This window comes from Raphanus sativus, chromosome 6 (assembly GCF_000801105.2).
Source record: "Raphanus sativus cultivar WK10039 chromosome 6, ASM80110v3, whole genome shotgun sequence".
In the NCBI taxonomy this organism is placed as follows: Eukaryota; Viridiplantae; Streptophyta; class Magnoliopsida; order Brassicales; family Brassicaceae; genus Raphanus; species Raphanus sativus.
This window is the reverse complement of record NC_079516.1, coordinates 53,484,712-53,709,999: the sequence shown is the minus strand read 5'-3', so window position 1 is coordinate 53,709,999 and position 225,288 is coordinate 53,484,712. Positions and strand designations below refer to the sequence as shown.

The 225,288-nt window shown below is 36.8% G+C and overlaps 44 protein-coding genes, 1 long non-coding RNA gene and 1 other non-coding gene across 63 annotated transcripts; 19 read left to right on the top strand and 27 right to left on the bottom strand.

The window, feature by feature from the left end:
• The first annotated feature begins 1,559 nt into the window (after window positions 1–1,559).
• Window positions 1,560–4,070, top strand: LOC130496673 (uncharacterized). The gene is made up of 2 exons (XM_056988955.1): window positions 1,560–2,105; window positions 2,203–4,070. Exon 2 carries the CDS (start codon window positions 2,214–2,216, stop codon window positions 3,945–3,947), a length of 1,734 nt encoding a protein of 577 aa, XP_056844935.1. The 5' UTR covers window positions 1,560–2,105; window positions 2,203–2,213; the 3' UTR covers window positions 3,948–4,070.
• Window positions 4,071–10,302: 6,232 nt separating this feature from the next.
• LOC108842032 (protein PALE CRESS, chloroplastic) lies at window positions 10,303–12,235 on the bottom strand. The gene is made up of 7 exons (XM_018614833.2): window positions 12,068–12,235; window positions 11,901–11,989; window positions 11,613–11,807; window positions 11,437–11,523; window positions 11,280–11,330; window positions 10,934–11,113; window positions 10,303–10,840 (listed from the first exon to the last, which is right to left on the bottom strand). Exons 1-7 carry the CDS (start codon window positions 12,165–12,167, stop codon window positions 10,595–10,597), a joined length of 948 nt encoding a protein of 315 aa, XP_018470335.1. The 5' UTR covers window positions 12,168–12,235; the 3' UTR covers window positions 10,303–10,594.
• A 129-nt stretch (window positions 12,236–12,364) lies between these two features.
• LOC108842029 (mediator of RNA polymerase II transcription subunit 33B) lies at window positions 12,365–18,660 on the bottom strand. The gene is made up of 12 exons (XM_018614829.2): window positions 18,242–18,660; window positions 18,036–18,146; window positions 17,537–17,863; window positions 17,056–17,375; window positions 16,858–16,949; window positions 16,249–16,603; window positions 15,750–15,960; window positions 15,422–15,536; window positions 15,122–15,283; window positions 14,351–15,011; window positions 13,935–14,141; window positions 12,365–13,669 (listed from the first exon to the last, which is right to left on the bottom strand). Exons 1-12 carry the CDS (start codon window positions 18,511–18,513, stop codon window positions 12,561–12,563), a joined length of 3,942 nt encoding a protein of 1,313 aa, XP_018470331.2. The 5' UTR covers window positions 18,514–18,660; the 3' UTR covers window positions 12,365–12,560.
• Window positions 18,661–18,713: 53 nt separating this feature from the next.
• LOC108842030 (RNA exonuclease 4) lies at window positions 18,714–20,647 on the bottom strand. 3 transcript variants are annotated; one of them, XM_018614831.2, is made up of 7 exons: window positions 20,489–20,647; window positions 20,166–20,317; window positions 19,912–20,057; window positions 19,640–19,827; window positions 19,364–19,555; window positions 19,203–19,283; window positions 18,714–19,106 (listed from the first exon to the last, which is right to left on the bottom strand). In XM_018614831.2, the coding sequence occupies exons 1-7, from the start codon at window positions 20,512–20,514 to the stop codon at window positions 18,887–18,889; spliced, it is 1,005 nt and encodes a 334-aa protein (XP_018470333.1). In that variant the 5' UTR covers window positions 20,515–20,647; the 3' UTR covers window positions 18,714–18,886. The 3 variants fall into 3 exon arrangements, with proteins under 3 accessions (XP_018470333.1, XP_018470332.1, XP_018470334.1); XM_018614830.2 differs by having other exon boundaries at window positions 19,906–20,057; window positions 20,489–20,646; XM_018614832.2 differs by having other exon boundaries at window positions 19,906–20,057; window positions 20,166–20,379; window positions 20,489–20,627.
• Window positions 20,648–23,332: 2,685 nt separating this feature from the next.
• LOC108839895 (uncharacterized) lies at window positions 23,333–24,133 on the top strand. Its single transcript, XM_018612674.2, has one exon. The coding sequence runs from the start codon at window positions 23,431–23,433 to the stop codon at window positions 23,944–23,946; it is 516 nt and encodes a 171-aa protein (XP_018468176.1). The 5' UTR covers window positions 23,333–23,430; the 3' UTR covers window positions 23,947–24,133.
• A 14,688-nt stretch (window positions 24,134–38,821) lies between these two features.
• LOC108811616 (RNA demethylase ALKBH10B) lies at window positions 38,822–41,519 on the top strand. Of its 2 annotated transcripts, none has more exons than XM_018583684.2 (7): window positions 38,822–39,297; window positions 39,565–39,710; window positions 40,062–40,179; window positions 40,282–40,383; window positions 40,500–40,612; window positions 40,691–40,845; window positions 40,929–41,519. In XM_018583684.2, exons 1-7 carry the CDS (start codon window positions 38,913–38,915, stop codon window positions 41,347–41,349), a joined length of 1,440 nt encoding a protein of 479 aa, XP_018439186.1. In that variant the 5' UTR covers window positions 38,822–38,912; the 3' UTR covers window positions 41,350–41,519. The 2 variants fall into 2 exon arrangements, with proteins under 2 accessions (XP_018439186.1, XP_018439185.1); XM_018583683.2 differs by having other exon boundaries at window positions 39,562–39,710.
• Window positions 41,520–41,550: 31 nt separating this feature from the next.
• Window positions 41,551–42,358, top strand: LOC108808879 (uncharacterized). Its single transcript, XM_056987460.1, is given in 5 exon segments — window positions 41,551–41,595; window positions 41,856–41,940; window positions 41,943–42,027; window positions 42,029–42,104; window positions 42,107–42,358. Coding segments are annotated over 5 exon segments (543 nt in total).
• LOC108811618 (protein RESISTANCE TO PHYTOPHTHORA 1, chloroplastic) lies at window positions 42,345–43,632 on the bottom strand. The gene is made up of 3 exons (XM_018583686.2): window positions 43,375–43,632; window positions 42,798–43,178; window positions 42,345–42,719 (listed from the first exon to the last, which is right to left on the bottom strand). Exons 1-3 carry the CDS (start codon window positions 43,579–43,581, stop codon window positions 42,693–42,695), a joined length of 615 nt encoding a protein of 204 aa, XP_018439188.1. The 5' UTR covers window positions 43,582–43,632; the 3' UTR covers window positions 42,345–42,692.
• A 158-nt stretch (window positions 43,633–43,790) lies between these two features.
• LOC108811615 (piezo-type mechanosensitive ion channel homolog) lies at window positions 43,791–55,151 on the top strand. Of its 5 annotated transcripts, XM_018583681.2 has the most exons (22): window positions 43,793–43,986; window positions 44,226–44,306; window positions 44,444–44,603; window positions 44,674–44,831; window positions 45,019–45,175; window positions 45,262–45,448; window positions 45,702–45,817; window positions 46,382–46,466; window positions 46,572–46,787; window positions 46,880–47,057; window positions 47,448–47,576; window positions 47,664–47,837; window positions 47,980–48,213; window positions 48,699–50,255; window positions 50,358–52,837; window positions 52,916–53,311; window positions 53,384–53,542; window positions 53,775–54,284; window positions 54,391–54,541; window positions 54,631–54,775; window positions 54,857–55,003; window positions 55,100–55,151. In XM_018583681.2, the coding sequence occupies exons 1-21, from the start codon at window positions 43,938–43,940 to the stop codon at window positions 54,999–55,001; spliced, it is 7,467 nt and encodes a 2,488-aa protein (XP_018439183.1). In that variant the 5' UTR covers window positions 43,793–43,937; the 3' UTR covers window positions 55,002–55,003; window positions 55,100–55,151. The 5 variants fall into 5 exon arrangements, 4 of the variants coding, with proteins under 4 accessions (XP_018439183.1, XP_018439182.1, XP_018439184.1 ...); XM_018583680.2 differs by having other exon boundaries at window positions 54,857–55,151; XR_008935686.1 differs by lacking the exons at window positions 54,391–54,541; window positions 54,631–54,775; window positions 54,857–55,003; window positions 55,100–55,151 and having other exon boundaries at window positions 43,791–43,986; window positions 53,384–53,662; window positions 53,775–53,914.
• A 2,577-nt stretch (window positions 55,152–57,728) lies between these two features.
• On the top strand, window positions 57,729–60,769 carry LOC108806835 (uncharacterized). Its single transcript, XM_018579036.2, has 4 exons — window positions 57,729–58,672; window positions 59,681–59,888; window positions 59,979–60,108; window positions 60,192–60,769. Exons 1-4 carry the CDS (start codon window positions 58,005–58,007, stop codon window positions 60,467–60,469), a joined length of 1,284 nt encoding a protein of 427 aa, XP_018434538.1. The 5' UTR covers window positions 57,729–58,004; the 3' UTR covers window positions 60,470–60,769.
• An 862-nt stretch (window positions 60,770–61,631) lies between these two features.
• LOC108812936 (sister-chromatid cohesion protein 3) lies at window positions 61,632–67,264 on the bottom strand. The gene is made up of 21 exons (XM_018585337.2): window positions 67,108–67,264; window positions 66,834–67,008; window positions 66,636–66,748; window positions 66,465–66,557; window positions 66,217–66,380; window positions 65,899–66,135; window positions 65,637–65,781; window positions 65,371–65,549; window positions 65,143–65,288; window positions 64,927–65,054; window positions 64,640–64,816; window positions 64,243–64,404; window positions 63,952–64,152; window positions 63,738–63,875; window positions 63,451–63,645; window positions 63,194–63,338; window positions 63,012–63,118; window positions 62,747–62,884; window positions 62,377–62,642; window positions 62,170–62,294; window positions 61,632–62,049 (listed from the first exon to the last, which is right to left on the bottom strand). Exons 1-21 carry the CDS (start codon window positions 67,117–67,119, stop codon window positions 61,817–61,819), a joined length of 3,279 nt encoding a protein of 1,092 aa, XP_018440839.1. The 5' UTR covers window positions 67,120–67,264; the 3' UTR covers window positions 61,632–61,816.
• A 576-nt stretch (window positions 67,265–67,840) lies between these two features.
• Window positions 67,841–70,985, bottom strand: LOC108813060 (uncharacterized). The gene is made up of 11 exons (XM_018585493.2): window positions 70,536–70,985; window positions 70,312–70,442; window positions 70,128–70,230; window positions 70,033–70,047; window positions 69,815–69,948; window positions 69,520–69,727; window positions 68,979–69,053; window positions 68,744–68,860; window positions 68,406–68,450; window positions 68,218–68,316; window positions 67,841–68,120 (listed from the first exon to the last, which is right to left on the bottom strand). The coding sequence occupies exons 1-11, from the start codon at window positions 70,902–70,904 to the stop codon at window positions 68,097–68,099; spliced, it is 1,320 nt and encodes a 439-aa protein (XP_018440995.1). The 5' UTR covers window positions 70,905–70,985; the 3' UTR covers window positions 67,841–68,096.
• A 701-nt stretch (window positions 70,986–71,686) lies between these two features.
• On the top strand, window positions 71,687–72,593 carry LOC108812989 (classical arabinogalactan protein 26-like). Its single transcript, XM_018585402.2, has one exon. The coding sequence runs from the start codon at window positions 71,966–71,968 to the stop codon at window positions 72,380–72,382; it is 417 nt and encodes a 138-aa protein (XP_018440904.1). The 5' UTR covers window positions 71,687–71,965; the 3' UTR covers window positions 72,383–72,593.
• Window positions 72,594–72,676: 83 nt separating this feature from the next.
• LOC108812988 (protein NETWORKED 3C) lies at window positions 72,677–73,672 on the bottom strand. The gene has a single exon (XM_018585401.2). The coding sequence runs from the start codon at window positions 73,505–73,507 to the stop codon at window positions 72,872–72,874; it is 636 nt and encodes a 211-aa protein (XP_018440903.1). The 5' UTR covers window positions 73,508–73,672; the 3' UTR covers window positions 72,677–72,871.
• Window positions 73,673–74,380: 708 nt separating this feature from the next.
• Window positions 74,381–76,005, bottom strand: LOC108807083 (zinc finger protein CONSTANS-LIKE 13). Its single transcript, XM_018579325.2, has 4 exons — window positions 75,354–76,005; window positions 75,031–75,207; window positions 74,714–74,940; window positions 74,381–74,625 (listed from the first exon to the last, which is right to left on the bottom strand). Exons 1-4 carry the CDS (start codon window positions 75,861–75,863, stop codon window positions 74,535–74,537), a joined length of 1,005 nt encoding a protein of 334 aa, XP_018434827.1. The 5' UTR covers window positions 75,864–76,005; the 3' UTR covers window positions 74,381–74,534.
• A 5,985-nt stretch (window positions 76,006–81,990) lies between these two features.
• On the bottom strand, window positions 81,991–82,597 carry LOC108810361 (glutaredoxin-C13). The gene has a single exon (XM_018582478.2). The coding sequence runs from the start codon at window positions 82,519–82,521 to the stop codon at window positions 82,213–82,215; it is 309 nt and encodes a 102-aa protein (XP_018437980.1). The 5' UTR covers window positions 82,522–82,597; the 3' UTR covers window positions 81,991–82,212.
• A 1,737-nt stretch (window positions 82,598–84,334) lies between these two features.
• LOC108811141 (putative glutaredoxin-C12) lies at window positions 84,335–84,701 on the bottom strand. The gene has a single exon (XM_018583189.2). The coding sequence runs from the start codon at window positions 84,699–84,701 to the stop codon at window positions 84,390–84,392; it is 312 nt and encodes a 103-aa protein (XP_018438691.1). The 3' UTR covers window positions 84,335–84,389.
• A 2,627-nt stretch (window positions 84,702–87,328) lies between these two features.
• LOC108813404 (zinc finger CCCH domain-containing protein 32) lies at window positions 87,329–90,091 on the bottom strand. Of its 2 annotated transcripts, none has more exons than XM_018585942.2 (7): window positions 89,646–90,091; window positions 89,377–89,528; window positions 89,122–89,184; window positions 88,911–89,030; window positions 88,528–88,827; window positions 88,169–88,450; window positions 87,329–88,085 (listed from the first exon to the last, which is right to left on the bottom strand). In XM_018585942.2, the coding sequence occupies exons 1-7, from the start codon at window positions 89,737–89,739 to the stop codon at window positions 87,720–87,722; spliced, it is 1,377 nt and encodes a 458-aa protein (XP_018441444.2). In that variant the 5' UTR covers window positions 89,740–90,091; the 3' UTR covers window positions 87,329–87,719. The 2 variants fall into 2 exon arrangements, with proteins under 2 accessions (XP_018441444.2, XP_018441446.2); XM_018585944.2 differs by having other exon boundaries at window positions 89,377–89,525; window positions 89,646–90,090.
• Window positions 90,092–103,739: 13,648 nt separating this feature from the next.
• LOC130496093 (nuclear transcription factor Y subunit B-5) lies at window positions 103,740–104,705 on the top strand. The gene is made up of 2 exons (XM_056987867.1): window positions 103,740–103,854; window positions 103,991–104,705. The coding sequence occupies exon 2, from the start codon at window positions 103,996–103,998 to the stop codon at window positions 104,443–104,445; it is 450 nt and encodes a 149-aa protein (XP_056843847.1). The 5' UTR covers window positions 103,740–103,854; window positions 103,991–103,995; the 3' UTR covers window positions 104,446–104,705.
• A 1,768-nt stretch (window positions 104,706–106,473) lies between these two features.
• Window positions 106,474–107,459, bottom strand: LOC108813444 (REF/SRPP-like protein At2g47780). Its single transcript, XM_018586001.2, has 2 exons — window positions 107,136–107,459; window positions 106,474–107,057 (listed from the first exon to the last, which is right to left on the bottom strand). The coding sequence occupies exons 1-2, from the start codon at window positions 107,424–107,426 to the stop codon at window positions 106,674–106,676; spliced, it is 675 nt and encodes a 224-aa protein (XP_018441503.2). The 5' UTR covers window positions 107,427–107,459; the 3' UTR covers window positions 106,474–106,673.
• Window positions 107,460–107,844: 385 nt separating this feature from the next.
• On the top strand, window positions 107,845–110,378 carry LOC108813443 (dol-P-Man:Man(5)GlcNAc(2)-PP-Dol alpha-1,3-mannosyltransferase). Its single transcript, XM_018586000.2, has 12 exons — window positions 107,845–108,051; window positions 108,146–108,318; window positions 108,389–108,457; window positions 108,546–108,703; window positions 108,778–108,844; window positions 108,924–108,977; window positions 109,155–109,243; window positions 109,334–109,450; window positions 109,528–109,637; window positions 109,712–109,790; window positions 109,895–109,951; window positions 110,057–110,378. The coding sequence occupies exons 1-12, from the start codon at window positions 107,919–107,921 to the stop codon at window positions 110,226–110,228; spliced, it is 1,278 nt and encodes a 425-aa protein (XP_018441502.2). The 5' UTR covers window positions 107,845–107,918; the 3' UTR covers window positions 110,229–110,378.
• Window positions 110,376–115,942, top strand: LOC108807011 (putative indole-3-acetic acid-amido synthetase GH3.9). Of its 3 annotated transcripts, none has more exons than XM_056988755.1 (6): window positions 110,376–110,517; window positions 110,609–110,747; window positions 110,858–113,310; window positions 113,432–113,533; window positions 114,286–115,112; window positions 115,179–115,942. In XM_056988755.1, exons 3-6 carry the CDS (start codon window positions 113,015–113,017, stop codon window positions 115,745–115,747), a joined length of 1,794 nt encoding a protein of 597 aa, XP_056844735.1. In that variant the 5' UTR covers window positions 110,376–110,517; window positions 110,609–110,747; window positions 110,858–113,014; the 3' UTR covers window positions 115,748–115,942. The 3 variants fall into 3 exon arrangements, with proteins under 3 accessions (XP_056844735.1, XP_056844736.1, XP_018434743.2); XM_056988756.1 differs by having other exon boundaries at window positions 110,395–110,517; window positions 110,686–110,747; XM_018579241.2 differs by lacking the exon at window positions 110,376–110,517 and having other exon boundaries at window positions 110,521–110,747.
• A 1,136-nt stretch (window positions 115,943–117,078) lies between these two features.
• Window positions 117,079–117,149, top strand: TRNAG-CCC (transfer RNA glycine (anticodon CCC)). Its single transcript has one exon. It is a non-coding gene; the product is annotated as a tRNA-Gly (tRNA).
• An 84-nt stretch (window positions 117,150–117,233) lies between these two features.
• Window positions 117,234–118,399, top strand: LOC130496605 (uncharacterized). 2 transcript variants are annotated; one of them, XR_008935762.1, is made up of 4 exons: window positions 117,234–117,507; window positions 117,634–117,659; window positions 117,756–118,022; window positions 118,124–118,399. It is a non-coding gene; the product is annotated as an uncharacterized LOC130496605 (long non-coding RNA). The 2 variants fall into 2 exon arrangements; XR_008935761.1 differs by having other exon boundaries at window positions 117,234–117,659.
• Window positions 118,380–119,634, bottom strand: LOC108812129 (glutathione S-transferase F8, chloroplastic). The gene is made up of 3 exons (XM_018584298.2): window positions 119,240–119,634; window positions 119,099–119,147; window positions 118,380–119,004 (listed from the first exon to the last, which is right to left on the bottom strand). Exons 1-3 carry the CDS (start codon window positions 119,387–119,389, stop codon window positions 118,556–118,558), a joined length of 648 nt encoding a protein of 215 aa, XP_018439800.2. The 5' UTR covers window positions 119,390–119,634; the 3' UTR covers window positions 118,380–118,555.
• Window positions 119,635–119,959: 325 nt separating this feature from the next.
• Window positions 119,960–121,335, top strand: LOC108812130 (universal stress protein PHOS34). The gene is made up of 4 exons (XM_018584299.2): window positions 119,960–120,302; window positions 120,409–120,503; window positions 120,757–120,878; window positions 120,991–121,335. Exons 1-4 carry the CDS (start codon window positions 120,119–120,121, stop codon window positions 121,076–121,078), a joined length of 489 nt encoding a protein of 162 aa, XP_018439801.1. The 5' UTR covers window positions 119,960–120,118; the 3' UTR covers window positions 121,079–121,335.
• A 150-nt stretch (window positions 121,336–121,485) lies between these two features.
• Window positions 121,486–123,821, top strand: LOC108812128 (E3 ubiquitin-protein ligase RFI2). Its single transcript, XM_018584297.2, has 6 exons — window positions 121,486–121,939; window positions 122,319–122,494; window positions 122,599–122,654; window positions 122,748–122,773; window positions 122,878–123,184; window positions 123,273–123,821. The coding sequence occupies exons 1-6, from the start codon at window positions 121,744–121,746 to the stop codon at window positions 123,649–123,651; spliced, it is 1,140 nt and encodes a 379-aa protein (XP_018439799.2). The 5' UTR covers window positions 121,486–121,743; the 3' UTR covers window positions 123,652–123,821.
• A 54-nt stretch (window positions 123,822–123,875) lies between these two features.
• On the bottom strand, window positions 123,876–130,684 carry LOC108812131 (NADH dehydrogenase [ubiquinone] iron-sulfur protein 5-B). Its single transcript, XM_056988805.1, has 3 exons — window positions 130,586–130,684; window positions 125,290–125,414; window positions 123,876–124,247 (listed from the first exon to the last, which is right to left on the bottom strand). The coding sequence occupies exons 1-3, from the start codon at window positions 130,608–130,610 to the stop codon at window positions 124,143–124,145; spliced, it is 255 nt and encodes an 84-aa protein (XP_056844785.1). The 5' UTR covers window positions 130,611–130,684; the 3' UTR covers window positions 123,876–124,142.
• A 309-nt stretch (window positions 130,685–130,993) lies between these two features.
• Window positions 130,994–136,511, top strand: LOC108813502 (DExH-box ATP-dependent RNA helicase DExH8). Its single transcript, XM_018586076.2, has 14 exons — window positions 130,994–131,163; window positions 131,430–131,610; window positions 131,691–131,864; window positions 131,988–132,135; window positions 132,685–132,993; window positions 133,294–133,440; window positions 133,517–133,697; window positions 134,060–134,337; window positions 134,426–134,548; window positions 134,631–134,775; window positions 134,906–135,162; window positions 135,259–135,438; window positions 135,509–136,039; window positions 136,127–136,511. Exons 1-14 carry the CDS (start codon window positions 131,022–131,024, stop codon window positions 136,337–136,339), a joined length of 3,009 nt encoding a protein of 1,002 aa, XP_018441578.2. The 5' UTR covers window positions 130,994–131,021; the 3' UTR covers window positions 136,340–136,511.
• A 5,067-nt stretch (window positions 136,512–141,578) lies between these two features.
• LOC108810358 (pectinesterase inhibitor 6) lies at window positions 141,579–142,532 on the top strand. The gene has a single exon (XM_018582474.2). The coding sequence runs from the start codon at window positions 141,695–141,697 to the stop codon at window positions 142,316–142,318; it is 624 nt and encodes a 207-aa protein (XP_018437976.2). The 5' UTR covers window positions 141,579–141,694; the 3' UTR covers window positions 142,319–142,532.
• An 809-nt stretch (window positions 142,533–143,341) lies between these two features.
• Window positions 143,342–144,845, bottom strand: LOC108813863 (60S ribosomal protein L7a-1). Its single transcript, XM_018586536.2, has 4 exons — window positions 144,691–144,845; window positions 143,875–144,417; window positions 143,680–143,772; window positions 143,342–143,600 (listed from the first exon to the last, which is right to left on the bottom strand). The coding sequence occupies exons 1-4, from the start codon at window positions 144,691–144,693 to the stop codon at window positions 143,469–143,471; spliced, it is 771 nt and encodes a 256-aa protein (XP_018442038.1). The 5' UTR covers window positions 144,694–144,845; the 3' UTR covers window positions 143,342–143,468.
• Window positions 144,846–147,703: 2,858 nt separating this feature from the next.
• LOC108812525 (magnesium/proton exchanger) lies at window positions 147,704–150,914 on the top strand. Its single transcript, XM_018584804.2, has 9 exons — window positions 147,704–148,011; window positions 148,441–148,855; window positions 148,948–149,123; window positions 149,219–149,337; window positions 149,434–149,600; window positions 149,696–149,814; window positions 149,938–150,154; window positions 150,263–150,392; window positions 150,471–150,914. Exons 1-9 carry the CDS (start codon window positions 147,799–147,801, stop codon window positions 150,766–150,768), a joined length of 1,854 nt encoding a protein of 617 aa, XP_018440306.2. The 5' UTR covers window positions 147,704–147,798; the 3' UTR covers window positions 150,769–150,914.
• A 181-nt stretch (window positions 150,915–151,095) lies between these two features.
• LOC108812526 (blue-light photoreceptor PHR2) lies at window positions 151,096–153,148 on the bottom strand. The gene is made up of 4 exons (XM_018584805.2): window positions 152,136–153,148; window positions 151,607–151,842; window positions 151,447–151,512; window positions 151,096–151,336 (listed from the first exon to the last, which is right to left on the bottom strand). Exons 1-4 carry the CDS (start codon window positions 153,081–153,083, stop codon window positions 151,255–151,257), a joined length of 1,332 nt encoding a protein of 443 aa, XP_018440307.2. The 5' UTR covers window positions 153,084–153,148; the 3' UTR covers window positions 151,096–151,254.
• Window positions 153,149–157,125: 3,977 nt separating this feature from the next.
• On the bottom strand, window positions 157,126–158,725 carry LOC108806432 (U1 small nuclear ribonucleoprotein A). The gene is made up of 5 exons (XM_018578551.2): window positions 158,576–158,725; window positions 158,277–158,449; window positions 157,980–158,073; window positions 157,707–157,792; window positions 157,126–157,625 (listed from the first exon to the last, which is right to left on the bottom strand). Exons 1-5 carry the CDS (start codon window positions 158,694–158,696, stop codon window positions 157,311–157,313), a joined length of 789 nt encoding a protein of 262 aa, XP_018434053.1. The 5' UTR covers window positions 158,697–158,725; the 3' UTR covers window positions 157,126–157,310.
• Window positions 158,726–163,359: 4,634 nt separating this feature from the next.
• LOC108805765 (RING-H2 finger protein ATL5) lies at window positions 163,360–164,467 on the top strand. The gene has a single exon (XM_018577703.2). It carries the CDS (start codon window positions 163,499–163,501, stop codon window positions 164,195–164,197), a length of 699 nt encoding a protein of 232 aa, XP_018433205.1. The 5' UTR covers window positions 163,360–163,498; the 3' UTR covers window positions 164,198–164,467.
• Window positions 164,468–164,516: 49 nt separating this feature from the next.
• On the bottom strand, window positions 164,517–167,316 carry LOC108805764 (probable pectinesterase/pectinesterase inhibitor 20). The gene is made up of 3 exons (XM_056990058.1): window positions 166,722–167,316; window positions 165,962–166,410; window positions 164,517–165,350 (listed from the first exon to the last, which is right to left on the bottom strand). Exons 1-3 carry the CDS (start codon window positions 167,264–167,266, stop codon window positions 164,656–164,658), a joined length of 1,689 nt encoding a protein of 562 aa, XP_056846038.1. The 5' UTR covers window positions 167,267–167,316; the 3' UTR covers window positions 164,517–164,655.
• A 2,249-nt stretch (window positions 167,317–169,565) lies between these two features.
• On the bottom strand, window positions 169,566–170,759 carry LOC108805766 (protein SEED AND ROOT HAIR PROTECTIVE PROTEIN). Its single transcript, XM_018577704.2, has 2 exons — window positions 170,549–170,759; window positions 169,566–170,083 (listed from the first exon to the last, which is right to left on the bottom strand). Exons 1-2 carry the CDS (start codon window positions 170,712–170,714, stop codon window positions 169,725–169,727), a joined length of 525 nt encoding a protein of 174 aa, XP_018433206.1. The 5' UTR covers window positions 170,715–170,759; the 3' UTR covers window positions 169,566–169,724.
• A 903-nt stretch (window positions 170,760–171,662) lies between these two features.
• Window positions 171,663–174,782, bottom strand: LOC108811529 (ethylene response sensor 1). The gene is made up of 6 exons (XM_018583583.2): window positions 174,455–174,782; window positions 173,186–174,100; window positions 172,743–173,111; window positions 172,396–172,662; window positions 172,189–172,316; window positions 171,663–172,099 (listed from the first exon to the last, which is right to left on the bottom strand). Exons 2-6 carry the CDS (start codon window positions 174,089–174,091, stop codon window positions 171,928–171,930), a joined length of 1,842 nt encoding a protein of 613 aa, XP_018439085.1. The 5' UTR covers window positions 174,092–174,100; window positions 174,455–174,782; the 3' UTR covers window positions 171,663–171,927.
• A 2,083-nt stretch (window positions 174,783–176,865) lies between these two features.
• Window positions 176,866–180,234, bottom strand: LOC108811530 (fumarate hydratase 1, mitochondrial). 3 transcript variants are annotated; one of them, XM_018583585.2, is made up of 17 exons: window positions 180,093–180,234; window positions 179,816–179,992; window positions 179,613–179,730; window positions 179,279–179,539; window positions 179,100–179,183; window positions 178,796–178,894; window positions 178,660–178,710; window positions 178,529–178,578; window positions 178,369–178,450; window positions 178,194–178,288; window positions 178,040–178,106; window positions 177,903–177,953; window positions 177,719–177,814; window positions 177,534–177,632; window positions 177,406–177,435; window positions 177,246–177,311; window positions 176,866–177,113 (listed from the first exon to the last, which is right to left on the bottom strand). In XM_018583585.2, exons 2-17 carry the CDS (start codon window positions 179,956–179,958, stop codon window positions 177,027–177,029), a joined length of 1,479 nt encoding a protein of 492 aa, XP_018439087.1. In that variant the 5' UTR covers window positions 179,959–179,992; window positions 180,093–180,234; the 3' UTR covers window positions 176,866–177,026. The 3 variants fall into 3 exon arrangements, with proteins under 3 accessions (XP_018439087.1, XP_018439088.1, XP_056845150.1); XM_018583586.2 differs by having other exon boundaries at window positions 179,816–179,997; window positions 180,093–180,230; XM_056989170.1 differs by having other exon boundaries at window positions 179,816–179,977; window positions 180,093–180,111.
• Window positions 180,235–181,235: 1,001 nt separating this feature from the next.
• LOC108811528 (kinesin-like protein KIN-14I) lies at window positions 181,236–186,293 on the bottom strand. The gene is made up of 18 exons (XM_018583582.2): window positions 185,960–186,293; window positions 185,724–185,890; window positions 185,498–185,641; window positions 185,164–185,400; window positions 184,995–185,066; window positions 184,814–184,882; window positions 184,621–184,701; window positions 184,408–184,542; window positions 184,227–184,308; window positions 183,880–184,149; window positions 183,690–183,796; window positions 183,412–183,590; window positions 183,137–183,298; window positions 182,793–183,046; window positions 182,534–182,697; window positions 182,332–182,445; window positions 181,752–182,242; window positions 181,236–181,663 (listed from the first exon to the last, which is right to left on the bottom strand). The coding sequence occupies exons 1-18, from the start codon at window positions 186,099–186,101 to the stop codon at window positions 181,561–181,563; spliced, it is 2,973 nt and encodes a 990-aa protein (XP_018439084.2). The 5' UTR covers window positions 186,102–186,293; the 3' UTR covers window positions 181,236–181,560.
• A 3,158-nt stretch (window positions 186,294–189,451) lies between these two features.
• Window positions 189,452–191,755, bottom strand: LOC108806372 (nicotinamide adenine dinucleotide transporter 1, chloroplastic). Of its 2 annotated transcripts, XM_018578465.2 has the most exons (8): window positions 191,498–191,755; window positions 191,233–191,311; window positions 191,011–191,109; window positions 190,832–190,938; window positions 190,700–190,748; window positions 190,483–190,592; window positions 190,154–190,337; window positions 189,452–190,062 (listed from the first exon to the last, which is right to left on the bottom strand). In XM_018578465.2, exons 1-8 carry the CDS (start codon window positions 191,498–191,500, stop codon window positions 189,749–189,751), a joined length of 945 nt encoding a protein of 314 aa, XP_018433967.1. In that variant the 5' UTR covers window positions 191,501–191,755; the 3' UTR covers window positions 189,452–189,748. The 2 variants fall into 2 exon arrangements, with proteins under 2 accessions (XP_018433967.1, XP_056845993.1); XM_056990013.1 differs by having other exon boundaries at window positions 191,233–191,754.
• Window positions 191,756–194,402: 2,647 nt separating this feature from the next.
• On the bottom strand, window positions 194,403–195,558 carry LOC108809571 (uncharacterized). 4 transcript variants are annotated; one of them, XM_018581712.2, is made up of 2 exons: window positions 195,330–195,558; window positions 194,403–195,016 (listed from the first exon to the last, which is right to left on the bottom strand). In XM_018581712.2, exon 2 carries the CDS (start codon window positions 194,987–194,989, stop codon window positions 194,561–194,563), a length of 429 nt encoding a protein of 142 aa, XP_018437214.2. In that variant the 5' UTR covers window positions 194,990–195,016; window positions 195,330–195,558; the 3' UTR covers window positions 194,403–194,560. The 4 variants fall into 4 exon arrangements, with proteins under 4 accessions (XP_018437214.2, XP_056845843.1, XP_018437213.2 ...); XM_056989863.1 differs by having other exon boundaries at window positions 195,369–195,558; XM_018581711.2 differs by having other exon boundaries at window positions 194,403–195,024; window positions 195,330–195,557.
• A 715-nt stretch (window positions 195,559–196,273) lies between these two features.
• Window positions 196,274–197,014, top strand: LOC108813671 (uncharacterized). Its single transcript, XM_018586299.2, has one exon. It carries the CDS (start codon window positions 196,428–196,430, stop codon window positions 196,761–196,763), a length of 336 nt encoding a protein of 111 aa, XP_018441801.2. The 5' UTR covers window positions 196,274–196,427; the 3' UTR covers window positions 196,764–197,014.
• A 496-nt stretch (window positions 197,015–197,510) lies between these two features.
• LOC108813670 (protein disulfide-isomerase like 2-1) lies at window positions 197,511–200,193 on the bottom strand. Its single transcript, XM_018586298.2, has 11 exons — window positions 199,955–200,193; window positions 199,705–199,789; window positions 199,504–199,601; window positions 199,335–199,390; window positions 198,915–199,032; window positions 198,800–198,827; window positions 198,606–198,697; window positions 198,349–198,505; window positions 198,126–198,250; window positions 197,905–198,004; window positions 197,511–197,779 (listed from the first exon to the last, which is right to left on the bottom strand). Exons 1-11 carry the CDS (start codon window positions 200,107–200,109, stop codon window positions 197,705–197,707), a joined length of 1,089 nt encoding a protein of 362 aa, XP_018441800.2. The 5' UTR covers window positions 200,110–200,193; the 3' UTR covers window positions 197,511–197,704.
• Window positions 200,194–202,792: 2,599 nt separating this feature from the next.
• LOC108807367 (transcription factor MYB12) lies at window positions 202,793–205,828 on the bottom strand. Its single transcript, XM_018579644.2, has 4 exons — window positions 205,634–205,828; window positions 205,271–205,495; window positions 204,387–204,516; window positions 202,793–203,847 (listed from the first exon to the last, which is right to left on the bottom strand). The coding sequence occupies exons 2-4, from the start codon at window positions 205,401–205,403 to the stop codon at window positions 202,962–202,964; spliced, it is 1,149 nt and encodes a 382-aa protein (XP_018435146.1). The 5' UTR covers window positions 205,404–205,495; window positions 205,634–205,828; the 3' UTR covers window positions 202,793–202,961.
• A 5,968-nt stretch (window positions 205,829–211,796) lies between these two features.
• Window positions 211,797–214,290, bottom strand: LOC108807374 (uncharacterized). Its single transcript, XM_018579652.2, has 3 exons — window positions 213,892–214,290; window positions 213,373–213,791; window positions 211,797–213,277 (listed from the first exon to the last, which is right to left on the bottom strand). Exons 1-3 carry the CDS (start codon window positions 213,949–213,951, stop codon window positions 212,044–212,046), a joined length of 1,713 nt encoding a protein of 570 aa, XP_018435154.1. The 5' UTR covers window positions 213,952–214,290; the 3' UTR covers window positions 211,797–212,043.
• Window positions 214,291–225,288: the final 10,998 nt, after the last annotated feature.

Sequence of the window (225,288 nt, the reverse complement as noted above, 5' to 3'; positions counted from 1 at the left end):
AACATCATCTTCGTCGGCATTCGTCTCCGGGAATGGTGGTTCTTTTACACCGTCTTCGCTGGCTTAGCATCGTCTACTTGTCATTAAAAATGGCTACGGTTACTTGTTAGAAGATCGAAGCTTTGGATTCGACCTTTCTTCTTCAGTTTGGCTCTGCTGATGGTGGATTCCGGCGTGTTTACTCTGCCTCTGGCGAAAGGTCATGTCTTCCGTCGGATGTTCACGTGTTGAAGAGATATGAGATCCTCTTTGACTCATATGTGGGCTTTGGGCCTTTTAAAATTAATGTTTTTCTTGTTTTGGACTTTGTTTTATGTCTTGGTGTTTTGTTGTTGGTAAATGGGTTTAATCCTATAATAATAAAACAACAGATGACTTAAAAAAAAAGTGTCCACATGTAGTATTAGGATAACTAATCACATTTCCTTCATCTTTCACTTCTCTCTCTCGTCTCTATAACTTATGAATCCTATTTGTGATTTTATTGTAAACCTCCACTTTTACCGTCAATTATTCATCTCCATTAAACATAAGCTCTTCAATAATTTTCTTTAGCTTGAAAGTAAATTTACTATGCATCTCTTCCATCAATCCACCACCACTGCAACGTTTCTCCTTGAGCTTCAGGTTTTGTCTTATCCTCTCCGAGAGATATACAAAGATTTTGGGTTTAGACGCAGAAGCTTCTCTTAGCCGGTGGAAGTTAGGGTTTGTGCACGGTGCCCGAGGCGATGTGGCGGAGCTTGGCGGAGAGAGGCTTGAGAGTCAGAGTTTCTTGTAGATCTCGGCGTTCGGGCCGCGGGATGCCTCCGAGGTTGGCTCTGGTGGGTTGTTGGTTAGTCGTGGAGGGATCTACGGCCGGTTTCGAACACGCTGGCTGGAGCGAACTTCCGACGACGTTGGGATCTGCTATTCCAATCGTGTTCGTCGAAGTTGGGGGTTTTGTGTTCCTTGTGTCTTATCACACTCGCTTTAGTATTTTCTCTTAGATTAAGATCTCGATCTCGATTTGAGTTGTGCTTTGTTTGCTTGTTTTGTGTTAGCCATTGCGGTTGGGTACCGTCGTTTCTCCAACGTCGAGATGTAACTTCCGATTCTCTCTTTTTGGAGATTGTTAAATTTTAATATTTAAAAGAAAAAAATTTATTTAGATTATTATAATATTGAAATAGAGATATGAGATATTTGAGTTACATAATTTGTTTAAATAATGTAAACAATTTTTTTCATATGAAATCACGTGGGCCTTGGCGGGCTTCAGAAACACAAATCGCGTGTAGTCAACACAACGGATGCAGACGCGGAGAGTGAACAAAACGCATGATACACACAAACCACTGCTGTTGCGACGGGTGTCACCATTTGTCCCCCCTCACAAATATATCGTGGATAGGAGTGCTTTATTCATTTAGACATATTCTCTACTTTCTTTACAAAAAAGAACACAATCCACTTGAGAGGCACATTGTGTAGGAGAGAGAAGAAAATTTTGACGTTAAAGCCCTTTCTTCTATAGAGAAAGAGAGTAACGAAATTGTAAGGACAAGAGATTGAGGAGGTCTCGTTAGGATCCAGCTGGCATATGTAAATCCTCTTATTTTAGCTTCATATTTTGAATAAATAAAAATTTACCAATATATATGCATAAAATAAAATATTTTTTTCTTTTTATTTTGATATCCATATATCTACATGTAACTTTTAATTAAATTTTTATCTATTGATTCTCTACCTAAATATTCATACCAAACGTAGGACTAGGCGATGAAAACGGCGATCTAGGGCTCTCGATGGTATCGCAACGATGGGATCCGGGGATCGGTGAGGCTGTTGGGTTGGAAGTAAATCGGGCTTACGAAGGGGGCTCTAGAGAAAGGAAACAACGGGTACGACTAAATTGTTGGGAGGGGTGGTTTGATCCAAAAGATGGAAAGGGGATCCTTGCGAGGCTGAGGAAATCTTCAATATCATTACAGTGGATTACAATTGGGGTCACCATCAAGATTAAAATTGGTATTATTTCCGTTTTCTCCATTCGTATCTGGACAAGGGAGATCGGAGAGATTCGAGTCCATTTGTATGTGACTCGGAAAGGGTTATTAGAGGTATCAATTTGGAGACTGGATTGTGGCTGTGAGGTCAGTCATATCTTTTATGGAATATATGGTTTTAATGGGCAAAATATTTTGCGAGGAGACATAGTGGTGGTCGTCATGGAGGTGGTGCCAAAAAGATGGAGGAGAAGGGTACTTCAAATCCGAAAGGGGGACAGCAGAAACTTTAATTTTATGGATATCATCTTCTCAATATTCAGTAAGCAGGTCCTGGGTTTGGCGTTAGTTCTTTATAGCCTTTGGTTTTTCATAAGCTTCATGCGCATGTGTACTCACGTTGGGTCTAAGGTCTTGTTGGTTTTATCATATCTGTTTGCATGTTTTTCTGCAATGCTTAATTTCAAATTATATCAAAGGAATAAAAATGGATTCTTTTATTATTGGTACTGGTGGTTCTCAGTGATTCTTATTAGCGTTTCCACTCATGTTTATTCTGAGCTTTTTGGTATTTTGGATAAGGGTTGGACTGTATTTGTGATCAAAAAGGTTTATTGGTTATGGTGGACACTGTTTATGGCTTTGGTTGGAGATCAATGGCTGTGTTGGGTCTCTTTAAACCACACACGGACCATGTTTCTGGTCTCTGTGTTTTTTTGGCTGTTGGATGGCCTTCTTTTGCTTCATTGTATTGACCATGAGAAATGGTATTGGAATAAAATAACTGGATGGAGGTTTTTTATTATGGCAGCAAAGGTAGTAGGATTAAATCACAGTTTTGGCAGGATGGTTTTAAATTGGTTTATGGTTGGTGACTGGTATCGATGGAATATATGGACAAGAGAGGTATATGGTACACAACAAATAAGGTATGTCCTTTGGATTTTAAAATTGATAAAACTGAGTTGTGATGGGGTACAAAGAGATCATTTGGAAGCAACAGAGGACAAACGATGGAATATAATAAACTCGAATGATCTACTAAGCCTGGTGTCTTGGTGTTTTGCATATGTTAATGGTAGTGTGGATATGAGTCATACGAATCACAAAGTGACCGTTGAACCAGTTGAGAATGGGGGTTTTCTTAAACGCATAGGACATATGATTCAGGACCGGTTTGGACCAGGAGATTTGAAGTATGGTCTGAATTTAATTTTCATGGAAACAAAAAGTGTGCAACGATGGCATTGGCATAAGGGACAAAAAATGAGGTATTTGGCTTTCAGAATGGAAATTAATAGGGGTTCATTATCTCCACAATTCTCAGCTAGGTGGGGTTATGGGTTTTTGAGGCAAGGAATCAATTGGTTTGTCCGGCTTTTAAAATTCAACGAAGCTAGCAGCTCAATTGTGGGGAATGGGTACTGTCTTATTTGTGTTTATCTTCTAGGAGAGTATGTACAGAATCAGGATGAATGGTCCGGTCAGTTTGTTTGTGCTGACAAACGAAAACGTTTATGTGATACTTGGGGGATAGGGGAAATTTTGGATATCGTTGATCATAGTGTAAAGGATATGATGTGGCTTACGAACATAATGGAGAAAGATTCACGGATCAGTCAAGATTTTGATTGGCAAGGGTTCCTACTTTTCTGCAGGATGAGAAGTTTTGGAGCTTCTGTTAACGTCGCAGCGTTACAAGGTAGCGACGGTGTTTTTATTAACTATGGTCTGGTGGGTTTTGGTAAATGGACGGGCTGGTGGATAAATGAAAAGATCTCAGCTACTAATCCAGATACAGTACAAAATGGGAAAATATATGAGGGGGTGTATAATGGGATTGTGGACTATGTCCAATGGATACTCTATTGGATAAGGGATTATTATGGGCTTCATCAGGCCTATGTTTTAATAACTCGAAAGAGTAAGATAATTTATTTTAATGAGAGTTCTTAGCTGGAATTGTAGAGGCATGGGGAGTAAATGGACAATCAGTTACTTACGGGAAATATGGCATCAACATAAACCTGATTTTTTATTTTTATCAGAAACTAAACAGGATTTTGCTTTCGTTCAAGGATTTCAAGCTCATTTTGGTTATGACAATTTAATGACAGTGGATCCAAATGGCTCAAGTGGAGGACTGGCGTTATTTTATAATAACGAATTCCGTATTAATATTTTATACTCTAGTGCTAGGATGATAGACGTGGAGGCAGAGACACTTGGGAAAAGAATTTATATGACTTTTATCTACGGAGATCCAATACAGAATTTGAGAGACCAAGTATGGGAAAGACTAACAAGATACGGCATTTCAAGGGACGAACCATGGTTTATTATTGGTGATCTCAATGAGATCACGGGGAACCATGAAAAAGAGGGGGGGCCGTTACGAGGGGCAGATTCTTTTGTCTCATTTAATAATATGATACGTAATAGTGGACTATTGGAATTTCCGGCTCGGGGAAATAAATTATCATGGCAAGGAAGGAGGAAAGTCAATGGGAAAGCAACGATGATCCGGTGCAGACTAGATCGGGCATTGGCAAATGAAGAATGGCATTCCATGTTTCCAAATTCACATACGGAATATTTAAAGTTGGTGGGATCGGATCATAGACCAATTGTGGCTTTTTTAGAGGACAAAATCGTAAAACGCAGAGGGCAGTTTCGGTTTGATAAAAGGTGGCTTGGAAGAGAGGGTTTTATGGATTCCATTACAAGAGGATGGACAAAGGAGATGAGGAATTCAGGGGGTAACGGGGGAGATGTCGTGTCCAAGATTATCAATTGTCGACACGAGATCTCTACCTGGAACAAGAATAACCCCCCATATGGAAAAGAGAAAATAGCAGAACTTCAAAAGGCCTTGGAGGAAGTCCAAACTGATGATAATAGAACACAGGAGGATATTGTGGACGTATCTCGAAAGCTACAAGAGGCGTACAAGGATGAAGAGGATTACTGGCAACAAAAGAGCAGGAACACATGGAATACGGCAGGAGACCTGAGTACAAAATTCTTTCACGCTTTGACAAAACAACGTCGGGCGCGAAATCGTATAGTGGGGTTATATGATACCAATGGAAACTGGGTGGTAGATGAAAATGGAATCGAAAGGATTGCAGTAGGCTATTTTGAGGACCTGTTTACCACTACGTCACCTGAGGAATTTGATGCTTTTCTGGATGAAATAACACCATCCATTTCACAGCAAATGAATCAGCGTCTCGTACAGCTGGCTACAGAAGAGGAGGTGCGTCAGGCTTTATTTATGATGCATCCGGAAAAAGCGCCGGGACCAGATGGAATGACGGCACTGTTTTTTCAACACTCGTGGCACGTCATTAAAAATGATATTTTGGAACTGGTTAATAATTTTTTAACCACGGGGAAGCTGGATGAGCGCTTAAATTTAACGAATATATGTTTGATTCCTAAGACAGAGAGGCCCACAAGGATGACAGAGCTTAGACCAATAAGTCTCTGCAATGTCGGATATAAAATTATTTCCAAGGTTTTGTGCCAACGGCTTAAGGTGTGCCTTCCGAGTCTGATCTCGGAAACGCAGTCGGCCTTTGTTGCTGGAAGACTGATTTCGGATAATATTCTTATTGCACAAGAAATGTTTCATGGATTAAGGACAAATAAGGCTTGTCAAAATAAATTTATGGCAATCAAAACGGATATGAGCAAGGCTTATGACAGAGTTGAATGGAGCTTCATTGAAGCACTACTTAAGAAAATGGGGTTTGACCACCATTGGATCCTATTGATGATGGAGTGTATTTCTTCGGTCCAATATCGAGTACTATTAAATGGCCAACCAAGGGGACATATAGTCCCACATAGGGGACTACGTCAGGGAGATCCATTATCTCCTTATTTATTCATTATGTGTACGGAAGCATTAATAGCAAATATTAAAAAGGCGGAAAATGAAAAAAGGTTAACAGGCATAAAGGTGGCAAGGGCCTGCCCGCCAGTATCTCATTTGTTGTTCGCGGATGATAGTCTTTTCTTCTGTAGAGCGCAGAAGGAAGAGTGCCAGGCTATTTTGGTAATTCTTAAAGAATATGAAAGGGTTTCGGGCCAACAGATTAATTTCGAGAAATCTTCAATTCAGTTTGGTCATAAGATCGATGAGGATACCCATCAGGAGCTGCGGGATATCTTGGGAATTCAAAACCGGGGAGGTATGGGAACTTACTTAGGAATCCCAGAGAGTTTAGGCGGGTCAAAGGTTCAGGTTTTTGGGTTTGTACAGGAGCGTTTGAACAACAGAGTAAACGGATGGACTTTTAAATTTTTTACAAAAGGAGGAAAGGAGGTAATAATAAAATCGGTGATAACGGCTCTTCCTAATCATATTATGTCATGTTATCGTATTCCGAAAACTGTGATGAAAAAACTCACGAGTGCGGTATCTCAATTCTGGTGGAGTCCAAGTGGCAACACAAAGGGTTTACACTGGAAATCATGGGATAAGGTTTGTCTCCACAAGGATGACGGAGGGTTGGGGTTTAGAGATCTTACGGATGTCAACACTGCCATGCTTGGAAAACAACTCTGGAGATTCATAGAGAAACCAAATTCTCTATTTTCTCGTGTCTTCAAAGGTCGGTATTTCAGGAATACTTCACCCCTGGAACCGGCCAGATCGTACTCGTCCTCCTACGGATGGCGTAGTATAATCTCTGCTAGATCTCTGGTTAGCAAAGGACTAATCAAAAGGGTGGGATCAGGATCCTCTATCTCAGTATGGAATGATCCCTGGCTCCCAACCAACCGCCCGAGACCAGCAAATAAAAAACAACATATTCTCTTACCGGATCTCACAGTTGATTCTCTTATTCATAGTGAGTCGCGTACTTGGAATTCATTGGCTTTACAGGAAATAATGGAACCTGCGGATGTCAAAATTGTTGAAAGTATACCCTTGAGTAGGGTTCAAACAGCAGACCGAGATGGATGGCATTTTACAAAAAATGGCAAATATACGGTTAAATCAGGATATCAGCTGGAAAGAGCATATCCAGATAGAGGGGATGGGATAGTAGAGTTTGGCCCAACAGTTACGGATCTCAAAGCACAGTGCTGGAAAGTGCGTTGTCCACCCAAGATGAAACACTTTCTATGGCAATTGTTGTCAGGATGTATAGCTGTCAGGAAGAATCTAAAAGCCCGAGGTCTGAAAGGGGATATTGGCTGTGATCGATGTGGAGCAGATGAGGAATCTGTAAACCATGTATTTTTTGAATGCCCACCAGCAGTTCAGGTCTGGGCTCTTTCGAAGATCCCTACGAATCCGGCTTACTTTCCAGGACAATCCTTGTTCACGAATATGGATTACTTATTCTGGAGAATCAAACCTGCATTGGAAGAACACTATTTTGTGTGGATACTTTGGTACATTTGGAAAGGGAGAAACAATAAAGTTTTTAGCAATTTAGACATAGATCCTCAGGATACTCTTAAACTGGCTATGACTGAATCTTTACTCTGGTCTGATGCCCAACAAGCTCTAACACAGATAAACCAGGTGCCAGGAGTATCTGAGCCTGATTTACCGCTTAGACCAGGACGATGGTGTTTTACGGATGGATCATGGAAAGCCGGAGATACCTTTTCTGGGCATGGTTGGTATAGTACTTTACCAGGTTTCGAAGGGTTGATGGGTGCTAGAAACACGAGGGCAAGTCAATCACCTTTACATACGGAAGTGGAAGCCCTCATATGGGCAATGGAATGTATGCGGAATTTAAGGCAGTATAATGTTACTTTTGCAACGGATTGTTCTCAATTGGTGAAGATGGTTTCGGAACCAGAAGAATGGCCGGCTTTTGCAAGTTACTTAGAAGACATCAGAAGTCTCAAGAGGAGTTTTCACAGCTCGGAGATTATCCATATATCAAGGACAAAAAACAAGAAGGCGGATGGCTTAGCACGTGGTGTGAGGCAACAGACGTCGTTTACTGTCCATATGGATACAGAGCAACCAATTTGGTTTACAGAGTCAACATGAGTCTGTAATCTTGTCGACAAAAAAAAAAAAAAAAACTTTTAATTAAATTTTATTAATTTAGTGGACACCTTTTCTGTGGATGTGGATGCATGTTTTGGTAGACAAAAGTAATATAGATGTGTTCGTGGTGGACAATGGGATTGTGGTCAAGATGAGAGTTTAGTTGTGGATGTGGACACGGCGACATGAGGTTGTGAGGTTGTAGTTATCATGATATTTAGCTTCTTAATGACCATTTCTGTCAAGCTTAGTTTGGTATGAACAAACACGATGATAGGAGGTCGATGGATGGCACAAAGAACTTAACAATAATTAAGAAAACTTTACTAATAAATTTTATAAAGCTAGGAAAATATATTACAAAAAGGTTTATAAAGCCAATCTAAGACGAGCTAACAAGTGCGAGTAAGATGATACAAGGAACCAAAACTCCATTTCCGACGAACACAGTGTATAACAAATCCTGATGTCCCCGCAGCTTCACGCCGACCGGCATGTTCGAAACCGGCCACAAATCCACCAACATTTAATCTTCAAAGCCAGAGCCAACTCTCAAATCCTCCTCCGCCAAGCTCTGCTGCTGCCTCACCGCCATACTCGCAGCCACAAATCCACCAATATTTAATCTTCAAAGCCAGAGCTAACTCTTAAATCCTCCTCCGCTAAGCTCTGCTGCTGCCTCACCGCCATACTCGCCTTTGAGTACCGCACACACAACATTATATATTACAAAGAACATAGAAGATGCCGGAGGAATCTTCACTATTATCCATATCTCATCTGATCGCCTCTTATCTGACCACTTCACACTTGCCACAACTCTCATGTCCACACCGACCACATCCACACAACCGCTTTCCACACCGACCACATCCACACAACAGCTGTCCACATCTTTGTCTCAAGCTCTGCAACTAGAGTTCCACTCAATTTCCAAGAAATACAGAGATCTTTGTTGCAGAAAGCTTGTCATTTGTTATGTTTCTTCCTCTTGGTAGTTGATGTTATAGCAACTTCTTCGTTATCTTTCTTGCTCTTGGAAATTTTTTTTCTTCCAGTTGTCTAACAAAAGAAACACGATATGTTAACTTTTTTCCTCATAAACACAAAACAATAGCATTGCCGTGTACATATTTAAATCCAAATAAGAAATACCATTGAGAATTGAAAGTGACTTACAAAAGAAGGTAACTTTGAGTAGGTAAAAGGAAAAAAAATCAACAGAGACTAATTATGAATCTCAAAATAAATCGAATTTCACAATAAAAACTCAAAGAAGAGAGAGATGTTACTGTCAGCTGCATAGTTCTTGAGTTTCAAGAACAGAGATGCTTGCAGAATCAGATGGCGAAAGCTCACAACATCATCTCTGCATGAGACTATGCTTGACTGTGTTGTTCCCCGCAAGAAAACGAACACCGGCGGCCATCCACGAAGATCTTAAACACGAAATACATGGTGTGGACCACTGGCAGTCGAGGAGGAGGAGGTGGAGCACGGCTACGCGAGTGGACAGCTTGGAGAGGCTAACTCCGCGAAGCAGTCTCAGATCGAGCAAAAATTTAGAGGTCGACACAGAGAGCTTTAACGAAGTGACGACTCCGGCGCTTCGCCATAGACACCACGACAGAGATCGTTTTACAGAGGATAGGACGCGGGCGAGAGGAATTCGTGTAGTGGTGGAATGACACATCGTGAACGGTGATGAAGGCATCGAAGGGCTGAAATCATGCGCTGTTACTCTCATCCGCTAATACCCAAGAAGGAAATCGTAGTTGACGAACACAGCCCAGCCTTGGTAATCAGACATTAATTAGGGTTCTATACCTTCATCGCGGAGAAGAAGGAGAACGAAAGAGAATTATGATTAGGGATTATTGACAAGAACTGGGAAAGTGATTTTTATTTTTATGATTAGGGATTATCCAGTTGACGAACACAATTGGATTGTGTTTTTTTTTTTTTCGTTTTTAAAATTTAAACAGTTAATCAATAAACAACGATCGTTTTAGTTGAAAAAGGAGTGAGAGTAAGGAAGAGTAAATGTCGCGCAAAAAAAAAAAAAGTAAGGAAGAGTAAATAGTGTTCGAGGGCATATATGACAATCAATACCAATAAAGTGTGTGGCAAGTGGATTGTGTTCTTTCATGTAATTAGAAACACGAAAAGTGTCTGAGGGAGTAAATATTTCTCGTAGATAGTCTAAGAAGGCAGATTTCCTAACTTTATTGTATTAGATAGTATAGTATCACAAATTCAGTTTTAGTGCGTCAACATCAAACGTACGCGCCTAAAAGGAGATTTTGGTCAAGATTGTGTTGTAATTGTCCCATCCACAGTTTGTAACCGTAGAATGGTTATATTCTTGAATTTTTTCTCCCTTGTGTACATCTCACAAATTCCCCCATATAAAATTTCAGTTGACCAAAAAAAAAAAAAAATTCGTAGCTGGGAGAGCATCGTGGGAAGGCCAAGAGTGTTGTGGTGGAGCTAAACAGAATTCTTCCAAGCTCCCACAATCCTATTAGTATTTGTCTTTTTGCACATAAACACACATCTTGGTACGGTACCTAAGCTACCACTTCAAGTTGAGGGCCAAATCAAGAAGGGCTTCAACTTGACGGATGGTTCGCTTCTTCTCTTGCTGCTTCAACTTACGTGCTATCGCTTCAGGGTCCAGCACCTCTCCTTTCTTACCAGCTTCCTCCTCGTCTTCCTCTATTAGTCTCACTTCATGCAGCAATGCATCCACTTCTCTTACAAAGTCTACTCTGAGAAGGGTGTCGTCTGTCTCAACAGGCGACCGTAACGGTCCTTGATGCTGCAAACACAGCGTATTGATTCTTTTTTTTTTTCAGCAAAGGTAAACAAGACAAGAAGAAAAAAGAAAAAGAAGAAAAGGGAGGAACCGAACCATATCAATGTCGAAACCGGGTGGCATTAGAATGCTGAAGGGGTCTTCCCGTGGGAATGTCTCAGCCATTCGTTTTCTGCAGTCTTTCAGCCAAGCATCGTCTCCAAAGCCATCATGCATGTTTAGAAGATCATTCAGCAGCTTCATGGCAGGACTTGCTTGCCGTTTTAAGATCTCTGTCTGGAATGAGCCAAATAAATAAGGATTCAGTTTCAACCCAAGTATCTGGAGAGAGATGCTAATTCTAACACAAGAACGATCACAAAAGAGCAGGAGAGCTTCCAAGTATAAAGATGTATAGCATCAGCAGTTGAAGATCTTGTATAGAGAAAACAGAAACGCATACCTCGACTCTTCTATACAAGAGATCAAGACTTCTTATAGCGTCCTTCTCGTCCTGAAGGACACAATACAAGAAGACCACAGAATCACACAAGTCTGATTAGGCCAAAAAAGATGCAGAAACGCAAAAGACAAGGAACATATATATATATCTATATTACATCACGGCGAGCAAGGTCAAGGCGGTTCCATATGATCATGAGAACAAGCTCGTCCAGTTCTCCTTTCTCAGCTGCTTCTTCAATTCTCTATACAAAAGGAATTATCCTAATAATCAATGAATCAATCAGACTTGAGAAGTTGCTGTTAGTGTTTTTTATTTTATTTAAATTAAAACCTCTTCGACTTCCTCAGCAGCAGTGATGAAGGTGGAGACGAGCTTTCTAGCTTTCCTCAAGTCTTGCTCAGGAAATTCCTTCAACCTCAAGCCGATTTCACGGTACTCTTCAATCTTTCTCTCTTCTTCTTCTTCTTCCTCCCGCTGCATCCGCCTCAGTTCTCTCGTCTTCTCCCTCTGCCGAGCTTGCCATTCCTGTCATCATCAAAAACTATTATTATACCGTCTTAGAGAAAATTAAAAAACAAAACTCAGAAATTCAGATTGAAACAACAGCAACATACATACATCATCATAATACTCCGGTGGCATTCCTTCTAGAAGCACTTCTTCTTTCCCCGAGCATCTTCTTCTTCTTCTTCTTCTTCCCAATTTTACTGATAACATCAAACCGAGTCACCTTGCAGAAGAATTTAGTAGAGAAACAAAACTGATTGGAAGCAGGAAGGACCTACCTGAGGGCTCTGTAATCATCGTCAAGGCTACCCTAGCGGAAACAGACCGACGACTAAACAGAGGAGATGCTAACGTTAGCACCAACGACGTCGACGCCATGGTCCCTCCTCCAGCTTCGTCTCCGCCTCCTTAATCCTCTCTTTTCTAAGTTATCTTTCGACTCGGAGTCTTTTATCTTTCACATTCACTCCCCCTTATTTTCAAATTTCTCAAATCATACCCCTGTTAATGCAATCTGTTACATTTTACTTCCCTTGGTTTCAATTTCTAAAAATTAAACCACCCTGGGCCCGTAGTGAGTTGTAATATAACCAAATCTACCACATTTTTAGTTTCGTATTTCACAATTTAACCCCGTCTAGTGGATTATGTCTCTCACACCAGACCTGGAATCTTGAGATAGTGCGAACGATGTTACTCAAAATGTTATATAACAAAGCTAATTTGAAAAATAAAAGTGATGATCACAGTTTCGTCGAGAGACACGTAACGCTAAAGTTGATGGCAAGTCTCAACAATGAGTTCGGTAGCTGTACCCATAGTCCTAAGGCCGCCGGCACATAGTAGAGCGAGTGCCAGGTCTTGCTCATTCCACTGCCTCAGACTTTTGCTTAGCCTCTTAATCACTTCCACATCCACCTCTAGCACCCAAGCCGGCGTGCATTCCACCATCAGGCTCACAAACCCGGTTACGTAAGCTTGCCATGTGGCCCAGTCGCAACCTAGTGATATCTTCCCTTCCAGAGCACTCACCAGGAACTCCAAATGCAGCCACAGAACCCTTGGCCGACGTTTTGAGGAAGGAGTTGAGGAGTCTACTCCCCAAGCGAATGCACTGCTCAGTATTGCAAAGTATGCCAAAGCATACCCTCTTAGCATCGGAACCATACCACCTCCCAACTCGTCTTCTTCTCCGTGAACTGAGATGAACCAAGATGGTAATGTCTCCTTGATCAGAGCCTGAACAAGGTTCAGCCCACCTGAGATCCACACCAGCGAGGCTCCCAGGGATGCTGCCAGTTTGACACGTGTCATCGCCTGAGATAGTGAAACCTGTCCAATCCCATACCTCAGACCATCTTTCGTTTTATTCAGTTTCTCCGTGGTGGCGATGCTCTTCACAGAGAACATCAGAAGCGAGAGGATTTCTTCTGTCAGGAACATGACATCTCTTATTGATCTGTGCACTTTTATGTACAAGATTCCTGGTGCAGCTGTGGAGATTCCACCAGAGTGAAGAGAGCCAAATCCATGGCCAAGGAGTGCGCCCACTCCCCCGTAGCTGCAGAGTTGGGAGGTAGGCTTTAGACCAAGAGTGCATGTAAAGCAGCTTCTGAGTAGCTGGATAACAGCATCGCTGTTGTGATGGAACACAGTTCTGGACGCTGAGAAGATAAGAAAGTCGCTCCAGCGCTTCACTTTCTGGGTCCACAGCGATGTCACAATTGGCATGCAGGGCCAGGGGCAAGCGGCAGCAAGGGCGTCCAATGCTGGTCCAACAAGTACAAGGAAGCGCTCTGTTGCTTTTTCGAGCTTGTAGGTTATAGTGAGGCTGACGAGTGCAGCGAGAGGCAAGGGAAGTGTAGCCGCAGAGATTCCATCTGCAAAGACAGACGAGTTTAAGCAATTAGAGTTTAAGCAGCGTAATCATTGTTGTCTTGTTCTAGCGTGTTATATATAACACTTTATCCTGCACATGCAGTTTTACAGATATAAAAAAAATGTTTACAGGTGTAAGGCTAACCGGAGACCCTTCGGGGACCTGTTGTCAGGGACTCCCATGACTTGCATATATAGTTAAACCTTTCATGTCCGACAATCACGAAATCCTAAGAGAATCTAGGAAGCAAGTAGAAAAAGCATTACCTGCCGGAAGCCTAGGGACGTCAACGCCAGTAGCTGCTAAAATCAACTCTATCTGTTGCTCAACGCTTGCTAAATTTGCTGCAGGACTAGGCCAATCAGTTCCGTTCATGGAAACTGGCTTCCACAGACCTCGTGTTACTTCCGAAGAAAAGTAGCTAACCATGGTTCCTAGTGTTGCTGGCAGGAAATCGGCAAGGGTTTTAAGACCTGAAAGAAATCAAAGGGACAGATTTAGATCATGCCCCACCCAGTAATAGCTGCCTTTTGGAAGATCGTTTATTTATTGTGCATCTAGACAGTTGGCTCTAAATTAGCATATAATATAATGCTGGTGACCGTCAGCTTTAGGTATTCCCCTTGTTCAAATTGGTTTCATTAAGGTGTCAGTTTCAATAGGTTCAGGAGGATGGAGAAACCTGTTGCTAATTCCCGGGGAGAGAGTGATCCATGAGCACAGGCAGTAAGAGCAGCATCAAGCACAAACGGGGCCGCTTCCAAGATATGCCATCCAGGTATCTTGAGTTGATCGGAAGAGTCGTCCACCCCGGAAGTAGATAAACTACTGCTTCCTGAAGATGGAGTCAGAGACTGACTACCACCTTTATTTGTCTTCTTGAACATCATGCTAAGTAGGGAATCAACAATGTGATGCACTGGGCTTCCGGTCTTTAGTTCAGAGAGAATCGAAGCCATGCATTCCTGATGCTGCCGATACCACTGTTTCAGACTGGGGAATGAATCCATGAAGATGGGATCCACAGAGATATCTATAACTTTTGAAAATCTTCGACGTGCCATGCGGTCCTTTGGGGACTTTCCAAAACACTCTAGACGGCAGTTTCTCACTAGCAAAAGATATTCAGGGCTTGACTGAGGGCCCACCGGCGGAACATCTCCCAAGACATAATCTAGTGGTGGATGGTCAAATCTCCATAACCTTAGAAGAAGTATAAATGCAGTGGAGAAAACAGCATGAGAGGAGATTACTTCGCCAGTTGGGAGAGTCCAGGTGTTGTTCGGAATGCCAGAGCCAAATGCTTCACAGATTGGCATCAATGCACCAGCTAGCAAGGGGACCTGGCAAAGAACACCATAAGTACTATTTGATCGAAAGAAGGACCTTCTTATTTATTGTCAGATAACATAAATTAAAGAACAGGAAAATAGGTTAAAGTCAACAAACCTACCACACCGTGCAATGAGAAAATCTGAACACAATCTACGGGCGATATCCCAACAAGAATAACATTAAGAAACGGGGCACAATTGATTAGATGGCTGTAACTCCCAGAAATATTAGCCGGCGCCTGAGGCGAGAGTAAAGTTACAATGAAGATGATAACATGCTCCTGAAATTAATCAGAGATGGGGTCAAACGTAAAAGATGAGGAGGCTCCAGAAAGAAGATCTCAGTGGACCAATTTGCAGTACATAGAACTATCTAGAAAACGCAGATCACAGATACAGAATTGAAATGCCAAACATACCTGTATGCTCCAACCCCGAAATAGAGATGCTCCACAGAGAATAGAAGCCGCGGCTATCTTCTCATCTTCTGAACCAGTAGTTGCGATCTCGTAAATCTTTTCGATCTCTGCTAAGCTTCCATCATAATAATGAGAATAAGTTCAGTTGCCTTACAACGGAAAAGTTAAATAAAAAAGGGCGAGCTCCACTTATGGAGTCTTGGAAGCAGACGATAGCCTAGGTAAGAAAACATGCACAGCTATACATATGTTATTCCTACTAATACCCCCTTTAACCAATTACCTAAAGAGAAACATTAACAAAGATCGATCATAGATTTAAACATACCTAGAAGCTGGAGTTGTAATTAGTGAATTTGTCAATGATGGTGTTAGAGAAGAACCCTTCATCAGTAGAGACCAACAAGAAACATTTCCGGTGATACCTGGAGGCACTTGATTGGTTCCCCCATTTACGAACCCCAGCCAGAGATATGCAGATGTGTCCAACAGATTTCTGGATATACAAGCTTCCACTACCAGATGCCGCATATTACCAGCTGTGTCAACGCATGTCACAATTACAAACCAATCACATAAGAAAGCTAAAAGTTCAAAATGATGAAGAATAACAAGCCAACAATAATGGGACTAGAGAGAATACTAATAAACAACCCCAATGAATAACTTGAAACCGTGGAAACACCACATAAAACCAGAGCAGATACATACACAGAAAAAAAAAACAACTTTCGAGTAAATAAGGAAACCCGCACTCTTAGTAAGAATTCAAAACCAGAATGCTGGCGCAAAATAACATTGAAAGAGTAGATGGCAAATTTACTTACAGCAGCCACTTGCAGATTCGTTCATGCTTGTATTTTCGTAAGATCCACTGCCATTTGTAATGCCGGAAATGAACATAGCTGCTTTAGCAGCAGCTTGATTAGCAACCGACTGTACCGAAAGAGGTGGTGTCAGCAAGCTTTCATAATCACCAAGTTGTTGTAAGCTATTGACTAATCCTTCTCGGCATTTCCCTTTTTTCTCTTTCCACTGGTTGCTTGGGCTAGATGCACTTTGATCAATCCACTGACTTTCTTCTTCTTCAATGATGTTGGCAACCGCAAGTGGAGTGACGGATAGCAATACACAAAGAAAAGTGTCGGTGCGGGGCACGGGACCCTCGATTGGATCTCTTTCCTTCAAATTACAACATATTGGTCAACGGAAGATACTGCATAAGGCGTAACATTCTCACTATATGACCTTCTAATTATGAATCTTGTATAAGTTTTAATGTGAAACGTAATTTGGTGCTTCACATATGTTTCTACTTATTTCAGATCCATGAAGTAGCGCAGACATTGATTCACTCCTCCTACAAGAACAACCTATTCTAGACTAGGAGCGTAAACTTCTTAAAATCTTAGTAGTTGTTCAGGATAGATCGTTACCCTTTGTACAAGGCGTAAGGCTGCTAGCCATAGAGCTAGAAAGGCATCATGCCATGTTGTACTATTAACTGCCTGCAGTGCTTTTACAAGGCCTGCAGATATTTTCTTATGTTCAAATAAAAGCACAAAATAATAGGTACGTAGATATTTACGAGAGGAGAAATGCAAGAACGAGAATAGAGATAAATGTACTAGCACCAGTTAGATTTTCGACAGCGCTGGCCGCTGCAGCTTGTGTTCCATCCATTATGTCTTCGAAGAAAAGATCAATGGGGAGCCAGAGTGGAGCACCGCTAGTCCCATGATGTTGACTAGTCAATGCTAACATAGAACCAGAGGAAAGAAGCGCATGGAATTCTCCTCCAGGGATTGTCTTGCTATCCCTTGCCAGGAATTTACGTGTATGAGAAACCAAGTATGTAAGGGCTTCTGGATTAATATGTTTCGAGTTCCTCACAACCAATGATTTGGTTGTCAGCACTCTAAAACGCTGACTGAAATCTTCCCAATGGGTTGGCCTGAAGAGAGAGAAATTTATTTTATTTTTTAAAAAAGACTATTTTCACCAAGGCAGCAGAGGCCAGGATGATAAGGATGAGACGAGCGAGGCCAGGATGATAAGGATGAGACGAGCAAGAGAAAAATAATGGGGGGGGGGGGGGGGAGTAAAAGGTCTTACATGTTTTGACTAGCGAGGTGAAGAATCCTTGAAGTAACTTTATTGTGCAAAAGAAAATGGATAAGGTTAATAGCCAGTTCAGTGTTGGCTTTCTCGAGTAGACCATGGTTGTCATTTCTCTTAAGCAGACCATCAATTTGCATGTGGTGTGGCCATTTAGAGCTCTTATTAGAGGTGAGTTCTAAAAGCCCTTCATCGTCTAGGGATGCATCAACTAGCTGCCAGAGAATGGAGAAGACAAATGCAAGGAGAATACTTCCAGGTTCTTGATTTGGTAAACCAAAGATTTCAGAGAGATGGAGGATATCATCGATGGAATTCATTGTCCTGTTTCAAAAGTTCATAGGAATAAGCATTGTAGGACGTAAAAGAAGAGAGGAGGTCTAATAGGATTATGATTTACTCAGATTAATTTTTTTTTTTAAAAAAGGGAAAAGCCTGTATGAGTGCAGCATATTTGAACAAAGGGATATCAATTGGAGAAAAGGAAGAAAGGAACCTGTGATATGCTGATGCTCTGATTTGAGGCATGAGGGAGAATGCATGTCTCTTGAGGAGTTCCAGATAGAGCCTATAGGCAGCGGGATGATGCTTTCTGTTTGGAATTACCCTAAGAAATTATCCCATACCCCCAAAAAAAAAAAGAATTAGAAGAAGAAGAAGAAGAATTGAGTAAAGGAATAGCAGAAGGAATCTAGTGATTACCTGTGGGAGAGAAGAGCGAGGACAAGTAGAGGAGGGACGATAGTGACGGAAATAGCTTTTTCGAGAAGCTTCCAGGAAAGAGGAGTGTGGTTTTCCCAGAAGATGTGGGAGACGAGGAGGTGAGCCAGGTCTGGTGAGGGAAGGGAGATTCCAGCTGCGGAGAGGGTCGACCGAAGCTCAAGAGCCCAGTGAACCGGATCCACCTTCTTCTCCTCCGCCGACCTAACCACCGACGTAACCGACTCCCACATACTCGCTTGGGAATCCACCATAGATAATTTTGATTACTCTTCTTCTCACCGTCGAGCGAGCTTGATTAATTTATTCCAGGATATATCTCTCTCACGATTGGTTTTTTTATAAGGGTTTTTTCTTATACATAAGAGGACTTTTATCAAAGGTTGAACGAGCGAATACAGTTTAGTACCCACTCATTTGAATTGAATGGATATAATATTGTAGAGAAGACGAGAGAGCCTAAATCATTTTTTTTATTATACAAGTTCCTAGAGGAGAGGAGAGAGCTGTTGTTATCATCGTTTAGAATCAGTTTCCCAAAAAACACCCAGAGCTTTTTTTTTTTCCTAAGAAGAAAATGAGTTACATCAAAAGAGGAGCTATTTATTTATGAGAGAAACTTAGATTTCAACGGCGGTCAAGGCACCAGCAGCGGTACTCTGATGTGGAGTTGTGGTACAGCTCTTCCGGCTTCATCTTCTCTAGATCGCTCTGTTTCCACGAGTTCAGTCCATCCCCTTCTTCTTTTTCTGCCTTTCCATGCTCCTGATCCCGCATTTTCTTGTACAGCCTCATCACAGATACACAGTCCTCGTACGGCTCGTGCTTCCCGCATTGTATCTTGTACCTACAAATACAAGACATGTTTACACTTATTCCTAAGACTAGAATCAAACTATGGTTGGTTATCACTAGTATTGGTCATCAACAAACACTGACTTACCCGAGATATGACCTTGTGAGGTACTTGAGTGATTGGCTTACAAGATTTGTTTTCATCAATGGCACGTATTTTGCTGTGTCTCTGAGGAAATATATATACTATTAGTAGTGAAGAAGAAGAAGAAGAGAGATTTCAAGGAAAGAAAGAAACGGGAATTCCACCTCAACAGATGGCTAGGATACTGGAGTTTCAAGCATTTCATATCATGTCTAAGGTCATGACCAACAAGAAGAAGCCTCCCAACCCCATCATTATGTCCACCGCACAAGATGGTTAAAACTTTTTCTCGTACATCCTGAAGCCGCATACCATTATTCTTCAAATCTTCTTCGGTCAGTCCAGTTACCTTGTGTCTGAAGAAGATAGATAGATAAAGCAGGTGAGTGTGATTATCTGAACAATTATTATGCACAAGGCAGGGAGGGAGTAGCACCAACCTGTAATCGGTGACAGGGAGTTGGGGCTGGACGTGAGTAGAAAAGATGACATGCTCGTCTTCGTCAACGAGGCAAATAGATGCGCAGAGATCAATAGACCCGTCATCACCACCACCAACCATTTCACAGTCAATTGCCACTGCCTTGAGACGTGAATTTACTACACCAAGAGTCCTAGTAGGATTGACCTGACATGAATCGATGTCCTTGTCATTAGTCAGAAAAAGAAAAAGAAGACAAAGGCAGAGCATTCCACATTAACTTACAAGAGGAAGAGGAAGAGGAAGAGGTGGAGAGAGGAGACACTTGTTTTGATGGTGAGCCAGAGCAGTGGCGTCGTCAAAGATTTGAAGACAGAGCGAACAGCCTCGTTCAGAGAAAATGGACTTGCAGTCACCTTTGAACAGATGGTCCGGAACTGAGACACACACACCACCATTGATTTGATCCAAATGAGAATAATATGGAAAATCCTTTAATCATATGAAGAAACCAAAAAAAAAAAAAAGGAAAGGCATGCAAATACCGTTAAGGTGTTCCCGAACAGATTCGAAGGATTTACAATGCTTGAAGCAAACCCCACAGCGAGGCTGATGAAGGGAATGGTGAGAAATCTTCATGTGCTCCACAAGGTGTTGGCGTCTATTGAACATCTTGTAGCAAGCAACGCATCTGTGCCTGCACGGCTCCAAAATCAAACCCTCTCACTCTCTCTCTCTCTCTATATATAAACCCTAACACTGAATAAAATCCCAAAATTCGTCATACGAAACTATTCTATTCTCCTCGAGGAATATCACCAGAGAATTCTATGGCAGGAGATTAGAATGTGAAATCAGAGAAGCGAACCTTATCTTGGCGGTTTTGGGAGACATCAGGGGAGGGACAATAGAAATCAAAGGCGATTCGCTGGTTAAACCGTCCTGCTGCTGCTGCTGCTGCTGCTGAGTACTCCGAAAGTAAATTCTAAAGAGACGACGGAGGAGGAGGAAGAAAGGGTTTTTTTATTAACACTTATCTTTCTTTATATTGCAACATCACACCTTCAAATATCAAAAATAACAAACATATTATTTGGAATTTATAAATAAACCCCACTAAGAATTTGGAAACAACAGCAGAACCCACAAATTTCATTTGAAATCACATGATTGAATGTGCGCGTCGCTGAAAGAGCGGGAAGGGGAATCTGATGCAGGGAAACCCTTGCATTCCCTACTAATCCAACAGATACCGCAAATAAAGATAAATTCTTTGTTTTAGAAAAAAAATATATTGGTATGTTGCACTGAACTATCCACAGCTGTGAGTTCCGCCACCTGGGTTCGAATCTCGGCCACTGGGGAATTAACATTTCGGCATCGCCAGGGACAGAGGACCGACATGTGGCAACACGTGACTAGTCTGGACCACTTCGGTAGGGCCAGGATACCTCTGTATAATTCAAAAAAAAAAAAAAGAACTATCCATCACTTCTTTGTTAAACTCTGTTCTAGTGAGGATTCAGAGCCAGCCCGAGACTTATAAGGGGTTGTATGCGCTATTTTGAAATTTTTAGCTACAAATATTTTTGGATAAATTAAGGAGTCTATAAAAATTTTATGAACTTCCACCTATGTAACTTTTTACAAAAAAAATTGACGCTTTAGAGTCAATGTTTTCATTAGGCTTGGTTAAGGATCGATTTGAGGATCACATTCTCTAGAACAACATTTTATTTCAGGTCTTTTAACCTATTGATACGACCATGAAGAATAATTTTTGCTAAAACTCAATTATTTTATTTTGAATTTTTGAAAATGCTCGAGTTATTTTTAACAAAACGGTCGAATATTAGATTGCTTCTTTTATAAAGCACATCACGTGTGATCTATTTGTAACAATCCAGTTAATTTTCCAGGTAAAGAAAACATTAGACATTCCTTCTTCTGAAGTAAAAACTTTTGATGTTATTTTACGTATAATAATTTTGAATGACTATTATGAATATGTATCCTTGGATCTCTGAATCGATAAACTTTTTTAACTCTTACTACCCAAAGAAATACAATTTTCACTAAAATTAGCTCATCACCAATCAAAAATCTCTAAGGAATTATCTGTTATACACATGTTCCAACTTTTAATCTGATTTTTAATTTCAGCTGATATCGAATCAATCAAACAGACTTCTAACATCTGTTCTATTTTGGAAGACCTTGTGTTATATCACTGGATTTTCATATTTCATTTGTATATAAATGTAATTAATGTATCTCCTTCGTAAAAAAAATTATAAAGTCTATGAATTTTTGTTTGTACAGTATACAAATAGAGTTTAGTGGATCTTATTCTTATAAATCCATTTGAACAATTAAAACTTGACCTGGTTTTAGACATGATTATTTTTTAGATATACATTAATATTTCACGAAAAAAATTGTTCAAAACTAATTGTCCTGGATGTTTCGTCACAATAATAATAATTGAACTGGGAAATGTTGAAATCACAAAGAGCTTCTGGTTGTCTCGGTCAAAAGAGATCAAGTATGGACCAGAAGCGACAATCATATGACCAGTAAAATCACAGTTCCGACTTCGAGACTGAATGAAGGCTCGGTTACCTCCACTGCAGTCCCCTAAAACAAACAGACAGGTTGTCAAGTCTGGGCTGCACTATCCCATATGCACCACTGACAGGTTGTGAAGTCTGGGCTGCACTACCCCGTATGCACCACTGACGTATAAAAGCATCACATATACTTGTCTGTTTCTTCTCTTGGACTATGACTAAAATACTAAGTAATAAGTTCCTTTCAACATGTAGGAATCCGAAGATATGCTAAATGAACAGCTATCGAACGAATCCACAGAATCAAGGCAATCCTTTCAACTCCTTCAATCATTTGTTTTACACGTCTTCTATTTTGTGTCACTGTGGACAACCTTTTTCCTTGTGTTCAAATTGGTGTCTCTGCATCACACCGGCAAAACAAAACAATTATCAGCAATACATAAATTATTTTCCATTTATTTGATATCTTAACATTGTCTAGTTTTGTCCTATATATTAAAAACGACTTGTAATTTTATATCTGTTCTTCTGCGGCTTTACATTTATGCGGCAAGAACCAGTGTTATTGCATCTAGAAATCTTAAGATTAATAATATATATTTCCTATTGAAAGCATGTGATTGATATAGAGATTATTTATGTTGGATAAAATATTAGTGGAAATGAAGTGGATTGTTTTAATAACCACAGAAAACAATATTTCATGCATGCTAATATAACAAGAGAGCATATCGGTGGATAAAATAAGTTAGCAAAAGCTGATGGAAAGTGACCTAATTAATGTCGAGAATCGACTGTATTTAATCTTATGTTTAAGACTATAGGGCGAAGACTAAATTGTTTCTACTAACTCTTGCCTAGTGCTGATCCTCGTCTCGCTACGTTAAAATGAGAAAACAACTATACAAAAACAAGGAAGAAAGAAAGAAAGAAACAGAGTGGAACCAGAATCCGATCCCTTGCAAGCATCACTCTTCCTTTTTTGAAAATTTTGCTAAAGTTTCCGCCTTTCCTGTTTTCCACTCAAGAAATTTCTCCTTTGGTTTCTTCTCTCTTTGCATGTTGCTTCCCTTTTGAAACACGTTATCAATTATGATTTTCAACAAAGATAACAATTCACCGATTTTTTTGGCATTATAAAAACCTAGTTATGTCACCATCTTCTCTGCACAGGTCACTCTCTAATAAACTAACTCCGTTGCTTTCTAAGCTCTCTGCACAACTTAACTGATAATCGATGGCAAATAACTCACAGAGTAGCAGCAAGAACCAGGAGAAGAAGAAGAAAGGAAACAGAGTGTGTGAGAAGATCTTCAGAGCAGTGACGAGTCCTGTCCGAACCGTTCGCCGCATCTCCACTAAACCTTCACCGAATCAACACCACGAAGCAGAGGTTATCCGCGTTAGATTCTCTGGAACAGCCAAACCCGTTACAAACATTGAGCAGAAGAAGACGCTGATCACTCGAGTGGAGACGACGCTGAAAACGGACGAGAGGTTCACCGACTATATAAAGAAAGCGAAGCTAAAGATAGGGGCAATGACAATGAACGATGATGTGCCGGATACAAGTGAAAAAGAGACACGTGATCATCACCCCCACCATGTACCTATCTCTCGTGTGTCGAGAGAGAGCAGCAGTGGGAGATCATCAGATCGTTTCTCTGAGTACATAAACAAGGCGAAGATGAAGCTCAGGTCATCTTCTACCATCGTTCGTGCGAACACAACTCACAACTCTTTCAAGTACTGATGAGTTTCGACAGCTTTCTATGAATAATCTTGGTCTTGGCTTGCAATATTATAAGATATCGATTGTGAAATATGTTATGAGTTTGAAAAATTATGTTATCGTAAGAAGGAATCCCATTGTATTGTTGAACCCCATATTGTAATATTTGATGAAAAAGAAAAAAGATAAAAGAAAAGGTTTGTTGCCACCCACTCATTTAATAGTTTTGGTATTTGACCTTGAAAATACAAAAATTATATGGGCTCTGAGTAGGCTTTTTCTGGTTATATGAACAGAACAGTACATACATAAGGCCCATCAAATATGATCCCCTAAGACTTATTAGTGCACATCCTAAGCACTCTACCAAACCCGGCCCTGATTACTTTGTTGATATGATTTTTTTTTCAAATCACTACTATCTTATTATATAAAGTTTGGTTCTTCAAAGTTACTAATTAACACGATCGCGACACATGACAATTATATATTTAGATTGTGACATGTGTTAAACTATTTCACAATTAAATCTTATACCAAAATCGATTTTTACAAATACTAATTTTCCTTTATTTAGTAATCATCCTTTTTTAAAAATCTTTGACCAAACAATGTAAAATATGTATAATGTTAATTAATATCCCCTAGTCTATATTTGAGAAGTGATTTGCCACATGTCTTCTCTACAATCGTTTTCACAAAAAAAATTGTGACATGGCTATTAAGATTGATGACATGTCATATGGTTAAATATGACATGGACAATTACATTAATGTTGATATATATTTTTGGAAATCTTTTTAGAATATAGCAATAACTCATATATTATATTTAATATTGATTTATATTTTTGGTAAACTTTGTAGAATATGGTAATAACTCATAAATCATCAATAAAATAATTATATTCAAATATGACATTTTGAATTTCGAAATATTATATAATTTTACTTTTATAATTATAAAATTTTTATTATCTAAACTTTTCTAAATTTTCTGAATTTTTAAAAAAGTAAATCGTAATATCATTAGTTTCTTTTAGATATCTACAAATTATATAAATATTATTTAGTTTTAATTTTTGATAACTATAAAATTTTATATGATAGTAATTTTGTACAAGTTGATAGCAATAACTCATATATTACATTTAATATTGATTTATATTTTTGGTAAACTTTGTAGAATATAGTAATAACTCATAAATCATCAATAAAATAAATATATTCAAATATGACATTTTGAATTTCGAAATATTATATAATTTTACTTTTATAATTATAAATTTTTTATTATCTAAACTTTTCTAAATTTTCTGAATTTTGAAAAAATTTAAATCGTAATATCATTAGTTTCTTTTAGATATCTACAAATTATATAAATATTATTTAGTCTTAATTTTTGATAACTATACAATTTTATATGATAGTAATTTTGTACAAGTTGATTTAATACATTTAATCAAATGAAATAAATAATTTTTTTATCTAAGATTTTAACTTTATATATATATATATACATATATATTTTAAATATAATTTAAAATAAAAATATTTTGTCTTAATTTTATGCTTAATTAATGATATTTATATTAATTATTGGTCAAAATAATAAAATATATCATATTAATAAATTATATTTTAAAATATAAAATTTAACTTTTAAAAAATTCATCACTTTTTCTGATGAAATATTCAATTTATTGATCAACTCTGAAAGTTATATACAGTGGATGTTCTTTTTATTCAACTAAGATATACAAAGAATGGCTATGCTAAAAAAATCATAGCTACACATGGTGCAGGAAAACACCTAGATTAATAATTGCGACATGAATACTAAAATTGATGACATGTCTTATATATTAATATGACATGTAAAATTATATTTAATGTTAATTTATATTTTTGGTAAACTTTTTAAAATATGGTAATAACTCATATATTATATTTATTGTCGATTTATATTTTTGGATTTTTTTAAAATATGGTAATAACTCATAAATCATCTTTAAAATAAATATATTCAATTATGGCATTTCAAATTTGGAAATATCATTTAAATTAAAAATATTTCAAAAATATGTAGATATTTTTAGAAAATTATAAAAATTAAATAATAAAGTCAAATTAAATCGTAAAATCATTAATTTCTTATATATATATCTACAGATTTTATAAATATTGTTTAATTTTAATTTTTGACAATTATGCAATTTTACAAATTTATTTAATATATTTAATTAAAATATATAGATAGAAAAATCTACCTAAGATTATAATTTTAAATATACACATGCATATTCTTAAATATAATTCAAAATAAACAAAATTGTTTTTATCTTAATTTTAATGTTCAGTTAAATCAAATTTATATTAAAATATTGATAAGAAAATAGAAAATTTATAATATTAATAAAAATTTAAATATAATTTATATTTATCTATTAAAAATTTTTAAAATTCTTTTACTGCACATGGTGCAGGAAACACCTAGTATATAGTAATATATATAGTAACAAGATAACAAAAAATCTTATTATAAAAAATTGCTTTATAGTAATTTTGCTTATAAAAATGTAACATGTGTTAAAGTTCTCATGATTTTATTTAAAAAAAAATTAATAGCAATCGGTTTTACAAATCATATACCAAAATCAATTTGTACAATATTTAACACTAATTTTCCTTTTCTAAAATCATTAAAAAAGATAAATGTAAAAACATATTTAAATAGTAATTTCGTTTTTACAAATCATATACCAATATCAATCTGTACAATATTTAACACTAAATTTTATTTTCTAAAATCATAAAAAGATAAATCTAAAAACATATTTAATCGTAATTATCCTTTTAAAAATCTTAAACAAAAAATTGCAAAAACTACTTATGTTAATCTTCCTTTATTCAAATCCTTATTAAATAAATTCACAAACCAAAAGGAAAAATAATTATTCACATCTATATATAGAGAACTAAACTCCCTCATATTTTGTCACAACTCATATTTGATCACCAACATAATTATTGATTCACGAAAAATATAAAGTGAGGTTCTATATTCTAATCTTCGCATGTTTGTTTCTTCTTATAAATCCACGTTGATTTCTTTTGTTATATTACTGTCATGTTGTCTACTAAGTTAGTGCCATAATATGATTAGGCGTTTGTACACATATACAATCTACAATTAGTTATCATGTTGTACGTACGTAAGTGTTCTTTTTGTTAATCGACGTACGTTTGTTAATGTCGCTATTATGATTGCTTATGTGTTATTGTATTGGTTATGTTGTTTTAGGTAAGTTCGTGTCAACATAATTTTACTACTTTAATAAATTTAGTTGTGAATATGCTTATGTGTATTCGTCCTATTTATTATTTTCTAACTGAAATTGTAATTTAATTTGTTACGAGGAATTATCAAAAAACAATGACTTTAACCCTAGAATCTGCAATTTTTTAAAAAGTCATAAACAAAACAAAAAATTGAAAAGAAATTTTTTTTTTTCTATAAATAATTATTAATGATATTATTTTTTAAATGTGGGTTTAAGATAATTACAAAATACAAAATATAATTTTAAAAATAAGTTTTGCTGCAAATTAAAATATTTACAAAATATTTTTCTTATAAATATTTAATAGTATTTTTCCTGTTAAAAATATTAAACCAAAGAGAACTGTAAAAAATATTCTTATAAGTTTACTTTAGTTGTGGTATTCATTTTATAAAGAACCTTATTTTCAAAGTCAAATAAAATACATAATTTCAAAATAATTACAAAATCAATATTAGTAACTAACAAGATCGCCACACATGGTAATTATATATTTAGGATTGTTAAATGTGTTTAAAATAATTCTAACAAAAGTATTTGTAAAAATGTATTTAAAAGTTTCTTTTTTAAGAGTGATATGTGTAGACAAATATGATACAGTTCTCTCTGTCTAGGATTTAAAAAAAAAATTAGAAAAAAAATTGTCACTACAAAAGTAATCTTTTATGCCTCTTTTTAGGATTTTAGAAAAGGAAAATTACTAATACATAATATTCTTACGACTATATATTGTTAAAATATCTAATTATAATTTTCAATTTTAAAAGATTTATAAACAAAAATAATAATTATAAAAATCTATTTGAAAATTAATTTTTCTTTTTTTACAAAAAAATATTTGCTTTTAAAGATACTAAAGAAAGAAAACTATAGAAGATAAATATTAAGGTTTTTAAAAAATACCAAACAAAAACTTATTATAAAATCCTACAAGTACAATAAATTATTTAATAAAAATCATGAAGAAAAAATAACTATAAAATAAATAATATTCTTTATTTAAAAGATTAAACAAAATAAAATTGTAAAAGTACTCTTATTATTTTCTTACAAATAAGTAACTTTCATTTTTCAATAGATAATTGTATGTTACAAAAATTATTACCAAAAATATCTACAAATATTTCATATCTATATTAAACTTATCTTATATTAAATAATTTTCTTAATTCATTATTTAATGATATATTTCCATAATAACAGTTTAATTAAAATTAAATTAGAAAATACGATATAGTAAAAAAATGTAATAATATGACGATGAAGTTTGAATTGATATTGACCAAGCATATATAATATCACTTACAGTGACAGTAATGATTATCTAATTTTTGAGCAAACACCAATATGTCAAATATTTTTAACAAGGTCGCTAGACACTGATTTAAGATTAAAAAAATATTTCCTTATAAACAAAGTAACTACAAGATTAGATTTTTCTTATAAATATTTAAGTGATTTTTCCTTATAAATATACAATTAGTAGATAGTTATTTCTTTTTTACAAAATCATAAACTTAAGAGATTTATATAATTTTTATTTTATTACATAAAACTTGGTTCTTCAAAATCGCTAATTAACAAAACTTTGACACATGACAATAAATATAATGTAATGACATGTCTTACGAAATTCATAAATATGTAATAATTTAATATTTGATATTAGTTTTCCTTTTTAAATCCTAAAATATTGTAAATCTATATGAAAATAATTTACCTTTTTAAAATCTTGAAAAAAGAATTATTAAATAAAAAATTAGTTAAAAAATCTTTTAAAAATTTATAAAATCCTAACTTTGATTGCTTACAAATATTATAAAATCTGAATTTTTAGATACATTTATAATATATGAATGTTTTATTTCCCTTATTTTCTATTATTTTAATATCAATATATGTCTCTCTTTTTCATTTCCTTAATATAATTTCCAAAAAAATTGTCACTACTCTTCTTTGTATTATATTTTTCTGGTATCATTTTACTGTTATCGTATTCTTCATGAATAGTTATAAGAAAATTAAGATGTTTTCATGTTTGGGTTTATATGTATTTGTTCATATGGAAATCAGATATATATTTGTTTTTTTAGAGTTTGGTCACTAAAAGTTTATTATTATTATTATTATTATTATTATTATTATTATTATTATTATTATTATTATTATTATTATTAACGCCCTAATTGATATTTATATGTGTTCGGTAAAAAAATCAAATTTTATGCATTATTTTATCACATTTTCTGCTTTGCTATGTTGTACTTTTCTTATAATTCATTTTAGTTAAGGTGTTATAGTGGAATGTAGCATCAAGACACAATAAACACGAAAGTTTAACTAAACTGAATTAGTTTAATAAAAAAGTCTTTATTGTTATTATAAAGTGAGAAGCAAATTTGAAAAAAAAAACAAGTTAATAAAAATATTAAATTAAAAGTATAAGAATATGTATGACGTTCTCTTCGACTCGATTGACTCGATTCAATTTTCTAATTCACTGTATTTAACTCTAATTTATATTATCGAAGTTGAGTTCGATTTAAATTTTCGACTCTTATTTTTTTATCTAGCTTTAAATACAAAATTTCTAATAATTGCTTATGCACTATAGTTTCAGAAACTTATATACCAACCAAAATTTACATGGAAATGAATTTTTATTCCTTAAATAAATTTTACACAATATATCTAAAAATGCTCTATTTACAATAGAAAGTTTTCTAAGTTTTATGTGTATCTTGAAATTGAAATATCAATCAAAACCTGTGCAACGCACGGATCCATGACTAGTAAACAATAAAATGCAATTGAAAATCTTAGAATAATAACGAGATGACATGCACGATCGTTAAATCCTTCATAAATTAATGCTGTGAATGGGCTGTTATGAAGCTTTTGTGTCGTAAGTAACATGACCTCTAAGTTCTACAGATTATTCAATTTTAAACGACAACTGTTTTTTAATCCGTCCAATTTAATGCAAACGGCATGCCATTATTCGAGTTCTCTTAACCGAAAGGTCAGATTGTCTTGAGATTTCGTTTTTTTTTTTATTAATAATCTCATATCATTGCTTTAACACAAACTAAGCGAGAACAAACTAAGCGAGAACAACCTAAAAAAAAGCAAAAAGCGAGAACAACTTATGAACCTCATTTAATATACTTACATCACCGATTTTCTATAAAAATATCTTAGCTATTATTAGTTTTTATGTTTAAAATGATTATCATGATTCCCTTTTTTATTTCAATAATAATTGTTTTTAACATTTTCTATCTGCACTCTGATGGCTAATTTTACAGTGAAAGCTTATTCATATGAATGAAGTCATTTTATCGTTTTTCATTATATATCCACATCAAATCAGAAGATGTAATTGTACAGTGGCGGCTAATCACTTTAGGTTAAAGAAAACTGAAAACAGTGTTTTTAAAAAAAAACAGTGTTTTGAAAATTCTAAACTTATAGATGTACAGAAATTAAATGTATGTTGTACTAATTTGTTGTTTAACTCGTAGTGAAATGGGAGAGTCCCTTTTCGACGATCAAGAGTCAAGTTTGACTCCAGATGCATAATAGATTCGTACTATAGATAAATATTTATTCTTAATAACACCATTTTGATAAATTACAAGAAAATACATTCACAAATATATGTCAACTACATCTTGACGTTACCAAACTGGGTTATATATATATTTATTCTATCTAAAAAAAACTCGAAGACGCCAACTTTTAGACTAGTTCTAACTTTATATAGCAGGTTGAAGGTGACTATTATATAATTTTGCGTTTCACTGTTTTAAATGCAAATGTTTTTAAAGTGTATAGTAAACACATATAGAAAACGCATGATGGCCGATGTTGTTTTGCCTAATTCATATGTACTATATATGAGAAATCGCCAATCGATTAAGTTGTTTTAAAACAACAAACAAACAAAAAAGTAAACGAAAAAGACAATAAATATCGATTGAGCGAGTAGTCGACACTGTGTAAGCAGTGATGACAATGGACGGTGACACGATAGCTGAGTCACCAAAGGCTTCGCGTTGAAGCAAATGGTTGGTCTTTTAAAAAGTGACATAATATGTAAGAGTTAAATAACACTTTTACACCAAAAAAAGTTAAATAACATTTACATTCGCAATCATTTAATCTATACAAGTCTTTTGAGACATTGTGTGATTTCACTTGTCTCTCTATTCGCTACCGTCAACCCTCTCCTTACAAAAGGCAAGCAACCAAAAAAAATTCGAACAACTCGGTGACCTCTCAGTGACAGAGAGACCAATCCCCCACCGCGTCTCATTAAGACGTTTTCTGGTCCAAGAAGATAATATTTTTATTCTACAAACACACATGGAAAACGAAGAGAAGTCGACTATTGTGTTAATATTATAAGGATTGATAGTTAAAGAAAATTCCACCAACCCTTAGTTAAATCTCTTTCTCCTAACTAAAAACGTAAAACAGTGTTTGTTTGGAATTGGCAAACCACGAAAATAGTATATCAGCCTAGCTAGGATCGGCTTTGTTAAGTTATGATGTGATACTAGTATATATAAGTCATTTTTGATAATTAACTATACTTGAAAACTAGCTTAGTATTGTGAGATTTAGAATGCCAATATTACTGACTTGTAACAAAATATGGTTTGGGGTTTGATACTAAAAGTTATCACGTCGGAATGGGGTATGATTCATGATGTAAGTTCCCCCTCTTGCCTTTAAAAATGTTCAATATTAGTAATAGTCAACGCAAACCTTAACATTAATTAAACCCAAGTAAATTTCAAAATTCTCTCTCAGGCACAGCAACCAATGACCGGTCACCTACCTCTCCAGCATTAACTCAACACCGCAGCTACTAGTTTCTCCACCGCAAAAAAGCAGATCTCCGCCGCAACCACTTAACCCCGATGGAAAAAAATTAGCAAATAAAAAATCCCTTCGGTCAACCGGAAGATCTCCGCATGGCGAGCACTATCCAGAGGTTTCACCTCCGAGGAATCCCCTCCTTCTCTGCAAACTCTGGAACTTTAGTAGCAAACAGTGCGAAACCTTCTCTCGGGCTTTAAAGTAATTACAATATTTACCTCCGTGTGAGGACGTTAAAAGCAAAGGTCATTAAAGTTACGACTTGAAGTAGAAGAAGAAGCATACTTTTCAACTGGCTAGTTTGAAGATGGCTCACAGATACTCAAGAGCTGAGAAAGGAAAATGGAAGGAAGACTCGACTAGATCGGAACGACGTCGGCCGATTCAGATCCCGCAAACCGATAACTCTGCGCTGATAGAGGAGAACAAGCTTACCCTAATTGGGAGAGTTACAAACCCAGCGGTGCAGAAGACGCAATGGGTGGTAGAATGGCTCCTCCAGTACTGGAATGTAGAGGGCGAGCTCACAGGAAGAGAGCTGGGGCCGGAGCTCTTCCAAATCCGGTTCCCATCTGAAGAGGCGCTACAAACAGTACTCAGGAAAGGTCCTTACCATTACAAGAGATGGATGATACTTCTACAGAGGTGGGAACCTGTAGTCTCAGACTCTTTCCCGAGAATGATAGCTTTTTGGATAAGAATCCATGGACTCCCGCTACACTACTGGACAGAAGAAACGCTTGAGGCAATAGGAAAGGGGCTAGGTCCAAGATTGGGTAAAGATGTAGACCATGGAAGAATTAGAATTCTCATCGATGGTTTAAAGAACTTGGAGATGCATCTCCCGCTTCAGCTACCTACAGGAGAAGAAATATCAGTTAATCTGGAGTATGAAAAATTAGAGAAACACTGCTTCCTCTGTTTCTCACTCTGTCACGAGCAGGAAACCTGTCCCCGTAACAAAGACAAAGCAGATATCAAACTAGCACCGCAAGGTATTAGTCAGAGGAACACCTTGAGAAAGTTAGAGGACCAGCGGCGTAAACATGACAGTAGAAGACCGTTCTCCTTGAGCTCCAGAGATAGACAACTAGACCCCAGCGAACTAAGACGCAGTCAGGGATCAGTTTACTCAAGGCTTCAGAACTCAGAAAGAGCCCGCTACTATGTTGAAGACAACTCAAACCCTCTCAACTCAAGAGAGAGAGACAGATCAAGATATGGGGACTCTCGAAGAGAAAGAGACAGATCAAATGAGCGAGTCAGGTCTTCTCACCATAGCTTCCCTTCACAGCGTAAAAGCTCACCGATCAAGAGAACTACAAGGGACAGATCCCCATCTCAGAGAGATAGAGAAGATAGGAGAGCTCACTCTAGAGGCCACAACTCACAATACTCTAGAACTCCTACTCCTAGGCCACCCAGGGAAACAATGAACCTCCCAACTGCCTCAGTTCATGAGGAAGCCAATAGTCGATCAAGGGATCGGGTTCCTGCTTTGGAGAGACTAGAGATTGATCAGACGGCAGAGCCCCAAAGAGTCTCAGCCCTAGACAGACTTGAGGAAATGCCGGAACAGGAGCCAAGAAGAGTCTCAGCTTTAGAAAGATTAGAAGCTCCCCTCATTGATCCCCCCCCAAGACAAACAGGACTTTCCAACTCTTTATTAGCAAGACTTCAAGATGTAGAAATCCAGTATGCAGGGGAGGAGCACCAAAGCCCACAGTTTGGAGAAGGGTCAGGAAGAAGGATCCTAGAAACCCCGGAGGTCCTGACTCACCAGGAAAGCCCAAGGATTCCGGCAACTCTCAGAATAGGATCGGCCTCAGGAGGGCCTGCAAGCACAGGAAGGAAAAAGATCCCCCCAAAGTCAGCAACAAAAAGGATCGTAAAGCCAAAACCTCCAGCAAAAAGGAAACCACCGGTCAAGATAACAGGGGCTACAAATACTCGGGCCATCAGAAGCCCTATTCAAGGAACTCGCCTCTCTAAACAAATTACAACAAGAACAAGATCTGTAGCCCGTAAGAGACTATGTGTGGAGAGGAATGGACAGAGTCAAAGCTTACCTTTAAATAAGGATGATAACACAAATGTAGGGAGCTTGGGAGCAGGAACTAGCAGGAAGAAGGTGGATTTTCAAAATCCATCTCACCAAATTCCTTAGCTGTACTAAGTTGGAACTGTCAGGGTTTGGGTAGTGAACTGACAGTTCCAAGAATCCGGGAGCTTAAACGTGTACAAGCACCGGATATTTTGTACTTTATGGAGACAAAAAATCAAAATGAATTTGTGCTTTCAAATCTTCTTTCTCCAGAGTATCAACATCACTTCCTAGTTCCACCAAGAGGACTCAGTGGAGGATTAGCCCTGATTTGGAAGAAAGATATAGAGCTAACGGTGCTAAATTCCTCGACAAACTACATCGACACAAAGATTATCTACAAGAAGAATTCTTTCTTTGTTACCTTCATCTACGGGCCTCCGCAGCAAGAGAATAGAGCAGCTTTTTGGGAGGAAATCTCGTTACTGGGCCAAGGAAGAGAAGAAGCTTGGGCCCTTACTGGAGACTTTAATGACATCTTAGAAAACTCAGAGAAGACAGGAGGCCCAAGTAGACCAGAAGGATCTTTCATTGCGTTCAGAAGCTTTGTGACCATCAATGGCCTGTGGGATGTAAAGCACACGGGTAATCAACTTTCTTGGAGGGGTAAACGGAACACCCACGATATCAAATCAAGATTAGATCGGACGCTGGCGAATGTGGCGTGGTATGATATGTTCCCATCGGCAAGCTGCAATTACCTCAGATTTGAGGGCTCTGACCATCGGCCACTAATGACGTATCTGGAGACGCACTTACCAAAAATAAGAAGGCCCTTCAGATATGACAGAAGACTTAATGATAACCCTGAAGCGAGGAAGATTATTGAAGAAGCATGGGGATCGGATCAGACAGAGAGTGTAGAAACAAAAATTTCAAGATGCAGAAAGGAAATCATCAAGTGGGCAAAGGAACAGAGGGAAGCTAGAGCCAAAGAAGTTCTCCAAACACAGCAAGAGCTGGAACAGGAATTATCGGCACCTCACCCGGACACTTCAAAGATCTCAGCTTTGACAGCAGCCCTCGTCTCAGCTTACAGGGCGGAAGAACTATTCTGGAGGCAAAGGAGCAGAATTCTCTGGCTACAAGGTGGTGACAGAAATAGTGCTTTCTTCCATGCTGTCACTAAAGTGAGAAAGGCGATCAACAGAATTACAACTCTGGAAAACGCAGAAGGAATCCCGGTCTATGAAGAGGAAGAAATTGGGAGAGTTTTTTGCAAATTTCTACCAGAAGCTCTTCTCAACAAATGGAAACACAGGATTCCGAACAGTAGAAGAAACAATCTCGGAGTGTATCACTAGCGAAATGAATGATCAACTCTGCCTAATCCCAGACGAGGAGGAAGTAAGGAGGGCTACCTTCGAGATTCATGCGGATAAAGCGCCGGGCCCTGACGGTTTCTCCGCAAGTTTTTACCAGTCTTTCTGGACTACTTTGGGCAAAGATATTTACCGAGAAATTCGGACCTTTTTTACTACAGGAAATATGGATTCACGCATCAACGAAACTCATGTTTGTCTAATCCCAAAAACCTCAACCCCCTCGACAGCAGCAGAGTATCGCCCCATCGCTCTCTGTAATGTCAGGTATAAAATAATTGCCAAGATCCTCACCAAGCGTCTACAGAAGTGGCTCCCGAGTCTGATATCTCCGCACCAATCAGCTTTTGTCCCGGGAAGGGCTATTTCAGATAACGTTCTCATCACACATGAGACTCTCCACTATCTGAAACAATCGGGAGCTATTAAGAGATGTTCGATGGTAGTCAAAACGGATATGAGCAAGGCCTACGACAGAATTGAATGGGGTTTCTTGGAGAAGGTTCTGAAAATTATGGGTTTTAGAGATGTGTTGATCAGATGGGTTATGGAATGTGTCACTACGGTGACATACTCATTCCTAATCAATGGAGCAGCACGAGAACAAGTCACCCCCTCGAGAGGACTTCGCCAAGGAGATCCGCTCTCCCCGTACTTGTTCATCCTGTGCACAGAGGTGCTATCAGGCCTGTGCAAAAACGCCCAGTCGCAAGGCAAGCTTCGAGGGCTCCAGGTCACACAGAAAAGTCCTTTCATCAATCATCTCTTGTTTGCCGACGATACCATGCTGTTCTGCAAAACAAGTGTAAAGAATTGTCGAGCTTTATGCACAATACTCAGAAGATACGAACAAAGCTCGGGGCAAAGCATAAACTTGGAGAAGTCAGCAGTGACTTTTTCCTCAAAGACACCTGAGAGCATTAGAGACAGCGTGAAAGCTATGTTGGGTATCCCACTAGAAGGAGGTTTGGGTAAGTACCTTGGGCTTCCTGAAACCTTTGGCCGCAGGAAAACAGATGTGTTCACAGGAATCGTCGACAAAATCAGACAAAGAGCTCAGTCGTGGTCAACAAAATTCCTGTCGGGTGCAGGTAAGCATGTCATGCTACAATCAGTCCTGACCGCCCTTCCAACCTATTCTATGTCGAGCTTTAAAATCCCAAAATCGCTCTGCAATAGAATTCAATCCATCCTCACTAGGTTTTGGTGGGATAGTGCACCGGATAAGCGAAAAATCTCTTGGGTAGCATGGAGTAGCATGGCGCAGCCCAAATGCAGAGGAGGGCTAGGTTTCAAGAAGATAGAAGAGTACAATGACTCCCTGTTGGGAAAACTTAGCTGGAGGCTGCTCAATAACCCGGATTCGCTCCTGGCTCAAGTCCTTAAAGGCAAGTATTTCCCGGAGTCTTCATTCCTGGAAAGTGAACCGAAAAAAGGCTCTTCTCATGGTTGGACTAGCATCTTGGCTGGGAAGGCAGTGCTAGAAAAAGGTCTTGGCTTTTTAGTAGGAGACGGGAAAAATATTAGAGTCTGGTCGGATAAGTGGATCTCCCCTGCAAGACCTATGGCTCCAATAGGACCTCCTAACTATGTGAATCAAGACTTGCTGGTAGCAGATTTGTTGGATCAGCAGACTAATGAGTGGGATTTACAAAAAATCAGGCTCCATTTACCTCAGTATGAGGAATTAATCAGGCTTATTATTCCAGGTTCCTCAAAACCAATGGATAAGCTGGTTTGGCTACCTGATCCATCAGGAGTTTACTCTACTAAATCAGGCTATAGAAAGATCTGTGAACTGGAAGAACCGGTCATACCAGGCTCCTTTGATTGGATGAAGAATGTTTGGAACCTCCATTCCTCACCGAAGATTCACCATTTCCTTTGGAGAATGCTCAACAATGCGCTGCCTGTGGGAACCCTCCTTGCGATAAGAGGAATCCAATCAGAACTAAGCTGCAAAAGGTGTGGAGAACAAGAATCCATAGAACACCTCTTCATTAACTGCCCTTTTGCAACTGAGTTCTGGTCAAAGGCTCCCTTAACAACCACTCCAGGAAGTATTGAAGACCCAATCACTCTCAAATTTTGGATTGAGGCATTCATAAAATCGGGATCTCTGCCACCTCTTGGAATTACTGAAACTCCTCTGGTACCTTGGCTCCTTTGGAACCTCTGGAAATCGAGGAACTTGTTGATTTTTGAGGAAAAAAATTTTCAGGTAGAAGATATTATCTCTAAAGCCATAGTGGAAGCTCGGGCCTGGGAAGAGGCGAACTCTAAAAAACAGAAGCAAGCCAAAAGGCCAGTATCTACGAGAAGACCTCAGGCGGGACCCTCCTGTTGGACGGATGGCGCTTGGCAGGAAGCATCCATGGCAGGAGGAATGGGCTGGATTATCAAGAACTCAGAAGGTGAAGTGCTCGCTAGAGGATCTTCCAACAGGTCACATGTGTGCTCTGCTCTAATGGCCGAATCGCTGGCGGTTAGGGAAGCTCTTGGAAAGGCAAAAGAGTTAAATCTCCAAAGTCTCCATATATTTTCGGACTCCCAAGTCCTTGTCTCGGCCCTTTGTCAAGGGTTGGATTTGAACGAGATTGCAGGTGTCCAAATGGATATCAAAATCCTTGCCACTCTCTTCAGTCCGTTGTCTTTCTCTTGTATTCCTCGGTTAGAAAACTTACAAGCTGATTCCTTGGCAAAATCAGGTCTTGATCGCTTTGTAGCCTAAACTCTTCATCTTTAGTATTAGTAATGGTATCCTTGGTTTGACAAAAAAAAAAAAAGTAATAGTCAACGCTTGCATTGCATGATTCTTGATTGACAGACACATCTGTATTTTATAAAGAAGGGTATTACGCAGAGAAAGGCTTATATGGCTCAGACTCCGTTTACTGGTCTGCTACTATAACCAACATAATAATTTTATTAAACGAAAATAAGTAATACTAAAAAGCAACATAAATCAAATATGCAATGAGATTAAAAAAAGAAAAGAAAGATACGAGAAGAAAAGGGATTGGTTGTGGCTTTTCTCACAAGTAAAAGGCTGAGCAAGTCGAACGACTTATTCGCCTATGCCCCCGCCTCCACCATTCTGTTTCAGCTCAATTAGTAAAATATATTATTCTTATTTTATGGTTACATTTCTATTTTTTAATTATAACGAAATATATTCAGATCATTTTTTAGTAATAATTTTATTTCACCCGGAGTGGCAATAAATACGCTTGCATTATTCCATCAATCGGGTCAGACATAACTTAAAAGTTTCCGGTGAAAGAACCTTAAACCTCAAAAACCCTTTTTTCTCTCATATCATTTCATTTCATGATGGCTGAAACGCCGGCATCTCCTATCAACGGATCTGTTTGTGCTCCGCTTCTTCTGTCCGATTCGGCGGCTAAAGACGTGATGATAACTTGGTTTCGCGGGGAGTTCGCGGCGGCGAACGCCATAATAGACGAGCTATGCGGGCACATAATGCAGGTGAGCGGATCAGAGGGAGAGGAATACGAGGGGGTGATGGCGGCGATTCATAGGCGGAGGATGAACTGGATCCCATTGCTCCAGATGCAGAAATACCATCCTATCTCCCAAGTTACCCTCCAGCTTCAAACCGCGACAGCGGCCAAGATCAACAACAACAACAAACTCATCATGGCCGATTCAATCCTCGACGATGATTCTCCCACTAGCGATATCACTGATTCCGGTAAAAAGATTTCTAACAAAATAAAGTAGCTTTCTATATATGTACCGCGAAAATTCAAATATAACGTCTTTAGTATATACAATACTCTTTATTACCCCTACATCTATCTATCTACAAAATGTTCGTTACTGTACTTCAATTTTTATTTATAAAAAAAATCTGTGTTGACGACACCTGTTGGGTAGTAGTAGATCATAAGTTCAATTTTCTGACCATTATTAGCTAATTTTACACAGCCACACGTGCTCGGTTTCTAATTCTTAGCAGGATCTCGAGAAGAAGAGCGTGTGGAGGAGGAGGAGGAGGCCATGACAATATGTTGCAAGCACGAAGAAGAATGTGAACCTCGAGCTTCTTCACTCATCAAGCAGTCCAACCGTTTCTCGGCCAAAGAACATGTTCGAGGACATACGGCAAGTTCAAAACCACAAACACATCCTCTTCTTTACTCTTCACCCTTTGGAAGCGTGGGAGACTTTGATACCAAGCTCATTGCTTATAATCTGAGGTTTGATAGTTCAGTTTAGTAACTGGAATAAAACAAAACAAACAAACAAAAATAGTTTTTACAAAGGTTAATTTAGCTTCCTCCTCTCTATAGCTTATAATTAATTTGGACTATAAAATAGTAGAAGAAAAAAAACTCATACTACCTCTATAATATTATTAGTTTAGCGCGGTCGTGATGGATGAAGTTTGTTTTCATTGTTGTTTCCAAATACTAATTAATTAAGACTCTCTTGATCGTTGCTTGCTTTTAGCAGACTAATGTCGTCAAAGGGTTAAAACTGTACGAACATGTGTTCACTGGAATTCAACTCTCCAAGCTTTCGGATTATGTTAATGGACTCCGAGAGGCTGGCCGGAATCAGGAACTTCCAGGCAACTCTCTCATACCTTTCCTTATACACTGGAACTAATGTTGATGCAAGTGTCTTAGAGACATTAATTATATATTAACCTTCACAAGTTTCCCAAATGCAGGGGAGACGTTTGTTCTGTTCAACAAGAACACGAAAGGGACCAAAAGAGAGCTTATTCAGCTTGGAATCCCAATTTTTGGGAACACCACAGATGAACACTCAGGTAAGATCAATAAGGACAATTGGTGCATGCACCTTTTTTTTTTTTATTTGCCAATATTCTTAATTAAGTCACCTTTTAGTTTGTTCATCTACCGACTCGTACGTGTTAATTTGCAGTGGTGGCACCTATCCCAACCCTACTTGAAAGTGTGATTGATCATCTTCTTCAGTGGCGTTTGATTCCTGAATACAAACGACCCAATGGCTGTGTGATCAACTTCTTTGATGAGGTAGTTACAACTATTCTCTCAATCGATATCAACACCCCCCCCCAGGCTAAATTAATTTAATGTTAATTCATTTTGTAGGAGGAACACTCCCAACCATTCCAGAAACCACCTCACGTGGATCAACCCATATCCACTCTGGTCTTGTCTGAATCAACCATGGTTTTTGGACACCGATTTGGGGTCGATAGTGATGGCAACTTCAGGGGCTCACTCACTCTCCCACTAAAGGAAGGGTACGTAAGGGGAAACTCTCATTTTCTTAACTAAATTGATTTTGATTGTATTTGCTGAAAAAGCGTAAAAATGAATTTGGCAGGTCGCTACTGGTGATGAGAGGTAACAGCGCTAATATGGCTAGGCATGTCATGTGTCCATCGCTGAACAAAAGAGTCGCAATCACTTTCTTTAAACTCAAACCAGACTCCAGTAGTAGTAGTAAGGCCCAACCGCCGCTAACCATGAACCATGTCACCCTGTGGCGGCAAGGCACTCCAGCCCCACCCGTTTTAAACCCATTCGGCCTTGTCAGAGCTCCGTTGGTGATGCTAGCTCCGGCTCCCAAGAGGCTAGACGCTGGCACTGGAGTTTTCTTGCCGTGGACACCTCCTCCGCCAGTCCCAAGAAAACCAACAAAGCATCTCCCACCGCGTGTCCAGAGGCTGCGTCTCCTAACATCAGCTGCAAAGTCGGTGGCAGACCGTGAAGCCACGTCAGCACCGGAGATCGGAGTGAGCTGAGTCGGATAGTGTCACACACGTTATCTACCAAGTCAGCAGAGTTTTTTATTGAGTTTCCTTGATCGTATACTTCACGTTTGGTGCTTTTTTTTCTTGTCCATTCCTAATCTTTTCTTCTCTTTCATTTTACTACAATTATTATGATATGATACATCAGCCGTTATAGTTCACAGGGAACAATTGAACTATCTGAATTAAAATATGCACCACTTGCCACAAGTTTCAAAGATCTTCATTTTGAATCAAGTAAACAAGAAGCTTGACCATATTTGCCTGTACAAATATATATTCTCGCAACTGCTTTTACTTTACCAAGTAAAGCAAAGGAGCATGAAGAAGAAACCAGAGATGATTCTGATTCTGATTTTTTTGTTTGTTTTGTTTATCTAATTTTGAAACACATAGCTTCTTCCATTGGCTCAATTTCCCCATCCCACAAGCGTAGAATCAAAGCAAAATCCGATGTTGTCTTCAAATGCTACACTAATACCACAAGAATCCCATAGAATAGAGTAAAGAAAACCCCTTCTTTGACAGAGAATGCAAAGAAGAGTGAGGATGATGACAGCAGAAGCTCTATACGGCCTCCGGGCTGTTTAGATTTTTGGTGGCTAAACTAGGAGAATTCGAAGGGAAAATTATGAATGAAGATAAGCGTGAGATGAACAAACTGATCAAGATCTGATATCACTATTCATTTCAAGCAAATAGAAGACTCTGAGGATAACAACAAACACAAGAACAATTCCCCTGGCAAGAATGAGAGAGAGAAGGATAAATGGTACTAGTAGCGGCCCCAAAGTAGAGGTTACATAACAAGAGGAAGAAGAGCATGCCGAGGCCTAAGCAACAAATCACTCGGGACAAAAATAAGAAATCAGATGCTTTTATAGAGAAGATGCGAAAAAGCTTAGCCTATAACCAAACAAACGATCCCCTTCTCCTATCTTGCATTTTTATGTACAATAGAAGAAGAAACAACATACACCCTGGGATGCAAATGCAATGAGCACACTTCTTTATTCATTCAGAAAAGAAAAAGAGAGCACACTTGTTTACTTTCTGTAAATTTACCAGCTGCGCTCTTGATAAGAAAATGTATATGAAGTCGCATTTTCATTTCCTAGATAATAAACAAACCATCCATCTCAGAGGTCTATGAATATTACTTAAGGGGGGCCAATATTTAGCAATGTACACATTTGTTTGCCTCACTCAAACCCAGGTACCTCGAATATTAGATATGCTGTACTTGGTAAGAGAGAAGCTTGGATGGAGAATCATTCATTGTAAGGAAGAGAAGACATAGAATCTTCCAGACTCTAATCCCAACAGGAGTAGCTCTACTCGGTTCTTTCCAGCCATCCAAGCTGTAGTAAGAGGCAAAAAAAGGTGAAGAAAAGCAGAAAAAAAAAAAAGAAACCATAATGAAGTAGAATTCAGACCACCTTCCAGGCATACATGGCAAAGAAGGCAAGGGTATCAGCAGACCAGACAAGAGGAAAAGATTTCCAGAAGAAGGGAATAGCAACATTGAGTAAAGGGATGATGAGAAAAAGATAGTTAAGAGCTTCTTTCTCTTTAGGAGGGCAGTCACGTGCTCGAAGAGAAGGAATAGTGAACATCCAAATGGACCACATACCCATCAACCTCCATAAGTCAGGTTGGGTGGAGGGAAAGAGGAGGTTGAAAGAGAGAACACCTCCAAGGAACATGGATGCATAACCTTGAACCTCAAAAACTTTGTAAAGAGTAGTTCCAGGGAGAGCTGGGTTTTTACTGGCGGTGGAGGCCCTAGGCGCAAATGTTGCTGCTGTCTTGTTGACCACCTGAATTGAATCAACAACAATTCATTAGATTCCTTGACAAACAACTGCATGCTGAATCATTAATGGTCTTTTTTTTTGGCATTCAACAACTAAATTAAATTGTGGTTTAGATAGAAAAAAAAAAGACTGTGAACAAGTTCTCCTTCCATAATGAATGAATGCCTAGTAGAAAATATAGGGTGGGAGAGGAAGGCACCTTTTTCAAGTCTTTACCGAGTGCAGAAGAAGAGGAAGAAGAAGAGGAAGGAGATTGGGTTTGAACCTCCTCGGGAGCTTCCACTCCGTCGTCAGCAGTGGCGCAAATTCGGAGAAGCCGATGACTGAGATTGGAACTGGGTGGCGCAAGAGCAATCGACGAGAACGACAACACACACACAGGCGGAGAAATTGAGCAAAACCTCATCTTCCTCTCTCTCTCTCTCCGATGATTTTGAACCCCACACGATAAGGAGGAAGGAGGGACATAAAACTGTTTTTTTTTTATGACCGGTACAGTCCTAACCGAACCATCATTTTCGATTCTAGTTTTAATTAAATCAAACCAAATCAATTGAACCGAGGCCTCGTCGGGTTTGGATTACAATTTCTGGGTGGGGGTTGTATCCTCCTTTTCTTTTCTTTTGATTCCCACCTATCGGGAAAACGAGTAGATTTTGTGAGAATTGATTTCTTCTCATCTTATCCTCGTCGACGTCGAGAGAGGGGGGGGATCTATTGGATTCGGTGCTAAAATTGGGATTATGCTGACAAGCTCCTCTCATGGCGAGTTTTCTTCTCGGCTTCTTGTTGCCTTCCCTACTTCTCGCAGGTATTCTGATTGATTGTAATCAACAACTCAACAGCTGCTAAATGGCCCTTCATTGCCTGCTACTTCCCACTGCTTTAGCTCCTCCTTGATCACAGCTCTCTAAGCTATATGCTGTTAGCAATCACCCCGCCCCCCCCCCACCCCCTTTTAGACCTGTTCGCCTTTTTTTACGTTAATGTTAGTGTAATCTCATATGTCTTATTTTCCTAATCACTTTTTCTCTTTTGTCTCTCACACAGCTGCACTTATTAACTGGAGTCTCATTTCCTTTGTTGATTTGATTGCTTTTCTCCTCCTTCACTATATTGCCCCTGAAATTGGTAAACACTTCTCTTCTTCTTTTGTTTTCCTCTCACATTGTTTCATCAAATACATCTTACATAAATTAGACTTCAGTTTTATTGGTTATGGGTGGCTCCTTTTTCCTTTCTCTCAATCTTGTGCTTTCTTCTCCCAGGATACCGTTTTCAGAGGAGTCATTGCCTCTTATGGCCCCTCTTCTTCTTTTCATGTGTAATCATTGTTTCCCAAGTTGTGTACCTTTTCATTTGGGATTCTCTAGGCCCAGACTGGGACACTTCAGATACTGGCTGGATCACTCTTACTGGCTTTATGATGTAACACCTTTTCTCCCTCTTTACTTCATTTTACTCCCTTTATTTTAATTATCTTACCTTTTTTTTGCAGACTGAAGTCTTGGAGAAACCCCACTGTCATGTATTTCTTGGCTTTACAACTACTAGCATCGCTAGTTTCATTAGCTTACATTTACACTAGTAGATTCGGCTTCCTTCCATGGCCGTACACATGTTGGTCTCACTTTTCACATGTTTTTGAACATCTAGGTTTGTAACTTATGTATATTCATCCGTACCACTTGTCCAAATAGTTACTGTAACTTTTTCTCTCTCTCTTTTTTTTTTTAATTTGTTCATCTGGTTAATTAATATCTATTTTAAGCAGAATAAGCTCTTCTATCTGGTACCTCCTTCTCTTTTTGTTTTGACACTGTCTCAATCGTTTATGACTCAGGAAGTCATCTTAGGGTTGCCTCCTGCCTGTTCTTACCAGCAGTTCAATTGGCAGTGGGAATTTGCAATCCTTCATGGATGTCTTTGCCATTTTTTATTGGTAGCTGTGCTGGTCTTGTGGACTGGTCCTTGACTAGCAACGTTTCAGGACTTTTCAGGTTGATAAATTATTGATTATTATGCTAAGTTAGCGCTTCCCAATCCTGCTTTTCTTAACTGCAGTCGTTTCTTTTGTATTGTTGAGGTGGTGGAGAGTTCTTTACATCTACTCAGGATTCAACATCGTCCTGCTTTACCTCTATCAGTTACCAATAAACTTTTCCGATATGATTCGATGGATAGCAAGCTTTATAGGTCTATTCAGAATCTCTGCGGAAACTGAAGGCCCTGATATTTGTTCTGGTCTTTTCCTTTTGCTCTTCTTCATCATGGTATGACTTTTCTCCTCTAGGATTAGTATTGCTTGCTCTCGCACCAGTGTGGAAACCAATATAGTCATATATGGGGTTTCCACTAAAATAAACTTATTACTCACCAGATAATTGATAAACTGATACTCAACAGCCGTTAATATTTATATGAAACCAACAACTAGTTTAGTTTTCCCGTCTGGTTAGTTTATATATCCGTCCTGATCTGTTAGCGAGCTACCACGTCATTATATCAATATTTCTGCAATTGCAGCTTTCCTATGTAAGGTCAGATCTCGAGGATATGGACTTTTTCATGTCCACGAGTGAAAATAACTTGGCTGAGCGTCTTCTTCCTCCAAAATATTCGTTTTTTATTCGAGAATCAAGGTATGCTGTACTGTATATAGTTTTTTCTTTCTCTTCATTTCTAGGAGCTGTTGAAGTGTTTGACACAGTATTTTAGCTTTGATAGGAAATTTTAATTTGTCACTTGTATAAACTAGTTTATAACTCTGAAGCGAAAAGAAAAGTTTTATTGAATATTTCTCACTTGATTTATTGGTTTTATGGTCGTAGACTGTAGATACTCTCCTGTCTTCGGTTCTTAAACTATAATACGTGGTTATGGGTTAATGAAAGAGTCATGTAATTTTCTGGTGATCTCTAGGCTGTGTAAGAAGAGATTTAGTTTTAAATGAGAAGTTGGTATAAAACGTTACTGTATTAAGTGGGACAAATATGATTGATGAAAAAGCCTCGGAAAGGCTGAAACTTTTTGGTTTTCAATATTACAAAGTTTTGTGATTGGTTTCTTTGCTAGCATGAACTATTGGAGTACAGCTAGTTCACACATATTAATGGACGTTCTCTTGACTGGTCTATACAAGAGTAGGCATGTAATGGATAATAGTTACGCTCTGCCTGATGTGTACATTCCTTCCAACTTTTCAGGGCTGGTGTAAGGCACACCAATGTTCTACTGAGGGGATCTGTGTTTAAGACGTTTAGTATCAATTTCTTTACATATGGTTTTCCGGTATATATTTGTTTCCTGGTATCAAAGTGTATCTGTAAGCTCAAGCAACGTATTGTGTCAAAATATTCACTCTTTTATTTTATTATTTGCTTCCATGATTGCCAGGTCTCTCTGTTTGCTCTTTCGTTCTGGAGCTTTCATTTTGCGAGCTTGTGTGCGTTTGGCCTCCTTGCATATGTTTGTTACATTATCTATGCCTTCCCGTCCTTGTTCCGCTTGCACAGATTAAATGGCCTTCTTCTTGTATTTATACTCTTCTGGGCTGTCAGTACGTACATATTCAATGTGGCATTTTCCTTTCTGAACACTAAGGTTGGAAAGGTAATACTTCGCTATTTGTTATGTGCAAATTTCAAGTATTTTAAAAGAAAACTAATGTTAGAAGGGTAATATCTTCGCCATATAATATGTAGGACATGAAAATTTGGGAGATGGTGGGCCTTTGGCATTACACTATACCTGGATTCTTTTTGCTTGCACAATTTGGTTTGGGGATGTTGGTTGCATTGGGTAATCTTGTGAACAACTCTGTTTTTCTCTACCTGTCTGAAGAGAGCTCCAGATCTTCCAATGATAGATCTTATGCTGAAGGTAACAGCCTCACATATACTTTCTGTAAAGCAAGTTATCTGGTGTTTTCCAACTTCTAGGCTTGTCAGGACCTCTAAAATTGAAAAAAATGGTGGGTGTACTTGTTTATCGCTATCAACTATCATCTTTTCTGCATCATGTGACCTGAGTCCCAGACATATTAAGAGTCGCCGCTCTATCCATGATATGTTTTGAAGAAATTTTGATATATAGTAATCATTGAAGATGTTTATGTTTATCTGTTATGTGATTTTGAAGGTGAAAGCGTAAGACTATTAATTTCTTTGGTAAAGGTTTTGTTTATTCACACTTATTTTAGGTAGCAATTCTAGTCTTCTGCTTTACGTTCAATTTGAGAACTGCTCTTAACGGCTGAGATTATCATCACAGCTGATGAAGAAACAAAGGTGTTGGTTGTCGCCACCATTGCTTGGGGATTGCGGAAATGTTCACGGGCTATTATGCTCGCACTGATTTTCCTCATTGCCATGAAACCTGGGTTTGTCCATGCAGTGTATGGTATGTTTGTTCCCCTCCTATTTACTTCTTTTTTCTTTTAATAATGATTCATAAATATGGATGTTTCCTGATGGACTTCTCTTTCAGTGGTATTCTTCCTTATATATCTGCTGAGCCACAACATCAACAGAAAGATACGCAAGTCATTGATTCTTCTATGCGAAGTTCATTTTGCACTTCTCTACATTCTTGAGATCGATCTTGTGTCGAACTCCTTAAAGCGGCAAGGCTCGGTGAGCAGAGAAATTCTGTTTCAGTTAGGTACGCTTCTCTTTCTGTATTTTCAAGTTATAGGCTAGATTCACATATCATCAGTTTCCTTTCGAATATAGCTGCTAGGTGATCTTAGACTAAAGAGTAAGGAAGAGTTCTGACTGATAACTCTGTGTATGAATTATTGCAGGTCTCCTTAGGTCTGAAAGCTCTTGGGACTTCTTGGAGATAGCCTTGCTTGCTTGCTTCTGTGCTATCCATAATCATGGTTTTGAGGTGCTATTTTCCTTCTCAGCAATTGTACGCCATACACCAAGCCCTCCAATTGGATTTAGCATATTGAAAGCTGGTCTCAACAAATCAGTTCTCTTGTCCGTCTACTCATCTCCATCTTCAAGTTATTCCCAGGATAATACTACTTATGGTATAAAACGTCCTTCTTGTCTCTTTTGAAGTGAACATATGATGAGGGATATATTCACGTCTTAGTTGTCCTCAACTGCTGATCCTTGCTTCCTTGCCATATCGTTCATTATACATATCAACCCTTATCTCTCCGTCCTCATGTTTTCTAGCACTGTAAAGTCATATCTTCTTGATCACGTAGTGAATCCAGTAGTACTCCCAACTTTAAGGAATTATTGCCAGTTTATTAACGCATGGTGTAAAATTTATTATCTTACTGTCTTCATTTAAGTGCATATATCGACCTAACAAGATAAAGTTTAGTTTGTGTTGCCACTATTTTTACATGGTAGCACTAGGAGTAGCTTTCATGCTGTGAACTTCAAAAGTTGCATATTACCTCTGTCAGAATCTTATAATTGTTCGTTGTGGTCCATCATACCTGTTTTGTATCTACCCTCTTATTATATGCTTACGAATCACTGTTTTTTTCTTTTCTTACAGAGAGACATATTGCTTCGTTTCTGAGTGCGATTGGGCAAAAGTTTCTGTCTATGTACCGATCATGTGGAACATACATTGCTTTCATCACTATTCTCATAAGTGTATACCTGGTGAAACCCAATTATGTATCGTTTGGATATATTTTCCTTCTCTTGCTCTGGATTACTGGAAGACAACTGTTTGAGGAAACTAAGAGACGCTTGTGGTTCCCTCTGAAAGTATATGCTTTTTCGGTGTTTATGTTTATCTACTGCTTAAGTAGCTTTGTCAGCTTGCAGCTTTGGTTATCTGGATATATCGATCTCTACTTTTTTTTGGGTTACAATTCCAAAGCACCATTGCTGGATAATGTATGGGAATCTCTCGCTGTCTTGGTCGTGATGCAACTTTACAGCTACGAAAGGAGGCAAAGTGGACATTACATTCCAGGTCAATCTAGTTTGCTTCATCCTGGAGTTTTTGGTTTTGTTGAGAGATTTTTGGTATGGCATGGTCAGAAGATCTTGTTTGCGGCATTGTTTTATGCATCATTGTCTCCAATCAGTGTGTTTGGATTTGTATATCTCCTTGGCCTTGTCATCTGCACAACCTTCCCAAAGTCTTCTTCAGTACCATCCAAATTATTTTTGATCTATACTGGATTTCTCGTGTCTGCGGAGTATCTTTTCCAACTGTGGGGCATGCAAGCTCAGATGTTCCCTGGGCAAAAATATGCGGAGTTGTCTTTCTACTTGGGCCTTCGAGTATATGAACCTGGATTTTGGGGTATAGAATCAGGTCTACGAGGCAAAGTGCTGGTTGTTGCTGCCTGCACCCTGCAATACAATGTATTTCGTTGGCTAGAAAGGACACCTGGTTTAACTATTATCAAAGGAAAATACGACGAGCCTTGCCCCCTGTTTGTCTCTGCAGAAGACACCACTGCAAGTGTTTCCGGTTACAATGGTGAAAACCTACCGTCAACAGATCATTCTTCTTTATCAATGAAACAAGGCGAGGTTACTGGTAACTCATGGCCTTTCTTCTCTGCCCGTGATAATCAGGCAGCTGGTTTTTTGCATCCCAAGACCAGAGGCTCTGAAAGTGGCAGTAGTAGGAAGTTTTCATTTGGTCACTTGACTCACTTTTGGGGAAGCATCAAAGAGAGTCACAGGTGGAACAGGAGGAGGATTTTGGCATTGAAGAAGGAGAGGTTTGAAACGCAGAAAAATCTGTTGAAAATTTACTTGAAATTTTCGATTGAGAATATGTTTAACCTCTATGGCCTTGAGATAAACATGATTGCGCTGCTTCTTGCAAGTTTTGCTTTGTTGAATGCCATCTCCTTGGTATATATTGCGCTGCTTGCTGCATGTGTCCTCTTGAGAAGACGCCTAATTCAGAAACTATGGCCTGTCGTTGTTTTTCTGTTTGCATCAATACTCTCAGTTGAGTACGTTGCCACTTGGAATAACTTATTGCCTTCCGATCAGGCTCCAAGTGAAACTAGTGTCCATTGCCATGACTGCTGGAGCATTGCAGTTCTCAACTTTAAATTTTGCCGGGACTGTTGGCTTGGTAAGACCCCTTAAAATTCTCTGAAGCACTTGGTGTTCTTAATGCATTAATTCTTCATGAATTAGGTTCTAAATGGAGATACTTTTCTATTTGTTTTTGCAGGAGTGAGAGTAGACGATCCCCGGACGCTTATTAGCTATTTCGTGGTGTTCATGTTTGCCTGCTTCAAACTTCGGTCTGATCACATATCCAGTTTCTCTCAGTCCTCAACATATCATCAGATGAAGTCTCAAAGAAAGAACTCATTTGTCTGGAGAGATCTCTCCTTCGAAACAAAGAGCATGTGGACCGTGCTTGATTACCTGAGGCTTTATTGTTACATTCATCTGCTGGATGTTGTGCTTATTCTCATCCTAATCACAGGAACCCTCGAGTATGACATTCTACACCTGGGTTACCTTGCATTCGCTCTTGTTTTTGCCCGGATGCGACTTGAAATACTGAAGAAGAAGAACAAAATATTCAGGTTCTTGCGAGTCTACAATTTTGTTCTCATTATCCTTTCTCTCGCATATCAGTCTCCATTTGTGGGAAACTTCAATGATGGAAAGTGTGAAACGGTTGATTATATTTACGAGGTGATTGGATTTTACAAGTATGACTATGGGTTTCGAATCACTGCAAGATCTGCTCTCGTTGAGATAATCATATTTATGCTAGTATCTCTTCAGTCCTACATGTTTTCCTCCCAGGAGTTTGATTATGTCTCACGGTATCTTGAAGCGGAGCAAATTGGTGCTATTGTGCGGGAGCAAGAAAAGAAAGCAGCGCGGAAGACCGAACAACTGCAACAGATTCGTGAGGCTGTAGAAAAGAAACGGCAGCGAAATTTGCAGGTGGAAAAGATGAAGTCTGAAATGCTGAACCTGCGGGTACAGCTTCACAGAATGAGTTCTGAGTCTAATTTTGGACTCACTTCTCCGCGCACTGAAGGTCTAAGAAGGAGGAGGAATCCGTATTTTATTCCAGATAGTGGTGCAGCCAGTCCTGAGATTGACGGAGTAGTCCACAGGAAAGAAGAACAGCCTATTGTCGAGGATCCACGGTATCCTTTTGAAGCTCATGAGCTTCCTCTCAGTACCACTCCAGACGCACCAGATTCTCCAGAGTGTTTATTTGGGGCATCTCCTTGTGAGATCACTGAAGTTCAGCAGGATCTTGAGGTCATGCCTATGGAACATGAAAGAAAGGAAAAGTCAGAGGGAAAAGATAATCCATTGATTTCTGCTGTGCAACTCATCGGTGATGGTGTTTCCCAAGTACAATTTATTGGGAATCAGGCAGTAAATAACCTTGTGAACTTCTTAAACATCTCGCCGGAAAATTCAGATACAAATGAGCAGTCCTCTGTAGATGATGAGGTGTATGATGAGATGGAAAGTCAAAAAAGAAAACACAAACCTTTTGAAAGGTCAACATCTCTACAATCAGACAGAAGTAGTGATGGCGCTAGCTTTCAGATAGGAAGGATCCTTCGTCATATATGGTCTAGGATGCAGTCCAACAATGATATTGTTTGCTACTGCTGCTTCATTATTGCGTTCCTGTGGAATTTCAGTCTTCTTTCCATGGTCTATCTGGCAGCGTTGTTCCTATATGCCCTCTGCGTTCACACAGGCCCTACTCACATCTTCTGGGTCCTCATGCTAATGTACACAGAAATCTATATCCTCCTCCAGTATTTATACCAGATTATAATCCAGCACTGTGGGTTGAGCATTGACGCTCCTCTTCTTCATGAACTGGGATTTCCGACACAAAGAATCAAATCATCGTTTGTTGTCAGCTCGTTGCCTCTCTTCCTTATTTACATATTCACTCTCATACAGAGCGCCATAACAGTGAAAGATGGTGATTGGGTTCCTTCTGGAGATTTTACTTCGCGGCGGAATGCTCGTGGGAGCCAGAAGGACCTTGCAAGAAGTAGCTGGAGCAAGAGAATCTTGAATGTGTGCAAGAAGTTGAGAGATGGGGCGACATTGGTGATGAGAGGCATCTGCCGGTACTGGATCTCGCTGACACGTGGAGCAGAATCCCCTCCTTACTTTGTTCAGGTGACAATGGATGTTCACATGTGGCCTGAAGATGGAATTCAGCCTGAAAGAGTTGAATGCCGAATGAATCAATTGATTAGGCTTGTTCACAATGAGAGATGCGAGAAGGAAAACCCTGATCTTTGTCCTTACTCAAGCAGGGTCCACGTACAAAGTATAGAGAGAAGTACAGAGACCCCAAACGAGGCCCTGGTTGTCCTCGAGGTTGAGTATGCTTCTCCCAGGAATGGGTGTTGTTCAGCAGAATGGTACAAATCACTCACCCCAGCCTCAGATGTGGCGAAAGAAATTCGCAAAGCTCAACATAGTGGACTTGTTGAAGGAACTGGGTTTCCGTACCCCATCCTCTCTGTGATTGGCGGAGGAAAGAGAGAAACAGACCTCTATGCTTACATATTTGGTGCTGATTTGATGGCCTTCTTTCTGGTTGCCATTTTCTACCAATCAGTCATTAAAAATAAAAGCGAGTTTATTGATGTATATCAGCTAGAGGACCAGTTCCCAGTAGACTTTGTCATTATTCTAATGGTAGTTCATCTCTTCAAGTCTCGTTTATCTGTTCTTCGAATATCACTGCCCTAACCTGATGAAACGCTTCTGTGGCAGGTTATCTTCTTCCTGATTGTTGTTGATCGTGTCATCTATCTTTGCTCATTTGCGACTGGAAAAGTGGTATACTACCTCTTCAGTCTTATTCTCTTCACATATGCAGTGACAGAGTATGCTTGGAGCATATATCCTACGCAGCAACACGCCGCTGGCTTGGCTCTCAGATTCATATTTCTTGCCAAAGCAATGTCACTAGCTCTCCAGGCCATACAAATCCGCTATGGGCTACCTCATAAGAGCACCCTATACCGGCAGTTTCTGACAAGTGAAGTTTCAAGGATCAATTACTACGGCTACAGACTTTACCGTGCTCTTCCTTTCCTGTATGAACTGAGATGTGTACTTGACTGGTCCTGCACAGCCACATCACTGACAATGTATGACTGGCTCAAGGTATGTGGTTTCATCCCGTGCTGATATCTAGAACCTGCGTTATGATCATTGATCGTTCATGTCCTTTTACAGTTGGAAGATGTAAATGCGAGTTTGTACCTTGTCAAATGCGATACAGTTTTAAATCGAGCTACACACAAACATGGGGAGAGGCAAACAAAAATGACTAAATGCTGTAACGGGATATGTCTCTTCTTCATCTTGTTATGCGTTATATGGGCTCCTATGCTGGTAAAGATTTCTCCTTACAACGCATAAGTTTTGTTAAAAAGAAAGAAGAAAAGAAAAGAAAAGAAAAGAAAACCAAATCATTTGGTTCCTGGGATGAATAGTACCCCTGATCGCATGAAAGTAAGAAAAGATTATAGTGTTGGCTTAAACCAACAACTGTCTGTGATGTCTTGCAAGTAAACAATATAATTGGTGAGTCATTTGTTTGTTGGTAACGGCTTCTTCCTTGCAGATGTATAGCAGTGGTAACCCAACAAACATTGCTAACCCTATAAAAGATGCGAGCGTTCAAATTGATATAAAAACAGTTGGTGGAAAGCTTACTCTGTTCCAAACAACCCTGTGCAAAAGAATCTCAGGGGATAACATTGATCTTGGGCTAGATCTCGGGTCCCAAAGCTTCTTGCCAACGTACAACAAAAATGACATCCAGCTGATATGCTGCCAAGCTGATGCAAGCGTTCTATGGCTTGTCCCCGACACAATCGTGACCAGATTCGTTCAATCCCTGGACTGGGACACGGATATGGACATAAGTTTTTCTTGGGTCCTTAACAGAGACCGACCCAAAGGCAAGGAGACTGTCAAGTATGAAAGAAGTGTGGACCCTCAGGACCTTCCAAAACGCTCTGATGTGCAAATGGTCCTCAATGGCTCAATGGATGGATTTAGAGTGCACAACTTATACCCAAAGTTTTTCCGTGTTACTGGCTCTGGTGATGTCAGGTCTTTTGAGGACCAGGTAAATATCTTTTTTTTTTTGGCACAAGAAGCTAAGAGCTGTTTCTTTTCCAGACTGTGTTTTCTGTTTCGACCTTAAATAGTGTAACATTTATGTGGGTACACAGGAGGATGAAGTGAGTGCAGACATAGTCATGAACCATGCAGATTCCAAGTGGTGGTGGTCATTCCATAATCTTAAAGCGTCTGAAAATATCAGCGCTTGCGAGGGTATGGATGGACCAGTTGCTATAATAATGTCCGAGGAAACACCTCCGCGTAAGTTAGCTCTTGCTTGCTCTGCTCTCTCGAGGCTCATCATGTTCGATTAAGATTTAAACAGTTAACTGGAATAATAATTAATGCAGAGGGGTTTCTTGGTGACACGCTGAGCAAATTCAGTATATGGGGGCTCTATATAACATTTGTACTAGCAGTGGGGCGTTTTATCAGGCTTCAATGCTCTGACCTGCGTATGAGAATACCTTACGAGAACCTGCCTTCGTGTGACAGGTAATAACCGCAGTTCCAAAATGGAACCCTTGTGAGTTGTACTTTTCAAGTAATGCCCTCTATGTGTGTTGTTAAATGTAGATTAATAGCAATATGTGAGGACTTATACGCGGCGAGGGCGGAGGGTGAGCTTGGAGTAGAAGAAGTTCTATACTGGACGCTTGTGAAGATCTATAGATCCCCACACATGCTGCTTGAGTATACAAAGCTAGACTATGATGCTTAGAGGTCCGAGTCCGATCACACTTTTTGTCATATTTGTACATACCGAGTGATTTATTATTATTGATTTCTTAGTTTATAGAATAGAAGGGCTTCATGTAGGTGAGTCTTATGACATAATGAGAAGATGAAGAAAACGTCATTCTATCCTGAACTAGATTCAGTAAATATTCAGTAGGAGTCAAAGAGAAGATGAGTATTCCAAATTCGCAAGTCCAACCTGAAAGGCTGAAATAGCTTAGAGCCTATAGATGATTACCATCTTGGGCTACGTCTGCTCCTCCATCTCACTCGCAAGCTAGCAGCAGCAGCTATGAGCCTATGATGGATCCTTTATCTTCCAAACCGTAACTGAGCTGTGCGATGCTTACAGCCTGACCTCACCACTTGATCTTCTTTTCATTCTTATGGGCCTAAAATAAGATACGGCCCATATAAGTTTGTTTTCAAGCTCATTATTTTTGTTTTCAAGCCCATGCATATTTGTTTTCACACCCATCACGTTGAACTCAAAAAAGGAGGTTCGCAAAACGACGACGGTGTAATGCCGTTTTTGAGAATATGGAAACAGCACACACATGTCCTCCATCTCTTTTTCTCCAGCTAAACGTCCAATCAAACACTTCACCTAACTCTCAACGCTCTCTATACCATTCTTTGTTCTTTTCTTTTTGACTTTTTTTTTTTAAATGAAAATCGTTAGTAGTATTATTTAGGTTATTTCTTGTTTTCCCTCAATTATTCAATCAACTTTCATATATTTAATTCCACGGTAAAGCTATGCTTTGCTTATATCAAATAATTTATTAAGGAGGTTTATCTGCAGGAAACTACTAGTAGTCTTTAAATTACAGAGTAGTTGAGTCCTCCCTCCTTATTAGTACTACTTGTTTATATAATAGGTCCGTGTCAAACGAGGCGGGTCCACGGCTACTCTGCCATGCATTTGGATAATAAATTTAAGATGGGAAGAAAGCTACAAAAGCAACCTGCCGAATCGTGTGTATTAATTTTTTGGGAGTTGTTAGCTTCATTTTCGCTAATTAACTCTTCTTTCTTGGACGGTTCATAACTCTTTGTAATTATTGTGGGTTTATATATGGGGAATTTGGCGACATATACATAGCAAAGTATAAAATCAACTAACTAACCATAGCAACCTTTAGGCTATGCTATTTATGTATTATTTCCTGTTTTATCCTTTTTGACTTCCACTTCTTCTTTTTAATCAACTTTGTAAGTTTAAAAATTACTTATTTGAATTTTCTGAATACATATATAAAACATAGATTTTTTTCTGTATATGAAATGTTTTGAATTTTGTAAAACTAACATATATCTATAAATTGTATATATAGAGTTATAATAAAATGTTTGTCTATTCTATTTACGAGTCATAGAATAGAGTTAAAATTATACAATCTGCATTTGTTGTATCTTTCCAATCTATATCTCTATCTCTCTCCATCTTTCTGTGCATCTCTTTTTCTCTATCTTTCTTTCTTGTTTGCTCTTTCTTTTTCTCTAATATACATGTTCAAATAATAGATTGTTGTATTCTATTCTATTTACGAAGTATAGAATAGTAATTGTAAATTATTTTCATATCCTCCCTCCATGTCTCCCTCTTTTTTTTTCTCTAATATATATGTTCAAATAATAGATTGTTGTATTCTATTCTATTTACTGAAGTATAGAATTGTAATTATACATTTCTCTTTCACTCCCTCCCTCATTCCTTCCCTCCTTCCTTTCTATACTATTTTAAATTATAGTATAGTATGATACATTTCTTTTTTTCTTCTTTTGCAATTTGTATCTCCTTCTCTACCTCCCTGTTCTTTTTACTCACTACTTCATCAGTTACACTGTTTTCTTATCTAACACCATCACCACTCATCATCTCTCTCTCTCTCTATATAAAGAAATTTTAGAAAATTTCATATATATAAAGTTTGTGGGTGTGTCGAGTATTCCATACCACAATATGTATATTATAGTCACGTAATGGATAAGAGTTTGAGTTTAGGATTTAGGATTAGGGTTTCGGTTTAGGGTATATGGTTTGAGTTTAGGGTTTGGATTTAAAGTTTGGGTTTAGGGTATATGGTTTGGGTTTAGGGTTCAGAGTTTGGGTTTAGGGTTTGGGTTTAGGGTATATGGTTTGGGTTTAGGGTTTAGGATTTGGGTTTAGGGTTTACGTTTTGTGTTTAGGGTTTGGATTTATGGTTTAGGGTATATGGTTTGGGTTTATGATTTAGAGCTTGGGTTTAGCGTTTAGAGTATAGGGTTCATTCCCACGAATAAATATATTCTTTTATACTGTCTAAAACTTAACCTGCATTGAAACAGATGAAAAAATAATTTTCATTGAACCTTATATATAAGTAAATAATACTAATAAGTCGACTAACTATGTGGTAAAATATATATGGTTAAAATATTAATCTATTCTATATCAATATTCTAAATAGAATAGTATATGATTATGGTGTGTGATATACACACGCTTACGCGCTGACAAAGGACTACGTTGTCTAGTTTTATGTCAAAATGACACAGTTTCCAAAGTATGGCTATATTCTTTATTTTTGTTCTACTATGATTATACAGCAAATTGCCCCTTTATATATCTCCATACCGCCTATAATTGCTTCTTCTTCTTCTTTTTCTTAAGTCCAAATTAATTCAGAAAAAGTATATTTTAGTATAGAAAAAATAAAAAGACTGAAATCAAATGATTGGAGTTTATAAAACCAGTATATATATGAAAAAAAAGATACAAAGGGTATATGATCAGTTGATGATATCACACGTAAGCTCAAAGACCAATTTCCAAGAAGCTCCTTGCTCTCTTTTTAGCAACTTCAGATTCCAAAATTCTCAAAACTCGTAATTCTAAACCAATTCTTTTATTTCTTTCCTTTTTCTAAATTAATCTCTCTCTTTCTCTCTCACTATCCTCACTTGAGATCGAGCTTATATGCTGCGGTCGCCGGTTTTCTAGATGATGATGATGTTGAACCTCATTGCTTTCCTCCGCCGCCGTATCCCGAAGGCCAAAATCTCCGGTGATGACCCCACTCCCTCCTCCAACGAGTTTTCTTCTTCTTCTTCTTCTACAGCAGCCATTCATCCAAACCCTGAGAAACCCATCAGAGTCGCCACCTTCAACGCTGCTATGTTCTCCATGGCTCCCGCCGTCCCCAACAATAACTCTACTGAACTAAGTACTGCTCTCCCACTCCGCTCCAAGTCAACCCTTGACCGTCCCAGGAGCATACTTAAGCAGTCTCCGCTTCACAATAATATGAAACAAGAGAGGTTCGCTAAATCGAGGCTAAGGGTCTCCATCAATCTCCCCTACAACGAGATTAGCCGCCAGCTCAGTTTCCGTGAGGATCACTCCCCAGCTCTCTCTTTCTCCCGCGATCTTCCCTCCACCAGAACCGTTCTTGATGTTCTGATGGAGCTAGACGTAGACGTGCTTGCTCTTCAGGACGTGAAGGCGGACGAGTCTGACCAAATGCGACCCCTCTCCGATCTGGCGGCTGCCCTCAACATGAATTACGTCTTTGCCGAGAGCTGGGCGCCTGAGTACGGCAACGCAGTTCTCTCCAAGTGGCCCATCAAAAACTCTAAAGTCCACAAGATCTTTGACCACACTGATTTCAGGTTATTATTTAATTAATACAAGACTCTAAACTATAACTCTCTCTTCATTTTTCTTTTTTTTTAATACGACATTAAGGATAGAAACTTAAATCTGTGGATTTTATTTAATATATTTATATGGTTCCTCCTAGCCATTTGATCATATGCTTTGATAAACAAATTAGTTTCTGTGCGGTGACTTTGTACCCACCACTATAAGTAGAACCTAGTCATGGTCTTCTCGCGAGGAGTATCAATGTGTCTATATAATACATACAAACATGTACATACAAAATGCACACTTGAGTTTTTTCTGTGAAAGGAACTTCTCAGAGAACAGCTGTTTAATTCTCAAGGACAGCTTCAAATGTCAATATGCTTTTGTCTGAATATATATAATAATAGTATTTCTGTCTCACTGACTTCTTGTGAAAAACATCTCTTGATTGGAAAACCTTTTCTCTACTTAATAAATAAGGAATCCTTTTTTAAAAAAAAATATCAAAATGGTGGCAGACATCGAAAAAGGTGGTGGGTATTCTTATTATTATTGTTTTTGTCTAAGATTAGTCTATTGAAAAATATACGTACGTAGTGTGCATTCTTTTGTTCACCTTTTGCCAAGGTGGGGTTATAAGACGCGTTACTTTTTGGGGGAGAAAATTTTATGCATTAGATAGACCCTTTCTGGTAATGTTTTTCACCTAGGTCTTTAGTTTATGTTCTGGTTAGATGTCTTTGCTTTGTTCTTTCCAGTTTGATTCCGGGATTTGTAATCTCTTTTAATCGCCGGCTTGTGGCTCCGGGATTGGTGTGTCCCTCAATCGCCGGCTTAGTTTGGTCTTAGGGTCTTTTGTCTGTAATCTCCCTTGTGAAGGGTTGTTAACTTTGGTTGAAATATTAAAACATCAGATGACAAAAAAAAATAGATCCTTTCTCAACAAAAAGAAAGGAAAATTTTGATTGCATTATTTTAGTAAAAGTAGTAGGTATTAATCAGGGTTTTATATACATATTTATTGATCATAGGAATGTACTGAAGGCGACCATTGATGTTCCGGGGAGCGGGGAAGTGGAATTTTACTGCACTCATCTAGATCACTTGGACGAGAATTGGAGAATGAAGCAAGTCGATGCAATTATCCAATCAACTGATGTCCCACACATACTTGCTGGCGCTCTCAATTCTCTCGACGAATCCGATTACTCTTCCGAGAGATGGACCGACATTGTCAAGGTATGATTAACTAGCATATTAATATCTATATATGTACAACAAGTAATCATTTAGTAACTAACTATATACCGTTGCTATGCATATATATAGTATTACCAAGAGATGGGTAAGCCAATACCAAAAGCCCAAGTGATGAGGTTCTTAAAGAGCAAAGAATACACTGACGCCAAGGACTTTGCTGGAGAATGCGAATCTGTCGTAGTCGTCGCCAAAGGCCAGAGTAAGCACGTACACTCACGTCTACTTTATGTCAACCACTGTCGTTTCCTAACGTCTATATATATATATATATGTGACATGCAGGTGTGCAAGGCACATGCAAGTACGGGACACGTGTGGACTACATACTGGCTTCCTCCGATTCTCCGTACCAGTTCGTGCCGGGGTCATACTCGGTTTTGTCTTCCAAAGGAACATCTGATCATCACATAGTGAAGGTCGATCTTGTAAAAGCCAGGGCTGTTAACGTCGACGAGGAACAACCAAAAAGACAGACACAACAGAGAGCTACGACGACGACTATATATAATAATCCGTCTCTTACAAAGGCCTCCTGGAGGACGCATTACTACAAAGCGTGAACATTAATCTATATATATATATATATATATATATATCTATACTTACTAGACAAATAGATTGCAAAAAATGTTACACGTTTTCTGGACTGTTATAATTTACACCAATTGAGATTATCTCAATTATATGTATATAACCTTGGACGTTGTTGTGTGCGTTTTTAACCATGAATTCCGATATGCTTTCCCATCGATTTCCAGATTTTTTTTTGTTCTGTCTGCTTTTGCTGTTAAGACATTGTGGCTTGTTTAACTCCAGACGTATAAATAACGAGTGAAGAGCAGTCTCATTAGTTTTTGTCAGATTAGCTTTTATATAGTAGTAGTTCAGTTCACTTATCTTAAGAAATGGGCGGAAAAGGAAACTAAAACAAATATTTAAAGTTGGGTAAGCTCTGACTTTGAAGCTATAGTCATAAACCAATAACTATGACTCGAGTTTCTATAGCACCTCGAGCTAAGATGACTTAGTTCTCAATCCCAAGCAATGATTCTAATTTCTTACGTTAGTATTTTAGTTTCTTTTTTAGCCAACTTGCAGTGGATAAATTATCTTCTCGAGACCCATGTTCTACTTCGCAAATTTTATAATGATCTTTATCCTCATCCATCGTCCAGTTCACCTAAATGTATCTTATGTGTAAATCTATTTAGAATATATATATCTAAAAAGATGATCCAAAAATGGTTAGGGAAATTGTCTTAGCTAGATAAGGTAAACTTTATAATTCGAACCTGATTATCTTCAGTTCAAGGAGAGCAAACAATGATATATATATATATATATATATATATATATTCAGCTTAAAAAAATAAAACAAAAATAGTTAGGGATCAGAAAAGAAGAAAAAATAAAATGTGTATTGTTTGTTCCCGTTCTTGGCTTAGGATCGAGAAGTGATGACGGTAACAAACACTTCTGTGAGATGGTAACGGACGTAACCAAGAGACCTTGCCATACACAACCTTTTGCTTCATCTTCACTTCCTTCCCAGCGAGAAGAGCTATAATTTACCTAGTTGAGACTTGATTACAATTCAAAGAACATATAAAGAGCAAAGAGCAAGGTTTTGTTTCTGTAAGTTGCTATCCTTTCATTTGCAACGACACTCCAGTGCCGGACATCATTGACATGTAAGACTGGCAAATTCTTTGAGCTAGTAAGGAAACCTAATAGAATAAATTCTTTGAGGTAAAAAACACACACTTAGATTACAATTCATATATAACAGAGAGCAAGGTTTGTTTGGTTTCTCCTACATTGTTGGCAAACAGAATTACTAGAAACACTTTGATCTGTCCAAAGCACATATAAATAAAACTGATAGCAGTACAGTTTCAAATAAACTGTCACTTGGACCGTTCGCCTCTTAGTGCCCTCCGTCTTGCAGCCGATCTGATTGTCTCAATAAGAGGAGCGTCCTCGTCTACAAAATCTCCCTTGTCTTCTTTGTCAGAGCCACCGCTGATGGATTCATCCTCATCGCTTCCGCTTTCCTCATCAAACAGCCTCTTTCGCTCTGTTTCAGCCCGTTTTTTGGGCCTACGTCCCCTGCGTTTTACAGCTACTCCTTCCTTGTCGTCTGTTTTAGAGATAAAATCCCAAACAATTCATTCAGCATTTATTTCGAATTCGGACCACACTCATTGGTCGGCTTATGATTCAACAATCAGAAGATGTGCGAGTAGTGCACATAACATACCTTGTACATCCTCGGTTTTTAAGCATTTCTCCTCCAATGTTTCTAAGAAGGTGAAGCAAGGACGCCATCCGCTGGGGTCTTCATCTGTATTAACATGCACTATACGCCCCTGAACCTCCCTCTTACTGCTCAGCAATCAAACAAGAACACACAGTTCAGGTTATTTTTGTTATTCAAAATAGCTCAAAGAATTTGCCAGTCTCTTACATGTCAATGATGTCCGGCACTGAGAGTTTCATTGCAAATGGAAGGATAGCAACTTCCAGAAATAACATTTGTTTCGGTGCGTCCCTGAATGCAAACTCAACACCTTCCTTGACCACGCTCAAAATCTCCAATCTGTGTTTGTTGCGAGCAGCACCAACATACATTCCTGATAGCCGACCAGTAAGCTCCCGGCACACTTGAAGACTTTTTTCTACTCTTGATTCTCCACCGTCACTAGAAAGTTCGCTTTCATACCGTTGATATCCCTGCCCAATTAATTTAGTGTCAGCATTTTTTTCTTGGAATATTAAACTTTTGTGTCTTCCTAAAATAATCATCAACGTTCCATATTCTCTGCAGAAAGCTTTACCCTTTTCAAGGATTCCATATAGATATTGGAGATGTCATCTTCTGTTTTCCTTAAGCATGTTATAAGATTCTTTATGACTTCTGTAACACTAGGTCCATGCATAACAAGATGAGATATTATCTCCGGTCCTAGATAATCCTGCGACAGACAAAAAAAAAAGTTACATAGGTTTTGTTTAGAAAGAAACATCAATCACTAAATGGCTCATAATTGATAACTATAATATTTACAACAGCATGGTCGTCAATGCACATGGTGAGATTACCTTCGGCACCACACCACAAGTAACCAACTTGCAGGCAGCAATGGCTGCAACATCTCTGTTCGTCTCCGCTACATACTCCTTATTTTCATCCTCCTCATCTGTCTCATCTGTTTCAAAGTCCAGCAAAAGTAAGTACTGTCTTTTGGAAAAATCAAGAAACGATCAAAGCAAATCATACTAACCTGATGTGTTAAAAATTTCTTCACAGAGTTTCCAATATTTCTTGAGAATAACACTCTCTGGACAATATCCTAACATTTCAAGTTTACTAGAGTCGAAATTTGACTTTCTAAAAAGACACCACTCTTCCGCAAGTAAAGCACAAATCTGCAGCATTGAAGTTTTCATTCGTTACGCGAAAATGACTCGTTGCTAGATGACACAAGCACATATACTAAAGGAAATGTGTCTATTACATCGGAACGTCAAATCATCTTACCCTGAGAGCTAGCTGATTACCAACTTTTCTCGATTCCTCAACTCCATTTAGAAAGTAAGAAAGCTCCGCAAACAGGATGTCGCGTTTTGATATAAGGGTAGACAATGAAGCTTCGGAGACAGTTTCACAATTTACGACGGAGTGCAGAGACCACACCACGTACATATGCATGTTCAAGAGGAGAAAACAGATAACCTAGGCAACCAACCAGCAACGATTCATTAAAGATGTGAGGGAGTGACAAACAAAAGATATAGTAAGAGCTCTAAACGAATTTCCTTGACCACCTCTTCGTCCAAATTTCTGAAATCATGGAGCGTCATAGCAAGCTCATCGTACATGCTCTCACCAAGAACAGGCTTTAACAACTGAAGCTCATACAACCTTTTCAGATTTACAAGGAGGGAGTATTCATCATTTCCATCCTGCACAGAAAACGGATGTAAGGTAGCATCCGTAAAAAAGAGTACAAATATAATCGGCAAAGGAAGTAGAACATACCTTGACCTCTTTAATTGCAGAACTAAGTTTATCTAAAAGCGTATCTTCAAGATCTTTAAGCTTCCCACGGGAAAAATCTTGAAGTTCCCCTTTACTTTCCGAGGCACAAAATGTTATAGCCTTAACGCAAGATCTAAGTGCTTCCTTCTCCCCGTTCATGAAAAACGCATCCTTAATTAATCGGACGGCGGCCTTAAAACTCTGAAACAGAGGACAAGATGTAAATTTCACTAAGAGGGGTCGATAACAAGGAAAAGAGCTTCCTATATGAAACAAAATGCTTTTAGCCACCTGCTCCTGTCGTTTAAGAGAATAGATCTCAAGTTTCATAAACATAACAATCTCCACCAAAGATGACACTTTCGCTTTGTCAGCCATGAATTTACGTAGAAGTTGGGGATAGTTCTTCATCATTGCAACCGTTATATCTTTCCTGTTGTTTTCAAACATTTCCTGTTATTCACAGCATTGAAACATTAATGTCATTTTCATAATCAAGAGCGAAAAGAGAGTAAAAATACTAAAAATGGAACACAGTGCCTAATAAGTAAATTTTAGTGCAGCTATCCCTCATAGTGTAGTTCAAGAAAAAAAATAGAGAAATTGGTATATGGACTCGCGCTTTTGCGACGTCATATCATCGGCACAATAAGAAAATTTCTCAGAGAGAGCAAAGACAGAATCTTACTCGCTGAGCTTTACTGTGATACTGCTTTCGATTATCCGTTGAAGGGATTATCTTCTCTCCAACAGCCTTTCTAATTGACGCAAACAGAAGTCTGACCAAGTTTGTTGAGTCTTCGTCACTAGTAGACCCAGTCCGAGGATTCTGATCTAAAAGCATAGAGATGATACACTTCCAGTCCTGCAAGAAAAGAAGCATCATGTAGATGATACAATGAATGCAACAGTGAATAGTAGGTACACAACTGCATAATGAACGTGTAACAGTGTAGGAATTTCTCTTAGATCTACCTTCATGGCTTTCATGTACTCCCAAACATCATCAATTACATAAACGCTTAAGATTGGATCTGTGGAAAACTCCCGTAATATTTGTAACATTCTAAAGATATGGATTTCAGAGGAAGAATCATCATGGCCTGAAAAATAGGATGTGATAGCTGTGAACCAAGTTCTCAGAGAAAAAAAATCATAGTGCTCAGAATTTGGCTGACATGAAGGGAAAACCTGTAAGACTGGATGGAGAAGTGTTGAACTTTTGTGCGATCAAGTGGTCATACACTAACTCTCCAATGGCACGTCTAATTTCTTGGGGTTGATCAATAAGCAAATCGTACAAAGGGCCAAGGTCGTCATCAGGAATCAGCTGGTGTCTGTAGGACAACAAAAGATCAACTTTTAGTGCAGAGCATTCCAACATAGCTTTGGTAGGGAAAAATATATCGAGGGTATTACCTTAGCAACTGCTTTACAAGCCCTATAGCACATACAGCTGCAGACAAATCAACATCATCAGCCATCTCGATCATTCGATTGGAAAATCTCTCAGTGAATAGACCAAGAGTGGGGACATTTTGATCCATCTCATAAAGTTTTCGCAATGCCAGGAGAGAAGCTTTCCTCACTCCGGCAATCTCCGATAGTTGAATACAGAGAGAAGATCAGTGCGTGTTACGAATATACATAATTAGCAATCTTGAAGAGAGAAGAAAGGAGCTTACTTTGTCATTAAGCGTCCATCCAAGATACTTTAAGTAGAGATCTTGTAGGAAAAGGGAAGGATAAGAAGAAATCCAAATACCCAGAGACTGAATGCATGACATCCTAATATCGGGGTCAACATCTCGATATCGGTGTACAAACAAGCTTCGAATAAGATGTAATAATGATTTTGGTCAGCAAGAGTCACATAAGAAAAGGATTATAGATTTGTATGTGCGGGTGTAATACTAAATACTTAGGTGAGGGTATATGGATGCTTACCCAGTGAAAATTTTGCGCATCATGTCCTCCAAAGTAGTGATGTGGTGGTGAGTAAGAGACAACCTTTTGTTAAGGGAGTCAAGAAGAGGGCCGTCAGGTCTTTTCTTGGTTTCAGCATTGAGTTGCCTTTGGGTGGTTTCACGCTGGGAACCAAGAGTGTTGGCAACAGAAATGAAGGAAGTGACTAGTTGGAGACCCATAAGCGTAGCAGTTTGGCGGTAAACTCTAGGTGGAGTACTGCAATACAAGTAGAAAAGGATGAATATAAAAATGTGGAAGGGCATAATAAGGGTGTAATGAAAAGAATGGAAGACAAACCAAGAGAGTGCGATAATGAAGTCCATGCACTTGTCAAACAAGAATTTATCAAACAAGGGGCCATTCTGGGACTCGGAAATTAAAGAATCCCAGAAAGAAACAAGATTTTCTTTGAAGTTTTTGAGTTCCTTCTTTCTGGAAGTATGATAATCTTCAATTTCCCCCTAGAGGCGAAGGAATGAAAAAAATTAGGAAATTTGGTAAAGAAACAAAAAAAAAGAAAAAAAGGGAGGAGTGAGTATACATACGGATCTAGCAAGATTAACAAGGGAAACGACAACATCATCGACGTCAGTCTCATCAAGAAGGTCTTCCTTGATGGAGTATTTAGCACCGCAAGCCTACAAAAAAAAAATTAAGGATGGGGCTAGTGAGAGATAAGAAGAGGAAAAGGAAGAGGAAAATGAGTAGTCTTGTACCTGAAAGAGCATGGACAAGAGTTCGGCGGTGGCAAGGTTGGGAGAGTTTTCATATCTTTCAACCCAGATCTTCACTGCTTTTGGAATCAGATCCACCTTCCCTTTCACTACCTCTGTTAGAGAAAGAAAATCAAGGAAAGCACGATCTAGTCAAACAAACAGTGGTTTGGTGGATTGGTGGATAAGTCAATAAATTACCAATGAGATTCTGATGGGGAGGAAGGGTGCGACTACGCTTGGAGTGAGGAGGACGGGTTTCCTGGTCATCCTCGAGCTCAGGACTCTGCTCTTGGCTTCCGCTCCTCTCCTGATTCTCTCCTCCCCCGCTGTCGTCATCCTCATCCTGATCCTGATCCGGATCTCTCCTCCTTTTCTACACCGCATACCAAATTTCAATTGGGAAATTCGAAAGCATCTTAAAATTAATTAAAAAGCAAGGCAGTAGAGAAGAGAGTGAAAGGAGGAGACTCACTGCGCCTTCCATGATTCGTTCGTTCGTTCGTCCCTGTCGAAAATGTTTTTTGTTTGACTCTTCTCTTCTCCCCTTCCCTTCCTTAGGGTTTGCTAGCGAGAGACTGGAATTAGTAAACTCCCTCCTCTCTCTCCCGCCAATGCTAATTAAGAAAAATAGTACTACATTTAATTTAACATACTTTCAAAATAAAAATATCATTACCAATACACCTAACATATTTTAACCAATAGAAAAATTGAATAAAAAATAGTGTCAATTAATACATTTGCACTGAAAACTGAAAAAACATTTATTTTGAAACAAAAATTACATCCTACAACCACAAATAATTTGAAATGGAAGGAGTACATTTATTTGCCCCCATCCCCTATTTACTGTAATTTTTTGTTATTATCTATCCTTTTTCAACTCATGGTAACACTCTTTTATGTTTGATATAAATTCTTTTAAATTCTAACCAATTAGGCTGACTGTTTCTCTTCCAAATATGAAATAGTTGTCATATGTGAATAAGATTAGCCATATGTTACATGATAAGTGATAACACAGAGTTCTTTTCTTTTTCTTATCATTTTTTTTCTATTTCTAATATTTTCCTTTTTGCTCCCTTAAACCAATATTTGAATACTTTCTTTAATTGAATAGAAACCTAATCAGAACTACCAACATTGTAATTCTATGTCACTCCAAGAATATAATCTTCATAGGAGGTGCAGACATGATTAACAAATTACAAACAACAAATAGTTTTCAATCAATTATAAAAAAAAAAAAAATTAATATCGGTTCAAAAAAAAAATTATAAAAATAAAAAAAAAACAAATAATCTGCAACAAGATACAATAGGTTGAGAGCCGTTTACTTCTTTTTCTCCATCTAAACCAAATTTATTTTTAACACTAATCAACAAAACAAAAAAAAAACTTGAATGCCACAAATGTGTTGCAATCACAAGACCTTTGGTGGAATAACAATCACCCGGAAGATTACTGGTCCGCCTCTACAAATATCTGCAGTACAATTTTCCCACAACAACTAAATTGTTATCCAAATTAATTATGGGGAATCACCAAGAAAAAGATAAAGAGTAGTAAGGAGTACACTAACCTCCATCTCTGGAACAAGCTCGTATGTTTTCTTCTCTCTTGTGTCCAAGGCTGTGATCCCAGCTATTTTCTGGACTCCTAATTTGGAGGCGATCAGGTTCTGTAAAATACACATTCCGTGTTAAAAAAGGTTCCAAAATCGGTGAAGGTTCTTTGAGATCATTTTGGAGATTGTCAGTTTTGTCATACCAATTGGAAATCCTTGGATCCAAATGCCTCAAGCCTTGGTAACATCTGCAAAAGTTTCAACGGTGTGACTTTCCTTCGTACCACACCAAAAAAAAAACAAAGGTGCAACGGTGAAGCAAAATCACATCAACTAGTAGCCATGTTATGTTTTGGCTCAATACCCATTGCGTAGCCAGTATGTGATTCATAGTTCTGCCACCGAACTCAACACTATTGAGTGTAATCTAAAAGACTAACTAGATGGGTTTATGGTGACTTTTTATACTACAAAAAGTTTCTAAATGCATTCAATAGGCAGACACAATAGGGGAAAAGAAAAGAATGTTTAGATAAGATACCAGTTTCTGCAGACCGTTAATGGCAACCGGCTTCTCCATTTGTGATTCATCTTGTGATAGTGAAACCTCGAAGGGTCCCAACTGCCTATCAGTTTGGTTTGCGAGATTGAAGGATGCCTAAGCATATCATTATACGCTCAGCTCAAAACCAATTGTATAATTCAAATCCAATCTTTTGGGCATTACAAAAACATCAGAGAAAGAGAGAGAGAGGAATAAAAAACAGTTATATTACCGAAAAGGGTGTATTTAAGTGTATAGCAGTTGGAACCTCCAAAACTCTCATATTAATCTCTTTGCGGCTGACTGGCTGAGAAGAAAAAAAGGTGTTACAACGAAAGAAGTTGGTAAGATGATGCGAGAAGCTGAAGCATGAGCATACAGAGGACGAGTACAAGTACATAGAGAGAATTTCATGAACGTGCTTTAAGATAAGTGTTTAGAAGTAAGTGTTCACTTGCCGAGATAATAGAAATAATGCATTAGTTTGTTTCCACTATAATGAAATTTATTGGATCAAGCAAACGAACGATCATCTCAGATATGTAGAGCAAGGTGGTGAGTATAACACTGTTACGTAATGATTATACCAATGCAAAGCGATTCTCCTAGTTGTTCTAATTGGGACCAACTAAGATTGAGGCTTCTCCAGGCTGTCTGTATACTTAAACTAATGATGATTTTTCATAAGAATTGGTGTCAAAAATGAGGACAAGAAAAAAGAGTAGCACATATGCATTTCATTGTTTTCAGATAGTAAAAGAAGGTGAACTTACAGCGCCAAGGATTTGTTGGGTCTGTAAGCGGCCAGGTTCTCCCAAATTGGTGCGCCAAGTAATTTGAAATTTACCGAGGATACTACTTGCCTGGAATTTGGATTGCCCAGAAACATGAGCAGATGGGACTAACTTATAGAGATAGTTGTGGATACCGCCACCAGATCGGATAATAACGGGCGGAGTAGGTATTATTCCACCAAGATCACTGACAGGCAGAGAGAGAGAGTGAGGAATGAGGAAATAAAGAGAGACATGATTAAGTAACACCATGAAAAAGAGTGTGGTGTGAGACCTGGTTGGGGGAAGATGATCATAATCATGTAATCTGAGAGCAATCCATTGCTTGGCAGGTTCAAAATCAACTTGGTCCATAAAGAGGTTTGATTTAGTATGGTTCTCAATGCAAGCCTCAAGAAAAGTAGTCTCCTGGGAGGGGTGAAAGATATATTAAGAAGCAAAGGAAAGGAAAACACCTAAAAAAAAAGTCAGAGAAATGAACATTATATATACCTTTACAACTCGAACCTGCAGATAAAAGAAGGCGCAACAATGAGACAAGCGTGGAGAGAGAGAGGAGATAAAAGAAATGGTGAAATGAAAGTAACCTTGGTCCTGACGGAGAGAGGGTTAGCAACGACAAACTTGAAGAACTGGGGAAGATATTTACGCTCACCATCAGCATCATTGTACAAGGCAGAGCAAACCAACCTAAAAAAAAGGAATATAGGAATTGGAATTGGAGTAATTGAAAAAGAAAAAAAAAACAAAGAGCGAGAGAAAGAGAGAGACGTGTGAGCTCCGAGCTCTTTAACATCATGTTCAACGATAAAGTCATAGCGGCCACCAGTCCTTATGGATTCAACAGGAGATTTGGATGTATCCAGAAGAAGAATCCTCTGCCTCTCTGTCTGAATTTCTGCCTACACTAAGAAGAAGAAGAAGAAGAAGAAGGTAAGCAAGCAGAGTGAAACAATAAGCAATATGTAGGTTGTAGAAGGAAGGTGAGGAGGGACCTTGATGGTAACATCCCGAACTTGGGAAGTGGAGCTGTTGTTGACGCTTATATAGCTACAGAAGGTCTCTCCCAGATAGATCGCCCCGAATGACTGCGGAAGTAGGAGAAGACCTGATAGACCGATTGGATCCGTTGCCTGGTTTATGATGAACCTGTTCCGGTAACTCAGATCGGAGTCGACGGCGTCGGCTGAAGAAGACAGATGGCGTTGGAGCAAGGAGGGATCGTCGGAGAAATCCTCGCCGGCGAGAAGATCGAAAGGATCAATACGGAGGGGAGGATCGACGTGGAAAGAAGGCTTGCAGAGTCGCATCACCCTGAAGGCGAGCGAGTGCGGTCCCTGCGTCGCTCCTCCGCTGCTGCTCATCTCTTCCTATTTTACCCCCACTCTCTCTCCTTCCTTTTCTCTCTCTTGTTACGTTCGTTAATAGAGAGAGAGAGAGAGAGAGAGAGAGAGAGATGTGGGTCTGTTTTAGTTAATAAGCCCATAGAATGGAATATTACAATCTGATTCTGGGCTGCCCTTTGATGTTAAAAACGTAGATCCAGCAGCTTCAAAGGCCGAAGAAACTCGCCGTATTCATGCTTCTCCCTCCTCCTTAATGCATGATGATGCACATGCACCACCGTTAAATTCCAATATTCCATCTCTCCACCGCAACAAATCAAATCAATCAATAATGGCAGAGCATTTTACTTCTTTCATTTGAGTGTGATCAGCCTCTGAATCCGTCCGTGGTTGCTTCCTCCCGCTTGATTACTCCCTCCCATGTCCGAATCAAAGACAGTTTATCAGCACTCCAAGGCATGGCTTAATGGCGCGATCCTAATCAGAGTTTATGGTAGGAGATATGGCAAGCCCTTGACAAATGCTCATCGTCTCCAACATGAGATACATACTTTTTCAACATATGGGAAAGCTTTCAGCTTCATTACTCATTCCTAAGGACCTTTTCCAAGTTTATACTTCATTCTATACGAGATTGAATTTGATAGAAAATTTGGCATTATGACAAAGTCAACATATTATATACATTTCCAATATATCTGATTTTTTATGAGAAATGAAATGCCTGCTCTTACATTTACCTGACAATCACTGCTTTTCTTTTTAACTGAATTTAAGATTTTTTGCAGTAATGTAATAGAAAGGCATAACAAGTTAAAGCTAGCACTCACGGGTCTCTCTACTTGTTTTGTTTTTTTTTTCAAAACAAAACAAACACTCCGACACAAATCAAAACCCGACAAATCCACATTTCATGTGCTCTGCCCCTAACAAAAAGGTCCACAACCAAACCAACCAATCTTGTCTTTTACCACCTCTATAGCTGTATACCTTTTTTACTTCGCTTTCCCATATCCTTTTTAACCTCTTAAGGTCTCTCAGAAACAGAGAGAAAGAGACACTTTCACAGAAAGAAAACCATGGGCGTCTCTCTGTTCGTCGCCTTCACCCTTCTCTCACTCTGTTTGCACACTTCAACATCCGAGCTTCTACGGTTTCAGCTCTCCACCATATCAGCTGCACCTTCGCTTTTGCCCGAAGCGCCTTCTAGTTTCTCAGCTTCACCTCCTCTGGAGGCTATGTCTCCGGATATATCTCCTCTGTTCCCTACTCCAGGTTCGAGCGAAATGTCTCCTTCTCCGTCAGAATCTTCTGAGATGCCGACAATCCCATCAAGCCTTAGTCCACCAAACCCAGATGCTGTGGCTCGTGATCCCCTGCTAGACACTTCTCCGGTGGGGTCTCCTCTGCCTGCATCTTCCTCTGTTTCTTTGGTCTGGTCACAACCCTCTCTGCTTCTTGTGTTCCCCATACTGCTGCAGCTACTACCTTTCTGAATATTCTCTAGTTAATCACTAAAAACAGAGGTTGACAATGTATTTTCCTTGTAGTTTGATATTATATACCTTTTTCTATTAATTGTTGGTATGAATGAAAATTGCTCATGAAGTACTCTCCTGCCATTTGGCTGGCTAGTGCAGTTGTTACTACTTGTAACTTGTGTTATGGGTTTTGTGCCTCAAATTGATTGATCCAAATTATAAGTAATACTGTAAGAGTGTATCTCACATGTGGCTATCTGAAACTGTGGCTTGCTTTGTTGTGATTGAACAAATAAGAGATGCATTAAGTGGGGTAGAGGATAATTACGCTAATCCAGGTTACAAATACAGCACGAAACAAAAGATGTTTCAATCTTACAAAAAAAAAAAAAAAAAAAGAGTGGGTGAATCAAACACATAAAGAAAGAAAGTATTGTAGCCAATGCTCATGAGGTATAATGAGGCATAGAAAGAGTTTCCTTGTTACCATGATGATGGCGCATTTCAAATGTAGAACAGCTTCCCGAGGAACTTGTAGTCGAGATGGAAAAGAGTGCGAGACGCACCGGGAAGAAGAAGAAGAAGAAGACGTCTCTTGAGACTCGAGTTCTCGTCCTTGAGGGTCTCAACAGCAAGAGAAAGCTGCCTGATGACCTCTCTCTTCTCCTCGTCTTTCTCTAACAGCTGTCTTCTCAGAGCCTCACTCTCTTGGATCAGCTTCAACCTTTCTTGTTCCAGTTTGGAAGTGGAGGAGGCGTTTCCCTGGTCCTGGTCGTCTTCGTCTTCTTCGTCAGGGTCTTCAATCTCGGAATGGGGATCATCGGAAAGAGAGTGGTCGATAGAGAAAGAGGAAGAGGATGATTTAAGGTGATGGAAACGGTGGGCTAAGGAACGGTGAGCACGATAGAAATCATGGACGAAGGAGATAAGCTCAGGACGTTTCTTGTAGTAAGTCTCCGCACGCTGCCCAAAAGAATCTGCGTTACCCTCCTCGATTAGCGACAACATGGCATTTGTCTTTGAATCAAGCTCTGCAAGTGTGGAATGAAGCCATTGCGATTGCTTAGAGGTCGTCGTCGTCGTCTTGTGATGACTCTCGAACCACCACCATCTCCTTTTCTCTTCTTCCCCTCCAACCATATTTCTTTCTTCTTCGATCCAAGACTCTTCTTGTCTATCGTACAGCCTCTCCCCGTTCTTATTACAGTAGTAGAGTAATGCGAATAACAGTAAATCTGTTTTCAAATTTTGAATTGTCTCTGTGTCCACGCCCGCTTAAGAATCCACAGATTCGAAATTTATCCTCTTTTTTAGAAAGAAAATAAAAAATCCAGATTTCACGGCAATCAATACGTATATGTATATTTATCAAACTCGTAGATTCTCGGTCTCATAAGCCCATTAAACAGAGGAAATAGCATGAGTATTTTTCCCTCTCCTTCATAAAAAGCCCATTATATACGAATGCAGTAACTGAATCCATCGTTTTCCCTCCAACATAAATGGGCTTCGTTATACGGACGGAGACAATCCCATACAAAATGGGTTTCAGAAGATGATCAATCAATCATGCTCAAATAGTTTACATGTACCCTATCTCTGCCATCGAGGCCTTCACCATTTGCCTTACCAGATTGCCGTGAATGAATCATTCCAACATGCTATCTTGTATTTGGTAATATAAGATTGTCTTTAGGCTTCATTGTCCAAGCAGTACAGTGTGTTTTTAGGTAGTCTTGCCAAAGTCTCATACAAAGAGAAAAAGATACTCAAAACCGACAAGACAGTAGATTGTGTGTTTGTTGTTATTCCCTTATCTCACTCGTTTGCGATTATAGTACTATGGTTTCATCTCTCTGATAGTCTAATCATTTATGTTAGTTTTTCTCTTTCTTATATAACAAGTTTGGTTGCCTAGAAACAGAAGATATAGTGTATTCAAAAGGAAACAAGAACAACAAAACAGTAGAAGGAGAGATACATGTGTGGCTCCTTGGTTAAAAATTGACTCAATTATTAATCATAGTAGACATATATATTCATTATAATGCTTCGATTTATACAAGAACATGATTGGTTTCTGTATGAGACATTTACAATCAAATACCTGATACGAAACTAAGCAAACCCACTCCCACAAACTCGCTATCATACTCAACTATCTATATTATGGATCTGACTTAGCGAAACGTCCTCTGATCCTTGTCCTGCTTTCTGCACGAACTTTCCGCGATTCATATCTGATGTGCTTCTCGTACCTGACATTTGATCAAACCCCAGTGTCTTCTTTTTCATGTGTTCTAAATTAAGAATAAGATGGAGGAGGAGTTAGGTTAAGAAGATTACCTTCGAGATTTCTTCTTGGCTTTGTAGCGAGAGAGAGCAGAGTTTCTGTCAAGACTATTGATCTCATGTGTCGACCTTGTTGTAGTACTAGTGGAAACCGGAACCATCACCGGCGATGACTCTTGTTCTTCTTGTTGTTGAGTGCAGCCTCCCCGGTTCACATTATTATCATCTGAATACAGATAATAGTCTGCTTGTTGATCCTCTAACCATTTCAGTCCACTCACCTTTTAAAAAGTTAGGATTTTTTTTTTAATTTGAAAGACCACCAAAACTAAGCTGGGCCAAGAAACACATATAATAATAATAAATAATACCTGAGATTCAAATGTAGAAGAAAACAAATCGTTTCCCGGTTCTAGAAATAGGAATCCGGAGGTGTCGAGTTCAGCATCTAGGGTCTCGTATTTCATACAACTAGGCTCGGATCTTGATAGTTCACGGAGTTGTCTGATCATCTCATCTTTGTGTCTCCCGCAGGTGGCATGGCGATTCTATAATAGAGAAATAAATTTTCAAAAAAACAGAGGATTCGGTACTTTTTTTTATTTTATTTTTTTTGCTAAAAACAGAGGATCTGTTTCGAACTAAAAGAAACATAATTTTTTTTGTTTTTGTTTATATAAAAAAGGCAATATACCTTAGGAAGAGGAGGAACATCCATGGCCCGGTAATTGTGACTTGACCCGTCCGAAGCAACCAGGTCGTTAAGGCTAACGATCTGCGGAGGGGTCTGATCCGATGATCCACCGGGATGGGGAAGGAACAGAGCTTTGTCAGTGAGGTCATCGAGGCCCACGAGCGCTAGAAGCTCGGTCACGGAAGGACAGCCGGAAAATCCTTCCAAGGGTCTGCGGCTGTGAAGTGAGGAGGAGGAGGTGTGGTGTTGCCAGTCGCAGTTCTGGCAGAGCACTGAGCTTTCTGTGTCGCAGAATACAGAAGAGGGAGAGTCGTGGCAGGAGTCGCAGAGAAGGGACCTGAAGTGTTTCGAGAATAGCTGGTTGGTGACGTGGACTTTATTGTCGCAGGCGAGACAGAGCTTCGCAGAGTCAGCTTTGCAGTAGACGAGAGCCACCGATGACTCGCAGTAGTCGCAGATGCCATGTTGCTGCTGATGGGATCCTTCTTCTTCTTCTCCTCCTCTTTCCATTTGAGGAGCTAGAAACCAACAAGACAGTCACAGTAGGTTTTTTTTTTTTCTGTGGTTACGTAGAGATATTTTATTTGAAAGAGAAAGAAAGAAAGAATCTTCCAACCTCCTCTTCTTTGGATCTGATATTTTATTTGAAGGAAATGCGATATTTTCATCCAACTACTTTGGTAGCCTTTTTTTATGTAAAAGTCGCCACCAAATGACGTTTACAGTGACGCCCATTTTTTGACAAGTCAACTTTTCTTGGGCAATAAGTTAAATCTGCAAACAGTGTAACACACACACTCTCCTGCTTCCCGTGAACAGGAAAGGTGGATGAACCCTACCTTTTACTCGCACTGTGGATTAGGCTACCATAAAATACTTGCTTGGTCAAATTCAAATATATATCTTAAAAGGCAGAAAAAATAATTAAGCTCTGAAAAGAAGAAAAAGAAAGTAATTAAAGGCTTTGATTGGTTATTTAGCTTTAATTAAAGGTATAATTCGTAAATAACTCGAAAATATTTTCAATTATGTATTAAGTTTTAAATTTTTACTTTAAAGTTTGTATTACTATGTATTACGTTTGAGTTACAAACTTGAGTTACATTCTTTGAATATTTGTTAAATCAAAACTTAAACATCATGAGTGTTTTACATGTCGAGTTACAGTTTTAGCTATTTTTTATGTTTAAAATAAAACTGAAAATAAGATTTCTTAAAAAACATCACACAAGAGCTCTGACTTACATTTGCGTTTCCTTTTTTGTAAATTCAAAATATTATTTAGATTGTTCCAAACTTCCAATTATATAAGTTATTCTTATTTCATTAAATTTATTTCCTTAGTGATATTGTAACTTATTTTCTGTCAAATTTTTACTTTTATATATATTAAAACAAAACTATTATTATTTATTTAGTTTTGAAATAGGTTAATGTTTTATTTGTTTTTAATAAATACTTAATTAGTTATATGTTTATATCTTTCTACTTTATTAAAAACATTATACTGAAATTTATAATAAAAATATCTGCCTTTAGTAAAATAGTAAATCTTATTTCACTTCAAATTTATATATAGATTTACAGTTTTTATCACATCTTTTCTTACATCAATTTACAATACATACTATAACTCAACTTCAACCTTACATGTCGCCGGTAGGAACCAAATTTTTTTAAGAAAATAATTGAAGAAATATTAGTCCTAAAAAAGTAACACTTCCTTCAAAAAAGAAAAAAAGTAATACTAGAAAATTCTCAAACATCGTGGCCAAACAGGGACGATGGAAAAGGAAAGCTCGTTGCTGTTTGTTGCATGTAGTCGATCTGATTGATATTTTTAAAACAGGGCAAATGAAAATAAACAAAAAATAAATAAAAGACTTAATTTGCCACGTTACCGACATAGCTAGAATGCTCGAAAGTGAGCTCATTTTGTTTTCTATTGTTTGTAGATACTACTAGACGAATTGGAAAGGATCCCACAATATTTTTTTTTGACTGAAAAAATGGTTAAACCCGGGTCAATGATGACACAAGCCTAACCCTCGGGTGGAGGTACAGTCCACGGATACACCCTCTCCTGGGCATTCAAATGAGTTGAAAGCAATAACTCATATCCGTGTGGTCGGTGTGATTTGAACCCAGGTTCGCCTTATTGGGTTTGGATCCCACAATATTAAAAGATAAAAACTCAATGCACAGTTTTATAAACTCCACTAAATCCTTATCGCTACTCAATTATGTCAGCATCTTAATTTGTTGTCTACGTCGATGCGACTAGTTAGACTTCTCTCGAACCCTACTGTTTTAATTTGACCAAATTACTAAACCATGGCTGATTGATTGACTTAGTTAGCTCGAAACATGAGTAAAACATAAGAGCTATCTCGAACATATCAGCGACACATGATAATCTCTGTCAAACGTCATCTCCATTAAGACAACGTACATGAACACTAATGTTACTTTTATTACTATCATTCAAACAATGTATGTACGACTTTAACAGTATTTATTAAATCAAAATTTTGACAAGAAGTAATCATAAAGTGCATAGGAGAAGCAACAATAAGAAATCGAGGCTGCTTCTTTTAGGTAGTATTTTACTGTTGTTAGATTGCTTATTCCGCTGGTCCAATAGATTCCTATCTACAGCCGGGAAAATGACGATGCTGCAAAATGTCTTATCTCCCATTCCATCCTATGCCATGACAGCCTTCAAACTTCCTGTCTCTCTGTGTAAAAGAATCCAAACCGAAGTGACGAGATTCTTTTGGGATGATCGAACCGGAAAGAAAAAGATAGCTTGGACCTCATGGGAGAAAATGGCTAAGCCAAAGGATATTGGAGGCCTGGGATTTAGAGATTTTCAAGCCTTTAACGATGCTTTCCTAGGAAAATTAAGCTGGAGAATTCTAGCTAATCATGAATCTCTTTTAGCTCGAGTGTTACTTGGGAAGTACTGCTCTGATGAAGGTTTTATGGAATGTACAAAGAAGTCATCAGCCTCATATGGATGGCAGGGGATTTTGATCGGAAGGGATCTAATGGCTGAGAATATGGGCTGGGTAGTAGGTGATGGAACCTCTATTAAGATTTGGTACTCCCCGTGGCTGAGCTTGACGGAAAAGGAAGGACCAATGGGGCCGGCTCGAGAAGCAGACATGAATCTAACAGTTTCTGACTTGTTCCTGCAAGGCTCTAACGAATGGGATGAGGCAAAAATACAGAACATGCTTCCCCACCTAAAGGAGAAAATCAAGGCTATCAAACCAAGCCTCTCGGGAGCACCGGATAAGAGGGTATGGCTGGGAACTGCAACGGGAGAATACACTAACAAATCAGGCTATAAAGTTGCTCTGAAGATTCGGGAGAGAGAGAATCCTATAGTGAATGAGATGCAGGACATTGACTGGTTCAAGAGCGTCTGGAAGCTGAATACCTCTCCTAAAGTTAAGCTCTTCTTATGGAAAGTGCTTCATAATGCCATACCCGTCGGGGAACAACTGGCGATCAGAAACATTGCTGTAGACACTCGGTGTAAACGCTGTAACACTCTTGAATCTATAAATCATCTCTTCATCCACTGCCCGTATGCAAGAAAGGTGTGGGAAGCCTTACCGGTGTCACCGGAAGTGGATTTGAGCGGAATTCTAGATTTGCCGGAGGTTTGGCTGACCCTATGTGGAAAGATGTGTCTCCCCCCTACAGGACTTGCAGCGGGACCGCTGGCTCCTTGGATCATGTGGCAACTTTGGATCTCAAGAAACAGTCTCTGTTTTTCGGATAAGCATATAACAGAGGAGGAAACCATCACCAGAGCTCTTACAATGGCAAAGGAATGGACAGAAGCACAAGACAAAAAAGCTAAGCCACAACAAAAGAATTACCTTAGAGAACCATTCCCACCGAACTGTTCCGTTTTGAGAGCAGACGCTGCTTGGAGAGCTTCAACGCAATTAGCGGGTTTTGGTTGGACCATCAAAAGACATGATGTTGTTGTTGCTAATTTTTCTACAGGGAGCTCGGTGGGTTCAGCTCTTACAGCAGAAGCTATGGCTATGCGCCAAGCAATCCAAGAGGCTCGAATCTTGGGACACAAGCGACTGGTGTGTGAGGCGGACTCGCTACAACTCGTGAAAGCCCTTAGCGGTGGTGAAGTTCCATTAGAAATCTATGGCATTGTGGCTGATATCGTTGATTATTCTGGGTCTTTTGATGTTATGGTCTTTGGTTGGATTTCTAGAAACTTGAATGCTGATGCAGATGCTCTAGCAAAGCAAGGTCTTGTAGAGTGTGAAGTCTTAATGGCCAACACCTAACTCTTTCTATGGTATTAATTAAGATGTGTTTCAAAAAAAAAAAAAAAAAAAAATATTGCTTATTCCGTTCCGTTAATCATATTCACTCTTCATGTCCCTATAATTAATTCAGCTAGTGCTTGAAGTTTTTGAATGTGATCTTGTCAGACATGTGGTACCACATTTCGCATGTCTGATGTGAATTGCAGCTCTCTTTGTACCAAATCCAGCTGATTCGTAACGTTATAGTAATTGATTACACTATACCTGCTCGGTGTCAACTAATAATTACCAATCTCCGGAGCATTATAATATTTTTCTAAGGGAAAAACCAAAGCCATAATCTTCCTATATATATGCATGCATAGTCCTATAACATTTTTATTCATGATCTAGCACTTAAGACATCCGTCTATAGTTTTAAGTTAGATAAATATACCATTCACGAGATGACATAATAAATGAGTGGAGGTTGTATAAATATGTAAGAGAATTAATAGTAATCACAACCAACATGGCTTTGGAGTCCTTTAATTTAGCATCTGCTTGAGCGAGCTATCCACGTGAAAGGAGATCGATGGTGCCTTTAGCTGAGCCGACGTACCTCCAGCCTGTAAAAAACTACCGGCTAGAGCCGAAGGCTCTGAAGTGGGGTCGCTCCATGTCCCGGCCTTGTGAGTCCTTGGTCAAGCTCATGGATTTCAGAGCTTGCCCCGAGATGTAGAAGAGAGTCTTGATGGTATGACACATGCAACACGAGCACTTCGTGAATTTACTGCCATTTTCGTTTACTTGTTCCATCGATTAAGAAATGTTAGAAGCAACATGGTCCACGGAGAAATCTTGGGTTAGTTGATGCTGACATTGCGGTGTTTTCTCATGTCATATTTTCATGCTTTTTGTTCAACTTGTAATTTGATAAAGTTTAAAGTGTCTTCTGTGGTTGGAGAATATGTACTAGTAGACTAGAAACTAAACCGAAACTGAATATTGTATCATCCCACTTGTGAATTCTAGTATTCGCACGAGCTTTCCTTACTTTAAAAAACTGGACCACTTTATAAGTAATCATCGAACTTCTCTCTATATATATATTCTTTTGGGTCTCAAATATAATAGCGACAACAAGTGAAGGATGTGGTTCTTACGTTTTACACGTCCTACAACTTCCGATTATATTCTCTTCTAAGATCCCAAGTAGTTGGAGGTCAAGAAAAGTTGTTCCATATATCTTGTAAAGCCCTCTTCTACTTTTATTATTTCCCTTCGGCCTTTTGAACTCAAGAGAATAATATTTTTAGAAGCCTTTTACTCGCTTTGGTTCGATAACTTTGAAGTATTACCTAATCTTGCAATTGTGGTGACTTCAAGAAACTATACGGAAATAATGATATGCCTATAATAAGAAAACGAGAGATATTAAAAAAACGAGAGATTCTCAAGAAAAGAAAACTAATGATTTCTCCTAGCCATCATGATATATTCACTTTGGACCGCGAAAGATCTTCTATTCTCTTATTCAAGTTGCTTTCTTTAGTCGCATTAGGCCAGCATTGATATCTTAGCATTGCACAACTTATCCTTCCCTCAAATTTTCAGGGTGGAAGCTCAGTCTATGATTTGCTAGCATATATTCAAAACAATTGGAATTTGGAACTATATATGCTCCAAACATTGGCAATAGCTAAGACAAATCACCCCGCTTTAGACACTAATTCTAAAGGCTACTCTTATCTACCAATGCATTATGCATCTCAGCTTTGGTAGATGGAATTATATATGCTCCAATATTCGCAATACCGTTGGTAGATCAATGGATCCTAATATGCCTACTTAATTAGTTAAAATCCAATAATCAGAAGACGAGGTCATGTGGTTTATTAGCAAATCACTTATAAGCTAACGTCAGATATTTTCCCTAGGTAGTAACATTTTTTCAAAAGTGATTTATACAATTTTATTTATCACAAGTTTCTAAATTTTCAAAAACAGAACTTGATGACAGCCTGGTTAGTTAACATAATCATGATATATATACAGCATCGCTTGCTGAATAGCCAATATGAATACTCTCATCTCTTTTTTTTTTTGATCAAACTCTCATCGTATATATATATTGTCATGTGAATATGTGGCATAAATGGAGATCGTAGATATTTCATGTAAATATTTCAATCCTAAACTAAATTTGTGAATGGAAACCCATAAGCTATCAGAACATGTTGTCGTCCGTTGGTATTTCACGTAGCTAAAAGTAGATATGTAAAGTCTTGTCGATCATGGAGACCAAATTATTAGTGTCGTCAACAACAGAACTAAAAGCAAAATTAACATTTTGTTGAGTACTTTTAATTTTCATTGGCATAAACAGAGATTACATCAACATACACCACTACTACTAGACTGAAACACGAAGATACACCAATATATAGAAAATATATATGACAGAAGAAGACCTCATCTGAATTATAAGCTAGTAGCTTTTGTATATCGAGCTCACACTCTAGCTACAAGGGTTTTTATTGTCACGGATGATCTTTGGTTGGTCCAGATTGCTAATAAAGGAGGGACTGATAAGGTTTGATCAAGGGGATGAGAGAGCCACTAAGGTGAAGGGACATGACTTCATTGGTGGAACCAACGAGCTTGCCACCTACGAAGACAGCAGGTACCGCCGTGGAGCAGCCTATGCGGAGGAGAGCCTTCTCGATCTCACAGCAGTCTGGGTCGGTGTCAATCTCATAGATCGTTGGTTGAACCCTAAGGTCACGGAACAGGATCTGAACGGCGTAGCAGAGACAACATGAGCTCTTAGTGAAGATCACCACTCCTCTCTCTGACGACATTCTCATCACCTTGTCCATGAGATCTGATGTCTAGCTAGGGTTTAGTTAATTTTTTGATTGTCTGATCGATGTATGTGTTTGTCTGGTTTGCGTGTGTAAAATGTTTGAAATCTGCTTAGATATTTATAGCAATTCGTAAGTCTTTAGACACTTGTAGTTTATTTATTTTATTATTTTTTTGGTTATAAAGGACATTCAAAAAGTTATCATTAATATTATGAGAAAATATCCAAAAGGAAAGATAAATATCAGATGCCTAAAGGAAATAAAAAGAAGCTAAAACGACGGCTATTTGAATGTTTTCTTCTTCTTTATATTCTGTTTGACAGTGCCCAAGTTGCACACATTACATATAGAGCAGGGCTGCAGTTGTTTTGAACGTCATTTTGCTGTTGATGAGTTGTTCTATACAATTGGAAACATTTTTATTAATTTCACATTTTTGTGGGGTTAATCGTGATTCGTGAATAATATTTGACACTGCACGTAGCATATGGGTGTGGGTGTGTGTGTGTGTGTGTGTTTGCATGGCCTGCCCGGTGATAATTTTTTGGATCAAACAATTTGTTAAAATTTGGGTAAGCCGGTTTCCTAAACCGGTATACATACCATTGATATCAGTTCCGTAAGAAAATTAGCGTTATACTAGCTAGTAGCTCGTACACACCGTAGAGCCAAAAAGAAGAAAAAGGAAGAAGCTGTCTATATATTAATAATTTAAGAATGTATTCTCTTCACAAATTTCCTTTGATGATTGAATCTTTGTGCCAAAGAATGTTAATATGAAAGAAGATTCGAGCTCTTTCAGTGTGAAAACATATATTCATAACAAAATACAAGCTGATTCTGAAAAGTACCCACTTGCCAAAGGAATATTAATCCGTTTCTTTCTTTTTTCTTAGATTCTTAATTATCTTTCTTCTTATATTACTGATCTCTTCTTTCTAAATATGTCCATCTTGCCGGACGCACGAGTCTTACGCTTAGATCCACGCATGACGCATGAGTAGTTTTTTTTCTTTAACACTGAATACTTCCAATCAAATCAAAAGGCCACAAAGAGCCAACGTACAACGTCAAACAGAGCCCCAACGTACAACCACCAAACGAAAGAGAAAAATAGGAAGCGAGTTTTTTTTTTTTTTGAACAAAAGAGAAAAATAGGAAGCGAGTTATGAGCTGCTTTATTCCGATTGTTTTATGGGAGTAGCTTTTCATGTGCTTTGCATATACAGTATAGTCTCTTTTGTTCAACCGATGCTGTTATGCATAGTTCGATCGATATTCATTTGTATATCGTTTAGTTATTCAAAGGATACAGTTTTGTTTTGTCCAATTGTCAGAAGATATATTGCTAAAATCCAGCTGATTCGTTTTCCATTTACCTTATAAAGTTATGTTATAATTGATTAGTGTTGTTTCAAAAAAAATTTGATTAGCTAATAAGATAACTACTATATGTGTTAGGTTAATTCCTACTTTTCCTAAGTTTAGGATATATGTTTCTACGAGTCCTTATCGATCTAGGACTTTACTCGTTGAATAAATAAGAGTCAATTGCCATGAGAATCAATAAGACAAATTATTACTTCTATAATCATTCCATTACATTAGCTGGTCCGTATCAACTAATAATTAACTAATCTCCCGGAGACATAGTCTTCTCTGGTTTTTGTTGGGGGCAAACCCAAATGTATAATGTTCTTATATATATGCTTGCATGGTTCTATGACATTTTAATTCATAGCGCTAGCATTCAAGACACATCCTCACAATGTATTGTTTGAAGTTTAAGCTTAGATAAATATATATATCAGCGATCACGAGATGACATAATAAAATGAGTGGAGGTTGTATATATATGTAAGCGAATTAATAGTAACTAGTCATAACCAAATTGCTTTGGAGTCTTTTAGCATTTTCTTGAGCGAGCCATTCACGTGGAAGGAGATTATGTCTTTAGCTGAGCCGACGTACCCCCCACCTATGAAAACCGCAGGGACAGCCTGAGTAGAGCCGAAGGCCCCAAAGAGGGCTTGTTCCATGTCTCGGCCTTGTGGGTCCTTGTCGAGCTCATAGATCGCAGGACTTGCCCCTAGCTCGTAGAAGAGAGTCTTGATGCTATGACACATGCAACACGAGCTCTTCGTGAATATCACTGCAGCTTTCTTCGATGCCAAATCTCTTACTCGTTCCATCTATAGGTGTCAAATGGGCGGGTCGTCCACGTCCATATTTAAATGGATTTAATATAGATACACCCATTTTATCCATGGGTTATTAATAGATAAAATATGAATGACCATTTAAAAAATAATCTTTACGGGTTTTGGGTTTCATTGACATGGGTTGTCCAATGGACAAAAAAAATCTAGGATTTCAAAAATAAATTGAGTTTTTCTACCAAAACCGAGAAATCGGGTTTTCTCGCCAAAATCGGGAAATTGAATTTTCTCTGTCAAAATCGTAAAATCGCACAAACTGTAAAATCGGGGTTTTCCACAAAAATTGAGAAATTTGATTTTCCCGCCAAAACCGAGAAATCAAATTTTTCCGCCAAAACCGGAAAAAATCGAGTTTTTCTGCCAAAATCGAGAAATTGAGTTTTCCGCTAAAACCGTAAAATCGGGTTTTCCCGCCGAAACCGAGAAATCGAGTTTTCCCGCCAAAATAGAGAAATCGGATTTTTCCGCCAAAACTGGGAAATCTAGTTTTCCCGCCAAAATCGGAAAATCGAGTTTTCCGCTAAAACCGTAAAATCGCCAAAACCGTAAAATCAAGTTTTCTTGCCAAAACTGAGAAATCGGGTTTTCCCGCCAAAACCAGAAAATCGGGTTTTCCCGCCAAAACTGGAAAATCGGATTTTCCCGCCAGAACCGTAAAATCGGGTTATCCCGCCAAAACCGTAAAATCGGGGTTTCCCGCCAAAACCGTAAAATCGGGTTTCCCGCCAAAACCGTAAAATCGGGTTTTCCCGCCAAAACCGTAAAATCAGGTTTTCCCGCCAAAACCGTAAAATCAGGTTTTCCCGCCAAAACCATAAAATCGAGTTTTCCTACCAAAATCGCAAAATCGGGATTTCCTGCCATAACCGGAAAATCAGGTTTTCCCGCCAAAATCGTAAAATCGAATTTTTCCGTTAAAACCGCAAAATCAAGTTTTCTTGCCAAAACCAAAATTGTTGTATTTATGGATTAATTTTAATTTTATGAACTTGTATATATAATTATAGGCTTATAAATTATAGGCTTATAAATTAAAATCTAAAGTTTTCTTATATGGTCTATTATGGACTCTATGGCAACCCATAAAAATATGGGTTTTAGTGGATATGGTTCTTAATGTACATGGTTCTAATGGACATGGTCACTCTTTGTCTACAAACAATAAATGGACAAATAGATACGGGCTAATGAACGTGGACTCGCCCGGTTTACAGCTGTAGTTCCATCGATCAAGAAATGTTAGAAGCAACAATGGAGTAACCCTCTTGGATCAACTGATGCCGAACAAGCGCCTGTTATTTATAGTCTCCCTTATGTGCTTGGATATTTTACATCCCATGGATAAAACATAGTATTATATAACTTTGACAAAGAAAAACACACGTCTAGTAAATTTATAAGAAAATAAACCATAAACGTTAACAAGAAGTAACTAAAAAGAAATCAGAAAGAGAGCTATCCAGGCTGAAATAAATTACGACAAAAGCTACCTTTACATTATGTATTCCGGTGTTTTATATGTTAAAAAGCTGCATAAATCAGGTATGTCTGCGACATCAGGCAGCAGCATCACATACCCTTAACATTTATTTATACCTGTTTGGAAAATTTAATGCTTGTTTTTTACAGTTTTTTTTTTTTTTAAAAGGGCATTTGTTTTTTATAGTTAACTGAACAATGTAATCTAATTTTGCGATTTATCAAAGTATCTATAAAGGCAAAATTTTGGTGTTGACCAGTGTGATTAGGCATGGGAATATGAGTCTTAATCCGTAGCCCCTGTCCCGTTTGATCCTTTGTATTCCTTCTATTTCATATGTGTAATTCTAATACTTTTTGTGTTATATAAAAAATATTATTTTGAAATTTCAATGCAAATTTTAATTATTTTAACCTTAAAATTGATTGTAAAATGCACTGTTTTATAAGTAATTATATTTATTTCAAATATTTTAGTCAAATATTTATAATTAATAGAAAATTAATTACACATTATTATTTTTCTTAATTTTTGTGAAAAAATGTCAAAATATCAATTATTTAAAAATGTTGGGAGAAAGAGTAGTAAATATCTTCATGTAAGACAGATAAAAAGAGACAAATGCCATAGTTTATAGGTCGTTAATTAGATTCCAGTTTTCTTTTTCTTTTTCTTTTTTTTTTAATTTGTTTTGATCAGAATCATGGCAAGGCTTGACTATGAACGTGTAGGAAGTACGAAGTTAGGAAGATTAGGCCGTAACTGGCATAATAAAATCTTAATACCTTTTTTGGAAAGGACGGAATCTGAAACGCTTAAACTAATCCCGTAAGATTTATGTGGGCCGTAAAGGGTAGTCGGATAATAGTTGGGCCTCATAGAAAAGGCCGTTCTGCTTGCTGTTTCCTTGGCTCAAAACTACGTACAACTTTCAATTCAAAATGAAACTTATACAACATTAACGTGCGAAGCTTCAAAGAGAGTCCCACAAAAAGACATAATCTAATGTGTGAAGCAGTGACATCAACAAATTAACAACACATGATTCAAGCTACAAATATACAACACATGAAAGTTCATCACTGTATATAAGTCACCAACTCGCTAAAGGGAAGAAGGGTTCTAAAAGAAAGAAGAAGAGCGTTTGAGTTCATTCCTTTTTTTTTTCTTGCGTTTTCTTTCAGCCGCAATGGGTCTGAAGTAGAAGCACGAACAATATAAAGAAACCTCACTATACAAACCTTACACACACACACACACACACACACACACAACACATAAGAAAGAAAAGGCCTTTTCTTGTTTTTTTTTGATATATATGCACATATACGTTTCCTCTTAGATATATGTGTCTCAATCGGTTCTTCTACTCAACTAGACTTGTTCTTTTTTAGGTAAGGTTTAGGGTAGGGAGATCATAATATCTCACATCACATGCTTCTATATATATATATATATGATATAATATTAAGAATGATCCTGAGGCCTGCGTATGCTTAGCCCTTTTTTGTTCAAAAGGATCGACGGATTTCTCGGCCTTGTCTTGTGATTCTGCTACCGGTTAGGGAAAGAGAGGTCTGGGTGGAGAGCTGGAGGTCATTGAATGGAACTGAGACGCCACTCTGGGAGAATATCAAACCAGCTGAGATGTTGTTAGATGCGCTTCTTGAGGTTGACAAGTAAGGATCATCCCCTGAAATGAGCTCAGCAGCAGACGAAGAAGAAGAGGGCAAGAGAGGGAAAGGAGCCACGGGTGCATCAGCGAGGGAGGATGCAGAAGGATTGTATCTGATGACTCCCACAGGATGATCAAATTTACATGTTGATCCAAACTTACAGAAGCCGTTTTGTACGTAGAAAGTGCAACATTGCACACCCTGTTTTTAGAAAGAGAAAAAAGAAAAAGGGTGTTACATTGGGAGGGTGGCAGGCATATTTAATAGAAAGAGAGGAAGCATACCGGACGTAGAGGAAGACCAATGGAGCTGAGGACGCAATTAGGTGTAGGTGGAACACGAAGTCGAGGATGATGAAACTTGCAAGATGTACCAAACTTACAATCTCCTGTTTTCAAATAGTACTGGCACTCTGGCTCACCGGGTCTCTCTGGGAAGCTCTCTTCCTTCTGAAAAAGACCACCAGATGGATAGACCCCGGGAGTGGTGGAAGAGAGCTGTGTAACTCCATACAAAGAAGTGGCTTGCTGAGCAGCACCAGGAGATAGAGCAGGGCTGACAGGTGCCTGGATGAGAGAATCAAAGTTAAAAGAAAGAAAATGTAAAGTGGTGAAGAAACAAAGAATAAAGAAGGGGGTGGTACCGAGTAATGACTCCAGGCTTGAATAGGAAGGACCCCAGGGGGGGTTAAGAGCATTGGAGCATAAGGGCCTTGCATAAAAGAACCGGGAAGAAGAGGTCTCAAGCTAGAGGAAGGAGGTGAAGGCATAAGGGAATGATGTTGCTGCACCGATGGATAAAACTGAGGTGCAGAAGCTGGAGGTGGGAGAGTTGCAGTAGCAGCAGCAGCAGCAGCAGCAGCAGGCTGGGGGTGATGGAATTTACAGGTAATACCAAATTTGCATTGCCCCGTTTTCAAAAAGTAAGAGCACTCGTTTACACCCTAACAAAGAGAAGAGAAGAGAGAGTCTATATTAGATGAAAAGAGAGTGAAAGAAGAAGAAGAAGGGAAAGGAAAGGTTTAACCTGACGAACAGGGTAGCCATAGATATTGAGAGGAACGTGGGTCACGGATCCACCTGCATTCCTTGGATGGTTGAATTTGCATGAAGCCCCAAATTTGCAGGTTCCAGTTTTCAAATAAAACTGCAAAAAAAAAGAAACAAAAAAACATTATTGAAAAAGAAAGAAAGAAAGAAAGAAAGGAAGATTTGAATGGAGAAGGAAGAGGTACTACTTGACAAGGGAGAGCACCAAGGCGTTCGGGATACTGTCCTGTGGCTCTAACAGTTGCTTCAACCTACATTTTATAGTATAAGAGAGACAGAGAAGCAAAGAGCTTTTGAAACATAGCACAAAAAAAAACCCACCAGACTGGAAAACACAGCCCCACATTACGGATATTTTTTTTTTTTTTAAAAGAGTCATTTTTTTATACATATAGTATATAGAAAGAAAGGAAACTGAAGAAGATAAAAAAAAAAAGGATAACCGTGGCACGATCAGGAGGATGATTGAAACGGCATCTAGAGGCGTAACCACAGACACCAGTACGCATGTAGTAGGCACAGTCAGGAGCACCTGCTCTCTCTGGGTACGTTTCACTTTTACCTAACCCTAATCCTCCCCACATCGATGATTCTGCTGCACAAATCATTCATTATTTACAAATCTCACCAAGACAAAAACCAAAAGAGAGACTGTTGGTTCAGGCACATGCGAATCTATTCAAAGAAGAAGCAGAGAGAGAGAGAGAGAGACCTTGAAGTCCGGCGGCGTCTCCTGGTCCGGTCCACTGGGGAGCAGAAGCATGTGAGCCATTCATCGCCGTAGGATTGCGTCCATACATGTCCATCTGAAACCCCCCTCCCTCTTTTTTTTCTAGGGTTTTTCTGTACAGTAAAACGCTCTCTCTCTCTCTCTCTCTCACTCACACACACCTAACCTTCTACACAAACAAGAGAGAGTAAATTGAGAAATGTCAAAGACCGAAAGCAAAAAAGCAACCCCCCAATTCCAATTCCAACTCCAATTCTAGAGAGAGATAAAGAAAACAAGAGAGAGAGAGAGAGACAGACAGTGACTGATTCAAAGCTCTCTCTTTCTTCTTCTTCTTCTTAAGACTACCCGTACACTCTCTCTCTCTCTCCTCTCCCAGTCTTTCTTTTTTTAGCTTTCCTTTTCTCTTTTCCGTTTTTTTTTAGAAATTATTTCCCTGGGTTGTATTTCCCTAATTAAAATATATATATATATATAATTCATTTTCTTTCCTTGTTATATCTTTATGTCTCGTCGCCTAGTAGAAGCATCTCCAGAAAAAATGAAGATATTTCCAAGATAATATTATACTTACTTTCAAATAATCAAATCTTAATTTTTCTTCCAGTTAATTGTTCTTTTTTAATATAATAACTAGGCAAGGCGCGGAATGAGATGGTTAGATTAGCAATTTTTCGAAAATATTAGAAAGTATATATATATAGTTTGGAATTTGGGTTTTGTGTGTTTTTTTGTGTTTAATCTCGGTGGTGCTGATTTTACGGTATAGACGTCACTGAGATAGAAACATATGTAAATCCTTTACTTTAGTGACATGTAAAAATTTACTGGAATATAAGAGTAAACACAAAACATGTTACCTGGCAACTGCGAAAGCATGTAATCATTTATTTTATCCACTTCATCATTTGTGGGAGTGAGAATGACTCGATGTCTATACAAATCCTTAACTGTTGAGGTTTGAAAAGCTTGTCCATAAACCTCTTTTTCCATAGTCTCAATAGTTTATACATATCACCGGTGTGATTTATCTTACTCTGATTCATTTGCAAGAACTTGCATATAAAGATATAATTATTATTATACAATTTGATTTTCATATGAATGATTTTTGTATAATAACATACCTTCCTCATAGGTCATTGACTTCAAACATGTAAGGATTTCACAGAACTTGGCTGTATTCTTTGAACCATGTAAGAAGAACTGATTTTGTGTATAATATCTAATTCGAGTAAGATAAATATTATTAATATCTAATCAAATTATATGTACGTAAATATTTGTGTAATCACACTCTTTGCATAGGTTTTATGTATAAATATTATTAATATATAATCAAATTATCATGTATGTAAATTTTTGTGTAATCAAACTTGTTCTATATTTCTTTCTTTGCATCTTACTCTCGAACTCATTTTGTTTATCTCTCTATGGCTCTCTCTCTCTCTATGGCTCTCTCTCTCTCTCCTCTCTCTCTCTCTCTCTCTCTCTCTCTCTCTCTCTCTCTCTCTCTCTCTCTCTCTCTCTCTCACAGATTTTATCAGTATTGATGAGTGTTTAAAAAAATAAGATTAAGATTTTAACATATTTTTATTTTAAACATACGAATCGTATTAATGCCCGCACACGGGCATTAATGCGATTCTTATGTTTTATGTATAAATATTATTAATATCTAATCAAATGTTTGATGTATTATTAAAACTAAATTTGTTCTTCAGATGTTTTATGTATTATTAATATAAATATGTATTATTCAAATACGATTCATATGTTTTATGTATTACTAAAACTAAATTTGTTCTCCATTCAGTCTTTGTGGTTCAAAACTATAAGCATTTTAGACATTACTTAATTCAATATAGTTTGAGGTTTAAATTATTATCTCTCTCTCTCTCTCTCTCTCTCTTTCTCTCTCTCTCTCTCTCTCTCTCTCTCTCTCTCTCTCTTGGTATCCCCCTCATCGTAAACCCTTTTTTTTTGAGAAATATAAAAATGTAAACATTCTTTTAATTCATCGATTATCTTTTAACTACCACAATTTTGTTTTATATGGGAATGTTTCCTAGTTTAATATTTTATCATGAATTTTTCTTGGGTGAATTACCAACTAATCATAGTTTGCCAATTAATATACAGTTTTATAAAATTTAAATAAATAAATAATAATAATTTGTGTTAAGTTTTTAAAATAAATGAAAAATATTAGTAGCTGCCAAAAGATGAATTTTTTTTAACAATTTTAAAACCGTCACAAAAGAGTAAATCATAAACATTAAACACTATACTCTAAACCTTGGATACAAATCCAAACACTAAACCCTAAATTCTTGGATATACCCTAAACCCTTGGGTAAATCTTAAACACTAAACTGTAAAATCTTGGATATACCCTAAACACTAAATCTCTCTCTCTCTCTCTCTCTCTCTCTCTCTCTCTTTTGGTATCCCCTTCATCGTAAACCTTTTTTTCTTTGAAAAATATAAAAATGTAAACATTCTTTTAATTCATAGATTATCTTTCAACTACCACAATTTTTATTTATATGGAAATGTTTCCTCGTTTAATATTTTATCATGAATTTTTCTTGGGTGAATTACCAACTAATCATAGTTTGTCAATTAATGTACAATTTTTAAAATATAATAAATAAAATAATAATAATTTGTGTTAAGTTTTTAAAATAAAAGAAAATATTATTAGCTGCAAAAAGATGAAATTTTTTTAACAATTTTAAAACCGTCACAAAAAAATAAATCATAAACACTAAACACTATACACTAAACCCATGGACAAAGCTTAAACCCATGGGTAAAAATCCAAACACTAAACCCTAAATTCTTGGATATACCCTAAACACTAAATCTCTCTCTCTCTCTCTCTCTCTCTCTCTCTCTCTCTCTCTCTCTCTCTCTCTCTCTCTCTCTCTCTCTCTCTCTCTCTCGGTTTCCCCCTCATCGTAAACATTTTTTTTGAGAAAAATAAAAATGTTAACATTCTTTTAATTCATCGATTGTCTTTTAACTACCACAATTTTGTTTTATATAGGAATGTTTCCTAGTTTAATATTTTATCATGAATTTTTTGGGTGAATTACCAACTAATCATAGTTTGCTAATTAATGTACAGTTTTTAAACTATAATAAATAAAATAATAGTAATTTGTGTTAAGTTTTTAAAATAAATGAAAAATATTAGTAGCTGCCAAAAGATGAAATTTTTTTAACAATTTTAAAACCGTCACAAAAAATTAAATCATAAACACTAAACACTGTACCCTAAACCCATGAACAAAGTTTAAATCCATGGGTAAAAATCCAAACACTAAACCCTAAATTCTTGGATATACCCTAAACCCTTGGGTAAATCCTAAACACTAAACTGTAAACTCTTGGGTATACCCTAAACACTCTCTCTCTCTCTCTCTCTTTCTCTCTCTCTCTCTCTCTCTCTCTCTCTCTCTCTCTCTCTCTCTCTCTCTCTCTCTCTCTCTCTCTCTCTCTCTCTCTCGGTATCCCCTTCATCGTAAACCTTTTTTTTTTGAAAAATATAAAAATGTAATCATTCTTTTAATTCATCGATTATCTTTTAACTACCACAATTTTTATTTATATGAAATGATTCCTAGTTTAATATTTTACCATGAATTTTTCTTGGGTGAATTACCAACTAATCATAGTTTGCCAATTAATGTACAATATTTTTTTAATATTTTTTTAATATAATAAATAAAATAATAATAATTTGTGTTAAGTTTTTAAAATAAAAGAAAAATATTATTAGCTGCAAAAAGGTGAATTTTTTTAACAATTTTAAAACCGTCACAAAAATTAAATCATAAACACTAAACATTATACCCTAAAAATTTATAATTTTTTTACTGATTCAATTAAATGCAAACAACTTTACATGCACAACGTCCTCGTATGTATTAAACAAACATATGTGTTTTACAGAATCTGCTCGATATTATTATAATGCAATGTGATCTAAGCCAATGAAGTAGTTAAACAAATGTGTTTTCTTGCATTGTACGTCTATTTAGCTTATTTCTATAACCTTACTTGACAAAAAAGAGAAGAGAACCTTTTTATTAGTTGAAGCTGTTGTTTCGGTTATTCAACTTCCGCGAAGAAGACACACATACTTCTTTATTTTTTGCTTCAAAGAATTCATACAACATATAACTTACATACATGAAACATCAGTGTGCACAAATAACCAAACGATAGAATACAAAAAAATACATGACAGTCTATCAAATTTGACTATAATGATACTCCTTCGTTCAATCCAATTTTGGCTATGCAGAGAAGCAAATGACTCCGAATATTACTTACATAAAAACTATTGTTATACCATAGCAGCAAATGTTTGATCACAATGCAAGACTTCCTTTGAATGCAAGACTTCCTTTGAATAACAGCAAATCACCATAGCAGCAATTGTTTCACCCACTTGCCTTGTCAAAATACACAACTTCCTTTGAATGTTTGATCACAACTTGATTACTAACATAATGCTTGCGAGAAACAGGGATATAAACATCAGCTCCACGAGCAGCTCGGTTCTACAAAAACATGAAAAATGTAGATAATTATGGTCGACCTATAGAACAACAAAAAATAAGTGTAGCGACTATAAAAAACATAAAGTTTATTCTTCATAAACATATCAAATCTTTTCCTTCTCTCAATCTTCCATAGTTACTCGGGACTGATGTTTGCTCGTCCCTTAGCTCTCCCTTAGCTCTCCGTGTTTGCTCGTCCCTTAGCTCTCCCTGTTTGCAAACGGCAAACTCATCCGATTTGGCCTTCGCAACTGAAGTTCAAGCCAGTTGTATGTTATCCCTAACTTTTGTCCTCCTCGTCTACGCTAAGGGCTGCCTCATCGATCTCGAGGTCAAGAACACGCGACAGAAGACGGCAAGACTCAAAGGGAGAGAACGATGACTCGGATCCTTCCATCGTCGAGAGGTAATGCTTCAAAGTGTTTCTGCTTCGTGGTGGTGAGTTTCGTACGATTTTATCCACATGCTGAGAAGGGGATTCAAACCATAAGTTGGAAATGTAGTTGTTTCTAAATGTTTAACGACAACGCAGCACAAAACGAATGAACAAACAAACAGTTTGCGCATGAATGAAAAAAAATTGGTTACGTTTCTTGTAATGGAACCAAATAAGGAAACAAATCAAAGAATTAAATGATCCGTTTTTCTTAAACTCCCTCACAGAGTGACACGTGGATCCGAGCCTTCTCATGCATTCTCACCAAAATCGTTTATGGAAAGCCTTAAAAATGTTTCTCCTTTAATATATAGGGGATGACAGTAATGCCTTTAAGCGGAAGTGGCGCGCGTGAGTGTGTTGTGAAGAAGAGGCCGATTCCAGTTTATATCACCAACCCGACTTCCTCCCAACTGGTTTGGTTTGAAACTGAGTTATTCTATTCCTTAATATAAAAGCCCAAATTTAGAACTAACCAATTACAATCCTCAAGGCCATATATATACCTCCCACTATTGTGTCTCTAAGCCCACTATGATATCCATGGCACAGAAATTAATTAAAGAACATTTGATCCAAAAACTAAAGGTCAGAGTTGAGCCGAAGCCCTATTTGTTATCAACTTATCAGTCCCCAACGTCACTATGTTTTTGTTTTAGTAGATAAGACTCTGGTGCAGACCCGACATTGGATGTAATCCTAACGTATGGAAGCTGGTTATACAAATTTCTAACCCTAATTGAAACCTAAGCAAACAAACAATTGTTTGATTCAGTATCAATGGACAATGGAGTCTCATCAGTCAGTTACTACAGTTTAATATTGTGCGGCCAAAAGGAAATGAAGAGAAATTAGACTGGTCAAGAAAGAACAAAACTATAAAAATGTTTGTGGAGAGTGAGCTCCAAATTCATTTCCGTGTCAGGGCCTAGTCAACATATTTCAGATATGTATGAAGAATAAACACGTCCGCAAGTTGATGTTTTTATATTTAGGATTCTTATCGAATTAGAGAGAAAACTGAGTTTTTTTTTAAAGAATATAATACAAGCCACAAGTAGTAATTAAGTAAAAGACAAGAATAAATTTGTATTTAAACTACTGTAATAGAGTTAGTGCATGGACCCGCTCAGAAAACCTAGAGTCGCACGCTTAAATAAGTACGTTGATTAGATTCGCTAAACTAAATCTTAACAACTAGGAAATAAAAATGCCATTAAAAATTACTTACGGTAATATAATAATGGATGACGAATCCTTCATTCTGTGACATGAATAAATAATGAATTATATACTTTTGCGAAATCCGTTTGTTTATTTATTTATTTATTTATTATTAGATCATGGAGAATTGACGATATATTCCTTAACCGAAATAATTCAGTAGTATTTGCTTTTTATCAAGTCATCTGAGAGGATATCTTTCTCAAAGGTATATATTTAGTGATCAACTTTAGAATTAAATATAGTAAAACATGTACTATGTATACTTGTGAACATAGTATACATAGATATTGTTATTCTCGCCTAAATCTTATATATGGAACATAACCTTTTAGGAAAAGTGCAAAACAACGCATCAAATTTTAGCAAAAAAAAAGTGCAAAACAACTATGGCATATGATTTGACAAATAAAATTTGCATACAAGCATGACATAGCTCTCTAAAGAAAATGGCTTTCGCTCATTCGCTGTATGGTTAGGACTTAAGAGGAAGATAGTTAAAAGTTAAAATTAATTTAACGACCAAGTAAAATATTACAAATGCTTAAGCATGTTATTTCATATTTTGAACTAATTTATAATATACAAATGCTTAGAGCGTCATCATCCAGCGATTAGTTAATTATATAACCAAAGACGTACATAATTTGTTACAAGGTGGTCCGATCCACCATCTCCAGACACTTGTCATCAGTTTAATAAAAAAATACATTTTATATTGCTATATACATTTTAAACCATCTGAGTTAGGTTTTTGGGGAAAACATAAAATAAAATAAAACCCAAATATCATACTTCTAGAACATATACTTACCAAAATCAAAAGCATTTATATGTTTCCTGCCTATATACATATTGATGTACTTATTTTACATGTCACCGGTCGAGTCTTAGATTATTTTTTCATGTGGCTAAAAAACATATACATAAATGTTTTGATAGTAAGATAATTTTTGTTGTCTTCTTCTCGTGGACGGACAATTATCTTTTTTTTTTACTTTTTTAGTTTAAAAAAAAATAATCGTCTACCCATAAAAAAAAACAACAAAAATCGTATCTCAAATATATAATTTTCGTATATAAATAATAAAATATGTAAATATAAATAAACGGTCATTGTTATTTTTAAATTTAATAAGACTAAGAACATCTCTAATATATTTTATTTTACTTTTTTAATAAAGAGATCTGTTATAAGGTTAAAAGTTATTTCAATATAGTTTTCTATAATAGTAATTTCTAAATATAGAGTAAAATATATAAATTTATTATTTTTTATAAATAAAAAAATTGTTTTATAAAAAAAAAATATGGGTTGGAGTGAATTTTGCTTTAAATATTATTATATAAATAAATATAGAAATTAGTTGGAGATGTTCTAAAGAAGCGACAAATTAATTTTGTGTTATGCTTTTAAAAGAAGCTACAAACTACCTAGTTATAGGCTCTTTAATGCTGGCAAGCAGACTACTAATTATAGACCACAAGACGTGTTATATGGTCCACAAGTTAGATATTGGTGTTTATTAAATTAACTCTTAGTTCTTAATTATTTAATTGTTGATACTATATATGGTACTCAAAGATACTTTTTTTTTTTTTTTGCATAACTGTTAATATCATTAAAAATGAAAGTTTGATTTTACAAAAGTTGCAAATCAAAGAAACTGAGACACCTTGGCAAAAAAGAAATAAAAACAAGGTGAAACAAGAACATAGACAAAGGGGTGAGCCATTATCTAAGCCACAAAGACATCAGATTTCCAAACTGCTTCCTGTGTTTCCTTGCAGTGATCGAGTTTCTTACTTCCTTATCAATGAGCTTATGCAACATGACAGGAGGAAGTAAGCCTTGGTTGTGGATGAAGTTGTTCCGCTGTCTCCATAGGTTGTAGATTGTTGACTGAGCTGCTAATTTCCTTATGGTGGAGGGAGCAGTAGTTGAAGAGTGTCTGATCCAGGACAAAAGCTCAGCCCAGGAGCATAATGAAGAAGAAGGCGACAGTCTTGCAATCGTCAGGTTCCAAACTTCCCTGCTGTAAGAGCATCTTAGGAACAGGTGATCTCGAGTCTCATCAGCTGTGGAGCAGAAGGTACAGGTTGAAGGCACCTGCATACCCCAAGAAGCCAACCTTAGTCTGGTGGGAAGCCTATCCGCGTTTGCCACCCAGAACGTGAAAGCGTTTTTAGGAGTAGCACCTTTGAACCAGACAAGGTCAGCCCACTGTTTTACTTCTTGTCTTGGTCTTAGTACTTCCCACATCTTTGAGGCAGGATATTTAGCTCCTATGTTAATGCTTCTCCCATCAACACACCAGTCAAAGGAATCCTCAGGGTCAGACTGCTGCGGTAGCGGGATGGTGGAGAGAAAGATATGAAAGGTGACTGCCGCTTCTGATCTTGGAGACGGTAAGCACCAGCCTGTTGAGGTGCAGGCTTTGGAGACCTTTGCATTCAGGGGTATCCGGAACTGAGCAGGACCAGCAGGGCCTATCCAATTTATTAGTTGACCAAGAGGCGTCCACCTATCAAACCAGAAGCTGACAGAGTTGCCATTGCCTAGAATTGGAGTGGAGAACCTGGATCCCTCGTGTCTCAGCTTTAAGATCTGTTTCCAAGACCAAGAGTCTAGGTCGTTTTCCTCTATTGCCCATAAGCTTTTCTCTTTCAAATGAAATTCTTTGTGCCAAGCCACCCATAACGATTTGCTATCTGAAAGGAGGAGCCACAGAAAACGCAAGCATAAGACCCTGTTCCAATGGTAGAAACTCCTAAGACCCAACCCTCCTTCATTTTTGGGGAGGCAAACCGTTTCCCAGGCTATTTTTGCTCTTCCCACAATATCTGTGTTACCTGACCATAAGAAGCTAGAGCAGAGAGACTCAATCTTTCTTATGCAGCCTTTTGGGAGAATAAATGTCGAGATCCAAAAGGTGACAGTACCATTAATAACTGAAGATATCAGCTGGAGCCTCCCCGCAAAGGAAAGTGACTTGACAGCCCATGATCTGAATATGAGACGTAGCTTGACTAGTAGCGGCTCATATTCTGAGATTTTTAATTTTCTGCTCATTAACGGCAAGCCAAGGTACCTGATGGGAAGTGATCCTCGGGGGAAGCCGAAACACGCTATGTCTGTCACTTCATTTGTAGTCAGACCCGAGTGGAAGAGTTCAGTCTTAGCGGTATTAGTATGGAGGCCAGACCAGGAGGCAAAATGATCCAGGCACTCTATTATTCCGTGAAGAGAGTTGCAGCTTCCGTCAAAGAAAACCATAACATCATCCGCAAACATGAGGTGGGTGATCTTTAGCTGAGCGGTGCGGGGATGATACGAGATGAGATTTTCATCAAATCGACATTGGAGCAGACGTGAGAAAGCTTCCATCGCCAATACAAAGAGATAAGGAGACATCGGGTCACCTTGGCGGATTCCTTTAGAGCTCGTAAAATGACCAGATGAGACTCCATTCACAGATAGAGTAAAGGTGGGCGTAGTTATGCACTGAGAGATCCAATTTATAAATATTTCAGGGATGGAGAGAGCTCGGAGCGTACCCAAGATGAAATCCCAGTGAATGGAGTCAAAGGCTTTGCTCAAGTCCACCTTTAACATTGCTCTAGGCTGGTCGCTACTTGTGTTGTAGCCCTTGACAAGGTCAGTGGCAAGCAGGACGTTCTCCGCTAGCAGACGACCCGGGAGAAACGCAGACTGTGCTTGAGAGATAATCTGAGGCAAAACTTCCTTAAGTCTGGTAGCCAGCAACTTAGAAATTACCTTATATACTGTGTTGAGACAGCATATTGGCCGGAATTGCTTGACCATCGTAGCATTAACAAGCTTCGGGATCAGGACGATAGTTGTAGAATTCCACTGCTTCAAAAGAGAACCTGAGATGAAGAATTCCAGGACCGCATCTGTAACTTCCGCACCGACGACATTCCACAACGAGGTGAAAAATTCAGCACTGAAACCATCCGGGCCACTTGTTTTATTCCTGGGCAGAGAGAAGAAAGCGTTTCTGATTTCCTCCCTTGTAAACATCTTAGAGAAGTTTTCAGATTGACTTACGGTTCTTTCAGAAGTACTCAAAGATACTTACGGTTCTTTAATCGTATATGATTCTTTATTAGCTCGTTCCACAACAAGTACCAAACTTACGTATTGAATAATAACCTTAGAAAACACTTCTGTTACCCAATTATATAGTATACAAGGCACTTCGATCAGCTCACGTTTAAACACATTTCTGGTCTAGTGTATTCTATCTAACAATAAAAACGTTATTTATAAATAGTATTTTGAATATAAGTGCAAATGACACGAAAAGAAGCAAAAACCTAAATTTATACTATTAAAGCAGGATCCTATTGGATTTTTTACTAAAAATACATTTTCTTTATTAACATTGCATATTTTATTAAGGGCAATCAAGTAATATTAATAACACATTTATATTGGATCATTTATTTTGATCCAGCCCACTACCCACTTCAGATCTCTCTTGGGTCATTTGGGCCGATTAAGAAATCAGATCCAATTTTTATTTTTTTCTCCAAATTCAAATAATTTCTTTTCAATCATTCTTAATATTCTGTGTAGTAAACAAAATTAATCACTTAATTATTATATTTTTTTCTTAAATATAATTTAAACATTCCGAAAAATGATTTTTTCATTGAAAAGTATAAATATTTATTAAAAGTATATAAATTTTTTATTTAAAAAATTAACCACATAATAAAATTAATTTATCAGAGTTATACCAACTTAATTCATTAAAAATAAAGTATAATTTTCTAAACATCAATACTCATTAGACCTGGACGTTCGGGTACGGATCGGTTCTTTCGGGTATCAGGTTTTTTCGGGTTTTGAAATTAAATTCCATTCGGTATTATAGAATTTTTGATCGGGTTCGAATCGGATCTTTCCGGATCCGGGTGGGTTCGGTTCTCATGCATAAGAACCTGAAAAATAACCAAATAACCAAAGTATCTAAAACGGGTTCGGTTAGTTGTACTCAAAGTAACCAAAGTATCCGATTTGGTTCAAATTTTTGTATCCAAATTATTCAAAAATAACCAAAAATTATCCCTTCTATACAGTTTTTGGAGTAAACTTTTATCCAAACTATCATATTTTATCCAAAAATACTCAAAAGTACCAAAAATAACTACTATAGTTAACTTATATTATTAATTTAAAATATTAAAATAATTATAAATATAATTATAACATATATTTTTAGATATATGTTCATATTTCGGATATCTTAGGGTACTCATTCGGTTCTCGGTTCGGATCGGGTTCGGGACCAGTTTTTAAGATATAGCAATTTAAAACTCATTCGGATATTTACCCCGGGTCTGATCGGGTCCGGGATCTTGATTTTCGGGTCGGTTTCGGGTTGGTTCTTCGGATCCGGATATTGTGCTCAGGTCTATACTCATTTAAAATGAAATGCGACAAAGAAAGATAAAAAGTTTAAGTCTTTTATAAAAAAACAAATATATTAAAATATGACATTTACTAAATATTTGTCAATTTTTAAAAAAATAAGGAAAATAAACCCACGCTTTCAGTAAAAGGTTATTTGGAAAGTTCTAAACCAGAAAAGGGAACCGTAGAAATAGTCGGACAATGAATTTTGGTTAGTTGTACTCTTCATGGGTGTGATGGGTCTTTAAGAGTGTCTAGCGATGTACTTATCATATATCATGTGCAAATCTTCAAATAAAAATAAATGATCAGAAGTGTGATAACTTGTATAAGTGACACTGTAGAAATACAAACCGTTAAAAATGTATAATTCAGACAAAAGACGTCACAAATTTGAACCAAGCAGGCAAGTACTTATTAAATGTTAAAAAATATCATATTTGTGAACTTAATACCACTATTTGGTGCCCGATTTTAAAATCTCTCAAATGCATCCGGCTTAATAAATGTGTTATCTTGTTCTATCATTGCATTCTACTATTGTTTTGGGTTACGTTGCCAAATTTTCAATTATATCCTGATTTTTTGGCCTAATACAAGGTCTACTTAGATAAAATGTGTTTTTGGAGACAAACTTGGATATAGTGTCATTGGATGGGCTAAAATTGCTTTATTCGTTTAGCACCAATTTAAACATCTTCGTTGTAAATGATAAAATATAATAATATTGTTCCAACTCAACTTCATATTTTATAATAGAATAGTGAACAAATAAAAATAGATAATATTATATGTGAAGTAAATTATCTTGTAAAGTAAGATATAAAATTGGGCTGTAGTATTTCTCTAAAATAAAATAAAAGAAAAAATATTGCATAATTGTTTTAATCTAATTTTATACTTCATTTTATAATTGAGTAATGAACAAACAAAAAATAGATTATTCTATTTGTAAAGCAAACTCCATTATAAAATTAAGTTAAGTTGGAATATCTCTTATTCCATATCCTATTTTACTCAGTTTTAGAGAAAAAAATAGAATATGATTGGAAATGACCTTAAAATGCATTATGAAATATTATGTTTTGTAAAGCATAACATTTCATTAATATATACCTTTGTTAGCATGCTTTTTAAAAAACAATCTAGAAAGAGCATATTAAAATATATAATCGATTAAAAGTTTAAGAGAGATTAATTAGTCTCTAGAATTAAAGAATCAAAAGGAGAAATTAGCTTGACCTGCCACATTGTCCCCCCCTTCCAGAGAGGGAGAGGCTTATCGACCTAGACCTCTTTCATTGGTTGTATGACACGTCATCACCCTCGATGACAGAACATAAATACTCCTTTGTTTGCGTCTATTAATCTTTATTATTAAAAGAGAAATACACTTATAAAATGCTCCTGAGTTTTTAATATATTTACAATGGTATGTCACTGAACATTTAATTAATATTCCTTTATTAATGCTTGTCTTTTCAGTTATTTAATGTATGTTTTCTAAATTTTTTTTTGTCTTTTTCTGTTTAGTTAATGCATTTCCAAAATCAAATTCTATTTAATGTATGTTACCTTTTATGATTTTTGTCTTTTCTGTTTAATTAATACATTCCCAAAATCGAATTCGTAATAAATAAAAAGTTTGGCAACAATAATTAATAAACCTAACTTATATTATTTATTATTTTTTCCTATGTTTTATATATGTGTTTGTGTTTGCAAACAATTAATAAATATAGCTTTGAATGTTTAATGAAGAATATTATTTATAAATATGTAATTGTATTTTTATTATTTATTAGTAATAACTAAAAATACAGTCACATTAACTAATTAAATTTTTCAAAAAATTCTATACTTTTCAAAAAATTTGCTAACATGATTTAATATTTTCACAGTGCATGCACCTTCTCTATTTTGAAAAATATTGATACAACTATACAAACTGACTATTCTATGGAATAAATTGTCTATAATTTTTTTATTTTCTTACAAATGTTATAACTAATGTATCAATTTTTAATACTATACTAACTCATATTTGTATATGTTTTCTACTTTTGATTCAAAAATTATATTTTTAGGTATTTTATACATAAATCTAATTATACAAATGTTTGATTTGTTTGCATGATCTAATTTTACAAATGTTTGATTTGTTTATATGATGTCCAATAAATATTGGTCATGTAATTTACTGTAGAACGCAAAAAATTATTCGATGTAATTAAGTACATTGTTATTTTCAAATATGTTATATTAGTATACATATTGGAAACCATATATAATATTTAGTATAAACAAAAAATGAAAATTGACACCCTCAAGATCTAGTTGTATAGTTATATGTACTAACAAATCTAATTTTTTCTTTCTTTTTTGGTCAAAATATAAAGCTTCTTTCTATATGGTTTAGCTCCATTAATTGTCTACTTATAAATAAAGCTAATCTAACAACACAAATCTATGTCAAAACGGCTATTTAGCAGTTTTAAACATACAAATATAAATGTAAGAACCTCTCCCTTCCCTGCTCTTTCTTTTGTGCCATTATCACTTGGCGAATTACATGTTTTCGTTTCAAAATTTCAGTATCAACAGTTGTATTTATACTTTAACCATAACGATCTCTCCTCTGTTTTATAAGGTTTGATGGCTGGGAACTATCCATACTTCCATAATCCAATCCCTAGATTCCAAAATTACAACTTTGCGAGCAGCTCATCTCATCATCACCAACATCATGATGGTCTAGTGGTGGAACAAGAGGAAAACATGGTGATAAAAGAACAAGACAGGCTACTCCCGATAGCAAACGTAGGAAGGATCATGAAGAACATTCTCCCACCAAACGCAAAGATCTCTAAAGAAGCAAAAGAGACTATGCAAGAATGTGTCTCCGAGTTCATAAGCTTTGTCACTGGAGAAGCCTCTGATAAATGCCATAAGGAGAAGAGAAAGACAGTTAACGGTGACGATATCTGTTGGGCTATGGCAAATCTAGGGTTTGATGATTACGCTGAGCAGCTCAAAAAGTACTTAAATCGCTACCGAGTTATCGAAGGAGAGAGATCTAATCATCACGGCAAAGAAAGGAGCTAAAATCTTCAACGGATAATTAACTGTTTGATTTCCCTTTTATTTATACGCTCGTGTTTGTTCTCCGACCGGCTTCTTAACATCACCAAATACATGTGGTGATTTATTTATATATATCATATATAGTACTAGAGATATAAAGAAACATATATGATTATTTATGATATATGTATGTGGTTTGAGGCTGTGTAGAGATCTGTGCTAGTCGTTCTTCCTGAGTTTGTTAATTTTTATCGTTAAATTTAAGGGTGTTTTCGATTTTATTTTAGTTATCCATTCATATACATGCATGAAGTATGTATAGGACAAATTGCTGATTATTGTCTATATATTCAGAAACTGGGCATTGGTATATCTATATGTCCATGATATATGCAGATGATTCAGCGATGCATGAACCAGTATTAGGATTTAGTTAGGATGAGTTTTTCTGCTGTATAACTTGGCCTTCTTTTTTTTTCTTTCAAATGATTCAAGTATAGTAATTAATGTTGACTGATAAAAATAAATCTTCGCAGAACATCATTTGTGCCAGTCTTGGCATACCCTACTTGAATGGTTGTCTCTGTCATCTTCAAATTCAAACCGCCAATCATGAATGATGAAAGGTAGACCGATATACAATGCAAAAAAACAAGTTCGTAGGTTTGTTTATTTTGGAAAGTGAAGATATATAGCATGGGGTTCTGGCGTTCTGCTCTAGATTAAACCTACAGTTAGATTAAATCATATATCATATACACTTTCAACATAGTTTTGTACTTGTGGAATTTACATATATTTATATAAATCAATCAATTTTGTCGACGCAACTGGCTTGTTCAGTATATATAAAGTTTTCACTATTAGCAGTTGCACACAGATTTTCACATTAATCACCACTGAAATGTCATTCCCTACACTAAAGTTACATATTTTTGGTTGGATTTTCCGTAAAGTTTAGAACTCAATATATACATATACGCATATGTGCTTTTAGAATCCATGAGCAAAAATTTCATATATTGGAAGTGTTCTAAGACCATGTAAAATAAGAATTTCTTGCTATATCTCTCTCACACTTTTTATTTTTTCAGAAATCAAGAAAGAATTCTTTATTGGAGTTGCTCTAAATGAAGATGGTTAAATTATATATAAATATATACTCATGTCTGACTCATGCTATCGTGGTGAGGTTTTCCTTGCTTAGAGACCCTGGGGGTATGTGGCCGAGAACTGAAAGATCTCTTTCTTTCGCTGAGCTTGGTCATCGAGTTTTGATCGAGAGATGAATGTTTGTGTTTTAAGAAAACCTGAATGGTTGAATCAGGTATATTTTATAGACACTGGTGTATGGTGCATATATTGAATCAAAATACATTAATAAAAAAATTAGATGACGCTAATGCTAATATGCAATAAGCACATGATTTGGAAAGGTAGATGATGTGGTGCTCTTCATTTTGACATTTGATATAAATGTATTGGTGTTGAAAACATGGGTGTGATAATAAAAGACCTTAGTAGAATCATTGTGAATGCAGTTACAAGGAGCTTCTTTCAGAACAAGACTGAATCAAATATTATTAACTTTAGTGGCTTGGGTTTCTTGACAATCAGGACGGTACAATGAGCATGATGAGAAGGATAGTAGCCCACACTCCAGCAAGGTAAGATGCAAAACTGATACAGCGACAAGTACTCAGTCCGAGGGAAGTCGAACATCAGTCCTCATAAATAGAAACCTTGCGCAAGAAACACTAGTTTGTTGTTAATAGGGGACTCAGTTCTATTCCCTGGCTTCTTAATTACAGGTACACTTTATTGCAAACTTTGGTAACCTTTTTCGAGAATAGATGGGAGAGTACTGCACTCTTTTCTTTTTTTTTGACTTTTGTGGACATTCTTTAGGTGATCAACGTGGGAACCTGATCAGTTCGCAAAATAGGTTGCCTTGGAGATTGCTATGAAAAAACTATATATTGCCACTCACATAGAAACTCTAAGGTACTTCTTTCGCTCACTCCTGTTCTCTGTGCGTCTTTTTACAGCAAAGAAAACAGCTCATTAGAGAATGTTGTCTCTTACACTCTTGTTATTTTAAGGAAAAGGCAAATTCTTTAAATGAAATACTGAAAGAAGACTGAAATAACAGTTGCAATTAAAAAAATAAAGGGGGGAAAACAAAGAAAAACAGAGAGTACATATGTAAAAAAAGGGAATTGGAATTATTTTGGATTCTTCAGTACTCACTAATGGGCTCGACAGTGATCTTGTTCCAAAATATCAGAGATCTTCTCGATAGGAATCATCGGTAGATACTCGGCGACGTAGTAGTCTCTGTCTCCGACGTAACGAACCGCGTCGTTATACTTGTCCGACCAGTAAAACGCCGTGGGTATCACTAACTGCGCAACTTGGGGAAATAAAGGCACTCTGTTCAACAACCGCCACACCGTTGCTGCGTAATACTCCGCGACTGGCTCGTACTTGTCGCAAACGCTCCTGGCGATGCTCTTGGTCGTGTCGAGGACGCCGGCGCGTTGCACCTCGGTGGCCACGGTGAGTGCTTGGCTAGAAGCTTGCTTCACCAAAGAGGGAACGTATGTTTCCACATCGTACAACACGTCGTCCACCTTCGGAAAGCATCATGTGTTACCCATCCATTGGTGGCCGAACGGAGCAATGTTTTAAAAAATACTTTTTTTTTTTACCTTGCGGTCGACGAATAAGAGAAGCTTGAAAGGAACGTCATTGAACTTGTCGTATAACGGCGAAAGCACCATTTCAACGGTGGCTTCGATGTTCTCGACACCGAGTTTGAGAGGACCAGCGTTGTCCTTAGCCAACTCGTAGAGCGTCGACAAACAGAGAGCCAAGTAAGTGGCCGCGGTTCTGACGAAACCCAAGTGCTCGAGCTCTTCTCTCCCATCGTCCTCTTCCACAATCAACGAAGAAGACGATGGAGGCACTTCCTCTTCGACTACAATCTCATCTTCAGCCATTATCAAATCTTATTGGAGTCGTTGCATACGAATTTACTCTTTTAAATAGAGGACTGATGAATACATGATCTGTTTTAGTAGACGACGACAAGGATGATTGAAAGAGAGAAGAGGTAGATCGCTAGGACACGTGGGATGATGCTAATGGACCGCTCTCAGTCTCAGCACGTGTCAGGGCATGGGTCGAGACTGTTGCAAGATTAGGCACTGCCATTCCGTCTGGCACGAGACTCGAGGGAAAATGCAAAAATTATGTATTCCTTTTCCATCACGTCTTCAAGCATATTGGGCCTACTTTATACCGTTATTTTCACTTTGGAAAGCCCAAATAAATCAGTTGGGGGGGTGGTAAAAGTCCGAGTGAAGGGCCTATAAGTCTACAGTAATCAGGCCCCAAAACTTAAAAGAGTCTGTTAGAAATAGTCGTCTGTTACGCGGGGGATACTTTGGTTTGCAACAGAGAGACTGGGTGCGATCAGAAAGACGGCGAAAATGGAGGAAAGCAGCTCAAGAGGAGCTTCTGATTATGTAGGCGATCTGTTAAAAAGACCTAAAATTCCATTCGCATTGGCCTTAATCGTCGCTGATGCAATCCTCGTCACACTTATCATCGCCTATGTTCCTTGTTAGAAGATCTACTTTTTTTTTTCTTTTTCTTTTTGATTGATTCCGAAACGGTAAGCTCTCACTCGTTTTTTTTATGTTGGTTGTTAAAACAGACACGAAGATCGATTGGGATGCTTACATGGCACAGGTAAGTGGATTTCTAGGGGGAGAGAGAGAGTATGGGAGGTTGAAAGGCGACACAGGGCCCTTGGTTTATCCGGCTGGTTTCCTCTATGTTTACTCTGCTGTTCAGACTCTGACTGGTGGACAAGTCTTTCCTGCTCAGGTCCCTCTTCCTATCGGAATGTATTTTTGACCATTTGAATAGTTTAAAATGTTTGTCTGTCTGTCTGCAGATTCTTTTTGGTGTTCTCTACATTGTCAATCTGGCTATCGTCTTGTTCATCTATCTCAAGACTGATGTGGTATTAAGTATCTCTTTCTTTAATGATAAAGGAGTTAGTTAAATACATAATGATATTTGTCTCTCTCCTTACTCACTCACTCACTCAGGTGCCATGGTGGGCGCTAACTCTACTCTGTTTATCCAAGCGAATCCATTCCATCTTTGTTCTCCGTCTCTTTAATGACTGTTTTGCCATGACTCTCCTTCATTCCTCCATCGCTTTCTTCCTCTCTCGTCAATGCCATCTCGGCATGCTTCTTTTCAGGCACCCCTCCCTCTCCTTTATATGTTTTTCCATTCCTATCCTTGTCACTCACTTCCTTACCTTCTTGTTTTCAGTGGAGCTGTCTCTATTAAGATGAATGTGCTTCTCTATGCTCCCCCTTTGTTACTTCTGCTTCTAAAGGTATCTCCGAGTATGTGATTTTGTTTCTTTTCTTTATTATTCTTTGATTCCTTCATTTCTCAAGTTTTGCTATTCACAGTCCATGAATATTATTGGAGTCGTATCTGCTTTAGCTACTGCAGCTCTTCTTCAGGTTTCACCTTATTTCTCTTTCATTTCCCTTTTATTCTTTCACCTAATTGTTCTTTTCCTATCTTCTTAACTCTTTGTATCTATCTATTGTAAATAGGTGAGTTGCCGTTTCCAGCTAATTATGTATTTTTGATAATGCACCGACTACCATTCAACTGGTCAGTGAATGGCTTTACAGATACTCGTCGGATTGCCCTTCCTGATTACATATCCCATCTCATACCTTTCCAACGCCTTTGATCTTGGACGTGTTTTTATCCACTTTTGGTATTCTTCTCCCCACCTTCCCTCTAAATCTAACTATGTTGCTAATCGGATCTGAATATAACTTGTACTCTCATTTGTGCTATCAAACAGGTCTGTTAACTTCAAGTTTGTTCCGGAACGAGTTTTTGTGTCCAAAGAATTTGCAGTCTGCTTGTTGATTGCTCACCTATGTCTTCTTGCCGCGTTTGCAAATTATAAATGGTGCAAGTAAGTAGAATCACTCTTTTGACTAGCTCTAAAAGGTCATCTTTCTAATAACGAATTAACTCTGATGCCTTTCCTAGGCATGAAGGTGGGATTATAGGCTTCATGCGTTCTAGGCGTTTCTTCTTGACGCTTCCTTCTTCACTCTCGTTCAGTGATTTGTCAACTTCAGGAATTCTTGCGAAAGAACGTAAGCAATGACTTTATTTTTTAGCATTATATCCATCTTTGCCCTTCCTCACATGCTTTCCACTGGATTAACAGATATTGTCACGACCATGTTTGTTGGGAATTTCGTTGGCGTTGTTTGTGCTCGTTCTCTGCATTACCAATTCTATTCATGGTAACAGAGAGAAAAACAGTTTACTGTCTTATTATTGTTTGTTGACATTTCTGCTGAATCCTGACCTTAAAAACCCAATACTCGTATGATCATATTCATAACAGGTACTTTTATTCGCTACCATATCTGCTATGGAGAACTTCGTTTCCTACTTGGCTGCGGTAAATCACTCTCTGCATTATTGTTACCTGTAAACACACAGTTAATAACAAAAATAATTAAACACTAGTAACCCGTCTTCATGATTTTTTTGTTTGACTGAAAAGCTTGATATTGTTCCTGGGCATCGAGCTTTGCTGGAACGTCTATCCATCAACAGCAGTCTCATCAGCTTTGTTACTGTGTCTACACTTGACCCTCCTATTTGGTCTCTGGTTTGCTCCTTCAGATTATCCTTACTTACTCAAACAAGATCAAAGACACAAAAAGCACAAGTGAACCTTTGATATTAGCTAAAAAATTTACAGTTATATGTATGGGTTTAGCTAATCATATGGTGGTTTATATTAAAAAAATTTCTGTTTCTGTCCAAATATACATGTGTTATTTCGTCCTTGAATTAAACGTTTATCAGTTAAGGTTTCTCTCTTTGCTACTACTTTGTTTATTTATCTGTTTGCGTTCGAGAAGGATGGAAACAAACAATTTCACTTCTTTTGGTTCAGAAGCTATTTGCTGTCCTCGCTAATGGTTCGGAAGTAATGTCCTCAAGGAAAGAAATAAATTAGTATATTTCATAATCTCTCATCTCAGGAACAATTTGATTTGGTCTTCCCAAATGGCATCCTGTACTAAAAGAATAGCTTCGTTTTTTGAAGGGCTGGTGCTTCATTATCGTTTTATGCTCTTAAACTGGGTTCTTAATCAGCTCTTTTCTTGATTTGATGCGCTGTAGAATATGTGCTTCTTTACGAATAACCTGTCTCATTGCAACTGCTAGTTCTTCTTCAACAGATGGTAACTTATGGATTAGACTTTTCATTCTTGTTCTGTTCCTTTCTTCAATCCGTGGTAAAATCTCTTTTCTTTCTTTTCCTGTTTTTTAACTTTGCATTTTGATCATGTAGCATATTACCTAGTTATGATCAAGACAAGTCAAATCCGATACTGGAGTTGGTTCAAGCTAAATCTCAGTAAGGACTCCAGGTCATTCTGTTATCCCCTTCATGATTCCTTCCGACTAATATAACCACGTAGGGTTTACTATTCTTTTATTCTCGAGTGCAATGTTTCTGTTTACTTATTATACATCTACTCATGTGTAACCAAGAAAATCCAATGAATAATGAATACTATTGTCCTTGTTCACTTCCAGCTGATTCATCTAATTGTTCTCTTGTTATTACTTATATATTGGAGTGATCAGTTCTGAAAAAAAGAAGTAAAAAAGACTTTTGGATACAACAACTGTTTCCTTAACCTCCACAGTGATTAGGACATGATGAGTTTAGGATTTTCGTCGTGTTCTTGGTTTACATTAGTCACTGTCTGTCCTTGTGTACTGTTGATCATTGCCTAAAGAAAGTAAACACTGAGTTTTTCAGTCGTAGAAACCCTTTCTTGGTCTCGTGCTGTTTCTGTTAAATATTGATAGAAACTCAAAACTCTCGCTGTTAAAGCATTGGTTGATGAATGCTCGACTCCAGAAGAAGGAAGACGTGAGCTTATTTAAATTAAATTTTACTTAACTTTGTCGACCTATTTTTGTTTTGTACTTATTTTTGTTGCTTACCATGACTCCATGAGTCATCTTCATTTATTTTTCTTTCTCTTAATAAATAAGATAAGACTCGATGGTTACACGGTCCTGATACATGTAATACGGCATCCATTGAATCTAAGTTTTTTTTGTCCTCTCATGAGAAATTAGTAGGAAATGCTTACTCTTGAAATTGTTCATAGCCACCTTTCAAATTTGCCTAAGATTGACAACTTCTTCTTAAAGCTGATAACATCTTGTCTGTTGCTTTTTTGTTGATCATAGATTCCACTAACACAAAGATGCAAAGAAAAGGTGAAAGGTTTTTAACTTTTTTGCAACTTGCACTGGAATAATAAATATTTCACTTATAGAGTCCAAAGTTTGATTGTGACATTGGAACAGTCATGTATTTTCTTAGACATAGGGTTCACCAGGGCTCTACAATATTGTTTCTTGCACTTGCATGGTTCAAATTTAAAAATATAGAGAGGGAAAAAGATATACGTTTTATTGATTTTGTGCTGTTTATCCTCCTCAGCATTAAACAAGGAAGAGATCCTGCTTGTGGATAAGGCTGTGACCCATTAGTATCTGAGTTTAAAGAATTTTAGATATATCTCTTTTGTTTTTTATGGGAATAGTGAGAAGTGAATCACTATGCATGGATTACTCGCAAAAGGGTTAATAGTGCAATACATTATATATGCTAAACTGAGTCACCAAAATGTCAGAGAGATCCAAGTTTAGCTTTTTGTATGCTTTGTTTGTCACTAACCTTTCTGCATATGGAAAAAGAATCCACCCCCAACAGCCTCCACAATGTCGGGTTAGAGTTGTTCCTCTTGAGGGACAGAGCAGCGTCAGCAATTGTTTAGTTAGTGGTGGACTTTCCGCTAAATTTATCAGATGCGGCGAGCACCAAACGCATCATGTTCTAAAGCTTGATGATCATAAAAAATTGTGGTCCCCTTCTGGGATTTCCTGATAAAAAAAAAAGGATGGTTGAGATTGATTTACTTATTCTCATGCTGAACAGTTTCTTCATTTACTGAGAAATGTTAATGAATCTTATTTGGTAGCTGTAACATGACTCAGGCTGATCACATTCATAGCCATTAAGGTCCATGTTTGTGGTGTTAATCACCAGAAGAGGTGTTATGTGACACAAAGTCAACTTAAAACTGATATGCTAGATTTGGTTCAAAGTAAAAGTAGAGGGAAGCTATGTGTCGACGCAATATTGTTTTGTCAGTGTCTAAGTACATTTTTTTTCTTATACGTATTGTCCTTGAAGCTGAGCTTGCATTATTGATGATATCAGCACTGATCTTTTTTTTTCTAGTTTCCTTTAACTGATATATTTCAAGGACAAAGCTAATATCCATTTCTGGGTATGTAAATATGGCTAACCCATTATAAATACACCTTCTTGTTATGAGTCCTGAGGCATTCATCACATCCCTTCTTCTTCATCTTTTTTCTTCTTCTTCTTTTAGTGTTGTCTTTGGTTTAAGCTAAAGAAATGGATCGACTGAAGTTTGATTACAACCACAAGGGTGACAATGCATTAAAAGAACTCGAGAGGATCACCTCCAAGGCTGCTGAAGTTCAAGATAAGATTTTATGTGGTATCTTAGAACGGAACAAGGACACACAGTACTTGAGCAAGTACATGAAAGGCTCTAAGGACGTCCTGGAGTTTAAACGCTCTGTGCCAATCATCACGTACAAAGATGTCTGTCCTTACATTCAGAGAATTGCAAAGGGAGAAGACTCTTCTCTTATTACTGGTCATCCTATCACTGAGATACTATGCAGGTCGATTTCTATTTCTAGCCTGAATCTTACTTAGTAACTGCTTCCCCTTCCTTTGTGTTTGATTATAAACTTGTGTATAGCTAAATAAATGTATCTGCTTGCTTTTGCTTGCATGTTGCAGCTCAGGAACTTCTGGTGGAGAGCCGAAGCTAATGCCAACCATTTCCGAAGATCTTGATCGGCGCACCTTTGTCTACAATCTTATAACTCCAATCCTGAACAAGTTAGTACAATGTTTGCTGTTAATATTCAGCCCTGATATACTTTAACATCCTCCTCGGTGCTCTTTTAAGAGTAATGATTAGTGAAGAAAGAGTTACATCTTACGTGCACATGAATATTTACTTGATAAAAAGAAAAAACAAAGTGGCTGATCTCATATTCCATAAAAGAACCACTATGACTGTTCCTGTGGTTGTAGGATAGTGGATATGTCTCAAAATCTGACCTATGGAAGTGGGAAGTACACATCACATCAAATTCCTGATCGATGTTATTATCCACTGGAAATATTTAATTAAAAATAAAAAGGAAAAAACTTTAAAAAGGTTAACGATAGGCTTCAATGTGAATATTGTTTCATTATAATTGTAGGCACTTACATTTGGAATCTAGATACACATACATAGAGGTACCGGCCGTGGTACCAATAAATCGTCATAGTAGGTTGCTCAATGCTCACTAAGGAAGTTTCCTTTCTGCTTTAAGTTTTTGTGTTTGCTTTTTGTGGAAATTTAGTGGTATCATATCATGTCATGTACTATAAAGTTTGCATCCACACGCCGTTTTGATGTCCCCACCCAAAGATTCTCTGAGAATTTTGAACAGCACTCACTAAACCTCAAGAATCTTTTCATATCCACTACTGATGTTTTATTTTTCTTTTTCTTTTACCTCTTTTACCATCATCATCTCTCTTTGCTACTCTGTTTTTTGACTGAGATTTATTAATATTTATTATGTATTTACTGACAGGTATCTAGAAGGACTTGACAAAGGAAAAACAATGTACCTAAATTTCGTCAAAACTGAAACATCAACTCCTTGTGGTTTACCAATCCGATCTGTCCTCACTAGCTACTACAAGAGTAAACATTTCCAGTGCCGACCTTATGATCCATTCAACGACTTAACCAGTCCCATCCAAACCATCCTTTGTGAAGACAGCAACCAAAGCATGTACTGTCAGTTGCTTGCCGCTCTTATTCACCGTCACAAAGTCATGCGTCTAGGAGCTGTCTTTGCTTCTGCGTTTCTCCGTGCAATCTCTTATCTCGAGCGAAAATGGAGCCAGCTCTGCCAAGATATCCGAACCGGTCATCTCAGTCCCATGATCACCGATCCAGGATGCCAGATGGCGATGGCTTCCCTTTTAGCGACGCCAAATCCTGGCTTAGCTGACGAGATTGAAGATATCTGTGGACGCTCGTCATGGAAAGGGATTCTGTGTCAGCTCTGGCCTCAAGCAAAGTTCATTGAAGCAGTAGTGACAGGGTCAATGGCTCAATACATACCAGCTCTTGAGTTCTTTAGCCAAGGCAAGATTCCGTTGGTTTGTCCAATGTATGCTTCCTCCGAGACTTACTTTGGGGTCAACGTGAAACCACTCTCGAAACCATCTGACGTCGTTTTCACTCTATTGCCTAACATGTGCTACTTCGAGTTTATTCCTCTCGGCAAAAACGGGACTCTCTCTTTTGACGTAGAGGACGACGAAGAAGAAGTCCCCTGTGATAAAGTCGTTGACTTGGTCGACGTCAAACTCGGACGCTACTATGAGCTGGTCGTCACAACTTTCGCAGGTAAAGAAGACATTGGTTACATTGTATTCTCTTTTTAAGACAGCTCTGACTCTTGCATTGAAACAGGATTGTACCGTTACAGAATCGGCGATGTTCTCCAAGTGGCGGGGTTCTACAACAAAGCACCACAGTTCAGGTTTATCTGCAGGAGAAACGTGGTTCTAAGCGTCGACTTAGACAAAACAAACGAGGAAGATCTTCACAGGAGCATCACGCTGGCCAAGAAGAAGCTTGAAAACAAGGCATTCCTCGCGGAGTACACGAGCTACGCGGATACTTCATCAGTTCCAGGTCACTACGTGCTCTTCTGGGAGATCCAGTGGCTCGAACCCGATGGTGATGATCATCAACAAAAGCTGATGATGGAAGAGTGTTGCATTGCGGTTGAGGAAGAGCTTGATTACATATACAGGCAATGCAGGAAGAGAGATAGATCGGTGGGGCCTTTAGAGATAAGAGTGGTGAAGGCAGGAACGTTCGAGAAACTGATGGATATGATAATAAGCCAAGGAGGGTCGCTTAATCAGTACAAAACGCCGAGATGTGTTAAGTCCAACAGTGCTATGCTCAAGCTCTTGGACGGCCACGTGATCGGTTCCTTCTTTAGCCCTCGTGATCCAACCTGGTCCCCTTGATTTAAAACATGTTATATTGATCGTAGAGAGACTACAATTTGCTAGTAATCAGTAGTCTATAATAGCCAATGGGATCCTATTTGCTGCAATACTAGTAGAACTATAGCAGGCGCGCGTGTGAGTGCACTTGTTTTTATTGATAAGAAATGTTATAGGAAACTTTGATATATGATGATTACCATTCACGACTTAAAATATACGATGGAGAAAACTTTTTTTTTCTTTTTTTTCGAATAAGCATATTTAGATCGTGCTATTGAACAAACTGATTTGTTCAAAACAAAACAGGAATGATTTGCTTTCATTGTCATACTTTTTTTTGTCACGATCTTAATTTCATTGTCATACATTTGTGTTAAAATGTAGTAAATATTATTAATATTTTTTTATTTTCATCTTATGAATTTATAATAATTATTTTAATAGTTAAATAAAATAGAAAAATATTCTATTTAAAAATTAAAAGTATTCTTTTTAATAAATTCAATTTTTAATCATATAAAAATGAATTGACAAAATGTTGTAAAAAATAAATATAGTTTAAGTTTTATGGTAAAAATTGAATAAACCAAAAAATCAACAGTAAATAAATCGAACTAAATCAAAATAAATATAGTTTTTATATGGTATCATATTTTTATAAATCAAAATACTAAAAAGTTGAACCAAGATCGGACCACACACTCGCATAAAAAACTTTAGATATATAATTTTTAACTCCATGCAAAGCGTGGATCTTAAACTATATAGAAGACTTTTTTAAAAAAGTCATCATCCTTTGGAGTCCAACCTCAAGCCCTCTTGAAACAAAAGCTATAGGCTACATGTGAGTGAGGTAAAGCTCTTGGCATATACTAAAGTAACCATGTGCGCCTGTTTCCAGACTCGGAACGTTCTTGATTGCTTGCAACTGCACCAACTCTCCATCTCAACCTTCATTAGTTATGATCTCATCCAAGAATTGTAATGCCAGTTTCATTCATGTGGCTGATACTTTTTTTAAGTTCTCACATGGCTTTTGAGGAAGTGTTGTCTCATTGAGCAATTGAAGTGTGTTTCCTGGCCCAAACATTTAACACAAGAGCCCAATTAGTTTGGATTAAAAGAAAAAGAAAAAAAAATGAAGATCCATCTGTTGTTAGCTACAAAGTTAATTACATCATCCACTTTGTTGCCGGTGGTCCGTCTTCATGCTCTGTCGGCACTATATCTTATCAGGATCATGGATAAATGCCATGTTATCTGTAAACATGGCTTCTAACAGACAGAATATGCAAATATGGCTTCTAAACATTGTCTGTGTTCAAGATTAATCAGAAAAAAGACATGAAGCGCATCTGGTGTAGTGGTATCATAGTACCCTCCCACGGTACTGACCAGGGTTCGATTCCCTGGATGCGCATAATTTTTTTATTTTTTTCTCCAACAGTGATCCGGTTTGGTTTGCATAAACTTTTGGGTTTGGTTAATGATTAGTAGTTCCAAAAAAATCTTTCAAGTTTGCAGCAGAAAACCTGTGAAACTGTAGGTGAAAAATTAATGTCCATTCACAAAATAAAGGCTTATCCAGATGTAATGAAAAGAATCTTTGGACCAAGACTGCCAGTTTTCTCGAAGGAAGAATCAGAACAAGTGAAAGGCTCATCTGACTTTGTAGGAATCATTCACTATCTTGCTGCTTCTGTCTCAAAATCCGAAACTTCTCTTCTTCCAGGGGACTCCGATTTCTTCTGAGACATGGACGTTTAATTCTTTGACTTGTGTGAATCATAACTAAAATAACTCTTTGCTCTATTTTTTCTTTTGTTATCTCCACCGATGTTTCTTGTGTTTATGCTGATCATCATCTTATCTTCTTCTTTGTTTTACTGCTTTGGGAAGGGCAGACTTCGGGAATTTCTCAGCTTTCCAGGTAAAGAGTATGTAAAAATCCTTACTATACAGCTTCATGTTTTCCCATCTCAATCCATCCCTTCTTAGTTGCTTTTTGTTTTCGTTTGGACAAAAGTATGATGTTGCCCCATGGGCTATGGAAGGTCTCCTAGAGTACATAAAACAGAGTTATGCCAATCCTCCTGTCTACATTCTTGAGAATGGTCTCTCTCTCTCTTCCTCTCTTTCTCTCTTGTTTTTGTCTGAGTGAGTCTGCTCAATTCCCTTGCCCATGCAAACGAACACGTAAACCAATGAAGCAAGACTTGCAGCTGCAAGAGAAGAACACACCAAGGATTGAGTTCTTACATGTTTACATTGGTGCTGTTCTTAAAGCCGTTAGGTAAGTAGAGTGTTTCTTTACTGGATCTTCCCTTCTCTGTTCTCCTGTCAGTGGTCATAAATAATTAAAAAAAAAAAAACAAAGACACTTTCTACATGCAGGAATGGATCAGATACGAGAGGCTACTTAGTTTTGGATTGTACTCTGCTGATTTCAGCGATCCTCAACTCATCGCAAGAGATCATCCAAACTCTCTGCTCATTGGTACTCTGCTTTCCTCAAGGGCAGTACCACCTTTCTTGGTTCCCAAGGCATCACGAAATTGCAGAGCAACTTATCTTCCTTATACTACTAGTCTTTTTGTTGCATTTATATGGTTAAAGTCCGATAATTGAATATGATAACGCTTATTGTTTAGCTACATGATCTCCGTTGTTTTTATTGCACAACAAACACATAACACAAAAAAAAAAAAAAAAAAAAAGAGAGTAAGAGGTACATAACCTAATAATAATGATAATTAAGCAACAAGGAACAAATCATTTATGTCAAACCACAGGAAAATATCTCAGAGATGTAAGAAAGGCACCATGTCACTTCTTCTGGAGGTTAAGAACCTTAACCCAAGCAGGCCTTGCAGTTATCTTCTTGATCCACTCGCTAACCTTAGGGCGAGACTCAAAGAGCTTCTTGGATTCGGTGCCCATCAAGTAATAGATGATTGGGAGGTGGTGGAGATCAGCCAGAGTGAAGCAATCACCAGCCAAGAAGGGGGATTTGGAGAGCCTGGCCTCGTAGATATCCAAGACCTTGACCAACTTAGCTTCGAGCTCTTCCGCAGCGGCTGGATCAGTGGTCATGCCAAGCATGCCTTTGAAGACACGCTCGTAGGCTAACTTAGAGGCGATAGGGTCAAACTGTTGACCTTCAACTTGAAGCCACACCTTTGTGATGGCCTTCAGTTTCTTGCAGCCTTGGCAGAGAAGCTTCTCGCCTTTGTCGCTGTACTCCTCTGCTATGTACTCTGTGATGGCTCTTGACTCTGAAAAAAAAAAACAAAATGAATTCATGTGTGACATTGATACTTGACTAACACGTAATGAAAACAAATATATACATTAAAAGAAAGAACTAACCGAAAAGCGTCAAATCACCGTCTAGGAGAGCAGGGATTTGACCGAAGGGCTAAAAAAAAGAGCAGAGTAGAATGGTCAGATATGTGATGATGAAAAGAAAACCAAACCAAACCAAAGCTGTGTAGAGACGAGAGTTATTACGTTGAGAGAAATGAGAGGCTCCTGCTTGTGAGCACCGCCTTTCATGTCGACGGGGACTAACTCGAAATCGAGACCCTTCTCGTAAAGAGTAGCGAGAACGCGCATTGTGGTCGTGGATATGGGAACTCCGTGAACTTTGATGCCGGCCATTCTTGATTTGAAAGACAAAGTGAAGGGATGATGAATGTTTTGTGTGTTTTATAGGAGAAAGAAGGCAATGGAAGAAGAAGTCGTTGTTGCCATTTTTTTCTTTGCACAAACTTCTCACCACCACGTCTCCTCCCGTTTTCTCTCCCTCTCTCTCTCTATTTCTTTGTAACCTAACTATTAGTATCGCTAATTAAAGCGTCAGTCAGATGTTTCTCATCCCATATTCTGTTTTTATATATCCTTTGTTGAACTCGTTTTTTTTTATATTGCTACAAATTCGAATATGAAAACTATACATATAGAAAATGATGCCATGTGTTCAATATTACATGCATGGTATCAGTCCACCAAGTTTGTTTAAAGATGGTAACGTTTTAAATTGATTTATATCCGAATTTATCAGTCAACAATGATAAAAAGGATAATATCCAAATCACAAAACAACAAGTGTAGGGTAGGTATATTTGGGGTACGTAAATCAAATATGTGGTGGAGGCAGGAATATGTTGGGTATAGTAATTAATAATGTTCAATAAAGTAACGAGGACCACCCACGTAATCAAAAAGTATCGCATTCATTCCTCTTCCAGTTGTACTTGTATACGAACTCCTCCTCATTTTTAATTTAACGTGATCTTTCTCTCTTTCTCTGCTACAATTTGGAAACTTCTAGCTAATTAAGGCTTCTTCTTTAATTTGAAAGCAAGACCACATTTTTAATTTCTTCATATGGATACCGGAGAGGAGAAACCTGTTGTGGTCGTCGGTATCGACGAAAGCGAGCAGAGCACTTACGCCTTGGAGTGGGCCCTCGATCGTTTCTTCGTTCCCTTCTCTCCTAATTTTCCCTTTAAGCTCTTCATCGTCCATGCCAAACCTAACGCCGTCTCTGCCGTTGGTCTCGCTGGTCCCGGTACCCTCTTTGATTGACTAGCTCGTGTAGTGTATTCTAGCTAGTGTTCTCTGTTTCAGGTAGATATATATCATTTGGGGTTTTTTTTTTTTTTTTCTTCCTGTAGGAACTGCGGAGGTTGTGCCTTATGTTGATTCCAATTTGAAGCATATGGCTGCTAGGGTTATCGAGATGGCCAAAGGAATCTGTCAGAGCAAATCTGTACGTATTCACTTTTCATCACTTCTTCGACTAATAGTTCATAAATGATAATTATAAGAGAGCTTACAAGATGATGTTATTTTTCCTTGAATAAATTCATCATGTACTATTGGACTGTTTGATGAGCTACATCATTCAAGCTAAAGATGCTGGCTAGTTTTTTCCACCTTAATTTTATGATATTTATATCTATTTTTTTTGGTTACGTCTATCTTCTTCTCAGTCACTAATTCTATAAGTTTGTGCCGTGTAGGTTCATGGCGCTAAATTTGAAGTTTTTGAAGGTGATGCAAGAAGTATCCTGTGCGATGTTGTGGATAAACACCATGCTTCTCTTCTTGTCGTGGGAAGCCACGGTTATGGAGCTATCAAGAGGTGATAATTATTTTTAAAAAAAAGAACGATAAATCTCTTAACAATATTTCAAACATATACTAGTTTTCCCCGGTTTCCTGACAATCATCACTTGTGGGGATTATGATTACAGGGCGGTTCTGGGGAGCGTGAGCGACTACTGTGCGCATCATGCTCATTGCTCGGTGATGATCGTGAAGAAGCCAAAGATAAAGGGCTGATGATCACCTAACAACCCAAGCTGTTTATCTCAGTCAAATTAAGCTAAGGTCTCATCTGCATAGTCAAATAAAATGTGAAACGATCCAAAGACAAAATCATGTATCATTTATATATCATCTTCTACATTTTGTACGTATGTGCGTGACATCAAATATTTGTGTGTAAAATTGTTTTATTGCATGGCATGTACTCTTGAATCCATTAAACTATTTTTCTTTTAAAAAAATTATATAATACAACTGTGGTTATCTGCTTACCTTACAAAACTTAGACAAATAAAAACTTACAAAAATCATCTCATATGAGAGAGAGAGAGAAAAGACTGTTGTTGGCTAATGATTCGGGACTTTGGATATATCCGAATAGAAAAACTATATAATAAAATAAAAACTATACAGAGTCCAAGAAATAAAAAAGAAAAGAAAAGGAGAAATGTTGAGTCCAATGTCATTGTCTGGTTTTCAACAAGGGAGGGAAGGATAGACATACATATGTAAAGGAGATTATTACCGCATCGGCTTTCGAAAAGGCAGACCAATTCGGAGAGAGAGAGAGAGAGAGAGAGCGACGGAGATGGTTTTTGTTTGACATTTTTCGAAAACCGAGATTATTATTTGTTGTTGTGTGTTCCCTCCGATCGAGACTAGGCTAGGTGGAGATAGAGATGGCCGGAGCTAATGATGATGATGATGATCGTAACAACCAATCGACGGCACATGTCCGTGGAAAACGCGGGAACAAGGAGGAGGAGGATTCTTCTACTCTTGTTGAAATCTCGTGCTCGATATGCCTCGAGTTGGTGATCGACGACGGTTCCAGATCCATGGCTAAGCTCCAATGTGGTCACCAATTCCATTTGGGTATTTCCGACCAATCTAACTTGTTTGATCCTCTTTCTGCTTTATATTTGGATTCCCCGGATCCAATTCAATTTCATCATCTTATCTTAGTAGACCGACCATTTATTCAAAACGTAATTTTTTTTTTGTATTTTCTAATGGTAGATTTGAAGTACAAATGGATGTGAGATTTCCTTGTGAACACTACTACTACTAGCATATGTATGACTTATATATATATATATTAGCTAAAGCTTAAATCGCACTTGTATGAGGATGAAGTTACAATCTCTAACAAATGTGGCTACCATCTTTGTGGTGTTTTCTCTTGCTAACATACATATACGTATGGCTTTTACACCCTTCAGCTGCCTTTTGTTTTGGGTGTTTCTAATTGCAGACTGCATCGGATCCGCTTTCAACATGAAAGGAACCATGCAATGCCCTAACTGTCGTAATGTTGAAAAGGGTCAGTGGCTATTTGCCAATGCTTCTTCTACTCGTCTCTTTCCTGAGTTTGTCATGGAAGATTGGATCCCTGATGAAGATTTGTATGCTTTAAGCTACCCTGAAATGGTATATAACCCTCACTTCTTTTTTTTTTGTTTGTTTTCTTTTCCTGTACATGGAAACTGTGCTTTTTTCTTTAATCATCGCTAGTTTTTCCTCAAAATTTGCAGCAATATCGGGTCCATTGGTGCCCCTTTGGTGAGCTCTCTCAAGCTGCTTCATTCGAGTAAGCCTCCCTTTACCATTTTCATCTCTCTTTTTGCTACTGACAGAGAGAATGCTCATCCTTTTTGCTCCTATTCTTTGCTGTATGTTGCAGTGAACTGGAACCTTCAGCCACTACATGTAAGTTAGTTAGACGCTGTTGATCGATTGTTCTATATAATACCGAATCATTTCGTTTTGGCTTGATGATTTGAGTGACATTTCTCTTCTCTCCTATTCTTTAGATCATAATGAGTTCCATGGGCCCCATGCCATTGCTATGAACCATTCATATCCTGCATACGTTGCACCAGGCCCAGCCTCCACTCCAAGAACTAGGGATAACAGCAACAACGCAGATGACCATCCCTGGAACAGCCACTCTACTGACCACTTTCACCAGCTCTCTGTTGCTCCCCACTATCACCATCATCATCATCATCATCATTCTACATCGTTTTCTCTTCCACGTGCTCATGTAGTTGATGGTGAAATCGACTCTTCAGCAGCACGGGGCATTTCTCATCCACACCCATTTCTCTTTAGTTATCGGTTAGCTCCGTGTTGCTCTCAGTAATATCTTCCCAACTTTTGCAGCCAGTTTAAGAATGTTTTTTTCTTTTGGATTTGGGCAATGTAGGTCTAGTCCAAGAACCTCACCAGCAGCTAACACTCAACAAGGAAGCAGCAGCAGCGCCGTGCAAATGCGTGAACACCTTCACACGCAGCAGCAGCAGCAGCAGCAGCAGCATCATGTTTATAGTAATCAGAGGCAACATCATGTTAATGGTCCCAATCTCGCATCACCTCTGGTCTCTGTGACAAGAAGGGGATTACAGCCACTACCAACCCCAGATCAGAACGTTGGATTCTTCATTTATCCACCACCACAAGCACCGAGCACCTCAGGTGAACGAGAAAGCGATCAGTTTCATCCTTGGGAGAGAGATTGGTTTCCACATTTCCCTCTCCCCTCGATTCACCGCACAATCTCTAGCTTCTGGCACAGACACTTCTGAGAGAAGAAATCTTACCAGGCGTATGAACAATGTATAAAAAGATGAAAACTGGGAACTTGTTTGATGAATCAAAATTTGTTTATGATGTAACTATAACTTGGTTTTCCAATGTACATTTGTGGCCTTGCCAAGAATCGTTGGTTATTAAACAGAAAGATTCAACCCCGACTCTTATCTTGCCAAAATTGAAGCTGTTTAGTTTCGTGGTTAGATAGAGTTTGAACTTAATACAAGTAGAGCAGATATCCATAATTTTTAAGGTGAAAAGAGTATGGAGATACACGTCTCTCAAGGTATGTTTGTAACTCCAAAGTCGAGAGACAATGAACATGGAAAAAAAGCAGAACATGATTCGCTACATTTGTAAAGTGAAAAAGCGGCCAGTGTTTTTGAGATTCTGCTCCAAACAAGATGCAAAATCTAGCATTTATTCATCTTCGTCTGTCTGGAATGGGGATGAAGAAGCAAAGTTGGAGGAGGAGGATTGATGACTAGTGATGTGAATGAGTAGTAGCATCCACAACTTGTTCACCATTCCTAGAGGCTGCCCTTAGTTTACGTTGCTCCTCCTTGTAGATCCTGTTTCTTCTTTGAAACTGCAAAAACAAACAAATTCCGCAAAAATATCAGTTCAGTTAGGAATCAACAGCTACTCTTAAAATTATTCTCTAACTGATCATTGCTAACACAAAAAGGGAGATGAGCAGTAGTAAGAGAGCCCATTTACATACATAATTGCAATTGGTTTTTAAAACAGGAGCCTCTTTTGGATTTTGTGATGGGGATACATATGCAGGCAGCTATTTGTATAGAGAAAGAAATACACACCAAGCAGTATTATGAGATTTCTAGCTTTTTAACTCGGCAGCAGAAAAAGGATAATATGAAAAACTCTTTATTCACATTTCAGAACAAAGAGGAAGCAGTTTACTACAATTTATGAATAAATGTATCTTGTGTCTTATGTAAAGAGACACTGGAAACATTGGAACATCTTTTCTTTGGGTGCATCTATTCGGCTCAGGTTTGGGAAGTTTTGATGAGGGGTATTTTGAGAGACCAATTCACTCTGAATTGGGAAGAGATAAAGAGAATGATGGTAAACAGGAGAAGAGACAAGATGCATATGTTTCTCATCAGATATATGGTCCAAGCAACTGTGTATATGATATGGAGAGAGAGGAACAGGAGAAGACATGGAGAGGCTGAAGCTCCAGCTGCTCTATTGATAAAACTACTCGACAAAAACATGAGAAACAAACTCACTTTGATTCAGAGAGGAGGAGATAAAAAGATGGGAGAGGGGATGCAATATTGGTTTGCAACAAGATAAAATAGATTTAAATTGAACAAAGCATAGAAAAAGGACACTATGATGTAAAAAGGTCTTTTTCTTTTTGAATTCAATTTAACATTTAATTCAAAAAAGAAAAAAAGAATAAAGGCTAATAATATATGAAGAGCAGATGATGAACCTCCTAAAGTCAAAAGGAAACCGATCTAGGTGAATCAATCTAATCTCCATGATCTATCTAAGACACATTCATCATCTGTAAAACCTGATCTTAAAAAATCAGAAACAGTGGGTTACAGCATAACCATCAGGCCATGAAATGGAAATGGAAAAGAAAGAGAGACCTCTTTGGAATGGTGGAGGCACTCAAGGTAATCCTCACGAAGAAGAGAGCAATCCTTGGGCTCTCTGCAGTGAGACATACATTCACTGAAATCCATCCAGAAATCATAGCATCTCCCTTTGTTCCTGTTACAGGTAAAGAAGAGTGAAGATGACGTGGAGGAGAAGTTAGTTACGCGGGAGCTGTTAAACAAGTGGAGAAGTTACACGTGTTAAGTCGTTGAGTTTGTTGTAACGGAAACAGAGTTATATAATCTGTTTCCGAGTCATTTGCAAAGTTTATCCAAAATTGTGAGAGTTTTCTTCTTGAATCTTGTAACATTCTGAGAGTTTGAGTGTTCATGGAGTTTTAGATTCTTTCTTCTAAACCAGAATCTATACTTGTGAACTACAAGCTATTGTTTTACGAACGGTAGCTTGATCATAGAGAGAACAATTCGTTATCTCTATCAGTGGTATCAGAGCTTGACGTCCTCGGAGTTGGTGATCAGAGATGGTGGAAACACGATTGAGTGGTTCGGCGAAGGAGACGGAGAACGCGACGGCGAGCCGGTTTGAAGCGATCGAAAAGGCGTTGACTTTGCAGAGCGAGAGATCGTCACAGATGGATGAGCGTATACAGACGATGCTCGAGGCCGTTAATGTCATGACGACGCAGATGCAAAGAAACGCTACACAAACGGGTGAAACGAGTCAAAGAAACGGCGACGGAATCATCAATGATAGGAATGATCAACATCATCGTTATCATCAGAATCACAATTCTGGTATAACGAGGATGGCGAAGATCGACTTTCCGAGATTTGATGGTTCTAAGTTGAAAGAATGGTTGAGCAAAGCAGAGGAGTTCTTTGACATCGCCAACACGCCAGAGGAAACAAAAGTAGGTATTGCTTCTATACACTTTGATGGTGAAGCATCGACTTGGCATTTGGCGTTGAAACAGGAAGATGAGAATGTGATGATCTTGAGGAGTTGGAGATTGTATAAGAACCGAATCAAAGAACGTTTTGAAGAGGTTTTGGATGATCCGATGGCTGAGTTAAAGGAGTTGAAAGAAACAGAGGGAATCGCTGAGTATCATAAACGTTTTGAGTTGATCAGAGCGAGACTGCGAATGTCAGAGGAGTATTTGTTGAGTGCTTATCTTGCAGGTCTTCGCCTAGATACTCAAATGCATATACGTATGTTTCAACCTCAGACAACGCGTCAATGCTTAGTCTTGGGTCGACTATATGAAATGGCTCATCCTAAGAAGACTAACAACTCTTGGTCAAACCAGAAACATCCAGTTAACACTCAACAGAAGGGGTTGTTAACGTATAAGAAGGATGAAGGAGTGAAACCAAAAGAGACAGTGGGTAAGTTTCGTCCTTTCTTAACTCAAGCAGAAATGAGTGAGAGGAGAGCAAAAGGGTTGTGTTACTACTGTGATGAGAAATTTTCTCAGGAACATGCACTCAAACACAGGAAAACACAGTTATACTCGATGGATGTGGAAGAAGTAGAGGAAGAAGAGTGGGGAGAAGAAGAGAGTGAAGAGCGAGAGGTAGCTCAGATATCAATCAATGCAGTAGTGGGTAGTACAGATTACACTACGATGAGAGTCAGGGGAACACAAGGGAAGAAGACATTATATGTTCTCTTGGATTCAGGATCTACCCACAACTTCATTGACGCCAAGATTGCAGAGTTACTGGGGTGTAAAATTGAACCTGCAGGACGCAAGCAGGTGGCGGTAGCAGATGGTAGCAAGATCGGAGTGTGTGGTAAAGTCAGTAACTTGAAATGGAAGTTTCTGAACTATGAGTTCAAAGCAGACTTTATGGTGATTCCATTGGGCGGTCATGATATAGTTTTGGGAGTTCAGTGGCTATCAACTCTCGGTCCTATCACTTGGGATTTCAAGGAGCTTGAGATGTCTTTTAAATGGAATAACAAGAGAGTGATGCTACATGGAATTAAACCGGGGTCAGTAAGAGAGGTTAAAGCAAAGAGGTTGGAGAACTCTAAAGAAGAAGATATACAGCTTCACTTGATTTATGCTTGTGATGAAGAAGAAATGGAGTTGTGGAATTTGAAAACAGAGGAGGGTGAAGAGACAAATGATGCAGAGAAAGAGGAGTTAGAGCGGTTAACTGAGGAGTATGGGATGATATTTGAGGAACCTACTCAGTTACCTCCATTTCGTGATAACCATAACCACAAGATTACGTTAATGGAGGGGTCTAACCCAGTGAACCAAAGACCATATAGATATGCGGTTTATCAGAAGAATGAGATAGATAAAATGGTGAGCGAACTACTAAAAGCAGGAACCGTCCAGCCAAGTTCGAGCCCTTATGCATCTCCTGTGGTTCTGGTCAAGAAAAAAGATAATACATGGCGCTTGTGTGTTGATTACAGGAAGTTAAATGGGATGACTGTAAAAGACCGCTTCCCTATTCCGTTGATAGAAGATCTTATGGATGAGTTGGGTGGATCAAAGGTGTATTCAAAGATTGATCTGAGAGCTGGCTATCATCAAGTGCGTATGGATCCTCAAGACATTCATAAGACAGCTTTTAGAACCCACAGTGGCCACTACGAGTACTTGGTTATGCCATTTGGCCTAACTAATGCTCCTGCAACTTTTCAGGGATTGATGAATCATGTATTCAGAGATTATCTACGAAAGTTTGTACTCATTTTCTTTGATGATATACTCATCTATAGTGAGTCTGTGGAGGAGCATTTGATACATCTGAAGATCGTTTTTGAAGTGATGAGGATGAATAATCTGTTTGCAAAGAGAAGCAAATGTGCATTCATAACGAGAAGAGTGGAGTATTTGGGACACTTTATTAGTGCCGAGGGTATATCTACAGACCCAAGTAAAGTCAAGGCAGTACAAGAATGGCCTGTACCGAAGAACTTGAAGGCATTGAGAGGGTTTTTGGGTCTGTCAGGTTATTACAGGAGGTATGTGCAAGGTTACGGTATCATAGCTCGTCCCTGGACATCGTTGACAAAGAAGGATGCTTACTGTTGGAATGAAGAAGCTCAGGAAGCATTCATAAGTCTGAAGAGAGCATTATGCACGGCACCGGTGTTAGCCTTGCCAAGATTTGATCTCCCTTTTGTAGTCGAAACGGATGCTTGCAAAGAGGGTATTGGAGCGGTTTTAATGCAAGAAGGAAAGCCTCTAGCCTATATTAGCAGGCATTTGAAAGGGAAACAACTGAATCTCTCAATATACGAGAAAGAGTTGCTAGCAGTGGTGTTTGCAGTACAAAAATGGAGGCATTACCTTCTCACAAATCACTTTGTGATTAAAGCAGACCAGAGAAGCTTGAAGTACTTGTTGGAGCAAAGACTGAACACTCCAATACAACAACAGTGGCTTCCAAAACTGTTGGAGTTTGATTATGAGATTCAGTATAAACAGGGAAAGGATAATATCGCCGCTGATGCATTATCAAGAGTGGAGGGTGCAGAGATACTACATATGGCTATGTCAGTTCTCGATTGTGATCTGTTGGCAAAGATACAAGAAGCGTATGCTGCAGACGATAAGATTACAGAGATGATTGAGAAGTTAAAGAAAGAGCCAAATGCAGTGAAGAAGTATTCATGGGTTCAAGGCGTTTTGAGAAGAGGAAGTAAGATAGTGATTCCTGATGTGGTAGAGATAAAAGATATGATCTTACAATGGCTACACTGTTCTAGTCAAGGGGGTCATTCTGGAAGGGAAGTTACGAGACAGAGAGTGAAAGGATTATTCTATTGGAAAGGGCTAATCAAAGATATTCAAGCTTACTTGAGGAGCTGCAGTGTCTGTCAGCAATGCAAATATGATGTTGCTGCATCTCCAGGTCTGCTACAACCCTTACCAATACCTGAAGCTGTATGGACAGATGTATCCATGGATTTTATCGATGGGTTGCCACAATCTTTTGGGAAAACGGTCATCTTAGTGGTGGTGGATCGTTTAAGTAAAGCAGCTCACTTCATTGCTTTAGCTCACCCATATACAGCAGCTTCAGTAGCACAAGCATTCCTTGACAATATCTATAAGCTACATGGGTTTCCAAGATCAATAGTCAGTGACCGAGATGCTGTCTTTCTCAGTGACTTTTGGCAAGAGCTGTTCAAGCTACAAGGATGCTCTCTCAACATGTCTACTGCTTATCATCCGCAGAGTGACGGTCAAACAGAAGTGGTGAACAGATGTGTGGAGACATACTTGAGGTGTATGACGAGTGATAGACCTGCGATGTGGAGTAAATGGTTACCACTTGCTGAGTTTTGGTACAATACCAACTTCCATACGGCAACACAAGTTACTCCGTATGAAGTGGTCTATGGCCAAGCACCTCCGATTCACTTACCTTATCTGCAAGGTGAATCTAAAGTACAAGTGGTTGCCAAATGTTTGGAGGATCGTGAGAAGATGCTGTTGTTGCTCAAGTTTCACTTGATGAGAGCTCAACACAGGATGAAACAGCAGGCTGATATGCATAGGTCCGAGAGAAGCTTTGAGATTGGTGAGTGGGTTTATGTGAAGCTTCAGCCTTATAGGCAGCAGTCAGTAGTGCGTCGATCAAATGAGAAGCTGACGCCGAAGTACTTTGGTCCTTACCGCATCGGTGACAAAGTTGGCGAGGTGGCGTATAAGCTGAAGTTTCCTGTGGAGTCAAGAATTCACTCAGTCTTTCATGTCTCTCAGTTGAAACGTGCTGTGGGAGATGTGACGATTTCAACAGTATTGCCATCTGTGATAAATGAGGAACAAGTGAAGAAACCGGAGAGTATTATGCAACGTAAGATGGTGCAGCGCCAGAACAGAGCGGTAACGATGGTGTTAGTGCAATGGGAAGGTCAGAATGCAGAAGAGGCAACGTGGGAGTATCTTTTTGACCTCCAGAAGAAGTTTCCTGAGATGACTTTCTGAATCTTGTGGACAAGTTTCTTCGGAGGGGGGAGATTTGTTACAGATAAAGAAGAGTGAAGATGACGTGGAGGAGAAGTTAGTTACGCGGGAGCTGTTAAACAAGTGGAGAAGTTACACGTGTTAAGTCGTTGAGTTTGTTGTAACGGAAACAGAGTTATATAATCTGTTTCCGAGTCATTTGCAAAGTTTATCCAAAATTGTGAGAGTTTTCTTCTTGAATCTTGTAACATTCTGAGAGTTTGAGTGTTCATGGAGTTTTAGATTCTTTCTTCTAAACCAGAATCTATACTTGTGAACTACAAGCTATTGTTTTACGAACGGTAGCTTGATCATAGAGAGAACAATTCGTTATCTCTATCAGTTCCCCGTTATCCCCCATCCCGACGCCATTTCATGCGATGCGATGCTCTGATTCGATTCAATTCAATTCAATTCAATTCAATTCAATTCAATCTCCCTCCCTACACGGTTCGGGTTTTCTTTTCTCCCACCCGAAATATAGATTCTAATGGACTTTTTAGTTTAATGGGCTTTTAGTTGGCCTTTTTTCCATTGGCGGCACTTTTTACCTAGTGGGACCCCCAGTAATTCAGGGGCAAGGTCTCAAGTGCGTGTGAGAGCACCATACACCACAGCTACAGAGACCTCCTCTCATTTGACTAGTCAGAGCAAGTCAAATTTAAGTTGACTACCAATCAAAGCTCAGTGTACACTCGTCGCACCCGATCAACGCCCATCGTGTAGAGGAAGGAAGTGACTGGCAAAATACGGACGAAGCGCAGAGCAAAGCAGCATTCGACAATGGCGCTTTCTTTGTCTCCCGAATCCTCTCCGATACCCTCGTCGAACTTCGCTTCCCTTCCTGTTGCGGCGATGAAGAGGAGAATCGTCGAGAAAATCCTCGAGAATCGCGTCACCCTCATCGTCGGCGAACCCGGTTGCGGTACGTACGCTCTTCGTTACTCTCTCATTGCAACTAGTATGCGTCGCCGTTGAGTTTTGTTTCTTCGTTGATCAGTGTTATTTTAGTTTTCTCGTAGGGTTTTTGTATATGACTTGCGATTTTGGATTTTGGATGGTTCATTTGATTCCCTTCTGTCGTACGTTTAGGGCACAATATAGCTTTTGCACGACGTGTCAACTGTTTTTATAATCATGACCACTTGTTGATTTCCATTTTTTTTATATGCGCTCGTTTCGTTGATTCAGGGAAGAGTTCACAAGTTCCACAGTTCCTTCTGGAAGCAGCAAACATGTCACCCATTCTCTGTACCCAGCCTCGCCGTTTTGCTGTTGTCGCTGTTGCTAAGATGGTTGCTCAATCTCGCAACTCTCTTTTAGGTGAAGAGATTGGTTACCACATTGGTCACTCTAAGAACCTCTCTCAAGGGTACACCACTCTCTCTCTCTCTCTTTCTCTCCATTGCTTTGATCGGTTCTCTTTTTAATATTATTTCTTGTTGCATGCAGCTCGAAAATTGTGTTCAAAACTGCTGGAGTTCTGTTGGATGAAATGCTAGACAAGGGCTTGAGTGCACTTAAGTACAAGGTTATCATTCTTGATGAAGTTCATGAAAGATCCGTCGAGTCCGACCTTGTTCTTGTCTGTGTTAAGCAGTTTCTCATGAAGAACACTGACCTCAGGTTTCAGCCCCTTTCTATATTCTCATCTTGTTCCTCTCTTTTTAAAATTTCTTTAAGTCTTCCAATTCAACCGTGTAAAGTTCCAACTGAAATTCAACCTTGTTTTTTTTTTTTTTTTTGCAGGGTTGTCTTAATGTCTGCAACTGCTGATATAACAAGATACAGAGACTACTTTAAAGAACTCGGCAGGGGTGAACGTGTAGAAGTGCTCGCTATTCCTAGCCCTGATCAGAGAACTATTTTCCAGAGAAGAGTATTCTATCTTGACCAGGTTCAACTTTTTGAAACTCCTATTTGATATTTCTTGCCCTTAGGAAACTGTTTGATCATCCGACTGATTCTCTTCCACTTATAGCTTCTTATAAATCACTAGTGTTGGTTATCTTTTTTTCCTTTGTTGGAGGACATTGCTTCATTGTTGCCTGGCATTCTGTTTGCATATCACAAAATGGATCTGTATCCCTACGTGAGATAAGCTAACACGCTTATGACGAACTAGAATCATGTTTTTTCAATCTAGGATTCAAAATAAGTTACAGCTTTAGCGAACTAGAATATCATGCTTATCAAAGTATGCTTACTACTATAAGTGATTTAAAATTTGTGGTGCGTTTGCTTAGAAGCATAATGTTATAAATAAACAATCAAAACTATTCCTAGTTGGTGACTGTCACTTTCCCTTGATAAAAATAACAAATTTTCTGCATCCATGAGAGTATCAGTGGAAGGACTAAGATGTATGACTTTGTTTACTGGTTTTTTCTTATTTGATTGTGAGCCTTTCCCAGTTAATTGAATACAACATTGTTTCATGAAGCAGGTTGCAGGATTGCTTGGTGTGAGTTCTGATTTTTCAGCTTACTGTCCTGGTCCAAGTCCTTCTTCAGCTGATACTGAAATCAAACCTGATCTGCAGAATCTTATTCATGATCTCATCTTACATATTCATGAAAAAGAACCAGACATTGAGAAGAGTATTTTGGTTTTCCTTCCAACATACTACTCACTTGAGCAGCAGTGGTATCAATTGGAACCATTTCGCGCATCTTTTGAGGTTCACATACTGCACCGTAGCATCGACACCGAACGAGCACTGGCAGCTATGAAGATATGCAGATCCCGTCGCAAGGTTTGTCTTTAAACTTTCCATGTTTCTTCTTCTTTGCATTATCTGTGACATGCAGTGACAGGACTCAACTGAAATTTAAGTAACTAGAGAAATCTTAATGTATGAGTGGTGCAAACAAATGTATTTTCACAAGTAAGGTGTTAGACATCTTGTGTGTCCAGGCATCGGTTTGTTGAGTATATGTGTTAATGATTGGCTAGTGTAGATTTGTTCTTGATGAGATGATAAAATTTTACCTTCCGTTTCAACTTAACTAACAGTTAACATGTTATCTTTCAAAACGTCAACTGTTATTTTCAGGTCATATTGGCTACAAATATTGCGGAATCTTCAGTGACAATACCCAAAGTAGCCTATGTCATTGATTCGTGCCGGTCTCTGCAAGTGTTCTGGGATCCATCCAGGAAAAGAGATGCAGTTCAGCTTGTTTGGGTCTCTAGATCTCAGGTATTGGCGGGCTTTACCATTAATGGCTCAAAAGCGGATGTCCTAAAATTTAGTTTTTTTTTATGTGGATTAATAGGCTGAGCAGCGTAGAGGGAGGACAGGTCGAACATGTGATGGTGAGGTTTATCGCCTGGTGCCGAGTGCATTTTTCAATAAGCTTGAAGAGCACGAGCCCCCAGCTATACTACAGCTGTCATTAAGACAACAAGTTCTCCACATTTGCTGCACGGAATCCAGAGCCATTAATGATGCAAACGGTAATAGTGTTAGAATCATATAGAGAATGCTTGACTTCTTTTCTTAAAAGACAAGGTCAGACTTGGGTTCCCTGAGAACTAGTAAGGACAGTCAGATTTGCTAGGTCTCCTGATACTGCAGAATTACTTTTGTTTTTGCAAATAGCAAAAAGTACTTAAATCACATCAAATTCCTATTGCATATTTTCCGTATGAATGCTCTGTAGGTATAGTAATTGAATATTAACCGTGAGGTACCTTAGATGAAGACTATGGTGGAAATATTCTTTCATTTATGCTTATATGATTTATGAATACAGTGGGTTGGGACTAAAAGACAGTATATATGATGTTTTTGAGTGTAATTGCTTTCTATATCTTAGCATTGCTCGCAAAAGCTATGGATCCACCAACCCCAGAAGTCATTGATGATGCTTTGAGTATGCTATTAAGCATACAAGCATTGCGGAAATCTCATAGGGGACGCTACGAGCCAACATTTTATGGAAGGTTGCTTGCCAGCTTTCCGTTGTCCTTTGATGCATCCATTCTCGTCGTCAAGTTCGGTGAAATGGGAATGCTAAGAGAAGGGATTCTGTTAGGTGTCTTGATGGATACCCAACCGCTTCCTATCAATCATCCCTTTGGAGATGATGCACGGGTATTTCCTGTTGGTGACTATTTCTGCAATTGTGCATGCCTTTTTGATCATGATTTTAAAACATCGACACCTATGTCTTCTTTTACAGTTTCTGGAGTATGTTGACCACTATTTTTGTGGAGAGAGCAGCAAGACTATTTCTGGTGGCCGGAGGGAGGTGGTACTCATGGCGAACCTATGTGCTTTTCAGTTTTGGCAACGTGTCTTTAAGGTAATAAAATAGTTACGTTATATTCCCAAGGAGAATTAGCTTTTTATTCTTGATGATCTTACTAATGTTTTTCTCCTTGAAGGATAAGCATCGTCTTGAAAGCTTAAAACAACTATTGACGAAGGAAAAAGACAAAGATCTCAAGATGATGCTTCCTGCGATTGAACAAGAGTGGTGTGATTTCCACAATATTTCCCGGTCATCGTTCTATCATGTGTCTGAGATGTGTAAGTTTGTATTCGACTCTTTTCTGATAAGCTATCCATTTTACGAATGGAAAACAATTTATATATCAACATGCTAATAGCCCTTTTTATTTCTTTCTCCCTCTTTATTGGAAATTTACCTGTTTTACAGATGAAGATACACTAAGCTCACTTCATCGTTTCAGACCTCAATTCATTAGTTCTTCCGATTCTCTACCAACCTGTTACCATCCATATGAATTTGATCACACATGCTGTGTTGAGTGCCAAGCCTCTGGGGATAGATATCAACACTCTGAGGATCAACCTCCCCTTGAAACAAGAAAATGTATATCGCTGCCGTTTGTTCCTCCTAACGCATTCCAAGCTAATGCTATCGCAAAAAACATGGCCAATATTGTCAAAGAGGTATTCATTTGCCGACCTAGTTTCCTTTTTTAAAGAACTGGCGCTTACATGCATGCTTACAGCACATTGATATTTTACTGTTTCTATTTACCGTAGATAAGAACGCAGGGCACAACATCTGATAATGGCCATGGAGCAATCGAACCTGAGGACAATGGAGAAGCCCCAGTCTGCGTGTATTTTCTTAATGGATTTTGCAACCGAGGTGACCAATGCGCCTTCTCTCATACTCTTCAGTCAACAAGACCAGCCTGCAAATTCTTCGCGTCATCGAAGGTTTGTTTTGTTACCGCCTTAGTTGGGTTGTTATCGTCAGATTGTCTGCTAATGAGAGTCTGTTTTGCAGGGATGTCGAAACGGAGAATTTTGTATGTTTTCACATGTCATGCGAAGACAGACAACACCATACTATACTCCTCCCCCATGCCTTCCAGAAGAAGATGACTCTTCCACATCGCCTCTCCTGGATTTATTTCCAACTTCTGAGGGATACATTCTTGTATTTGATGACTCTGACATGCATTTCACTTCAAGTATAGCCAACCGTTATCCGTCCTGGAAAATACTCTCCACGTCATCTTCTTCAGAGACGCTTTTCTGTGATTCATCACTTGGGGACACAAGAATCTTCTGGGGTCTCAGTCATCCTTATGAAACCATCATCTCAAAAGCAGGAGAGGAGAACCCGATCCCATGGAATGAAGTGACATGCGTGCTGTGGTTCCTCAACCCAGACAGCTACGGCGAAACTCCTGAGACACAGAAAGCAGTTGTGCAGAATTTCTTCGAGTACATGGCAATCAGAATACTCGGCGATGGTCTTTACGATATCCGAGTAGTTCTGACTATGAACAACATCATGTTCGCAAACTTACAGGTAAATATATATTTTTCTTGTTGCTTTCAGGTTCTCCATTGTCTTGTTTGTGTCTCTACTCTGATTCATTTTTATTGTTTTCATAAGGTTGAGAAGCTAGCCAGAGACAGCTTCTTTTTTCTTGGAGAATCTTTCCCGCACAATTCAGGGAAATTCGGTGAATTCTCAGACACAGTCACCATTCAGAAGCCTATCTTAGTCTCCAGACCAGTCTCCTACGTCTTTGATCTCCATCCTCCTACTGACACCCAGTTTGGTGAATACACCTCTGGCCTTCACAGATCTCTTCACAACCAATGATGTTATGGTGAGAAGAAAGATGTTCTTCTACTTTTGTGATACTTTTGTCTCTGTCGTCTAGTAACCCTCATTAGCTATTTCGAGATGGCTTTTACTTTTGTGAATCTCGAAAATGAAACTTGTTAAGACTATCAACTCCCACTGGAATGGATAATGGTTGCTTTGGTCCCTATTTTCATGCCTTAGCTAGTTAAGATTGATCAAGCCAGCTTTCGTTTGCTTTGTCTTGTTTCATGCATGTGCTTTTATTAAAGTGACTCCTCCATTCTTGCTTGTAAACCAAATGTTCTCATTCATACCCTTAGTATCATTTCACATAAATCATAAGAGAGTAGCATCTATGACCATCATGAACCAAAACTCCCCTAGTGATTCATTGGTAGCTAGAGAGCCTAGTTCTTGTACCGATGATAATAATACGCCTGTTTGCAGTCATGCTATCTAATGTTAAATTTGTAGATTCATGTTTTTCTTATTCATATCATTGGTTTAGCGTCCCTCTTTTTTTCATAAATCTCATCTTCGTTTCAACTCGATCATGTGAGCTCAATATGTAGGTTATTTTACGATCTCTTCTATTCTACCTGAAATCTTATAGATGTTTTTGTTTTATACGAACCAAACTCATAACAAACCTTGCCGCCATTATATCATAGCAGGAGAGATGCACGGCACATCAAAATGTGGTTAGGCCATGGATTTGGGCTAACATTTTATAAATATAACTAAGTGGGCTCAATCATTTTCAATGCGAAACACATCAAATATTTAATGTGAAATCAACCGGTTAAGATGACGATATTGTAACCGGTCCTTTTTTTAGGAATTGAATGAATCGATTCGGACCTCCCAAGTCTTATTTAGCTATAATTGTGAAATTAACTACACCTTCCAAAATGTTATAAAATAAACTAAAGTTTCCCTCTTGCTTCAAGAGAAACAATAATCAATATTCAATAATTCACAGCATTAAATGATTTTAAGGGATCAAAAACCAAGCTTAAAGAATTACCAATCCAAGTGATCTTTTCATGGTGTATTAACTTGCATTATTATTGCTTCTCACCTTTCTCTTGCTTCATCTGCAACCCTCTTCAGGTTAACCTCTTTTCTTTTACTAATTCTGTTGGCATCCCGATAATACCCATCCTCGGATACAAAATCTACATTTTTCCGATAAAAATATCATCACAATCTTCTATTTGATTTGTGTTAAGTTATTCATTAATCTATGGTTTTTATAATACATAAATATATACAAATTTAACATATCTCGTACAATTATTATTAAGCTAATAATCTTGCGATTTAACTATGTAAATTTTTTTTTTTTAAACTAACTATGTAAAGTTATGCAGTGCTGATTTTATCCTGTCAATTTTTCTTAGATAATGGGGAAAAGTCAAAACAAGTAATCAACTCAAAATATTGGTTTTAAAGTAAACGTAAATAGTTTTAGGAGGTTGTGGTAGTTAGTCCTACGTATGGTAAAAGAAACTTTAGAATCGAAATTGAAAAGAACAGCATAGACCCCAAAAATGGCTTTTAGATTACTACAAATGGACCGCCCCCCTCATGCTCTAAAAACTATAGGTGTCAAATGGGCGGGTCGTCCACGTCCATATTTAAATGGACTTAATATGGACATACCCATTTTTTCCATGGGTTATTAATGGACAAAATATGGATGACCATTTAGAAAATAATTTTTATGGGTTTTGGGTTTCATGGACATGGGTTGTCCAATGGACAAAAAAATCTAGGGTTTCAAAAAAAAAATTGAGTTTTTCTACCAAAACCGAAAAATCGGGGTTTCTCGCCAAAACCGAGAAATTGAATTTTCTCAGTCAAAATCGTAAAATCGCAAAAACTGTAAAATCGGGGTTTTCCGCGAAAATTGAGAAATTGAGGTTTCCCGCCAAAACCGAAAAATCGAGTTTTCCCGCCAAAATCGGAAAATCGAGTTTTCCGCTAAAACCGTAAAATCGCCAAAACCGTAAAATTGGATTTTCCCCCAAAACTGAGAAATCGAGTTTTCCCGCCAAAACCGGAAAATCAGGTTTTCCCGCCAAAACTGGAAAATCGGATTTTCCCGCCAAAACTGTAAAATCGGGTTATCCCGCCATAACCATAAAATCGGGGTTTCCAGTCAAAACCGAAAAATCGGGGTTTCCTGCCAAAACCGAAAAATCGGGTTTTCCCGCCAAAACCGTAAAATCGGGGTTTCCCGCCAAAACCAGAAAATCGGGTTTATGGCCAAAACCGCAAAATCGATTTTCCCGTCAAAACTGCAAAATCGAGTTTTCCTGCTAAAACCGCAAAATCGGGATTTCCCGCCATGACCGGAAAATCAGGTTTTCCCACCAAAATCGTAAAATCGAATTTTTCCGTTAAAACCGCAAAATCAAGTTTTCTTGCCAAAACCTAAATTTTTGTATTTGTGAACTAATGTATTGTTGTATTTATGGATTAATTTTAATTTTATGAACTTGTATATATAATTATAGGCTTATAAATTAAAATCTAAAGTTTTTTTATATGGTCTATTATGGACTCTATGGCAGCCCATAAAAATAGAGAAATTGCCAAAAATACCATTTTCATAGTACCACTTTTCATGTTTACACTAACCACTTTTACCACTACTTTTAATGAAGGGTTTAGATTTGAACGTTTAGGATTTAGGGTTTAGATTTTATGTTTTAGGGTTTAGATTTGATGTTTTAGGGTTTAGGGTATAAAGTTTTGGGTTTAGAGTTGAGGATTTAGGGTTTATAGTTGAGGTTTCAGGGTTTAGGGTTTAGGATATTGAATTTAGGGTATATAGTTTAGGGTTTAGGGTTTAGAGTTGAAGATTTAGGGTTTAGGGTTTAGAATTGGAGGTTTAGGATTTAGAATTTTGGATTAAAATTTTGAAAAACATATAAAAATAAAGATATAAGAGTCTTTAACATTTTAATAAAAAATGTATTTTTGAAAATATGTACTTAGTGGTGGTAAAGATGAATAATGGTACCTTAAAAGTGGTATTTTTGAAAATTCCCCATAAAAATATGGGTTTTAGTGGATATGGTTCTTAATAGACATGGTTCTAATGGACATGGTCATTCTTTGTCCGGGAAATCGGCCAATTCATACATCAACAGAGAGTCGCGGTCCCGATCAGTACATCAACACGGACTCTGTGCCAAAACATACATCAACACATAAAATATTCAAATTTCATACATCAACTAATAAAATTCGGCTTTTACATACATTGACCAATTTTCTGTTAGTCAAACATGACGGAATCTGAGCTGTCTGTTATATATTGATTATGTGGCATTTATATTTCTAAATAATTATTAATTATTAAAAATAAAATTTTGAAATTGACGTATGGGGGACTCGAACCCGAGTCTGACCAAGGTAACAATGGACTCATTAGCCATTGTGCCAAATGCAATTACCTATTGTATTTTGGGGAATTTTCAAAAATACCACTTTGAAGGTACCATTATTCATCTTTACCACCACTAAGTACACATTTTCAAAAATACCTTATTTATTAAAATGTTAAAGACTCTTATATCTTTGTTTTTATATGCTTTTCAAAATTTTAATCCAAAATTCTAAATCCTAAACCCCCAATTCTAAACCCTAAACCCTAAATCTTCAACTCTAAACCCTAAACCCTAAACTATATACCCTAAATTCAATATCCTAAACCCTAAACCCTGAAACCTCAACTATAAACCCTAAATCCTCAACTCTAAACCCTAAAATTTATACTCTAAACCCTAAACATCAAATCTAAACCCTAAAACATAAATCTAAACCCTAAATCCTAAACGTTCAAATCTAAACCCTTCATTAAAAGTAGTGGTAAAAGTGGTTAGTGTAAAAATGAAAAGTGGTACTATGAAAATGGTATTTTTGGCAATTTCTCTTGTATTTTCTATTACTTTCTATATTATACCTAAGTTTTAAAAAGTATTTTCAGCTTCTTCCCTCTCCTTCTAACCCTTCATTTATAGATAAAAAAGGTAGTTTGAAATTATATGTTTTCAAATTTGAACATTTTCAAAAAAAATCTCGATTTGTTTTTCAATTTTTGCAATTTTTATTAAAATTTAAAAATACTTTTTGAAACTATTTGAAAACTAATATTTTGAAATTTTAATATTGTTTTTTAAACACAGTAATAATATTTAAGCTAATTACATACAATTACTTATGATATATATATTCTGTGGAAATAATTTAAAAATCATAACAAGGAATATGAACATATGAAAATGTGTAATTATGTAGGAATATGAAAATAACAAGATATATTCATATTCCTTGTTATGGGTTTTTAATTGCTTAGAATTAGTTTCACAAAGTATATATATCATAAGTAATAGTATGTAAATAACTTAGTGATTACTACTGTGTTTAAAAAACAATATTAAATTTTAAAAATATAAATTTATACAATAGTTTCAAAAATTATTTTTGAATTTCAATAAAATGATTTTTTAAGCAACAAAATTGATAAAAGATTAGAAAAGTTCAAGTTTGAAAACATATAATTTCAAATTATTAAAAAATATTTTAGTTTTATTATCTATAAATCAAGGAGTAGAAAGACCCTTTGATTATTTGTTTGTTTGGATGATGAGAGGGAAGAAAAAGATGAAAATATATTCTTTTTAAATATTCATTAAATATAATAAAAGACAATAGAGAATACAATCAATTAATTGCGTTTGGCACAGTGGCTGATGTGTCCATTGTTACCCTTGTCAGACCCGGGTTCAAGCCCCCCATACCTCATTTTCGAAATTTTGTTTCTAATAATTAATAATTATTTAGAAATATAAAAAACCATGTAATCAATATATAACGGACAACTCAAATTCCGTCATGTTTGACTAACAAATAATTGGTCAATGTATTTAAAAGCCGAATTGTATTAGTTGATGTATGAAATTTGAATATTCTATGTGTTGATGTATGTTTTGGCACATGGTCCGTGTTGATGTACTGATCGGGACCGCGATCCTCTGTTGATGTATGAATTGGCCGATTTCCCTTCTTTGTCCACACACAATAAATGGACAAATGGATACGGACTAATGGACGTGGACTCGGCCAGTTTACAGCTATACTAAAAACTTCAGTTCCACGTCCTTGTTGTATCTTGATTCAAAAGGTTAAAACTTAAATCCTTAATTACGAAAGTTAATCCGATCGCGGGTCCTTTCGTCTCTATATTATTATATATAGTCCATTAGTTCTATCTCTCTCAGTCTAAAAATATATTCGTCCAAGTTTGGATATTGTCTTCTACTAAATTAAACCTATAAACGAAAACAAAACACACATATGAATTCTTATCTGATCACGTTTACTCTCCTCTCCCTTCTTCTTCTGGCGCTTAGCCCAAATCAGTCCTTAGCCTCCTCCAGCCGCAACTACAAAGACGATACAAACGCCTTTAGTGTACCGCGGTACAGCAGGTACGTTAAAGACGCGTGTAACGTAACCCGATACCAACAGCTCTGCCTCCGAACGCTTTGGCCGTTTACAATCGTCGCTAAAAACAACTCGAGCAAGTGGGCCCGAGCAGGCGTCGCGGTGACCATCACCGACACCAAACGGATCCTAAGACTCTTGCTCAAAGCGCGAAATTCTTCGGCGGTCGGGAAACGCGAGAGGATCGCGTTGTCGGACTGCCGAGAGCTGTTCGTTGACTCCCTCGACAATCTGTACAAGTCTCTCTCCGTCCTCCGGAATCTCGACGCCGACGAGTTTCAGCAGCAGATGAGCGATCTCGCCACGTGGCTAAGCGCTGCACTCACGGATGAGGACACGTGTCTTGATGGATTTGAGGAAACGATGAGTAAATCATTGACGGTGAGGATGATTAAGAGGAAAGCGACCAGGTCTATGCACTTGTGCAGCAACGCTCTGGCTCTCACAAACAAGCTTGCTTATGACGGCTTGTAATCTACGCTTGTGATTATTATCATAATATACAGATTATTATACTATACATTAAAAGGAAGAAAAGACTTTAAAATTATCAATAATATGATCGTGGTCCTGTTAATAACTCGAAAGAAATTCATGAAATTTATGATTTCATCATAACAGTGACTCTGTTTGTCTTCCTTCTCTCTCTTTTTTTTTTGTATATACGATCTTACAATTGTTATTTACATCTAGCCTCTTTGATATTCCGTCATCAGTCTAATGACCATTGACAAACAATGAAATAAAAATGATTTCTTCGATTACATTTCATAAGATTCATTGGTATATATTCGAGGAGTTTGTTTTTCCATTCTAACGAATTTATTCACTCCACAATTAAGTATAATAATATTAGTGAACAATGTGTTCTACGTTTAGATATTCTTGTAAGCATATGAATTATACAGATTTTTAATTCGGATGGCGACACTCAGACAAAATCCAAAGCTATATAATATATGTCATAGTCATATGTATAAATGTACTATTGAGTACATTGGGTCTACAATTTGTAAAATGACTAATTTTCAGCAAGTGTCCAATAATTTACTAGTGGGTGAGGAGTGAGTTTTGTTCTCTATGGAATCAGAATGTGATGCCATGAAATTTTCAATTATTGAGGCGAATATATATCAAGTAGAGCTCCCCTATTTATTTAAACAGCCCATAACTCCCAGTTCATATATAGAAAGAGAGAGACAGGACAGCCTCTCGTTTATTTTCAACTTTTTTGTTAATTTTTCTTATTGCCAGTTTTGCTACACCAGTGGTCAAAGTAGTGGAGATCGTAGGACCTCACACCCATGTTTAAACCTTCTATTATTTTTTTTTACCGTAGTTTGGTGCGCATGGCTTTGGTTTTGCTCAACACAATTAAGATTAATTAGAGCAAACAGCAAGAACTAGGCCAAAACTGTTTAGCTCTTTGTCAAAGCACAACAAACAAGTATAAAATGGGCTGAACGATGATTAAGCTTCAAGAAGATGGAAGCAGTATGAAGAAAGTGCTCAAAACATCCATAATAAAAACAAAACAAGAGTTCCAACAGCTAAACAAAAAAGAGGTCTATCAAGTTTTACGATAATCCCAGCAAATGACAGACAATAATAAAAGATATGCATCTTAGTTCATCCTTTGGGCAGCCTCTTTCGCAAGAACCCTTTCCTTGGCCTTTGTCTTCGCCTGCGATTTGGATCCCATGATGCCTCCTCCCCATTTCTTCCTGTACTCCTCGTACTTGTCGTTGAAGTTTGCCTACACCACCAGAAAAAAAAAACAAATTAATCAAGTAAATATGTTTTCTCCATACTATTGTCAACGTAAGCTAATTTACCTTGATGGCCTCAAGGATCTTGCTGAACTCTAGCTTGTCCTCGTTCTTGACAGTTGTCAAACACAAGCAAGCAGCAGTCTTCTGGTGAACGACCTGGATGTAATTAATGAATCAGGGTTAAGAGTGTGCAGAAAAACACTAACATGAAATGTGAAAACCTATGGAGAGAGAGAGAGGCGGAGTTAATAAACATACCGTTCCAAGACGAGATTTGCCTTTAACAATGCAGTAAGGCACTTCCATCTTTCTGCAAAGAGCAGGCAACCAGACGACCAACTCGATGGGGTCAACATCGTGCGCAATGACGACAAGCTGTGCCTTGTTCTGCTCGATGAGGTAAGTGACGTGGTTGAGTCCGTACTTGACGACAATGGGCTTCTTGGATTCAGAAGGCTTTCCCTCGGCCTCGGCTTGAGCCTTTTTGAGAAGACGATCCTTCTTGGCGGCCTTGTCCTCTGGTCTGTACTTCATAAGAACCTTGAAGAGCTGGGTGGCAAGGTTCTTGTCAAGAGTCTTGGTGAACTGGTTCAAAGCCGGGGGGACCTTGAGCCTCTGCTTAAGGATACGCTTCTGCCTTTGGAGACGGATTGACTTAGGCCATTTGATGTAGCGAGTCAGATCCTTCTTTGGAGGAAGAGCTCCTCCGATACCGAATTGCTTAGGCCTCCTCTCGAACAGAGGGTTCGTTACTTTCTCCGTCTTCTTCTTGGCAGCTACCTTCACTCCTTTCTTCGGGGCCTAAAACATAATCGAGGAGTAATTAGATAAAACGAACATCAGTGAAAGTAACATGTTTCTGGATACCACAAAACCTCTAAGCAGACTAGTCTTCGCCCTATGTATGTTCAAGCAAAAACAACATCCACGAGAAGGGGAAACAATTGCTCATTTATACCATTATTAATTGAGATCTATTCGTTGATTCTACGTACCATGGAACCAAACTAGTACAAGATCCCTATCAACCAGTAGAATGTGTAAACAAAACGAAAGGAGGTAAGAGAGATGTACCATTGTCGTCCTCCTCTGCTGCAACTCCAAATGATGTGAAACGGACGGCTGAGTCAAAAGGAAGTGTCTCTCTAGGGTTTTTCCCTTTATATATACTACAATTCATAGGGTTTCTTTACCTTTGGTTCAAGTTTAAATTACATATATACCCTTATTTCATTTTGTCACTACGACCATAATTATTTTTATGTTTTTTTTTTTCTAATTACATCTACCACCATAATTATTTCCATGTTGCATGCTAAAAATTCAAGCTGTTTAATGTTTTTACTCGTTAACTACAATTTTTTTCAAAAGAAACCTTATCTTATAGATTCAAGAGTATAATATTATGAGTCATTTTGCTCAATATACATAAAAACAATGGTAATTAGGTATCTGTGCAAAATTCAAAAGTATTTGCAAAAGTGGTAAGAGAATTGAAGTAAAATTACACATTAATCCCTATGTATCTAACATCCAACCAAACTCGCCGCTTACGTAAGCTTCTCTCGGAGCTATGTATCTTTCTCAACCCTGGCCGTTATTCGTCATCTTCTCAGACCATTACCGATCGGAGACCAAGCAGCCGCGTGTATACCAGATCGGACAGCGGTATCCCTAGCGAGAACGCCTGCTCGTGCGTGGTGGTGGAGGTGGGGATCCCGATCACGTCGTGGAGCTTGCCTTCGCGGAGGAGCTCGCTGATGCGGGATACGGCGTGTTTGGCGGTGGAGCCGGTGCCGAGGCCGACAGCGTGTTTGGCGGTGGAGCCGGTGCGGATGGGGATGGAGACATCTCGTCCTCTTTTTCTTCTTTCACCATCATCATTTTGTTTTGACGAGAAATCATAAGGGAAGAAATGGAATAAGAAATGGTGAGAGAGATTGGTGCTTACTTGGTTTCTCATCTTCACAAACCAAGCTTCTGCAACCATGGCGGAAAAAAATGGAATATAAAAGAGAGAGCGATGAAAGAGAGAGAGATAGTAGGGATATTATGGGGGTTTTCGAAAATAGCACAGTAATTATCCATATAACTAATTAAGTTTTTCTTATAGTTATCCAGTGCAAATTACCTAATATTATAATGCTTTCCAATGAAATATATCAATGTAGCAAGATGTTTTCTCTTCTCCTTTTCCATTTTAGTATGGTCTTGATATGTTAGTAATCTCTCACATGTCTCAAAGCCAAAGCAGGGGTGGACAAAATTTCCCGCATCCGGAAAATTTGATTCGATCGGTTATTTATTCCGATCCGAAAAATCTGAATATCCAAAACTTTACGAATCAAAATAAATACTAAAATTTAATATCCGTCAAATAAGAAGCAAATCACAAATACTCATTCAAAAAAAGATATTTGATCCATAATATACATATGCGTATATATGTATACATAAAACTATATAATTTTATAATTTATATCTCTATATAGATTTTTAGTTATTTTTATCCACTAAATTAAATGTTTCGTCACTAAATTTTTTAAAAATGTAGTTTTAAAATATTTTGTAAAGAAATATTATTATTTTATACTATTTTTTTCTTTTTTTAATATTTTTCAAAAAATATAATTTTTATCGGATCAACAAATCGAATCAAATATCCGATAAAATATACTGATTTTCTCAGATATCCGAAAGATTATGGATCATATCGGACCGGACCGAAAAATCGATTATTTGTACCGAACAAATCGGAGCTTTGTATCTCTCCACACTGCCATCAGAGAGATATTTAACAGTCAAAACCCATTTACCACTGCCTTCTTCCCTGGAGGGAGACTGGTAACTTCCCAAGTCTCTGTAGATTCCATAGCACCAATCTCTCTATCCACAGCATCACACCACTCTTTAGAAGTCCGGCATCCTGTAGAAGTTGAGCGCTCACCTTTAAGAAACTTGTCGTTTCTATATAAGGGTGACTTCGGGGGGAACTCGGACATGGAATTTTTTTTATATTTGTCTAGATACTTTTCCACTTCCTTAACTACAAGATTTTTCAAGAAATCCTCCTTCGCCTTTCTTTTATCCTTTCTTTTATTTCTTGAAGAAGAAGAAAAAGCGGGCGCACGAGAAGGATTTAGCATCATGTGGATGACGGAGAAGGGGGAAATTCCATAAAGCGCGAACTAAGATCCATGATACGAAAATCAAAATCAGAAGTAGGACAAAACTCTGGATATTCACTCCTTAACCACTCCTAATTCAAAGGTTCATTTTTCTCATTGTAAAGTTACTCAGCCTCCCGATATCACAGTTAGAAACGGTTCTCGTGTGAGATTTTCTCTTTTTTAATTTTTTTTTTTTGCTTGGTAAGCGAATGTTTCAATGTCAATATTGATCTTTCTAGTTTACACGTGATAAATAAGAAGGTAGATTGCTGTCAATCTCACACATCAGCTAATACTGAATAGCTAAAACAAAGCAAATGTAGACCAAGTATTAGTTTTTGTTCACCAGACCAGCTATTTGTTAATTATCACGTCAAATAAATATGATTTACTTATGTGATCATCATATATATCGGGATGTTACTTTTAGTTTTGGTTTCACGTGAGACTTACAAAAATATTCCGAAGAAAAAAAAATTAAGCAGATATACACTAGTCGGAGGCATAAATCTCAAAATAATTGGTCTCCTGAGATTTTATTTTGGAAGCAAATGTTTCAAGGATTATACAAAACTCATTAATCCATTAGCACAAATTAATTTGTCATATAAAAAAAATATGATGCCTATTACTCCTTCCGTTTCGAATTAGATGTGGTTTTAGAACAAAATTTTTGTTTTAAAATAAATGTCGTTTAATGGTTTCAATGAAAATTTATTGAAATTTTATTCTAAACTATTTTTCTATTGGTTGAAATATAGTTAGTTTTATTGATAATTATGTTTTAATCTAGTAAATATACAAACTTAAATATTTTATTAAGTGTCATCGAATTCTACAACGATAAGTAAAATGAAACGGATGAAGTATAAATTATGGTATTCTTAAAAAATACATTTTGAAAATTAGAATTGGGGTCTCATACAATTAAGTTATAAGTTATAACTTACCAAATGAAGGCGATAAAGATAAATATCAGGAAGTGAACGAAGACATCCAATAATGTATCGCCATGTGTCGGCCGGAGATCAAAGCAGAGGGTACAATTTATGGAAGAGTCATGCAGGGATTTTTGATAAGAAAAGCCTCCTTGATTATTACAGATATATATAAATGGCTTCTCGCACGTCTCGCCACCGCCAAATCCAATCAACTTCTCTTCTCGGAAAATCTCTCCAGTGATGGGCGGATTGTGAATGCCGTCCACCTGAGATTGTTTTCTCCGGTACGTTAGCATTTGATCTTATTTCTATTTCTATTTCTATTTCTTCTTCACGTGATGGTTGGTTAGTTACTCTGTTCCATCTGATTTACCTTGGCTGAGATTTGATCGTGACCATCCCCATAGGTTTTGGTAGAATTAAAAACCCTAACAACTTTTGATCTCTGGGTTTTGATTTCACACACACTGGAAAATGCACTTGTTGCTTTTTTTTTTACTACATGCAATTGTTGCTTATAGATTAGCTTCCAGAGTTTTTGTTTTCTTGGTCATTGGATCCTTTACTCTGTTTAGTTTTGTGGTACGGATTCTCTGGAGGAGGAAAGAAACCTTTTATTTGCATGCTCCGTTTGTTTTGGCTTTTATCTAGGATCGATTTAGCCTAAACACAATATTCTTATCGTTACAAGCCTCTTTTCCATGTGCTTTTAGATTCTCTTCCCAAGTTGTTATCAGCTAGCTACAATGGCCTCCATTCTTAACCAGACTCAAGAATCATCAAATGTTCTTGGGCATGTCAGATGTGAAAGCTACTTTCTTTTCTCCGGAGAAAGTAGCTTATCCGATGCTTTCAGAGCTTTCTTATATTTTCTCGGTCTTGCCTACTGCTTCATCGGCTTGTCAGCCATCACCTCTAGGTTCTTCAAATCTATGGAGAACGTCGTCAAACATTCTCGCAAAGTGGTTTCAGTTGACCCTGTTACTAAAGCTCAACTCATCACCTACAAGAAAGTCTGGAACTTTACCATTGCAGACATCAGTTTGTTGGCCTTTGGAACTAGCTTCCCTCAGATTTCTCTCGCTACCATTGATGCTTTTCGCAACTTGGGCGAGCGCTATGCTGGAGGTCTCTACCTTCTTCCTTCTTCCTTCTTCCTTCTTCTTCTTTCACTTTTAGCTCCTTTAAAAGTCTGACACACTCATTGTTTTGTTGTATAGGTCTTGGTCCTGGAACGCTTGTTGGCTCTGCTGCTTTTGATCTTTTCCCTATCCACGCTGTCTGTGTCCTCATGCCTAAAGCTGGAGAACTCAAAAAGATATCCGACTTAGGCGTTTGGCTTGTCGAGCTTGTTTGGTCTTTTTGGGCCTACATTTGGCTTTACATTATCCTCGAGGTGTAGTGTTTACTGTGAAACTATCAGCTTCTGTTCAATTATATACTCATTTAAACAGCTGTCTAAGATGGTGTTTCTTTTCATGTGTCACAAAGGTGTGGTCACCAAATGTAGTTACACTTGTGGAGGCATCATTAACGGTTCTGCAATACGGTTTTCTTCTAGTTCACGCGTATGCGCAAGACAAGCGTTGGCCTTACTTGTCCTTACCAATGTAGGTTTCTTCTCCAGCCTATAGTACTACTAGCTTCTGCAAAATGGATTTCCGCTAATGATTTGAATATTTGTGTTTGTATTATGATAATCAAAGGTCAAGAGGTGATAGGCCAGAGGAGTGGGTTCCAGAGGAGACTGATACATCCATAGATGACAATGATGTTCATGACGTCTATCCGGATGCCGCTCAGGGAGCTGCTGAGTCAGGAAACAGAAACATTGTTGATATCTTCTCTATTCATTCAGCTAACAGTGATGCAGGTAACCTCAGCGTAATTACCAACGCCGCCTGTATTTGCTTTTATCTCTTCGGTTGTAATATATCAAAATTCCCCCTGTACCAAACACTTTTGCAGGGATCACCTATCACACAGTGGCAGATAATTCAGCAGAATCTTCTACTAAGAGGGGTAAGGCAAAGAAGAAGGCTACAGTTTTCGACACTTGGAAACAGCAATTCGTAGATGCAATCACGGTAAGAATCTTCATCTAACCATGTGGTTTTAGATTCTTCTATCCCATACCACCTTGTGGGCTTTTAGATCACCATTATCAACACAATTTTTTTTTAACTTGTTTCTCTTCCTTAATCGAACAGTTGGAAACATCAGAATCAAAGAAAGTTGATAGCATTTACCTTCGAATAGCCAAATCATTTTGGCAATTGGTCCTTGCCCCTTGGAAAATACTTTTTGCATTTGTGCCACCTTGCAACATTGCTCACGGTTGGATCGCTTTTATCTGCTCGCTTCTCTTTATCAGCGGAGTAGCCTTTGTTGTCACAAGACTTACCGATCTTATAAGCTGTGTCACTGGTACACACATAAAGCTCTGGAAAATTCCATCAAAAATGATTCAACATTCATGTTAGCTCTTGAACAATTGTTAACTCTTTTTTTTTTTTTTTTTGCTTCGGTTTGCAGGTATAAACCCATATGTGATAGCATTCACAGCACTCGCAGCTGGAACCTCATGGCCAGATTTAGTAGCAAGTAAAATTGCTGCAGAGCGACAACTAACTGCAGATTCAGCTATAGCAAACATCACCTGCAGGTAAGAAAAAGTTCAAAACTCATTTCAAACAAAACAAAGATGTTCCTTTGGTGATACTTTTTTTTTTTTGTTGGGCAGTAACTCGGTGAACATATATGTGGGGATTGGAGTTCCGTGGCTGATAAACACAGTATACAACTACTTTGCATACAGAGAGCCTCTATACATAGAAAATGCGAAAGGGCTAAGCTTCTCTCTGCTGATATTCTTTGCGACATCAGTAGGATGTATAGTGGTGCTTGTGTTGAGAAGGTTGATTATAGGAGCTGAGCTTGGAGGTCCAAGGCTGTGGGCTTGGCTTACTTCTGCTTATTTCATGGTGCTTTGGTTCGTCTTCGTTGTTCTTTCTTCTCTGAAAGTGTCAGGCATCATATAGAAGCAAACAAAAGCCAAGGAGAAAGGAGTTAGTTTACCTGTAATAATTTGCAAGGCAGTTTGGCTAAACCATGTATTACAAATCTAAAGCATATTGAAAATGAACTGGGGTTGGGTCATTGCCTATATAGAAGGGTTTCTACGATCCATTGTTACATGTTTTTATGATAAAAGAAAAAGTAGTTAGGAACTTAGGGCGGCAAATTTGGTTGTTTTCGTGTACTTTTTACTTTTAGTAGCATCACTAATACAAATGTTAACCCTCTCAACTTGGTGATAAAACACAGATGGTATCACAAGTGTTTAGAACTAGAAAGCGAAAACACGATTAAGCAAAACAAAATGAGCTTATAGTTAAATTCTCCGGACACTCGGTTTTCAAAAGATATAGTAGCAGTTAAGTCCCTGCCTAGATGGCAGACAGATAAATTCACAGCTACAAAAGGTGGTATTGGGCATACACCAGTTGGGTTCTAATTTTTAAGGTTTAAGCAAGAGCGCCGGTACAGGCTGTAGCAGGACCTGCCTCCACCTGCGTCTTGGCCGAGCTGTACTTCTTGGTTATAAACCTGTTCCCAAGCATCAAAAAGAACATATCAAGGATATATAAATTCAGACAAGAGACAAATTCTACATGTTGATAAGTTCAAAAAAAAGAAAGCAGGAGCTGCTAGCTAACCTGAAGAAATCTCTCCAAAGCAACTCATACATCAACCAGTTCAATCCCGTATCACCAGGTCCGTTCCTGATATAAAAAAAAATCATTTCAAAGAATTTGTAAAAACTAGAGACAATATGCCCTTACTACTATGTCAACCTAGAAAGATGGACCAATTTACCTTGGAGTAGAGGCGGCGGAAATAGTTTTCTTGAGCTCATCGAACATGGAACGAGGAGAGATGCTTCCCATGGCTAACCAAGGAGATATCTTACAAGAGAAGTTAGCACCAAACACGCTGTTATTGCCTCCTTTGTGATTTCCCCCCTTGGTCAATCGAGCTTGACAATCAGCTGCAAAGCTCTTTAGCCTAGTCAACGCCTCTGTCTCTCCTCCAACCATCGTCGGTTTCCCCTCCTGGACAGAACAAAAATGTTTTAACTCCTAAGCATAAGTGTAAGAATAAGAGAGAGAGAGTGCAAAAGGCATGGACTGAAACTGGACCGAAAGAGAAACGTTCATTGATTCATCCTACTACAAAGTTAAGTCTGTGATGGACTTTCAAGTAGCACTTAGTCTGCTAACATCCAGTGGAAATTATAAATCACTCCCCGTGTTGGAAAAATTCTGAACCTTTCAACGAAGACAAGTTTCTACTTTTTCTAAATGCTCAAAAAAAAACAAGGATAGGTTTAAGAATGAATAAAAACCTGGCTGGTTCTGGGAGTAGGGTTGATGCCGAGGTCCAAGAGAGAAGGAATATCGCCAAGCTGAACGTCACCACGAGAGGGGAAGCTCTTCAACTGATCCAACGCAGCGATAGTCTTCCTAATCTCAAGTTTGTGAACCTTGTCCTTGAAGGCACCGTAGTTAGAAGGCAAGTCTTGGATCTTGAAAGGCAAGTCGTCCAAATGATAGAGAGTGCTTCCCCAAAAGTACTTCACTTCGACGCCTTCCTCCTTCATAGCACTCTCTATTTTCCCTTCCGCCTTGACCTCGTCGTGAGACACTTCCCTGTGTGCGTAAATCGCGTCTGCTCCGATCTCCTTTGCCAATTCCACCAGAACAGTTTCCGGTTTCCCCACCCGTACAACGAGATTGGAGCCCCTCGCCTCGAGATTCTTCCGGAGCTCGGAGACGGATTCGATCAGAAACTGGGCGCGAAAGGGACCGGTTTTGTCGAAACCGGAGGAGGATTTGCCGTAGTCGCGAGGGTCGAAGCAGTAAACGGGCAGAAGAGAGAGGGACTCGTCGTTGGCGGAGTTGAGACACTCGTTGTCGTGGACGCGGAGGTCGTTACGGAACCAGACGAGGGCGGATCGGCGGAGAGCGGCGGCGGAGGAAGGATCGAATGGGCGGCGGGGGACGATGGAGAGAGGGGAGTGGAGAGGGTTAGCGGAGAAGGAGGAGGTGATTCTCGGAGGAGAAGGAGAAAGGGAGGAAAGGGAGAGGTGGGTGAGGTAAGAGGCCTGCGTTGGGATCTTAACCTTGTTTGGATGATGTGCAAAGAGTTGTGAGAATCTAAACTGGGTCGACAAGGAGAGAGACAGGGAGGCGATTGGTAGAGAAGAAGTTACAATGGTGGCGACTGCTTCTTCTTCTTCTGTCGATTTCCTTTCTGCGTTTTGGTTCTCTACTACTACCACATTCGATTCCATTTTCGTTTTGTTTGAGAGAAGAAGAGAGGAGTGTGTGTGTGTGTGTGATGAGGACGATAAAAGCTATCCTCAGATTCTCTACCTCTTCCCACACTCTTTCATTTCTCCTTTTTTCAAGCCCAATGGGTTTCAAAATGTTACAAGCTGAACGAACAAGAAAAGGGCCGCACCGTATAGCTATGCCTCTCTTTTTTCTTTAAATAAATTGACATGTTGGTTTTCTCTTGCCATTAACCAATGTTTTGAAAACCGGACCAGACACCGACTCGGTGAAGCTACTGCTTAGACCGGTCGAATCAGGTTTTTTATTTATATAAAAATATATATATAATTATATATTTATACTATATAAACTTTACTTCTACATATAATATTTTTCTCTATTCTTTTTTATTAACTCAAAATAAACAACAAACATAAATCTGATTAGTATGAAAACTAAAAAAAATTTAAAAAACAAATAATTTACAGCTAAAATAATCATATTTATTTATTTTTACAACTAACATTTCAAATTTTAAGAATATGGTAAAATAAAAATAGTATATGAAAGTCAAAAATATACTTTTCGCATTTTTTCTTAGAACAATTAAATAGTGATAGTTGAACACTAATTATAAAATATTAAATTTTAGCTAGTAATAATTAAAAACACTTAATTATATGTTAATTTTCAAGAACCGGGTTTCAAAATTAAACCGGGTCACCGGTTTTACCGGATTTCAGCCGGTTTTACTGGTTTTTATCGAATCCGGATTTTAAACCAAAAAAAAAAGATTTTCTATATTATTTAATTATTACATTACATGTGTATTCACACTGAAATGTTAATTTATTTTATAACAACATATTTTATTTAATAAATTAACTTACAAAGACAAAGCTTGAGTAATACGATATTGGATGATCTAATGTTTTGGTGTAAAAGTTTATCCTTGCTATACGTCATTTGCTTGTATAATATAATTAGAGGAAGTCACACAGAAAAGACATATATAAAATAAATTCAAACTATTGGAGACCAAATACAAGAAGATAAATTAACCTCATTGAAAGCTTCCTAATGGCTAACTATCCTTATGCACTAATGATCTTCAGCATTTACAAAACAAAACAAAAAACTGATGCGTCAGTACGTACACACTACTACTTAAACCTTTTCTTCGACTAGCAGCAAAACATTCAGAAAACTTTGACATCAGTCCCATCATCCAGAACAACTTTATACGTGTCTTAATTCCCAAAAGGAAAAAAAGCTAACCATAATATACTCACGAACTCTACAGATCAACCAACCTAATTACTCGAACCATTCGTAAACAGACTTTCCTGAAAAGTAAATATCTATGTATATTCTCAAGTCCATTCTTGTTATCGCCAAATATAGTTTAGATTTAACAAACGCAAACACATATATATACACATGACACGCCTCAAACATTCATATACGAAAATTTACTAACCATCAAATTCATATAGGTTAGTAACAAAAAATAATTAATAGGACCAACAAAGAAAACGTGAGGCTTGGCTGTTGTAAACCCTTTATGTTGGAGAATATGTCAAAGAAAAGGTTCAAGGATATAACATGCAATGTCAATGGTGAGGAGCTCATGTTGGAGGAGGGGAGCACGTGCAAATTACATTGAAACAAATTTCCTGTTTGTTGGTTTGCACGTGCCCTGCTTCTCCAGCGTGAAGGTTCTCACCCGCATTTCCAACAACATATGTGAGGTTTTGTAATATGAGGAGAGGTGTGGTTATGGAAGCTTTGTATATATAGGCCCAAAGATCGCATTAATGGAACCTATACATATATACACACGAATATGTATAATTCATATATTGGCGTGAGTGTGTTTTACGTTAGGCAAAAGAATCATGCCATGCCATGCCATGCCATGATGGCATCGCACGCAAAAGAAGGGCTGACGGAGAAAAGTGAGAGAGTGAAGAGAGCTAAAAAGAAACTAGGTAACAAATACATTGTCTAATACTCTTTTTTTTTTTACATTGTCTAATACTCGCTAGTGTACAAGCTTTTATTTTCATCAATTTTTTTTTTTTTATAAACGTGGGTCTTGTCTGTCCTAAATTTCCCAAGCTCTACATAAACCGTAGGTGTACCATATGAAGTGTTGTTTGCAGGATCCTAGGCAGTCTGTCACGCTTCGACAAGCAATATCTTAGGCCTACCTCTCTACTAGCATCTATTCTATAGTAAGAAACATAATATCCTCAATCCTCTTATACATCCGTTAAAATTTCTCTAGTTTCTTTTTGTAACAAGAAAGATTTCAAAAAGTATCGAAAATTAAACAAATGCTATAAATCATATCGGAATGCTAGTTTTTAAAATTATAACTTTCGGTGTTAATTTACTCGATTCTAGTATATTTTATAAACATATATGGAGATATTTGACTATAACTAAGTAACTGAGATTCACCAAACGTGTAATTAAAGTTCCTATGTATCCAATATACTCGACTACTCCCGAAATATGCACAAATGAAAATAAAATTAATCACAGATTCATCAAATTACAACTGATATCCTATAGTTACATATTGATTGCTAATCCACATTACATTTTCTTAAGCTATTGTAGTATTTTTGAAAGCCTTTACATTCAAATATGGAATTATGCATTTTCTCTGTAACGTTTATATTACATAAATAAAATGTTATCATAGTTTTCTCTGTATATCATGATGACAAATGCCAAAGTATAATAGGAGACTCATTTGAATAAATACATACATGTGTGTGAGAGAGAAGGATCAAAAGGGGAGAAGGTGGGTCGTCAAAGACTGTTGGGGGCAAAAGAAGAGAGGAATAATGGAAGAGTGCACGTAGGGCTTTGCGTGTTGGCCTAACTTTCTCTAACACTAAAGAAAAACATTCAAAATATGATGAGGACCCTATATGTTGATATCATTCCTCCCTCTCACATTAATTGTGTATAGTATTTGGTCTATGTATATACTGTTTAATCCTCGACGCGTGTGTAAACATAGACTCTGGATAGGTAAATATGATCCGTAGCTTGTGTCTTACTAAGTTACAAGCTAGTTAAAATGATATATTAATTGAAGAGCCTAATCGATCGGCGAATGATTAAAGTTACTCAACACTTGTACATATAGCATAGTGACATCAAATGTAAATGTTTAGAGTTCACCTATTGTGAAAAAGTATTAACATGTACATGCAGTTTTGGTTGATAACTACTAGAACGATGGGAAGAGACAGTGATTATAGAGATTTTGCAATTATATAATAACATGTAGTATTATAACATGTTGAGAAAGTATCACTAAAACTATAAATTAAAAACTACTCAACCAATTGCAAAATAGAAAATGTAATTATTCACACAAGTTTTGATATAGTTAAAGTTCATTAATAAAAATCAACTACTGAAACATCAAATTATTTTTTGAACATCCTACATATCGGGGTGAAAGAAGTACACTATAATAAGCTTTGGGTGATGATTAAAACGAAACCAAGATGGAACTGCAGCAAGAAGGTAGTGCGATACACGAACTAGATGGTGTCACCCAGAGAATAGATGAATCAGCAAAGAAATCTTTTGACTTGTAAAGAAAAAAAAAAGGAGACAGAGAGGTCTGACAATGAAGTCATCACCAAATCTATAAAACACATTAAAGCTTACGTGTCCGTATCACACTCATGTTTCCTACTATAAATGCTCACTCATTAAATATGGGACACTGTCTAATGAATGCTTAAATTTGTTGTTCAGTAACTTGAATGCATATGGAGTGTCCAGAGATCTCAAAAGGGTTTGGAGAGAGCTCTCACTCAGTGATCTTTGACGACGCACGAGTGTTGACCTAGCTAAGAACCGCTGACGCCATCAGCAAAAAAGCAAAAAAAACAGCTACACAACAAAGACTTTTCTTTGACCAATCCAGCATCGCATGATGATTGCTTATTGTTTTTTTTTTTTGATCCACAATACTACAAGAATTCATAAACTCACAGCATCACAGAAATGATGAAGAGACGGGGCTAAGCTAAAGATGAATGGGTCAATAAAAGCCCACTAAAACCTTTTCTTACACTGGATTAAAGTTGTAATATATTCTAAGAAAAAAAAAAATCTCTAACACAAGAGAAGAAAGAAGAAGTAGCATTGACAGAATACAAGGGAGATAATAATAGTAGCACCCCACCAAAATCCAAAATGGAGGGGGTTTATTTCTTAGCATAGGTGATGTGCATAGGGGTTTGGTGAATGGTGAAACCTTCAAGACCGTGCATAGCAGCGGTAGACTGCATCTCATCAGCAAACTCAACGAAAGCAATACCTGGCTTGGCAGCAACCATCCTAACCTCCTTGAAGCCATGGTAATTGCCGAAGAGTTCCTGAAGCCTCTCAGGAGTTGTGTCGTGAGGAAGGTGTTGGACAAAGAGGATGTTGTTTGGGGGTGCGGGTGCCTCGGGAAGATTGCTTTTGACACCACCACCACCACCACCACCACCACCACCAGGGTATGGTACTTGCGAAAGCTGTGGGGTCAAAATAAGAGGAGAAGGATTAAAAGAGAAGGAGAAAGAAGTGAATGAAGAAGATTAAGAGAGAAAACTCACAGGAGGGGCAGATCCATAGACACCAGGATATGGTGGGATGGGCATACGTGTATTATCATGGTGCTGCTCTTTCTTTTTCTTACCACCTGCACTTCCAAAAACAATACAGATTCATCGACAATAAAATTGTTTGTTGGTAAAGAGGGCAAAAAAAGATATCCCAAAGTAATGAAGGATGGTTGTGAATGTGAAGTAACAACAACTATTGATCAATGAAGAATGTACAAAAAAGAAAGAAAAAAAAGAGAGTAACAACAAGTGTCTAATTAATACCTTTCTCCTCGTGTCGCTTTCGTTTCTCGCGAGGAACAAAGGTGCCGTCAGCCTTGGCAATAACATCTGATTTCGTTTTAGCAAATTGTATTCTCTGCATTGATATGATGCATCAAAGTAAGTATGAGAGAGAGCATATCACAGAGCAGATAAATAAAACAACCTAAAAAAAAATCCAAATTTTCTTCAAATAAACCACAAAAACAACAACTAAGTAGAAAAAATCACCAGCATTCTAAAGTGAAGGCATCTCAATGAGAGATACATCAGCAGCAAAAGGGGGGGGGGGTACTGTACCATGGGTTTGTCGTAGAAGGGGAATCCATTCATCTTGGAAATAGCATTGGAAGCAGATTCAGGATTGTCGAACACAACCCAAGCTTGCCCTTTGTGCTTCAATGTCTTAAACGCCAACACCTCCACTATCTTCCCGTACTGCGAGAACACCGCATTTAGCGACTTCTTCAGCTCTGTTCATTATTTATTAGTTAGCCTTCCCCATCATTCATGGAGAAGTAGAAGAATAATAATAATCAAAATATATATATATATATATATATATATAAATCAAAAGAACAAGGATAACAAATTAGTACCATCGAGCTTGACTTTTTCGTTGAGATTATTGATGTAAATCGTCTGGTTTGGAGAAGACACCTCCGATCCAGCTTTATTTGCTGCCGCCTCCTCCTGCTCCTGCATCATCATCATCTCCATTCTTCTCTAACCCTCCCGATTTCGACACTTCACCACCAAATAAGTAAGTATTCGTTAAGCTCTAAGCCCACTCTTTAGCCCAATCATTCTGTTAATGGGCCTATTTGTTTGCTTTATTTTATTCTAACCATCCCTATGCTCTTCTACTAAGACTCTATTCTTTAAAGCCCTAAACCCAATACCTAGCCCAATCATTTAATTAATGCGCCCGTTTACTACTTGCTAGAGTAGTCCTAGTCGCTTTTTGAAGCAAACTTGTGTTATCGTCCTAGTCATGCTCATGCATGAAGATTTGTCTGCTATGCTTCCCTTGTTTTACACATTATTTGAGTGATTATGAAATGACATGGGATCGTTCCAGCTTGAATCAACATGTACACACTACTACTGCTGATTTTATGGATTACAAATGTTCTTAGAGACCGTTTGGTTCCGCAATAACTTCGACGTACATTATCTTGTCACCAACATCATTATTACATTGCATGAAAAACAAGGATGAGAAGAGCAGTAGTCTTGCAGGAGAGCTCGGCGTGATCTAGTCAAGAAGAAGCTTATTAGTCAATCAACGTTTGGTGTGAGCAGCAACTCTGTTTACTGCGGTGGAAATCTATGGATGAGTGGATGGTTCAAGCGGTAGCACGGTCTAGCTAACTGTGCGGCAAAGGTTTTGGCTAGATCGGTGGAGCCGAGGCATACATCTTCGCCTTTATCCAGAACCTCCGGTTTCGACCGGGCTGAGGCATTCACTCCGAATGCATCCGTAAGAGCCGTCGTTAGTGGTAGATGTTGTGTGTGCTGAATTTGCAGGTTATCAAAGGCGTGGTTGTGAGGAAGCTGTAGGTTCGGTATGGTTTGAGGGCGGCCAATTCTCCTATGCTCGTGGCAACTTAGCGACCGCAACAATGAGACTCCGGCTATCAGTGCATAGCAAACCTAGACAATGAGCGCTATTTGTTATTTGAGTTAGTGTCACTTGCCCAAGTTATTCTTCTAGTTTACTGTGTTTTTCTTTTGTTTTTAGGTGTTGTTTAGTTGTTTTTATTTTTTTCTCCGCTACTAGTTTTCTTGTAATTTCTGTCAAAACAAAAAAAAAAACTTGGTATAAAATCTTAACATTTACACCAAAAGAAAAAAAAAAAAACAAGGATGAGAAGAAACATTTTATTTCAGTAAGATAGTTGCATATACTCCTAAACTTCAAAGAGTTATGATTCACTTGAAAAGCTGCAATATTATGGAATCTTTTTTTTTTAGAGAGTTATCAATCACGGTCACCATGGCCACATGGGTATATGATATTTTGATGAATTTCTAGATTCCCATACAACTCTATCCCAACTTGGGGAATGTTTTGACCAATGGAGAATTTTATCCTGTTCATAAATTATAATCACCTTCTCGCTATTTGTCATTGGTTAAACAATAATACTTCAATAAAGTTACCCCAACATGGCAAAAAACTGGATACCCATTGTTTCGCTATTCCCACGGCTGCCGCGAGAGGCAAACCCAGTGGAAACTAAACCAAACTGTGCATGTGTACATCAAAATACTAATTAAAATAACATTTTCACCAAACTTGTTGCAGATTTATAATAGTTGTAATGGTTTTCAACATTAAGAGTGAGAAAAAGGGGGAAATGTAATGATTCAATTAACCAACTTTAGGATTAAGACCCATACTGTGTGTGTGCGATATATTATTTGATCATATAAAAGTAAGTTTTAAATTAAGATGAAAATATAGTAAACGTCATTAAGCAATATAAGCTTTAGTGCTCGAATTTTATTTAAAAATACATGCTGTATTTGAGAAAATCAGAATATACCATGTGAATAATATTTGAATGACGCAAATGCCAAATTATGTTATATATATATATATATATATATGGGAAATCGGCCAAAAAACACTGAACTTTTCAAGAATTGCCCAAATAAACCTGTACACTTGTCTGGTCAATAAAATCCTGAACTTTTATCGATTTATTTAGATTATTAAGAAACTTATGATTAACTGACCAAATTAGCACACCGTTAAACGAGAATTAAGACAGTGTTAACTATTGGCGTTAAGTGAAACGACGTCGTTTCATTTTACACGATTTGAAAATAAAAATTGGTAGACACCGGAGTTCGAACCCATGTTATTTAGATCACCGGAGTTCGAACCCATGTTATTTAGATCAAATAGCAAGGTATTTTACCACTAGGCTAGTGGCTCATTCAATGTAGGAATAGACACGTTTAGTTTTATTTGGTATTGATTTTCAATATAAAAAATTCTCTAAAAATTTCAAAGGTCTTTAAAATTCCAAAAATTTGAAAAATAAAGATTTTTTTATAAAATTAATTTTGAAACTGAAATTAAAAATAAAATTTTATTTTTCCTTTAAAAAAACAAAAATCTTCCAAAATTTTCATTTTTAAAAACAAATTCAAAAAAAAATTCATTTTAGGATTAAAATTTTTGAAAATAAATAAAAAAATCGAAAATAGCAAAAAAAAAGTTATAAAAATAAATTCGAATCTGAAAATAATTCGAATCTATAAAATTTTTTTTTTTAATTTTATTATTTTTTAAAAAATGCCCAAAAAGAAAATTTTCATTTTTCAAATTATTAAAAGAAAAATTGAAAAAATAAAATAATTCGAAAACAAAATTCAAAAAAGTGATAAAAAATTTCAAATCTGAAAACATATAATCAGAAACTATAAAAAATAATTTATTGTTATTATTATTATTTATTTTTTTATAGTTTCTGATTATATGTTTTCAGATTCGAAATATTTATAACTTTTTGGAATTTTTTTCGATTTTTTTCAATTTTTTTTTATAATCCGAAAAATGAAAATTTTCTTCTTTGGAATTAAGTTTTCAGTTTTTAGAAATTTTAAAAATCTTTTTTAAGTTTTTACATAATTTTTTTATATTCAATCAGTACCAAATATAATTAAATGTGTTAGTAACTTCATTGATTTAGCCACTAGCCTAGTGGTAAAGTACCTTGTCATTTGATCCAAATAACCCGGGTTCGAACCCAGTGGTCGACTTGATTTTATTTTACAAATCATGTAAAACGACGTCGTTTCACTTAACACCAACATTTAACGATGTCATTTTTATGTTAAATCTGTTGACGGTGTGCTAAATTGGCAAGTCAACGAAAACATTGTTAATTAATTCTAAAGTCAATGAAAAGTTTGTGTTTTGTTTGACGAGTCCATATATGCAGGTTTCTTTTGGCAATTCCTAAAAAGTTCAGTGTTTTTTTGGCTGATTTCCTATATATATATATATATATATATATATATATATATACATATTGTAGACCAATGTTATTTAAAGTAAAAACAAGACAGTAAAAGGCGTGGAGCATTAAGGTCTTTGTCAATTTGTAAAACATAATAGAAAAAAAAGCAGAAGAGAAATTTCCAACGGAAACCCAAATCATTCTCTTCACGACAAAACACTTATTAGGTTCTGATGTGTAAAATGGTCTTAAAGCCATATTCTGAAAATGACCCAAGCTAAAGCATTAAAAGCTATATTTGATGAGAATATAAAAAGAGGAAAATAAATATTTATTTGTAAAAACAAAGAAAATAAGTGCAAGATTCATCAAAGCAAGGAAGAGGGCCGACGATTGGGACAGTCTCTGAGGCTTAGCATCTAAGCAAACACACTTAAAATGACAATATTCCTCTGTGTCTGTTAGTTTAGTTATGATTTTTCTTCCAGTTCATATTATAAATAAATCAAGCATGCAATGCGTTATATGATAAATGGTGCTTCCTTCGAGCCATAGAGGAGTCATACTTCAAACAAAAGTCGAGAGTAAACTGGCTAAAGAGGGGGACCTAAACACAGCTTACTTTCACAGACTAGTCCAAGTGCGTGCATCTTTCAACTCAATCAGATCGTTCACGCTACCTTCAGGAGCTCTACTCACGGATCCTATTGCCATGGGCCTCCACGCTATCAGTCACTTTCAAGCTATCCTAGCTCTACTCACGGATCCTATTGACTGAATGCGTTATATCATCCCCTGTTTTTGCTATCCATATATGAAATTGTAAAAACTGCATATAGAGATAGTCGCTGCCTGGTATTACGAGATACACAAACCAGCATAATACTTAAATATGATAAGTGATGATATATGTATGCTCATATTTTTTCTATCTAGTACATTTGCTTCAATGCAAAAAAAACTGGTATATATATTAGAATGCTCGAGTAATTGTCAATAGACTGAATAGTCACAAGCGGTTCAACAACTTGTGGACTTTCTTTTGGGCGTATGACTCTTGATAAAGATTTATGAAGAAAGTGGCAGACACTTTTTTTTTGTATTGACCCAAAAGGAAATTAGTTTCCAAAGTAATTACAATAATTATGATACATCAATTTCTAGTTGTGATTACTAGTAATTCATTATGTTGACTGTGTAATACACTATACCATCCATTGATATTTTCAAGACGTTGGTGATTAATGTGTTATACATGATACAGTCCCATAAGGGATGGTTGGTCCAACACCAAAAAACACACACAATTATTTGAGTATCAAAAATATATAAAACATAAATTATATTTTTTAGCAAATAAATAAGAAAAGAAAACAATATGAAAGTTTGGTTTTGAACTTTTTTGGTTGCCACAGCCTGTATAAATAAGGGGATCTAAAACCCATGCATACACATAATAAGCAGCTATACTCTCTCTGCCTAAATCTTTTCCTTTTATATCCGTTGTCTTTCTCTCTCTCTCTATATTATATATAAATAGAAACCATGGGAATAGCAGAAGAAAGCAGCAAGCCAATGTGGGGGAGCATCAGCCACGCTTCTCCAGGCCACGCTCTCAGTGGCAAAATCATGATTTCCTCCGTCATCATCCTCTCCGTCGCCCTTACTATGATCATCTGCTTCCACAGCTACGCCAGATGGCTATTCCGTCGTCAGAACCGTCGCATTCGCCGCCGGATTCGTGCTCACATCCTTTCTCTCTCCTCCTCCTCTCTCACCCCTCTCGATCCAGCGGTGCTCGAGAAGATTCCGATCTTCGTTTACTCCTCGGAGACTACTCATCAATCGCCACTGGAGGAGTGTTCCGTTTGCTTGTCGGAGTTCGAGGAAGATGACAAAGGCCGTCTCCTCCCGAAATGTGGCCACGCTTTTCACGTAGATTGCATCGATACTTGGTTCCGTTCCAGTTCCACTTGCCCTCTTTGCAGAGCTCCGGTTCAACCAGAATATCTGTCGACACTACCCGAACAAGCCGCTCCGGTTAAACCGGTCGAAGACATTGAAACCGGAAGTTCTTCTTCCTCCTCCTCTTCTTCTTCTTCTTCTTCTTCGCCGTTGAGGTTTCCTCTGGAGGCGTGCGAGAGAGAACCGATAGATTTGGTTGGTCTCACGGTGGAGATTCCCGCAGAATTTGAAGGCTCTGTTAACCCGGTTTTATCATTGAAAAGGTTATGGAGCATCTAAACCGGATGTGGCTTGTGGGCCAAGCAAGCAAACTCAAAAAATGGTTTGTATTTTTGCCAAACCGCATGAACTTTCAGCAGGCCACCAATGCCGGCCTACGCGGGCGTCATTCCTGGACCCCGAGAGCGTCTTCTTTACATAGTGCTACTGGCCTAAGAAGAGCTTTTCATTACATTAAAGTTTCATTTGTTAAGTGTATTTATTTAGCATTGTCTCTTGAAAGTTGAAACCAGTTGATTATAAATTCCAAAAAGATGACTCGGTTGTGAATATTGCAGCTAAAGTAGAAGTAGTAATTTATTAAGACAAATCGTAATCATTGTTGGAATGGGAATCAGATACCACTAAATAAAACTGACCCGATTCCACAATTATTTAGAGATAAAAAAAAAGAACACATGAATGATATTAAATGGAATAAGTAACTAACATAGTGACATGTTATAGTATAAAGTTAATTATGCAATTAGTCCACCCACGAAAGGCACTCCGGTTTGTCCGATCCAACCTTCGCCAACAAGGAAATTGGTAACAGTGAAATTTGAAGCATCAGTAGCGTTAATGACATGATAACCTGGCCAAGTGACTCTGTTTGTCGTGCTAGAACCAGGTCCTGTGTTATTGTATTCCGCATAGTAAAGTGTGCTCAATGCGAAATCTCCAGACCATGCATTCCAGCCAGTCGGGTCAAGAAACCCGTCTATGTAAGTCTGCATAACAACGGTTCTCGAATATTCCTTCCACGGTCGACCCAGATAAGTTTTTACTGTATAGCTGCTCGAAGCCAAATCATCCGCGGGTCTTATCGTACACCCATGTAGCACCGTTCCAGTGTTCTGGTTCGGGTCGGTACGACCTTGAGCTGTAACCTCGTTCGCCTGACCTTGACGAGGCTGACGTGGATACAAATTACACTTTTGTAACACCACTGCAGCATTACCGAATATAAAGTCAACCGTACCATAAACATCACACTCACGATAAAACTGCCTTAGAGAATGCGTATATAAGGTATCTTGATAGGCTTCAAAACTGCAACTATAGAATACAGAGAAGTCTCCACCACTCCTCAGGGCGACGGCTTGACCCTTGCTTGGTCCTGCCGTATTGCGGATTGTTATGTTCACGCCAATGAAGTTAGGACCTGATACAACTGCGATTTGTGAACATAGAGTTAGTTGATTTTTTTTTCTGGAACAATAGAGTTAGTTGATTATTTCGCTAAACAAAACTAAAATAATTAAGATTAGTTGGTTAGCGAGGGTGGTTATGATAAAGAATTCTATTAGAAATAATTAAATTATTTGGAAATAAATAAAGTTTGATTAGTTTAAGGGACTATGGTATTAGGTTAGTTGAAGACACGACGAATTGACGTGGAGTCAAGACTTTCGATGGACCACCCGACCAAGTCGCCTTCTGTTGCATGGGAAAAGTCTATATAAAAAGCCAAGTGGACTTGCAATAATTTTTTGAAAAAATGTTTTTGTTCGTTAAAATTATTGTCTCAAAATAGTTTTCCTTTTTTTTTATAAAGGTGTCTTAAAATAGTTAGCTATATTTGATAAAAATGTTTTTAAAATTCTAACTATAATATGCCTTGATCATATTTTCAAATAATTGCTTACTTTGAGTCTTTGAGGTGACTAAAACTCTAATTATAATATGTTTATCCAATTTCAGCCGCATATTATGTTATTCTTCTTTGATTGTTTTTTACTTTATGTTTTGTGAGATTATTTACATATATGAAGTAGCACTTACTAAATGTAGCGGACTTGAAGGTGGTCCATCCATCAACGACGCTCCGGTTTCCGGTGATAACAGTTTGGTTAATGCCGTCACCGATCATCATCACATACCTCTTGTACTTAGGAATCTCCACATTTTCCTCGTACAATCCCGCGGTTACGTAGATCAAGAAATAACCGTTACTACCGTCAGTTTTATTAGGCGCGGCAGCTACAGCTTCGTTTATAGTCGTGAAGTTTCCCGTCCCATTCTGATTCACCGTCACGATATCGCTGACCTGAACAGCGTCTGCTCCAGTCTGGAGAAGCTTTCTCCCAGACTTAGTCACGGTGTTGTAAACGGCACGCGTCCTTTCCGTCATTTTTAACGGTAGTCTACCATTACGGAAACCGGAAAACTTTTTGAAGCTGGCTTCTGGTTTCCAAACCGGCCTCGACCTTTTCCTGCCTGGTACCCAACCTACAAAGTGAAAACACCAATTTATAACTACATGATATCACAGTACATAATACACATATATCTCAAAAATGCTAACTAGCTAGATACTGTTATTCTACTTGTTTTTGTTGATATAACATTGTGGTAATCATTTCGAGAAGTAAAACACTATCCCACACACATGAAAGCCGAATAAAATGCATATATCGTGCCACATTTTAGAAGATTACGTGCTAAGTAGATCATAATATATGGATAATTAAGAAAAAAGAGGAAAATAAGTGCATGTTTAAATATTTACAGTATTTATATATTTATTAACTTATCACATACCTTTGTAAAGAGAGCAAGAGAGACCCCATAGAGTTTTGTATCGTTGAAAAGATCACCGGAGAGACCATTTTCAGATGCCGTGGATTTAAGTCCTTCAAGACAAGTCTGTTCGTTTGTGATCGCAGCGCTTAGAAATGTATGAACATCCTCGGCCCTGGAAACCGACAGCGTTTTGGTGGCATCTACGCTCTGTGAGCTACTAAGGAGGAAATCTATAGTCAGGCTGGCTAGGAATTTGCAGTCTTCGAGTGCCCCCACGGTAGATTTAGCAACCACTTTGCCTTTCCGGTTTAGTTGATAGTCGATCAGTGAGATGAACCGCCTGGCACGTGAGATGGACCGTCTAAGAGAAAAACGACCGTAGGAGTAAACATCTCCGGGTTGGTTTGGGAGAATCGATCTACAGTAAGATGGATCCGGTGCGTAGCGACATACATTTGATGGGGACGTGGCGTTTCCGGTGGCCTGAGGTCCTGCGGCGAGAGAAAGAGATGACAATAAGGAGAGGGAGCTAAGGGTGACCAAGAACATGAGAATTTGAGACATCTTTTGATTTTTGTTTAGAGCTTTATTGTGTGTTCGGTTTGAGAAACTGTGTTAAGTGTGTTGGATTATTTATAGGGTTTTGAAGAACGTTGATTTTTGAATACATACTAGTTCAAGTCAATAATTGTGTGTGTACATAATTTGACGGTGCCACAAAGACACAAAGTTCAAACTAAACATATATATATCATATTACAGAATAATATTCACACGTATATATATATATCTGTTTCTCACTAAAACAATTAGACAAATAATTACCGTAACTAAAGCGTAATTAAACTACGTCCTCGACAATCATGAATTGGTGTTCAAGTTGAAGATTGATTGATCTTTAATGACTTTACTTGTATAATAAAATTTTGACCAACTTCTGTTTCCGCAATTTATAATTGTCAACCGACGTTAGGCATTTCAAGAAATTTTCGACTATATAAAACATGTTGGTAAAATAGCACATTACACATCAACTAAAGTCAAGATCTTGACATTGCAAACTTTGATAGACTATAGACTATTGCAAATAGAATTCGTTTTACGACTTTACCTTATGCTGGCTGGGAAGTTTCCATGCCTGTGGTAAATGAGATAAATATTTATAATTCATGTGGAATGACGTCATATTTGACAACATATTTTGATATATAATTGTTGCAGCTTCAATTATTGATCAATTAACTAATCTTGTCGCATTAAATTGGCTGGGTATAAAACTTTAGTTCTTGAGTTAGGAGATAGTTAGAGGACAGCCAGGAGATACATATTTGAATAGAATGTACTAGTAGATATCAATATCTTTTTCTTTTCTGATAATTGAATTCATAAGCTACACATGTATTTTAACCTTAAAATCGTTTCAATATGAATTACACTATTAATAGGTTAACTGTTTGGATTTTTTTTTGAAGGGGGGGAGGGGGAGGGGGGGCGGGGTTCTTTTACTTGATGGCAAACATAACTTGGTTTTCTTTTAATTTCTTAATATTTATATCCTCCAACCCTAATTTCTTAAGATATCTCTCTAGTTTTAGGGTTGAAGCCTATCCTTAGCTTCACCCTAGTAGATATTTATAGGTAGGTATAAAATCATACAAATTATGAGCATATATACAATGAAATTTGGAAATAAACAAGTACAATTAACATTTCTTATGTTTTACAGAAATAAATTATAATTTTATAGTGTTTTCTTATTTAAAAATATATATTTTAAATTTTTATACATTTTTATTAGCTAATGAGATGAGTTTTAAAACTAAAGAAAGTAACTGGTTTTTTTAAAATTATTATTGGTGCAAAATATTATAAAATTGTTATGCAATCATAATTACATACTACGTTTTTAATGTATGAAACTTTTTGAAAATTTATCAATCGAAAACGGGAAAGTAAACATTGGTGATATAGATCAGTGAAATATATTTTTTTGGGAGTTTTCTCGTTTGGATAAATCGTAAGTCTAAAACGAAATGGAATTAAATTAAATTTGGCAGGACATTGACGTTGACTTATTAGTATATTAAATAGTGTCTCAATTCTCAAGTTTGGGATCCCATTTACACCCAAGAAAGTCTTGAAATGTCGACGTTATTCTCATACAACGCGTGAAGAATTTCATGCAATGCCAATGGAGTTGAAGTGTGTTTGCGTAACTAAAGAAAATGTAAAACAAATTTCGTTTAGTATATTGTATTTACTTAAGCAAACCCCACTAGCAGTGCAAGTTGTTCGAGTTACGCGGATAAGGCATGTGCCTTTTCATATTGCATTATTTGACAACAAATAAATACTCTTTTCCGCCGGAATGCTGGCTACTTCTAAAACCGGAGTAGTAATCACTCTTCAATGAAATAACAATACAAGTACATTAAGCATTTCCCCTAAATGCAATATATAGTTGGATATATCATATATGTATTGCCTATTCAACACACACACAGATGAAAAGAGGTATAAACGTCTGCACAAACAGTATACACAGGTTCTAAACTCAAAAAATTCACAAAACAAGTAAATATTGTGCTAGCTGCTTTTGACGTTGTACGGTTATAGCTGATCAGAGCAACTACATCCATTGGTATGAATAGATGCTAAATCTAATCGATGAATAAATAGGGTTCTCAAAATCTTAAATATCCATCCAATACTTTCAGAAACTTCATTTTCATACAATATATGAGAATGTTTTGAGAGCTTATATGTTTCTCATATTTTTTTTTTCTTTTGTGTGGAAACCTTGCTAATATATTCATCAATTTCTTAGCAAGGTGTTGCTGAGAAAATCAATATATATATATATATATATATAATCAAAAAACAAAACACTTGATACTGCTGATTTCAAAACAACAAAGCAAGTGATGGATGTTAAACAAGAAAGAAAACAACGTTTGACAATTGTGAGATAACAAGATCATGTGTCCCATTGAGGCCCGTTTAAGGCATGTATATAAACTATTTAGTAACCATTGGGGATAGACTTGTCCTGAGTTTCTTCAGGGGAGAACACGAAAGGGCCAACGGTGAAGAGCTTCATCTTAAGCTTGTTTTCTATGAGACGATATGTCTGGAGAATGGCTCCGCTAATTCCACGGTTGATCTCGGTCGGATAAGAACATGTATCAGCTGGAGAAAGCTCAAGAAACGCTCTGCACTCTTTAATCTTGATCACCTTCTTCTTTAACCCCTTCACCTCCGATGGAGAAAGCGTCGCCAGGAAATAACCCTTAGCATCCGTCGCTTGGCTAAGCACCGTCACATCCTCTCCCTCGTAACCGTATTCGTCGGCTGTCTCGCATGTCACCCTAGCCACCGCACCTGTCCACGTATGTATGGAATTTAGTATACATTCTTATAATTGTGCATGTCTACTTTTTTAAATGTCAGTAATTAACTTTTAGAAAGAAAAATTAAACATATGTAACTTTTCTTATTTTTTTATGAAGCCGCGTTCATTAATTATCATAATTATATTATGGGGGTGATTGATTGGGTTGTAGGAAATGGCTTTAGCTTTAATTTTTGTCTACAACCCTAAATATCACCAATCATGCTTTATATTAATTTTTACAGCTACAACCAAAAAAGTAAAGCTACAGCAAAAAAAAGTAAAAAATGGCTTTAAAAGCCTTGTTTTCTAAAGCTCCATCTTTTTAGCTGTAGCAAATTTTAAAGCTACATCTCTTAAAGCTAAATCAAAATAATCTACAGACTAAAGTTTAAAGTAAATTTTTTACAGTTACATCTCAACCAATCACCCACTATATATATGATGAAAATTACCTTGGAGAGGGGTAAGCTTGGATCCTTGTTTACAGTAGATGAGACCTTGAACTCCGATCATGGAAGAAAGTAGTTCTCCGTCGGTGATTGTGGCTGCTCCGGCGGCGACCAGGGACGAGAGAAGTAGCATGCATGGAATGAACAAAAACGAACATTGTAGGGCCATTTTCAACGTACTTTTTACTGTATTATAGATGTATAGATGTTTTCGGTTGACGAATGAGATGTTGTACCATGAGAGTTATATAGAGTTTTAGCGACTAGGTTTAGAAATCCAAAATTATATATGAGAATGATGGATGTGAGTTGGGCTCACGTTTACGCTAATGATCCCAATCATTTGCATGATTATGCATTAGAGGACGTGCGGCCACTACCTATAGATGATTTAAGTTCAATTTTATTCCACAATTATCTCTCTTTTCTTTTGCCATACAAAAAATAAATAAAAAATTCGGAGCTTCTAGTTCAGGTGATAAATGGCTCACAGCTGTGAGTTTCGCCATCTATATTCAAAATCCGGCCACTGAAAAATTCACATTCGAAACTTCAGTCCCGAGACCGAAGACCGTTCACACCAGCTTGCTGATTGGTCGCTTCGGTTTCTAGTGTGGACCACTCCGATAGAGTCAAAACATTCGGTTATAAATTTTTTTAAAAATAGCTATATTTTTTCTTACAATTTTTAGGGCATGGCGTTGTTTATTAGAGACTCTACTTGGGTTCTTGGCTTACTAGGGCGTAGACAAGAAACGTTATATTTTCTAGTAGTTTTAGGGCATGATCAGAGCTCGTCCATCGTATCTATATAAAAAAAAACTGAATCAACAACAACAAGAATAGAGAAGTAGGCGGTGGCGGTGGTCATCTGATAAATGGTTGCGAGTCTCCTATTGAAGACAAGGAAAAACCAAATAGTCTCAAACTGCTGTCAGAAGAGAAAAGACTTTTTTCATCTGATGAGTTTTGAGGCCAAGCTAGGCGAGAAGAACGACATGCTAAGGTATAAAACCAAACCTCTCTTCATTGAAGCTGGTAATTCTTTATTTTATAGGCTCATGCTATTCAAACAAACAGAGTCATGAGTCCATCTTTGAACTAGTACATATGCCAATGTCCTCTCAAGATAAAACTTCAACAAACGGTGGTTAAAAGACAGAGATACACCTCCCGGCATACATATATATATATATATATATATGTATGTGTTTTCATTTACAAATTACATCCAACAAAAATCAAACAAGTTAAAGATCAGTTCAACACTTCCGGCCATGTATATAATAATAATACATTCTCCTTTCTCTTCCTGCTGTGTGATAGTTACCCAAAAAAAGCTCTCCTCAATGGAAGTCAACATATCCATCTGTAATGTGTTATCACCAGTTCCACGGTCTTGTTTGTGATTTAGCTGCAAGACGTAGCGCCATTGAACCGCTGCTACTGCTGGGACCATTGCAGATACCCAGCTTTATTATGAACGAAGCCGTGCACCCTTTCTCTATCCCTTCGCTTTCTATCCATATGCATCCTCCCATTAGCCCAACGAACCTAGCCAAAGATCAAATTAAATGCTCTCAACTCTTTTGTTACACACCACATGCTTACATTTCATATACATCTACTTTTTGGTTCGTTACCGTTTGCAGAGAGCTAGACCGAGTCCTGCACCAGAATGGTTCCTCTGAGCTCCAGTCCGAGGCTGCACAAATTTGGTGAAGAGAAAAGGAATGTCTTGCGTGTGAATTCCACACCCTGTGTCCTTCACCTGCACCCACATCATTAACAATTTAAAACATCACACGAACTATGAAGCTATATAATTATGTGGATTGGTTGGGACTAACCTGCACGCATAGGTAGAAGTGATTGTCACTTGGAACTGGATAGAAGTCTGGAGATGGTAATTCTCTCAAGGACTCAGGTTTCATGATAGAAGCTATTATGGAGACGTGGCCTTCCTTGGTGAATTTCACAGCGTTTCCCATGATGTTGAGAATAGTTTGCATCAGACGTTTCTCATCACCTATAGCATAAGCCGGCAAGTCTGCAGAGAGGATCAGATTCGTAGATAGTTTCTTCACCGATGCGATTGGCTTTATCAGAGAGATGACCTACAGATTCAAAGCTTTTTGTGTAAAGATAATGGGACTTCACTGGCTAATCTGGAGGGATATAATTAATTAGTAGTTACCTCTTCAAAGATGGCTTGGAGACTGAATGGTTCATTTTCCAAGAGCAAGCTCCCATCTTCCAATCTCGACAGATCCAGAACGTCGCTGATGAGTGTAGCCACGAGATTGCTACTTTTCAATATAGTCTCGATCATAACTCTCTGCTCTGGAGATAGCTCGGTCTCAAGAAGGAGAGAAGAGAGAGAGATGATGGCATGCATGGGTGTCCTCATCTCGTGGTTCATGACAGCTAGGAAATCATTCCGAGCATGTACTGCCATCTCTGCCTCTTGACGAGCCTTGTCTAAGGCAAAGTTCTGCTCGATAAGCTGGTCACGAGCGTGCATGGATTCCTCCAGAATCGCTGCGTGTGAAAGAGCCACAGCCACCTGAATGAATAAAGCGAGAGAGTGAGAGAGAGATTACAAAATCAAAACATATATGAAAAGTGAAAGAAATGGACCTGATCGGCCACAACTTCGACGAGTTCCAACTCATGGTCTCTCCATTTTCTTGCACCATCAGTGGGGAGAATCAGGACCATGATAGCGTAGCCTTTGCCAGAGAGATCAGACCAGTCACTTCCCTGGAAATTCGAGAGGTGCAGAAGAGGTACACGGACAGAGACAACCTCGGGAGGCGCATATCTCCCAACCGGAGGCCCAATCTTAGCCAAGGGACATGTATGAGGTATGTGCATTGCTTGAGCGCTGTTGAAGAGTTGGTTAATTATGGGGAGATTAATAGGGACACTGCTTCCAACTTGAATCTTGTGGCTCAAAGTATGAGAAAGCTGAAGATAGAGACCACTCTGAGAGGGCATCCACAAGGCGCACTCCTCGAGGCAAAGAGTTTTACCAAGCTCAACGAGAGTGGTCCTGAGAATAGTGTGTCTATCAAGAGTGCTTCTGATCTCATGAGTAAGCATCCGGACGTGCCTGCCAGTCTCCTCCTGGGTGAGAATGAGACCCATCTCTCTGTCAAGCTCGTCGGCTTTCTTCTTGAGGAACAGCTCCCGGTTCTTGACGCTCAGAAGATCAGGGATGATGTGAACCAGCATGAGGGCAGTGGCACAGGAGACGGCAGCGCAGGAGACTTTGGCGAGGGTCATGACGATGGCAACGACTTTGGAGTGGTTGAAAAACATCCAGAGGTTGATGAAGTGGGTGGCGCCGCAGAGGATGATGAAGGCACCGAACTGCATGAGGACCCATTTGTAAGGGAAGAAGGCAGACTTGTTGACGAAGTAGATGAGCTCGAGCGGGATGGAGAAGTAGGCTAGAGCAATGAGCGCGTCGGAGATGTATTGATATTTGACTAAGAGATCGTCATGATTTGCATTTGTTTCAAAACAATCACACGGCTCCATTTTTCGGACCTGCTCAAAACACACATCAAGACGTTTTTCATTTTAATTTCTCCAGTAGTAACGATGGAGAGACTTAGAGTCTGGTGAAATCTGCTCTATGAGCAATCAGATGAGTTCCGAAACGTTAAAGAGTAAATCGGAATCATACAAAAAAAAAATCGATCCAAGTCCGATCTGAGAAACTTAACTACACAGATCGATCAGAGGAAATGCTAGATCAGTGAAATCAAAACTCTACTAGATTTTCGCGTAAAGCTAATGGAGACTCTCGTCAGACTTATAAAACTTGTACAGATTCGAGCAGAGGAAAAAGCGACATACAAGGATCGAAATGAAGAAGAAGAAGAAGAATGGATTACAAACCTTGGGAGGTCGTAGGAGGAGGAGGGAACGTAGCTTATGAAGAAGAAAAGGAGAGCTCTCTTTTCTCTCGCAGAGTCAGAGATCTCTCGTCTTTAGCTTTCATGGAAAAAGAGACGACGACAGTGAATCAAAGTGAACCTTGGAGGAGGGAGAGAGCAAAAAGCGTCACGAGAGAGAGAGAGAGTCATGGCACGTGCGAAAGCTGACGTGGATGTTAAAACTCAATCCATACGTGAGAATAAGGTGACGTGTCGGTATACAATTGGATGTATTTAGGGCCTCCCAACCCATACTTCAGATCAGAGGTGCTAAGAGGAAGAGTCCATCTCAAGTGGTACGTTCAATATATATTTTTATTCGGTTTCCTTTATCGATTTGTCAATGTTCAGATTCAATGTTTCTAAAACTTCTACTTACTTTAAGACATAAAAATACGCTTTCTTTCATTGATATGTATAATATACTAAGCACATGCCATGAATTACCCAAAGTTGGTCCAAAATAATGAACTAAGGCCATCTCCAATGGGATTGGAAAACACTATTTTGGTGTAGTTTTTACACCAAAACCATCTCCAATGAGACTGCAAAAATTACACCATTTTGGTGCAACACTATAATTTCACACCAAATTTGGTGTGACACTATTCACCACAGTAAAACACTATTTACTCCACTAAAACACTATTCACTTATTTAATTAATAAAACTTACAAATAAATAAATGAAAAATGATAAATAAATACATATAATATTATAAAATAACTTTTAGTGTGAAGTTTGGTGTTGTGGTTGGAGAAAAACTCTTTTTAGTGTTAAAATTACACTAAAATAGTGTGGTTTTGACACAAAAATAGTGTTATGGGTTGGAGATAATCTTCAACCCAACTCCATTTTTTCTTTTAAAATGGAGTAAAAGTGAGTTTGGAGTAGAAAATGCTCCAACCTCACTTCATTTCTCACTCCATAATGGAGTTTACTCCATAAATGGAGTAATCTAATTTTTTTTTGTTCATCACTCCATTATGAAGTGAGAAATGGAGTAGGATTAGATAGGCATGGGCATTTTACCCGGACCCGAAGACCCGACCCGAAACCGACCCGAAAAAATCCGGTCCGGGTAGGAACCGACCCGATCAAATTACCCTATCGGGTCTTGTTGTAGAGGACCCGCGGGTCTTGGACCCGACCCGATCCGAACCCGAAACCCGGCGGGTACCCGAATTAATAATATAAATTAAATAAAATGAATCAACGGGGAGTCGAAGACGGGTTATTTGTCTACATAGCAAAGGGGTCAGCCACTAAGAGACAACCAACTATTGTTCTATCTCGCATAGTTTAGTATATATACACATTTTAATATAATAAAAACACAAATTTTAAATAAAATGTCAAATATTTTCGGATATATTAATATTTTCAGATTTTTTTTTTTGTATTTTTAGGTATTTTTTAGGTTGAATCCGAACCGAACCCGACCCGAACCCGTTCCAGAACCGAACCGATAAATTCTAGTTACCCGAATGGGTCCAACTATATAAGACCCGACCCGATCCAGACCCGGTACGACTCGAACCGACCCGGAATCGAAAATTTGAAATTATCCTATCGGGTCCTAGACTCCTAGACCCGAAAGATCCGGATCCGAAAAGACCCGGACCGAACCCGACCCGACGACCCGAATGCCCAGGCCTAGGATTAGAGCATTTTTACTCCATAATTACTTTTACTCTATTTTGGAGGAAAAAATGGTGTTTTACATTGGAGATGCTGAGACTAACCAAATACATATTTTTTTAAAGGGAAATAAAACAAGTTTTATTCATGATTTGAAGAAAGACAAAACAAATAAAGAGAAGAAGACGATGAAGAAGACTGAAAAGGGAAGATACATTGAACCAACAATTGATTGATTGGGACAGAAAATAAATAAAAATCCTACAAAAACGGAAAAGTGTTCAGACAGATACATTGGACGTCCTCTGTTTTCTCTGATTTTTAATAATATTTTATATTTCTGCCCTACAAGTGGGGGCGCTGCTATCCATCCACACGCGCGCCTTTTCTCCTAAATCCTCGGTTTTTAGCGCGTGACAGAATCTCATTTCAGGCTTTCCGGATAAATTTGAACTTTGATATGGCCCATTCTAAAATAAAATCTGATTTATAATAAAACCGATTTCTTGGCTAGTTTAACATTGGCCCATGTTAAACAAATTGATATGTTAAATGTAAAAATCCTGAAGCCACCAAAGGCCTTCCAACACAATATTGGCCAAGTTCACATCGTCGAGTCCCATACCACAGCAGCCATCACCAGTATCACTGCCTTACATAACACACTACACTTATTTAGTTTTCTCCTTCCTTCATCCGGACATAGACTAGTTACTCATTTCTTTTCTGGTCTAAAAATGAATAGTTACTCTTTTATTCAACAAAAATAACTGATACATCAAGAATTGAATCCTTCCAATGCAAAATCTGAATTTGAGTTTCTGGGATTTGCTTATTTGTCATTACACCCTTAACAAGAATAAGACATGTGAAATGAAGCTTTTAGCTCAACATCAATCGGAGGGCCCGATCATCTTCTCGGGGACGACAAGCGTATCAAACTCTTCAGAGGTAAGAACACCTAACTTCAGAGCCGCTTCCTGTAGGATAAAAATTTAAAACTCAGAGACTAAAAAAAACCTGTTTATAACCTCTTCTTCCAAATCAATTTTTAAACTCCTCTCAAGTACGTTTAATTTCCTGATGAAGCATATAGACTTTGTTGTGTTTACCTTCAATGTCGATCCTTCTTTGTGAGCTTTCTTGGCAACTGCTGCAGCATTGTCATATCCGATTTTCTGGTAAAGTAGACAATAATTTTAAAACTTGGCAATGGCATTGAGTTAAAATTTATTTGTAAAACAAAGCAGAGTTGAACATTTGGAGACTTACCGGATTCAATGATGTCACAAGCATAAGAGACTACAGATCCAGAAAAAAATAATTATAAGCAAAGAATCATTTGCATATTGGTGGATACTTATGACACCAGCAAATTAATGAGAAGAAGTCCTATATACCTCGTGTAATAGCTTTGAGATCCTTTCTTTGTTGGCCTCAATGCCCCTCACACAGTTTTTCTCAAACGAAGCTGAAGCATCTGCTATCAATCTTACAGACTGTCAAAGTCGCAAGTTCAAATGGTTAAGTAATTGGTATATTTTTATAAGAAATAGATGCACAAGGGAGAGAAACATTAACGTACATGCAAGAGAGAGCTTGCGATCACCGGCTTAAATACATTCAATTCGAAATGACCATTTGACCCACCAACTGTCACAGCGACATGGTTGCCCATTACCTGCAATTTTGTAAGATGCAACTCAAAAGAGTCAGGAAAAAAATTAGATTCCTATGTCAGTAAGAATCTACTGATGAATAGAACTTACCTGAGCACAAACCATGGTCAAGGCCTCACACTGTGTAGGGTTCACCTTCCCCTGAGATGGAGAGAGAGCAATTAAAATTCATCTAAATATAAATTAACAATAACAAAGACAGAAATAAAGGAAGACTGAATTCATACAGGCATGATGCTGCTTCCTGGCTCATTTTCAGGCAGAACAAGTTCACCAAGACCACATCTTGGACCACTATATAAAGACATGTTTAACCAATAAGAACATATTGTAACTCTTGAATGAAGATAAGAAAACGAATCCCCAAAGATCAGAAAATACCTTCCAAGAAAACGTATATCATTGGCAATTTTCATCAACGACGTGGCGATTGTGTTAAGTGACCCACTGGTTTCAACACAAGCATCGTGTGCAGCCTGAAAAAAGGTAGAAAAACTCAGAAACTGATTTCAAATATCAACAGTATAAGAGTATACTATCTCGTTTAGAGGCTAACCAGAGCTTCGAACTTGTTTTCTGCAGTGACGAACGGCAGGTTTGTTTCTTCTGCCACTGCAGCAGCTATCTTTACATCAAACCTGAACAGATATTACCAGCAGTGGGACTATGAGGAGATGAACTTGGGATGGAAATAAATACTAAAATGAGAGATATACCCTTTCTTGGTGTTTAGTCCTGTCCCAACAGCAGTTCCACCTTGTGCAAGCTGGGCAAAACATTTTCTGGCAAGTTAGACCTCAATGAAAATAGGACAAATCAGATCCTCAAAAGATATCACTTCACAAACCTGATAGAGGCGGGGTAGAGTGCATGTGACTCGATTAAGTCCATACTTAACCTGCGATATCATGAGATCCAATTTTTTCTTTAAAAAGAAAAAAAGAATTGCTGACTGCACAAGAATTTTCAGTTTAGGTACATACTTGAGTAGCATAGCCACCAAATTCTTGTCCAAGGGTCAAAGGAGTAGCATCTTGAGTGTGAGTTCTTCCAATTTTGACAATATCTTTGAACTCGAAGGACTGCCAGAAAACGAGATAAGTTAGAAAGATTTCAGAATACAGAGCAAAATTAAAAAACGCAGGAAGTGGAATACATAGGTCTAGAAAAGCTAGATTAACGAACAGAGCTCAGAAGATGTTCTTTAAACGCAAAAATGCAACAGTCTACAAAGGAAGTGTCAGCGAGTAGATCAAGGGTGTCAGGTTGAGAAGAGAGGAATGAGACCTTAGAGTGGAGAGTGGAATGCAAAGTTTTCAAACTAGGGATGAGCCTTGAATTAATCTCGGTTGCAGCTGCAATGTGCATGACCTAGAGAAGAATGCAAAATCAATAAGACAATTAGTAAGGAACAACAAAGAAACAGAGCGGGAAAGCAATAGAAAGGAAAAGGTGGGGGAGGTTACAGTAGGGAAAGTGTCGTTAGAAGATTGAGAACGGTTGACATGGTCATTAGGGTGGACGCATTTTTCACCACGTTTGCGACCAAGAATCTCAGCTGCTCTGTTAGCAATGACCTCATTAGCATTCATGTTACTCTGAGTGCCACTACCAGTTTGCCAAACAACAAGGGGGAAATGATCATTGAGTTTGCCCTCAGCTACTTCCTGAGCTGCTTCCATAATCGCTTTCCCAATCGTTGGATCGAGTCCATACTCCATGTTTACCTAAATCAAAAACGACGACAAGGCAAATGAAAATCTCTCCAAAAGAAGCAAGCATTAGAGTATAGGTGTGTACCTTGGCAGCGCACTTCTTCAAGACGCCAAAAGCGCGGACGATAGGTTCGGGCATACGCTCCCGCTCACCGCCGATCTCGAAGTTCTGCAGAGATCTCTGCGTCTGTGCTCCCCACAATCTGACACAGAAACAACAACAACGATAAGACTGAGATATTCAATACTTTACGGTAAAAAGAAGAAGAAGAAGATGAGATCCCGAACTTATCGGAAGGAACTTGGATCGGGCCGAAGGTGTCCCTCTCTTCCCTAAACGACGTCGAATAAGATCTCAGAGCAGTGGCATAACGCAGCGTCGCCGCAGCTGTTCCGCTGGAGAGACGCCGTGACGCGACGTAAATCGCCATTTGGGTGGGGTTCTTCTACCTAACAACAGTACCACTGCACTGATCAAAGACGCGAGAGAACAATCATCAAATCTCGCATTTCTCAGATCAGAAGAACACTTCAAATTAACGAATCTGTAAACGTAAAGACAAACCTTGGGAGACGAAGGTGGAGAGAGCTGCGAGATGACGACGGAGCACGTTGCAAAAGATGCGGGGCAAATTTTAGTATATTTAGAGAAACGATGATTCAACGAATCAACTCAACTTGGTTGGTCGAATTTTGAAATGTATTGGGCCGATAAATTTTGTTTTTTATTATTAATAATGCCTTTTCTAACAAATAAAAAAAATATTTTGGTCTTCATAATTTCATATATCACTTTTCATTTTTCAACTGATAAAAAGTGGTTTATTTATTTATTTTTTTATTTTTTGGTCAATATAAAAACTTATTTCCATTTTAAATAAAAAACTAGATTTTGACCCGCGCTTTTGAAGCGCGGGATATTTTACGATGAAAATTTTTACTAATAATTTAACAAATATTTTGGTAATTTTTAAAGAGTGTGTATTTAAAATATTTTTGTATTTAAATCAGTATTTTTAAATTCAATCCGATTGTGATTATACCGGTTAATCCGGAGATCTGACAATTCAGTTTATGTTTTTAAAATATTCATATTAAAAAATCATTAAAATCCGAGACTAACCGATTGAACTGATGGATGACCGATATGTAATCTAATTGGATTTAAATTGTAATAGTTTCATAATTTGTAATCTTATAATCGAAATTTTAAAGTTCACTATTTTGCAATTTATGAAATTATGACGTCTCTACAAAATTTTAAAGAGAAAATGATAGATATAAAATAACTAAGATTAATTATTGTATTATTTGGAAACATTGATAGTAGTATAAAAAATATATTGTTTGGAAACATTGATAGTAGTATAAAGAAATAAGTATATTGTTTGGAAACATTGACAGTATTATAAAGAAATAAGTATATTGTTTGGAAACATGGATAGTAGTATAAAGAAAGGAACATTAGTGATTTAATGTATGTTTAATTATAAAGTATAAATGTGTATTTAATTTAAAAACTTACAAAATAAATGTTAGGTCCAACAAAATGTTTCTGTTTTAACAAGATAGATTATTAACATTTGTTGTCACTATGGAATGGAAGATGATCAGAAGATAGACAAAATTGGCAACTAATTAGAAATGCATCAACCAAAGATTCTGGTCTATGATTTGAAAAGGTTTTAACTCTGCAAATCTCAAAGAGAAAAGAAAAGAAAACTCCAAACATTATATAAAAACTCACAGGCAAAATAGTGTTACATACAAATATTGTTTTATGTTCAGCTACTGAAAGAATATACATAGAAGAACAGACCAGAAAAAAAAAACAAAGAAAGAGAAGAAGAAGCAACAAGAAGAAACTATTGCTGCATTGTCTGTGTTATATATATATAGAAAAACATGCACAGCCAGAAAAATAGAAGAAGAAACAATGAAGAAACCAGTGGAAGTAAAATAATCAAATAAAGAACCAGGTGTCGACTGTATAGTATATATATTTATGCGTGTGTGAGAGTGAATGGCCTCTTTCAACGTCTAACGCTTGCTTTACGCTTCATATCAGCAGGACCTAAATGTTTCGTGGAGGTACGAGGACCATTCGCTGAAGGACGTGTAACCGTGTTTGTGTTCCTGTTCAAGAAAAATTGTTAAAAAGGATTCTATATTGTCGTTGTTTCACAAAGGAGTTTCGATGTAGTAGTAGTAGGTGAAAAAGAACCTGATTTGAGGACTTCTCATCGGTTTTGAGACAGGTTTCTTGGTTCTTGGCTCAAGAGTGCTTGTTGTCGATGACATCTTGGAGGCGGCTTGGTTATATTGCCAGAGCAAGTCTGGCTCAGATGAGTCACTTGTGGCTGCATCTACATCGTCTGTGCTGCTATTGTTGTTTCCCATGAAGATGTTGTAAGAATGTTCAGAGAATATTCTTGAACTGTCTGAAGACACATCTCTCCTGTAAAAATCTTCAGGCAGAACGCTTATCCCATTGTCTGTCATTCCTCCTCCCCAGAGACTCTCCACTCTCCTCATCTCGTCTTGCCTGTTATTCACCATTACCTTATCAACCCACTCGCTTGTCCCGAAACTTGGGTCTTCCTCTCTGTAGGTTTGGCCTGGACTTGCTACCGGTGGCCAAGGTGGGGAGTTCACTGTAATCTCCTCCACTTCACAGCTCTCTGATTTCTTTGTCATGATGCTACTGTTATGAATCTGCAATCACTCAAAACAAACAATATCCAACCTGAGTCATGATTATAAACTATAAGACTTGAGTTTGGGAAGAACGTTGAATCAATCACCTCTACTTCACCAGTTCTGGCTTTGTGTTTCTCAGAGCCACCAGGAGTTGTTATGATAGTGTTCTGTTGTGACCCTGCTTCTTTTCTAGCGAGTGCTGCTTTAAGAGTAGCAATCTAATAACAAAGCTATGAGTCAGTTTAATCTACTATATCAGCCAAGAAACTAAAAAAACATGAGATTCAGTTTAAGCAACAAAAAGACCTGTTCTTTGAGTTCCTTAACATCTGATGTATCGTTGTTCACCCGGGCAGCACCGAGCTCAACTGTAGCTACTCTCTCCGCAAACTTCAAAGTGCTTATTGTTTCCCCAACTGCATCTGTTTCAGGACTAATGTGCACAAACATCAATGTCTTTGCTTGTCCCCCTGAGATAATATCATATTTGCAACCCCAAGTTAAGAACAAAGCGAGTTCTAAGCTGCAAATATTTGGGAATAAACTACTAATTTTTATCCTTTACCAAGCGAATCCTGAAGAAGTTGTGTGAGTTTGCTGTTTCTGTAAGGAACATGAGGGTTCTTGTGAGCTAGTGAAGCAATCACATCTCCTAAAGCAGATAGAGACTTGTTGATGTGCTGTGCTTCTTTTAGTCTGTCTCCAGTAACTTCAGATTTATCTACCCTTTCACTCCCTGCTAGATCCACAAGGTGCATACATCCACGAAGAACAGCTCCTGATGTCAAGTCTCTTCCTTGAACATGAACAGTCAAGCAACTGCAAGGAAGTTGACAATGATTTGCCTAAGACATTTAAAGATTAATATGCTCTCTCTCTCTCTGCTCTTGAAAATATTTTCCCGTTTACCTATGAGAACGGCTGCTTCTATCATTCAAGGCTGTTGATCCAACAGCACGGTTCTTATGCCCAAGTTTCATTAGATCAATCACATCATATGTTGAAGAAACTGGAACAAGGCTTGCATCCGGTACACTTAGACCCTTTTGAGAGCTATTCCTGATCTCTAACGTATCAAAGACGTTAAGGAATATGAAACTGAAATACAAAAAATGAACTCTCTCCCTCTCTCAAACCAAAACATTAAGAAGCAGATATTCATTGATGAATAAAGAAAAGGATATCTTTTGTTGGTTCCATCAATAACCAGAAGGTCTCTGACTTGCTCATTGTAAATTTCAATCATCTGAACAGCAATGTCATAACGGAATGTGTCTTTTCTTTGTTCAGCGAGAAGAAACAGATCACCTAGTGCTCTGTAATTAACTCCTTGACTCGTCTCCGTTATATCTCTTGGTCCACTCTAGAGGAATTTACATAAGAGGCAAAAACATAAGATCTATTGCCTACAAAAATGTCACAATCTTCCCAAAAAAAATATAATTGCAACTATAGATCTTACCATTGTGTATGTTTTTCCGGATCCAGTTTGACCATATGCAAATATGCAGACATTGTATCCATCAAGAACAGAACGGACCAATGGCTGCATATCAGAGAATACCTCCTCTACAAAGAGCAAGATAGAACCTTCAGAATAAATTCAATCACTGGAGAGTAAGAGAGAGAGAGAGGCATTTCAGTTTCTTTACCTTGAGTCGCAGATGGGCCAAAGACTTTATTGAAACTGAAGGATTTGAGTGATTTTCCATGTCTTGATGCAGTGTTAATCCCTATGGTATCATCCTGCATGCTCCCAATTGTACTAGAAAAGCTGGATTGTCCAGGCAAAAATGGTCGTACCCGGCAATAAACACGGATGCTACCCTTGAGGTCCTGCACCTGATTATAAAGCTTTCGGTTTTCTTCAAGAACTCGATGATAGCCAGAAGCAGCATGAGCAAGGCCATGAATGTGCATGCCTGTGGACATATATTAGTCTCAAATTATTGGATAACCAAAACTATCTCAGAATGCAAGAGAGTAAAGATGTGAATACCAAGAGAAGAGAACTCTTCTTGAAACTTCTTCTGCATAAATTGCATACCAGCCCTTGTAGTGTAGAGTGTCTGCCTTAGTCCCTATAAAAAACCATTAAAAAGCAGTAAATACACTCAGAATCTGTGGTCATCCGTCGTAAACTCAGAAGAAAGCTTGAAATGAAGTAGTGTAGTGCTTACTTCTATATCTTCTTGTTGTTGGTTGAAGATTGTCAGTTGTTTAAATTGTCGATTTTTCAGATCTTCATCAAGAAGAATCAGGCTTTTCTGATTGGTTTCGTCTTTCTTTATTGCTCTGAAACTCTTCTCTTCCCTCTATAAAGAAGACATTTGAACAATCAGTGAAATCCTCTAACCTATCTTTTGCAGCAAAAAAAGAGTAAAAGCTTTTACCTCTCTTTCGCCGCCAAGAGGTTTATGAAATGATCTGTTGTTAAGTGAAGAAGTTGATTCTCTAGGAGCTGCTTTGGCCGCCTTCACATGACAGAATTGTTATGATTAGAAGAGTTTTGACACAACCGAATAATAAAACATATTATTGGTAACAAACCAAAGAACCAAGAGATGGAAGAAAGTGAAAACATACCATGGCATACTGGTTTGTAACTCGGTTTTCAAACTCTTCGACAACTTTACTTAGCAGGGATTCAATCAGCTGTTACCACAACATTAGGCAGTTAGGTCAAGAGCACAAACAAAGCCAAACGATTTGAAGGCCAAAGATATAAAGCTGAGAAACCAAGTGAAGTCGTTCGTTTGAAACTCACTTTGGGCACATCCTCAGGCCTTTTATCTGATAGAACAGCGCGAACAAGTGTGCTTAATGAACCTGAGTTGGACTGAAAACAGAAATACAAAGATATTTAAACATCAAACATTCCAGTTTTTTTCAGAAGACAGAAGCAACAAGTGAGCTTTAGAGTTAAAGAGGCAAACCAGGTTGTTAGAATCAGTCTCAGAGGGAGACTTGTCGCTGTAGTTGATAGAAGAGGTTCTGGATAAAGAGTTCATGAAGGGCTCTGAGTTCTTTCTAACGAAAGATGATGTTTTTGCCAGTGAAGAAGGCTTAATGGTACCACCAAATTTCCAAACACCAATTCCACCGCTTTGTTTCCATTCATCATACGATTTAATTGCCAAAACACAATTCACAATGCGAGAAGTTTTTCCTCCCTACAGAAAGAGAAAAAACAAATGCCTATCCGTGAGCTGTTCTTGAAGATTCTGATAAATAAAAGAGAAATCAGAAGAGGATGGAAGTAGATCATACTTGCTCAAGATCAGAAGCTTCGAAAGTAGGAAGGCCCAAATCGTGGATAGCAACAAGGAAGTTCCTAACATTCTCAAAATACTGAAAGGCTGATAAAGGAGCTCCATCAGCAACAAGAATGGCATCACTAGGACTCTCCACAACCTGATCCAACAACAAATAAAAGAGAATTATAATTCTAGACAATATGTTCCTCCTAATGATGATTGACTCAAAAGTTAGTTACCTTAGAAACAGAAGCAGGGTGAACCTTGTTGAGGACTTTGCAAAGGATGATACCACTTCTTAAACCAAGCCTGAAACCTTCTTCAGTTGGCTCAGCAGGCAGATCTTTAGCTCCCACCACTCCTACCATCTTTCTCAGCCAATTTGCCGCCTCGTATCTCCTCGATGCTACCCCACAAGATCCAAAATTTATCAAATTTTTAATCAGATCAAAGTATATAATGAAGGGATATTTACCAGCTTCTTCAGCACGACGAGAGTCTAGATCATGATCTCTCAGCCCATTCCCGTGTTGCTGCAACACCTCCTCCATTACTGATGCCACCGTCAACCTCATCCCTCCATCTTCCCTACCACTCCCACTCCCACTCGCAGCCATCTTCAGAAACGGCAGAGAAAATGGGGAGAGAGAAATTCTTCTTTTGATATATAAAAAAAAAAAGGTAATGAATGATGTGAGAAGGCTCTCCTTTATTTCTTTTAGTATATAGGAGGAATTGAGAGGAGAATACTCATAAGCAGCACCACCACCATGAATGAGAATAAATTGAATTGCTCTCAAATACAAGGTTGTAAAGCTAAAAAAACACTCTGCTTTAATACTACTCTGTCTTCTTCACTCTTCCCCCTCCTTCTCTCTCTCTTTTCCGAACCTCCAGCTTCGGAGTTACAGCAAAAAAAACGTATTTCTTTTTTTTTTTTCCCGCGCGTGTCGAGTAAGCGAGAATCTTTTTCGGTTAAGCCTTCCTCCACTACCGTTTGGATTTTCTAACCTTACTTACTATTTCTATCCATTTCTATATGTTTGTTACTAATTATTCATTTATTTATTTATTGTTGCGTGTGAATTGGATGATGACTAAGTGATACTAGTTGTTGCTATTATTATTACAAACTTAATAATTATACTAGTATAGTCTTTTCGAATCCAAATTTTATTGCTTTTTTCCTTGGAAGGAAGATAATCAAAATCGTCATTTGAAAGAAAAAATGTGTGTCAAAGCTTTAATTACACAAAAAATGTGTGGGATCGTGTTTTGATTGAATTTATTATCATCTTTGATGAACATATTGCAAAACTAATGGTGTACTTAATATGGCTAATTATTAAAAAAAATTGTGTTTTTATGTTTTGCTAGTAGACTTTAGTCTGATGCATTCTATAAATTATAAGGAGATTCAGTTACAAAAAAAAACTCAAGATTAATTAAGAAGAGGGATCGTTAAGATGGGCAACAAATCGATGTAGATAGAACAGTAGTTATGAATATGTTGATTCCATGTGTCTTTGCAATGCTTTAGAAGCAAAGAAATTAAGGTTTTACGTTAGCATTGAGTGACCTAAGCTAAACAATTTATTACAATGAATGCTTTATTTATTTTTATTATGTTGTTTGTTACATAAGTAGAATGTTAGGCGAAACATTCTTTTCCAAATGTACAGTAGTTACTCCATTTAGGTCCATTACCCAATCTCTTCACTATTTTATTCCCATTTTCTTTAGTAAACGATCCATTTCATTACATTTGGTAATTTGCATAGGATTCTTTCCCCCAACTAAGTTATTTTTATAACGGTTGCCTAAGTTATTATTTCGTAAATATACTACTTTTTAGTGTTTTCTTTTTGAACAACATAAATTCCATTGTATTACAGTGATCCAAAAAATATTTATAACCATCGTCCTGAGACATTATTAAAATATTTATTTAAAAGTCGACAAGTAATACGAAAAGATTACTACTAAATGAATTCCATAAAACTTTGTTAAACAATGTTGTATACGACATAGATTTTTGGTCTTAAAAAAGACAATATAAGACAAATATGATTAACTGGTAGTGACAAATCCTGTGATTAATAATTTGAATCATTTCTTTTTTCGTCCATAACGGACGCACTTTAGTTGATATGGAAATTTATTATAATCACGGTTTGAATTTCATGTCGATAAATAAAGAAAACATTGTATATGGGCAACATATCAACATCCGACGGTGCCGATGAGATCACCACACCACCAAACACTGACGGCGATATTTTTAATTAAGATATCCGATTAGTCGATTTACATATAAATTTATAATAAGGTTATAGTAATCTTATTTAGAAAAGGGAAATGCGCATAGACGAGCCGAGGTGGGGTTAGCTTCAACGTTCAGAAAATTCAAACTGCTGCCTCGGACCCGAACTTATTCAGGTTCGGAATGCGAGCCTAGCAGGTAACCCCACGTAGAGCGTTTCTGACGGGGACCACGTCGCACAAAGAATTCAACTATATATCGGACTATGGATGGTGCCACGACCGACTGTCACTTAAGTCAATAGCACAAACGAACTGCTAATTGACACGTGTCTATTGACATTTCATTTTACGTGTCGTTTTGTATGAGCAATGAAATAATTGAAAACTATATATTTTTGAAATTTCAAACTGGAATCTGATCAAAGAGTCGACTAATAAAATATAATTTGATTTTGGTTATGAAACAGAAGAGCTGGTTATATATTGTCCTTATATGTAAAAACATAATGATTTACTGCATTTACCTTTATAAAAACTTTAGGCTAAACAAAATTGAGGAGAAAGAAAAGAATAAAGAGGAGAAACAGAGCATGTGAGATTCAATCATACTTCCAAGAAGATAGTTTTGATGTTTCGATGTCCCTTTATTTTCTGGCGAATTAAAGCATCTTTTCACCCCCTAATAATCCACTTTATTCCAATTGTTTGAAAGAGATTAACCAAAAAATAATTTATATTTTGCATATATCAACAATGATGATAACAATTATTCTGATTATACTTTCCAGGAAAAAGATAGTACCTAACATGGACACTGTTAACAAAAGCCTCATCTTGCATATTATATAAAAAATATCATTACTAGAACTGTTTTATCTAGTACCAGCTCTGAACTGTAAATTTGAAAAGAAAAAAGAAACGATTTGAGTTATGCGGCGTCACTCATCCATCATCCTTGTGTTTTTTTTTTATGCACTGTAATCACGACATGAGAGATGATTAGTCATATTGATTAAAGCATCAACTACGTTAACTTTATTACTGTAAAACATGATATATTCTTGTCATTTAATATTATGAGCATATAGTAAGAGGGTATATATCACATGATTCACATCCTATGAAAAAAGAAGAAAGAATTTTTGAATTGATGATTTCACCGCACTCACATCACATGTAATGCCGATCCGATCCGAACCCACAAAGAAACATGGTTGTTAAATCGTATGGAGCAACTACTACGTACAGAATGCTGCGATCACATGTTGTCATGACTATGATGCTTCACAAAAGATGTACTTTCGATTCATATGATTCCTTTTTGATACTTTCTTTTTTATTTGGTTTCCCTTTTTCAGTTTCTTTTTTGTTGTTTAGCTTAATCAGGAATTTCTACACAAAAAAACATGTATGCAAATGTTTTCGATGTATCCAGGGAAATAGGATCTGGTCCGAGGGACGATGAGCGATTTATATTTACAAAAAACGCTAGGCGATTGGACCATGTGAGCTTACAAATGGGCCGACGAAAAATACTATAACCAAAAGTGTGGTGAAACTGTCTAGTAGTAGTTAAACGTGGGTTTATATCACAAGCTACAACTTACATGAAGTCCAGCCCGTCGACCATCAATGGCGACTGAGAGACCACAAACTCTTAGAGATAGAGAGAGAGATGTAAAATAATCAGTGTTTCACAACAAAGCCAAGAAGATGACATATTATTTGATGGGATCTCTACAAGTTTCTCTTCTTAAGAAACCAACACACAAATCTTCTTCTGTTGATTTCTCCAACAGAAACATAAAAGCATGTGAGCATGAATCTAAGGCTTTGTCCAGAAACGAAGAGTCCTATTTTGATCTATTCTCCCCCAAAAAAGGGAGTAAATAAACTTCTTTAATTCTGTAAAATGAACATGTTTACCTCTCACTAAACCACACATCTAGTCGTCGTCGTCATCATCAAAAAAAAGAAAGTCTAAAGTAATAGAGCTTTGCTATGAAGGTAAGTGAGTGACAAGGAAACGATGAACCATTTCGAAGCTAGTGAAGGTGATGGCTGCAGCAGGAGTTGTTCTCAGGAGATTAGTGGCACATCCTCTGTAAAAACCGCGAATACCATCTTTCTCAAACACTTTCTTAATGCAGTCTCTAACCCCGGAGTAACGTTTCTCACTGTGGTGTCCTCCTTGCTCTTGAAGCCTTGCTCGCACCACCTCGTGCGGATAGGTTAATGTGGAAGCAAATATCTTAGCGATTGAAGAGGCAACTGCTACATCACGAGCATTCAGATCATCGATTGACTTATCACCTGTTTTTGTTCGTTCACACACTTTTTTAGCTTTATCTCATATTCCACAAAAGAGGGGATAATAAATATAAATAAAGTTAAGTTGATATACCTTTGTTGGCCAAGTAGGTTTTGACAATCTCATAAGTAGGAAACTGAATGGCAACGTGACTGATACCAGCTAGTGCAGGCACAAGTCCACTGTACAATCCGCGGATTCCTTCCTCGTAAGCTATTCTTCTTAAAGCAGAGAGTGTACTCTTGTATGGCACTACACCCTCTCTCATTCCTTGCGTCTGAAGGAGGAATCAATACAAAGATTCGAAATTTTGAAATATATCAAGACAGGTACGTGTCTACTAATTAACAGTTCCTTTATTTTCACTTGTATGTGGATTGCATAAAAGAAAAGAAAAGAAAAGAAAAGAAAGAGGGGGGGACCTGAAGACGAGTCTTGACAACCCAAAGAGGATTAGTGGCAATAGTAGTAGCAGCTCCAGCACCAGAGGCAGCCATTACGTTAGCACCAACGCTGAATCTGTGATCCTTATCTATTTGTATATAATAATACAAATAAAGAATAGGATTAACTCCACTGGTTGGATTGACAAAAAAAAAGAAAGTAATGAGAAGGTCACTAACTAACTAACTAACTAACCATTCGAAATTAAAAAGCTCTTGAGCTGGTCATACATAGTAAAATAAATCTGCAAAATAAAAAAAAATTTAAACTTTAGTTTAGAACAAGCTAGGATCAAATGAAGAAGAGGAAGTCAAAGTCAGGACAGACCGCCCAATTGGAGAGAAGAGCCATGACGGTAGGGGAAAGACCACGGTATAAGCCACGCATCCCTTCTTGCTTGAAGATCTGCTCAAGACTCCCAACTATAACACTACCTGACCCCAAAAGGACATAACATAAACATTAGCAATGGAAAAACTTTTGACTATAAGGCAAAAAGGAGAAACCTTTGATGTTGTTGGCATGAGAAAGCTTAGGCAGACCATGAACCTGAAACCTCGTTTTTATAACATCAAGAGGACACACAAACGTTGCCGCAACTACCCCTAAACCCCAATCCCCAACCAAACATTAAAAAAAAAAACAAAAAAAAAAAAGTATTCAGCTTTTCGAAATCAGAGATAAGTGTTCCGAATACGCCAATTTCGTTACTAAGATCGGAGAATTACCTGCAGCGGCACCGGCTGCTGCATTACAGAGGACATTTTGGGAATTGGGAGGATGAGAATTAGCGGACATCTTTTGGATCTGAACGAATAAGAAGAAGAAGAAGAAGAAGAGCCTTATGGAAACGCGGGAACAATACTTTAGAAGAAGAGAATGACAAAAAGGTTGATTCCTCTCTGGAGAGGGATATGGCGGCGACGAAGCAGCGTCGCATGGCCGAGAAATAATCTCAGAGTCAAAGAGTCTTTATTTCTCCTCCTCTCTTACCATAAATTATCTAAGTCAACGGAGAGATCTCGAGTTAAATTTGAATCTGATCGAAGGAAGGAAGGAAGATCATTTCAATACGACGAAAACATGGCAAGAAAATCTTAGCGAAACAGAACAGAGCCCGTGTTTTTTGTTTGTGTTTGTGTTTTTATTTGTCTATTCAACGAAACGAGAGGAGAGGAGACGGGAGGGAGACGATCGACGAGAAAATTCAATTCGTTTTCTTTTTTGATTGGCTCTTGTTTTTTTCTTTCGGAAAAAAAAAATACTTAAAAATATTACTATTATTTATAGTTTTCCTTCCTTACTTCTCAGCCAAACGAATCAGAGTCAGACCCAACAAACCAAACACCAAACTCTCTGGTCCCCATCACCACGCCGTAACTGCTTACCTTTTTTTTTCCATTTTTTCTTATGGGTTTGTGGGCCGGGCTTAACTTTTATGGACCTCACCTGACCATGTTACTTCCAAGCCTACCTCCTTTTTAAAATTCATATACTATAATTTCAATATTTGGGGTCCTCTTCCATTTATTAACCCATTATTTTGTTAATGGTTTCCAAATAATTACTTTCCTGTGGAAATGCAAAAATTATATATGAGGTCCTAGAAATGCAAAATTATATAGATCACGGAGAAAAAAATTATGAGAGATCTTCGGCTTAGTCTATGAAGTATCATAGAATATAAATTTATATAGAATGATGTAGTTATAAGTGTGTCTTTATAAAGTGATAGAATTGTAGACAGTATAATAAAGGTAATATTTCACATTTTTTAAGTAGTTTAATAGTCAGGCGTTAAAAATTTATTTTCCTAATATAAACTGTTTCTTTGGCCGAAGGATATTTACAGGGCTTCAAAACATAATGATTACAAAAACAAATGTTTGAGCCTTACTTTACTTGCCCATGAGCTGATTCGTAATGGTAGGACTAGACTCGATTGGTGTTATAAAACAAACGTCACGAATCCGACAGGTATTTTTGTTAAACTGATCACACGTTTTTACTTGGTAGTAATTTTCTAAATTCAATGGCAAATGGAGAAGTGAAACAGTCTCTCTTATTCGCATTTTTAACATAGCAGTGAAACTAGTCAAGGAAAAGTCTTTTTGCTATCTTGTAAATATCATTATATGATAAAAAGGTTCTACAAAGAGCATAGTCAAGGAAAAGTTGCTATCGTGAATTACGTAATACAAAGACAACTAGACATATTCAGGTTGAATGATTAAGTTAGGTACCACGGAGTCTCAAATAATATAAACACAACGCAAAATCATTGAATCGCTGCATATGATGTAAGCAATGACGGTTCTTAGAAACTTGATGCTTTGGACACAACCAAGTATTCGTAACTTGTTCTTATAATTGACGGTACTCACAAAATCATACCACAAGTAAAGATACGACTGTAGTTGGTCAAGCAAACAAAAAGTCAACCATATCTATCTTATTAAAGCAGAAACATTCTAATGGACCTAACTATTATTTTGTAAGATTTTAAATTAAATGCACATTCTCTTGTATAGGTATATATGATATCCACATGAATTCATTAATAGACTGAGACTCTTTTTTTTATTTTGTTGGTTTAGGAAATAAATGGTCCAACGCTAATTAAAAGATTTGAAATATATTCATGTTCATAATCATACGATTAGCAATTCCATCTTTTCTTTATTTAAGTTAGTGCATAGTTGCATACGATTATTGTTTAAAATTGTCCTCGGGTTCAATATAACATATTATGTACAAATATATGTACATATTCTATTTACCTCTATATTACGTAATGTGTAATATTATTAAAATTGAATTTAATACCACCAAACCTTAAGAATACATATAAACATTTCTTTGAGAATATATCTTCTCTATTAAAAAAGATGTATCATTTTTATCTACTATAAAATAGTCATATGATTATAATTTTATTATAAAATAATTTTAATTAGAATTTTATTATATAAAATAAAACCAAATTTTATTATATTAGTCTACTGTAAATGTTCATTATACATTTTTGTCTACATAAATATATAAAATACCAAAATTTTAACAAATGTTTGACTAATTATTTTATATTAGTTTAATATCTTAATAAAATTGAAATTATGTGTATATGCACGGGTCTGAATAATAATGTTAACTAGACATATAAATATAAATATAACTATTATAAAACTAAAAATATATAACACTAAAAATATTAAATTTATTTATAAAACATGTTTAATAGATTAACAAAATGACCCATAATTCTATATTTACAATTATGGGTGATTTTGCTAATAAGATATATTAGGAAATTGCCTTAGAGAATATTTGTGTAGTATATATTCGATGCATATGATTATTTACATAACAGATATAGATATCTCGAATTTTACTTTCAAAGAAAATATTTTATGGAAAAATACATTCACCAATTCATTACAATTATACATAAAATCTCGGTAATCATATACTGTGATTTGGTATTTATTATAAATTACTTAATTGGTTTAGTATATATATCGGTGGTACATTATTGTTACCCTAAAATTAAACTATAAATACTGATCTTCTACATCATCTTTACACACCCACGATCACTTCCAAAAAAATAATAATAACAAAAATGATGAAACTAAACACTTTTTGTTTATATATCAGACACATGTAATATATTAGACATCAGAATATAATAAAATTCACCGAGTAAATATGTAATAATTGTTTTTTAAATAATTAACTTTATAATGTACAAAAAATCAAAAAAAAAAATTCATAACAATAAAAAAACATATCTCATGCTTCCAAAAAATATGAAAACCCGCCCGACCGGGCGGGTCATGATCTAGTAATATATTATTCGAAAACATTACACTAAATTATTCTCCATGCCAACACGTCATAAAATGCAAGCCATTTTACAAAAGGTTGGATCCACTATTATTTGATTAATATATGATAGATTCAGAACTGTAACTTTAACACAGATTACAATCACAATTTCAACATCGACAATCACATATTTATATTTTTTTTGATGCAGCTGAATCGATGTAATTACTACATAAGAGGTGAAAGTTTTATAGAATCAGCCGAAAGCTTAGGTACGTCGCAGTGTAGGAGAGTCCCCTGCGCCATCAACATGGATTTGTAAATCTCCACCAGCTTCTTCTCATCATACTCCCTCGACGCTAACCCCGAACCGTACCCATATTCACCGAACCCGTAAGACGACTCAATGACCCGAGAATTGGCGAAGCTCAGCATCATACTGACGTAAGCATCTCGAAGCCACGTTAAAAGCTTCTTAGGCGATGCCTTTTTGATGAAGACCCTCAGCTTCGGCACTATCTTGATCCTCCAAAACCGTCTTTTCCGTGTAGGATCAAACTTGACTCGCTTTACATTTCTCCCACCCGATTTGGACTTCTTCGCCGATCCATCAAGCCTCTCGTATCCTCTAGACTTCTGCCAATACCTTATCTTCATCACACTCTCTCACCGTATATCTATGATCTATAGATCTAGAGAGAGAGAAAGAGTGAGCAGTAGGGGGTTTAACTTAAAGGGAGGGAGACTTCTTGGTTTGTTTATAAAGAGCACGGAACGATGTATATGCATTTTTATTCGATTACGTAAATATCATAAGATATACTACTTTAATTTGTTATTTTTATTCCTAAATAATATAAGTCATTTACGTAGGAGAAACACTAAAGTTAGAAAACAATGTGATTGACTCATCCGACAAAACAAGGAAATGATCATATATATTATCCAGAATGAAAAGTCAAAACTAAGCTTTTAGAAGCATAAAGAGATATCATACAGCGAGATCATTGCTGGTTGCAATAAATGTTGGTAATACCCTCAACCTCCCCTGAACGAATCCTAGCCCTTGGAGTTGGATCTGTTTTCGTCACTTCTCATGTGAACTCCACTTTTTTTTTTTTTTTCTGGTAGATGATTTATGTTTTTATTTGGACCTTAGTTTAATCCTCAATTGGGAATGACATACCAGTTAAGACATTTTTTGTGTTTGTTTCTAGTGTTTTAATTGAGTATATATATATGTGTGTCAGTGTATAATAATATGGAATATGGGAACGTAAAATTTGAATGCAGATATACTGGTATAATAAAATAATGGACCAACCAAATATGAATGTTTCATGCTGCTTTTTGTGCGCTTATTATAGTAAAGGTAGCAAAGAGTGTGACTACTGACGAACACACCAACAACAACTCCTTGCATGTCGCTTCTGTGGTTCCGGAATGTGCAATGTACATAGGCCTTACTCAAAGTTGGCCTATAACTGGTTTATGAAAGGTGGTATATGGCCCATTCTGCTAAAGACAAACTGAAACTAAATCCAAACAAAAACAAAAAAAAACTGAATCGAACCGAAACAACTCAAACTAAATACTGGAATCAACACGTATGATAATACTATGCACAGTCTCTTTGTTATTAGAGATTATAATTGTAGAAAATCATAGTTAACTAACCATTTCTTGTTTGCTCATGTGATCGTCTAAATTTTTTACGGTATTGAATCTGAACAGCTGCCATATATATTGTAAAAAGAAAATATTGTATATTACCTAAACGAGAAACAAACAAAAGTACAGTGAATCCAGAAAATTATGTGAATGTGACAGTAGATTTCTCATACGACAGGTGGGTTCAGGTATCCTAAGCTAGTAGTGAGCTGTAAAAATGTATGTAGATTAGATTCCAGTTTACTCTTACTAATATGTATAAAACCTTAATTTTATTTAAACGTAAAAAAAAAACTACATTAAAAATAACGACAAAAAGACCAAACAGGAGTTCGAGTTCTCCACCGCCTGAATCCTTTTTTGTATCTTTTGCCCTTTCTTCACTGGTCTAATTAATCCGAACGCTCCGACGCAAGGGAAGAAAATGGCGGGCCAAGTTGGGTTTGGATCCGGGTCGGGTCAGAGAACCTACGTCGTTGACCGGAGGACAGAAATCGTGAGCGGCAAAGGATACGGAAGTAATCAGATCTATGGGAGTCAAGATTTTCCTCCGTCTTTGCAGACTCCGCCGGGAGAAGTGGCGGCGCGTAGGAGCAATGCATCGAGGCCGTCTTGGGGTGTAAACGATGCGGAGATGAAGAGGAAGAAGAGAATCGCGAGGTATAAGGCTTATACGGTGGAAGGAAAAGTTAAATCGACTTTCAAGAATGGATTCCGTTGGATTAAGAATAAATGTTCTCAGATTGTTAATGGTTTTTAGACTTTGCCTTTGTATTCATTTATTTCTCTACGAGTTTTGTTTGAAGGCTGTCTCCTCCGTGCATGCGGTGGTTGCCGGCTTTTTCAGAATATGAATAGTTTTACTCGGTGTTTTGCGTGTTCTAATATGGGACTTGTAATTTGATTTCAAGGGGTCCATATGTTGTCACATGCATTAAGCATTTGGAGTACTATTTACTCTTTCATTAAGCTTCTGGAAATCATTTTCACAAACTCACAAACTGAACTGTATGTTATAATCAAGTATACAATGTGTCTATGATGTAAGAATTAGAAATGGAGATGGTGTATATTCAAAATTTGCAGAGCCAAATTTAAGCAAAAAGAAGAAGGAAAAAGTGTTATTTTGATTTTGATGTGCCAGGCTTATAATTTGTATCAGATAAGGTTGGCCCATTTTTGTTGAAAACTAGTCTCCTTTTGTTGAAAAGGGCCTTTAAAGAACTTCGACTTTCTTTCAGTACAACACAAACAAAAATTACAATGGACATTTGAGACTACACAGTTGATATTCGATTTGATCGATAACAGCAATAAGAAAACTACCGAGAGCACATATGGTCTTCTTCTTAGTAACCGTCGTGTTGCTTTTAAAGAGAGATAATAATTAGAAGTATTCCACACAGATTAGTTGATGTTCATTTGGAGATTGGTAGCTAATACTGATTGATGCAAGTGTACCATGCATCGTGTAACTCGCAAATAGAGAATCTATAAGAGGTGAAAGAAAAGCAAAAACAAGTTTTTTTCTTTTATGATTATCGTAGGAAAGACAAAGAAACTTGGTTCAAAAGAGTTTCAGAACTAACCAGAAACAACCACAAACCTCAGATAGACAGACATAAAACCTCCAAAACACCAGGTTCATACCAGTTATATATAAAGTCTATCGACGACTCCTATTCTTCAATCTTTTGGCTTCTAAGAAGAAGCAATGAACGTGTTTAGGATATTTCTCTTGAGAGTGAATTCATCAGCTTTCACCGGACTTATCGACTGCACCCAAAAAGAAAAACCATTAGAAAAATGTCAATACAAAAGTCTCTATTGTTTCTGGATTGCAAAGCAGTGATCTAATATATATATATATAGAGAGAGAGAGGAAGAAATGATGTTTAGACCTTGCTAAGGACGCGTCCAAGCCGCTCAGCTTCTTTGGTAGCATAGCCTGAACCTTTTTCTATGTACTTCTTTGCGAGTGACGCGTAAAGCTTTCCGTACCTTATTATATAGAAAGACCATATCATCATTTAAGCTCAGGAATTAAAAAGGAGCGTCAAAAGAAACTTCACCATTCTTATTTGATTTAACTGATGAAACGCTAACACTAGTCAGTGCATACCTTGCTGTGGAGCCCTTAAGGTTACTAGCTTCCTCTTCGATGCGAGACAAGATTGCCTTCTTCTCATCTTCACTCGCTGCAACTAGCTCCTTTACCAACGCACCTAAGCTTTCAACTATACCAGCCTATCAAACAATATATAGAGGGAGAGATATCAGTAAAAGCCTTCGAACTTACAGATAGGATTCTGTGATTCTACAAGAGACTTTTTTTTTTTTGTTACCTTTGAAGTAAGCTGCCCTTTACTGTCTCTGCTGGTACCAACTTTCTCATTGATGAAACTTACAAAGTCATCTAAGTCTCTTCCACCGTTATAATCTTGACCGGCTTTGTTGTCCTTTGGGAAGAATTTCAATGTTGGGAATCCACTTACTCCATACCTGTTGAACAAAAGAAAAGGAAGCTGTTATCATCCTTGGGTTCTACGATATATAATACAGTAATATCGATGAAGTAAAAAAAAGTCCTTGCCCAACTTACTTCTCGCCAAGGCTTTTGTGTGCATCAGCATCCAAGTTGGCAATGACTACACCTTCTTCCTGCTTAAACACCGTTGCTACCTTTTCGTATGTCTGACAAAATTTATAAAGCAAAAAAAAAAACAACATTAATAAACAAAATGAAAGTGGACTATTTTTATATCCAAAAAATAGTCAAATAGGTTGTGAACTTACAGGAGCGAGGGACTTGCAGTGGCCGCACCTGGAAGATGCAAAACTCAGAAATTAGAAAACGGCAAGAAAAGCAAAAACCATGAAAGTGGAGAAAGAGATAGATAGATAGTAGTACCAAGGGGCATAAAACTCGACCAAGACATCTTTGTTCTGATCCAGCACAATCGCATCGAAGTTATCAGGTGTTAACACAACTACATTTTGTGGAACTGCAGCTAATTTGACGTTGGTACCTGAGTGACATATTTGTTCAGCAATAAGCAAGTTGTTCGCAGCATAGGTGTAAAAGTTAGGTACACACAAGAACAGTTGTGAGGATTAGAGACAAAAAAAATTTACAAAAGAGTAAAAATGAAGAAAAACAAGTCAATGAAAACAAATTTCCACCTGTTGAGACTTGAGAAAACATTCAATGAAAAAAAAAATCTCCAAAAACAAATGACTGAACATTTCACAAACTCATAAATGACGCCTAAACATAAGACTAGCTTAGCTACTACAGTGGTATGATAAAGAGGAGAGAGAGAGAGAGTACCTCCTTCCTTGTTGACAAATTCAGCCAAAGCTTCAGCATTGCGTGCACCCTCGTACCTATTAATAAAAGAGATACCATAAGAATTTTTTTTTATTTGCAACCAATAAATAGATTAGCTTCGAGAATCAGATTTAGAAAGAAAAAAAGAAAGAAAGTCCTGCATGCATACTTTTGAGGTTCAAGAGAGCCTTTAGGAAACCATTTAATGGTGGGATATCCACTAACATCATACTTAGTGCAGACAGTCTTATGTTCATCACAATCGACCTGCAACAACAACACAAGTTAATAATAAATAAGTAAAGAAGAATCAAATCATGTGTATAACGATGGGAGTGTCTTTGACAGACACACAGACAGACAGACAGACCTTAGCAATCAAGACAGACTTGGCCTTCTTGAAGCTGGCAGCAAGCTTTTCATACTCTGGAGCTAGTTTCTTGCAGTGCCCACACCTATATATATATATTTTAGTATCAATCATCAAAGTAACTACTAAAACTATGGCTATCATCAATCAATCCATAAGACTCCGATCCACAAATCAAAAAAAAAAAAAACATAATCAATCCCACGAATCTAACTAACATTTAAGGATATCATGATTGATCCAAAATTACCAGGGAGCATAAAACTCGACGAGAGCTCCTTTATCTTTACCAACCTCCTTCTCAAAGCTCTCTTCCGTCAACACAACAACCACGTCGTCTGCTACGGCTGACACCACTACCAACGCCACTAACGCTACACCAAACCAGATCTGAGATTTCCCCATTTTTGAGATACAGTATTTTGGTACAAAGTACTGTGTGTAGTTTCTTTTGCTCTCTCTCTTCTCTCATTAAAAACGTTTCCCTTTCCCTTAGAGATGAAGATACAGAACCAAAAAAATGAGTCAAATAAATCAAATGATGACATGGCGTGATCTTAATCGTCTATTTATTCATTATTTATTACCAACGGTGATCGATCCTTCTTTCTACGTGGCTTTGGTTACATGTCCGATGATGACTGGTTTGGGCCACTCCACATCTTTCGCGGAGATTACAAGCGAATTAGTCTTCTTTTCATACTAGCCAGGAACACCCCCTCACCTTTCATATTCTTTTCATTATACCGCCTCTACTTTTTAATATCGTAAATCAAACCCCCCTCATCGGATCAGCCCGGCCTCATTTTGAATTTATTGGGCCTCAATGGGCTTGCTCTGGCAAATATTGTAACTGAAATTCATGCATGCTCAAAACATTATATTAATGTATGATAGCAAAGTGTCAACTAATCCTAACGTTTAAGATATGATATGTTAGTTGAACGTGGATAGCTTGTTAAACAAATCAGCTAGTTAATTCTCTGATATTACTTGCATCAGCTGCAGAAAACCAATCCTACGTACGTTTGATCTCGAACTAGCTCGATTTAATTTCCCATTCAATTTGTTTGCTTCTTTTATAGAAACATTGTACATTTGTACGTACCTACCCATACGTATAAGTATTACCTCACAGTTGGGTTAGCTTAAACCGCAAACTTTAAAACCTTTGACTCGCTCAGCTTCTTCTCTCACGGGATGGACAGACACTACAAAATTATTAATTTTTACATCATTTAATTATTTTATGTTAGTGTACACATAGATTTTATACTTTTCATAAGTAAAATTCTAATCCCACTACCATGAAAAGTTCAGCTTTTCAGCTTATATTGTCAAATATATTTTACTTATACCGGGACATAATATAGCACAAAAGTTAATAGACTACAAGAAAATACAGAAAAAAATAGACAAGAAAAAGTACATGGCATCACGTGGGCGTTCCAAAGAGTATGGAACCAGGTCGGACTAATAAGAAAGTGACTGTTTTATGAATTATGCGTATATTCAAAATATCGTGGTATCTAATAAAAAACCAACGATTTATTTCAGAACATAATAGAGAGAGAAAAAGCAGATCGGGAAATTGTTTCTCGCCGACGGCGGTGGGCTTCTTGAGCCACGTCGTCGGTCGGAATTTATTGTGGGTTGTATGGTAGTCACTCCGTTTGCTTCTTTTTTGCCTCCGCGGTGCTTTGTTTTTCCGTTCACCGGTCGGCTCAAGTTTCCGTCGCGCCTCCTGTTTCGTTTAAGGAGGACGGTCGGCTTAGTTTCCGTTGTGGCTCCCTTTTGTCAAAGGAGAACGGTCGGCTTTAGGATGTAATTTAGGCGGAGGCTCCTTTATTCTCCGATCTCGTTCAGTTTGGTGCTTTCTGTGTGAGGGTTGGTTTCAGATCCGGTTGAGTGTTTGAGTTCCTAATGGAGGTTCTCCGGAGAAGAAAGTGGTGATGAGGAAGAAGTGAAACGCGAGGACCCGGGATGAGACCGTGGGTAAAGAGCCGACGGAACTCTCCGATGGTTTTGAATTTAAAGTAAAAGATTTGGGCGAAGCGTTTTTTCAGTTTCAGGCTTCGGTGGAAACGAGAAGTCGTTTGTTTGGTTCCGAGGCTTGCGACGGCTAGTAGGTATCGGTTGTGTCCTCTGGAAGTGGATCCGCCGCAGCGACGATGTGGGAGGAGATCAGGTGACTCGTGTTCAGGTCTCGAGGAGGATGGACACACGTGGCGTTCTCTCCCGACGTATCGGTCGTACGGGTTGGATTGGTCTCTTTGGGTCTGGTGGGCTTTAGGCCCATTTGTTTGTTTTTGTTTGTGTTGTCCAGTTTCTTCATTGGGTTTTTGTATGTTTTTTGGCCTTGGACCTTTTATCAATATAACCTTTAGACGGGAAAAAGAAATCTAATAAAAAACCAAAAACTTTTATATTGTAAATGCCAAGTTGCCAACTGGGATATATTTCATAAATCAATCTTCCGAACACAAATTTAATGCGTGGGGTCGTTCCCTCAAAATACTCTTTTGGTCCCTCCATTGTTTTTTGTAAATATGTGTTATGAAAACTCGTAAATTGATGCATTGCATGACTGTAAATATCATATTAATAAAAGTAAGAGTTTTACAAAGCAGAGCTTTTTCTACGTTACTATTATTTTTTTTTTTAACGCTGATTTATTATGACATTGCAATTATGAGAAAGACTATAAAGACGATTCGACAACCGACAAACTATCTGGTCTTATGAAATCTACACCTAACTGCGTTACTATTGTTACCCCAGTAAAAACCATGAAAAATAATGCTAACAAAAACATAAAACTTGAATCCAATTATGCCTTGCTGACAAATCCAAAGGGCCATGGCCCATGAGGTGTGATATTACTTCCGGCTCTTCGTTCCCGAGATGATGTTCTTTACAGCCTATCAATCTTTTCGAAGAGGAGGGCTCTGGAGATGAAGTTGATGCATGGTAATCGCTAGTTCATAATTTATTTTCTAGTTTTTAATCGAGACATATATACTTAAATGATTCTACACCTACATCGTGTATCTATTTATTAAATTATATGAAACATGGTAATAAGTCGGACGGGAAAATATAATATTATTAGGTTTTTCCTATTAAACGATGATGATATGTTATTTTGATCTTTCAAAATCCCGTGGGTCTTATTTCAATATAATTTAAACTAATATTACTCGATGATATGACACTACATGGATTGGACCCACACTTAACACAAATCATTAACATCTTCAGGACAGAAGCCAAGCGACTAACGCATTTTCCTCATTATGATCCAACGGTTCTCCAAAATTTTCGCAGTTACTTTTCCCGATCGTGGTCTCATCATCACCGTCCAGAAGCCACGACACCATTGAATCAGAACTATCTTTCTCATGGCAAAGTTTATGGCTCTTATTACCTTCTTGCCAAACACAGTCCCAGTCAATAAACTCATCCGTCAACGCATTTTGATGCTCGTAGTTGATAAACGACTCCACCGACGGACAAGGCTCATGAAGAGGGTCGAGATAACCTAGGTTCGAAGTCTCTGATGACCCTCTGGCTATTGTAGAGTCTCCTAAATGACTCAACTCTCCATCACCATCACTCAATGAAAACACGTTGCCTGGATCTGACTCGTCCAACAATAGATCAATGATGTCATCATCGAAAGACAAAACTGCATCCTCACCATTAATGCTCATGAGATTATTATTATTATTATTATTGTTATTATTAGTATTGCAACAATCTCCTCCTTCATGACACGCTCCATAGTAGTAGTCATCACGTGGTCCTAGCTCAGCCTCGGCTCCACTTAACTCCATCATTAATGCGTCTTCTCCCACCACCGCGTTAACTGCTACGTTGGCGTCTACTTCCGGCGGTGCAGACGTTTTCTTCGGCTTTCTAGTTTTTGGTTTGTGAGTTTTGGGTTTCATGGCGGATCTGCTGGTTCTCCCTGGTCTCCGTTTCTCCGGCAGACGCTGTGACGTCGGAGGAGCGTTCATGATTACGGCCGGGACGTCGTGAGACTTTCTGATGTAGTGGAGTTTACGGCTGAGATGAGAGTTCCAGTAATTTTTTATTTCGTTGTCTGTTCTCCCTGGTAGATGACTCGCAATTAGTGACCACCTACATAACATTACATTATTAGATCAGATACAATTATTTATTAACCTCTAGTAACAATTATGAAATGTACATTTGTTAAATACTAGTACATTTAATTTGTCTCAACTAAAAGAGAAAAAGTTTTGACAACCAAGGGTTATAAAAGCATCAAGAGGGAGTCCCACAACGGAAAAAAAAGTCATGCTATGTCTTGCCGGATGTTTTTTTTTACTATTTTACCATGCTGTATTTCTTCATCTGGTTTCATCAATAAATTGAATTATTCTTTTTTGTTGTTGTAATCTACTGACTTAGATCAACGAAGATAGTTAAGCTAAAAGAGAGAGTAACATTCAGTCTTAAGTGTAAACGCAAAACTTCTATCCGTCTTTCTATTATTTACATGCATTTTAGTGGAATATTTTTCAACAACAACAAAAATAATAATACTAACATTAAGGCTTACTTACTTATTTGGTCGATAAACAATGATTATTAGTATATGATACTCCGAATAAAAATCATTGTCCGAAAATAGACTGGAAAATGGAAACTTGTACCTGTTTCCCAAAGTGGAATGCATTTTGACAACGAGTTCCTCTTCTTGTGGAGTTATGTTCCCACGCCTGAGGTCAGATCTAAGATAGTTTACCCATCTCAATCTGCAGCTCTTTCCACACCTTTTTAATCCTTTTTACAAAAACAAAATAAAAATTAACGAAGTAATAATTAGTGTCAGATTTTAAATATAAGTAAACATCGAAGGTTTTTATTTTAACACGTTTAGTTTTGAAATATTTAATGTATTTTTGTGTAAATAACTATGTGGTCTGATATATGATAGATACTCTATATGATATGACTACTCACGAGATTCCTCGCATTCTGATCCTTCTATTCGTATATCATATACATACACAACTACAAATTATCTCAACTACTGCATTAATTAATCATGTCTTTAAAGCGAAGTTGGAAATCAAATCAAAATTAGTCATATGGATTTGATCTGATTCTTGAAATACTAATATGCAACGGACAAGATATAAAAGTACGCATCTATTTGCATTTGCCAATCTGTATACCACATATATAAAGTGTATACAACCAACTATTTAAAGCATACTCTTGGCAGCACTTTATACGTACATTCACAACTCACTGTGACTCTGACACTGACGCTTACCAATAGCCAAAACCAGAAATTAAACTTGAGTCTAGTGTTGAGATCAAACTGCTAACCTTGTACTAAATTTTATACTTTTTTAAGTATAATTAAACAAAACTAACTAATTCCATGATTCATGAGAATACGAAAAGAGCCACAATTACTTCCATCTAACACAGTGTAGTAGTTTGAAGTTCGTGTTACATGGTATTGTTGTATTTGTAATCCATCTGAAAGAAAAAAAAACGAAAAAGTCTTTACTCTAAATGTTATTACCGGCATTTTTGGGGAGAGACCTCCAAGAGCCTTCACCGTTGGATTGAATGTAGCTTGAGAGAATCTGGTCTTCCTCCGCTGTCCACCGCCCTCTCTTTATCCCGACCTTCTCGCAACACGGCGCTCTTCCCATCTTCTCCGGCGATGGTTATATTATAAATGTGTATTTATAAGTCTCAGTGACCGCAAAAGTCAAGCAAATGGGGGGAGAGAGAGTGTGTGTGTCTGTGCAAGTGAGAGGACAAGAAAGAGAAGTTACTGTGTTACAGACGATGGAAGAAATAGTGACTGGTTTGGTATTTATAGCGAAAGATCGACAATTGATTAAAACGAGGATTAAAGAGCTCGAGCTTTCGAGAGTACTGGAGATGATGACACGTGTATGGTACAAAGAAACACCACGTTGGTGTAGAAGGAGACTGAAGTCGTGGCTTATTCACCGTCGAGAGACTCGTGATCGGTCCGTTTAGGCTCGTCGTGTTCTCTTAGACGCTAATCTAGTGCGTGCCTAGATCATTGTCAATGCTTTTTCTTTGACTTATTAATCATTTCCTTGTGTGTATGCTTACATTTAGAGATGTTCGCATATTCTGAATATATATATATATAAATATCCGGATCTTGGTCCGTTGTGGTTGACCAGATGGTTTATGACGGTTTGCTCGAACTTCATAACACGTGTGCCTTCGTCATTACGTGTAAGCTTACATTAGCAATATGCCGGCACCATTTCAACTAGGAGTACGTATTTTATCCGTTCATTTGGATTGAATTCACTAACTATTCGTGTTAATTTGACCGGAAAATCCGAATATCATTTCGAAGTAAAATAAATATTAAATTATCTATTAAAAACGAAATAAATCACAGATACTAAATATTCCATAGTCAAATATGCGATCAATACAAATATATGTATTTATATAATTAAATATAAAATTTTAAATGAATAATTTTAGATAAATATTATTTTAACTTTATTAGTTTTATTTATATAATTAATTATAGAAGTATTAGATTAAAAATGAATATAAAATCTCTATAAAACTATATTTTTTTCTAAAATTTAATATTTTATAAAAATAGTTATTTTAAAAAATTATGAAATATATAGTTTCAGTAATCTTTATTTTATGTTGTATATGATGTTTAAAATATTTTTTGAAGACAAACTTGTATGAATAAATTAGATAAAATATCTGTAAATATTCGTAATATCTATAAAAAATTTAGATATCCGAAATCAGATTTCATATTTTCGATATAAAATTGGATATCCATAAAATATGAAATAAATATTTAAGTATGTGATAATATTTGATCTGTGCACACCTCTAATTTGAAAAACACATATATACATCATATCAAAACTACGAAAACAAAGTTTCCGTACACTACACTATACATTGACTAGTCCAAAGACTCCAAACTACAAGTGGTACTACAAGAAAAATGGTTAACATCATTTATTTTTAATATATGCATTAGTTATAAATATTGTAAAATAGTTTTACATCACTTAACTAAATCCGAATCGCTCTTAAAGTAGTGACATAAATAAATAAAATCATTTTATTGATAAATGATTCATAAAAATTATTTTTCTCATCAATTATTGTTAATGATGTAAATATATATCAATTATTGCAAATGATGTATCAATTGTAAGAAAATGATATTAATACTTACATCAGTTTTCTAAATGATGTTAGTTTAGTATCAATTAAAATAACTGATTTTCATTATCAATTTATCAGTAACTGAAGTAAATTTAATTAAAAATTTAAAATTTTAAAATTTTAAAAATAATTTTAATAACTGTATAACTCATACTTATCAACTCAAATTATTATTGTTTTCTAAATTATGTTTTACATTATATCAAATTTGTGTTCATAGATAAACATATTTAAATACTTTTCAATAAAATCTCTTTTATATTGATTATAAAATCTGAATAAAAAAATACAAATAAAATAAAAAAATACAGAGCATCGATGAAAAAGTTGGAAGACTAAAAAAAGAATCCAGAAAAATGTAAAACAATTAAAATAAATTCTTCTTCTTCATTGTCATCTTCAATTTTTATTGTAAAGGAGGTATTGAAATAAAATCATTTTAATAACTGATTCAGAAAAACTAAATTTTCTCATCAATTATTGTTAATGATGTAAATATATATCAATTATCGCAAATGATGTATCAATTGTAAGAAAATGATATTAATATTTACATCAGTTTTCTAAATGATGTTAGTTTAGTATCAATTAAAATAACTGATTTAAATTATCAATTTATCAGTAACTGAAGTAAATTTAACTAAAATTTTTAATATTATAAAAAAATTAAAATTAATTTTAATAAATGTATAACTCATAATTATCGACTCAGATTATTATTATTTTCTAAATTATGTTTTACATTATATCAAATTTGTGTTCATAGATAAATATATTAAAATACTTTTCAATAAAATCTCTTTTATATTGATTATACAATCTGAATAAAAAGAATGCAAATAAAATAAAAATACAGAACATCAATGAAAAAGTTGGAAGACTAAAAAAAGTAAATCCAGAAAAAATGTAAAACAATTAAAATGAATTCTTCTTCTTTATTGTCATCTTTAATTTTTATTGTAAAGGAGGTATTGAAACGAATTAGTCAGTAAACTATCCATCAACCGCTTTCCACGTAGACTTCTATTCCTTTGAATTTGCAAGATTTTCTTCATATTTTCCACTGAAGATAATGGATTCCAACAAAAATGGATTCACAAACCATAAAAAGAAAGAAAAAGTTGCAATTTCCTAAAAAGGTGAAACTATAAGATGATGAAGAAAAGAAAAATATTACCTTTACATCATATTAGAAAGACTTTAGATTTATTCATATAATACAAAAGCAAAACTTGAATCATTCTATTGAACGATTAGAGTTTGATCAGTGCACCATACAGATTTTGATTTTGATTTTATAAATTGTATAAGATAATTTAAGTTATTAGTTATTTTGATATTTTTAGATTTTTACAAGCGGATCCGGTTCGAATCTTTTCCAGAAATTTTTAATATCCGAATGCAGTTTAATTTTTAAACCCAAAAAACGTTATCCAAAAAACCGCTTCATTCTCAAGTGAGCATATGAGTTTCTATCTCTAAGTGATTTTGAAAACAAATAAAAAATATTTGTTAACCAGTTTGAATTTTTGTTACAAATGTAGCAATATCATACAAATTTGTTAAATTATCATAGTTAACACATAAATAAATGATGTTAAATTTTAATAGTAAATAAAATTAATGAATTAGTCCGGAAAAGCGAAAATAGTGTAATAGAACACTTAAGAGATAAGATATGTTTTATATTTGTAATAAACGAAGTGGTAAAGTTAAATAAAAATGAATGAAAATTTGTAAGAAACCATTTAAAAGTAGACAATGATTATTTTGTACTTTGTACTTCTGTTTTAATAGAATACTAGATTTTGTTTTATGTTTTTGAAAATTTTGATTTTTTATATTTGAATTTTTTTGTAATCATAACTGTGTTAAACATTAATTTAATTTGATAGAATAGCCTCTTAGATAAATAAAATACATAGTTAGATATAACATTTATCAATAAGTTATGCTCATATTTTAATAGTATATATATGTTAACCATAACCTAAATGTATCAATTCTTGTAATTGATATTATATCAATTTCATTTTAATTGTCGTTCTAGATTTATACAAACAGTTTAAGAAAAAAATATGATTTTGTATATTTTCTAAATAAAAACATAATATTCATACACTAATCACATTTTAAGCAATATAATAATAAACCGGATAATCTTATTAATAAATTTTGTAATGAAATTCTAAGACGATATTTATCTTTTTAAAAAATGTTTCCCTACAACGTTAAACTGAAATGGAAGGAGTTTAAATTTATATAATAACATCAATTATGTTTAAAATGATATAAATTAATAGAAATTATACCACTTTAGTGATCTGGTGTTAGAATTAATTACTATAAATTAACATCAATTATTATAATTGCTTTTGTATTACAAATATTTATGTCATTTATAAATAAGTAACTTAAAATAGTATAACTTATTTTTGTGATTCCATTTGAGTGATACGATTCAAACATTTTCTGTAATGTGGTAATACTCATTTTTTACCTTAATGGCCAAAAAGTTCGGTTTTCTAGTAAGACGGTAAGAGAAATTTTGCTGACAAAAAAACCTCAAAACTCTCGATTAGATCTTCCTCGTGTAGAACTATCACCCGTTTGCTTTCTATACGCATCGACGTTAAATGTAAAAGACGGAGGTCATTTTAAATCTGAAACTTGGAACAAAGTGATAAGATGTAGTTGTTGTATTTGGTCCCTTTTCATGCTAAACGAGTTACATTGGTTAACATATACATGCAATGATGCAAACAACGTAATTAAGAGGTATCATCGGCCATATCCTTTGGCAGCTCAAATACTGAACAACCAATTATATTCGAAGGAATCTTATGGAATCCCTGGAGAATTAAATTTTACAAGTTTCCTTATCTAACACATTACATGAAAGTATGAGGACAACCAACAAAAATATGTTTCCCATTTACTGCTCATCTAACTACGTGTTCCCCACATTCATTTATTTGCCGTTTCGTATTGTGTTGAGAAAGACCATACTAGTACATAGTACGACTATTCATTTCTAACTGCAACTATTTTTAGTATTACTACCAAAACCTAGCTAATCTAAGCTCGAACAACTATTTAGTCATGAAGTCAATAATGGTTAGTTTTATCTCTAGAATCTCCGAGAACAAAGAAAACTTAGCTATTATGCAATACTAAACTTTGTTATAGATGAATACCCTACAATCAGAAACATAATAGTAAAAAGTTGAGAGTATCAATGATTTGTTATACAAGGAGTATCAACTATAACATACATGCCTATTCATCTGGGGATGTCTAAGTTGTTGCCTTTAGCTTTCTCCATATGAAAAACCTTAGCTAGGAACCACAAACAAGGATCACCCTGTCAAAGCTTGCTCTTCATTCGGATCTTTACCATGAGTCATATCTTGCTTTTTATGCCTATGCGGAGAGAATATAGTGCAGTTGATTTGTTATACTCCTTCACTGACCCTCCAGTCACTTTTTTTTATTGTCACCAACCTACTTCCATTTACAGTGCAGTTAGTTGCATCCTAACGACTACAAGTACAATTTTCTGTTTACGAACAAGAATTGAAATTTTATAAAGACTTACGACCCAAACGCCCCCATGATTTTGGGCTTCATCCTGGACTGGGTCTGGCAACAACTAGGGAATAATATGACATTTGTAAGCTCAATGTTTTTCTTTTTAGTTTTAAGGGTTTGATACTATGACATGCCCTACAAATAATGATATGCTATGGTTTTTGGTGTTTCTTTGCTTACGTGTGTTGAAAAAATTGAGGGGCTTCGATCACAATTGAGAAGATAGATGAGTTTTAGGACCATAGTTCCTAAAATTTTAAAAATAATTAAGTAATGTTCATATCAAATACAACGACACATCTCACTGCAAATAATAATAATTATTACTAGATCTTGATCCGCGCTTTGGAAGCGCGGAATATTTTACGATGAAAAATTTCCCTAATAACTTAACAAATATTTTGTTAACTTTTAAAGAGTGTGTATTTAAAATATTTTTGTATTTAAATCAGTGTTTTTAAATTCAACCCGATTGTGATTGTACCGGTTAATCCGGAGATCTAACAATTCAATTTAGTTTTTTAAAATATTCATATTAAAAAGTCATTAAAACCCGAGACTAACCGATTGAACTGATGGATGACCGATATGTAATCTAATTTGATTGAAATTGTGATATTTTCATAATTTGTAATCTTATAATCCAAATTTTAAAGTTCATTATTTTGTAATTTATGAAATTATGACGTTTCTACAAAATTTTAAAGAGAAAATGATGGATATAAAATAACTAAGATTAATTATTGTATTGTTTAGAAACATTGATAGTAGTATATAAAATATATTGTTTGGAAACATTGATAGTAGTATAAAGAAATAAGTATATTGTTTGGAAACATGGATAGTAGTATAAAGAAATGAATATTAGGGATTTAATATAGGTTTAACTATAAAGTATAAATGTATATTTAATTTCAAAACTTACAAAATAAATATTAGGTCCAATATAATAAGATAGATACAACATGTAGCATATGATACTTCAAATTTAATTTAATTTAATTTAGGTAATCGTAATGAAGTCTGCCAAATAAATCATCCCAATACCATTAATGCATTGAATAGGAGCCGAACTTTGTAGATAGGGTTCATCCGAATATTACTAACGTCTGTCAGACTCACAACTGATTTCTAGGCAGATCTCGTGAACCCGTAACTATACCAAATATTCAATTGCCCATTGGCTCAAAAAATATAATTTAATTTACGTGTGAAAATTTGAGATTCTGTGACTTTTATTTGCACATTTAAAGAAATAGTCGAATATTGAAGATATAAGTAACGTTACAAAATTTTCCTGTGTGGATCAACCTTCATTGCAATACCTAAACATCGTTTTCATATCCAATCATCCATATACTATTATTTTATTATCCCTTTTCTTCTGACGGCTGAATGATTTTTCTTTTTTCTGTTCATAGACGAGTGGTTAAGAAACGAGAAAACGACATCGTTTCTATTCGCTGACTTGGTGGAAAATAATACTCGGTTCGGTTCAATGTTTTAGCAGGTGAGGGCTTCATATTTAACCGGAATTGGATGGTTAAAACCAGCCCGGGTTAGTAGATTCCCGACAGCAGCGAGATCCCTACAGAAAACTCCTTGGTACGCATTGGAATTAACCGGTTTCGGTTCAGTATTCTCGGTTATCTTAGATTTTTCCACTGCTTTCGGTTCAGTGAACTCGGTTTTCTTAACCATAACGGCTTTTCTAACCGCTTTCTGTTCTTCAATCTTGTGCATTGGCGTTTGAGTTTGAGCGGGAGTTTGAACTGCCGCAGCGTTCTTTCTCCGTTTCTCTGCCGCCTCCACCTCCTCGGCAATGATGGCCTTCACGGCGGCATATCCTTTCTGAATCAAACGGTAGAGCAGCAGCGAAGACATCTTCGCTCGATCTCTAACCGAATCAACTTCGTTTTGATCGGTGAACTCACACCGATCGATGAAAGACGAGGCTCGATCAGGTTTGTATCTTAGACACAGCAATAGATGAGCTCGATCCAGCTCCGATCTGGTACAACCGCGTCTGACTCCGATCAAACCGTAATAATCGACGTCTCCAGTCTCTCCGTTTGCGATTTTCTGCTTCAGTTTCTGCGTTTTCGTGGTCAACACGCAAAGTCTCCCAGGGATCTCTCTGTATTTCACGTTGTGTCGTTTCCACGCCGGACCTGGAAGTTTCCGATCGCGTAGAATCGTGTTGTATAGTAGCTTCAAGTGCTCGAGATCGTGAAGCGAATCTGGATAACACCGTACCGTTTCCAGAAGCGCGGCTCTAGTCTCCAGCGCTTGGATGCACGACGGTTCAAGAGCTAGCGTTTTGTTGCAATCAGCTATCGCCTCCGCGATTCGACCGGCGGATCTGTACGCGGTGGCTCGATGCATATAGCATTCGGCGAGGAATCCTTGAGGCGCAGGACGACGACCGTCGACGATCTTTGAGAAGTGACGGATTGACTCGGAGAAGAGTCCGGCGTCGAGTGCGGCGATCGCAGCGGCGCGTCGGCGGAGAAGGAGCTTTATGTGAGCGAGGAGGTGAGTGAAGTTCTCACCCTCCGTGAGGTTGCGTGGTGGAGACGTTGATGCGGATTCGGAAAGGAGAGTGAAGCTATCGTCTGACCAACAAATACTCCGGCGACGAAACTCGGCGGAGGCGATGCGTTTGCCGGTTTGGAGTAGAACCATCGAATCCTCCATTAGTCCCAGATAGCAACAAGCTTGACCCAACACAACGTACCTGAAGAAATATATAAACAAAGCGTTTTAAATATCATTTGCGTTTTCTGCGGTGCGTTTACGCTAAGTAATTGAAAAAACGCTACAAAATAATACCTCCATTGCCCTTCTTTGTCGCATTTTTTACGGATCCCTGCCATCACTTTCTTGGTCAAATCAGAAACCGAGAAGCATTTAAACGACGACTCACGTCCCGGCAAAGACGCGTCTGATAGAAGCTTGACTCCGTCGCGAGAGGATGAGGATGAGGATGAGGAGGAGCCTTCCGATGAAGGAGGTGATGCTTCTTCTTCGTTAGCAGCCAGCTTAAGACTGGGAATGTAGTCTTGAAGCATATCGGCGACTTCTTTGAAACGACGGAGGAAGAGAAGAGATCTAGCCTTAAGCTCTAACGCCGTCTCCAAACGAGGAGATATGGACAAGGCTGCGTCAAGTAAATGAACAGCTGAAGTGACGTCGTTTAGCTCCTCACTTGCCATTAAAGTCTTTGCATCTTTAATGTACTTATCAACAAGCTAAAGAGACAGAGCAAAACAAAACAAAACAAAAAGTCAAAATCTTTGAATCTAATATTAGATGGTGATTCTCATTAGAGGGAGTTTGAGATTATATTACCTTTCTTTGAGTGAACCACCAGTGCTTCTTATCGCCATTAACGTTAGAGCAAACCGCCATTGGTTCTTGTTTGGAAATGAAAAAAAAAAAGCTTTTGATTTGATTCAAGCGATTCAAATCATCAAGAACAGTCCAATGCGTATAAGCTTTCCAATCCTTTTCCTCAAAATTCTTTGCTTCTTCTCCTCTCGAGATTTTGAAAAGAGAAGTGATTGTAAAGGAACAGAGAACTAGAGAGAGATAGAGAGAGAGAGAGAGAGTGTGTATGTGTGTGTGAATGTGGAGAGAAACAGAGCACTATAAGGAAGAGAGAGAAAGAGATGACAGCTTTAGCCTTAAGAGAAAGAAAGCTTTGATCCTTCAAATTCATAGCTGGCACCATTTCTCTTTTTTCATATTCTCTCCCTCTCTCTTCAATAAATCTCTATTATTCTACATTGCCATATTTTTAGATTTCACACTGTCATTCTCCCAAATTTCATTAGTAATCAAATAATGTCTTCTTGTTGAACCAAAAAAATAATCAAATAATATCTTCTTAACATTATAATATAATTAATTAATTATAGTGTTTTGTTTAACCTATTAGGTTCCTAATTCAAAGTGTTTTACTAGTTGCTTTAGAAAAACATATGTCGTACACAAGTATTTTGTTATATTGTCCCAAAATAAAATATATTATTTTATAGTACGATTTATTTTCATAATTCTTGTTCGATATAAATAGTCGCTAACGTTCTATACTCGTTAATTTTCTCTTTGGCTTTTACGTTATAGTCGTATTGGAAGAAACATATATACTACTGTAACATTGGACTACCGAAATGATTGCATTTCTCTTACTCTCATAACGATTATTGTCACTATCATTTATTCAACTCGCTCTGTTTTGTAATTTACAAAATAAAAAATGAGCATATAATGTTGATAATGGGACTTTTAAGTCTTGACCATGTGAATATTTGCGTACATATAGTGGCACGTTATAATGCTTAGATAGTGGATACATGATAGTTTGCATGTTTTATAGTTCAATGATATATGAATATATATAACACAATGGATTTCATAAACATCAATTATAAACAATGGACACCCTCATTCTATTTCATGATCTATCAATTGGGTAGGTGTCTCAAGCGTTTACTTCAGTTAAATTAATACCCAGACTAAGATTATAGTTTCTTTTTTTTTTGGACAAAGATTATAGTTTCTACAAAACAATATTCCCTACTTGGATGATGACATGTGTACACATGTTATGGGTGGTCAGACAAAATATATATAGTTTAAACGGTATGATTTACGTTTTAGTTAATTATATAACAAGTGATCAAAAAACAAGTTAAATTGTGATTTTATGAAAATGGTTCTGTTTATATGCAAAATTCAAATTCTAAAACCGAGTATAACTAGCTAACCATCATGTGCTTGCTAGGTTTGTAGTTGTGATTAGTTTAAGAAAGGAACGATCTAAACTTTAAATCGTTACAAAAAAACTGAACTAATAACTCAATGCGTACATGAAAGCATGGGAAAACACTAAACGGTGATTAAGTAGATTATTAGAGAGGTAAGTGGTTATTAAACTTATAAACAGCAACATTATTGGGGGTTTCTTGGTTTGCTCTAAACTTATAAACTAGCATTCGATTTATGTTAACGAAAAAGGTTATTAATTATTTTGCAAGCTGTAAGGAGCAAGACAAGAATCGTGCTTTCCTGTTTTTAATCAACTATTCACAAACTTTATACTAGTATTTACTTTAATACCTTTTTATTTATGTCGAGATAGTTAAACTAAGCATTAGTAAAAGTATTCTAAGCTTAAAATAAATTACGTACACTATGATACGGACCTCACTCAGTTTGTTGTTCTTGTGTTCTATGGTTCTGTTTTCTTTTTAACACACTACTAGATTTTGACCCGCGCTTTTGAAGCGCGGAATATTTTACGATGAAAAATTTCACAAATAATTTAACAAATATTTTGGTTATTTTTAAAGAGTGTGTATTTAAAATATTTTTGCATTTAAATCAGTATTTTTAAATTCAACCCGATTGTGATTATACCGGTTAATCCGGAGATCTGACAATTCAATTTATGTTTTTTAAATATTCATATTAAAAAATCACTAAAACCCGAGACTAACCGATTAAACTGATGGATGACCGATATGTAATCTAATTGGATATAAATTGTAATAGTTTCATAATTTGTAATCTTATAATCGAAATTTTAAAGTTCACTATTTTGCAATTTATGAAATTATGACGTTTTTACAAAATTTTAAAGAGAAAATGATAGATATAAAATAACTAAGATTAATTATTGTATTATTTGGAAACATTGATAGTAGTATAAAAATATATTGTTTGGAAATATTGATAGTAGTATAAAGAAATAAGTATATTGTTTGGAAACATGGATAGTAGTATAAAGAAAAGAACATTAGTGACTTAATGTATGTTTAACTATAAAGTATAAATGTGTATTTAATTTAAAACTTACAAAATAAATGTTAGGTCAATAGGATGTTTCTGTTTTAATAAGATAGATGGTTTTGTTTAATTAGTCATTGTTCTTTTTGACAATAATACATAAACTAGATGATAATCCGCGCCATGCGCGGAGTGAGTTTTTTAAAATATGTTGTATTGAAATATTACAATTAGAATGCATATTGTTATCAAGATTTTTTTTACATTTGATTTGGGGTGGACATTCGGATACCATTTAGTTCAGTTTGGTTTGGTTCGGTCCAGTTATGTTTCAATTTTTTGTGAGTTTGATCCGATTCGGATCTGCGGGTTCGGTTTGGATTTGGACTCAGATAACTCATTTTATTTAAAAAAAAATTAAATTTGTATATACTTTAAATTTTTCAAAATATAAAAATAAAAAATTATTTATAGCATATAAATGTGTATAATGCAAGCTAAAATACTTAAACTTAACATAAAATTTGGTTAGCTTCAATATTCGGATAAGAAATCAATAGATATTTGAAGTATTGGTATTTTGAATATCATTTAACTATTTTAATCATGTATTTTTAACTATTTGTAAATATTTTCAAGTATTTTGGACAACTTAATAACATTTTATATATTTTATATATTCTTTTAGATATTAAATTCTAAAAATAATTAATATATTTAAGTATATAAATCTGGTTTCGATATATTCGATATCCAAAATATTTCGTTTCGGATCAGGTTCCGTTCTAAAAAATATCATCTTAATAACATCTTACAATTTTTGGTAGTTTATAGACGTTTTAAAAAATTCAAAATATACCATATATGAAAAAACTATTTTTTAAATATGTTTAAGTGATTTTTTTATAATATTAATTAAAATAAAATGTAGAGGATACAATTTTTTTTATCAATTATTTTTGATTTGTATTCATTAATTATCATATATACGTTAATCATATTAGGTAATTTCGTAGCTTTTATTTAAGGAAATAAACTTACGTAGCTTTTATTTAAGGAAATAAACTTACGTAGCTTTTATTTAAGGAAAGAATTTAAGACTACTAATTAATATGATAATTAGTTTAATAAAAAGTATAATATATATGTATATGAACCAATATATTTTTCTAAGGATTTCTGAGAATCATCGTAGTGATGACAAGTGGATACAAAACATGTTGTAATGTTCCAGGATTAATATATAGGGGATATGTAAAATCAAATAATTAAATACATTGCCACATCAGAATTGTCCAGTTAATATGCGGTACGTGTCATTTTCATATTATAGGCTAACCAATGAACTGAAGGAGTGTTACATGTACAGTTCAGCGTTGTGCTAACACATCACTATTGCCTGTTTAGCAGACAAAACTCTCTTAATTTGTAGTATTTACCCAAATCATCATTCATCATCTATAGTGTTTTTTTAAACCCCTGATTTTTGCTATTTTGAATTCGCCCGTTGATGATCCAATTCCATCCATCCATTCATTCCTTCATTCATTCACACATCACCAGCAACCATTTGCATTTTTTGTTTTGACGTGCAACCTTTTGTATTAATTATACAAGACTTGTGCTTGTACGTATATATACAATCTTTAACTCTATATTAAACTTCATTTGATATAATTCTCTAATCGTCTTATGACATTTTTGTTTTACTGTATATTTTTGAAGAACGAATATATGACATAGGACTATGTCTGGATTCAAGCATACAGTTGGAGTGGTCGCTAAAATCTTATAATTAACGAAGAAAATGAAACTACAATCCCAATACTAAGAAAATTAGGTGAAAGCGGGGGCAGTAGAATTTAGTCTGATTGGAGCTGTGGCCATCGCCATAATTGCGGAAGATTCCATTAGAGTGACTTTTAATTTAAGTGGTGAGAAATATGTTCTGCAAGAAAAGAAGATTGGGTCCATATCCATATATATAATATATCGTTAATTCGTTATATGTCGTCAAGGTTTTTAATATATTCTAAAAAGAATAAAGGGAATTAAATAAGTCATGTGCATATATAATTTTATTAGTATAAACTACAACCCGTAATTTGATAATTTTATTACAAGCATACATAAACTAAGAAAAAACACATTCTATTTATAATAAAGTGATGTATATTTTTGTAAACCAAAATTCCTGAAATTGAGATCCTACTTTTATAATGCTAACAACGATAGTTTTTTTCCTTTCTCAAATAATGGTCAATCTTTAGTAAGACTATCTACAATGGATCTGTTAGAATAAATTATTCAACTGTTGAAACCAATGTAAGATAGGTGTTGAATTAAAAAAAATTCATACGTAGATTCACAAGTGTTAAAATTAACTAGTTGAAAGCAAATAGATTGGGCTTCAATCTAACTCTTGTTATCTTATTATTGGTTATCTAGTTTTTGTTCTTTTTTATTTCCACCTAGTAATTTAAATTTAATTAATTTATAGTAATATATTTTTTAAAAAAATAAAAATTATACCAGAATTTAACATTTTTAATTATCTATAAATAGAGACTAGTTTCATCTTTTTGGATATAGAATAAAAAAGTGCCAATTTTTCTTATAATTTCTATTTTTATTAATATTAACTTTATGAACTCAATTGTGTTATTGTATAATTGTTTTTAAAATAATATTTTAATATTATTTTCTTAAACTAGTAAAGATATAAATAAAAATAAAATAAAAATTATTTAAACTATGTCATTTTATTTATTTACTTTAATTACAATAAATTTTTGAATTAATATATATAGCTACTAAGTTATATAAATAAGAATATAAATTAGGGTGTTGAATATTTTTAAACAAAACTATTGTAGAGATAAAATTTGTACATGTGTTGAATTTATAGGTGGAAGAAGAGAAGATGATGTGGATTGTAAAAAAATGTAAATTAGAGTGTTGAATTCAACACCCTAGGTGTAATAAGAAACTAACATTACAAAATGGCTGTATAAGAATACTGAAAAAGACCACGTTATTACTTACTCCCTCCGTTTCATATTAAGTGTCGTTTTAGAGAATTTTTTTCGTTGCAAAATAAGTGTCGTTTTATAGTTTCAATGCAAAATTTATTAATTTTATTCTCCATTCTATTTTTCTATTGGTTGAATTGTATCGGTAATGATGTTTTTATATTGAAAATATGCAAAATTAAAATGCTTTCTTAATCTGTGTGCACAAGTCTAAAACCACACTTATAATGAAACAGAGGGAGTATTACATACACATACTTGAAAGACTTGAGGAACATTAAACAAGAAGAGGGCAAAAACAAAAAGACAGGCTCATCATAAAGAAATAAATGCAGAAGTGGAAAAACACATGTTGTGGCTCCTTTTCCTTTAAATTATATCAAATAACTTTGTTTCTAATAAAACATTTGACAAAAAAATTCAAATCAATATATTAAACGATAATAGACAAATGCATATTATTACACTCATAGGACATATTTTATTTTGCCAAGACAGCTCTTATTGTTATTGTTGTGAACTCTATTTTCTTATTCTTTTTGCTAAAAGGGAACTCTATTTTCCTCGATAAGAATATCACTAATGTAATAACAACAAGAAGATAAAATGATTACTTGATTATTTACAGGAATGACTTCCTCCCGTATTTTTTTTTTTTTGTTCACGATAAGCTTGCATTAAAAAATAAAAGAATTTAGCCCGTGGGCCGGCCCATTACATGACTTGGGTTTCTGAGAATGAATTTGGCCAAAGCATCAGCCTGCCCATTCTCAGCCCTTGGAAAAAAAACAAAAGAAATGTCGACAAACAGAAAAGTAAGCGATTCAATGTCTTTGACGACACCATAGATCTCTTTCTCAAAGCGTTTGTCGGATAATTGCCCTGAAAAGGGTTTGGTTGTCGGAGAACATCCGAAGCTTGGTGATCCTAAGAGAAGCTGCTGCGTGGAGCGCTGCTCTCATCGCTAAGGCCTCTGCCGTAAGCGGTAAAGAGACGTTGTGATGAATTTGGCCTCCTCGCATCTCCAAGTCCTGAGAGGGATCCGTTATGATCCAAGCTAGTCCCGCCGTGTTTGATCCCCTATCCCACGCTGCATCAGATTTACAAATCGATGAGGTTAGTCGCGGATTGTGGGGGATCGATGCCCTAGGAATTACTGATCTCCTCGTTTGCGTGCCTTCATTCTTCTCCTTGAGAGGTTGAGCCTGGATCCACTCCCTTGCTAGTCTAATCCCTCTGGTTGCTGTATCCATTGCGGAGACAGTCCTATTCTCAAAGATCAAGATATTCCTAGCTGTCCAAATCGCCCAGAAGATCCAAGGTAAAATGTTGGTAGAAACTCCCAGCGGGGGGAGACAAGTACTTCTGCGTGAAGTCACTAACGCCGATGAGACTCCCGTTTGGTCATTGGGGTCAAACACTGGTGACAAAACGATGAAGCTCCATACTCTTTGCGCAAAATCACATTTGAAAAAAAGGTGGGCTTCCGTTTCTATCTCTCCACATCTTATACACTTAGCTTCTTGTCTAATTCCTCTTCTTTGTAGATGTTCGCCTAGCGGGATTGCTTTTTGAATAACTGACCACACGAACGTCTTGATCTTGGGCGAGTACTCTCCCTTCCATACGTCTTTGATCCATTCAAACTCATCTTGATTAGGGGTCAACGCTGAATCATGGGGGCCTCCTTTCTTCCTCCCGTATTTATTTGCACCTATATACAAATAAAAACAGTATATATATTTATATAATATTGTGAGCTTTCTCTAAATCAAAAAATTGTGAGCTAAGTATATATAATCACATTGAGACACATAAGGATGAACATATAATTAAGTAAGGTATATTGTACGTATATATATACCTGGCACTGTCATAGATCGAGACGTTAGGTTTAAAGCTAGTGGTCACAGATTTTGCCAGAATGGTTCGAGTAAAATTTAAAGCACTGCGAATCTATCTGTTATTATAGTGACATCAGGAAGGTATTTTAATATACTAGTACTCTAATTTTTTTTAATTGGAGTTGTAAAGATTACAATACAAGATATATAAAATGAGGTATGATTAAACGTAATTAACGGTCCCCATTCTCTAAACATGTTCGTATTCGAGGAGGCACACACTATAAATGACGTATATATAGACGCACAAACATTTAGCATTAAAATGATTCAAACCTCCCTTCAGTAATAAGATATGCTCATATACTATCACAAAACTAAAAAGAACTCACAGATTGTTAAAAGTTAATTATTATCATTCCGGCTATCTTACTGATCCGTTAACCACAGACCGTGCCAATAAAACTAGTGAAAAATCAGAGAAAAGACAAATCATTTTTTTTAAACAAATCAATTTGATTTCAAATTTTCATGTGCATCCTTTAAATCTAGCCAAACAAGTAAATGTGCTTATCTCTAATTTTGGGGGGTACTTGTCTGAGTTGTCTCTAATTTGAGCAGGGTTCAGTAGCTTCTTCTACGTTTTGTGGTAATAGTTATGTATAATTTGAGCTTCGGTGTAAGCTTAAGACCAAATACCAAAAAAAGAAAGAAAAAAACAGCTGCTAAAACCCAACATCAGAAATATATTGAATATACACACTTAAATTTTCATAATACTAATTCATTTTTTCACTATATATATATATATATATATATATATATATATATATATATATATATATATATGCACATGTTTGATCGTTGCATAATTCATATAAGAAATGTACGTATGTTTCTGAGAAACAGATTCCCATAGACTAAAGATCTTTGAATTTTTATTTTGTTTTTTTGAACACTAAGATCTTTGAATAATTTATACGAAGCTCTAACGAAACATTTCATAAATCAAATATCCAATTATCTCATACTTTTTTTTGAACTTAATTATCTCATACTTATAAACAAAATACAGTATATATTACAGTGACACCATCATCCATTGCATGGTTCCAAACGACTCGTAGACGTAATTCTTTTTTCAAACCAGCGTACAGTTCATTATTATTATATAATTTGGGTGCTGCAAACGGAATCATATCCCAAGACATGGGTTTTAGATAGAACAAAATAAGTGTCCGAATGAACACTATTTTTAATCAAACATAGTTAAATATCATAATCTCAAATTCAAACGCCATTACTTGGTAGTTTACTATTACTAAAAAACAAATGATGTTTACGTTGGGCATCAAACCAAGAATCTAGTTACGCCCAAGTTCACACAATTTAGACCTCTTTGTATTTTATTTTATTTTTATTATTTTCCTACTCTCTTTTTTTCTATCTGGTCGAACTGAACTAGTTATCAAAAAAGTTAGATAGACCTCTGCGGAAAGGCACGTGTTCTCGGATTAGGTTTCACGTGGAAATGAGTTATCCCATGTGCCCTTCCACAAAAAGCCCTGATTTTTTTCACAAACTAGTAATATTAAATTTTCGATTTCTTCTTTTCTCTCTGTTATTAAAGCTTTTTTGATCTATACGTTAAGCAATATATGCTTTGTTTTATTCGTTTATTTTGAAATAGATAGTTGCTTCTGAAAACGAGGTTGTTTAGATTTGATTTACAATATTATACAAAATACATTCTGACATTGACGTTGAATATAATGATTCTATTAAAATGAAGACCAAACTTCTGAAACAATTGCATATGATTCTTACAATTAGTTATTTATCTTTTTTTGACGTCATTAATCAAAAGATCATTGTTTAACTTTTGATTTCCATGCTTAAAGATTAGAGTATATCATTTATATAGTTTCAAGAGAAAAAAAAATAGTAGAAGAAGGCATCAAAAAAGGTTCAAGCACCAGCTTGGCAATGCTTTGCTGAAAAGTTGTAAATAATGCAATAACTCAACGGAAATAAAAAAAAAAAAAATAAGTAAAGAAAATAGATCGGAATATCGAAAATGATCTATTGTGTAGTTATGGAGACAAGAATCGATCCAAAGGTGTACTCTGGACTTGAAAGCAAAGATAAAAAAGCGAATGGCAATAATTGGGAAAACATGTGAACAAAAGTCTTGAATTCACAGATTTTGATGATATAGTTTCATGGGCTTTTCTCTCATCACAGGACATAATCTTATCTTAATAGTACCAGCCGCTAATATGCACTATGTTTGGCGGTTACGATTAGTGTTTTAGGAATTAGACTTATGGGTTCTAATTGATGAGAGTGGGACACTTAAAGGCTTAAAGCATAAGGATCTACAGCAATAGAGACTCACATGTATATCACATAAGTGGATGGTCCTCAATGCGCTCTACGTAGGACATAGATTTGTGAGTATGTCAAAACATATTTCACATGGTACACTCATACATTAGCCCCACTTTGTAGTGTCTAGATAAAGATTGGGACAAAACATTTTTAGCTCGAATATGGTCCAAGACATTCCCTTGGCCTAATATTCTCTTAACTCTAATTTCACCTTAACGGACTACGGACACATTGACGGCATCTTATGATCACTGTTTGAGTTTGATCAGCTAATATAAACACAGTTTAACCTTTCCCCTTAAATAATATATATACATATACGCATATGTAATATGTATTTAATTTCTCTTACTTACGAAGATAGAAATTTAAAATCTGTATTTGTTTTTTAGATGTATCCCCTAGACTATATTTGAGAAGTGATTTTGACACATGTCATCTCTACAATCGTTTTAACAAAAAAAATTGTGACGTGGCTGTTATAATTGATGACATGTCATATGGTTAAATATGACATGGATAATTACATTTAATGCTGATATATATTTTTAGAAATCTTTGTAGAATATGGCAATAACTCATATATTACATTTAATATTTGATTTATATTTTGATTTATATTTAGAATTTCGAAATATTATATAATTTTACTTTTATAATTATAAAATTTTTATTATCTAAAAGTTTCTAAATTTTCTGAATTAAAAAATAAATAAATCGTAATATCATTAGTTTCTTTTAGATATCTACAAATTATGTAAATATTATTTAGTTTTAATTTTTGATAGCTATACAATTTTATATGATTTTTAGTAATTTAGTACAAGTTGATTTAATACATTTAACCAAATGAAATAAATAATTTTTTATCTAAGATTTTAACTTTATATATACACATATATATTCTTAAATATAATTTAAAATAAAAAAATATTTTCTCTTAATTTTATGCTTAATTAATGATATTTATATTAATTATTGGTAAAAATAATAAAATATATAATATTAATAAATTATATTTTAAAATATAAAATTTAACTTTCAAAAATTCATCACTACACATGGTGCAGGAAAGCACCTAGATTAACAATTGTGACATGACTACTAAAATTGATAACATGTTTTAAAGATTAATATGACATGAAAAATCATATTTAATGTTAATTTATATTTTTGATAAACTTTTAAAAATATGTAATAACTCATATATTATATTTTTGTCGATTTATATATATTTGGACTTTTTAAAAATATGGTAATAACTCATAAATCATCATTAAAATAAATATATTCAATTATAGCATTTCAAATTTCGAAGTATCATTTAAATTAAAAATATTTCAAAAATATATACATATTTTTAGAAAATTATACAAAATTAAACTTTAAATCGTAAAATCATTAGTTTCTTATATATATCTACAGATTTTATATATATTTTTAATTTTAATTTTTGACAATTATGCAATTTTACATATTTATTTAATATATTTAATTAAAATAAATGGATAGAAAAATCTAGCTAATATTATAATTTTAAATATATACATGCACATTCTTAAATATAATTCAAAATAAACAAAATTGTTTTTATCTTAATTTTAATGTTCAGTTAAATCAAATTTGTATTAAAATATTGATAAGAAAAAAATATATAATATTAATAAAATAATTTAGACATTTTTCTA

Bases quoted from the DNA above. Each gene is read 5' to 3' on its own strand.
- LOC130496673 (XM_056988955.1), top strand. From the start codon at position 2,214: ATGGAGGTGGTGCCAAAAAGATGGAGGAGAAGGGTACTTCAAATCCGA.
- LOC108842032 (XM_018614833.2), bottom strand. From the start codon at position 12,167: ATGGCGTCGACGTCGTTGGTGCTAACGTTAGCATCTCCTCTGTTTAGT. The intron at 11,990-12,067 runs GTAGGTCCTTCC...TGATGTTATCAG, and splicing joins GATGATTACAGAGCCCTCAG to TAAAATTGGGAAGAAGAAGA. The intron at 11,808-11,900 runs GTATGTATGTTG...TGATGATGACAG, and splicing joins CACCGGAGTATTATGATGAT to GAATGGCAAGCTCGGCAGAG.
- LOC108842029 (XM_018614829.2), bottom strand. From the start codon at position 18,513: ATGGTGGATTCCCAAGCGAGTATGTGGGAGTCGGTTACGTCGGTGGTT. The intron at 16,950-17,055 runs GTGCTAGTACAT...AAATATCTGCAG, and splicing joins CGCTGTCGAAAATCTAACTG to GCCTTGTAAAAGCACTGCAG. The intron at 13,670-13,934 runs GTAATGCTTTTT...CTGTCTTTGCAG, and splicing joins CGTCCCTAGGCTTCCGGCAG to ATGGAATCTCTGCGGCTACA.
- LOC108842030 (XM_018614830.2), bottom strand. From the start codon at position 20,514: ATGTCTCCCAAAACCGCCAAGATAAG. The intron at 20,318-20,488 runs GTTCGCTTCTCT...GGAGCCGTGCAG, and splicing joins CCCAAAACCGCCAAGATAAG to GCACAGATGCGTTGCTTGCT. The intron at 19,284-19,363 runs GTGGAATTCCCG...ATATTTCCTCAG, and splicing joins TATCCTAGCCATCTGTTGAG to AGACACAGCAAAATACGTGC.
- LOC108839895 (XM_018612674.2), top strand. From the start codon at position 23,431: ATGGCAAATAACTCACAGAGTAGCAGCAAGAACCAGGAGAAGAAGAAG.
- LOC108811616 (XM_018583683.2), top strand. From the start codon at position 38,913: ATGATGGCTGAAACGCCGGCATCTCCTATCAACGGATCTGTTTGTGCT. The intron at 40,384-40,499 runs GTAAGATCAATA...GTTAATTTGCAG, and splicing joins CACCACAGATGAACACTCAG to TGGTGGCACCTATCCCAACC. The intron at 40,846-40,928 runs GTACGTAAGGGG...TGAATTTGGCAG, and splicing joins ACTCTCCCACTAAAGGAAGG to GTCGCTACTGGTGATGAGAG.
- LOC108811618 (XM_018583686.2), bottom strand. From the start codon at position 43,581: ATGAGGTTTTGCTCAATTTCTCCGCCTGTGTGTGTGTTGTCGTTCTCG. The intron at 43,179-43,374 runs GTGCCTTCCTCT...GATTCAATTCAG, and splicing joins TCGGTAAAGACTTGAAAAAG to GTGGTCAACAAGACAGCAGC. The intron at 42,720-42,797 runs GTGGTCTGAATT...CTCTTACTACAG, and splicing joins TTGCCATGTATGCCTGGAAG to CTTGGATGGCTGGAAAGAAC.
- LOC108811615 (XM_018583681.2), top strand. From the start codon at position 43,938: ATGGCGAGTTTTCTTCTCGGCTTCTTGTTGCCTTCCCTACTTCTCGCA. The intron at 44,832-45,018 runs GTTTGTAACTTA...TTTATGACTCAG, and splicing joins ACATGTTTTTGAACATCTAG to GAAGTCATCTTAGGGTTGCC. The intron at 54,285-54,390 runs GTAAATATCTTT...GTGGGTACACAG, and splicing joins TCAGGTCTTTTGAGGACCAG to GAGGATGAAGTGAGTGCAGA.
- LOC108806835 (XM_018579036.2), top strand. From the start codon at position 58,005: ATGATGATGATGTTGAACCTCATTGCTTTCCTCCGCCGCCGTATCCCG. The intron at 59,889-59,978 runs GTATGATTAACT...GCATATATATAG, and splicing joins GATGGACCGACATTGTCAAG to TATTACCAAGAGATGGGTAA. The intron at 60,109-60,191 runs GTAAGCACGTAC...TGTGACATGCAG, and splicing joins AGTCGTCGCCAAAGGCCAGA to GTGTGCAAGGCACATGCAAG.
- LOC108812936 (XM_018585337.2), bottom strand. The intron at 65,782-65,898 runs GTAAGCATCCAT...TCTTATTCGAAG, and splicing joins ATGCGCAAAATTTTCACTGG to CTTGTTTGTACACCGATATC. The intron at 64,405-64,639 runs GTAAGATTCTGT...TGTGAATAACAG, and splicing joins ATCACAGTAAAGCTCAGCGA to GAAATGTTTGAAAACAACAG.
- LOC108813060 (XM_018585493.2), bottom strand. From the start codon at position 70,904: ATGAGCAGCAGCGGAGGAGCGACGCAGGGACCGCACTCGCTCGCCTTC. The intron at 70,231-70,311 runs GTCTCTCTCTTT...CCTTTTTTTTAG, and splicing joins AAAGAGCTCGGAGCTCACAC to GTTGGTTTGCTCTGCCTTGT. The intron at 68,121-68,217 runs GTTAGTGTACTC...ATTGTACTGCAG, and splicing joins AGCTTGTTCCAGAGATGGAG to ATATTTGTAGAGGCGGACCA.
- LOC108812989 (XM_018585402.2), top strand. From the start codon at position 71,966: ATGGGCGTCTCTCTGTTCGTCGCCTTCACCCTTCTCTCACTCTGTTTG.
- LOC108812988 (XM_018585401.2), bottom strand. From the start codon at position 73,507: ATGGTTGGAGGGGAAGAAGAGAAAAGGAGATGGTGGTGGTTCGAGAGT.
- LOC108807083 (XM_018579325.2), bottom strand. From the start codon at position 75,863: ATGGAAAGAGGAGGAGAAGAAGAAGAAGGATCCCATCAGCAGCAACAT. The intron at 74,941-75,030 runs GTATTATTTATT...ACTTTTTAAAAG, and splicing joins CTTCTACATTTGAATCTCAG to GTGAGTGGACTGAAATGGTT. The intron at 74,626-74,713 runs GTAATCTTCTTA...ATCAAATGTCAG, and splicing joins GCCAAGAAGAAATCTCGAAG to GTACGAGAAGCACATCAGAT.
- LOC108810361 (XM_018582478.2), bottom strand. From the start codon at position 82,521: ATGGACAAGGTGATGAGAATGTCGTCAGAGAGAGGAGTGGTGATCTTC.
- LOC108811141 (XM_018583189.2), bottom strand. From the start codon at position 84,701: ATGGAACGAGTAAGAGATTTGGCATCGAAGAAAGCTGCAGTGATATTC.
- LOC108813404 (XM_018585942.2), bottom strand. From the start codon at position 89,739: ATGGACATGTATGGACGCAATCCTACGGCGATGAATGGCTCACATGCT. The intron at 89,529-89,645 runs GTCTCTCTCTCT...TGATTTGTGCAG, and splicing joins AGACGCCGCCGGACTTCAAG to CAGAATCATCGATGTGGGGA. The intron at 88,086-88,168 runs GTATGCTTCCTC...TTCTAAAAACAG, and splicing joins TTGGTCTTCCTCTACGTCCG to GGTGTGCAATGTTGCACTTT.
- LOC130496093 (XM_056987867.1), top strand. From the start codon at position 103,996: ATGGCTGGGAACTATCCATACTTCCATAATCCAATCCCTAGATTCCAA.
- LOC108813444 (XM_018586001.2), bottom strand. From the start codon at position 107,426: ATGGCTGAAGATGAGATTGTAGTCGAAGAGGAAGTGCCTCCATCGTCT. The intron at 107,058-107,135 runs GTAAAAAAAAAA...TGCTTTCCGAAG, and splicing joins TCTTATTCGTCGACCGCAAG to GTGGACGACGTGTTGTACGA.
- LOC108813443 (XM_018586000.2), top strand. From the start codon at position 107,919: ATGGAGGAAAGCAGCTCAAGAGGAGCTTCTGATTATGTAGGCGATCTG. The intron at 109,244-109,333 runs GTATTCTTCTCC...GCTATCAAACAG, and splicing joins CGTGTTTTTATCCACTTTTG to GTCTGTTAACTTCAAGTTTG. The intron at 109,638-109,711 runs GTAAGCAATGAC...CTGGATTAACAG, and splicing joins AGGAATTCTTGCGAAAGAAC to ATATTGTCACGACCATGTTT.
- LOC108807011 (XM_056988755.1), top strand. From the start codon at position 113,015: ATGGATCGACTGAAGTTTGATTACAACCACAAGGGTGACAATGCATTA. The intron at 113,311-113,431 runs GTCGATTTCTAT...TGCATGTTGCAG, and splicing joins ATCACTGAGATACTATGCAG to CTCAGGAACTTCTGGTGGAG. The intron at 113,534-114,285 runs GTTAGTACAATG...ATTTACTGACAG, and splicing joins ATAACTCCAATCCTGAACAA to GTATCTAGAAGGACTTGACA.
- LOC108812129 (XM_018584298.2), bottom strand. From the start codon at position 119,389: ATGGCCGGCATCAAAGTTCACGGAGTTCCCATATCCACGACCACAATG. The intron at 119,148-119,239 runs GTAATAACTCTC...TCTTTTTTTTAG, and splicing joins AGCCTCTCATTTCTCTCAAC to CCCTTCGGTCAAATCCCTGC. The intron at 119,005-119,098 runs GTTAGTTCTTTC...TTTTTTTTTCAG, and splicing joins CGGTGATTTGACGCTTTTCG to AGTCAAGAGCCATCACAGAG.
- LOC108812130 (XM_018584299.2), top strand. From the start codon at position 120,119: ATGGATACCGGAGAGGAGAAACCTGTTGTGGTCGTCGGTATCGACGAA. The intron at 120,504-120,756 runs GTACGTATTCAC...TGTGCCGTGTAG, and splicing joins GAATCTGTCAGAGCAAATCT to GTTCATGGCGCTAAATTTGA. The intron at 120,879-120,990 runs GTGATAATTATT...TTATGATTACAG, and splicing joins GGTTATGGAGCTATCAAGAG to GGCGGTTCTGGGGAGCGTGA.
- LOC108812128 (XM_018584297.2), top strand. From the start codon at position 121,744: ATGGCCGGAGCTAATGATGATGATGATGATCGTAACAACCAATCGACG. The intron at 121,940-122,318 runs GTATTTCCGACC...TTCTAATTGCAG, and splicing joins TGGTCACCAATTCCATTTGG to ACTGCATCGGATCCGCTTTC. The intron at 122,774-122,877 runs GTAAGTTAGTTA...CCTATTCTTTAG, and splicing joins GGAACCTTCAGCCACTACAT to ATCATAATGAGTTCCATGGG.
- LOC108812131 (XM_056988805.1), bottom strand. From the start codon at position 130,610: ATGGCGTCGGGATGGGGGATAACGG. The intron at 125,415-130,585 runs GGAACTGATAGA...TTACCTGTAACA, and splicing joins GTCGGGATGGGGGATAACGG to GGAACAAAGGGAGATGCTAT. The intron at 124,248-125,289 runs GTCTCTCTTTCT...TTGTTTTTGCAG, and splicing joins GCCTCCACCATTCCAAAGAG to TTTCAAAGAAGAAACAGGAT.
- LOC108813502 (XM_018586076.2), top strand. From the start codon at position 131,022: ATGGCGCTTTCTTTGTCTCCCGAATCCTCTCCGATACCCTCGTCGAAC. The intron at 131,611-131,690 runs GTACACCACTCT...TGTTGCATGCAG, and splicing joins TCTAAGAACCTCTCTCAAGG to CTCGAAAATTGTGTTCAAAA. The intron at 135,439-135,508 runs GTTTGTTTTGTT...TCTGTTTTGCAG, and splicing joins AATTCTTCGCGTCATCGAAG to GGATGTCGAAACGGAGAATT.
- LOC108810358 (XM_018582474.2), top strand. From the start codon at position 141,695: ATGAATTCTTATCTGATCACGTTTACTCTCCTCTCCCTTCTTCTTCTG.
- LOC108813863 (XM_018586536.2), bottom strand. The intron at 143,773-143,874 runs GTATGTTTATTA...AATTACATCCAG, and splicing joins GCAAATCTCGTCTTGGAACG to GTCGTTCACCAGAAGACTGC. The intron at 143,601-143,679 runs GTAAATTAGCTT...CTGGTGGTGTAG, and splicing joins AGATCCTTGAGGCCATCAAG to GCAAACTTCAACGACAAGTA.
- LOC108812525 (XM_018584804.2), top strand. From the start codon at position 147,799: ATGTGTCGGCCGGAGATCAAAGCAGAGGGTACAATTTATGGAAGAGTC. The intron at 148,012-148,440 runs GTACGTTAGCAT...ATGTGCTTTTAG, and splicing joins ACCTGAGATTGTTTTCTCCG to ATTCTCTTCCCAAGTTGTTA. The intron at 149,815-149,937 runs GTAAGAATCTTC...TTAATCGAACAG, and splicing joins AATTCGTAGATGCAATCACG to TTGGAAACATCAGAATCAAA.
- LOC108812526 (XM_018584805.2), bottom strand. From the start codon at position 153,083: ATGGAATCGAATGTGGTAGTAGTAGAGAACCAAAACGCAGAAAGGAAA. The intron at 151,513-151,606 runs GTAAATTGGTCC...TTTTTATATCAG, and splicing joins TCCGCCGCCTCTACTCCAAG to GAACGGACCTGGTGATACGG. The intron at 151,337-151,446 runs GTTAGCTAGCAG...GCTTGGGAACAG, and splicing joins CTTTGGAGAGATTTCTTCAG to GTTTATAACCAAGAAGTACA.
- LOC108806432 (XM_018578551.2), bottom strand. From the start codon at position 158,696: ATGGAGATGATGATGATGCAGGAGCAGGAGGAGGCGGCAGCAAATAAA. The intron at 158,450-158,575 runs GTACTAATTTGT...AATAATGAACAG, and splicing joins CGAAAAAGTCAAGCTCGATG to AGCTGAAGAAGTCGCTAAAT. The intron at 158,074-158,276 runs GTACAGTACCCC...ATATCAATGCAG, and splicing joins CCTTCTACGACAAACCCATG to AGAATACAATTTGCTAAAAC.
- LOC108805765 (XM_018577703.2), top strand. From the start codon at position 163,499: ATGGGAATAGCAGAAGAAAGCAGCAAGCCAATGTGGGGGAGCATCAGC.
- LOC108805764 (XM_056990058.1), bottom strand. From the start codon at position 167,266: ATGTCTCAAATTCTCATGTTCTTGGTCACCCTTAGCTCCCTCTCCTTA. The intron at 166,411-166,721 runs GGTATGTGATAA...TTTTCACTTTGT, and splicing joins TCTCTTGCTCTCTTTACAAA to AGGTTGGGTACCAGGCAGGA. The intron at 165,351-165,961 runs GTAAGTGCTACT...CACAAATCGCAG, and splicing joins CTTCAAGTCCGCTACATTTA to TTGTATCAGGTCCTAACTTC.
- LOC108805766 (XM_018577704.2), bottom strand. From the start codon at position 170,714: ATGGCCCTACAATGTTCGTTTTTGTTCATTCCATGCATGCTACTTCTC. The intron at 170,084-170,548 runs GTAATTTTCATC...ATACGTGGACAG, and splicing joins CAAGCTTACCCCTCTCCAAG to GTGCGGTGGCTAGGGTGACA.
- LOC108811529 (XM_018583583.2), bottom strand. From the start codon at position 174,091: ATGGAGCCGTGTGATTGTTTTGAAACAAATGCAAATCATGACGATCTC. The intron at 172,317-172,395 runs GTTAGTCCCAAC...ATGTGGGTGCAG, and splicing joins ACTTCTACCTATGCGTGCAG to GTGAAGGACACAGGGTGTGG. The intron at 172,100-172,188 runs GTAACGAACCAA...ATCTTTGGCTAG, and splicing joins GGTCTAGCTCTCTGCAAACG to GTTCGTTGGGCTAATGGGAG.
- LOC108811530 (XM_018583585.2), bottom strand. From the start codon at position 179,958: ATGGCGATTTACGTCGCGTCACGGCGTCTCTCCAGCGGAACAGCTGCG. The intron at 178,895-179,099 runs GTCTCATTCCTC...GTTTTCTGGCAG, and splicing joins ATTCCACTCTCCACTCTAAG to TCCTTCGAGTTCAAAGATAT. The intron at 177,312-177,405 runs GTAAGTCTCCAA...CTACTTTACCAG, and splicing joins TTGTGACATCATTGAATCCG to AAAATCGGATATGACAATGC.
- LOC108811528 (XM_018583582.2), bottom strand. From the start codon at position 186,101: ATGGCTGCGAGTGGGAGTGGGAGTGGTAGGGAAGATGGAGGGATGAGG. The intron at 183,591-183,689 runs GTAAGATCTATA...AAATTCCTCTAG, and splicing joins CCGGAAAAACATACACAATG to AGTGGACCAAGAGATATAAC. The intron at 182,243-182,331 runs GTGATTGATTCA...GAGTGATTGCAG, and splicing joins CCAGAACTGGTGAAGTAGAG to ATTCATAACAGTAGCATCAT.
- LOC108806372 (XM_018578465.2), bottom strand. The intron at 190,749-190,831 runs GTCTGTCCTGAC...TTTATTTTGCAG, and splicing joins CTCTTCTCTCCAATTGGGCG to ATTTATTTTACTATGTATGA. The intron at 190,063-190,153 runs GTATATCAACTT...GAACAAAAACAG, and splicing joins AACCTACTTGGCCAACAAAG to GTGATAAGTCAATCGATGAT.
- LOC108809571 (XM_018581712.2), bottom strand. From the start codon at position 194,989: ATGAAGATAAGGTATTGGCAGAAGTCTAGAGGATACGAGAGGCTTGAT.
- LOC108813671 (XM_018586299.2), top strand. From the start codon at position 196,428: ATGGCGGGCCAAGTTGGGTTTGGATCCGGGTCGGGTCAGAGAACCTAC.
- LOC108813670 (XM_018586298.2), bottom strand. From the start codon at position 200,109: ATGGGGAAATCTCAGATCTGGTTTGGTGTAGCGTTAGTGGCGTTGGTA. The intron at 199,790-199,954 runs GTAATTTTGGAT...ATATATATATAG, and splicing joins GTCGAGTTTTATGCTCCCTG to GTGTGGGCACTGCAAGAAAC. The intron at 199,602-199,704 runs GTCTGTCTGTCT...TTGTTGTTGCAG, and splicing joins AGTCTGTCTTGATTGCTAAG to GTCGATTGTGATGAACATAA.
- LOC108807367 (XM_018579644.2), bottom strand. From the start codon at position 205,403: ATGGGAAGAGCGCCGTGTTGCGAGAAGGTCGGGATAAAGAGAGGGCGG. The intron at 204,517-205,270 runs GTAATAACATTT...TTTTGTAAAAAG, and splicing joins GTCTCTCCCCAAAAATGCCG to GATTAAAAAGGTGTGGAAAG. The intron at 203,848-204,386 runs GTACAAGTTTCC...AATGTTATGTAG, and splicing joins CATTCCACTTTGGGAAACAG to GTGGTCACTAATTGCGAGTC.
- LOC108807374 (XM_018579652.2), bottom strand. From the start codon at position 213,951: ATGGCGGTTTGCTCTAACGTTAATGGCGATAAGAAGCACTGGTGGTTC. The intron at 213,792-213,891 runs GTAATATAATCT...CTGTCTCTTTAG, and splicing joins GGTGGTTCACTCAAAGAAAG to CTTGTTGATAAGTACATTAA. The intron at 213,278-213,372 runs GTATTATTTTGT...ATATTTCTTCAG, and splicing joins GACAAAGAAGGGCAATGGAG to GTACGTTGTGTTGGGTCAAG.